Consider the following 288,358-nt stretch of genomic DNA (forward strand, 5'->3'; position numbering starts at 1 on the left):
CTGATGGCTGCAGATGGCAAGGATCAAAATACAATCAGGAAGCGATAAGACACGATTTTCAAGGTTTTCAATAGTGGCAGGCACCTGCTAAATTTAGGAGAAGGCCTGGATCTGTTTGGGTTTCTGTCGTTTGGGTTTTTCAGTTATCTGCAGTGCACATTGCAGCGGTAGCCTGCAAAGCCAAGATACATTTCATTTGGTTCAAATTTGAATTAAGTCAAACAGCTCTGAGAAGGAAGCAGGAAATGCAAAGATTTTCGTGGTCCTTTAACTGCTTTGTGTAAAGGCCTGCAGAGGAAGGGCGAATAGCAAAGGACAAGGTCATTTCTTCGATCTGCATGATAAACTTGGGGTATCTATGCAGAAAGTTGGTTTGTTGTTGTTGTCATTGTTTTTCCAGATCAGGAGTTCAGCATATCATAGCCCTACATTAAAAAGTAATCACCTGCAGAAAATGTCGGTCTATGCCACAATTTTAAGCTTTATCTTCTTAAGCTTTCCTTTTTTTTTTTAATTTATTTTTTATTGGTGTTCAATTTACTAACATACAGAATAACCCCCAGTGCCCGTCACCCATTCACTCCCACCCCCCGCCCTCCTCCCCTTCTACCACCCCTAGTTCGTTTCCCAGAGTTAGCAGTCTTTACGTTCTGTCTCCCTTTCTGATATTTCCCACACATTTCTTCTCCCTTCCCTTATATTCCCTTTCACTATTATTTATATTCCCCAAATGAATGAGAACATATTCCTTAAGCTTTCTTTACACAGATATACTTTGATATCAGATTTATCATTACATGTTCCATAGGTCAAGAAATTAAATCCTGAATTATACAACTCTTCAAACGTTTATGAAAAAGTTTTAGAAAACAGTGAAGAACAGTCATAAATACATGACTAGAGGGCAGCCTGGGGGGCTCAGCGGTTTAGCTCCGCCTTTGGCCCGGGGCCTGATCCTGGAGTCCTGGGATCGAGTCCCAAGTCGGGCTCCCTGCATGGAGCCTGCTTCTCCCTCTGCCTGTGTCTCTGCCTCTCTCTCACTCTGTGTCTCCCATGAATAAATAAATAAAATCTTAGAAAAAAAAAATACATGACTAGAAACTGCTTAAAAGTAAGAATTCTCCTGAAAGCCCTCAGGCACTAATCTGTGTACAAATATGTGTTCTGAAGCCAGAGTCTAGATTTGAATCTTGGGCAAGCTGTTCAACCTCTTAAATCCTCTTGCTTCCTTATCTGAAAAGTAGAAATAATATTATCTAAATCATAAGATTGTTCTATGAAATAAATCCAGGTAAAGTAATTAGCACTGTGCCTGGAATATAGTAAGCCTACTCCAATAAATATGAGCTATAATACAAAAAATTAGAAACAACACAGGGGTGCCTGGCTGGCTCAATCAGTAGAGCATGTGACTCTCAATCTCCGGGTGAGTTCAAGCCTCACCTTGGGCACAGAGCATACTTTAAAAAAAGAAAAGAAAGAAACAATACAAACATGCATCAATAGTGGATTCATTAAATAAATTATAGTATACATATTAAATGGAACATTATGTACCTATAGAAAACTGAAGAGGTTCTCCATGCACTCATATGGAAAGATCTATAAAATACACTGTTAAGGAGAAAAAGGAAAAATACAGAGCAGCAATTACTTTGGGGTTAAAAGGAATACATATTCATATTGGTTTATACTTCCATGAAGAAACTCTGGAAAATACACAAGAAACTAAAAAATTTTTATCTCATGGGGCATGCATATGAGAAGGGCACTAGGTGGAAAGATGGAAATAGGATAGAGAAAGAGATGGGACGAAGACCTTTTACTTTATACTAGCTTATATTTGTAATACATTGATGAATGCATTACCTATTCAAAAAAAGAAATTTAAAATTATTTTGTTAGCTGCCATTCTTTTATCTCATAGTGCTGTAGAATAGCATCTTGAAGATTCTCTGACTTTTCTTGGCTTGTTTGTTTATTCATTTGCCTGAAGGAGCTGGGGTAGACTGTGAGGATACAACTGCGGTAAGAGAAACAAGCATCTTCATGAAACACTTGATGAATACCAGGATTGAAAGATTGGTCTGGAGGCCAAGTTGATCTGGTGATTCATAGATCTTCACTTCAGTGCACTGTTGATATATATCCTCAATCTTGATGTGATCATGTTTACAAATGTATGCTACTTCATTTCATAGTGAGCATACAAATAAAGTACACTGGTCATTTGTATTTAGAGGCACGTGACGATGTAATAAGGCACCTACACTCCTAAAGAAATTTGTTTTACTCTCTTCTTGTTCCTTCTTCAGCTTCAGCTTATAGGCCTGCTTCTTGGGAGAACGTGGCTTGCCAGAAAGGACATAGAACAAATCTTGTCTCAAATTTAAGTTTTACCACTTGTTATCTGTGTTATCGTCTTAACTCTCAATTTTTATTTTTTTAAGAGTTTATTTTTTAAGTAATCTCTATGCCCGATATGGGGCTTGGACTCATGACCCCAAGATCAAGAGCCACATGCTCTTCCAACTGAGCTAGCCAGGTATGCCTTTTAACCCTCAATTCCCTTAAAAAAATAAAAGATAATTAAAGTTTCTTTCTAAGGCTGATGAAATTTAAGATCTATAAAATGCACACTGAAATATCTTAAGTACATATAGATCTCCACACCTTCCACATCCATGAATAAATGAGTTTTTAATCCATAAACAGATACAAGCCAAAGAAAAATTTTAGCAAAACAATTTATCCGGAGATATGCCCCAATGATACACAGTTTGAGTGACTTCCTGAGAACAATCAACTTGCAATCAATCAGAAGTAAACTGATTAATAATTAACGACCAGGGAAATTACCAACTACATGACATTAGATTCTTATGGGTCTGTGAAGATAGTCACCAGGACCAAGAGGTATTTTACTGATTGAAATTTACATGATCTAAAAGGAGAATGTAAAAAAAAATAATTAAGTAATTTAATTTAATGAGAATGTACAGGCATATCAAAGTATCAAGATCCTCTTCTTTAGATGAAATTATATCAACTAGCATTGTGAGTGACAGTTCAGACCAATGAGAAGGCCCCATTGAGAGTTGCATTATTATAACTTTGATTAAGCAAAAAATGAAATCAATTTATGTTAATAAATGCTTTTACCGTCAAAAAAAAAAAGAAGTCCTCCAAAACCTGTGTCCAGGTGAAATGAAGACAGCACCACTCAGGAAAAAAGTTGGGAAGACCTTGACACAACATCCAACGCTTAATGTGGAATCAATAAAGGTTAGTGCTTCTCTCGTCAAGACCAAAAAGAGGAAACCTCAAAATTATCCAAACACAGGAAGTAAGGTCTCTCTTCCCAGGGAAAACTGAGCAACACTCTTGAACTGCATTAAACAGACCCATGAGAATGGAAATCCTCGTTGATGATTTAGTCGGAAATTGCCACTTACTTCCCCTTCCCCGCAGAATGGACCCTATGTGTTCAGTCAGGATAGATTAAGGAACGTATATTTTAATGGAATAGGCAAATACATAAATAAATCCATGAAATACAAGGTGATAAGTCGCCTCTGTATCATTCCTGAATTTCTCCTCCTTCTCACTGCCTCTCACACCCAGTCATCAAGTTCTGTAGAATGTATTTCTGACTTCTATACCCCTTCATTCATTCATGTTGTCAGTGTATAGCCACACCTTCCAAATCATTTGCTCCCTTATTGCCTGTCTGCTATATTTGTTTATTGGGATCTAATTCACACAACATAAAACTCACCCTTTTATAGTGCATAACTTAGTGGTTTAAAAATTACTCACATGTATATGAAGCCATCACGACTATCTAATTCCAGAATATTTCCATTATTCCCCAAAGAAATTTCATACCCATTAGCAGTCACCCTCCCATTGCCCACAACCTCTAGCTCCTGGAAACCACCTATCTACTTTCTGACTCTGTAGATTTGCCTCGTCTGGACATTTCATACAAATGGACTCGCATAATATATGCCTTTTTGTGACTGACTTCTTCACTTAGCAGAATGTTTTCAAGGTTTATCCATTTTGTAGCATGTATCAGTAACTCATTCCTTTTATGGCTGAATAATAGTCTATGAGTGTGCCAGAATATACAATATTCTGTGGCTCAGTCAGGTAAGCATGTGACTCTTGATTTTAGCTTAAGTCATGGTCTCAGGGTCGTGAGATCAAGCCCCACATCAGGCTCTGTGCTCAGCAGAGAGTCGGCTTGGGAGTCTCCTCTCTCTCTCTCTCTCTCTCTCCCCTTCTCTCTCTGCCCTTCCCCCAATCACACATGTGCTCGCTGGCTCTCTCTAAAAAATAAATAAATAAATAAACATTTTAAAAAATCAATTGACTATAGATTTATGAATCTATTTCTGTACTCTCATTTTATTCCATTGTTTTATATTTCTATCTTTATGCCAGTACCACACTGTTTAGAGTACTGTGGCTTTGCAATAATCAGGAATTAGGAGTCTTCCAATTTTGTTCTTCTTTTCAAGTTATTATGATTACTGAGAGTTACCTGTAATTCCATGTGAGTTTTCAGATCAGCTTTCCATTGTTACAGCAAAGGTCACAGGGATTTTGATAGGGATTACATTGAATTTTTAAAAAAGATTTTATGTATTTGTTCATGAAAGACACAGAAAGAGAGGCAGAGACATACGCAGAGGGAGAAGCAGGTTCCCTGCAGGGAACTTGATGCAGGATTCAGTCCCAGGACCCTGGGATCATGACCTGAGCCAAAGGCAGATGCTCAGCCACTGAGCCACTCAGGTGCCACTTCAATGAATCTGTAGATGACATTGGGTAGTGTTACCACCTGAACAGTATTAAGCCATTCAATACATGAATACAGTGTGTCTTTCTATTTCTTTAGGTCTTCTTTAATTTCTTTCAGCAATGGTTTAAAGTTTTCAGCATACAAATCTTGAATTCTTGGTCAGATTTATTCCTAAATATTTTATTCTTTTCAATGCTTTTGTAAATGGACTTAAAATATTTTTTATAAAAAATAAATAAATAAACAAATAAAATATTTTTTATTTGCAAAAATAATTTATTTTCATTTTGTTCATTGCTAGTTTATAGAAATACAATCATTTTTGTTTATGAATCATATATCTCATAACCTTGATGAACTTTCATAGTTTTCTGTTGGATTCCTTATAATTTTCTACTTATAACATCATATCATCCGCAAAGAGAATAATTTTACTTTTTTCTCACTTCAATCTGGATGCCCTTCATTTCTTTTTCTTGCCTAACTGCCTTGGCTAGAATCTTCAGTGCAATATTGAAGAGAAGTAGAAAGCAGACATCCTTGTCTTATTCCTTATCTTAGGAGGAAAGCTTTCTGTCCTTTGATATTCAGTGTGATGTTAGCTGTGGGTTTTTCATAAATGTTGAGAAAGTTCCTTTCTACTCCTATTTTGTTAAGTGTTTATATCATAAAAGGACACTGGAATTTTTCAAAAGCTTTTTCTGCATCTTAAGATGATTGTGTGGTTTATGTCCTTTATTCTTTTAATATATTACAAATGGTTAATGTTCATACATTGAATGAATCTTGCATCCCTGGAATAAATCCCCATTTAGCCATGGTATGTAACCCTTTTTATAGGCTGCCAGACTGTTTGCTAGTTTTCTCTTGAGGAATTTTGTGTCTATACCAATAAGAGATATTGGTCTATGTTTTTCTGTGACGTCTTTCTCTAGTTTCTATATCAGAGTAATAAGGGCCTTGTAGAGTAAGTTGGAACATGTTCCCCTCTCTACTATTCTTGGGAACTATAGTTTGTGAAGGATTGGAAAAACTCCATCTCTGTCCTTCTACTCTCCTGTTAGTAAGCATTTGCATAAGTAACCATTCGTGTTAGTTTGGGTGTATCTTTCTGGTGTTTCTTTTATGCAAATATAAGAAAATACAAATATATGCTTTTATTCCCCCTCTTTATTACATATAATTAATATATGTAAACTCTGTGTGTGTGTGTGTGTGAAGAGAGGGAGAGGGAAAAAAAGAGAAAAATTGAATGTATGAGAGGAAAAGAATGAAATAGTTATCCACAAGTATTTCAGTGTAAAAATTCTTGCATTCTTTTGATTGAAGCTACCCTAGTCAACTCTTCCCATCTCATCCCATCATTTATCTCTAGCATATGTGTGTGTGTGTGTGTGTGTGTGTGTGTGTGTTTATTTATCAAAATCACAACCCTGGTTACATCCAGTCCAATTCTCTTCCTGTAGCTTCTGATTGGTCTTACTTTAAATTCATGACCATAAACTTCAGGTGGTCCTTTAAGCAGTAATCACACTACACTGCCCGGTCCATTCAGTTGTTCACTATGACTATTTCACACTTCCTTTTTTAAAATCTCTCCTATGGGATCCCTGGGTGGCGCAGCGGTTTGGCGCCTGCCTTTGGCCCAGGGCGTGATTCTGGAGACCCGGGATCGAATCCCAGGTCGGGCTCCCGGTGCATGGAGCCTGCTTCTCCCTCTGCCTGTGTCTCTGCCTCTCTCTCTCTCTGTGTGACTATCATAAATAAATTTAAAAAAAAAATTTTTTTTAAATAAATAAAAAAAATAAAATAAAATAAAATCTCTCCTATGAACTTGCATTTGTCTCTCTGGTAATAGCCTTGATCTCCACTTCACTGAGCAAACTGAACCACGAGAAAAAAAACTTCCACATACTCCCAGAGAACAAATGTACTCTGTGTCGCCTCTGGTTACAATGCATTGCTTCTTTATACTCCTAACTCAGTAGCAGAAATTCTACTTCACGTTTCTCTTCCAGGAGCCCTGAAGAGAAGAATGATAACTTTGGAGTCACACTGAGTTGTTTTGATCTCCAGATTCCCTGGGATGCCTGTCAGAGCAAACTGATTTACAATACTGAGGCAGTCAAGGCAGGAAAGCAGTCTCTGCCCTAACTTTCACCTCTGGAACTAAACTGGTGTCTTGTAAGGCACTGGGATAAGCATGAAAATGAGTGATTTTAAGTGGCAGCAACAGCTCTCTCTCAGCCCCATAAGGGCTTGGGAGAATCCATCCTGGGCTTAACCATTCTTTGTCTTGCATGTCTGTCCCCTACGACATTCCTCTCTCATTTATCTTGTCAGGTTTGTCATTCAATCGTTCTTCACTGACTTCTACTTAATATTGATCATTGGGATGGTAGGAATAGGTCGTGGGTGCAATGGGGAAAGTTGGTGAGTGTAACTTAGGCAGAAAAGAAATCCAAAACTTCTTACACGTGTGGATAACTACTTCATACTCACTTTTCCCCTCACACATTACCTCTGAAATCTACTTTCTCATGTTCATTCTTAACCAACACCTTACTTATTTCATTAAAAAATGGAATGCATTAGAAGAGGATTTGCACGTGTTCCCATTGTGCATCTGCCTACCAGCATCTGTGCTCCAATACTCTCTGCCTTACGCTCTGTTACCACAGATGAACTCTATATGCTCCTGACTGAGCCAGTTCTGCTCCTTGTTGACCAGATCTCATCCTGTCTACTCGCAGTAAGAACCTAAGGAGCCATCCTTCATTATCCTTAAAAACTCTGCTTGGAAGCAACCCTGCACTCGTTGAGACAACATCCCCATTCCTTTTACAATTAAGCATTGCATGACGGAGTGATTATGTGACCCTTGTACCAAAAGAGATATTTAAATGTTTCCCCAAACAAGTTCTGAGACCCAGTGGCACTCTGCATTTGAGCTCATAGTAAGTGCTCAGAGTATTTTGCAGAATAACATTCATAAATACAACCCCAGATCCCAGGGCTGTAACTCCAGCCAGAGTTTCTAACCCTCTCAAGAAAAGCTTTGCCTAGGGTTTCATCAATTATTAATGAATGACCCTGATAAAGTACAAAAAGTATATTGATTAGACCTATTTCAAGAAAGAAAGTGTATTATACTTTCTAATCCAATATGTTGCCTACACCTTAAGTTGAGAGGGAACTGGTTTTCACTCTCATAACCACTAAGTACTCTGCTGAGTGATGTGCCCTTTTGGTTTAAAAAAAAAAAAAAAAAGATAAAATTGACTTGCTGTTCACCCTAAGTCCCTTCGGCAAGAATATAAAAAATACGATGCTGCCTGTAACCAAAATTGGTTTCTAAAGCATTTCATATTCCATCCAAGAGCAGCCTTCAAAAATATATGGCAAGAATGCCACTGATGAATTATGCTGCCAAGTAGTGAAAGGAGCTATTGAGCCTGACTCTTCCAGGATAGATTCAACACAGTAAAGCAGTGTTTCTCCTGAGTTAGCAGCAACACTAGCATGTTGCAAAGACTTTGCCATGTGCCCTAGCCTCTGTCTCTGCCCTCTTTTTTTGTCACTTCTCTTTCAACAACAAAAAATCCCCCATGCCAATTTTCACTCATTTATTCCAAGTCTATTTTCCAGATTCCTTTTATCCAAATATTTCTCTGTCATGAGGCCTAAAATTTAGCTTTAACAATTTATCCTTTGCTTCAAATAATCCGTCTCCAGAATGGGCCCCTTAAAAGTCCCACTTGAAAGACAAAAGACAAAAGAAAAGCAAGGAAAAGACATAAGAAAGAAATTAAGCAATATATTGGCCTTTCAGTCCCAGTGGTGGCAGAGCTGAGCCAGAGATGCCAACACTCCTGGCTCTCAGAGCGCCCACTCTGGCCTCACCTCCTCCTCCAGCCCATTCTGCTGCGGTGACTAAACATTTCATCTACTTTGCCTGGGGCTTCTTGACAACAGCATCACCACTGCCATCTCTCTCCACGACTGCAGTGGCCAGTCAAGTGGGTGAAGCTGCTCTGGTGGAGGCAATGTGTAAGCCAACAGATTGCTACTGACTGCTTGTACAAAGGCAAGATGGAGTATATATCCCATTTTCCCAAAGAGCAAGAAGTGTTCTCCTTCAGGAAGGGCACCACAACAAGGGTCAGCAGATATTTCCTTGCTCAAGCCCTCTCTTTGCCTTTCAGGGTAACTACAAGCAGGTGCTCTTAGGAAGAATAGGCAAGCACACACAGCACCAGAGGGATTTTGCTGGCAATGTGATCTCTTGTGGAGCAGCTGCAGCCGCTTCACTCTCTTTCATTTACCCAGTAGATTTTCTCAGGACCCATTTGGCAGGTGATGTTAGAAAATCTGCCAAGTGAGCAGAATTGAAAAGCCAAGGTGGTTTCCTACCCCTGCAATACTATATGCCAGGAGTTGACTTTGTAGTATGGGCACAAAGGAGCTGACATCACATATACTGGGCCCCTCAACTGCTAGAAGATTTCCAAACATGCAGGTGGAAGAGCCTTTTTCCAGGGGCATGATCCAAAATTCTCAAGGGCTGGATGAAGTCCTGTTAGTGTTCTGAAACTCAATTGGAAAATGGGGCCAGGATTTTCTTTCCATACAACACCAAGCAATTCTGGGATACAAACAGGGTGTCCAAGAATTCAACTCAATTCTGACACTATCTACCAGGAGATAGTGCCAGATTCCATAGGCTGAGGGCTTGGTCCTGCAAGAGTGCCCCGCCCCCACCCCACTTTCTCTTCCAGCTTCAAGCCTTGGCTGTTATCTACATTCCAACCAACTGACTACAAATTGGAGGTTCCAATGACCCCCTCCAACCCAGGATGCCAACCTCAAATCCAGGTTTTTCCCTATACTTATGACTGATTATAAAGTAAAGGTTCGTATGACCCCCCTATATGAATATTTTTCTTCACGGGCATCATTTAAAATGAAGACATGATATTCTGTTATTTACTAGAGTGGCTCACAGATCTCAGACAAACGTCTTATTTACCAGATTACCAATGTATCATAAAAGTGTCTATAATTCAGGAAGTGCCAGATACAAGAGATACATAGGAGAAGGAAGGCATGAGGAAAGGATGCAGAGCTTCTATGCCCTTTCCAGATGGCACCACTCTTCCAGCACTCCCACCTGTTCGCAAACCAGGAAGATCTCTAAACCCAGTCCTTTTGGGTTTTTAGAAAGGCTTCATGACATAGTCATGATTGATTAAATTATTGGCCATTGATTCAACCTCCAGTCCCTGTCTCCTCCCTAGAGGTCAGGGGGTGGAGCTGAAAGTTCCAACCCTCTAATCACATGGTTGGTTCTACTAGCAATCAGCCCTCACCCTTAGGTGGGGTCTAAAAGTCATTGCATTGACATAACAAGACATAACTTTAAGGCTTTCATCACAGAAGAGTCCAAGAGTTTTAGGATCTCTGTGCCAGGAAACAGAAGACCAAATATAGATTTCTTATTATGAATCACAATATTATAGAGCCCTTGTGTTTGTCCTGTATAATACATCGAAGAAAATCATCTAATTGCAGTCTAACTAGAAATCGGAACCAAGAATTCATGTAAAATACTCAGCATACTTGCCACGTGAACCACTCTCCTTTGAGAAAATTCTGCTGTCTTTACCCAAGCCAGCTCATATTTGTATGATGGTAGGGAAACTTTAGGAAAAGGAACCAAGTGTGATCACACCCAAACCCCAGCCCTGATGCTCCCACATATTGGTTATTTCTGTTTGGGCAGGGAATGTATGACTGTTACTTGAGGTCCAGAGATGAGGCAGCCCAACCTATCAGATTTAGGAACCATCTAATTGAAATAACCATTTTGTAAGACCCCAAATTATGTCTAAGTATTTATTTGGACAAACTATGTTTCCCTTTATACTTAAGTCCTGCATAACATTTTGCATAGCAGAATATTTTCAGTTACATTCTATATTGGATATTCTGTTGTAAAATAATAGACACACAGAACACATTTTAGAAAAGACCTATTGAAAGGGAAAGAGTGAGTTATGAAAGAAAAACTGCCTTCCTTACCATTTTGCCAATGATTGGCCCTGGATAAAATAATTATTTTTGCTTATCTCTCTTGCCTTATCTAAATGAGAAAATATAAATGAAACTCTCTAATCAGGTGCCTGGCATATTGCCAGAAATAAATCTTAGTTTTCTTTTCTCCTTTTTTTTTTCAAAACGGGGGATGAGGGCAGAAGGAAAGGGAGAAAGAATCTTAAGCAGACTCCAGGCTCAGCACAGAGCCCAACATGGGGCTCAATCTCACAACTCTGAGATCATGACCTGACCTGAAATCAGGGGGCTTAACCACCTGAGTCACCCAGGTCCTCCTCCTTTTCTATTCCATTAAGCTTCACCTCCCCAGCCTACCTAGTATGCTATGAAACATATTAAAACCCATAAGTAAGTTATAAAAATAGTAACCTTCAGAACACTAACTAGAATTTATAAGAGTAGTAAACTATATACAAAAGACTTGAAACAATGAATGTATTCCACTTAATGCCATTCAGTAATTGGATCCAAAAGTGTTTTTGGTCCCATTATGTTCATTCTCCCCTTCTTATGTAGTGCTAGAACTCTGATGTTGAACTGCTCACATGATGTGGAATAAAGACTAAGTTTTTTTTGTTTTTGTTTTTTTTTATGATAGTCACAGAGAGAGAGATAGAGAGGCAGAGACATAGGCAGAGGGAGAAGCAGGCTCCATGCACCGGGAGCCTGATGTGGGATTCGATCCCAGGTCTCCGGGATCGCGCCCTGGGCCAAAGGCAGGCGCCAAACTGCTGCGCCACCCAGGGATCCCAAGACTAAGTTTTATAACCTCCCTTTCATTTAGGCGAGGACGTGATGCTAACCTCTGGCTAAGGAGATACCAGTGAAAGTGGTGTGTGCAGTGTCTCTGAAGAGATCTTATCCCAGTCTCATCCTCAAATCACAATAAAACCCCAACCCAGCCTCTCTCCCTGTTCTCATACCACTCTTGGGCCAGCTGGGAATCCTACCTGGGAGGTATTCTATCCCCAGAAACTTCATTATGTATTTTTATACCCTTTTGATATGTGCACGGCATCATCAGTCTTGAGGCCCAAACCAAATCTTCGGTGGAGGTGCATTCATCAAGGCACACAAATATTTTTTTTTTAATTGGAGTTCAATTTGCCAACATATAGCATATCACCCAGTGCTCATCTCATCAAGTGCCCCCCCTCAGTGCCCATCACCCCAACCACCCCGCTCACCTCCCCTTCCGCTACCCCTTGTTCGTTTCCCAGAGTTAGGAGTCTCTCATGTTCTGTCAAAGGCATAAAAACATTTAATGAAAATTTCTGGTAATCTACTTTTTCTGGCACCTATACATTGAACGAGGAAGTTTCATAACCACTTAGACTTGAGAAGCATTACTCTAAAGCATACAAATTATACAGAATGGCAGACCTATAGTAATCCAACAATGTCACAGGGAAGAAGAAGAAGAAGAAGAAGAAGGAGAAGGAGAAGGAGAAGGAGAAGGAGAAGGAGAAGGAGAAGGAGAAGGAAGGAGAAGAAGAAGAAGAAGAAGAAGAAGAAGAAGAAGAAGAAGAAGAAGAAGAAGAAGAAGAAGAAGAAAAGAAGAAGGAAAAACTTCTGGTTTCCCAATCTAGTTACTAAGTATTTGCTGAGTATTTTAGTCTAAGCTGTGCCCAAGGCCTCAGGGTGTAGCAGTAAACGGAACAGACGACACTCCTGCCCTCGTGGGTCCACACTGCGCACTAGCATGAAAACATTACAATGCAATTGAGAATTTTCAGTGGAAGAGTTGTGGAGGAAGATGTTTGTTAGTGTCATTTGGAAAAATACCTACCCTTATTTCCTATCAACAAAATAATAACAACAACAGTATTTTTGTTGGTCAGTCATTTTCTGAGTACTTACGATGAGCCCAGCAGCATGCTTAGAACTTCTTATGTGTTATCAAGCATTTCAGTACAGGCATTTGCACTGGTTTTTTCCCTTTGACCCATCTGGGTATAATAGAAAGAGCACTGCATATGAGTTCAGAGTATTTGGACTCAATTCCTGATCTGACCACTTGCTGGCTATATGACCTATGCCAAGTCACTCAGTTTTCTTTACTCACAATTTTATTAAATAGAAAGGAATGTAATCTTTACACTGTCTTTCCGGAATCTAGACAGGGTCAACTGACATCTCTCATGCTCAGCACTTAGAGAATCACTCAGCACATAGAAAAGACTCAATAACTATCAGCCATGATTACTATAATTATTTAATATTTTATTATTAAATAATGAGTAAGTAAAAAAGACATTGCACTATAAATTTAGCCTCATAACATGGATCTCACAGAGCACCAAGATTTTCTTCCCACTTGTTTAAATTTTTTTCTGAGTAGAAACCACACAATATAACTTACACTCAAATTATTTTTATCTTATTTATAGTATCAGATTATGAAGCTAAGATTATACTTTACTGCCTCATGTTCCATTCTTAAAGATCTGAGTGTATCATTCTTCTAGGGGCAGAAAACCAAATGTAGATTCTACTACATAAATGTCTGCTAGTAAAAAAAAAAAAAATAGGAAAAGAGTACTTATTTTGCATAGTATCTTCCAGTTCTGGGCCTAAATATTTTTTTAAAACCTCTTTTAAAAATATCTTGTAAAATCAGTTATTATTACCAGCATATTTAGAACTACAACATTATTTTCAACCAACTTCACAGAATTACATTGTACAAGTGTATTACCACATTTACTTAAGTTTTCTGGATTTTTCTAGTCCTTTATAAACACTGTGAGATTGTACATTCTTCACATTTATACATCTTTGCATGCATCGACAAGTATATGTGTAGGATGAATTCATAAGTAAATTCATTGGGCCAAGAGATATTTTATTTTTATTTCTTATAGAAGCAGTATAATTGTCTTCCCAGAGGACTGTAATAATTTATACTTCTTTTTTTTTTTTAAAGATTTATTTATGACAGACACAGAGAGAGAGAGAGGCAAAGACACAGGAGGATGGAGAAGCAGCCTCCATGCTGGGAGCCTGATGTGGGACTCGATCCCGGGACTCCAGAATCGCACCCTGGGCCAAAGGCAGGCACTAAACCGCTGAGCCACCCAAGGATTCCCATAATTTATACTTCTATCAGCAATAGAATAGCCATTTTACCCACCACCTCTATTAACATTAATCTTAAAAAGCTATCGTTGGACAAGGTTGAAATTAGTGGCCAATAAGTGGCTCCTGAATTACTTGTAAATTTTAACTGTGTATGTTTGTTTCCATCCCCTATAAACAAAAATAACTGACTTCTAACTTTAGCCTCCATATTTGGTAGGTATTACGTTGTTAAAGAATTTTTCCAATTAACCAAAAAAAATTTCCAATTAACTAAAGAAATAATTTTAATTATGCAAAGTTTAATATGTCAGCCCTGGATTAGAAAGAGCTGGACAGAACTGGTTTTAAATTTTTGTATTGTTGTGGGTGTGTTAGCTTTCAAAAGATCCAGAAGGTGGCAGCATAATGATGTTTTTTCGTAAATTTTGTAGCGCAGCTACTTAAGTGGGAAAATCTAAAAATATATGGATTTTTTTCTTCCAACGATGAAAATATATGATTGTTTCCATTTTTATTTTTTCTTGCCTTATAATACAAGATCATGAAATACAAGGCTCTAAGGAATGAGGACAGGAGCCCTCACACAGAAGAAAGAGGAACAGGGACTGGGTAGGAAGGGTACCCAACTGGGGATTTCAGGATTCCTACCTCAAATTATACTCCTTTGGGTAAATCCCTTACTCTCTAAATCTATGTTTCCTGTAGATACAATCATCTAGCAATGCCCATCCCACAAACCGTTGAGCAGGCTAACTAAGAAAAAAATATAAATGTGGGTAGCCCTGGTGGCTCAGCGGTTTAGCACCACCTTTGGCCCAGGGCCTGATCCTGGAGACCTGGGTTCGAGTCCCACATCAGGCTCCCTGCATGGAGCCTGCTTCTCCCTCTGCCTTTCCCTCTGTCTGCTATTCCCCCAGCTTGTGCACTCTCTCTTCTCTGTCACATAAATAAATAAAATATTTAAAAAATAATAAAAATAAAGATCTCTCTTTAAAAAATAAATATCCTTCCCATTAGAGATAGCTACTGAAATATTTATGATCAAAATGACATGAATATCTTGGATTTGCTTTTAAAGACTTTTTTTAAAAAAAGAAAAATGGGAAGGTGTGAACATATAGGTAAAACGATATTGACAAACTATCGATCACTTTTGGAGCAGCTGTGTTGGGGTGGTTATACAACCCTATTTGTGGGTCTGATTTTAAATGGCCATGCCCACCCATACACCTCACTCTAGCTGACATGCAGAGAACAGGTGACAGGGAGTCGAGGGCAGAGGCAGAGAGGGTGGTTGGTCCAAACGGGAGGTGACGGTGGCTTAGGCTGATCTGGTGGTATTAAAGATGTTAGCAAAGTGCCAGGACTCAGAATATATGGAGATCAAGTTGACAAGACTTCTTTGTGACTTAGGACAGATGAGGATGGAGGAGAGGAAGTACTGCCAGGAGAAGTCCTGGCTTTTTAGCTTTTTTGTGATGAGTGGGGTCCAGGATGGGGTACACCTTTGGGACAAGTTCTCTTTGCCCAGTTTGGGATTCCAATCAGGCAGGCACCATTTTAGAAATGTCAGGTCAACAACTGGGTGGAGTTTGTAGCACAGATCAGGCAATCAGAGTCAGGTGGCTAACATTAACAGTCAGGAGGCTGAGTGATGCCACCAAAGGAGTGAAGACATAAAGAAGGAACCTCAGGATAGACGTTTAGAGTCTCAGTGTCAAAGTCCCCACCTGTCTAACAGAATCGTCACAGGGCTCTTGGAAGGATTACATAGGATTTTTCTATGTAAAACCCTGTGTGAGGGGCGCCTGGGTGGCTCGGTCAGTTAAATTCGGCTCAGGTCAGGATCTTAGGGTGGAGAGATGGGGCCCTGAGTCTGGCTCCATGCTCAGTGGGGAGTCTGCCTGAGATTCTCTCTCTCTCTCCCTCTGCCCCCCCTCCTAAATAAATAAATAAATAAATCTTTTTTTAAAAAGCCACAGTAGTGGGGCACCTGGGTGGCTCAGTGGTTGAGCGTCTGCCTTCAGCTCAGGTTGTGATCCCCAGGTCCTGGGATCGAGTCCCACATGAGGCTCCTCGGGGGGAGTCTGCTTCTCCCTCTGACTATGTCTCTGCCTCTCTTTGTGTGTCTTTCACAAATAAATAAAATCTTTTAAAAATTTAAGATTTTTTTAAAAAATAAAAAACAAAAAATAAACCCCACAATACTGTGTGACACGTAGCGAGTGTTCAATAGCTGTTAGTCCTCTTTGTCCCATTCATTTTTAGCAGACGACCTCTTCTCTTCCTAGAGGAGAACAGAAAAGAAAAGCCATCAGGAGGCAGCAGCTGCCCTGCCCTCAAATCTGCTTGTAAGTCTATCGTAATTCTTCCCAGAGTCATAAGATGACAAATTCCCTTTCCTCTTCAAAGTTCACTTTTTCCAACAGGCTGTCAGCTCTATCCCTCCCACCACTTCTGGGACCTTGCCCTACCAATTATGACATTCTGTGTTACACTTTCTATTTTTTCCCCTTTATAGCTTTTTCCTCTCAGTCTATAATAATGAGTTCATGCCACCATTAAAAAAAAGAGAAAGTTTTCCTTATTGTTTTTAATGATTTTTCTACAGAAAGCGCTTCTCTTATTTTTATTGTGCATATGAAATACCAAGGATCTTGTTAAAATGCAGAGAAGGTTTCAGTAGGCAGAGAGAGGGTGCCGAGCTGAGATCCCGCTGAATGCTGTTGCTCGTGCCACTGGTGCACAGACCACACTTTGAGTAGCAAAGTCCTGGGGCAGTGGTTCTCAACCGTGACTGCACACTGGGGCTACCTAAGGACCCTTATCTGGGTGCTGTGTCTCTGACGTGGGCTATGGGCCTGGCAGCAGACCAAAAAAATCTCTCTAGATGATTCTAATGTGCAACCAATATTGAGAAGTCCCTCTTTCCAGAGGGTAGAATTACGAAGGACTTCGTACAACATATATTTTCAACAATGTTTGAATTTTTTCCAAATATTATGTAATCTTGGGTAGCCCGGGTGGCTCAGGGGTTTAGCGCCACCTGCAGCCCAGGGCCTGATCCTGGAGACCCGGAATCGAGTCCCACGTCGGGCTCCCTGCGTGGAGCCTGCTTCTCCCTCTGCCTGTGTCTCTGCCTCTGTCTCTCTGTGTCTCTGTGTGTCTCTCATGAATAAATAAAATATTTTAAAAAATATTATGTAATCTTGGATTTTTTTTAAGAAAAAAAGGGAAGATCGGTCAGAAGAAAAAGAGGAAAAGGAAGGATGGAAAAAGAGGAGGAGAGGAAGGGAGGAGGATGAAACGAAGAAAAGTCTTATCTTTAAAAAAAAAAAGATTTTATTTGGGGGAGGAGTCGGTGTGTTCAAGAACGCCTTGACATTAAAGACATTAAAAAAAAGAAAAGAAAAAGACATTTTGGAAAAAAGAAGAAATATTTTTCATAAAGAACTGTGCCAGTTCAAGTCCTTCAAGAAAACATCCGCTGGTAGGATTCGAGGGCGCAAGAGTCTATGAAGCAAAAGGGAGAACGGAGCTGGGGGCGGGAGGGGGGCTCCGGTTGCCGGGGGGGGGGGGGGGGGCCGCCGGGAAGGCGAGGGGGAAGGGCGGGGCGGAGGTTCTGAAGTCTCCGCCAGGCGCGCGCAGAGCCCAGACGGCGGCGGCGGCTGAGGTCCCCCCCCTCGGGACCTCCCCCCGGGGACACCCCCCCCGCCCCCCCAGCTCTCGGGTCCCTGCGGTGACGAGTCCCTGGCGGGCAGCAGCGGCGGCGGGTTCTGCGGGCCGCGCAGCAGCAGCAGCAGCAGCAGCAGCAGAGGGTGCGGCTGCCCAGGGCCGACACCGGGGGGCGCCGACGCGGCTGCGCACAGTGAAGGGGCAGCTGAGAGCCCTTTGGCGGGTTTTCCTCTTAGTTTCAGAAACGTTCGTCTCATTCCTTATCTTAAAAGCACCAAAAGTAAGTCGGGGGACGCGGGGCTGGCTCAGTGGCTGAGCCTTTGGCTTTGGCCCAGGTCGGCTCAGGGCCTAAGATCGAGTCCCGCCTGGTGCTCCCCCTCCCTGCACGGAGCCTCTGTCTCTCAGTCTGTCTTCTTTCTTTCGTTCGTTCTTTCTTTCTTTCCTTTCTTTTTTTTTTTTTTTTTAAGATTTTTATGTATTTATTCATGATAGAGAGAGAGAGAGGCAGAGACACAGGCAGAGGGAGAGGCAGGCTCCATGCAGAGGGCCCGATGCGGGACTCGATCCCGGGACCCCAGGATCGCGCCCTGGGCCAAAGGCCGGCGCTGAACCGCTGAGCCACCCAGGGATCCCCTCAGTCTGTGTCTTTCATGAATAAAAAAATACAATCTAAAAAACAATAATAATAATTAGTACTTCGAATATCATCCCGTTACAACGGGAACCTGGGTAGTGGGGACAGAATGCCAGGATCTGGGATCCCTGGGTGGCGCAGCGGTTTGGCGCCTGCCTTTGGCCCAGGGCGCGATCCTGGAGACGCGGGATCGAATCCCACATCGGGCTCCCGGTGCATGGAGCCTGCCTCTCCCTCTGCCTGTGTCTCTGCCTCTCTCTCTCTCTCTCTATCATAAATAAATTAAAAAAAAAAAAAAAAAAAGAATGCCAGGAGCTGCTTGAGGAAGTGCAGCAGTTAAAGGCAGGCAGGGGATCAGTGAGGTGCAAGGAGGAAGACTAGCTGGAGAAGAGCCAGGAGCAGTGTGCTGGAAGCCCTGGGCAGGGTGTGTTTCAAGAGGACAACAGAGCCTGTCTTGAGCATTTTATCAAGTCAGGGCCAATTTCCTTGCCTTTTTTTCTTTTTTTTAAGTACTGATTTTTTTTGAAGTACTAATTAATGTACTTTTTTATTAACAGTATTTGCTTCTCTCTTATCTGATCCCTTAACCCAATCCTATCTTGGGAAAGGGGACAGACATTAAAGGCTCACAGTATTCCAATCTCCCTTTGGGTTGTATTGCTCACCCTTGAGTCCTGAAGTGGAAGTGGGGAATTTACCAAAGACTGGGGAGTAGGGCCAAAGGCCCATCTAGAGGACACATACAACATCTCAGTATCTTGATCTATTCTCCTTTCTCTCTGCTTTTGCCAACCCAGAGAAATTGATCTGGCCTTCGAGACCCAGAGACAGGGGAGTGTCAAATTAAGACCCAAGGCAAAAATCATCTGCATCAATCCCTAGCAAAGTCATTCTGCCATTAGTGAAAGAATAATATGATGTAAACCAGTGACATTGGGGAAGAGGAAGAAAGGGCTGAGGCTCAAGAGGGGAAAAAACAAAACAAAACAAAACAAAAACAAGTCTTAACCATGGAGCAAAGAGAAAGAAGCACAGTTTGGAAAATAAAAGGATGTGTTTTTAAATTTAATCAGCTACAAAACCTGCCAACAAAATGGGAAGTGTTAGATGTAGAAACCTATAGGTGGAAAAGAGCAGTCCTAATCTTAAATGGCTAAAACATTTTACCTCATTATCACCTCATTACACCAGCTTTTTAGGGCACAATTTTCCAGCAGGAGATGAATAATGACTTTAATGAGAATGATAATGCAAGGAAATTATCCCAGACTGAATTCCTGGTCCACATGAAAATGTCTTTCTCTGAACACAAATAAACAGGTTTGCAGCTCAGGCGGGATCTGGGTTTTCAAAATGTGGCCCCAGGATCTTCAGGATCTTCAGTGTCAGTGGGCATCCTGACATTAAAAAAAAAAAAAAAAAAAAAAAAAAAGCCATTCCTTAGGCTTACCCTAGACTTTATCAATCTCTAAGGGAAAATTTAATAATATGCAATCTTAAAAACCACCTCTGGTGATTTTTAGGCATGCTCAAATTATATAATCACTGTTTCAGAATTTAAGGAAACTCACCAAGAGGGTGTATAGAATGTTGACACCTTGGATTAGGGAACAGTCTAGTTTATATTTCTATTATAGAATGATGGAAAACATTTCGGCCCTTGTGCATAATATAGGCTCAGGGGCAGGCAATACCCGGATCACAGTAGCAACATTTTATTTATATAAAAAGAAAAGAATATATAATCTAAAAATCTTCACTGCAAAATCACTCAAAATCCTTTTAATTCAGGCAATTATTACCCCTTTCCATCACTAAAATAATTTATATCTTATAATAACTGAGAAAAAATTATGATTGAAGTAGTAAGAACGAATATTTGATGTGCATTTTAGGATTGAATCTGGTGACTCTATCTTCCTCCTCTGGGCTTCTCTCTGATATTGATATTCTATGATATTTTGGCAAAATGCTGCTTTTCTCCTTCTTCCTGGATGCATGGCCACTCAGCTGGTGACTACCTTTCCCAACCTCATTTACAGCTACATGTGGCCATATGACCAAGTTTGAGCCAATGGGGTGTGATTGAAAGATGCACGCAATTTCCAACTCATCTCTAACCTAAGTCAGGTTGGTCTCTTTGGAATTTGGCTTTCCTCATGTTCTGTAGATTGCATCAAGGAAATGAGAGAGTGGCTTCAATCGTGAAGAAAAGGACAATGTCCAAAGGGATGAAATAACAAAATGGAAGGAACTTAGCTCATGATTTTTTTTTTAATAAATTTTTATTTATTTATGATAGTCACAGAGGGAGAGAGAGAGAGGCAGAGACACAGGCAGAGGGAGAAGCAGGATCCATGCCGGGAGCCCAACGTGGGATTCGATCCCGGGTCTCCAGGATCACGCCCTGGGCCAAAGGCAGGCGCCAAACCGCTGCGCCACCCAGGGATCCCATTAGCTCATGATTAACCCCGAAAAGAGATGCTCCACCAGCTTAGGCTGAATTGTTACAGGAAGGAAAAATTAGCTCGCATATTATTTAAGCCACTAGATTTTTGTCTGCCCTTTGCTATAGTATCTCAGCCTTTATCCTAACAAGCCCTGAAAACTACTCTTAACCAATTACCACTTAGAGCCACCCATTAAATCAGATTTCTGAATCCATGGCGGTCAGTGTCATGTTTATCCTCCCCAATAGACACTTTGCTTACATGGACCCTATATAGCAAATAAAAAGAAACCTATACCTTAGTCACAAAGGGGACTATAAAAAATTCTAAGACGTAAGGAAATGCAGAAGGTCACCATGCATGTGGGTAAAGCCTAGTTTTGGGGGGCTAGTACAATTTATGAGGCAGCTTTGCCCCTAATGCCAGTCTCTGTATCACATTGGACTATACTCCTTTTAAGCATCTCAACAAAGAACATGCTTTTTCCAATGTTGAAAAAAAAAGTAATCTTTATTTGGAGTCCTGTATAAAATAAAAATTGATTTAAGGTGTTTAAGAAAGGACTTTCAGGTGTTGAAAAAGGTTAAGTCATTGGGTAGACTCTTCAATCTACCAACAAAAAAAAGTCAGGTTCAAATTGAATGCTCTCAGTTTGGTAAATAATACACATAAAATAAATGGTTCTGAGTTTTAGCATGTGTGACTTAAAACAATCAAACTTGTGTATTACATAAAGATGCCCTTAAACTATATTTTATGTCTTAAATTCACACTTTCTTAAGACATCTGGAAAACCAATATTTCATACTGTTTATATTACCTGCCCCAACACTGTATTTGATTTTGCCACATTCAACCCTGATTGATACCTGTAAATATATATATTTTTTATTTTTTTAATATTTTATTTATTTATTCATGAGAGACAGAGAGAGAGAGAGAGAGAGAGAGACAGGCAGAGGGAGAAGCAGGCCCCATGCAGGGAGCCTAACGAAGGACTCGATCCCGGGGCTCTAGGATCACACCCTAGGCTGAAGGCAGCGCTAAGCCGCTGAGCCACCCAGGCTGCCCCTGTAAATGTATTTACATAGAAAAAATATATGAAAATGTTATTAGTGAGTTAGAGGACTACATTACCAATTATTCTGAGTTATGAGATCACAGACTATTTTTATTTTATTTTCTTCTTTGCCTATTTCTGCATTTTTGAAACTATATATGAGCTTATAGTTTTATAATAAAGAGGAAACAGATTTATAGGATCTCATGACCATAGCAGGATTTCTCATTCTCTTTCCATGTCTTCTCAGTTCCTACTGAAGAAATAAATGCAAGAGAAGGCAGAAAGGTGAAAAAAGGAAGAATGAGATGGAAAGGGAGGAATCTGCTAAGCAGCACCTGTTTGCCCCTCCAGAGTCACTTTCTACCCTGCTTTGAACCCTAAGACTGGCCAACACGAACTGCCTAGGTGGACTCCTTGTTCTCTGGTTTCTGGTTGGCTTTGGCCTAGGGGATGCACTGGGGATCCAAGTTGTGGAGTACATACTCTCTTGGGCAGCTCCCTGCAGGTCACTGCAGCCTGTTGTCCCCCTCAACCAACCAGCCCCAAGATCCTTCCCACACAGCTCTTCTGACTAGGGAAAACACTACCCCCTCTCTCCCTTTGGATCTTAGGGTGGGCAATGTGCCTTACTTTTACTAGATCCATGGCACTTCATTCTCTTTTGCGCTGTTTTTACATCTTGTCCAACCCTTTATAAATAGTTCCTTTATGAAATCTCTCCTCGAAGTGTCCAAATTGAATGTACCATATGGGTATTGTTGAGACCCAGACTAATACAGAATCTGTTGGTGACAAATAATTCTCCAGGAACTAATCTTGAAGAAGGATTCAGTAAAATGTTTTTTAAAATATCACAAAGTATTGCTCATTTCAAAAGTTTAAACAACAAGATTATTTTCACTGAGGAACTCCACTTTTACACCAAAGATTCTGTAGTTATGAACACTAGTTATGCTTTTTCTCTTGAAAAGATAAAGACAGGGGATCCCTGGGTGGCTCAGTGGTTTAGCACCTGCCTCTGGTCCAGGGCGCGGTCCTGGAGTCCCGGGATCGAGTCCCACGTCGGGCTCCTGGCATGGAGCCTGCTTCTCCCTCCTCCTGTGTCTCTGCCTCCCTCTCTCTCTCTCTATGTCTATCATAAATAAATAAATAAATCTCTAAAAAAAAAAGGAAAAAAAAAAGAAAGAAAGAAAAGATAAAGACAAAAACCTACATGCATAATCCTTTCTTTCTTCATCCTTACAGTAACTTTAAAGATTTAACACCCTCTAAATACTCAATAGTTTCTTGTTTAAAACATGCATAAGTGAAGGATGCCTATTGTAGTATGAGAATGTTTTCAGAAATTAGTTCTTCCTTTTCAAAGATCGTTTTTCATCTATTTATCAATATGATTTTTTCCCTTGGCATCCTTGAAAAAGAAAAAAAAATTAACCCAATGAAGACAATGTGGGGCCATTTTAGTACTTAAAACTAGTATTAATTTTATAAGAGTTATGAGTTCAAAAACCAGAGGTCTTAATCCAACTTACGAATCTCATTATTTAATTTCTAAATCTAGTGAATTTTAATATCAATCTTTGAAGTGGTCTTTTATTAATATTTGGTATCTTTTACAAACTTAATTAAACTTAAATATTTTAAGTTTAATATATTCCTTTCACTTATGCTTGTAACTGGCAGAACTTAGCCAAATGTTTAGGATAGTAATGAATCTAATAAAGTAAAATTGTAAATTTTGTGAATTTTAAGTTCTCTTAAACATTGCAATGCTTTCTACAAGCTTTGTAACTCTAAAATTAAAAATTCAATTATACATTTTAACTTGAAATCATGAGGATAGGTTTTTTAATAAGCCAAATTATCTTAACTATTACAAATAATTTACATATAAAACATTCACAGATCATACCCAAGTTAGTGCAAAATCATTTATTTCATTGGTTTTTAGCTCATTATTTCTGCATGTAAAGGCCAAATGAGTTACATTATCCAAGCAAATTGGAGCTGTCATCAGAAGTAAAAATGATTTAAACATCCCAAACAAACAAGATTATCTGCTTGGTGGCTGATACTGAACCAAAAAGTTTTGACCAAGATACTTCTGGAGTAGCCAACATCTAGTTTTTCTTGCAACACTGAAGATGCGTGAGCCTTATTTTATGGAGTAATCTCAACAGCCCCATTCCTCGAATTCAGGTTATATACTACCTAATACTCAAGGTTGGATTCAGTTAATTTATTTACTGCTTGATTCTATTCTCAATTCTTTTCATATTTTTCCTTTTGGTGAACACAATTCTTACAGATATTTTAATGATACCAGTTAGGCTGTGCATATCTTTTTTTTTTTTCTGTGTCATGCTAATGATGATAATCTCTTATCATCACTGCCTTTCTTCTTTAGGTTAATGTATGATAGCAATGGCTGGGGTGAAGGATTTGTCTCATAGTTCTCTAGAAACAACTATGAAAACTAACGTTTTCCTGCCCTTGGATTATATGTCTTAGCCTGTGAAGGACTGGTCCTACATGACTTGGGTTGAGTCGGTCTGGGCTGAGAAGGTTTAGATTGGGAGGGCTTGGGTGGGCATGGTTTGGGCTGAGTGGGTCTGGGCTGAGGAGGTTTAGCTTGTGAAGGTTGGGGCTGAGTGGGTTTGGGTTGGGAGGGCTTTGGCTGAGTGGGTCTGGGCTGAGAGGGTTTAGCTTGTGAGGGCTGGGGCTGAGTGGGTTTTGTTTGAGTGGGTTTGGGTTGGAAGGGGTGGGGCTGAGTGGGTCTGGGCTGGGAGGGTTTAGCTTGGGAAGGCCGGTACTGAGTGGGTTTTGCTTGAGTGGGTTTGGGTTGAGAGGGCATAGATTGGGATGGCTTGGGCTGGTTGGATGGGAACTGAGAGCTGGGTAAACATTTGCTATTGGACTTGGGATAGGATCCCATTTGGAAAGCTGGATTTGAAGGTCCATCCTGTGTCTTCAGTTTGGCTCCTTGCTGAGAAGCAGATCTTAAAGGCTTTTGTATGACTCCTGCTGGTTGAGAGGCCTGAGGGTAAAGACCTTCATTTGGGGATATTGTTTTCATAAGTTTCCCAGTTGCCCTAGTTGGTTGTGTCCTCTGGACGTAGGCATGCTTAAGCTGTGGCTTCCCAACTGTTCCCACTAGCTGTACACCCAGGGAATGGAAGTGCCCTACATGGGAGACCACTGCCCCAGATCTTTCAAGAGCTCCCATTGTCTGTGGTCTCTTAGGCCAGGCCTGTACATGCTGAAACATAGGTCTTAGTGGTCTCCCAAATGTATTCATGTGATGTCTCCAAGCCGTTCTTGAAAATTTCATAAATCTTTCGGGTGAATAAAACCTCTGGGGTTGGAAGTACTGAAATCTAAAACCTTCACCTCGACCACGGTCCCTCATTTTCTGAAAGGGCCAGGGACGGAACCACTTAGACCTCTGCTCTGACCCAAAGTGGAAGCCCATAACCCAGGGGGCTTTCAAAGGAACATGGTTAAAGTTACCTCCAATTCTGGTTGGTAAAGGACAGGAATTTTCCAGATGAGGCAAGAATACTGGGGTATGGTGGAAATTCTGAGGATTCCAGCTAGCCCCAGGCTCTCTTACAGGCATCTCAGTTGGAGCTTCAGGTGAGCTTTCTGGTTGACTGTGTCTTTGTTGTCTCTCATCTCTAGCTGTTCTAGCCAAGTTTTCACTAGGGCAACTATGAATTACCTGAACGTTCTCAAAGTCTTGGTCTACCTGGATTCCCAACTCCCTGGCCAGGGAGCCCATGTCCTCCATGGACACATATCTGAGTGAAGATGACATCACTTCTTGCAGAGCAGTTTGAAGATGCTCCATATTCTTTCCTCTCTCTCCAGCTTCCTCCCCCTCCCAAAAGAGTAGCTGTGATGGCTTCAAATTTAGAACCCTCTGGAAAAGCTGAACCTCTTCACTCTCCTGGGCTTGGGGACTGAGAACAAAGTAGAATCTTTCAGTGGCAGCTTCTCCTAAAAACATTAGCAAGTCCCATTCCTTCTCACCTAGGTAGTCAGTGAAAAAAAACACAGCTGAGGAAACTTCCACCAAAAAACCAAACTGTGTCCAAAAACTTTCTAGGTCTCCACGAAGATTGGCCAGAGCAACAGGCTTTTGGAAAAAACTGAGGTCTTTCTTTGGACCATTGCTATCCGGAAAATGCCACATTATCTCAACCAGGCCATCAGAGATTTGTCGGGGAAGCACTGGGACAGTAAAATCCTGATGGAAAAAGATTTTGTGTGATTTCAGTTGGGCAGGATCAAGCAGTCTGTTGAGGATTCTGGACTTGGAGAAGTTACAGTGTCCTAGGCGCACAAAGGAGAGGACAGGCATCTTCAGAAACTTTTCTGTGTCCCCTGTAGGCCCTCCTAAAGACTGTGTTGACCACTTTTTCACAATGTCCTTCATGGCTCCTAGCATTAAGATGCTTTTGTTGTTTTCTGCATCTGGCAGGAGCAGGGGAAGAGCAAACTGGCACTGGTACATGTTTGACATGACTTCACGCTGCAAAGAGCTGTCTGAGCAGAGCATAGAGGCACAAAGAACATCCAATGGATTAATGGTTTGTATGTCTCTAACTTCCAAATTCTCTATTCCAGCCAGCAATTCCTCTTTGCCATCCTCACCCGGAAACTTGTGTCTGAGGATTGCATCTCTGGCTGTCACATCCAGAGCTTGAACTTTCATCAGGAAATTCCAGGCTAAGTCCCCTGGAGTCTCAGGTGTCCACATACATCCTCGATCTAAGGAGAATTGTTTAACAACATCTGGCAAAAGCTTTCTGCTCCTGTCCATGTTCAAACATGACAGGACATCTTTAAACACTTTTTTTCTTTCTGTAAGGAAAAAGATACCCGGTGAATGTTACATTCAGAGACTAAGCTTCTTTCACGGACTTTTAAAATTAAGTAAATAAATAATTAACATTTTCATTGTAAAAAGATGGAACAACACAAATAAAGTGAAAGTTCCCTTTTGCCATTCTGCCAATTCCACTTTCCTTCTGACAGATTTCAATATGTTACATATGTTTGCTTCCCATCCTTATGACATGCAAGGATATAAGTATGCATGCATATAGAGAAATATATCGTTTGGTTTAGTGGATGCTATTTTATTTTTACATAAATTATATTATACTAAACAAATGATTCTTTTTTTTTTTTTAATTTTTTTATTTATTTATGATAGTCACAGAGAGAGAGAGAGGCAGAGACATAGGCAGAGGGAGAAGCAGGCTCCATGCACCGGGAGCCTGATGTGGGATTCGATCCCGGGTCTCCAGGATCGCGCCCTGGGCCAAAGGCAGGCGCCAAACCGCTGCACCACCCAGGGATCCTAAACAAATGATTCTTAAACTTCTTTCACTTAATGGTACTTTGCAAATTCTTCTAAATAACTTTATATACAGACTGACTAAATTCATTTTAGCTAATCCATCATATTTCATGATTCAGATGGGGACCATTACTTATTTAACCATTGTCTACTGATGATCATTTAGGTTTTCCAATTTTTTGATTAATGTTTATATACAGCAATGAAAAACGTTGTTAGTAATTCATGATATACATGTATGAGGAATTTTCTAGGTTTATACTGAATTATTTTTTAAATACATCTCTTGCTAAAGTTTGGAGAAATGTAAGATTTTATTTCCATTAAACTTTTCTCAAAAAAAATAAAAATAAAAATAAATAAATAAACTTTTCTCAAAATTTATGTGTTGTACCTAATTTCTCCCGATCTCCTATTTTCTAATATTACCCGCCCCCCCCCCCCCCCCAACCACTTCTTGAGAATACAGATACAGTGCTTGGTAGAGAAGGAAGACCAGAGAGCATTTTCTATTCCTGGTAGATGGCGAACTAGCATAAGATTCTTGGGTCCCCTATAAAAATAACCTGGGAGAAGGCTGCCTGAATGGCTCAGTTGGTTAAGTATCTGACTCTTGATTTTGGCTCAGGTTGTGATCTCAGAATTGTGGGATTGAGTCCTGCATTGGGATCTGGGCTCAGTGGAGAATCTGCTTGAGATCCTCTCTCTCACTCTGTTCCTCCTCCAGTGCTCTCTCTCTAAAATAAATATATATGTATATATATATATATTTTTTTTTTAATTGGCTGGAAGAAACAACAGAAGTGAGCAAAAAGTATAGATTTTAAGAATTAACAAAGGTAACTCAACAAAATCCTTGGGTGGTCTAAAAGTTGCTTGGTTGGAATATGTTTTGGGGTAAGAAGATGAGGGAGTAGTTGAGGCTACCAAAAAGGGTCCAGAGGAGACAGTGAAAGGTTGCTCACTGCTCTTGCCTATCACTTATTTTGTCTTTGGACAACAATCCTCTGTTTCTTCAGCACAAAAACCAGTACCCACACAGCCCAAGCCAAGATGCCTAGTATTGTCAAGGTATACACCTCCTCCTAATAACAGGGCTACTATGGAGCTCATTTGGGATACCACCAAGAAGCAACAAAGTAAGTTTTATACACAGCAACAATGATACAGTCAATAAGCACAGAGTTGGATAAAGGGAAAAAAGTTAAAAAGCAATAGTATCTAGAACTCAATACATTATTATAAATTTAAGACTCATGAAAATTGCCCAGCTAAGGCAAAAAGAAATGATCAGAGATTTTAGCTGCCACCCACTGAAAAGAAAATTTTGAATTTGAGTCCAGTTAGGTTAACTGGAAACTAAAACAGATAAAAAAAATTAAGACTCTTTGGAGATATTTAACAATCTAGAGTCTCTACAACCTGTCATGATAACACAATAGTTAGGACACAATCCAAACTTAACAAACATAGGAAGAAATAGAACATATAACCAATACTCTATCATGGAGACTGACCCAGATATTGGATTTAGCATTTAAGAATTTTATTTTATTTTTTAAAGATTTATTTATTTTAGAGAGAAAGAGAGAGCACATATATGTGAGTGGCAGGGGGGCGTGGGGGGGAGGGTGGGTAGAGGGAGAGAGAAAGAGAGAGAGAATCTCCAGTAGATTTCCCACTGAGCACAGAATCCAATGCAGGGCTCAATCTCATGACCCTGAGATCATCCCTGAGCTGAAATCAAGAGTTGGACATTCAATTGAGCCACCCTGGTGCCCCTAGCATGTAAGAATTTTAAAGCCTTAACTACTCTTAAGAATGTAAAATAAAATAAGTTCATAATGAATGATTAAATAGAAATCTCCAGGATAAAGCAAAAAGTATTAACAAAATAGAAATTCTAGAACTAAAAATCACAATATCTAAATTTTTAAAAATCAGTAGAGGGACTTAACTGCAGATTGGAAATTACAGAAGGTAAGTCTGTATACTTAAAGATTTAGCAATTGAAATGATTCAATCTGATGGATAGAGAGGGAAAATATTAAATAAAAAATGTATAAAGTCTTAGGAACCCACATAACAATATCAAAAACTTTAACATACATGTACTTGTAGTCTCAGAGAGAAGGGAGCAAACAGAACAGAAAGAACTATTTGGATAAATAGTGGCTGAAGATTTTCCAAATTTGGTTTAAAATAAAAGTTTTACAGATTCATAAAACTCTCCAAACCCTAAGGAAGATAAAACAAAGAAAATTATATGTGAGTCAACTGCTAAAAAAATTTTAAGAAAAAAATCTTGAAATCAGCCAGAATAAAAATGACACCTACAGGGAACAATGATTTATTTATTTTTTTTTTATTTTATTTACTTATGATAGTCACAGAGAGAGAGAGAGAGAGGCAGAGACACAGGTAGAGGGAGAAGCAGGCTCCATACACTGGGAGCCCGATGTGGGATTCGATCCCGGGTCTCCAGGATCATGCCCTGGGCCAAAGGCAGGCGCCAAACCGCTGCGCCACCCAGGGATCCCAGGGAACAATGATTTAAAACAACAACAACAACAACAACAACAACAACCAAAAAACTGCAGACTTAGCATCAGAAACAATGGAAGCCAAAACACAAAGGAATGGCATCTATAAAGTGCTGAAGACAGAAAAATGGCCAATCTATAATTCTATAGCTAGCAAAAATATCCTTCTGGAATGAAAGCAAAATAAAGACATTTTTTCAATAAACAAAACCCAAAAGAATTTCCCACCAGCAGATGTGCACTACAAGAAGTAATAAATAAAATTCTCAGGCTAATGGGAAACATCACATTAAAACTTGGACCCTCAGGAAGAGAGAAAGGGCACAGGAAATGGTAAATCTATGGGTTCCTACCACTGGATGAACTCAACTATAAGGAGGAAGTGAAGGGAGTAGATTGATACAGTCTATATACAAGTTGACCTTATACAGTGCAGGGCACATAGAGCAACACCGTAAGCCTTCCTGAGACACAGATTTGACACTGATTTTTTTTTTTTGTCATGAAATTTAGCATAACAAAAAGCATGATGACTCTTCTCCTTTAAATCAGATGAATTTGGGGGGATCCTCAGGTGGCTCAGCAGTTTAGCACCTACCTTTGGCTCAGGGCATGATCCTGGGGTCCTGGGATCGAATCCCGCATCGGACTCCCTGCATGGAGCCTGCTTCTCCCTTGCCTGTGTCTCTGCCTCTGTCTCTGTCTCTCTCTCTGTCTCTCTGTCTCTCTGTCTCTCATGAATAAATAAATAAAACATTTAAAAAAATAAATCAGATGAGTTTGGATTTTTTTTCAGTCCCTAACTGTATAGACAAATAAATATTACAGAGGACAGCCACATGTCTCCAGTCAACTAGATTGGATTGGTTAGCTATTAGAATTACACAGTAAATCATAACTACATTATTATTGAAACTTTTCTTGACATGTTTCACTAAAGGTGTTAGATTGATTGCAAAAAATAGCCCCAGTTAATGGCTTTCTGGATATGTTTTGGCTTTCTGAAATATTACTTTGTAAGAAGTGGTATCTATTTTTCCCTAGCCCTTGAATTTGCACTGTCTTTGTGACATACTTTGACTAACAGAATGTGGCAGAAGTGATGGTGTTATGAGTTGAACTGTGGTTCTCCCCTTCCCCCCACACACAAAAAAAATTGTGTTGAAGTCCCCGGTATCTCAGAATGTAACCTTATGTGTCAATAAAATCTTTACAGAGGTCAAGTTAACATGAGGTCATTAGGTTGGGACCCCATCCAGTATGACTGATAGGCTTACAAAGAGGGGAAATTTGAAAACAGAGACATGCACAGAGGGAAAATGATTTGAAGACACATATTAGATGGTCATCTATAAGCCAGGAAATAACTGAGGCTACCAGAGAAGAAGGAGATAAGACTGGACCAACTCCTTTCCTAATGCCCGCAGAGAGGGTATGACCCTGCTAACGCCTTGGTTTCAGATCTCTGGCCTCCATAACTGTAAGACAATAAATTTCCCATTGTTCTAAACCACCCTTGGTATACTTTGTGTACCTTGGTGTACCTTTGTAGTACTTTGGTGAGCCCTAGGAAACTAATATAGGTGGCATGATAGTTCTAAGCCTACACCTCCTCCTCTCTGTCTCTGTCTCTCTCTCCCTCTCTCTCATCTTCTCTCTCTTATACTCTTCTGTCCTCACCATAAGAATATGCCCCATCTAGTCTGAGAATAAGTCCAGACTAGTCTGCCAGGAGATGACAGACTAGCCTATAGCCAGCTGACCAGAGACACATGAATAAACCCAGGAAAGACCATAAAAGCTGCCTAACTAACTACAGACACTCTGATTGTTTTGATATGCTTTGTTATGCAGCACTATTGCAATAAATAACTGATACAGAAAACAAGATCATACAAACTAACGAGTAACATGCAAGAAACACATCATAATATTAGAATGTTACCTATGGAGGAATGGAGAATGAATAAAAATGTAATAAACAGACAAAAGGGGTTTTTGCAGAATAATGATGATACTATAATAATTAAGTCAACCCTATACAATATGTGAAATATGTAAATAAATAAAAATTAAGAATGAAGCCTAGAAATGACTATGGACTGGGAAGATACAGGGATGGGACAAGATTAGTGTTGTGAGTTAAATTATGTACCCCTCAAATTCATATGTTGAAATCCTCACCCCAGTACCTCAGGATGTGACATTATTTGGAAATAGGGTCATTGCAGATAAAATTAGTTAAGCTGAGGCTATTGGGGGGGGCACCTGGGTAGCTCAGTTGGTTAAAGGTCTGCCTTCAGCTCAGGTTATGATCCTGGGACCCTGGGATGGAGCCCCACATCAGGCTCTCTATTCAGCAGAGAGCCTGCTTCTGCTTCTCTCTCTCCCTTTGCCTGCTATGCCCTGCTAGTGCTCTCTCTATGTCAAATAAGGAAATAAAAATCTTTAAAAAAAAAAGGATGAGGTCATTAGGGTGGGCCCCCATCCATTATGACTAATGTCCTATAAAAGGGAAAATTTGGACCTAGAGAAATGCATTCAGGGAGACCATGGTGTGAAGATGAAGGCGGATAAGAGCAATATTTTTAAGAGCCAAAGAATGCCAAAGATTTCCAGCGAACCACCAGAAACTAGGAACAGATTCTCCTTGACAGCCTTCACAAGTAATCAACCTTGTAGACACCTTGATGTCACCCTTCTAGCCTCCAAACTGAGATAACACATTTGTGTTGTTTGCTGGTGAAGCTCTCCACTTGCGGCACTTCACTCCAGCAGCCCTTGCAAACTAAAACAAAGTGTGATGAGGAGGACATTACTCTCTCCTACCTAGGACCAGATGATGAATCCCCAGTATGTGAACTGAATGGGAGAGAATAGTTACCTTTCCCTCCTCTACTCAGTACTTGGTGATATTTATTTTCATGGACAATACCTCTCCAAATGAAGCATTTGTTGGTTTTTGAATTTTCATTCAGAAATATTCCAATTAAAGATACTGATCTAATTTCCCTTACCAAGATGACAATTTATGACTAGATCAAGTCAAGTAACACTACTTTGGGCTCTTATCCATTCATCACAGGCTCCTCTCTGATTTTCACTTCAGTAGTTAGGCCTATAACCTCCATATCTCATTGGTTATAAAGGCACTAATAGGACAGAAGAGGCTCAATTTGAGCAATAGAAGATAACACCTAAAATTAGTGGTTAGCAACTTATACGTACCATGGTGGTGACTGTAGAAACCTATAAGCTGACAATCAGTATTTATTTTTGGGTATACTGTCCACCATTGTGTAGGTCCTGAGTATTCCTCTCTGTCAATACCTGCCTCTAAGGAACTCCCAGGTTAGGCAGGCATAAAGAATCTCTGAGTAACTGCTTTTCTGCTGACATCGGTGCCTTTCCTCACCCCTTCTCCCCATTATGACATGGAAACCTAAAAATAAGTTGTTGCCAACTAATTATCACATATCATTCCCATACCTTCAATCCTTTTCTCCTCCTCCTCTGCCTCCTCCCCCTCTTCCTCCAATAACATGCCAGTTTCTGAATCTTCATAGCTCTGTTCTTCATCTGAGAAGTGTGCGGTTTCTGAATATGCAGTATCCTCCTCGCCATCATAAACACTGTGCTCTGAGTCATTATAATCCTCTTCTTCCACAGTGGGCTCTGCATCTTCAAAGTATTCAGCAGATTCTAGATATTCCTCTTTTCCTAAGTATAAAGAATCATCTGGCTCCTCGTATCTCTGTCCATCCTGTAAATAAGCAATAGTTGTTGGAATTTCATATTCAGGTTTGCTGGAAATTTCATATTCAGTGTTCTGTCCATCCTGTAAATAAGCAATAGTTGCTGGAATTTCATATTCAGTGTTCTCATATTCAGGCGATGTGACTTTGGGTGTGTTGTCTTCCTTTTCATTTTCCCTGGAGGCCCAAGCAGTTCCTTTATGACTAGTCTTCTTGTCCCTGAAGGACTCAGAGGTTCCCATATCATGGTGTTCTTTCTCTGTAAAGGACACTGTGATCTCAGGACTCTCAGGCTGTTTCTCTCTAGAGGAAAAAGTGTTTTCTGAATTCTTGCTTGCACTTATAGATTGAGTACATTCTATATTCTCATGCTTTAAAAATTCTGAAAAGAACAAGAAAGTTGGGGGGGGGAGTTCATTTTTCCAAATTAGCAAAAATTAATTTTATAATAACTTGAGTTTCCAAAACCTCAAAGCATCATCTCTCTTCTTTATTTCAAAACTGGAGGATGAGAATACCTAGCATCTCCCACATAACTAACAAGTCAACTGTCATTCTGTCACTGGAAAAAAATCAGATCACATTTCTAACTTTCTCACGAGTTTGAGTTCTTCATAGCAAACTCAAAGAGTACATGAGTGAAACAGAAAATGTGAATTCAGGTGCCTGAGTGGCTGAGTCAGTTAAGTGTCTGCTTTCAACTCAGGTCATGATCCCAGGGTCCTGGGATTGAGTCCCGCAATGGGCTTCCTGCTCAGTGGGGAGTCTGCTTCTCCCTCTACCCCCACCCCCCCTCGTGTTCTCTCTCTAATAAATAAATAAAATCTTTTTAAAAAATGTGTATTCTATGAATAGTGCTTACTTGTGGACTTACTATGACCCCAAACCAACTCAGATTTCCTAGGACCATTGCTAATGAAATCTAATCCTAATAATTTGTAATCAGGAAGCAAATAGCTCTAATTTGGAATAGCAAGTCCTAGAAATAATAATAACTATTTCTCTATGCATATGGGTCGTGTTCTACATTAGAGACTATTAACATTAATCTTTTTATCTGAGCCTCTACTTCTCTAATATCTCTTAAAATAATCTTCAGTATTTTTTATATTTTTAGAAAAAGGAGTTATACCCACCTTTAGTGGTAATCTACAGAACTGCTAAATAATCCCTTCCGGAGGAACTACTTCCTCATCTGACATGAATTATCTTTAAATGTTGAAGAATTAGCATTTTTTTAAAAAGATTTTATTTATTTATTCATAGACAGAGAGAGAGAGAGAGAGAGAGGCAGAGACACAGGCAGAGGGAGAAGCAGGCTCCACGCAGGGAGCCAGACGTGGGACTCAATCCCGGGTCTCCAGGGTCACACCCCAGGCTGCAGGCGGCGCCAAACCGCTGCGCCACCAGGGCTGCCCAAGAATTAGCATTTTAATTGCATCAAAAAAGTAAGTTTCTGCTGGCATTCTTATCACAGAAAAAATGAAGTTACTGATCCACCATGTACATGTGCTAAAAACCATTTTTCTGATATTTCCAAGATGGTTATACTAACTCCAAGATTGGGGTTGTTAAATATCCATGAATTTACTTCCTGAATAATAAGCAGTTATTATAGCACTAAAAAAAAAAAAAAAAACAAAACAAAAAAAACTGCGAGTTTTGGACACAAGTTCAACAAAAAATTATCAATCCCCTAAGCCAGTAAAATATATAGTTCCCTGTTTTTAAAATCCTGAACACTTTGACCCTTTATTAAATTTCAATGAAAATTATCTCCAGGAGATAAACAAAGGAAAACAAAAGGCAATAATTTTCTTCTTTCAGGAAATCTGCCTTGTCCCTCTAACCCTCCCCATCCCCCCAAAAAAGTACAGAAATCCAACTTACCATGCTGTAAGCCCCAAATGGTAGCTGACTCTGGAAAAGTACTAAGTAAACATTTGAGAAAATGCTGACAGCTCACCTCTCCCTTTTTCTGTACCAAAATTAACAACTTTCGACTTTTCTTCAGAGGATCTGTAATATTCTCCAGAGTCTCATACTCTTCCTCAGAAATCAGCCTCCGAGAGGTTAATGTATCTAAGACAGAATCGGAATCTTTTTGGAGGATTTCAAGTAACCTTTTTCGTTCCCTTTCTATGATCTCTGAAGGAACACTCCCCGCAGCCATTGTTCTTGTGTCCTCTAGACCAGGAAGTGGATTATGAAATCATTCCAATAGTAAGCAAATACAAGTTTTTCAAAAAAATAGCAAAGAGTAATTCTGTTTGGCAGAGATGAAAGATGCCTAGCAATGGAGGGAGTGGATACAAACAAGCCAAGATAGTGGGGGAATCTAGCCCTGAGCACCCCCAGCCTGGCTCCCTGTAGATTACCTAGCTACTCTATTGATGACCTGAGTCTGTCTCATCTTGATTAGCCTGAGTCAATTCCTCCCAGAATCTCTCTTGAACTTCAGTTTGGACAAGGTATTCTCTGCTCTGAGCTCCATTTGTGATAAGAATGTGAATTGATTAACTCTTTCTGGAGAGAAATCCGGCAATACATAGCAATAAACAAATAAATGCTGATAGATAATAATATAAATTTACATCATTCAACTCAGCAATTTCACTTCTAGGAAATTATCTTAAGGAAATGATCAAATGCCCAAAGATATAATATGTGCAAGAATCTGCATGATAATATTGTTTATAATAGCAGATAATTTAAAATGACAAAGATTTCCATAAATTAGGGATTTGTGGAATAAACGTTGATACCTCAACAGAAAAGAACAATTTAAAAGGATGAAGCAGGGTGCCTGGCTGGCTCACTCAGTTGAGCATAAGACTCTTGATCTCAGGGTCATGAGTTCAACCCCCACAGTGGGGAATAGAGTTTACTTAAAGAAAAATAAAAACATAAATAAAAGGATGAAGTAAGTATATATATTTTGACAACTACTAATATCCATGATATATTGTTATGAAAGACCAAAAGAAGAAAAAAAAAGAAAGACAAAAAGTGGGGCGGCTGGGTGGCTCAGCGGTTGAGCATCTGCCTTTGGCTGGGTGTGATCCCCGGGTCCTGGCATCCAGTCCCGCTTCGGGCTCCCTGCATAGAGCCTGCTTCTCCCCCTGCCTGTGTCTCTGCCTCTCTCTTTCTGTGTCTTTCATGAATAAATAAATTAAAATCTTAAAAAAAAAAAGACAGAAAGTTACAGATCCCACTTTTGTTTAAAAGTTAAAATGTGTATCGTGTATATATATATATATATATATATATAAATGTATATATATATATATATAAATGTATATATATTTTTTTAAAAAGAAGACTGTCAGGAGAGAGATACCTCAATTATAACACTGGTTATCTCTGGGGGTATGATTATGGAGGGATTCATAATTCCTACTTTAAATACTACTATAGGGATCCCTAGGCAGCGGTTTGGCGCCTGCCTTTGGCCCAGGGCGCGATCCTGGAGACCCGGGATCGAGCCCCACATCGGGCTCCCGGTGCATGGAGCCTGCTTCTCCCTCTGCCTGTGTCTCTGCCTCTCTCTCTCTCTCTCTGTGTGACTATCATAAATAAATAAAAATTAAAAAAAAAAAGAACACTACTATACCCTAATAGTTTACATCTTTTGTTTCTATTAAGAGACTTCATTTTTTATTTTTTAGGTTGTATTTTATTTATTTGAGAGAGAGAAAGAGACAAAGTGTGAATACATGTGCATACAAGAGGGGAGACAAGCAGATTCCATGCTGAGCACAGAGCCCTATGCAGAGCTGGATCTCAGGACCCAGAGATCATGATCTCAGCTGAAATCAAGAGTAGGATGCTTAACTGAGTCACCCAGCACCCCTGATTTTTTAAAAAAGTTTTCTAGTTGGTTTTCTTTCTTTTTTTTTTTTTTTAAGATTTATTTATTTATCTGAGAGAGAGAGAAAGAGTGCACGGGCAGAAGGGGCAGAGGAAGAATTCCAAGCAGACACCATGCTAAGCATGGAGACTGACACAGGGTTGACCCCAAGACACCAAGATCATGACCTGAGCAGAAACCAAGAGTTGTTTGCTTAACCAACTGAGCCACTCAATCACTCCTAGTTGGTCTTTATTTACATAGTTCACAAGAACTTGAAAACAATATAAATAACTATCAAAAGGATACTGGATGAATAAACTGTAGTATTACATGTAGTAAACATGTAACAGTACACACCACTCAAAAAGAATGAACTTCAGTGACCCAAATATGATCATAAAAATATAAAAGGAAAACTTTAAGTCCCAAAAGATTATGTACCACATGACACTGTTTTAAAAAATTGAATGTAACTAAAATACATGCAAACACACATTTTAGGAGTATACAGTCATTAAAATTATAAAAGTGTGGATTCCTAGTTATCTCAGTCAGTAGAGCATGCAGTCTTGATCTTGGGGTTGTAAGTTTGAGCCCCGTGTTGGATATAAAGATTAACTTAAAAATAAAATACTTAAAAATAAAATACTTTTAAAAATTATGTAAAATGAAAAGTAAGGAAATAATGAATATGAAATTAAGAAGGATGGTTACCTAAGTTCAGGAGAGGCTGGGGGATAAGATGGGATGAGAGGACAGTAAGATCATGGAGATATCATCCAGGGATGAATTTACAGATGCTTACTATATTATTAAAGATAATTAAATATGTAAATAAAGGCAGGCCATGCATGACCAATGCTTAAGATGCATTAAGAACCAAGGATAGGGGCACCTGGGGCTCAGTGATTGTCTGCCTTTGGGTCAGCTCATGATCCCAGCGTCCAGGGATCCAGTCCTGCATCAGGATTCCTGCAAGGAGCCTGCTTTCCCCTCTGTCTATTCTCTGCCTCTTTCTGTGTCTCTCATGAATAAATAAATAAAATCCCTTTTTTTAAAAAGCACCGCATTACATGCTTTTAATTATTTATTTAAAGATTTTATCTATTCATGAGACACACACACACACACACACACACACACACACACACACACACGCAGGCTCCATGGAGGGAGCCCGATGAGGGGCCTGATCCCGGGACTCCAGGATCACACCCTGGGCCAAAGGCAGGCGCTAAACCACTGAGCCACCCAGGGATCCCCTAAAAACCCCTAAAAAAAAAAAAAAAAAAAAAAAAAAAAAAAAAAAAAAAAAAAAACCAAGGATAATGATGAATTCAATTCTGTGTCCCTGAGGTTGAAAAAGATCAAGAAAACCCTTACATTAAAAATTAATTTAAAAAATTAATTTAGGTAAGAGTTTTAAATGTGTCTCAAAAGTATGAATTTTGAGATGCATCTCAGCTAATACCAACAATTTGACAGGCAATGTCAGCAAGTTTGCCAATTGTTTTTTTATTCACCTTGGTTGATAAGGCATTTTCATAAGCTCCTCAAACCCCATCTAATAGATGAAATTAACTCAATCCCCACTGTTCCACCCTAAATACCCTCCCTTCTCACAAGTAACCTGCCCTGGGGGATTTCAAAGTTGATGGGAAGGAAAGGGATAGTTTATTTTATTTTATTTTTTTAATTTTTATTTATTTATGATAGTCTCACAGAGAGAGAGAGAGGCAGAGACACAGGCAGAGGGAGAAGCAGGCTCCATGCACCGGGAGCCCGACGTGGGATTCGATCCCGGGTCTCCAGGATCGCGCCCTGGGCCAAAGGCAGGCGCCAAACCGCTGCGCCACCCAAGGATCCCGAAAGGGATAGTTTAAATGAGATATTTAGCAAAGAAATTTAATCATAGGAAGTTTAAATTCAGTTCTTTGGTAACAGAAAATTTGCATTGCACAAGCTTAAAATGCAAATGGGATGGAGCTGGGGAAGGGTAGCCAGGAAGACGCAGATTTGAAAATATACCCCCGAAATCAAATCAATGACACAGGAGTAAAAATTTTGTTTGCAGCTAAGAAATTTATTTGATGTCTTCAAGAGAAAAGTCAGCAGTAATTTCATTTATTGTAGGTGGAAAAAAAAAAAAAAAAAAAACTACTGCCAAGTTCTGGTGAAGAGACTTGAGTTGCACCAGAATCACAGATGCAGGATTTATGTAGTTTCCATCATTCTCTGCTGAAAGGCAAAATGTCATAGAGCAAATACCCAGGAATAGCATATACCATCTCTTTCAAAAATTGATCCATTCCCAACCTGGCATTTTTAAAAAACATTTCATTTATTTATTCATGAGACACACAGAGAGGCAGAGACACAGGCAGAGGGAGAAGCAGGCTCCATGTAGGTGTTGTGCCCAAGATCGCGAATCCGAGAAACCGCCAAGGAGCTGACACCGATGCAATCACACGAGGATTTATTTACAAGCTGGAGCCTGGGACCAAGTATACCCGAAGCAGCGGAGCAGGGACTTGGACACGGAGACTAAGAGGCTTAGCAACTTTATAGGGGCCAGTGGCCAATGGGATACGCAGAAAGTTGCACGGTCACGCTGGTCCGGACACTCGCCGGTGGCCGATTGAGTTACATTTTACCCTAAAGTGTCCATTTGAACTGGCCTATCACTGAGCCGATTTCCGGTTAGGGTGTGCCCTGGTGCCTGGGGTGGGGCAGTGCCCTAAGCGGTCGGCACAAGGCGGCGCAGCACAAAATGGAGTCAGTCCTGCTCTGCTTGTCCAGGGGTAGGGGGTTTTTGTTAAATTTCCTGGGTCCCACAATTTACGGGCCTAGATTCCTGTGTGCTTAGTGGGTCCCTAACGCATTAGCCCAATGGCTTCCTGGTTGAACTTAACAGGGCCTTAAAAGTCCCAGGTCGGGCTCCCTGCATGGAGCCTGCTTCTCCCTCTGCCTGTGTCTCTGCCTCTGTGCGTGTGTGTGTGTGTCTCGTGAATAAATAAATAAAATCTTAAAAAAAAAAAAAAAGTCGGAGGAGGCAGAGGGTGTGATAGGAGACTCCTGCTGGCTTGGAAGGGGCAGGAGACAAGCCAGGCGCGCTCACAGCCTCCAGGAGTTGAAAAAGGCGGCAGCTCTTCGGGAACCTCCAAGGAAACAACGCAGCCCTGCCCATACCTTGATGCCGGCCCAGCGAGGCCCAGCGAGGCCCAGCGAGGCCCAGCTCAGACTCCTGACCAGAACTGTACGGTGTGCTTTAACTGTGGCTAAGAGCGCTTAAACTAGAGGTGGGCCTTCTCGACAGATTTTGAGTGTGCAGTATTGTTAATTATCGGCATAAAGCGGCACGAGAGGGCAGCCGGGCGGCTCAGCGGTTTAGCGCCGCCTTCGGCCCAGGGCGTGATCCTGGAGACCCGGGATCGAGTCCCGCGTCGGGCTCCCTGCGTGGAGCCTGCTTCTCCCTCTGCCGGTGTCTCTGCCTCTCTCTCTCATGAATAAATAAGTAAAATCTTAAAAAAAGTAACATCTAAATAAAAAAATCTATTTACAAGGGGCTTACGTATAGGCTTCCAGGCCCCCCGTAAAGGGGCCGGATCACATTTCCTCGCATCGGGGTGCAGCAAACTAGAAGCTCCACGTGTGACCCCTTGCACAATTAAATTAAAAACATTTGGGGCAGCCCCGGTGGCGCAGCGGTTTAGCGCCGCCTGCAGCCCAGGGCGCGATCCTGGAGACCCAGGATCGAATCCCACGTCGGGCTCCCGGTGCATGGAGCCTGCTTCTCCTGCTTCTCCCTCTGCCTGTGTCTCTGCCTCTCTCTCTCTCTCTTAATAAATAAATAAAATATTAAAAAAAAAAAAAAACATTTGACTCTAATTTACTGCAGTCAGGAAAAGAAAAAAACAAAACCAAACCAAACCATTATCCGCCTTTCTCTTTAAGATGCGGCGAGGCCGCGCCGCCGCCCCGCCCCGCCGGGAGAACCAGCGTCCGCCGGAAGCTTGCGGCCCGGGGAGGAGCGCCTGGAGGAGCGCCTGGAGGAGCGGGCCTCTCCCGGGCCGCGTCGCAGGCCCCTGCCCGGCGCCCCACCACACGCCGGAAGCGCGCAGTCGGCACGGGGATCCCCAGGTTCCCGCCAGTCGGCGGCCGCAAACCCGCGAGGCGGCGGGAGGGCCGGGGCGCCAGCACACAGGGCCGAGCTCCGGCGTCAGGGCTGCTCTCCGCCCACTCCGACGCCGGGCACCGAAACCCCTATTGGCCCTGCCTGGCTCTGCATCCGCCCCTAGGCCCCACCCACGGTGCCGCTACGGACGTTTGGGGACGGTGCACCGCGCCCCGCCGGAAGTACTTCCCTGGGCGGAAGCTTCTGAGCACGATATAGCGGAAGTGCCTCCTCTTCCGGCCTCTTTGGGGTCTGCCGCGGAAACAAGATGGTGAGTTGGTTCCAATGCTCGTCTGAATCGCCTTCCATCCTCGTCCTCTGCGTCGCGTTCCCTGCCATCCTTAGGGGGCCGGCAAGGTTCCTGAGGGAGGGAGCGGGGGGGCAGGAGAGGGGCACGCGGTGGCCCTCAGGAGCCAGAAGAATGGCTCCTGACTCCCTGAGGAGGCTGAGCCTAACGGCCGTGGAGCAAGAGCCACTCCAGATCCCTTGGTTCTTTTGATCTTTGGAGAAGCCTTGCCCTCGGATGAGAACTGAAGGGAGAAGCGTGGTCGGGGAGCGTTTGGCTCTGTGCGCAAAGGAACTCCTTGGTGGTGAGGCCTGGCGAGGAGCTCTTAGTTGCCGGGGGTCGGGGTAGGTAGGGAAACCGCCACGTTACTTCTCCTTCCGACTTGTCTATTTTTTCTGTCTCCTTCAAAGAACGTAGCGGATTTCAAGATAGAGCAACCCTTGCAGAATGCTTTCGATAATCTGAAATGCTGGTAGTTTCTCTGATGTAGCACTTTAAGAAGTTAGGAACTTCCGCCACAGTTTCAGCTCCGGATTGTCTTAAAAATATTTTTTTTTTATTCGTCTTTCATTTATAATCAGTGGTCTATTTTCCTGAAAACGTCGGGCGATGTATAGAAAGCGCCAGATCTCAAAATTGTGTCTCCCCTTTGCAGACGAAGGGGACGTCATCGTTCGGAAAGCGTCGCAATAAGACGCACACGTTGTGCCGCCGCTGTGGCTCTAAGGCCTACCACCTTCAGAAGTCCACCTGCGGCAAGTGTGGCTACCCTGCCAAGCGGAAGAGAAAGTGTAAGTGGAGCGCTTTTCAGGCCGACCGTGTGAGGTGTTGGGCTGGGTGTCCTTCGCTCGTCGGCGTTGTAGGAACGTGGGCACGGCTTCGGGCGTTAGTTGAGCCTTAACGCAGAAGTGCATCTGTGTGCGGGTGAAGCGGGTTGGAAAAACACGGAAGGCACTCTAACAAGTGTGTTGACCACAGGGCCTAAAATGTACGTGCGGAGGGGCGGGGGTTGCAAATCAGAACCTTCCCTCAATCTGTGTTTCAGATAACTGGAGTGCCAAGGCTAAAAGACGGAATACCACTGGGACCGGTCGAATGAGGCACCTAAAAATTGTATACCGCAGATTCAGGTACAGTGTGTGTGTTTCTGTCGTCTGACTGGTTCTGTGAGCTTGGAGAACAACAGCCTTGTTTATCTGCTGTGAAATAAAGATACTACCCTGGTTGGTGGGGATGACATGTTGGAAGGTTGTGGATTTTTTTTTTTTTCCTGCTGCCACTGTAACCTTCAGATGAGGTAATCTAGATTTCGTTGATCTCTCAAGGAGCAGTAGTATAAGCTATAAATGTCTAGAGTGTGGTTTGAGCTGGACACCCCAAACTAATGCTGTTTTTTAGGGATAGGTCACATCTCACTTTCGCAGCAAAATTTGTCAAGACAGTAGTGGTGAATGAGGCCTGAGGTCGGGCCTTCACTTTTGTGGTTTCAGGCAAGTCTGCTATAGAAAACCATCTGAGTTGGGGCATTTGTATAGAAATAAAGCTATCTTGCTCTCTTGTTAAAGTCTCTAGAGTTAGAAATGCAGAATTTCAGCTCCAACCTAAATGGAGAGAAACTGCCTTTTGAGGGTGTCAGTCATTTAGATCTCAACGAAGATACTTCTTTGTTGGGGAGGCTGTCCTGTCCTATGTGATGCTTAGTTGAAGCCCTGGCCTTTGCCCCAATTCCAGACTTTTTCATTTTAAAACCTCACAAGGCATCTGGGGGCTTTGTAAACACAACAGACACCCCTAGATGTGTTTGCATGCTGGAGTGACCTTTCTTCTTTGCACTTTAAAAGCATCATACAGTAGTGTGAGCTTAGTGTCAGGGGACTGCCAGTGCCATGTAGGAGGACTTTAAGAGTGTGAACTGAAGCCAGATTAACCTTTTGGTGCTTCAGTTCACAACTCTTTAAGAGGGGGATAGCAGTAACTTTCTTCTTAGGGTGTGTATATATATTAAAGGAGTTAAATGCAAAGCATAGATAAGCAGTTTAGAGAATGTCTGCAATTAAACATGCTCCTTGACTAAAGGAAAGTATTTAGGATCTCTGCCTGACAGCCTGGGGACCCATTTTCACAAATGGGTCTTTTTAACAAGCAGGAGAGCAGTACTGGCCCAGTGATCAGTACAACCAAATAAATGGTTGACTTTTTCTCCAGTTGCAGTTAAGAATATGTCTAAAATGGGTATCCTGAAGCAGAAGTAAATGAAATGTTGCAGCTTATCAATGATGTTGTAAAAATAAATGTCTGAACATATGAATTTGATACTGATTTCAGCATTTAACTGAGATAAGCTCATTGAACTCTGTATTAATAAAATTTGAAATGTATGTATTGTTGAAATAATGGTTTTCATTTTTAACATGATACAGGCATGGATTCCGTGAAGGAACGACACCTAAGCCCAAGAGGGCAGCTGTTGCAGCATCCAGTTCATCTTAAGGATTTCAACGATTAGTCAAAATAAACGTTCTGGTTTTAAAAAGTATCTGGTGTGCTAAGGTATTTTTAATAGCCTTGTAATATCAGTGAATTACCATAGGATTGGAGATGGGACAACTTGATATTAGATTTACTTGTTAAGTGATTGTTCTAGAGCACTATTTTTTTGAACTGGGTTGTGACACTGTTTAAAAAGATAAATAATCAGAATTCCCAGGATTCCTTAAAGTAGACAACACTGGAAGATGATGGGAAAAGAATGCAATATGAGGTAGCACAGCAGAGCTCATGATATATATGGGTATTAAAGATGTTAGAGACGAGCACCTGGTTGGGTCAGAGTAGCTCGATCTCTGGGTCATGAGTTCGAGACCCATGTGGGATGTAGAGTAAATGAAAAAGATTTAAGTAAAACTTTAAAATGGTAGAGTAAGTAAAGCATAATTGCTTTTAGTAACATTCACCTGCTATAGTCTAATGATTTGGGGGAGTGGTCATCATTTCTGTGTGATACCGTTTGGAGTACCATTGAGAACATGAAGGATAGTAATTGCATGAGTTGTTTTGGAAAGGTGGTCTTAACTCATTCTAGTCTCAAATGCTTGTTTGGTATCTAGCATATAGGCTTGTGTGTAATTTAAGATGGCCAGCTAAGTGAGTATCTGAAGTACTTGCTAGCTATGAGTAAAAAATGCGAGTGGGATGGGTTAAGAGAAAGTGTGGGACCTCCTGCAAATACAGTGCATTGAGTATACAGTAAAGGAAAGCCATAGAAACATTTGTAGATGAAAGACAATAAATAGATCCCCAGTAGAATTTCTTTAACCCTCAACTGAGTAAGCATTGATTTTTATTTATTTATTTTTTTTCTGTTAAAAGGGCTCTGAAATTTTTCACCTTTCCCAGTTCTGGTGATTTATTGCCAGTTTTTTGCAGTGAGGAGATGAGGCCAACATAGTTGGACTGCTGAGAGAACAGAGATTAAGTGGATAGAGCACAAGTGTTAGAACAGTTCCCATAAAATAAAGTGGCCAAGCACTAATTGGCAGCTTCCTGTTGATCACAAAGTGACTTGTAAAGGATCTTCATAATCCTTCATAATCTTCAGTGCCCTGCCAACCTTAACCTTTATTGCACCCTACAATGCTTTCCCAAGCTAAGTCCTGTCCTGTCTTTTTTTTTTTTTTTTAAGATTGATTTGAGAGTGTGAGCACAGGTATGTCTGAGTAGGAGGAGAGGCAGAGATAAAATCAAGCAGATGCCCTACTGAGTGATCTCAAGACCTGAGATTATGACCTGATCTAAAATTGAGCGGGATGCTTAACTGACCACCTAGGTACCAGCACACAGCCTGCTTTTTTCTTCAGTTCCCAACTCCTCAAGACCACCGCTTACCTTTACTTGTGCAGGAGCCGCTGCTGAGCTAAACAAATAGGGCTTTGCGCTGTGAGACTAGAGTAACGGCTCTACTTCAGGGATGTTAGAGCTTGGTTCCTGGAATTTGGTTGTCATTTGTTAGTATGGTCTTCCTAACTTCTGTGCCTCTGCTCACTGTAAACTGGAGGGCTTATTGTAATTTTCATGGGCTTATGAGCATAGTCAAGTGAAGTTGCTTTTATCATAGTCATAAAGTTAGTAATTAAAGTTTATGAAATTGCTTTTGACCTACAAAAACAGCAATTTTAATACACAGGTGGCCCTTGAACAACAGGTTTGAACTCGAGTCCTTCAATAAACGCAGTATAGTATTAGAAACTTTCCTGATTTTAACATTTTATCTAGCTTTATTGTAAGAACACAGTGTATAATCTACAAAATGTGTGTTAACTGTTAACCTGTAAATTTTAGTCAACAGTAGGACTTAAGTTTTTGAAGAGTAGAAACTTCCATGTGGATATTTGACTGGGGTGTTGGTGCTCCAACATCTGCATTGTTCAAGGTTCAACTGTACTTAGCATTCAGCTGTACTTAGCATTGGTGTGAAGGGTAAAGGAGGCAGATGGGCAGGGATGCATTAACAAGGGTCTGTGTTTACTGAGTGTAAGGTGAGCTTACTTCATTTGCCAGTGCCTGTGGCCTTTAGTACAGAGTAAGTTTGGAAAAGTACTCTGGTGCTATGGTAATTATTCCTGCAGATCATAGAAGGCTCATGGGCCAAATGAACCCACCCTAACCAGCTAAACTGATTTTAAGGCCTAGGGAGAAGCAATGGGAAAGAGATGGGGCTGGGTTAGCACATTCAGAATAGAGTGCAAACGGGTGGATTTGGTTGAGTCCTAGTTTGCAGAAAGTTCATGTCTGATGCATCTAATGAGGTCCTAAGAGTTGATTGAGGTGTGGGCAGTGGATCCTAAGCTGACAGATGTCCCACTTAATTCTATTAATGGTAAGAAGTACACTTGACCCACCTGTAGCTCAGATGCCCTACTGAACAGCTGAGAGATTTATTGGGCAGAGGGTACTCAGGACCAGAGGAGTATCACCAATGTGTTGCTGAGAGGAGATCAGAAATAATCGAGTGCTTCATATCTTGTATTGTTTACTTGGCCCTTTACCTTTTTTTTTTTTTAAAGATTTTATTTATTCATGAGAGACACAGAGCGAGAAAGAGAGACCGAGACCCAGGCAGAGGGAGAAGCAGGCTCCATGCAGGGAGCCAGACATGGGACTGGATCCCCCCCGGTCTCCAGGATCACACCCTGGGCTGAAGACGGCGCTTAACTGCTGAGCCACCCAGGCTGCTTTACTTGGCCCTTCAATCACATACTGTGGTTTTTCAGGAGAAAGGGAGAGGGTTGGCAAGAATCTGGACGGGCAAACTGAATAAATCATGAAAGTTTTGAAGTATCATAGCTAAGGAGTTTGGACTTTCACCTGAAGGTAAATGATAAATCATCGAAGGTTTCCAGCCCACAGTGGCACAATTAGTTGTCATTAGCAAGATGTACAAAGTAGTGATGTGGATGTCACAAGTCTTGAAGTTGGAAGATAAGGCCGCAGGTTCTGAAATACGAAATAGTTTGTGAAAATCATAAGGACATGGACTTAAGGTAGTGGCAGTGGGGCTGGCTGCTTTGGGGAGGTCTCTAATGAGAATACCTGAAATTTGAATCAAAGGGAGCTTTTAAGCTATAACCCCCCCGACCCCCACTGGAATTTCCTTCTGTAACATAGGCTTCCTTTGCTGTAACATAAACAAAAATATTGCCTGGAAGAGGACTCTTGGATGATAGGTTTCTGACTAAGGGCAAAGAGGTGGTTTGTACATTTCTCTGTGATGGAGTGGAGTAGAATGGAGGCAAGAGGGAAATACTAAAGTTGGGTTTTGTTGCAATGCCTGTGGAACATCAGGAGGAAGTGCTTAGGAAGAACTGAGTAAACCTGGTGACAGTTGGGGTAGAATATTGGGCTGGAGCTCTACATGGGAAGTAGTAAACATAGAGTTGTGAAAGAACCAATTTTAAGGGTTAGAATGGTGAAGATAATTTACACAGACAGGAAGTGATGGTGAGAGAAGAGGATGCAATTTCTTGAGGAATTTCAGTCACCATTCTTGACAGTTGAAACTTTGAAAATACACACAAAAAAAAGACAATAGCTCCAAGAAAGATTTGGGGAGATATCCATAGACTAGAGAGAGTAGTTCATTATTTGTTAAACGTGTGTGGTAATGTACCTGCTATATGCCAGGCCATTGTTAGAGGTACAGTGGGAACGAAAACACAGTTGAAGTTAACGTTGATTCCAGTGATTGCAGAATTAGCCCATGAAATAGGACAGGGTTGAGTCATACAAAGGAGGTTTTATTTGAGGGGGTAATCACCTGGCTGTGGTTAAGAAAAATGAAGGGTTGTTTTTGTTTTTGTATTTTGAGAATAAAGATCATAAAAGACTTCAGGGGCGCCTGGGTGGCTCAATTGGTTGAATGTCTACCTTTGGCTGAGGTCATGATCCCTGGGTCCAGGGATGGAGCCCTGCATCCAGCTCCCTACTAAGCAGGGAGCTGGTTTCTGCCTCTGCCCCTTCTCCCATCATGTACTTCTCTTTTCCTCTTTTAAGTAAATAAAATCTTTAAAAATAAAGATGTCCAGATTTGGCATAATTTGGGTTGGTGTTTACTTTTTGTAAGCTTTATCTCAGTAAAGTATTGATAATCCAGTTTTCTAAGGATTCAGCACAGATAAGGTAATGAGGAACGAGTTTTAAAAAAAAATGCTTTGCGAAGGTTACCTGGAAATTCTATAGTTTCCTTTCATTTGTATTGATAATAGTGTGCCCCTTGTCCTGAACCAAATACCAGTTTAGTGACCCGTGTGCTGGAAGCACTTCCAGGTCCAGGAGATAGGTGGGAAATGACAAAAGGACTGCCCTGACGGATTTCAGCTGTGTGTACATAGGCTTGTGTGTGTTGGAGGGTGACTGAACAAGTAAGCAATTTCAGGTAGTGTTAAGTGCTGTGAAGACAAAGATGTGATAGAGAATGTGGAGGTAGGGGACCCTTTAGAAAGGTGGTTCAAAAAAAAAGGTTAAGAAAGCTAAATGGTAAGGAGCCATCCCTACAAAGATAAGAACAGTCATCAGGCAGAGATTATATTCTGCCTTTTTTGAGTTCTGGTTTGGTTGCAAAATTTAGTTTATGTTGAAATTTTGTAATACTGTACATTCATGTAAGAAAAGCAAAGTAATAGAGTACTGGCTGGTTCAGTTGGTAGAGCATGTGACTTGATCTTGGGATTGTGAGTTTAAGCTTCATGCTGGTTGTAGAGATTACTTAAATAAAACTTTTTAAAAAAGTGTTAAAATTAACGCATGGCGCCTTGTTGGCTCAGTTGGTTAAACATGACTTTTTTTAAGATTTTATTTATTTATTCATGAGAGACACCTAGAGACAGAGACACAGGCAGAGGAAGAAGCAGGCTCCATGCAGGGAGCCCGATGTGGGACTCGATCCCAGGTCTCCAGGACCAAAGGCAGGCACGAAACCACTGAGCCATCCAGGGATCCCTAACATTTCACTCGATTTCTGCTCTGATCATGGTTTCAGGGTAGTGAGATCAATCCCTGCTTGGGGCTCTGCACAGGGCATGGAGCCTGCTTAAGATTCTCTTTCTTCCTCTCACTTTGCCCCTCCCTCTAAAATGAAATAAATAAAAGCTTCCTTGTACAGTAAGGTAGAGCAATGTTTTGTCAAGGAAATTCCAATGAAAAAAAGGTTCCTGTGTATGCAAGTGGTTTGTAGAATAGGCATGGTATGTAGATTGAGATAAAAACATAACTATTTTTTGTGTCCTTTCTTTACCCAGTGGGAATATGCTCCAGTGCCCCAGGATGAAGACTTGGTCTGATCCATATATTTTTAGAGCATTCGCAAATAATAAACAGTAATTTCTAGTCGTGATTAGTTTTAAAAGTTTTATTTCAATAAGTAAAATATCCAATCCTGTGTAATAAGTCAAAACTCAAAAATGACGTAACTCCCTTCTTCCAGCTTGGGCTTCCTTTGGGCTAGATGCCAGCAGTGGAGGAGGAGGTATGGTCCCTTTGCTCACCTGTACACTCTGGGGCTTGTAAGCTGCAATTTTACCCCTCTCCTCGACCTAGCAGAGGATTAAGCTGACTTTTACTCTCTTGGGCTCTTATAATACCTCTTTGGAGATTCCCTACTGAGTTCCCTCTCCTATAGTTCCCATCTCACTTCACAATTGTCTTTTGTGACTTCTTCCTTGCTCCTAGTATCCAGACTCTTTCTTGTAGGGTTCTCTGTACCTGAGGGCCCTATTGGCAGGATCCAAAACTATCCCCTGCTGTCTTCCCTGCGTGGTACACATTTCGTCCACAGGAAACATTGCCACATTCCTGACCTGACCAAATTCTGAAGTGCAGCAGGCCTCTCCTGGCACGCCACCAAAACAGTTGCAGGAAACACATTTCAAAGTTCTCTGAGTGGTTCTTTTGAAGTTTCCTTCACCAGGTTTAGAGCTAGAAGGCAGCAATCCCCTTTTTTCAAGAAGGTTGGATTAAATACTTAAAGCTCTCTTCAAAGGAATTTCTTTGCCAATCTCTCCTTTGTATCCCTCTTATATCAAGGATCTCAGGATTCTAAAAGCTATGACCGGGTCTTTGGAGATATATTCTTGGGGGATGGGGTGGGGAATATGTGCCTAATTTTAGTAGTTCCCTGAGGCAAGAAAAGTCCTATTCTGATAGAATTTATATTTATAGAGCTCTGTAAATAAACATCCAATAAATGTAAAAAGTACTTGGTTTGCCCTTAAAAATGCTTACAATGGTTTGTGAACTCCTGAGTGTTATATAAAGAAAATAAGTCCTTTAGAGGAGAGGTCTTTAAAAAAGACAACTGGTAAAATTATCAGGAAAAGGTCCAGCTTCCCTAAGTTAAGAGTAGAGATGTTATATAGGTGGCTGAGGGTTAAGCATATGATATTATGCCAGGTGGTATTTCAGGAACGTAACTATCTTAGGCAAATGGGAGGAAGGGAGGGTGGCATAAGATGCAGCCACCTCAGGATGGAGAAGGCATAGTCAGGGCAGAAACTGTTTATGGTCCCTGTGCCACAGAAGAGCAGCCCTCAGGGAAGCAGCAGCTCCCCAGGAGAGGAGACAGGAAGCAAGAAGCCTCAGAGAGAAGCACTGTCCAATTAAGGATGGCTCTGGGGAGAGAAACCTCTGGGAACATAGACCTTGAGGGAGCACATCATGGCAAACTGTGAACACTGTGCTTTTACAGTTGCAGGAGACTTGAGATGGCAAATTTGACTTTATTTTGGAGAGGAGAAAACTATAGCACAGGTTATTTGTTAAAGGTATATATTTTCTTCGGTAATAAAAATTCCAACAACTTGAGTGTTGTTGGAATGCATTCCTTTAAAAAGACATTGCATAAATTAAATGGAAGATTACTTTTGTAGAAAATTTGTCTTCATTAAATGGAATCCTGACTCATTTGTGGCCTGTATGTACAGCCAAGGGCTAATCACATGTCATAAAGTACAGAGATCTAAGATACTATTCACATACATAATTTTAGCATTAGGTTAACTCATTTAAAAGGTAACCGTAAGCCTTCTTCCAACAATCTTGATCAGAGCAAATCGGCTCTTTTCTGATCCACTCCCTTTCTAGAAGTGTTGTGAGAGAATATATTTATTGAGTAAAATCCCCAACAGTTAAATTTTTGAACAATTTAAAAATTTTGAATAAATTTCATATGCATTACGGAGATAGCTTTTAAAGTGAGTAGATTAACTATTGATAGATTTTTTTTTAAAGATTTTATTTATTCATGAGAGAGGCGGAGACATAAGCAGAGGGAGAGGCAGGCCATCTGGGTGCCCAACTATATACATAGATTTAAAGGCAGTATCACACACATTCTCCCTTCTGGATTCTTCTCAATGTCTTTTTTTTTTTTTTTTTCAATGTTTTGAGTTTAGACTATGCTAAATTCTGTAAGATGCAAGCAAAGGCTTTCAGTATTTGCAAAATTGAGAAAACTTCACTTGCTGTACTAAAACCTGGTGGTTTATTACATGAATAACAACATGCAGAGTATAAAATATAAACATCTAGGAAAAACAGTTGGTACATCAGGCTTCAGTAGGACAGAAACCACACAATAATTTGAACAGGAATCATTTAATGTAAGGGATTGGGGTAATGAAGGATTGAACAGTAAAAATGAAACAACTATAGGAAGAGTGAAACAAGGACAGGCCCTACCCTTAGAAGCTGAGATAGAGCACTAAAGGAAAAGGCCTCCCTACATCTGGAGTTGAGATCCAGATGTCAGAAGGTAGAGCATAGCTCACTGGATGTTGAACTGTCTTGCTGCTGGGACTTCCCTGGAAAGCCCAGAGGGATGCTGATGGGAAAGTCATTCATGGAGAGGTACACTGCCCAACAGCCTTCTGCAGTGAAACTGCCTGAAGGAGCTCTGAGGGAGGTTTCTGGTCATTAGGCACCTGTGGCCAGTGCAGGAGCCTGATTGCAGACATAGCCTCTCTCTGAAGTTTACCAAGAATCATTTTATTTTTAAAGATGTTATTTTTAACTAATCTCTACACTCCACGTGGGGTTTGAACTCACAACTCTAAAATTAAGAGTCTCATGCTATACCAACTGAGCTAGCCAGGTGCGCTCAGCTCAGAGCTCTTTGTCAGATTCAACCTGAGGTAAAATTTGTGCTGAGTTGGCCAGTATAAATATATATAAAATATGGTAGACAATTGTTGTCTAATAGAAATATGTGAACCACATATGCAAACCATGTATGTAGTTTTAAATTTTCTAGCTGTCACATTTGAAAATGTAAAAAGGGCACCTTGCTAATTCAATCGGTAGAGTATATAACCCAACCTGCAGGTCATGAATTCAAGCCTCATGTTGGATGTGAGATTATTTAAAAAAAAAAAAAAAAAGTAATTTAACATTTTTTAAAGAGTATGTCCAACATCATTTACCATATAATCAGTATAAAACTGGAGATATTTTTCATTCTTTTTTTATACCAAGCCTTCAAAATACAATGTGTATGTTCTACTTTCTGCACATCTCTGTTCAGATGTCACATTTCAAATGCTCAATAGCTTTATGTGGCTAGGGGTTACCCTATTTGGTAGCATGAACGTCGACATCAAGTTTAGCATTTTGGGATTGAATGATCATTTGGTAAAGTTACCTTGATCAAAAAAAGTGCTGCATCCACCATATAAAATATAAAGATAAAATCAAAACACAAAAGTTAATAGCTTTTAGGTCAATTTACCCAGCTGGTAAACCCAGCTTTTTACCTGTAAAATGGCAAAAAGAGTTGTACCTACCTCATGTTTGTTGCACAAATTGTTGCTATGAGAACAAAATGAGATAGGTCATATAAGGTACCAGCACAGTGCCTGGCACATGGTAAGAGTTTGGTAAATGTTAGTGTTCATTATTACTATGTATGTGTCATTCCTAGATAAGGGTATCAATTTGATAGTAGTAAGAAGATAGAAAGAACCCTATAAAGATATGTATGTTGGTGAATCCACCACAGTCAATGATCTATTTATATGCTATAGCAATGTAGGCTCAGAAATTTGACTTTATCAGAACAATGAAGGTGGCTTATCTCTCAGGTAAAGCTTATATTAACAGAGTAACCAAGATTACTATATATCCAGTAAACTTTTTAACAACATTCTGTCTACAAAGATAAACTGAACACTGTCTTTGTGCCTAGGCATTTGGGGATACATCGATGAACTAAGGGGAAGGAGAAAAGTGGTCATGGATAAGCCCAAGTCATGTTTAAACAAAATGACAGTCAACTCTTATTATCCAAGTAGGGGTAATAATTCCCCATTTGGGAATTATTTCTGATTGAAGATCTACAGCTACTTGGTGAGGATTTGATCCAAAGGCAGAGGGAGTAGGAAAGATGATGGTGAAATGCCTACCGCATGAGCTCAGGTTAAATCTCAAGGTCATTTTCCATCTACTCAACTTCACCACCACTGCACGCACTTCACCTGCCTCCATGGTTAATCAGCAAACTGATTAATCCACCTAGGTAATCAAAAATTGTTTGAAAATTGGCTTCCAACTAATCCAAAGTATAACTGTCAAACAGGGAGAGTGCTCTGAAAGGCTTGACAAAAACTTCTTTTTTTTAATTTAAAGATTTATTTTTATTTATTTATGATAGACAGAGAGAGAGAGAGAGGGGCAGAGACACAGGCAGAGGGAGAAGCAGGCTCCATGCCGGGAGCCTGACGTGGGACTCGATCCTGGGACTCCAGGATCGCGCCTTGGGCCAAAGGCAGGCGCGAAACTGCTGAGCCACCCAGGGACCCCCGACAAACACTTTAGCTCTGAAAGAACATTATTTTTCTATTCTTGAGAAAGCACCTTACCATAGCTCACATGAACTAACCAGAAAAGGAGGCAGGAAATCCTTCCTTTAACAGAGTTAGTAGGCTGAAAGACTGTTTAACATCAGATGCAGTGCCTTGGAACACAGCCAAGATAGTCTAGTTAATTACATTCTAAGTAAGGCTAGCCAAGTGGGTCTGGACATTCTCAATTCTAAACATGTATACTAACCAAGCATTATCACAAGGGCACAAAGTTCATGCCCATGGGCATTAGTCATTGCATTATTTATTATATATTTTTAAAAACCTAAATCCCCTAAGTAGAGGTTGAGTTAAATAAATTATAGTACATTCTTACGATAGTAATGCAATTGTTAAAAAAAAAAAAAGATGACTTTTATTTTTTAAAAAAGATTTTATTTATTCATGAAAGATCGAGCTAGAGAGACAGAGGCAGAGGGAGAAGCAGGTTCCATGCAAGGAGCTTGATGTAGGACTCGATCCCGGGACCCGGGATCACAACCAGAGCCAAAGGCAAGCGCTCAACTGCTGAGCCACTCAGGCGTCCCCCCAAAAGAGATGCTTTTTATTAAATGTAAATCACACTTCAATGAACTTGCTTAAAAAGGATGAGAAGCCCGGGTGGCTCAGTGGTTTAGCGCCACCTTCAGCCCAGGGCGTGATCCTGGAGACCAGGGATCGAGCCCCATGTCAGGCTCCCTGTGTGGAGCCTGCTTCTCCCTCTCTCTGTGTGTGTGTCTGTGTGTGTGTGTGTCTCGTGAATAAATAAATAAAATCTTTAAAAAAATAAAAAGGAAAGAAGACAATGGAGCAATGCCTTCAAAATTCTCAAGTAAATTCTTTACAACTTAAAACCCTATATCCAACCAAACTACGAAGTGTAAGGGTAGGATAAAGACATTTCAAACACATAAGCTCTCAGAAAAATTCACTTCCCGGAGTTTTTCTCATAAAGCTACTGGTGGGATACATTTCACCAAAACCAGGAAAAAGAAAAGCAAAAATGGACCAAGAAGGGGAAACCATGGTATACGTGAGACAACAAATCCAACACAAGAGAAGGTTAAAGGGACTCTTGAGGAAGATAGTGAAGGGGGATTCTCAAGTGATAACTCTGATACAGGTGTACAAGGCAAATAAGAAAGATCTAGGAGAGTCATGTGCAAGAAGATCAAACTGATAATGCATATCATGTTTTAATGTCTTAAGAGATTTTAGACAATTGGTAGAATTGGGTTGCATCAATGATAAACACATAGAAAACTAAGTAAAAAATATGACAAAGTATGAATACCTCCTGTATATCATATACTTCAAGCATTTTAATGTTGAGAAAAGATTTTAGATAATTGGTAGAAAGTTTGGGTTGAATTTATAAGTACATAGATCTAAACAAGTAAAAAACACGACATAGTATTAGTTCCAGACAAAACAAAGTCTTCTATTAAAGGTCAATTATATGTAATTGAATAAGACACCTAGAAGATTCTCTAAGTCAGAATTTCATAGTCAAATAATCTAGAACCATTTCAGTAAAAATAAAATATACTAGACTTAGAACAATTCCTAACACAAAGAAAATAAAATTCCCACATAAAACCAAAAGCATCTTAATTTCTGAAATTAAAAGTTTTACACATTTGATAATGTACTTGAATTTAATTGTATTTATGTAAGAGAAATAATAGATACAAAGAATGGGTGAATTAAGTTAGTAATTTCATGAACTGATTATATATGTAAGGAAAAATATTCTTTACTGAAACAAAACAAAATCAGGTCTTTAACTCTTTTCTTGCTTATATAATCTATTAGTTATTAAGGAAACCACCAAAGCTAAATAACTGTCTGTCTACCTATCTATAGATAGGTAGATACATTTGATACATTTAACATACCTTTTAGCAAAGCTGTACCATTATCAGATTCTTTTTAAAAGTACAAAATATTTTAAAGTATCTGAAGACATTTTAGAATGGAGACCAATCTTAAATTTTATTTATTTTTTCAAAGATTTGATTTTATTTATTTATGAGAGACAGAGAGACAGAGGCAGAGAGGGAGGCAGAGGCAGAGGGAGAAGCAGGCTCCCCGCAGAGCAGGGAGCCCGACATGGAGCTTGATCCCAGGACCCTGGGATCATGACCTGAGTCAGAGGCAGATGCTTACCTGACTGAACCATCCAGGCGCCCCTTAAATGTTTAAATACTGTATCTTTTCCTTATTTCAAAAGCATTTAAGGGTGACAGAAAAGACAGAAATGAACCTTAAATGGTTATTGCTAAGGGAAAGAAGCCAGTCTGAAAAGACTCCATGCTGTATGATTCCAATTAAGTAGACATTCTGAAAAAGGCAAAATGATAAGAGACAGGAAAAAGAGGACAGAGTTGAACATGTGAAGCACGGGATTTTTAGGGTGGTGAAAATATTCTGACCCATAATAGCAGACACATGGCATTGAACAGTTGTCAAAATCCGTAGAACTTTACAGTGGGACGTGAACCTGAAGGTATGCAGATTTTAAAAAGTCAGTTGCAAGGCTGTGGTGTAAGGCCTAATATTAAGGTTCAATATTACATATTGTTGCCTTGACATCTGGTAATATTGAGAGGGCCTCAAAAGGCATAGCTATAAGTTCCCCTCCCCTTTCTGCTCCCACAGTTAAGTTTCTATAGCCAAACAACCCTCCTTACCAAAAGGCCAGGCATAGTTAGTGCTAATTCTTGAGTAGTGAGTTCAGTTCCCTGTCAGCATGTACAATTATTCAAGTAACTAGTCACGTTCTTCACAAGAACCAGGAGGGAACCCACCCTATTGATACTACAAATCCTGCCTTTTGAACCCACTGGTTGGTTGTTCTGTTCCTGATGGCAACCCCTGTTAGTATGTGACCAAGAGACCACTGCTGATGGTCCTCTGTTTGGTGGTGTGCATTTGGCCATCCGCATGACCCTAGGAGGGAATTCCTCCCTCAGCAACATGGTACATAAGAGATTAAAGCAAAAATTGGGGCATTCCAGAGCAGAATGCAGATTGTGACAACATAATCTATTGGTATTATACTACGTAAAACGTCCTCACTGAAGAGGGTGGAGGGCAAAGGTGCTTACCTAAAGAAATGGTGAAGTCCAGATTAGCACTTGGAAATGAGGGAGTCTATAAAACTAAAGACAAAAGGAACTGCACAGTTGTTATCCACAGAGGTAGGGTTAACAATTCTATTTCCATAAATACATCTGCTACTCTAAGCAATTAAGGAAAGGATTGTTAGATAATGGAAGCTAGGTTTCTTGCTGTTGGAGTGGGAGTTTAAAGATAAGCAAAGGAAAGAGACAAGGATAACCTATGTAGTGATGGACTAGAGTTGGTTATATAAAATCATGTTTAGCTATTACAGATAGGGGCAGTTGTACATATAGCAATATTTAGAGATATGGGTATATTGATAGTATACACACATATATTTTCTTGCTCTGTCAGCTGAGAGAGTCTAGAAGCAATGACACTTCAAACACCAAATCTTGGATTCTAATACTGCTCTCCAATAAAAGTAAGCAGGATACCTTGGAGAAATGGCTGATCCTAGCCCTGGAGCAGGAAATAATACAAGATGATTCTGGAACATCTTGTAGTACCAGAAAGTAAGGAAGTGCTAAACAAAAACACAATAAAAATGACATTGATGAAGGTATGTCAAAAGGATACAGGAGCCAACTAAGAAAGCATCCACTGATCAAAGCTGGAACAATTTATTGCTCAAATTGCAATATTTGAATTGCAAGGGAATTGGATTATAACCCAGTTATAATAACCTGAAGGGAGAATTGGATTATAACCCAGCTATAAAATAAACATTCATGAATCTACACTGCTGTAAATAAATGATTGAATAAATGGGAGAGAAGAAGCAAAACTGTGAAGAATTCTAAATAACTTACGTAGATAGCATACCCTAAAGGCAGGGGAGCATAACTCTCCAATCCTTAAGTGTGGGCTGTGGTTAGTGATTTCCTTCTATAGAATACAGAAAATAATACAGTATGGAAAAAAGGAAAAAAAGAGTAAGTCTATAGTAGAGAAACCCGACAAACACGACCTCTGGCAGGTAATTAAGGTCAACACCAACAGTGATAAACCATGTACGTAAGTATGAACCCTTGATATAAGATTAAAATGGACCATTGTCTGTGTTCCTCCTCCCAAACCACTAACAATCAGTCTAGCCATGAGAAAAACATCAAATTCCAAAAGAGAGGCAGTCTACAAAATACCTGACCAATACACCTCAATACTGTCAAGATCATTAAAACCAGGAATACCCGAGGAATTCTCATAGCCAAGAGGATCCTACAGGGGCATGATAACTAAATGCAATGTGGTCCTGGAACAGAAAAAGGAAATTTGGTAAAAATTATGGAAATTGGAATGAAGTGTGGACTTCAGTTAATGATAATATATCAATATTGGTTCATTGATTGTTACAAATGTACCACAGAATGTAAGGTATTGATAACAGTAGAAACTGGCTGTGGAGTACATAAGAACTCTGTACTATCTTCACATCTTTTCTGTAATGCTAAAGCTGTTCTAAAAAATACTAAAAAAGGGCAGCCCCGGTAGCTTAGCGGTTTAGCACCGCCTTCAGCCCGGGGCCAGATCCTGGAGACCAGGGATCCAGTCCCACATCAGGCTCCCTGCATGGAGCCTGCTTCTTCCTCTCCTGTGTCTCTGCCTCTCTCCCTCCCTCTCTCTCATGAATAAATAAATAAAATCTTAAAAAAAAAAAAAACAAGGCATCGGAAGAGGATGGTGGGGGGCACCTGGGTGACACAGTTGGTTAAGAGTCTAGCACTTGATTTCAGCTCAGGTCATGACCTTATGGTATTGATATCAAGCTCCACATCAGATGCTGCACTGAGCATGGGGCCTGCTTGAGATTCTCTCTCCTTCCGCCCCTCCACCGCTCATGCCTTCTCTCTTAAGAAAAAAAAAAAGGATCTGGAAAGCTTAAAGAGTAATATTTCCCTTAAAGTAAATAAGGGAGCTTGGGCAAGCTGAAGTGAAGAGGCTTTGCATGTCTGTTTCTTACAGCATCTCTTCCAGTTTACAATACACCCCTCCACTGAGGACAGGACAGCAGCCCAGACCAGAGGGAGCTAAGCCAGGCAGCTGCATAGGAGTCAGTCTGTAAGGGATACTATACATCTCTGAGGTGCCAAATTATCACTCAAATTTGTATTTACCTGAACTCTTCCTGGAAAGGGGTAGTGAAAAAGAACCACTTTGCTAAATTACTTGTGGTGAGATAAGAGCTCCCCGGCTACAGAAAACCAGCTTAGATTGAATGTGTGCTTAGATGGCCTGCTGATCGCAGTCTAAGAAATGAGGGTCTAGTAACATCAGTGTCTTTGCTCCCTGGAAAAATGCTCTGCAATCCTCTATTTTGTGCCTTTCCACTTAGATAAATGTCAAACCACAAAAAAAATTTTTAAAGATTTTTTTTTTTTAAGTAACCTCTGCATTCAACATAAGGCTCATATTCATGACCCTGAGATCAAAAGTTGCACACTCTTCTGACTGAGCCAGGAAGGCACTCCAATGTTGAACAAAGTTTTAAATCATATTGTTTTGGTGCGCCTGGGTGGCTCAGTTGGTGGGGTGTCTGCCTTCTGCTCAGGTCATGATCCCAGGGTCCTGGGATCCAGTCCCACCCACATCAGGCTCCCTGTTCAGTGGGGAGTCTGCTTCTCCCTCTACCACTCTCCCTTGCTTGTGATCTCTCTCTCTCTTAAATGAATAAATAAAATCTTAAAAAAAAAAAAAAAAAAAAGAATATTGGGATGCCTGGGTGGCTCAGCGGTTGAGTGCCTGCCTTTGGCCCAGGGTGTGATCCTGGAGTCCCAGGATCGAGTCCCACATTAGGCTCCCTGCATGGAGCCTGCTTCTCCCTCTGTCTGTGTCTCTGCCTCTGTGTGTCTCTTATGAATAAATAAATAAAATCTTAAAAAAAAAAAAAAAGAATATTGTTTTGAAGGGAACCAAACTGCTGGTCTGAATGGAGAGACAAATTATTAGCCCATTCAAGGTATCCAAGCATTTATCAGCTCCTTGTATTACCAATTGAGTAAAAGCAAGACTAATAGCAACCAGAAACAGGACAGTCCAATTACTTTTCTCTCCATATAGTCTCAAGGACATTGTTTCCTTTAGCTGATAGGAACAGGGCAGCAAAGTTGTTACATTTTTTGTTGAAGGAATACACCTTCTGCTGCTGATCATGGATAGGTCTACATGCCTGATACTCAGAGAATCAACTGGGAGATGGGTAGGGTTGATGTTTTCTCATTAATAGGAAGTAAGCCAACCAGGATCAACCAGCCACTTGTACATAGAGATGGGCCAAGGGAGTCCTCGCAGACAGTGCTAAGATTTTCCCTAGAAAACAGTTCTAGGCCTATGTCTAGAAGGATAATTGAAGCTAAAGTTTGTCATCATGAGAGGGTTCTAAACATTTTTTTTTTTTTTTTAAAGATTTGATTTATTCATTAGAGACACAGATTGAGGCAGAGACATAGGCAGAGGGAGGAGACACAGGCTCCCTGCAGGAGCCTGATGCGGGACTCGATCCTAAAACTCTAGGATCATGTCCTGAGCTGAAGGCAGACACTCAACTGCTGAGCCATACAGCATCCCTTGCCTAAAAAGTTTCTAATTAGGAGTTAGGAACCATCTAGTTAAATAGAGGAAAATAGTTCACAAATTTTTATCACTAACATCTTGGAAGCTTCTAATATAAACTGTTCTTTTTTCTGTCTCTTCCATAGGCTTATATTGCTTCTGGACTCTTCTAATTATCCATATTCTCCAAGTAAATCTTCTATTCTTGGATCCCTTAATGCCCTACTTAATCTGCCATTTGTATGGTGATGACACCCAATCTGTATCTCTGGGCTGAACTTTCTTTGGAGTAATAGACCTGTATTACTAGTATCATCCTGGATATCCTTACCTGAATGTCTTTTAGATGCCCTAATGTTACAAGTAGAATTCATTATTTCTATTGAACCTCTATTCCCCATTCTCCCAAAAATCCCTCCAGAGGTCGAGAGGTAAGTAAGATTTCTTCCTCACCCTCTCTGTCCACACCAATCTCTGGTGTTGCTAATTCCATGTCTATTTGAAATTTTTCTTCTTTATACATAGTACCTGTCTCATCATTTCATCACCAGTTCTCCTGTTTTATCACCACTTTGGTCTTGCTCTTTTCCAAACCATCCTCCACAATGAATTCAGAGTTTAATTTTTTTTTCTAACAGTTAAACACTTTTTGACTCTATGATATATGCATAAGGTTCAAAACCAAAAAGTTAAGAAGTGTAAATATGGGAAAGTCTGCCCACCTGACTTCTTGATCACCATTTTCCCTTACCAAAGGCACCCATAGCCATCAATTTCTTTAGTAAAAGTAATTCTAAAATGCACCTACTTCATATCTTCTGTGGTTCATCACTCCATAACGTCCAAATTGAGAAGTACATATGAGGATTTTTCAGGATTTACTGTTTGTCTTTTGTTTCTTCTAACAAATCCCTCTGTACATCCAGATTTCATCCCCTGTATCTACTTTGTTTTCCCTGAAAAGCCTAAGGCTTCTTTCCCTCTGTGATTTTGCATATGCTCTTCCCTCTGCCTGGGATGCCTTGTTCCCCATGTTTTCCCACACCCTGTGCCATCCTTCATTGAGTACAGTGCAATACCCCTTGCCCTTCCCCTATATTCAAGTTGAAGCTTTATGGACCTCCACAGATAAAGGTTATGCCTTCCCTTCACGAAACCCCTTTTAAAGAACCATAGAGTGGGGCACCTGGCTCGCTCAGTTGGGGGAGCATGCAACTCTTGATCTTGGGGTTGTGAGTTTGAGCTCCATTTTGTAGAGATTAAAAATAAAATCTTTAAAAAAAGGACCATACATATGTCTTTATTGTAGCACCTAGGACATTGCTTTGCCATGTTGAAAGCAGTATTGTGTTCCTTTGTCTTTTGAGTCCTTAGAGTCTAGCAAACTAATACCTACTTTTTAAATAAATATTTAATATTAGTTACAGTGTAACTACAACTAAGGTAAGACCATATTAGGCTGCATTAATAGAAGTATAGTGCTCAGAATTTTTAGTTCTGGACACCATATTTAGAGAGAGAGAGAGAGAGAGAGAGAGACTGAAGAAGTGTAATATCCACCTGTCAGTGTACGGTTCACTAACACTGTGATGGCCTTAACAAGAAAAGACCAAGAGAATGCACAGCTCTCATAGGATCCCTGAAGGGCCGGAGGGGAAACAGCTGACAACTACTTAACTTCCTCCTGAAACGCAAGGTTCTCCAACAGGGTGTTGGGTCATTGTGGTATGTCTTCATCAGTGCTGAGATGTACTGCAACTTATTTGTACTTATAAAAGCTGAACTACTGAAATCTGAAACCAGTTTACCTTTCCCCTCCCTCCTAAATTAGTGTGGAATCAAGGTCGCTTCTGTAAAGTCACTCCTGTCCACTTACATTCCAATCTACTTGGCTTGAGAAAGGGGTAGTTACAACAGATGTGTCTGGAAACTGGGTGTAAACCAATTTGCTTATCTTCACTTCTAACCCGGGAGAATGTTGAGCATGTGAATACTATCTGAGTAGGAGGAAATAGAGAACAGTCATCCTAGACTATGAGCTCCTCCAGGGTAAGAGATTCCTCCATGAATTTTCATTTTGTATTTATCTACAGGGTCCGGCAGTGTTTGAAGAAGAAATGAGCGAGGGTTTGAGGATGGATCAATGCGAGGATGAAAGAAAAGAGAGGGTGCAAGAAAATGTGACCAAAACTTGAATGAAGGAAAGAGAAAAAGCAAGCGATTAAAGAAGGCTTATTTACCTTCTTAGAAATTGTTAACTGAATTCAGTTTTTAATCATAAGGAAAAAAAAAAACCAGCAATAAAAGCTGCTTAAATAGAGACTATGGAAGACCAAATAAGGTGACCTCTAAGTTCCCAGTCAAGCCTTTTTGATCCAAGATTCTACGTTTTATTTCCCCAGTAATGCCTTTGAGTGAATGGTAGCATTTAATGAATATATATTAAATAAAACTATAATCTAAAATATTAGAACAGAAACAAACATGTTTCTGTTAAAAAAAAACCCATATAATTTTCTTAATTGGGTTTTCATAGTTTCGTGAAGAGATTGCCCATTGATTTGCAAAATGCAGCTTCAGTTTGCTCCTTTGTAAAATGTTTTGTGGCTTAACCACACAGGACTGAGGTACCTTGTAATTCTTTTTTCTTTTAGGTTAAAAGAAATAACAGAACTTTGCTAGGTTGAACTCTAGACATGATGCAGATTTAAAGAAATTTAAGATGATACTTCAGGGTAAGGAATTAAAGTTTTTCTTTTTCTAAGAGAATCCAGTAATCTATTTCCGCTTTGTAGAGATCCAAGATGCCTGAGATGCAGAAACTCAGGAGGCAACAAGTAAAGATAAAGAGACCACAGAGCAAAAACAGTTACCACTGCCCACTCCCCAAGTATGTTAGTAATCAGACTTCTTAACTTTATGGCCCTTCAGAATATGTGCAGTCCATAATACATCAGAAACTGATTATCCAGGGCTAGTTGTAACTGTTGATGTAATTCTAAACTCAAGCTTTTGCTTCTCTTGCAGTACTTAATGCATGTTATTTTGCTTTCATAAACAGAATATAACAGACGAGCTGGGTAACTTTGATTAGGTACAAAAAGGATAATACTTTTAGTCTTACTTTTTTATATTATTTTCTCGATGGGTTCAACTCTGCCCATTGACACTGGCCCAAACGCTATCACACTGCAAAACTGAGATCGTATCTTGTTTTTTTGGACACTTCACTTTGCTCACGTCAGTGGAATTCAACTGAGTAGTGAACTGGCTTAAACATTTAACACAGGGACGCCTGGGAGGCTCAGCGGTTGAGCACCTGCCTTTGGCTCAGGGTGTGATCCGAGGATCGAGTCCCACATCGGGCTCCTTGTGGGGAGCCTGCTTCTCCCCCTGCCTGTGTGTCTGCCGCTCTCTGGGTCTCTCCTGAATAAATAAGATCTTTAAAGAAATTTAATACCAACAAGCATATTTCGCCCCCCCGCCCCCCGTGACAGGCCACATCCCATTTGTATAGATGATAGACTAAACTGTACTCATCGCAAGTACGATAAGTATCTGTCGACTGACTTGGTTGATGCAACCCTAAGCCTCGACTTCAGTTCAAAGTCTACATTTTACCGGAAACCTAAAAATGTTAATTCCTACGTGTGTAACACCCCATTCCTGAGCACACATACCGTTCGCAGGGTTCCCAACCGGCCCTTTCCCACGGGGCTTGCCTGGGGAAGGAAACTTGAGAAAAGCCTCCAGGAGCAGGAAAGCCCGACGACGCCACTAGGGCTGTCGAGGCGCCCGGCGGCAACGGACGGGCTCACGGCACCAAGCGCAGCCGCAGCCGCAGCCGCAGCCGCAGCCGCAGCCGCAGCCGCAGGGGACCGGTGCCGAGGGGGCTCCGTCGGAGATGCTCTCCGTCAGGGCACCTCCCGGGGGCTTCTCAGGTCCATCCGCACCGCAAAAATGAGCAGGCTGGGTGGGAACCGGCGGCCCGGCGCAGTCCCCGGCCGCGTCCCACCGCCCGCGGCGCCGGAGAGCCGCCCGCCCGGCCCCGCCCCGCCCCGGGAGTCGCCGGCAGCGGGGTCGCCGCGGGCAGGACCGGCCGCCGGGGAGCGCAGCCGCCCGCTCCGCAGCCCCGGGGCCCGGGCAGGGCGGGGCGCGGCGCGGCGGCGCGAGGAACCGGGGCTCCGGGGCTCCGAGGCCCCGCGGCCCCGCCGGCGACCCCCGCCGCCCCGCCAGGGGGAGCGTGCGCGCCGGCGCCGGGGCGGGGGAGCGCCGAGGGGGGCGGGGGCCCGGCGGGCGCGGCTGGCGGCGGCGCGGCGGCTCGGAGGCCGGGAGGCCCGGAGGCCCGGCGGCCCGCCCGCGTCCCCTCCCCTCCCCTCCCCTCCCCGCCCCCGCCCCCGCCCCCGCCCCGGCGCGGCCTGCCCGCCCCCTCCGCCCCCTCCCGCGGCGCCATGCGCAGGCTCAGTTCCTGGAGGAAGATGGCGACGGCCGAGAAGCAGAAACACGACGGGCGGGTGAAGATCGGCCACTACATCCTGGGGGACACGCTGGGGGTCGGCACCTTCGGCAAAGTGAAGGGTGAGGACCGCGGGGGCGAGGGTCGGCGGCGGCCGGCGACCCGCGCGCCGTCCGCGCCTCTCAGCCCCCGCCCCCCGCCCCGGCGTCCCTGCCCCCCTGCCCCGGGCTCGGCAGCCCCCGGCCTGGCTGCGGCGGCAGCGGCGTCCGAGCGGCCGCGGGACTGCGGCGCGACCCTGCCTGGCCGCGGGGGGGGGGGGGGGGGGGAAGGGGGCGGTCGCCATGGCGACGGCGCCGCGGCCCGAGGGGCTCGGCTCGGCTGGGCGCTGCGCGGGGCGGGGCGGGGCTGCGGAGGTGCGGAGGTGCGGACTCGCCCAGGTGGGGCCGGCGGGGCTGCGCCGCCCGGGGGGCCGGGGCGGGAGGCGGGGGGCCGGGGCGAGGGCCTCCCGGGGCCCGCGGCCGCTCCCTCGGCTCCGCGCCAGCCCATGGCCCCCCTGGCGGCGCCCGGGGTCGTCCGCGTTTCCGTCCCCTCTAGGAGGTTCTCCCCTTACCTGCCGGGGCCGATTCTTAGTGTGCGATGGGTGCCCCCTCCTCAGCCTCCCCCAGAAAGTAAGCTTGCTTTGGGGTAGCTTACGGAATTTTTTTTTTTTTTTTAAAGGGCCATCTTGTTGGGAAGGATGACTAATTTTTGTTCGGAGCAGTTAATGAGTATAAAACTGGTCCTGTATTTGCGATGCACGGTTTATGTTCTGAACGCAGACTCCGTGCCTTCAAGTGTTTCTGAATTACCAGTTTTGCAGACTCTGTGCCAAACTTGGTAGGTAGTGCAGATGTTGCCCCCAGACGGTATTTATTAGCTCATTAACGTAGTTTGTTTCCACTTATTTTCACAGGATATGTATGTTTTAATAATTTAGCGCACATCATTTGAACTTTTTTTAAGGAAAGTATGGAATCTCTTACCCTTGTGTTTCAACACAGTATTCTAGAAATAACACATTTGATCACGAGTCCACCAATTCTGGCACAAAAAGTTTAATTGCAAATTTTGTGAGGCATAAATATTTTTTCTTTAAGATATTTGACCTATTAGGGATGTAGAGGAAGGAAGCATGGAACTGATAAATATAATTCATGCATTGGCTTTGGATAAATAACCTATGACTTGCATATACCAAGCTCTTGGTAAATGTTTGACTTGAAAGAAAAAAAGTTGTGAAAGTCTGAACAGTGAATTAACTGAGCCTTGCTTTACCGGAGCTAAATAAACATTTTCTGATTTTATCTAGGGATGGAAGAGGAGAACCCTTCCTTCTCTTGCTCTTTCTGAGTCATAGAACTGGAAAATTGCTGTATAGCCCACAGGGAAGCAACTGCCTAAGCCTTCTTATGAAAATCAGCAAGGCCAACAATGTAAGAAAGTAAGAAGCAAATGCCAGAATAGGGTAATAAGAGCCATCAGGGTGGGTCTATATTAGGCCAGTAAGATGTCTCTGTGCCCTCAAAGTTATTTTTAGCTATGTTGTCAGTCTCTTTACTTGTTAGCAATTACTAACTGCTTTTAGTTGACAAATATTTGTAAGAAGTGCTCATTAATGCCCCAGAATAGTGATGACAGTCTTGATGCCCTTATTCCTCCCAGGGTTCTGCTTGGATTAGGATGCTCATCATTCTAATAAAGACCTGTGTAATTCAGGTCTCATATTTGTGTTTGCTAGGTAGCTTTTGGCATGGTGGTAAATAGGAAAGCAAGAGGAGATTTTTCATTTTCTGAATTTGATCTGTGATGTCTGTGACAAGAATCCTTCCAGTGAGTGCTGTTCCTTAGCCTTCATTCTTCCACATGTGCCTCTCTTGAATACTAAATACCATCAACCTCTCCTCTTGTATCATAGAAAAGCTAATATTCATCAAAGAATCAAAGGTTTCATTGATAGGGTTAAATTTGTTCATAAATACATCAGTTGATACTGGTCAAAATCCTCATCCAGTGCATTTTTAAGTTGTCAAGCAGTTGTGATGCTTTTTGCTCCAAGTATAGTAATAGAAAATCAACCTAGCCAAGAATATCTCTGTGCTTCTCTCTCCAAAGCACAGAAGCTTCAGCATACCTCTCACGAGTCTCATGGGCTCATCTAGTCCTTGGGACCAGGGATGCCTTGTGCCAATTGGTTTAGGCTTATGTTCCTAAGTAGGTACTCGCAAGGGAGATAGTGTTACCCATGGTGGAATATGGCCCATTGTTGAGTGTGTGTGTGGTGAGGGCATCTTATTCTGATATACTTAGTGGAGGGAGACAGGATAAATACCTATACAGAATGGGTATTAATTGTTAGGAGAGAGAGAGGTGGACATAGATGCTCATTTGAGCAGGTTAAAACAGCTGTTACAATGGTGGTGTTGGTAACTTACACTAGCCTTAATTTGACAGGAATTCTTATGAATGATATGATTAGCCATGTATTTCAATGGAGATAGTTTGGAGTAGATAGAGCTTTTAAAATTAGTTACACGTTGGTAAATATAACATAGGAAAGGAATCTAACAGAATATTAGATATTAGATGATATTAATCTACAATATCATCTAATATTAGATGATATTGATACACAGACAAATTCCCACTATGATATTATATGCTTAGAAGAAATTTTATTTTGGGGGGCAAAGGAAACTATAAATTTGCAGTGATATTTTGTTTCCTATTACAGGCTAAAAAAGTCATTTGGTAACAATGATATCATTGTGAGGGGAAAGTTTAAACAGACTACTAAAGTTGGTTTGGGATTATGCTTGAATTATCTTTTATATTTCCAAATTACCCTTTTCTAATCCTGGCTATCAGGGTGTTAGTCTCTATTCCCTTGCAGGATCCACTCCCCTTTCCCTAGGTACAACAGTTTTAAAAGCATGGATGAACAGAGAGTCATGTTACTATTGCAGTAAATTAAAATGGCAGTTTTTGTTAAGTTTTCCAAGAGAAGAGAAGATGGTCTCTTTAGTGGTGTAGGTGGTCTTCGGCAAATGAGTTGTTTATATACGCAACCTATTAAGTTGGGGAGCATTTTTCTACATAAAACTGCAATTTCAGGTAAATAGGTGAATCAGGCGCAGTAGAAATTATTTAAAAATTTCTTTAAGGAGGGATGCCTGGGTGGCTTAGCAGTTAAAGCGTCTGCCTTAGGCTCAAGGCGTGATCCTGGGACTTGGCGTGATCCTGTCCCACAAGGGGCTCCTTGCAGGGAGCTTGCTTCTCCCTCTGCCTGTGTCTCTGCTTCTGCCTGTCTCTCTCTGTGTCTCTCCTGAATAAACAAATAAAATCTTTAAACAAAAACAAAACAAAAATTTCTTTAAGGAGGGCAGTTCTTGGCTAGCTTAGTCAGTAAAGCATGCTACTCTTCATCTTGGTTCATGAGTTCAAGTCCCCACATTGGATGCAGAGCTTACTAAAAAAAAAAAGTCTTTAAGGAAAAAAGTTATGTATTGTATCTATCTATCTATCTGTATCAGTTTAGGTAGTCTCAAGTTACAAAAACTGAAGAAGTAGAAGAGCATGTACTGTCATGTTATTTATGTAAATTTTAAAGTCATGCAAAAACACCCAAACATTGCTAGTGAGAGTAAATTATTGCCACTCCTATAGAGTGTGATAGTATTTATTAAAGTTAGCCCAGCAATTCGACCTCTAGGAATTTATCCTATAGATATACTCCTGTGTGTAGGAAATAATGAATTTATTCATTCTCATATTGTTTATAAATACAAAGGGTTGGAAACAACCTTTCTAGTAGGACAATAGTTAAATTATGGTTATCCATACAATGATATGCCTTGCAAACATTAGAAAAAAACAAGATTTTATATAATTTAGGGAGCAATTTCCAAGGTGTATTTTTAAGAGGAAGAATAAGGGGATAGTAGAACAAATTAGAAGAGAGTATACCTACCATTTGTGTATAAAAAATAGGAGCAAATAAGGCATTTAAGTGTAACTACTTGCATATGTATGGATAAACATACCCTTTAAAGATAAACATGAAACCATTACATTAGTTGTTCAGAGGAGAGGAACTAGGTAGCAGGGGGACATTTCACTATATCCTTTTGTACTGTTTAATTGTCTGGTGCAGGCATTAGAATATATATAAAATTAAATTTGTAGAAATAAACATAGGGAAAACATTGTTACAGTATTGTTTATGGGTTCATACAGGAAGGGAAGACAAATAAAATACCACATTCGAAGTAGTGGTTACCTCTTGGGAGAGAGAAAGGAGAAAGAGATCTGGGAGGGGCATACAGAGCTTTATTTGCATCTGTGATGTTTTACTGCCTAAGCTAGTGGTGGGTGGAACATGGGTATTTGGTTTGCCTTTTGGGATGCCTGAAATGTTTTGTTAGGAAAACCTGCCTTTCTCAAATTTATACTTATAGCTTTTAAAGCTCACCCCTCTCTAGAATTATTTTCCTTATACTTTTAGGAGTGAGGTTTTTTGTTTTGCTTTGTTTTTGTTTGTTTTTAAGATTTATATATTTATTTTAGAGAAAGAAGGCAAGAATGGGGTGGGCAAGAATGGGGTGGATGAGGGAGGGGCAGAGGGAAAGAGAGAATCCTAAACAGGCCCCCGAAGTGCAGCTCCATTACAGGGTCTTGAGATCTTGACATGAGCTGAAATCAAGAGTCCTATGCTTAACCAATTGAGCCACCCACGCACCCAGAGTGAGATTCTTTTTACTCTTAATTTTAGAGTGGGAATTATATAGGTGATTAGAATATCTTTAGTAGATATTTCTTTGTGGTATCTCTTTCCTATTTAACATTTTCTCTTCCAAAGTATGATCTTGTTTCACTTTAGGATTTACATATCTGATTAGGAGAGCATTTGTTACAGTGTTCTACGGTTAGACAAAGTTCCCTTTAGAAAGCAGTAACATGTTAGCTAGTAGTTGACTAACTTGTGAGGGACACATTGTGAATCCTGGTAACCTTTGCTGTGAGTGACCTGCAAGTCTTCCGTGGCAGAAATACCTGTCTTCCCGTTTTGTTCAAAAAAGATATCTTAGGAATGTGTGGGTGGCTCAGTCCATTAGACATTGGACTCTTGATTTTCGCTCAGGTTGGGATCTCAGTGTCGTTGAGATGGAGCCACACATCAGGCTCTGCAGTGGGCATGGAGTCTGGTTAAGGCTCACTCTCTCCCTCTCTTTTTTTTTTTTCTTTTTTTTCTCCCTCTGTCCCTACCCCTGCTTGTTCTCTCTTTCTCATAAATAGATAGATAGATAGATAAATAATTCTTTTAAAAAGCCCAGTATCTTAGCACTACTGTAAAAACAGTGACAGTCTGGGGTACCTGGCTGGCTCAGTGGTTGAGCATCTGCCTTTAGCTCAGGTCATGATCCTGAGGTCATGGGATTGAGTCTCACATCAGACTCCCCCCCCACCGTGGGGAGCCTGCCTCTCCCTCTGCCTATGTCTCTGCCTCTCTCTCTCTCACTGTGTGCCTATCATAAAAAAAAAAAAAGAAATAGTTAAGTATCTGCACCTATGTGCACCTATCTCTCTCTCTCTATCTCTCATGAATAAATAAATGAAATCTTTAAAAAACCCACAGAACAGTGACAGTTGGAAGAGTTAAGTTTTGAGCTTTCGGAAAGGGGAATGGTTCTCTTAATGCATATTCCTGACAAGGTCCACTTGTTATTGATGTAGCAGCAATTCATTTGTCTGCAACTGAATTTAGTTCAAAGGAGAATCTTTTGCGTAGTTTTATTGTTTTTTTTTTTTTTTTTAAGATTTTATTTGAGAGAGTGAGCGAGAGTGGAGGAGGGGCGGAGGGAGAGGGAGAAGCAGACTCCCCTGATGAGCAGGGAGCCCATGTGGGGCTCACCCCAGGGCTCTGAGATAATGACCTGATCTGAAGGCAAATGCTTAACAGACTGAGTCACCAGGCACCCATCTTTTGCTTAGTTGTGAGGAAACAGTTTAGGGTTTGATATTGTGCCAAGTTCCCCCCCCTCCGCCCCCAGTTTTCTGCATATTAATGGTGCGGTAGAGTAGATAGGTCATAAGACTTGGAGTCAGAATACCTATTCCAACTTGATCACTTAATAGCTTTATTTAATCAAATTGCATAATCTCTTAGAGCCTCATAATTACCTATATCATAGGTTTGTTGTGAGGCTTAAGTGTGATAATGTGTTTTTTCTAAGCTATAAAACACTATTTTCAAAAGTATTGTTACTAAAATTCTAATGTTGAAGTTTGTTGTTAATTGGGTTCAAGGCAAATATATTTGTTCCTATAATTAAAGAAAAGAACAGATTATGATATGATAGCTTTACATTACCAAGATTTTGCTGGGAAGAAAGAGGGAGAAAGACAATATTCAGAAGGGCTATTGCCTACTCTGAAAGAGAAAATATCTGAGCCATCAATTTTGGGACACTATTTGAAAACTGTGGCAGGAAAAGCCTGTATTTAAGTAAGACAGGTTAAAAATGTTTGACAGGTTTCTTTACTAGGCCATATAATAATTCAAAAGCCATTATTGTGTTAATATGCATAGTAGTTTCCAAAAGGGAGAGCATACATCCTTTCCCAGACTTCCTTCCTTATGCCATCTTTTTCTGTGGAGAGTCTTCACTTCTAGTATTTTGTAAAGCATAATTCTTAAAATTCATTGTAATAATTTTAGCTTTATGAGTTTTGGAGCCCATAGAAAATTCAAATTCCCAAATTAGAGCATTGGAGAGAGGGCTGTAAGAGTTAACTCCAGGTAGGCTGTGAAGCGTGAAACACAACTTCAAAAAGCAGAATCCATGGAGCTGGAACCTAATAGCCTAGGAGCAAAAGAAGTCCTATCCAGCTAACTTCCACAGATGTCACTGTGTGAGGGCACAGAGGAGTAACTGATGCTCATCAAAGGTGAATATTTGTTTGGTTCCCAGTCATTATGTACAGCGTGTTCCATTTAAGAATTATTGGGCATGTGTAGTACCTATGAGAAAACCTGCTTTCAAAAAAGATTACTTTTGTTAACTTGTTAATCTTCATGGTGAATATCATATTTTAGAAAAAACAGTGTTTCCTAGGGCTGTAATAACAAAGTACCACAAACTCGGTGGCTTAAAACAACAAATTTATTCTCTCACAGTTCTGGAGGCCAAAAGTCCAAAATCAAGGGGTTTGTAGGGTTACACTCCCTTGGAAGGTTCTTGGTGAGAGTCTCTTCCTTGCCTCTCCAAGCATTTGGTGCCTCCTGGTGTTCCTTGGCCTGTGGTAGCTAAATTCCATTCTGTGCCTCTGTCTTCCCTGGCCTCTTGTGGGTGTGTCTTTGTTCTCTCCTCTTCTTATAAAGGATACCATTCATTTGATACAGAGCCCACTCTAAATCTAGGATGATTTCATCTTCAGATCCTTAATTGATTACCTCTGCAACTACCCCATTTCCACATATGATCCATCCTAGGTTCTGGTGGAAACGAATTTGGGGTCCAGGGGCAACATTCAGTCTATTACACTTGTTGTTTTATATGCTTTTTGGTTTTATGCCCTTGGTTTCTCCCTTATAATACTTTAATTTTCAAGAAACTTTTAAATTGGTCTGGTAGAATGAATAAAGTGTGTTCTTGGTATCTTGTCTTAAAACACTGAAGTTGTTATGAGGCAGGTTTTTAGTAGACTGAATTAATTTTGTCATCTAGGAAAAAGATTGTAGTGGCAATGCCAGGCACATAGGTGCAGATACTTAACTATTTCTTTTTTTTTTTTTTTTTTTTTATGATAGGCACACAGTGAGAGAGAGAGAGGCAGAGACACAGGCAGAGGGAGAAGCAGGCTCCATGCACCGGGAGCCCGATGTGGGATTCGATCCCGGGTCTCCAGGATCGCGCCCTGGGCCAAAGGCAGGCGCCAAACCGCTGCGCCACCCAGGGATCCCCACTTAACTATTTCTTAAACGAATGAATGAATGTTTAGAATAATTCTTAGTGGTAATGGGGCAATTCAGTCCATTATTCTTTTCAAAACTGTAAGACTATAGGGGCGCCTGGGTGGCTCAGTTGGTTAAGCATCTGACTCTTGATTTTGCATGGTCTCAGGGTGGTGAGATGGAGCCCTGCCTTCAGTTGGGAACTCAGTGGGGATGGGGTGGAAGGTTCTCCTTGGGGATTTCTCTCTCTCTCCGTCTCCCTCTGCCTCTCCTCCCACTTGAGTTCTGTCTCTTAAATAAATAAACCTTTAAAAAAAACCTGTAAGACTATAAAGATTACTCTGATAATGTTCAACTTCTTAGATTTATGTTTTATTGAAAGGATATCTGTATTTGTATTATACTATGTGTAATGCCCTTTTGAGGATTATCTTTAAAAAAAATTACCATATTTCACTTACTGTTTTGGGAATAGCACAAGTTTTTGAGACAGATGGGGTTCATGTTTTGATTCTCCTAGCCCCTAGCCGTGTGCCTTTGGGCAGGTTATTTCATTCCTGTTCCTCAGTTACCTGTAAAGTGTTGGTAATTATATCAGTCTTCAAGGGTTGATTAGAGTTAGAGAGTCAGTAGGTTTGGGCACAAAGTGGGTATGTCATGAATATTAACTACACAGTTGTATATCTTAATTACATTATGTGTTACAAATCAACTAAATTTATGACTTAAACTCAAGTCTAATTCACCTGTTTTTTTTGTTTGTTTTTTTGTTTTACCTGTGTGCTCTTGTGTGATTGAATAAATGTTCCTATAGTTTTTAGGTAGTAGGTGAAATCACTGTCAAGTACTTGGTGCTAAGTGTGTATGTCTAGCAATAATATGTTGAAAATTAACCAAAGTCAGGAAATGGTTGAACTTTGGAAGCTGGAAATCTCAGGATTGGTAGTGATGGAAAGGGGGAGGATAGAGGTTGGTGGAATTTAAGCTTATGGGGATGGGAACTAGATGCATAGAAATTAAAGCTATTAATTATTTAGCACTTATTATGGGCTTAGATAAAGGGATGCTACTGAATCTATGTGGATAAGGAGGACAAATCAAAGAGCTGAGATAATTGGCCATATGAGAATTAAATCAGAAAATTTATGGCTGATTAAATAGGGGTAGAGGGCAGGTTTGGGAGCAACGGAAAATAAATAGTCCTAAATAGTAATAGCCACCGTTTATTATCAAGCGCTTACTGTGCCAGCCAGGTGCTATGTAAAGTGCTTTACAAACCCTATTTTATGTATTCCTTACAATTACTCCTATGGAGTATGTGGTATTTTTATTTTTATTTTTTTTATTTTTTATTTTTTTTTAATTTTATTTATTTATGATAGTCACATAGAGAGAGAGAGAGAGAGAGAGAGAGGCAGAGACATAGGCAGAGGGAGAAGCAGGCTCCATGCACCGGGAGCCTGACGTGGATTCGATCCGGGGTTTCCAGGATCACGCCCTGGGCCAAAGGCAGGCGCCAAACCGCTGCGCCACCCAGGGATCCCGGTATTTTTATTTTTACAGACAAATGAATAGAAGGTTGAAGTAATTTAATTTGCCCAGATCAAACATTTTGTAAATAACTTTTATACTGGAAAACCCAGGTCTGAGTATATATATATATATAAGAAAATTTTGAGATCAATACATGAATGAATTTGAGAGAATCTGATTAATCAGATTAAATGTATATATATTAAATATATATATATTTATTACTCCTAATGTTTAATGCTATCAGCTGCCCTTTTCTCCCCCTAAAAATGTTCTATTGGTATACCAGCCATGAAAAAGGAATTAGTGCACTAATTTTCCCTTAAAAAAAAAAAAAAAACTGATCATGTACCCTGCTTATTTATTTAGTTGTGTGTGTGTATGAGAGAGAGAGAATTTGATCTCGTTACAGTGGCTGTCGAAACACCTTCCCCTCCTCTGCTGCTGTTCAATTTTTGTTTGAATACTATTTATACAGTCATACTTTGGTGATTTCTGTTTCAAAAATGAAGAAGATCTGCCTCTATTCTAATTTATAATTTGATGAAATGCTCATGTATTAGAAAAAAGTCTTCAGTTATTGGTTATTGATTATTTGGTTATTGATTTCATTCTGCTTATTTAGCCTTCTTTTGGAGGGGGCTTCTATTCACAGGTGGAATAATATGCTACTCCCTATTTCTCATGAATTGAATTTTACTTGATTCCTTATTCTTGGTCTATCACCATCCCTCCTTGTCTTTCCAATTTCTTCCTCATTTTTGGTATGTGTTCAATAAAATTTTCTGTCACATTTCTGTAACTTACTGCTTTCTACATGATTTTAACTGTTCTGTTGTCTTACTCTGCTTTTTTTTTTTTTTTTAATTTTTATTTATTTATGATAGTCACAGAGAGAGAGAGAGAGGCAGAGACACAGGCAGAGGGAGAAGCAGGCTCCATGCACCGGGAGCCCGATGTGGGATTCGATCCTGGGTCTCCAGGATTGCGCCCTGGGCCAAAGGCAGGCGCCAAACCGCTGTGCCACCCAGGGATCCCTCTGCTTTTACTTCATAACTTCTATAATTTCTTTTTTTATTTAAAAGATTTTATTTTTTTATTTTATGTATTTATTTTAAAAAATATTTTATTTATTTATTCATGAGAGAGACACACAATGAGAGAAAGGCAGAGACACAGGCAGAGGGAGAAGCAGGCTACATGCAGGGATCCTGATGTGGGACTGGATCCTGGGACTCCAGGGTCACTCCTTGGGCCGAAGGCAGGCACTAAACCGCTGAGCCACCCAGGGATCCCTGAAGATTTTATTTTTAAGTAATTTTTATATCCCATCCAATGTGGGGCTCAAACTTAAAACCCTGAGATCAAGAGTCCTATGCTCTACTGATTGAGCCATGCAGGCACACCATAACGTCTATATTAGCACTTGGTGATAGCTAATTTTTTCTAGAACATTAATGTAGTTCTTGGATGAGCATTGTTAGTGTATTCTTTTTACTTTAGTCTTTTGTACTTTAAAACTTTTTGGTTTTTCTTACTTTATAGTTAAATTTTGGTCATCTTTAGAGGCCAGGGAGGTCCCAAGGATCCAGGTTTTGGTCAGTAATGTTTTCTGTGGCAGCGTTACTGGCATATAGTAGATGCTTAATACATGAATAAATTTGAGAGAATGCTTTGAATCACCTTTTCCAGCTCCTTACTTAATGACAGAATATACGTGTGGAGTTTCAATAAGACCCAGTTGTTACCTAAAATGAATTGGGGTTGAAATTAGGTTGAGTGGGGTGGGATATGAGAGGGGACTGGTTGATTTGTGATGAATTGGAGTTCAGTCCGAAATGGATTCTGCTGTAATATTCTTTCCAAATCAGAGCCTGCCAGTTGTATCCAGCATTGTGGTGTTACCAGTCTTGTTTCATCTATGTAGTTAATGGGACAGGGTTTCTAATAAGCCATTGCTTGAAGGTTTTGTGGGTAGTTGGGACAGATGAGATTACTACTTGTTCAGGTATCAATAAACTAGGTCTAAGAAGATACTTCCTGAATTGGGGTTTAATAGTCAAGTTGACTCCTCTTAAATCACATTTGATTGGTTATGGAAGATTGGAGATAGCCTTACCAGAAATTAGAATATGCTTCTAATTTCCACAGTCCATTTCAGCTCTGATTATAGGTTTTTCTCTGTCCCTGATTTCAGTGATATTTTATGAGTTTTTTTATTAATAAATTTATTTTTTATTGGTGTTCAATTTGCCAACGTACAGAATAACACCCAGTGCTCATCCCGTCAAGTGCCCCCCTCAGTGCCTGCCACCCAGTCACCCCCACCCCCCGCCCTCCTCCCCTTCCACCACCCCTAGTTCGTTTCCCAGAGTTTGGAGTCTTCCATGTTCTGTCTCCCTTTGTGATATTTCCCACTTATTTTTTCTCCTTTCCTCTTTATTCCCTTTCACTATTTTTTATATTCCCCAAATGAATGAGACCATATAATGTTTGTCCTTCTCCGATTGACTTTTTTCACTCAGCATAATACCCTCCAGTTCCATCCACTTTGAAGCAAATGGTGGGTATTTGTCGTTTCTAATGGCTGAGTAATATTCCATTGTATACATAAACCACATCTTCTTTATCCATTCATCTTTCGATGGACACCGAGGCTCCTTCCACAGTTTGGCTAATGTGGACATTGCTGCTAGAAACATCGGAGTGCAGGTGTCCCGGAGTTTCATTGCATCTGAATCTTTGGGGTAAATCCCCAACAGTGCAATTGCTGGGTCATAGGGCAGGTCTATTTTTAACTCTTTGAGGAACCTCCACACAGTTTTCCAGAGTGGCTGCACCAGTTCACATTCCCACCAACAGTGCAAGAGGGTTCCCTTTTCTCCGCATCCTCTCCAACATTTGTGGTTTCCTATCTTGTTAATTTTCCCCATTCTCAGTGCTTTGAGGTGGTAGCTCATTGTGGTTTTGATTTGTATTTCCCTGATGGCAAGTGATGCGGAGCATTTTCTCATGTGCATGTTGGCCATGTCTTTGTCTTCCTCTGTGAGATTTCTGTTCATGTCTTTTGCCCATTTCATGATTAGATTGTTTCTTTGCTGTTGAGTTTAATAAGTTCTTTATAGATCTTGGATACTAGCCCTTTATCTGATACGTCATTTGCAAATATCTTCTCCCATTCTGTAAGTTGTCTTTGAGTTTTGTTGACTATCCTTTGCTGTGCTTCTTATCTTGATGAAGTCCCAATAGTTCATTTTTGCTTTTGTTTCTTTTGCCTTCGTGGATGTATCTTGCAAAAAGTTACTGTGGCTGAGTTCAAAAAGGGTGTTGCCTGTGTTCTCCTCTAGGATTTTGATGGAATCTTGTCTCACGTTTAGATCTTTCATCCATTTTGAGTTTATATTTGTGTATGGTGCAGGAGAGTGGTCTAGTTTCATTCTTCTGCATGTGAGGCCAGCATCACCTTAATTCCAAAACCAGACAAAGACCCCACCAAAAAGGAGAATTCTAGACTAATATCCCTGATGAACATGGATGCAAAAATTCTCAACAAGATACTAGCCAATAGGATCCAACAGTACATTAAGATTATTCACCATGACCAAGTAGGATTTATCCCTGGGATGCAAGGCTGGTTCAACACTTGTAAAGCAATCAGTGTGATTCATCATATCAGCAAGAGAAAAAACAAGAACGATATGATCCTCTCAATAGATGCAGAGAAAGCATTTGACAAAATACAGCATCCATTCCTGATCAAAACTCTTCAGAGTGTAGGGATAGAGGGAACATTCCTCAACATCTTAAAAGCCATCTACGAAAAGCCCACAGCAAATATCATTCTCAATAGGGAAGCACTGGGAGCTTTTCCCCTAAGATCAGGAACAAGACAGGGATGTCCACTCTCACCACTGCTATTCAACATAGTACTAGAAGTCCTAGCCTCAGCAATCAGGCAACAAAAAGACATGAAAGGCGTTCAAGGGATCCCTGGGTGGCACAGCGGTTTAGTGCCTGCCTTTGGCCCAGGGCGTGATCCTGGAGACCCGGGATCGAATCCCACGTTGGGCTCCCGGTACATGGAGCCTGCTTCTACCTCTGCCTGTGTCTCTGCCTCTCTCTCTCTCTCTCTCTCTCTCATTGTGTGCCTATCATAAATAAATTTAAAAAATAATAAAAAAAGCATTCAAATTGGCAAAGAAGTCAAACTCTCCCTCTTCGCCGATGACATGATACTCTACATAGAAAACCCAAAAGACTCCACCCCAAGATTGCTAGAACTCATACAGCAATTCGGCAGCGTGGTAGGATACAAAATCAATGCCCAGAAGTCAGTGGCATTTCTATACACTAACAATGAGACTGAAAAAAAGAGAAATTAAGGAGTCAATCCCATTTACAATTGCGCCCAAAAGCATAAGATACCTAGGAATAAACCTGACCAAAGAGGTAAAGGATCTATACCCTCAAAACTATAGAACACTTCTGATAGAAATTGAGGAGGACACAAAGAGATGGAAAAATATTCCATGCTCATGGATTGGAAGAATTAATATTGTGAAAATGTCAATGTTATCCAGGGCAATTTACACGTTTAATGCAATCCCTATCAAAATACCATGGACTTTCTTCAGAGAGAACAAATTATTTTAAGATTTGTGTGGAATCAGAAAAGACCCCGAATAGCCAGGGGAATTTTAAAAAAGAAAACCATAGCTGGGGGCATCACAATGCCAGATTTCAGGTTGTACTACAAAGCTGTGGTCATCAAGACAGTGTGGTACTGGCACAAAAACGGACACACAGATCAATGGAATAGAATAGAGAATCCAGAAGTGGACCCTTATCTTTATGGGCAACTAATATTCGACAAAGGAGAAAGACTATCCACTGGAAGATAGACAGTCTCTTCAATAAATGGTGCTGGGAAAATTGGACATCCACATGCAGAAGAATTTTATGAGTTTTTGATGGAAGTTTTTCCAGTGCATTCTTAGCCTCTTGTCTTTCAGGAAACTTCTATAATTTCTTAGCCATGGATGGTTTTGAAATTAGTTGAGCTCTACAAACAGTGGTTATAAGAAAATTTTGAGATTGCATTTATATTGCAGTAGTTTAGAACTGGCGTTTTTGATTCTGTGATAATGCTTTGGGTTAAGGTAGACTATGTCGCAGTTACACATTTGCTCAGTTCCTGGAAAGACTTGCATTATAGAGGTATTGTGCAGGTCAAAGAACCTGGACAAAATGGGAGGTGAACTTAGATAGTAAATTGTATTTTTGAAAAGGATTGAGACTTACACTGACTTAAGCACTTTTCTTAGATTCCTACTTTAACAAAGACTTTTTTCTCCAAATATGAAATATCTGTATAACCTAACCTTGGATTTAATATTAATAAGTAAAACATTTAAGAAAAGCAGCAAATGCTTTAAAACATTCAAAGTAATGAGGAACTACCCCATCCCCTGCCCCTCTCAACTGCAGGGGGTGTGGTGGGCAGAAGAGCTCATCACTCACTGTCTTGGGTAGCTGGTGGGGGGAAAATGTTGAACTGTTGAAAACCACTGGACCCGATGATCTGTAGAGTTCTCTTTAGTTTTAAAATTCTGTGCTTTTATTATTAAATCATCAAGAGCACATATTAAGTGAAGAGCAATGAGTCTTGTCTTTTAGAAAGATAATTATCTTGTTGCTCCCCCGTTTAACAGCCTGCAGTGGTTCATAATCCTTCAGAGTTTTTAAAGGGTGGGCAGGCTCAGCTCCATCCCAAATCCCAGATCAAGCAAAAAATCCTATTTAGATTGGAATAATGAGGGAAAAATCTTTGTTTAAAATAATGTTTTAAAAAGAAGTTTAGGGACGCCTGGGTAGCTCAGTGGTTGAGGCTCTGCCTTCGGTTCAGGGCATGATCCCGGGTCTCTGGGATTGAGTCCTGTATCAGGCTCCACGCAGGGAGCCCGACGTGGGACTCGATCCCGGGTCCCCAGGATCATGCCCTGGGCAGAAGGCGGCGCTAGACCGCTGAGCCACCTGGGCTGCCCTAAATAAAATCTTTAAAAAAAAAAAAAGTTTAAAATATCAATGTTGAGTTTTCTACTTGGAAATAATAAGAAGTATAGCATTAATCTGCTAAGGGCTGCCATAACAAAATACACAGATTGAATGGTTTTAACAAGAGATATTTTCTCACAGTCTGGAGGCTAAAAGGTTGAGATCAAGGTTTCAGTAGGGTTGATGCCTTCTAAGGTCTCTCTCCTTTAGCTCGCAGATGGCTGCTTCCTCCCTGTGTCCTCACATGTACCCCTGCATGTACCCCTGCTGCCTTTGTGTCCAGATTTCCTCTTAGAAGGATACCGGGAGTCCGGGTGTAGTAGGACAACCAAAACGGTTTCATTTTAACAGTCACTTCTTTAAACACCCTATCTCCAAATACTGTCACATTCTGAGACCAGGGTTAGGGTTTCAACATAAGAATTTTGGGGAAGACACAATTCGGTATCTAACAAACATAAATAAGAAGGGATTTCTTATTTATCATTACCTTTGCTTTCCCGCTGGTAATTACCAAGATTGCCAAGATTGCTCTCACCTATTGGTCTTACAAACTGTGTTCTAATTTAGAAGAGAACATTTTTTTCCCCTAAAAAGCTAAAATCCTAAGTCACTTATTTAAAAATTAAAAAGAAAAGCATACATATGTATTTCAAAAAGTCAAATAGTACTAAGAAGTATATTTATAAAACCGAATTCCTTACTCTAACTTTCTATTAATTTCTTCTGTAGTTAGCTCTAGTTTTTTTTTTTTTAACCTCCATACTTCTAATTGATCTATGCATGCATACAAGCTATTTCTTAATTCTTATTGACAGATTTTGTTGTTGTTGACTTTCTATTATGGTATATAAGGATTTCAGTTCCCTTATACCTTTTCCTCTACATCTTCATTCTTCTCATATAATTATATCATACTTAAAAAAATCCATACTTAGCATTGCATAATTGTGACTGTGTAAAAACTATTTGCCAGGCCAATACTGTGACTGTTTTGTTTATAATTTTTCTTGGAGTTATTAAATTACCTTGTTTTTTCTATTTGCTTAGTTTTCTTTGAACTGGAGACTAAATTTCCCATATCTTCAAATACCTCTGTAAAATCTCTTCAATACAATATTCTGTACTTTCAAACCTGTAAGATAATTTATCAGTCTCCCCTTCCCTCAACTGTCTTGAATCTTCCATCGCATTTCTGTCTGGATTTGTTGCCTTCTGCTCATCTGTTACCTAGGACTTTGCCTCATTACCATATTGGGGATTCTTTTCGTTTTTGTCCTACACTGGATCCCTTCTTCACTGGAGATTATCTTTCTTGGTTTATTTGTCTGATTTTAATAGAATATATATTCTCCAGTAGGTTCTAGAGAAAGGGTAAATAAAAGCTAATTTTTTGGAGACTAATCATCATTGATTATCTAGGCATAGCATTCAAAATTTAAAGAAAATCACTTAATTTTTTAAAATTTAAAATAGAAATTGCATGTTCCTGAACTGAAACTTGAAAGGCTCAAAGGGCTATCTATAGGTAGGGGAAGTGTGTCTGTAATATGAGGGAATTTTTTGGGATGATGGAACTGTTCTGTATTTGATTCTAATGGTGGTTTTATCATTTTCTATGTGTTAAGATCCAGAGAATTATTCACCAAAAAAAATAGTTCAGTTTTTTTTTTTAAGTTCAGTTTGTATGTGTGATAATTTAAGAACTAAAAAATAAGAATTTAAAAGGGCAAAAAAGGTACAGCAAAAAGAAAGTCTCTTTTCTTTTTCTCTCTGTTAGCTTTCCAGTTTTCCTTTCTGGAAGAAACCACTGTTAGCAGTTTCTTATGTATTCTCCTGCTTAATCACTCTTGAAGACGTAAATAACATTTAGGGGCAAATCAAGCAGAACTGAAAGGAACTTAAATTTGCTCAGTATTTTCTGAGAATGTGAAGATTACTACTCTTTGACTATATCTAAAATGTTATTAATCAAGCCTGGCACTAATTTGTTAAAATTATTTCTCTTACAGTTGGCAAACATGAATTGACTGGGCATAAAGTTGCTGTGAAGATACTCAATCGACAGAAGATTCGAAGCCTTGATGTGGTAGGAAAAATCCGCAGAGAAATTCAGAACCTCAAGCTTTTCAGGCATCCTCATATAATTAAACTGTAAGATCCGATTATATTAAATATAGTCATACCACTTTTAAATCATTTTTATTAACCTGCTTAATCTGACAAGTGAGAAAGATAACTGACATTTCTTGAATCATCCCTCAAGGTTTTAAAATTTCTGCCTGTTGATGTATTTATCTAAACCTCATTCATGGTCACTTAAACCTCTGTCCACGTTTTGCCCTTGTGCTTATCAGCTGTTAACTTTCTCATTCATTCTTGTCTTTTGGACATGCCATCTGATAGATAACCTATGCTTCTGTTGCTGTAGAACCAACAGTGATGGGCTAGTAAGAAGTCTTCACCTTCAAATTCCACATGATGTCATTTAGCCTCACTAAATGCAATAGCAAGGCAGTAGAAAGGGTTTTTCCCCAAGCTGCTTATATCTGCTAAAACAAATAACAAAAGATAGAATTTCAGGAATCCAGTATTCAGAAAACAGTATTATGGTTATCTTGTAGTTGCCAGTTGTAGGGTCTGCATTTAAACTTATTGATCAGTTTTCTGATGTGGGCTCAGTTCAAACTGCTTAGGGTTTTATATTTAACTGGCTGGCTCAAAATTTTTCACTCTCACCGCTTCTCATTTGCTGAGGTGCCATGGTTTTAAGGTACATTTGGATGCTGATGACGCGTAAATACACATCTCCTGCTTTCATACCTCTTCCCTGAATTCCATTTCTATGCACCCACTGCCTACTTTACATCTCCATTCGGATGCCAGAACTGAACATTCTGTTACCGTCCCCCAAACCTGCTCTTCACACAGTTCTCACCCTCTTGAGTTAATATCCGGTTCCTCAGGGCAGAAATGTAGGTTTTTCTCTATGTTCCTATCATCCATTCCATCTCTTCAAAATACATTTAGGATCTGAGTGTTTCTCAATTCCTTCATTGCCATCAGTATATTGTGAGCCACTGTCATCTCTGTCATGGACTCTGCAGTAGCCTCTTGCTTCCACCTTTACCATCCCAGTCAGTTCTTCATATTGCTGCTGTAAATTAAAGTTACCCTTCCCTTTTAATAGATCAGACCCCACATGACTACTTTGCTTAAAACCTTCAATAGCTTTGCATTTCCCTTAGAGTAGAAGCCAAAGCCTCATCCTGGCTTGTAAGGTTCTCTGTCCTCTGGTCTCCAGTTACCTCTTTGACTGTACATCCTGTTTCTCTCTGCCAGTTCTCTTCGCTCTAGCCTTCTTACCATTCCTCAAACATACCAGGCAGGCTTCTACCTCAGGGCCTTTGCACTTGCTGTTCTCACTGCCTGGTTCACCTTCTTCCTAGATCATAGTATGGTTTGTTCCCTTCTATCAGGTTCTGCTCAAATGTTACTTTTATCAGAGAGTACTTCCTTAAGCACCCTGTATGAGAGATTCCCCTTAGTTTGCTTTATTTTTCTTCATAGCATGTTCCACCACCTGAGATATTGCTTATTTATTTAGTGTCTGTTTCCTGGCTCCTGGAACATGAACTCCATGAAGGCAGAGAATTTGTTTTGTTCCCTGCAGTTTTGCCAGCTTCTAGCACAGTGCCTGGTATATTATAGGCGCTTAGTAAATATTTTCTGAATGAATGAATATACATGTTTTAATATTGGTAGATAATGTTTTCTCTCACCAGGTACCAGGTCATCAGTACACCATCTGATATTTTCATGGTGATGGAATATGTCTCAGGAGGAGAGCTATTTGATTATATCTGTAAAAATGGAAGGGTAAGCTGTTCTGATTTAATCCTGTATATATTTTGTAACTCCCCTTATTCCTTACTAGCTTCAAGATGTCAGAAAGCAATTTTGTTAAGAGGTCTACTTAATAACCAGTTCCCTGGTTGCTCAGTATTTTCTGAGAATGTGAAGAATCATAGAATCACATTTGTCTAGAATCATAACTCTTTAGAGTTAGAAAAGACCTTAAAGATTATTTCCTTAGCCTGCTTACACAGATGTGGAAGCTGAGACTCACAGTTTATATGTTTACTCAAGGTCACGTGATTTATTAATGACGGAATTGGATTGAGACCCAGACCCCAGAACTCATGATCCTCCAACTCATGCTTTTAGGGTATACAAATACTTGTAACATATATCTTGAAGTATATATATGTAATCCCTGCAAAATATATTAATACTTAAAGATCTAGGCCTTGCTAGTCAACCCTAGTCACATTTAAATTGCATTCATTTTTTGGTTTCAGAAATCTGATGTACCTGGAGTAGTAAGAACAGGCTTCATGAAGGAGGTAGGAATTAGACTTAAAGAATTTAGAGTTGGAAGGAACTTTAGAAGGCATTTGGAACAGTATCTTAAGTTGCAGACACAGAAAGTGAACACTGACCTCCCCTGCCCATATTTTTTTCTCAGACCCAGGTTATATGGTATGCTAAAACCTCTTTCTAGAAGAGCTGTTATCTAGCAATAAGAAGTCACTTTTTCCCTCCCAGTCTAAAGTTCTTTATATCATTCATTCATTTGTTCTATATAGCATATCTGTTTACTTTCATCAAAATCAAGCTCATTAAATAACCAAGTTAATTTTGATTTTACCATTTTTTAACATGGTTCATTTCAATTTTTAGGAATTCTACTTCCCTATTCATTAACCCTTCCTCCCACCACCATGTTATGCCTGGAAAAATGGAAACAGGCACAAGTTGAATTGGTATCTCGTTTTCCTATCTTTTCCATTTGTCATATCTTGGTTATTTTACTTTACATTATGGGAGTTTTCTTCAGTTTTTACCTATTGCATATTAACATTTCAGCTGTCATATTTTCTATTTCAAAGATCTTTCTTGTTTTCTGAAATATTCTTTTTTAAATAGCCAGTTCTACTCTACAGATACAGTAACCTTATCTGTCTGAGGATAAGTTTTTTTTTTAAGCTTTTAATGTTAATTCCAGTGTAGTTAACAAACAATATTATATTAGTTTCATGTGTATAATATAGTGATTCAGCGATTCTGTGCTTGTCATGATAAGTGTACTTTTCATCCCCAGCACCATTTCACATCCCTCCACTCACCTCCCCTCTGGTTACCATTAGTTTGTTCTCTGCAGTTAAGAGTCAGCAATTGTAGTTCTTTTTTTTTTTTTTTTTTTTTTTTTACTCGTCTGTTTCCTGCATTGTTACTGTACCTTCTTTGCTCTGTTTTATTGGTCTTTGTCTTTTGTACATAGCTCTTAATAAGTAAGGTACTAAAGCCAAACTTATGTAGGTGGAAGTTATTGATGGATGGGCCTTCCCATTGGTTGAATAGGTAGGGATCTGTCCATTTTATTAGGGTATACCAAATGTCCATAATTTCAAGTATTTTCCCTTAGATCAGAAAGTTGCTCCAGAAGAAACCTTCCAATTTCTTTGAGGGTATTAGCTTAGCTGTCAGTACTCTGAGTGCTGAATTGGGAAGAGGCCTGCAAGTATGCTGACTTCCACTTAACCTTTGTGTTTTCCTTCTGATGCCTCATCCCTGTGTTGGTGTCCTTGAGAACAGAGCTGGTTCAGCTTTCCTCAAAAGTAAATCACCATGGGTCTTATCCCCCATTAGGCATGAGTTTAGAAATTCTTACTTTACCAATTGTCCTGTTTTTAGTCCTCCTCTCATTTCTCCCTTGCAAATTCCCAAGGCTTCTAAGCTTTTCCAGGGTTCTGTGTGCAGGCTAGTTTATTATTGGTTTCCACCCCTGTGGGCTTAGGTTTCTGGTCTCTCTGGTGAAATCTAATTATTGTTCATCCATTCTGCAGTTTGGAGATTCCTCTTTTTTTATTTAATTTTTTATTTAAATGCAGTTTAGTTAACATATAGTGTATTACTAGTTTCAGATGTAGACTTTAGTGATTCATCAGTTGCATATGAAACCCAGTGCTTATTAAACCAATTGCCCTCCCTAATGCCCATGAACTCCTCTTGATTACTACTGTCACTTCTCTTGTTCTTTTTGTCTTTATATCTAATGTCATTTTAGTGATGTTTCAGTGTGGTGACAAAAGGTTCAGTCTGCCATGTTTAACTGGAAATATGCTTTAACTTTTCTAATCTTTTGTAGACTTCCCATCCTTCATCTTTTGTACTGTATTTGTCAGTACAGTATAATTTTCATTTTTGTAGCCTGTTTAATTTCCTATTACATTTTGTTTAATCAGTTTTCTTTCACATTTAGGACACATTCTTTTCTTTCATTTAGTATATTTGATGTAAAGTTATATTAAAAAAGTGAACCTACATTTTTTCTAGAATTAAGTGAGATTGCTAACACATTGTTATTTTCTCTAGAGGAAGAGTATCTAATAGTACTTCAGTAGTTTTAATTTTGGTTTCAAAATAAATTACTAGTTTATCTTTCCTTCCAGATTGTCCATGCTATGTGAAGTATAGAAGTCTGGTTTTAGAATGCTAATTTTTGGCCTCTGTTAAAGAATGCATATTAGAATCCTTTGCCTAGAGAATTAATAGGCTGTTTATTAAATGTGACTTCTTGGTGCAGGCTCATCCAAGTGATGGCTTACTTTTGGGAAGAAATCATAAAATAAGAACATATGGATAAATGGGATGAGGAGGAGTTTTTTTTTTTTTTTTTGAGTGAGGAGTTTTAAAAATTTTTTAAAATATTAGTTGCTACTTAAGATCGCTTTTTTCAGGAAACAGACTAGAGACGCATGCTTTTTATATTTTATAAAACAGATGAATTAAGGTTTTTCTTTTAAAACTAAACTGTATTTCAGGACATATAATTTGATTGCTTGCTAATTTGTTAACAATCTTGACTGTTATTTCCTCGTATAGTCTAAAATAGTATCATCCACCCCAACATAATTCTCTGTGCCCTTATTCTGCTGTATTTTTCTTCAGAATACTCCTTGATGTGATACTTATTTCTTTATTGTCTATTTTCATCAACTAGAGTAGCGCCTTTGTTTTCTTCATTGTTGTATCTCGAGTGTCTGAAACTGCATGGCACATTGAAGATGCTCAATAAATATTTGTTAAAGGAATGAAGGATTAAATATTTCCGATTTATAGGAGAAAACACATCTAGTTTCAAGTAGAAATTGAAACTATTTGGAATAGCTCATGAAATAGGAAAGCAAGCTATTACAATGTAGTCACAAGAGTGATAACAGAAAGTTGAGTTACTGATTTGGGTTCCAAGATCCTCTTAGCAATTCATGCTCTGTATATCCATCTTCTCCGTGTTTCAAAAGTATTTCAGGATGAGGTTCATTTGAAGGTTTCGTGGATTTTGACTGTCTTATAGGTTGGAGAATTGTAGGTAGAAGAATTTCTTCTGAAAAACAAACCTTTAAAATGCTTCTCTACTTTTCTTAGCTGGATGAAAAAGAAAGTCGGCGTCTGTTTCAACAGATCCTTTCTGGTGTGGATTACTGTCACAGGCATATGGTGGTCCATAGAGATTTGAAACCTGAAAATGTCTTGCTTGATGCACACATGAATGCAAAGATAGCTGATTTTGGTAAGGAGATTTTTTTATAGTTTCACATATTATGTTTAATGAACATCAATAGCATTTTTCAGATAACCTTTACTTCTGTGCAATGGATTGAGTATCCCAAAATAGTGTATCCTCACCATTTTGTCTATGAGCTTACAAAGAGGAGAGATAAGGAATTCTCTTCTTAGTTTTATGCCTTTAAATTGAGTTTTATGATAGTAGGTAAATAATTTAAGTTGGCAGCCTTAGAAGCGTCATTTGGTAGAGCCTTATTTGTGAAAGAGAAGGTAGCAACCTTATTTCCAGTGTGTTTTTTTGATCAAGTATAGGGCAAAAAGAAAGACTGGAATGGAGTTGTTCGAGCTCTGAAAGCCAGATGGTTAATTATATGAACAAAATTATTTTAAAAAAATTGAAATATTTTAAATGATAGAAAAGCATAATTTCAGCTTTGAGGATCATTATTTTGTCAAAAATTTGAATTTTTCCTTTATTTCCTATATAAATTGCCATTGACATTATTATATCTAAGAAAATGAATCTCTGCAACTCTCTTTTGCTTAGCTTCAGTTCAAATCAGAGGAGATTGGTATAACTATTTTCCTCAGTTTTGAATATATGTATTATAATTTATAGAGATTCATTGAACAGTGCCAGTCAGCTCTGAGCTATTGATTTGTTGCTGCTGCTGCTGCTATTGTTGTTGTAACTGACTTATTTGACTTCCATATCAGTTGTCATGATGATGATTTTTTTTTTTTTTTTTTTTTAAGATTTTATTTTTAAATAATCTCTATACCCAACCTGGGGCTTGAACTCACAATCCAGAGATCAAGAGCTGCTTGCTAGCACCTGAACCAGCCAGGAACTGGTTTACCTAGTGCATTTTTGAGGAGGCAGAGATTTCTTTATGGAGTAAAATTATGAGGGAACTTTGATATTCAGAGTTACTGTTTTTTTGTTTTTTAAAGAATCAGAACAGGGGTTAACGGGGGTTAACAGAAACTTTGAATTTTAATTCTTATACTCATCTGTTGTACATTTTTTTCCTAGTAATTTCTGTATTAATAAGTTTAAATATGCCAAGTTTATTCTAGTAAGCAGAATGACCAATATCTTTATACTCATTAAATTCTAATAATGCACTTATTTTAAATGCTGAAACATTACAAGTTTTAGGGTATAATGGCAAAATATTTGGAAACAGTAAAGACGGAATTTGTTGAAGCAAAGGACAAAATGATGATTTATCACTTTAATGCAAACTCAGTTTTACTGTTCAATAGGGTTTTGTTTTTGTCCTTGGGAAATCTTGAATAGTTGATTTTGTGCATTTTCAGGTCTTTCAAACATGATGTCAGATGGTGAATTTTTAAGAACAAGTTGTGGCTCACCCAACTATGCTGCACCAGAAGTAATTTCAGGAAGGTAGTATTTGACACCCATTCTTCCACCCCAGTACATTTATAATTGCCTGTTTCTCTTAGATTTTGTCTGTCTGGAGTGTCATATTAAATTCTAGTGAAAGGATGGGCAGCCCGGGTGGCTCAGCGGTTTAGCGCCGCCTTCAGCTCAGGGCGTGATCCTCGAGACCCGGGATCGAGTCCCACATCGGGCTCCCTTGCATGGAGCCTACTTCTCCCTCTGCCTGTGTCTCTGCCCCTCTCTCTCTCTCTCCCTCTCTCTCTCTCTCTGTGTGTGTGTCTCTCATGAATAAATAAAATCTTAAAAATAAATAAATAAATTTTAGTGAAAGGAAAGACATGTAAGTCTTATTCTTTCCTTATCCAGAAAATGTTTATGTTTTAGGAATAAAACATAAGTAAGAATTAAGGATTCCATTTATGGAAGAGAATATTGGATTGCAAGTCAATACTGTATTTAAAGTAGTTAGATGAGAATACTTTTTACTTTTTTCCCCCTGTAGAAGAAATTGAAAGTTTAAAACTAGCAAGTTTTTTTTTTTTTTTTTTAAGATTCATATTTATTTTAGAGCATGCATGTATGTGTGTGCAAGGGGGTAGGGGACCCGGGGGAGAAGGAGAGAGAATCCCTAGCAAATTCCCTGCAGAGTTTAGAGTCCAATGCGGGGCTCAATCTCAGGACCCCAGGATTGTGACCTAAGCCAGAATCAAGAGTTGGATGCTCAGCAGACTGAGCCATCTAGATATCCCTAAAACTAGCAAGTTTTAAAAGTCAGACATTAAAAACTTGAATATAGAAATACCTACTAGTTAGAAATGGTTTACTTAAATGAAGAGTTAAAAGTATAATGTGTGAGGGGCACCTGGATGGCTCAGATGGGTAAGCATCTGCCTTCAGCTCAGGTCATGATCTCCAAGTTCTGGGATTGAGCCCATCAGGCTCCCAGCTCAGCAGGGAGTTTGCTTCTTCCTTTCCCTCTGCCTCTACCCTGCTTGTGCATGCTCTCTCTCTCTCTAATGAATAAATAAAAAATCTTAAAAAAAAAAAGTGTAATGTGTATCTTTGATTTTTCAGAAAGAAGGCATTTTTAAAAAACAATTTATTTTATATAGAGGGAGGGCATAGCGTGCGCACAAGTTGAGGGTGGGCAGGAGAGGGAGAGATCCTCAAGCAGACTCCTTGCTGAGCACAGACAGAGCCTGATCCCAGAACCCTGGGATCATGACCCTCATGATTCAAAATCAAGAGTCAGACGCTTAACCAATGGAGCCACCCAGGCATCTGATAGAAAGGCATTTTGTAGTAGCTCTGTTTGTGATAAGATGTCTTGGGGAATTGGACTGAAGTATGATAAAATCTTCAGACTCATTTATTTTGAATTTTTCATTTTTTACATCTTCTAGAGACTAAAGTTTTATAAGAATTCTAACCTCTCAATTTACTGACTGGCAGCATTGAGAACATGAGGATCTTTGTATAGTGCAGCTCTTCGAATAGTTTAGATGGCAGGAAAATTTAATTTTTTAGACTGTTCTTCACTTTACTACTGAAATTAAAAATAGACTATTAAGTTTACTAGTTTCTGTAATTAACTTTTAATAACTTTACACTCAAACCATGTTTCTTTGTTTGAATGTTTCACATCCTAATTCAGAATGCAGAAATATATAGTGTTTTCATAAGCTTGCTTGCCTGCCTGCTTAGAGAAATTATATTTGGGTATGGCAATGGATAAGGCAGAAGTATCTAATTTTATTTATTGTTTTAAAAGATTTTATTTATTTGAGAGAGAGAGAGAGCGTGCAAGCATGAGCAGGGAGAGGGGCAGAGGGAGACAGAGAAGCAGACTCCCTGCCCAGCAGGGAGCCTGGACTCAGGGCTCCATCCCAGGACCCTGGGATCATGACCTGAGCTGAAGGTAGATGCTTAACTTACGCAGGTGCTCCAGTTTTAAGTATCTGATTTTAAATTTATCAAGATTCATATCATCTTTTTATATCAGCTTAATGTTCAAAAAATAATTTCATTTGTATCATGTAAATTCTTTTAGAAAAAAATAATTCAAGTCCCAGCAACAGTGTTAATTGAATAAAGAAAAGAATTGTATTCTAAATATGCATATATACATGGGCCATTACTGAAGTCTACTTTTCCAGTTTGGATAAGGTCTTTCTGTGAGGTCTGGATGAGTGGGAACTTGTACTCAAAGCAGTATCTATGGATCAGTTCAACAATTTATTTGATCAGTTTATAGACCTCCTTTCCCCAAAGCCAGACTTTGATCTAATAGTCTGCAATTAGTTAAGTCAGTTGGCTACAGTGTATTGTAAATACCAGTGTAGACTCTTCTGTGAACCAGTCAGCTTGGTTTTCTTCCACAGCCCCAGGCCCTTTTTGCCTTGGTAGGAGGTTTCGGGTTATTGGGAGAGAGTGGGTTTAGAATTCGTCACTAAAGAAAAATTCTTTTTTTTTTTTTTTAAAGATTTTATTTATTTATTTATTCATGAAAGGCACAGAGAGAAAGGCAGAGACGTAGGCAGAGGGAGAAGCAGGCTCCAGGCAGGGAGCCTGATGTGGGACTCGATCCTGAGACCGCAGATCACGCCCTGAGCCAGGGGCAGGTGCTCAACCGCTGAGCCACCCAGGTGTCCCACTAGAGAAAATTCTTAATTGATGTTATGAGGACCATGGTAAGGTAGTAAGAACAGAAGTTTAGCTATAGTCTAAACTTAAAAAAATTTTTGACTTTTGTTTTCAAAGATAATACTGATAGAATTAGTATAGAATCTTTATGTGTAGTATGTAGCAGTGACTATAGAAACCATATTGTAATAATTCTTTATGAAGTATCCATATTTAAAATTTTTTATTAATTGATCAACTCTCAAGTTACTAATTATTTAATCGATTGGTATTTCCTGTTACAGATTGTATGCAGGTCCAGAGGTAGATATATGGAGCAGTGGGGTTATTCTCTATGCTTTATTATGTGGAACCCTTCCATTTGATGATGATCATGTGCCAACTCTTTTTAAGAAGATATGTGATGGGATCTTTTATACCCCTCAGTATTTAAATCCATCTGTGATTAGCCTTTTGAAACATATGCTCCAGGTGGATCCCATGAAGAGGGCCACAATCAAAGATATCAGGTAATAATGCAACTTGGAGATTATCAGATCTAATAGTTTCAACGATACAAGTTAAGTGAAAAAAATAGTTGGACAGTATATACAATGTAATGCCATTTTTATGTTAAAAATATAGTACATAGGCATATTTATTTTATTTTAGTATTTAAAAATACTAAACTAGCTACCTTAGGGAAGGAAGATTAGTAGTAGGGAGGGCTTTCACTTTTTACTTATGCATCTTTCTTTTGAAATTGGAACAGTGAATATTAGTTTTTAAATATGAAAAGGTAGGTAATGTGGAATAAAAAGGACCCTGTTGGGATGTTACCTTTGTAGTTGTTCTTTAAGATTTTCTGTAGTATGCTTCATATTTGACTTTTATGTAGTCTCATTAGGATTAATGCTTTTCACTAGTAGCAAATTTCTGTGTCACTCTTTGAGTCCTGATCTCATGAGTTACTGTTTTTTTTCTTTTGTTCATCTTAAGTAATGACATTTAATCAATGATGTGTGTGGTTTTTGGGTAGTATACATTGAATCACATGTGAAATTACTGGTTTCTAAGTTTCATATGGAAGGGCATGCTTATAACTACCAATGGAAAAGGACAAAATCATTCTTTAAAATTTTAAATATCTAAGTGAAAGATGCTTTTTCTTGTGTTTTACATGTTTTTTTTTCCAATTTAAATTGGAAAAGACTTAGAAAACACCCAAAAAATAGAGATCTAAAATGATCTTTAATTTATCACCCAGAAGATAGTTATTGTTCTTTTGGGTGTTTTCCTTTCTTGATGTTTTTAGTTTTAGCAGTTTTTGACATAGTTCAGGTCCTTTTATATATGGAGTTAGGAAACTCTTAGTTCCTTCATTAAAAATAAGGAGATATTATCATCTTCATAGAGTTGTTTTATGAGGTGAGATAATGTGTTGGAAATATTTAGCGTAAAACCTACCATTATAGTAAGCATTCAATGAATGATAATTGTCTGTTTTTGTTGTTACGGTTTTTTCACTTAACATTATATCAAAAGAGAATTAAAATCACAGAATATGTTCTTTTTCTGAGCTGGGAATAAGCTCATCTTCATCATTTGTCATTGTCATTTGTGCCAAAACTTTAAAAGTGTAGACATTTATTTTCCTGTTGGTACAACATTGCTTTCTCCCTCTTAAAACCAGAGGGAGGTTGTAGCATTTCCTCCAGTATATATACACAATGAAATGTGAGCCAGAGGAGGAAAGTCTCAGTTTGAAAAAATGAAAATATAAATGAATTTATATCCTAAATTCCCCAAACTGTTGCTTGCAGTCTCATTCATCTCTACTCAAAATCCTCCTCCTGACCCTGCTGTTTTCTCTCAGGGAACATGAATGGTTTAAACAAGACCTTCCAAAATACCTTTTTCCCGAGGATCCATCGTATAGTTCAACTATGATTGATGATGAAGCCTTAAAAGAAGTATGTGAAAAATTTGAGTGCTCAGAAGAGGAAGTTCTCAGCTGCCTTTATAACAGAAATCACCAGGACCCTTTAGCAGTTGCCTACCACCTTATAATAGATAACAGGAGAATAATGAATGAGGCCAAAGATTTTTACTTGGCAACAAGCCCACCTGATTCTTTTCTCGATGATCACCATTTGACTCGGCCCCATCCTGAAAGAGTACCATTCTTGGTTGCTGAAACACCTAGGGCACGCCACACTCTCGATGAATTAAATCCACAGAAATCTAAGCACCAAGGTGTAAGGAAAGCAAAATGGCATTTGGGAATTAGAAGTCAAAGTCGACCAAATGATATCATGGCAGAAGTTTGTAGGGCAATTAAACAACTGGATTATGAATGGAAGGTAAGAAAAAAAGGACATTCTGATTGTAGTAATAAGCACATTTGGCAAACCTGTAGTTTATAAATTGTTTTCTAGAAGAATTGATTTTGATTTTGCTTTTGTTCATACCATACACTAGGTTGTAAACCCTTATTATTTGCGTGTTCGAAGGAAGAATCCTGTGACAAGCACCTACTCCAAAATGAGTCTACAGTTATACCAAGTGGATAGTAGAACGTACTTACTGGATTTCCGTAGTATCGATGGTATGTACACCCCACAAAACAACATAGCAGACATACTAGACCTTGTTACCTAACTTGCCTTTTTAGTCTTTGATTCTTTTGAAGCTTCTTGAATTGTTCCTAGTAATCAATAGTGAAAGAGTATAAAATGTGATTTTGTGCCTCTGTGATGTCAACATTTGTGAATCATGTTTTTCTTGTAATGTTGGTGTATTGTCCTTTTAAGATTATCTTAAAGTGGGCAGCCCGGGTGGCTCAGTGGTTTAGCACTGCCTTCAGCCCAGGGTGTGATCCTGGAGACCTGGGATCGAGTCCCACGTCAGGCTCCCTGCATGGAATTGAGCCTGCTTCTCCCTCTGCCTATGTCTCTGCCCCTCTCTCTTTCTCTCTCTCTCTCTCTCTCTCTCTCTCTGTATGTCTCTCAGGAATAGATATATAAAATCTTTAAAAAAAAACAAAAAAAGATTATCTTAAAGCCAGATGCAGTCTGGTCCTAAAGGGATAGTTTCTGCCACATTCCTGTTTTTTTTTTTTTTTTTTTTGGTATGGTTCATTTGGTAAGAAAATGTTTTATTTAGAAATAAATGTTGACTTTTTATTAAATATTTTTATATCTGATATTTAATTTTGTTTTCATTCAAGAATTAAAGTACCATTAGCTTTTAGAGTTGATTGATAAGGCAGTGTGAACAGATTTGGTTAGTTGCTTATAGGACAAGGAATTATTTGTCAAGTAAAGTTTCTTGCTGGGGACTGAGGGAGAAATGTTTTGGATAGTTTAGGGACTTATGCTTATTTTTCTCCTCTCACCCAGCCTTTTGCTCCCAGCCTGACACTAGACACATATCAGAGATACCCATATGAGTTTTGTGAGAGCTACATGATTCCAATTTTATCTACCTCTTAGTAAAGTGTTCTTTTTTTTTTTTTTTTTTTTAAAGATTTATTTATTCATTCAGAGAGAGCGAAGAGAGAGGCAGAGACACAGGTGGAGGGAGAAGCAGGCTCCGTGCAGGAAGCCCGATGTGGGTCTCGATCCTCGGTCTCCAGGATCACACCCCAGGCTGCAGGCGGCGCCAAACCGCTGCGCCACCGGGGCTGCCCTTAGTAAAGTGTTCTTAAGTAATCACTTTTATATGAATGCACTTTATAAGGATTCCTGGGACTAAAGCATCTTATGTTCAAGATAACTGTCATAATTAGTTAAAAATGACATTGTTAACCTTAACTTTAGACTGTTGTGCATTTCTATTTACCTACAGTCATAAACAATCAGAGACAATCTGATGATCAAATCACTGAAATATTCAGACTTTTTAAGTTGGGTATTTTAATTGGTCATCAAAATGATGACCTTACTGCAGTATACAATCTTTAAAGTACCTCCTCAAATTTTTTTAAAGAAACATTAAATACTGTTTTACTGTTTTAATAGTTTGAAAATGGAAACCAGTACTCAGAAAATATGTCTTTGATTACCATTATGTATTTTGTTAGAATATCTTAACTATTTAGTCTGGGTTGAGGTAAATTATTAATTGCAGAAAGCAGATATTTTGTTCTTGTTTTTATTTTTATTTATTTTTTATTTTTTATTTTTTTATAGAAACTTTTTTTTTTTAATTTTTATTTATTTATGATAGTCACAGAGAGAGAGAGAGAGAGAGAGGCAGAGACATAGGCAGAGGGAGAAGCAGGCTCCATGCACTGGGAGCCCGACGTGGGATTCGATCCCGGGTCTCCAGGATCGTGCCCTGGGCCAAAGGCAGGCGCTAAACTGCTGCGCCACCCAGGGATCCCTTGTTTTTATTTTTATTTTTTTTATTTATTTATGATAGTCACAGAGAGAGAGAGAGAGAGAGGCAGAGACACAGGCAGAGGGAGAAGCAGGCTCCATGCACCGGGAGCCCGACGTGGGATTCGATCCTGGGTCTCCAGGATCGCGCCCTGGGCCAAAGGCAGGCACTAAACCACTGCGCCACCCAGGGATCCCTGTTTTTATTTTTAAATGGGAAAAATATCTTTTATCCCAGTGTATGTATGAGTAGACTATAATAGACTTAGTAAATGGTGTGATACCATAACATGGTTTGAAATTTATATTTTTAAAGATTTATTTATTTATTTGAGAGTGAGAAGGAAAGAAAGGGGGAGACGGAAAGAGAATTCTAAGCAGACTCTCCACTGAGTGTGGAGTCTGATGCAGGGTTCAGTCCTGTGACTCTGAGATCATGGCCTGAGCAAAATTAAGAGTTGGATGTTTGACTGACTGAGCCAGCCAGGCACCCTTGAAATTTATATAAATTCAGATTTCCCACATGCAGACACTCTTAAATAAAACTAATTTATGTCATCTATTAAAAAGCCTGATGGAACACAGGTGATTTATAATTCAAGTAAATACTCTCTCTATCCTAGCATTATAAAAGAGTATAACTGTATATATAAATGTTCTCTCACAAACAGAACCTTTTTAATTAAGTACAAGTTTGGCAGTTCTCCATTGGCCAACTCAATTGAGTTAAGATATATTAACACTTTTACCTATGAATTTACCTATGAATTTTTTGTCTTCTTTAAACCAATGGATAGTACCTTCGTAGTATCAGAAGGACACAGGTTTGAGTGGTGATATACTGACCAGAGCTGTTTTTCTCTCTGTCCAGATGGTGTTTATCTGCTAACAAATACCAATGCAGTCTGAATGGAATGGGTTTTATATTTCTCATCGTATTTGTATCACATTTATAACCTTAAGTTTTTTAGCCCCTGGATTTGCCAGTTGAATGAGCATTTACTATTTTTGTACTCTGTTCCCAACTTTAGTTTTTTCTTGATTTCTGATCGTTGGAATCGTGGCTCTTTTGTGAGATCTTAAATCAAATATGAAGAGAAAGTGGGAGATTAAAAGAACTAAAGTGACAGGAGATTCAGGTTATAGCTTTATCTCTCTGTTCATTTGTCTTGTTTTATGGCAAGTCACTTCACTTTCTGGGGTTTATGTTTTCTTATCAATAGAACAAATAGTTGGATGAGGAGATTTCCAAGATTATTGCCAAATTTTAAGTGCATTTATTCTATGATTTTAATAAAGAGGGATTAATTTTTATTGGTAAGGAAGGATTTTTATTGAAACCCATGTTACTAGTTTTTTGGGCTCTTACCTTTGGATTGCAAGACTGATGAATAACTATGTACTGTACCTAATCTTGATTAGCCATCAGAATACATGGAAGAATACATGAAAGGAAAAAAGGCAAGTGGTTTAACACAGACTCATCACCTCTATTTCAGAAAAATTCAAAATAAACATGGTCTTGATAGCTGGTCAGTGGTCTTACTCAAGCAAATTAAATACTATTAAACTTTTTGGGGGGTGTCATGGATTATAATACATTGAAATTTTTTTTGCCCAGATGAAATTACTGAAGCCAAATCAGGGACTGCTACTCCACAGAGATCGGGATCAGTTAGCAACTATCGATCTTGCCAAAGGAATGATTCAGATGCTGAGGCTCAAGGAAAATCCTCAGAAGCTTCTCTTACCTCATCTGTGACCTCACTTGACTCTTCTCCTGTTGATTTAACTCCAAGACCTGGAAGTCACACAATAGAATTTTTTGAGATGTGTGCAAATCTAATTAAAATTCTTGCACAGTAAACCTAAAACTTTGCTTATTTCTTTGATAGCAATAAGCATGCATAATAAATCATAGCCAAATGCTTCCATTTATAATCAAGTTATACATAATTATAACTGAGGATTGGCCTTTTGGAATGCAGTTTGCACAGGAATTGGAATATGATTCATAGTTAAAAGCCTAATGTGCAAAAATGAATTAAGATAATTTTGTTGTTCATTGTTCAGTAGGCATATAGCATAATGTAATATTCGCAATGAATTATAGGTCTCTCAGGCTCACTTGATTTTTGGCTATTTTATATTTAGTGTATACAGGGCTTTGTAGAATATTAATTTACCATAAAGGCCTTCATATATTGTTATATGTCGATATGTTATATAACTGCTTCATAAATTTATTCAATAAATATTTGCCTAGAATCCCCAGAGACCTTTATAGGAAGTTTTGTTTTGGGGGCTCCTTATTTTCTTAAATAACAAGTATCTTCCGACAGTAGTCATGTCTGGATGATCTTCCATATCTCCTCCTTTAATATTCTTTAGTATCTGGTAAGCACATCAGAGATATTAGACACAATTAAAATCTTCTCTGTGGCTTGGTAAGTCCAAGAACACACAGAACCTATATATTCAGTTACTCTAGGCACTAAGGTAAATCTTACAATTTGTCTCACTATATTCTGTACATAAATTTCTTTTTGTCATGAGCTGAGTTGCATATACTATAAATGAATCTTTTTTTTTTAAATGAATCATGTTTTTGTCAATCTCAAATTCTGCTGCTTATGTCAGTATTGAATGTATATAAAAATTTTTTAGTCATTCAATTATGTATCTTTCAAATTGATTTAGCACACGGAACATTTCTTACAAACTGTTTAAATGCTCAGATAAGACTTTTTCTCCCAAATTTTATCATGAACATTTTTAAAAACAGAGAAATTGAAAGGCTGTAGGGTGATCACGTGTGTATCTACCACTTAGATTCCACACTGGTTAACATTTTGCCATGATTGGTTTATATCTATATATGTATATAGATATAGTTGTGTGTATGTGTGTGTGTGTGTGTGTGTGTATATATATATATATATATGTAGGTATATATATATATGCTTTCTCCCCTGAACCATTTGGATGTTGCTGACATACTTAATCACCCTCAACACTTCAAGCCTCTCCTAAAAAAAACATACCACTACTATAAAATTACTAATTCCCTAATGTCATCTAATCATGCATGTTTAGGTTTCCCATTTGTCCTCCAAATACTTTTATAGCTTGTTATTTCAAACCAGAATTCAGTGAAAGTTTACACATTGCATTTGGTTATGTCTGCATAACAACATTATTTCAATAAAATATGGAACAAATCAGTGCTTCTAATGGTCACATTTATTTTGGATTTTAATCACTTTAAAAAGTAGCATTCTAGGAACTGCCTAAAGATGCTTAATTAATCTTTTTGTAAGATCCATATTTTCTTTTCCTTGCTCTTTCCTTTTTCCCAGTAGTAGCATTCCATAACAGTTGTAAATGAAGATTTAAAGTCATCTCAGTTAAAATTGGTGTCATGTGTATGCTAATAAGAAATAAAAGATACTCTATCACCCATAATTGCCTTATACTATTTTAACTTCAAGCATTGATTTTTTTTGGTCTCAATTATTTTTCCATTGCAAAAGAGCTACCATATTTCTCCTTTAATACCTTTGTATTATAGAACTGTTTTTGGCAAATACAGTGAGCACCTATGTAACCAGATGGTAATGTACTCAAGAGTCTTGATAACTTGTGTAGTTAACTGTAGTTGAGTAGATTTGGTTCCAGCACCCCTAGAAACTTGCACTGAATTCAAAAGAAATACCATGCTTCTTTTTGTCCAGGGCTTGTCTATTCAACTTAGAAGCTGTATAAAGTAATAGTTCAACTTAAATAATAAGTTCAAAACTGTATTTATAACTTGTATGTGGCCCTGTGTTTTGGGGATACTGATTTGATGTAGGGTCTATAAATGCAGCATTATGTTCCTGATGTTAAGAACAGAAGACTGTATTTTTAAGGTTACAGATTTGTATATAGAACTAAAACATCATCATAATGTCTGTATAAGCTGTTGTTGGGGGTGAGGAAACAAAAGGAGGAACCAATTAAATCGGACCTTCTAAAAATTGTTAATTTTGTAAACTTTGCTTCTTGTTAAGTTATTGTGATTCCTTTTAGTTACTGAATTTTATTTTGAAGATATTTAAATATTGCACTTGTACAAATAGTATGATAAATGCACAGATTATTGCAGTAAATTCTTTTTTAAGCTGGGATATTTGAAATGACAACTTCTGGTTGAAAATGTCAAGGTTGCATCAGAATTTTCAAAAATTTATTGTAGTTTGCAAATTCTTACTAACTGATGATACAAGGGAGTCAATGCAAAGGATTTTTAATCTTTTTTTATTCTCTTTTCAGCAATTTATATTTTTTGTGATTTTATGCAACCATATTTTTACTTTGTCTCGACAACTGAAAGATGTATAAGGTTTTTGCCAGAAATGTACTGTATACATAGTTTTAAATATAACAGATTTTACTGATATGTAAAAATTTTGCCATTAAAATAAGTGATTTCTCACAGAGAGGAACTTTTCTACCAGGTTGGGGGATATGGGAGCTTAATATATCTAATTTAATTTCGCTGAAATAAACTCCATTGCTTTTACTTTGATTATATTTTCTCTTGAGATGCTTTTGTAAGTTTTTCAGAGTTTTAAATGATTTATATCAAAAGTCCTGTGCTCTCACCCCTTACCCTCCGTTCCCTGCTTTTTGACCTTGCAGTGCTACCATTCACACTGAATGAATGCTTGATGGACTGTGGCTAGATGTAGAACTCTGCATCTGTGCTCTGACTGGCACCCTTGGAATGAAAGACAAATGTGTGTTGTTTAACTCTTTCCCCTTATCTCCAGTCCATCTTCTCCACTCACAGCAGAAATCTCATTTTCATGGTGACTTCTTCTGACAAAATGAATGAAGTTCCACATACAACTATAAATTGGTAATAGGGTAGAAATCAATCTTTGTAGTAAAGTATTTCTGAGAAGTGTCCGTGTATGTTTTGATTTGGGTATATTTAAGTATATAATTTAAAATACTTTGACTTAGAAAACGGATGATAAAAAACACTTTTCACGTTACATTGTGCTTAATTTTTTTAACTCCAGGGAAAGCTAAAACACCTGTTCATAGCTGATCACCTGTGCACCTTTTGACAATGTGTCTATGAAATATGGTGCTTAAATAGATTTTAACACTTAAACAATAATTATTGTCTCAGCTAAATTACTGATTTTTTAATTTCATCTAAAAACCACCTGAACAAAATATTAAGATATATGCAATAAAAGCCTAAGTGGTTACCAGTTTTACTTGGTTGTAAACATTGGATTTGGTTAGAATTCCACTACTGTTAGAATTCAATTATAATGAAATCTCATATTCCAAACAGCATTGTTAGAGCTTGTGCTAGATTGTTGGCATTCTAAATCTTTAAAATAGTTTGACAATTGTAACAAAAGAAAACAGTACTAAAGAATGTTATGGGGCAGCCCGGGTGGCTCAGCGGTTTAGGGCCTGCCTTTGGCCTGGGGCGTGATCCTGGAGACCCGGGATCGAGTCCCACATCGGGCTCCCTGCATGGAGCCTCTTCTCCCTCTGCCTGTGTCTCTGCCTCTTTCTCTCTCATGAATAAATAAAATCTTAAAAAAAAAAAAAAAAAAGAATGTTATGAATAGTACATAAGATTGTTCTTTAGGGAACTTATAAATTGCTCTAGATACTTCTTTACCCTGACTGTATAAAATTGTATAATAAATTCTCGTTTGAAAAAATCAATACTTATTGAACTGTTCTATTGTAGACAAATAGACTGTTCTATTTATTGTGAATGCCAATAAATGTTAACTATGATGAATTTAGAGGATTTCTAGCAACTTGGAAAATTATCATATTGTCAATAAATAGCATGGGAAATGCATTAAATATATATTTAGGTACATTAAGTTCACAGGCCAAAGTAAGTAGGGAATTGGTGGGTGAAGTGTGAAAACTCAGTGTTGTAGGTAGCCTTTACCAGAGTAAAATTATTGGAGAGTTTTAGGAAAGACCCCTAGAAAGGGGTACAACTTCAAGCTCCACTTAATTATTCACTCTCCAAACTATATCCCCTCAAATAGCTACTGTGAACCAAGCACTAAGAATGTGACCACAGGCATAAATCCTGCTCTGAGTGTCCTGTCAGGGAGATATATATATCTTATTTTATTTTTTTGGGGGGTGGGGGATATATATTTTTTAAAAGACTTATAAGAAGTATTTAAGAAGTGCACAAATCATAAATATATGGCTTGATAAATTTTCCTGTTTTAGGCTTGCAGTGAACATAGACGTGTCGACCCCACCCATATTAAGAAACATTCCTCTACCTTTGTGTCCTTTATAATTAATATCATAAGTTATATACTCCTATATATTTCTATGATATGACTATATTATTGGCAACACCATCAATTGTTTTTCTTGAAGTAACGGGCTCTGTTCATTTTCATAAGGCCTCTCACATACTCAAGCCTGAAAAACTGGAGAGCTGGTTGCTTTTCTAAAGTAAGAGTTGTATTCCCCAAAAATGTATCTAGTTCACAAGTGCTTTTACTTTAGATATGTCAATACAGAGCAGATGTACTTTATGACTATCAAGGGTCATTTTAATAAAATGATTTTTACTGCTTCATGGATATTCTTGAGTGATTTTTTGGGGGGGTGGATGGAGTACTATGAGTATGGTGAAGAGTACAGTGACAAGCACGCTTTTGTATCATTGCCTTGCTTCCAGCTGAGCTGCCATCAATTTTACCCACCACTGCTTTTCTATTAACAGGGCAATGTCAACACTGTGAAAAATGGCAAATGATGTTTTCCTGTCAACACGAAAATACTTTGTAAAGGTCTTGGCAACCCTCCAGCGTCTGAGGATCACTTTGGAGAATCATTGTTCCACAAGCAGCGGTTCTCCACAGGGTAGGGGGAGGGGAACAATTTTTCTTCCAGGGACATTTGGCAATGGCTGGAGACATTTTTGGTTGTCCCAGCTGGTGGTAGTGGATGCTGATGACATCTCGTGGGTAGATTCCCGGGGATGCTGCTAAACCTCCTACCGCGCATAGGAGATTATGCGGTCTGAAAGACGATGCTGAGATTGAGAGAGCCTGGTGTACAAAGATGGTCTTCCTTTGCACAAGATAGCTATATCGATAAATTAATGATCTTAGGGATCCCTGGGTGGCGCAGCGGTTTGCCGCCTGCCTTTGGCCCAGGGCGCGATCCTGGAGACGCGGGATCGAATCCCACGTCGGGCTCCCGGTGCATGGAGCCTGCTTCTCCCTCTGCCTATGTCTCTGCCCCCCTCTCTCTCTATCACTCTATGTGACTATGATAAAAAAAAAAAATTAATCTTAATTTTTCCGTTTCCTTAACAGTTCCCTGTGTTCCATTTCCCCACTTTTATTATTTGCAAGACACACACCACAGCTCCTTTCAAGTTAAAATTCTTCTGGGCCCACTGACTTGTTTTCTCCTACGGGAAGCCTACAGTGGAACCACGGGCCTCCCTGATCTGCTCGCCGGAACCCCTTCCCCGTGGAGTTGTGCTTGTCTTTTGCGTCTGGCCAGACCCTTGGCTAGGCTGTAAAGTCCTTTAGGGCAAGGTTCTATCGTAATGCTATATCCCCTCAAATAGCTTACTGTGCACCAAGCACTATATCCAATGCTATATCCCGCCTCCCACCCCCTCACCCCCCAGACCCTTTCCCCGGAGCCTCGTCTGTTTCACCTGCGGACTGGCAGGGGCTGCCTCCCTCTGTGCGCACCTCCACCTGCGCAGCCGTAGTTTCCCGCGCTCACGCCCCGCAGCCGCCCGCGCGCCAGGGGCTCCGGGCCCCGGTGGCCCAGACTACAAATCCCAGAAGGCAACGGGAGTGCGGACGGCCGCAGTGGCTTCTGGGCTTTGTGGTCCGGAGACCGGGATTGGCAACCCGGCAACCGCTAGGGCTCCGAGGGTCGCCTCTTCCCCGCCCGCTTCTCTGCGCGGTTCCGACGCCCCGGGTCGGCCAGGCCGGTTTCTCGGGAGACCTGTGCCCCCACCAAAGGCAGGCCGCTGGGAGGTCGGGCGTGTTGGTTTCCGTTTCCGGTGGGCAAAGGGCGAGCACAATGTAAACACGGGACCAGGGGAGTGGTCAGCAGGTACCTGGGGCTCCGCCGACTGCGGTGGAAGCCGGAGGAAGGGCCGGGGAAGGAAGGAGGCTGGTGGGTCTCGCCGGGAGGGGACGAGGGGCCTGGAGGCGTCGGAGTTGCGGCCCGACAGGGCTGTGGCAGCGCGGGACGCCAAGGTGGGTCTCCCGAGACGCACGATCCTGAGGGGTCGGGCCCTCCCGGACGCGGGCGGCAGGAGCGGCGGCGCGGCCCGGCCCGGCCCTCAGCGGCGGGAGGGGCGGACCAGCTGGCGGGTGGCGCCCGGGCCCGCCTTTCGGAGCCTCGCACGGGAGCTCGCTCAGACGGGTCTCTCCGCGGCGACGCTTCCGGGCACGCTGCTGCTTGACTCCGCTCCGAATCCGTCCCGGCCCGCGGAGGGTGCTGTTCGGTTTCCTGCCGCTCTTCGCCCGGTGGTTTCTGGCCGTCGGCGCTGCGTCCTGCGGTGCCGCGAAGACCGACGGCGCGTGCGCCTGTGGCCGGGGAACTGTCCAGCCGCCCGCAGTAATGCGGGTTACGGCCCCGGTCGGGGTCGTACCGGCAAAAGAACGCAGAGCACAGCGCGGTTGTGTAGAGTTTTCAGGGTGTCCATGAGCCCTCAAGTCTATGAGATGAATGTGTGTTGTTTCCTGAGTTGAACGTGAAACCTGTATGGTTACGATTTGCCCATACGACTTCTTGTCCGAGTTAAAAAAAAAAAAAAAAAAGCAAAGGCTAGTAGGTGCCTTGTGCACCCAACGGTAGATTCAGATAAGTCTTATTTTTTTTTTTCAGATAAGTCTTATTTATACGAAGTTTCAATTTCACGTTCAGATAACCTTAGAGGAACAATAAACTTACACTAATTAAGGTATCGGAATGAACTCTGAGTGTTAAGTTTTCCAGGCTAGAAAGTGTTTTGCAGATGTCCTAGGAGTCACTTTTTAGCCTTTTATTCTTTATTTCATTTTATTTTATTTATTTATTTATGAATGATTTTATTCATGAGAGATAGAGAGAGAGAGAGCCCGCGAGAGGGGCAGAGACACAGGCAGAGGGAGAAGCAGGCTCCACGCAGGGAGCCCGACGTGGGACTCGATCCGGGGTCTCCTGGGTCAGGCCCCAGGCCAAAGGCAGGCCCTAAACCGCTGAGCCACCCGGGCTGCCCTAACTTTTATTTTTTTAAAACTTCTCAGCCTCCCTTCCAGGAAACCTCAAGTGTCTCCACTGAAGTCATAGAATCCTTTGTTTACTCTCTAATAGCACTTATTCTGGAGTGTATTGACTATACTTTTGTGGTCTCTAGACAATTCTGAAGAAAGTACAAAGCTGTGCAAATCGCCTTGGTAACAGATTGATGCCTTTCAGCCCCAGGGGGCCCTTAGCACCACTTTATCTTTATTCATCCCTTATTGCTGCGTTTCCCATTTTTCCATTCTCTGTAGTGTCTATTTTGGAACTTTTCTATTCCTCTCAAGTACCCAGATCTATTTCTTTTCTGTTTACCTGGAGCAGATGACTAGCTGCCTATTTCTCTGGGAAATGTGAAGCTTAGGAGTGTGAGATCCTTCATTATCTTTTCCCCCTACCCCTGAACTTGTCTGTACTTTTCATTCAATAGCATGGATGTACTCTTTTCGCTCTCTTCAAGGCTAAACTTGTCAATTGCTAGTGGTCATCAGGCCTTTTATACTCCTGTGACATCATTCTCTCCTGATGTCCGCAGCCTCTGCTCTCTAGAAGAGCTTAAAGGTTTGGTGAAGGAAGATGGCAGAAACACCTGAGGCGGTGTTGTGTGTGGCTTTTTCATATATGGTTGAGAACCACCATCTGGGGTCTTGGCCTGTTCCTGTCTTTGACATTTAGAACAATGGTTTAGATTGGAGGATGAGGGAGGGTAATGGGAGTCTGATTACCTATTAATTCTTGAAAAATATATGTGGGTCTCTCTGTTCCTTTTTCCTTTCCGCTCCACCTTAACCCCTGCTCCCAATAATAAGTAGACCTGAGCAGTGATTTCTAGTGTAGTTTGCCTTTAGTAAATGCACCAGGTTTTCCTCTGTTAACAGGATTCCCACACGACCTGGTTCCTCACATTGATGATTTAGAAACAAAGTTCCATTTGGAAACTTGAAGCCAGAAAAATGTGATCGTCCTCATTCTTGTCGCCTTTAGGGACAATCATATCATAAATACAAGAGTTCTGATCGAGATATATTATCCTGAAATCTTACCGAGACCTTCCTAATGATTTATTCTCTTACATTGTCTTCACTCTGTGCCTCGGGCCTTCTGTTCCATAGTAACCACACTTCATTTTGAGCCATTTCTTGACTCTTTCCCTAAGTGATTTATTTATTTATTTATTTATTTATTTATTTATTTATTTATTTATTTTTTTTTTTTAATTTTTATTTATTTATGATAGTTACAGAGAGAGAGAGAGGCAGAGACACAGGCAGAGGGAGAAGCAGGCTCCATGCACCGGGAGCCCGATGTGGGATTCGATCCCGGGGCTCCAGGATCGCGCCCTGGGCCAAAGGCAGGCGCCAAACCGCTGCGCCACCCAGGGATCCCCCTAAGTTATTTAGAATCATCTTCAAACATAGGGAACTCATTCTCCTATTTTATAATGGGTCTGGGGAGAGAGATTGGCATTGTCCTTTCCCTAGTATAGTTTATAATCCATTACTCCTCTAGGCTTTTTGAGCAATCTCTTCTCAGATATGTGGTTCACCCATATCTGCCTGTGTATTTCTTGATTGCTGTAATTTATTGAAACTTCCTTGTATTCATTAGGAACTTCGGCACATGACCTGTAATTTTCTTACCCCTCCTAGTTCTGCCACTATCTTAGGCCTTTCCATGTGAATAACTTCATAGTCACCTTATCTTTTTTGGCCCCTTCCTTCTGTTGATGACTTTTATATTTTACTTCAGCCATGCGCATCAGTAATGAAGACCTGACATCTGCTAGAACCTATCCACTATTTCTTTTCCCTCTCTCCCTTACTATCACAATGCCCATTCTTTGATAATTTTTTTTTTTGATAATTTTATAAAGACCTCTGCTTCATTGCTTTTTCTTATCCCCCTAGTTGATTACTCCGTAGATCATAATCACCTCAGGGATATAGACTCCCTAAGAACGGAATGAAAGCTTAGGTACCCTTCTCTAGAATGCACATAGATATAGAAAAAATTTACATACAATTCCAGGAGTTTCTCGATGTCTTTAAGCACATCCATGTAACTACTAAGAATTCTTGGATCCCTCAGTAAATCCCTTCTCTAAATAAATACTTGTTGAATGTTTCTTTGGTTTTCTTTAATATTGTTCCATCAATTGTCCTTTCTTTCTTATCCTTTCTTTTGATTTACAAAACAGTTTAACATTTGTTACCTTTTAAATTCACCTAATAGTTTTCTTGTGAATTAAGTTGTTTACCAAGTTTGACTCTCCTAAAAACTTTTTATTGTGGAAAATTTCAAATGTGTATGAGAAAGGAAAGTACAAGGAATCCTGTATACGTATCACCTAACTTTATTGGTTATCAGCCCAGAGCAATCTTTTCCTCTATATTTCTCCTCTCTTGCATCCCTACCTTTGGTGATCACTTTGAAACAATTTCTAGCTATCATATAATTTCATGTGACATATTTTAGTATATGTTTCTAAAAGATAAGCATTCTTATTATAAACTTGATTATAATACTATTATCATGGCTTCAACAATAGCAGTAATTCCTTAATATCAAATATCAAATCAGTGTTCTAATTTCCTTATTATTTCATAAATGTTTCCTCCTCATTGGTTTGTTGACATCCAGAGCTAAACAAGATGCATGCATTATATTTGATTAGTATGTCTCTGAAGTCTCTTTTTATCTCCATCTTTCTCTTTGTCCCTGGAAGTTTATTTTTTGAAGAAACCAGTTTTATTTTTCTTTAGTTTTTGTTATTTGCTTTCTTCATCTCTGATGTGTTATCTAGCATGCTCATCTATGTCACATGTTTCTTATAACTTGGTAGAGTTTGGTAGGCTTGATCTGATTCAGGATTAATTTTTGACTTCGTGGGTCAAAATTTTTGACCTTCATAGGTACTCCATAGGTGGTATGGCACTTTCACCAGGAGATACTATAGTCCAATTGGCTTTCTTTATGATGTTAGCACCCTTTGTTGACTATTGCTTTGATCCACTACTTAATTAGGTGTTTAAAAAGTGGTGACAGTCTCATTCTGTTCTCCCATTTTCATCTGTAATTTGGAGAACTTCTACAAAAGGCCAAGTTTGAATTTTAAAGCTGTTTTTTTCAATAATTTTCCAGAATGGCTTCCTTTGGATGGAAGAGGAAAATTGGTGAGAAGGTCTCGAAGGTCACTTCCAAGCAATTTGAAGCTGAAGCTGCCGATGAGAAGGATGTAGCTGAGAATGAAGAAGGAAACTGGCTTCATGCCATTAAACGTAGGAAAGAAATTCTCCTTGAGGGCTGTGCTGAGAAAAGTAAGCAGCTGAAGGATGAAGGAGCTAGTTTGGCTGAAAATAAAAGGTATGTTTTTAGAGTTTTCTTATGGAGAACAGTTTACATTGCTGTCAGTAAGGAGACAAAGAGTTAAGAATCTGTAAATTCATGTTTTAAACATCTGATCTGGGTGCTAAATTAATCAGATAAATAAAAGTTTTAAAGACACCTTTAAACATTTTCATGGAATCGGAAAGTTTGTAGAAGAGTCTTTAAGATGCTTGGAATGTCTGCTTTGCTGTCATTTTTGTCCTGTCTGAAGAAGAGTAAACGCTAAGTAAAATGTAATCCAAGTTATTGGTTGGTAGGAGATAGTTTAATTTCTGGAAACTTTGTCCTCGTGTTCTTATATATACCAGACTAATTAGATGTTTCCTGAAGGACTTTGATGGCATGTATTTTTTTTTAAGAGGTGTTCAGTTATCCTTTTCCATTGGCTTTTGTATACTTCAATAAATGCAGGTGCACAGGAATTTGATAGTAGTTTCATTTATCCTCAGCCCTTCCTCAGCTAAGCTCTTATACGTTTCCTAATCACCCTTCACTGTTTTCCATTTTCCTTTTTTTTGTACTTTCTTGTTCCTTTTCCCCTGTCTCTGGGTAGGTCTTTCAGTGGGACCAAAAATCATTCTTTCACAAATCAATGGGGTCTGGACCCATTAGTTCATAGATTCTATAGAGAGAGCTGGAATTCTCTATATAGGCAAAGAAAATGATCTGTACCTGATACCACATACAAAGATGGACTCTACAGAGCTAAAAAACATCTCAGTGTGAAATGTAAAACTACACAGTGAATGAAAGAAAATATGGAAGGATATCTTTATAACCTAGAGGTAGAGAAAGACATTTTTATTTTCAAAAATTTCAAATCAATATTAGGGTTGAAAGAACAGTTTAGCCCTTGTATTCTTTCTATCTAGATTCAAAAATTACTAATAGTTGCTTTATCTATTTCAGTGCAACATATACATACATTGACGTATGTAATTGTAAATTTACAATTTGTGATCTGTTTCAAAGTATGTTGTAGACATAATGACATCTCTTTCCTAATTTAGCCTGCTTTTTATAAGAATGAAAATATTTGGAGGCATCTGGCTAGCTCAGTCAGTGAAGCATACCCCTCTTGATCTCTAGGTTGTGAGTTCAAGCCCATGTTAGGCAGGAAGGCTACTTAAAAGAATAAAGATAACTCTTACTAAACACTAATATGCAGTCCATTTTTAGATTTTTCTAATTTTCACTGAAATGTCTCTTACAGTTTTTTTTTTTTTAAACCAGGATCCAATCAGAACTCATATATTTCATTTGGTTATTATATCTCTTTAGCGTTTACTTAGGTCCCCTACTTTATCATTGGCATTTTTGAAGAGTCTAGACCAGTTTTCTATTTGATTGATCCCTTATGGATGTCATTTAACTGGTTCCCCTATCTCATGCATTTCTTCTAAACTGAAGTGTGGAGATTTGATTTAGATTCCGATTAACTTTTTGACAAGAATACTTAATAATCAATCTTGCACTTTCTATTGTATCATATTGAGAGGAAATAACATCAGGTTGTCGTCAATGGAGCCATTTGAAAGATCTCATGCCTATGTTTTCTGTGTTTAATATCTGCTGAAAGTCATATTTTAATAAAAATCTTGAAACATTTATCCTTGGTGAAGGAAATATATTAGAGAATTATACTGGACAGCCTGGGTGGCTCAGCGGTTTAGCGCTGCTTTCAGCCCAGGGTGTGATCCTGGAGAACTGGGATCAAGTCCCGCATAGGGCTCCCTGCATGGAGCCTGCTTCTCCTTCTGCCTTTGTCTCTGCCTCTGTGTGTGTGTGTGTGTTTCTCATGAATAAATAAATAAATAATTTTAAAAAATAATAAAAAAAAGAATTATACTGATCATCACGAGGAGTGGTTTTTTTTTGTTTTTGTTTTTTTTTTTGCATTAAGGATGATTTTGAGAAGCTATATGTATGGTCAGCAGGAGTAATATCTGAATAGGTCTGTGTTTAGGACAGAACACTCTTCAGCTCACCTAGAGATCTAAAATCAGGCCTGTGTGCTTTTGACTAGTATCTTCTATGTGGTAATAAAACATTTGAGAAATTAAAAGTAGTACTGAACAAAAAGCTATTTTTTTTTCCTTCTTCCTTAATTAAAATTGGTCAGGGTGGTTATAAGATTCCTTGTCAGTCATTTTAGTCATGAATGAGTCAGAGTTGAGGAAGCAACATTTTAGTTTCTAGGTCTGTTCTTATTTTTGATTCTTGGAGTAATCTTTTATTAATATATTTTAATATAAAACATCAAACGGTGCCTAAACTATAGTATATTAGCACCTCAAATTGGAAAACAATTATGGAAAACAAATATCAATCAAGCGCAATTAACAGCCTAATCTTACATTGTGAATTCTACATGTGGTATTAGTTTTTTTGTAAAACTGTGCAAGATTGAGCATTCTGTCTTAGTCAGAAGAAAACCCACTATAAATTTTCCACATTTATGAAATCACTTTCAGAACATCCATAAAACATCTTTAGAAATTCCTGTAAATGCCTGTTAAAAGTTCATTAACTTTGTTTTTGCCTTTTTCTCTAGACCACACTAGTGTGCAGGAGGAAAAAGCAATTTGGTTATTACCATGGGAGTCCCTCTGAATTTCCTGTGGTACAAGAGAGATAGCAACTTTGTAGATAAACAAAATAACTCTTGTTTTCTGCCTGCATGTCAAAACATTGAGTCATTTCACCAAAATCAGCTGGGTTGGATGTTTTATTTTGAATGGAGAACACTGTGAAATGATGGAGTTTGTTGCTGGTCAGCATTTGTTTTGGAATAATATATACACAGCTTTAGAAGATAACTAAACAGAATAAAAGGAATCTAGTGGGTTGAACAGTTTGGCTACGCTGTGCCAAAACTAAATAGAAATATAGTTTAAAAAGGCCTAAGGTAATATTAAACTTGATTTAAGTAATATGAGGAATAAAAAATAATATAAGGAGGAATAGTGAAGCTAAATTGAAAGAAAACGAACAAAACCTCAGTCCCTGTCTTGTGAATCAGCTTCATCTTTAAGCATTCTCATTTCCACTACGTTTTAGCCATGCTGTCCTTCCTTGTGTTTTTGAACACAGTTTTTATACAACTTTGTCCTATGATGCTCTGTCTGAAAAGTCTTATCTTCTGTTTTCTGATGTCTATGTTCTTGTCCTCTTGATCTCTGCCCACATGTTGTCTTCCCTGTAAGCCCCTTTCTGAGCTCATTTCCTGTTTGAATTCATCACATCAACCTTTTCTAACTTTTAGCATTTCTCCCTTTTTGAAGTTACCTTACACACTTATTTAGCTATTTGTTTATATGCTGTTTGGTTCCCTACTGTAGGAATGTAGGCTTCAGGACAGTAGGGACTTTGACTTTTCTACTCTGTATTCAGCACTTAGAACAATTTGTGTCACTTACCAGACCCTCAAATAGAACTATAAACATAATGTAATTCCAATAAAAATTCTAGCAGGCTTGATTTTGTAGTAATTGACAAGCTTATACTAAAATTCATATGGAAATGCAAAGAATCTAGACTGGCCAAAACAATTTTATGGAACAAAAAAATATGTAGAGAACTTAGGCTACTTTATTTCATTACCACATTCTTAATGCTGTGCCTTAATAGTGTGAGAATGGACATCTACAGATCATGAAAAGAATGTAAGGTACAGAAATGACTCACATTTATGTCGTAGCTGATCCAAGTTAAAATTTCTGTTTATCAAAAGGCATAATTAAAAAAATGAAAATTTGGGCACCAGGGTGGCTCAGTGGTTGAGTATCTGCCTTTGGCTCAGGTAGTGATACCAGGCCCGGAGTCCTGGGATCGAGGTCTGTATCAGACTCCCTACTGGGAGCCTGCTTATGTCTCTGCCTCTCTCTGTGTGTCTCTCATGAATAAATAAATAAAATCTTAAAAAATAAAAGAAAATGAAAATTCAGGCTATAGACTGAGACATTTTCCTAGACTGTATAAAGTACTCTCATAATTCAGTGGCAAGACACTAGCCAGTTAAAAAATAGTTAAAAAGGCTGACCTAAAACTTTATAAGAGAAGATATATGAATGGCCACTAAGCACATGAAAAGCTACTCAGCATGATTAGTCACCAGAAAACTTCAAATTAAAACCACAGCATAGTACTACATAACCACTAGAATGCTAAAATTGAAAAGACTGACAATATCAAGTGATGATGTAAAGCAACTCAAATTTTCAGCCATTTGTTCATGAAAATGTAAAATAGTTTTACTATTTTGGTAAACAGTCTGACTGTTTCCTGTAAAGTTAAACATACACCTTGCCATACAATCCAGCAATCTACTCCCTCCTAGATATTTATTCAGGAGAAAGGAAAACATATATTCACTGAAAGACTTATCTAACACTGTTCCTAGTAGTTTTATTCACAGTGGCCATGAAGTGGAAACAATCAAAATGTTCATAGCAGGTAAATGGATAAATTGTGGTATATCCATCTGGTAGTACCCTATGGAGCGATGAAAAGGAATGATGATGCATCCAAAAATTATTATGTTCAGATAAGGAAATCAAAGAATGTATACTATCTGATTTCATCTATGTAAAACTCTCTAAAGACAGATCTAATCTGTAGTGACAATCCTATTGAGTGATGAAAAAGGAGTGATTGATGCATCCAAAAATCATTATGTTCAGAGAAAAAGAAAGAGGGCACACTGTCTGATTCCATCTATGTAAATCCCTAAATGGGACTGTAATCTATAGTGTTTGTCTGGAACTAGAAATTGGGATGGGTTAACTGTGAAAGGGCATAGGGAACTTTTTGGGTTAATAATAATGTTCTTGGGCAGCCCCGGTGGCTTAGCGGTTTAGTGCCACCTTCAGCCCAGGGCGTGATCCTGGAGACCCGGGATCGAGTCCCACGTCAGGCTCCCTGCAGGGAGCCTGCTTCTCCCTCTGCCTGTGTCTCTGCCTCTCTTACTCTCTGTGTCTCTCACGAATAGATAAATAAAATCTAAAATAATAATGTTCTTTAATGTGAATGGTTGTAGTATCTACCTAGGTGTGTACATTTTTAAAAACTCATTGAAGAGGATACTTAAAATGGGTACATGTTTTGGCGTTTAAATTATACTCCAATACATTTGATTAAAAAAAAAAATCAGGGGTGCCCGGGTGACTTAGTCGGTTTAGCATCCAACTCTTGATTTTGACCTAGGTCATGGTCTCAGGGTCATGTATTAGCCTCTTAATTTACTTCCTATGCTCTGGGAACAGTGGTAGAAGTCCCCAGTCTGGAAATGGGGAGGGGAACTTTGCAGTTGCACATATTCCCAGTTGTCAAGTTAGAATTTACCTCAAGTTAGCATCTCAGAAGTTGTATAAAATTGTGTATAAAGTCATGTCACCTTGTTTTTTTGTTTTTTGTTTTTTTGTATAAAATGATGGTAGGGATTAGGTGCATCAAAATACGGAACAGCTTTGAACTTGGGGTGAGTACTAATCATGAGAATGGTAGAGAAGTAGGATTCTGGAGGAATTGCTAGAGATGGAGGAAGGGAGGAAAGGTGATGAAGGAGAGAGAGCTACTTCTCCTTCCTAGGATACAAGCCTTTGCCTCCTTGTGATTTTCTTTCTTTTCTTCTCTCCTTCCTTCCTTTTCTTTCTTTCCTCTATCTTTTTTGCACTGAATATTTTCTTATTTAGTTTTATTTAGCCCTTAGAGTGTTATCTGGACACATGAAATGTAGCCCAATCCAAGTATGTTAATGTCATCCTTCCTCCAAAGGCAGCACAGTTCTTTAGCATTTCGGAGTCTCCTGCTGTTTGTTTACTTCATTACTAACTACTCTTGAAAAACTTTGGTTTACAATGGAATAGTTTTTAAAGATTTTATTTATTTATTCATGAGAGAGGCAGAGACACAGGCAGAGGGAGAAGCAGGCTTCCTCCAGGGAGCCTGATGCAGGACTTGATCCCAGGATTCCGGAATCACAACCTGAGCCAAAGGCAGATGCTCAATCACTGAGCCACCCAGGTGCCCTTGGTTTTTAAGATTTGAAGTTCTACCTTATAATATTTATGATTCTTTGTAACCAAAAACTGGTGTTCTATCTAAACACTAAGTAATTTTGATGATTTACAGGGACAGTATTGTGAGTATAGTGATTAAGAGTGTGGATTTTGAAGTCATTTTACCTCTGTTCAGATCCTATTATTTCTGTCTGTATAACCTTTGGTAGATCATTAACTTTTTAAGTGTCAGTTTCCTCTTGTGTCAAATGGTAAGACTTCTCTCAGACTATTGGGGAATTAAAAGGCAAGTCCATGTAAAAAGAACATGTCACCTAGCACCTGGGAAACATTTGATAGATGTACTCCAGATATTATATTTTAGGATTTTATATGTGATTGGTACATTTCATGTAATATTAAGATTTTTTACAAGTTATTTTGTTCAGACACCTTTTTCTAGAATTGTTACTAACTGTGATAAACCTTTCCAGAGTCACAGTGTGAGTCCCAACTTTGATAGGTTGGCTTTCAAGGTTTCAGCCACTAGATGGTGATATTTGATTATGTCCAGTTTTCTCTGTGGGAATTGGTATGTATGTGTGAAGAAGAAATATAATTAGAATTTACCATGAATTTTGTCTCTTGTCTAGAAAAGTATACCTACCAAAGTGAATCTGAGGGCAGTCTGGCCATGTGGCATGCATTTTATTGGCTTCAGCATGGATCTACTTAATGATTATGAGCTTCATTTAGATGTCATCTGTTCTTCCCTCTCTTTTGGATTCTTCTCACTGATGTACAAGCATATCTTGATAACAGCCATTTAAAAAGCTTCCCTTGCCTGCACATGCCCCACCATTTCTTCATTCCCCTTTCACCACCAGCTCCATTTCTTGATGAATCATCCTCTGGGTCTAATCCATTACGTTTCTATTCCCACTGGCCTACTGCAGCCCCTCTAGTGAAGGTTATATACCCTCCGGACATTATGTCTCTTTTCTCATTCATTGTCCTTGTCATCATTCAGCATAGTTGACCCCTGTCTTCCTGAATACACTGCTCTCTCATCTACAGCACCACGCTCACAGTTTTTCTTTTGTCTCACTGTCCATTTCTTTAAAAATTTTTTTTAAAGATTTTATTTATTTATTCATGAGAGACACAGAGAGAGAGGCAGAGACACAGGCAGAGGGAGAAGCAGACTCCACACAGGGAGCCTGATGTGGGACTCAATTTGAAACTCCAGGATCATGCCCTGAGCCGAGGGCAGACACTCAACCGCTGAGCCACCCAGGTGTCCCTCACTATCCATTTCTTAATCTTTGCTTCATCTTCTTGTGTTCATTTTCTAAATCTCCAGTGCTTGCTTTATACTCACTTGGATGTCTAATTAGTATCTCAAATTGAACATGTACTAAGCAGAACTTTGCTTTTTCTTTCAAATATCTGGTACTTTTTAGTCTTCCCCATGTCAGTAAAAGGCATCACTATTTGCCCAGTTACTTAAGCCTAAAAGCCTGGAGTCAGTTCCACTGGTTTATGTGCCAGTAAAGAGCTAATCAGCCCCAGTCACTTCCAACTGCCTGCCCTTTTTGCTGTTCTTATGGCCATTAGGCCCTGGAAGCAGCTGCTGCTGTTATAGACCAAACAGCCCACATTTATGGTCCTAAATGACAACCCGAGACCATCACACCTTGACACTGGCCGGATTGGACTTGTAGATGCTCTGAAGGGAGTGGGTCACACACCGAGAAGTATGGGAGGGGTTAAAACGTGGGGTAGAGGGGATCCCTGGGTGGCGCAGTGGTTTAGCGCCTGCCTTTGGCCCAGGGCGCGATCCTGGAGACCTGGGATCGAGTCCCACGTCGGGCTCCCGGTGCATGGAGCCTGCTTCTCCCTCTGCCTATGTCTCTGCCTCTCTCTCTCTCTCTCTGTGTGACTATCATAAAAAAAACAAAAAAACGTGGGGTAGAATTTGGTGGGAGACAGAGTATGGAAGGGAGTCTGCAGATTATTTTCCCTTCTTCTACTCACTGGACAGTTTCCAAGACACACGGGTTTTATACAGTCTTCTGAAGAAGTTCTACAAGATTAGCAATCCTCTGTTTGTTTTTGAAGCTATTGCCAGCTTAGCAGATGCCTTATATTTATTCTCTTTCCTGCCTCACTCTCTTTTTTTACCCTTACTCTTGCTTCCCTGGGATCCTACTCCCCACAAAGACTAAGCTTAGGCTTTAGGCTCTGTTTCCCAGGGAACCCAAACTAAGATGTCATCATGGATTCTCTTCTTTCTTTTGTTCCTAATATCCAGGTTAAGTTGACCTTATTTTTTAAACATATTCTTTTTTTTTTTTTTTAAAGATTTTATTTATTTATTTGTGAGAGAGAGAACGAGGGAAAGTGAGCAGGGAGTCTGACACAGGACTATATCCCAGGACTCTGGGATCATGATCTGATCTGATGGCAGCCGCTTAATCAACTGAGCCATGCAGGCGCCCTTCTCTTTTTTTTCAAGTATATATATATATTTTTTTCAATTTTTATTTATTTATGATAGTCATACAGAGAGAGAGAGAGAGAGAGAGAGAGAGAGAGGCAGAGACACAGGCAGAGGGAGAAGCAGGCTCCATGCACTGGGAGCCCGACGTGGGATTCGATCCTGGGTCTCCAGGATCGCGCCCTGGCCCAAAGGCAGGTGCTAAACCGCTGCGCCACCCAGGGATCCCTCAAGTATATTTTAAATCTTTTTTTATCCTCTCTGTTTTCATTGCTGTCATGTAATCTACTACTAATCTCTTACCTGGATCATTCAGGTAGTCTCCTGTTTCCCTGTGCTCATTCTTATACCTCCCTGAGCCTGATTGATCTTTTGAAAATGTAAATTGTGTCTATGTGTTGTATTAAAACTCTACAGATTCCCCATCACACATGTAATTAAAGCCACAGTCATAACCATGGCCTCCTAGTTCCTAAGATATCGTGGCTTAGTTTGCCTCTTGTACCTCTCATTCTCCTTCCTCCTGCTGCCATAACCATGCTGGTTTTCTTTCTTCAAAATGAGGTGTTAGGCCTTTCCTTGGCTTGGGCTCTTCTGTTGTCTGGAATGGAACTTTCCCCATATCTTAGCTGACCACATTTTGTCAGTCAGATCATAGCTAAAATACCTTTCTAGAGAGGTCTTTTCTGACCACACATTTGGAGTCACTCCCTTTCACATCCCTCCACTTTTTTTCCTTTTTTTCATCTGCACTCATCATATTTTAACTTAGGTTTGTTGTCTTTCTCTGCCTTCTTCCTGCATGCAAACATTGTAGAATATAAGATCTAGAAAAACAGTAGGGGTCGTTTTATATCTTGTTGAATGCTGCATCCTCAGTACCTAGAATACTACCTGGCCCAGAATAGATGCTTAATAAATATTTATCAAATGAACAAGCTGATAACTATAAAGCTCATTAAACTTGAAGCCATAGTAAATTAGGAATCTAATTGGGAGCAAAGTAGTTAAACACTTTGACATTTCTGTCCGATAAATGAGTGTGCTAACCTACTTGGCTTGATCACCATCTGTTCTTTACCTCAGCATAGGGCTTACCTCACCCTGCCCTCGTGCAACCCCTGGGCCCATTCTCTGCTTCCTTCCTTGTGCTAGTTCGCCAGCATGCTGTTAAGGTTGCCTTTAAACTGGCGGAATCAATGTCATTTATTAACCATAGTGACTTTAAACCAAGTTTTTATCTTGTAATGCTTCCTATCCAACAGCTGCAGCAGGGCTGTGTCTGTTCAGTCTGTTCCAAGCTGAAGTTGAATTAAGCGATATGCTTAGAAGTTATAAGAAACCATTGATTTGTTGGGTGCCAACTTTCCTGTGATCCCAGAATAGAGGATCTGGGTGGTGCTACCCTTTATTTGTAGGAGAAGTACATCAAAGAGATGAAAAATGAGGGAGGAGAGAGAATTCAATAAGCTTATGATAGTGAAGTAGATGCCCACTGGTTGCTGCTTCCTTTTAGCCAGTGGAGAACAGCTCACTTGTATCTGTAAACCTCTGCGTGTCCTGTATGCATAAAGCACATTTCACTTAGCAAAGCCTCTGCTGCCAGCCGTGACAATGTCTTCAAAATAAAAGCAGCATAATTGAGGGGGTGGAATGGGCATTTTTATTTTGCCCTGAAATCTGTGTGCCTGTGTTTGCACATGTCAATGTTTGTATGTATATCTGTGTGTACATGCTGCCTAATGAAAAGAGAAAACAGAGTGAGTGATGGTCAGTGTCATCTCGAACTGCTTAGTTTCATTTGTACTTCGTAATAATGTAAGTGGCTTGTGGGGGTGGGAGGGCGTGGTGGGGGAAGCCACCCTGTTTCTCAGTAACAGTGTTGTTGGCATTTTGGGCAGGACAGGTCTTTGTTGGTGAGGATTGCCCCTTGCTTGCTGGATGTTAACATCCATGAACCCTTGTCACTAGTGCCTCTAAGTCATAATGACAACCTAAACTGCCTTTATAAATGGATATAAATAGCTGCCATGGGGTGATAAGTGTTCTGGTTAAGTTAGGCAGAAAATAGAACTGAAAGTGAAAAGAACATTTGACAAATGTGACAAATTTTAAGTGGTCAATAAAGTTTTATTGGACATAAGCATGCACATTTGTTTATATATTATCTGTGGCTGCTTTTTGTGCCACAGCAGAATTGAGCAGTTGTGGCAGACCGTATGGCCCACAAAGCCTAAAATACTCATTATATGGAGCTTTACTCTACTGACTTTGGTCTCTGGACCAGCCCTTTTCTCAAAAGCTGAGGCTCCTGAAACCTCACACATCCTAGGGTCTTAAAGTCCTTCTACTCTACCTAGAATTTTAATCTCTTGGTTCTTTCTACCTATATTCCCATTCTCCTAGCCTTGGGATTTCTTGTAATTTCTATACGTGGAATGGTAAGATGGAACAAAGTAAGAATTAAGGCATTTGCTACTTTTGTTTTAGGGTAAAACTTGTTTTCATTCCTTTCCTTTTTTTAAATGTATTTTCAGCATACTAGCTATTGTCCACACTTTTCATGTCTTTCATGCTTTTTTCTTTTTTTTTCTTGCTACTTTCTGAGACTTCTCTTGGAGAAGGTAAGACAAATGAGGTAGATAGAATCTGGGATGTTAACACCTTCTATATGCCTGGCCATGTTCTGGGTGTTGTAGAGAGTACAGGTGAATGTACCCTTTGGTCCTTCAACTCATTAGTAAAGAGAAGATAAAAATACATAGAAAAATTAGACAAAAATTAAATGGGAGACAGCATTGGGGTAGTTGGAAAAGCATTAGTCTTGTAGTTGTAAGAGCTAGCTTTCTGGTTTTTACAGGATTAATACCACGTGTCTGAGGACTAGTTCCATAGCTGCTCTCTATCTTTGTTTGCTCCTCAGTAAAATGAGAACAAATAATGCCAATGGTCAGGGACTTTTATGAGCACTAAGTGAATGAACTTTTTGTGAGAATAACTGTATATTAAGTGATGGTATTGAAAGTACGTTGTAAAACATACAGTACTTTAGCAATACCAGTGTTACTATGTAGTCAGATGAGTGGTACTCATATGGTCTTCATGAAGAAAGGAATTTTACCTTGGGCTTAAAGGAGAGAGAGCCTTTGAATAGTGAAGAGGGGTAAGGAGTGCAATTCTAGTTATGCATGTGTTTGTGTGCTGGGGGGCCCCACATGAAAAAAGATGTGATCCGTGGGTGGGGATTGGGCACATACACAGCTGAGTGGAGCAGAGGTGTGGGTGGGGAGTGGTAGAGAAAAGATTGGACTGATAAACTAATACAGGAGGAAATAGATTGACTAGTGTTAAGTTCTCCAGAATTTACTACCACTACATTTCTTAGAATATTATGAATAGGAGGATTATTATGAAGGTATAACTTAATTTTTCAGAGAATAGAACACAGCACATTTCCAAAGCTTTTCATGTTGTGTCTGAAGTAATATTTAGAAATATTTAGAGATAGGCTTGAAATCACCCATAATTTGCCTGAAGAAGTACAAGCACTTTCTTTTTAGGTGACATATTTACCACTTTTAGACATGATATCATTAAAGCTTAGTGGATAATTGCACCAAGAGACTAAATTTCTGTGATGTATATAGTTTTTGTTAAGAACATTATAGGGAATAGCTATGAATAGTTGAAATGGATGTTAAGTATTGTTGAAAGTCATGTACTTTCCCCCCTCCAATTGTCTGTTTACATACAAAAGTTTTTCTAATGCTTTTCTGAGGTGTATCCTATATGGTCATGTGGACTTCATACTTTTTAATAAGTTGCTGGATTTAATTCTTTAGGATTTTTATTTAGCATATGTATTACAAAGTCTTCAGTGATTATTAGGATTCTCTTTTTTCAGATAATGTATCTTTCTTAGGACAGAAGCATTCTTTATTTTTATTACTAGATTGTGCAAATATGCTGAAATGCATTAGGGCTCTTAAGATTATTACATTTTAAACTGTGGTATTTAAAGCTTTGGCTTAGGCACTGGCAGCTATTTTGTGGTCAGGGCCGTATTGTCTTTGTTTATCCCACAGAGACTGTATACCACTCTTTGTGTCTACCTTATTCCTTCAGAAATTATTGATATATGTGAAGTCCTATCATGTTAGGTGCTACAGCTGCATATATCTTGGTGTACACAGAACTTTCAGCTTAAACAAACAGAGAAATAAGTGTAAAATTTTAAGTTCTGTAAGGAAAAGTAACTGGATATCATGAGCCAATAGTCCTAAGAACGATCTAGGCAAGGGAGTCACAGTCAGCCTCTCAGAGGAAGCAAGAAGGCAAGTCGATTGGGTTTAGCTAGGGAAGGGAGCCCTCTTTATTATTTTGCCTTTTGCATAATTTGTGGTTGAATCATATACTTATTAAAATAAGGCAGCTTGCTATAGTCCTGCCCATTTACTCACATGTTTTAATTTGATCCAAGTTATTCCATGATACTGGAATTAATTCCTAGTGAATTTTATTTTGTGACACTTGTGTGTATATTCAATGAGTGAATAATATGGATGATAAAATAATTTTAAAGGATCTCTATATCAGAAGTAGAAATTGGGAGATTGGGACTCCTGGGTGGCTCAGTGGTTGAGCATCTACCTTTGGCTCGGGTTATGATCCTGGGGTCCTGGGATCGAGTCCTGCATTGGACTCCCCGCAAGGAGCCTGCTTCTCCTTCTGCCTGTGTCTCTGCCTCTCTCTCTCTGTGTCTCTCATGAATAAATAAATAAAATCTTTATAAACAAAAAGAAATTGGGATATTAAAATTGTGACTTTTTACTTTTTTTAGAAAACACGTGTCTAGTATGGCAAGGAGAACAGGGCAATTACTTCCAATACAATAACAACTAAGAAACATCCTGCACTAGGTAGGAGTTGACATCATTGTTTTAATTTGCTTTGGAAAATGACCTTTATTCAGTGTGTATACACCTTGATGTAATTACAGAGCTCCTCTTACTGTTTCCAGAGGCAATTGATCCACCCTAAATTGTTTGTTCTTGTCTGTAATAAATTAGACACTTTTAAGATATGTTTGTTCTTTTGTGTAAGTAAATAGTTTAAGTTTAAATTATTACTGAAAGTGGGCTTTATGACTTAACCTAATCCCGTGTACAATAATTTCAATAAGTTATAGTGACTAAAACTCGAGGCAATTGAGAATTTAAAGTATGGTTACATCTTTTCCCTTGCCTAATAGGATCACACAGGGACTCTGGTCTGAGCATCATCTCAGGACTTCTTCCAATCCACTTCCCTTCTGAATACATATGTCTTGAGAAAATATGCAGTGATTAGGAAGTATGTTTTTCTCTTTTATTGCCTTTTTGTTCAATTTTCTTTCTTTCTGGGCTTAAGTTATGGAAATTAGATTCCTTATGATAAATGTTCATTGTATTGCTTACACATTATTTTGTCCTTGCTTTCTTCAGAATGCTACTCCAAATTCTAGACAGAGAAACTCAAAATAACTTACACATTTTGTTTTTGGTTTAATTTAGAAAATTGATCATTGTCTAAAAGTTGGAACCTGATATACCTACATTGGAAGTCACACATCTTTCACTCAAATTAAGTCTATCTAAAACTACTTTCAATATCATTATAATGTCTATATGAAAGCTCTTACAAAATCAAGGAGTAAACTAAGCCTTTAATTTCAAATATTATATCCTTAACAAAGGAAAGCCACTTCCAATAAGAAAATATAAACTGAGCCAGAAAAGTTATCTTATCATGAAACATTTTTGGACACAATTATTGTAAATATTATTAGATACATAATATAAAATAAGGTGAAAACTTTAAAGTTCTTGATGACATAGTTTTTAATGAGGAAATAAAATTATGAATGTTAGTATTAGCTAGGGATTTGCTAAAAATGTAGCTGTGTAGAAATAGCTTTTAGGGGAGGGGAAGTACCTGGCTGGCTCATTCGGTAGAGCATGCAGCTTTTAATCTCAGGATTGTGAGTTCAAGCCCCACAATGGGCATGAGGCCTACTTAAATTTGAGTAATCTCTACCCCAACATGGGATAGAAATAGCTTTTAAATTTGTTTCAGTATTTCCATATAAGGATGTAAAATTATTGATAGAAATCAAATAGAAATCTGTCATGGTATTAGTAGAAAGTGATACTCATTTGTGGCTAGTTTCATTTTACTTGACATAGAAAAAAATCCTATAGCATTTCTCCTTAAGTATCATGGATTCTGCATTTATGAGTTCACCCACTCACTAAAATATATTAATAACCCCTAAATCAATGCTCATGGTGATTTCACAATCATTAGTGGACATGCAAAGAGCTGAGAAAAATTTGAGTGCCTGCTGCATATGTTCCCAGGTGAGTTACACAAGGTGAAGAACTTTGCCTTCTTGTTTCAGCTCCCATACTGTAAACAGGCATCCTTTTTGTGGCCTAATGTTATATTTTCTACATTTTTGTGCTTTTGTTGGTGATTTTGCTGTTTAAAATGGTGCCCAAGTATAGTTCAGAAGTGTATCTGGTGTTCCTAAGGACTAGAAGGCTGTGATGTGAATGATCACAGATTTTTATAGAGAAAATATGTGTGTTCAGTAAGCTTTGTGCAGGCATGAGTTACAGTGCTGTTGGCCATGAGTTCAGTGTTAATGAATCAGGAATATTTATTAAATAAGATGTCTTTATTTATTTTTAAATATTTATTTATTTATTCATGAGAGATACACAGAGAGGCAGAGATATAGGCAGAGGGAGAAGTGAGCTCTCTGCAGGGAGCCCCAGGTGGGACTTGATCCCAGGACCCTGGGATCACGACTTGAGCCAAAGGCAGATGCTCAGCCACCCAGGGGCCCCTAATAAGATGTCTTTAAACAGAAACACATAAAACAAGGCTGTATGTTAATAAGTTGATAAAAATATGACCAGCCACTTGCAGGAACTTAACCCTGTATTTTCCCTATGAGCAATGATTCAGTATTTGCTAAATTAAGTCTCTACAACAACTTTGTGGAATATAACTATGGGAATGAGAATCAACTATATCTGGAATAAAGCTTTTGAGTTTATTAGTATTTTAGTGTATCAGCTTTTCTTTTTATCAAGAACTTAAATAATTAGAACAAATAATTAAAATTTACTCTAAAGCTGTGTAAAATCTAAGTCTTTCGAATTCAAAGATAAAATTATATTCAACATCATTTGACATTTGTTGATTTATATTCTGCTCTCCTCACCCAAAATAGCATAGTATATTAATTTCTTATATCTTTTTTTTACTCAGCAAACATTTATGTAGTGCTTTTGTTAGACATTACTGCAAAGAAAATATTACATAGGCATCTTTTGTGGGTGACACAGAGAGAAATTGTTTTGATACGGAGTAAAGAGGACTATTTAGAAAGTTCTTCAGATGGTATAAAAGGAGAGTATTTAATTAAATGGGGGAATAGACCCATTGAAGAGTGTTTGAGACGATTTCTGGGAGGGAAGGGCATGAGAGTGGAGTCAGGAAAGACAAACTGGAATTAGCTGACAAACAGAACAGTGTTCCAATCATGGAAGTCTAGTCAAGAGGAGGCCAGAGGAAAACCTTAATTGAATTTTTGATAATCCCAGCAAGGAAGGCTGACTACACTAAATAGGAGCAGCAACAGTGGGTTGAAGTGTGAATCAGAGAGAGAATTGATGACTCATGTAACCCAGGGAAAGTATAATCAAAGATGACTTGGTGGTGCTGTTCTCCGAGCCAAGGTTGCCAGGGTAGAGTAAGTTTGGAGTAGGAGCTGGTAATGAGTTCAGTCTGGACATGTGTTTGAGATATATGTCAACCTTCTCTTGATTTTATAATCCTGGTGAGTTATCTTCTCATTTCTCTCTTGGGTATTCACAGAAAAACTTCCCTAGGGAGTTGTCCGCAGTCCTTGTCTCTCCTTTCTTCCTTCCACCTCACACCTCAGTCTGGTTTCTGCTGTTTCACTCAGTGCTCCCATTGACATACACGTTACTACTTCTCCCTTAGGTACAACCTGTCACTCTCTGTGACACACTTCTTGTTTTCTATGAAATCACATACACTCCTGAATTTCTTCTTCCTTTCTTTCTCTGCTTCTCAGCTGTCTTTGTTAGCCCTTTCTTCTCTGCATGACTTCTGAGTTTTGAAAACTCCAGCCCTGGTATCTTTTTTCCTTCTCATTTACTCCCTTTCTCTGTGTGTGTGTGTAATATTAGCAAGAGCCATGATTTGTTTAACTTATTGGTACAATTTTTTTAAAAATTTATTTATGATAGGCACACAGTGAGAGAGAGAGGCAGAGACACAGGCAGAGGGAGAAGCAGGCTCCATGCACTGGGAGCCCGACGTGGGATTCGATCCCGGGTCTCCAGGATCGTGCCCTGGGCCAAAGGCAGGCGCTAAACCGCTGCGCCACCCAGGGATCCCCGCTACAATTTTTATTGAAAAGAACAACACACATGCACATGATTTTACTTTTTTTCTTTTTTTTTTAAATAGACTCTGTGTTCAGTTTGGAGTCCAGTGTGAGGCTTGAACTCAACACTGTGAGATCAAGACCTGAGCCAAGATCAAGAGTCAGACAATTAACCAACTGAACCACCCAGGCAACCCTGTATGCATATGATTTTAAAAGGCAAATGCAATAATAACAAAGGATATACAATGAAAAGTACATTTTGCCCTCACTCTTGTCCTCTGATCTATTAGTTCACTTTCCCACATGCGACCAGTTACCAATTCCTTGATATCTTGCCGCAGATAATCTTTAGATTTATAAGCATGTGGACCTGTTATTTCTTTAAACGTCATAAGTGGTAACATTCTAAATATATACACCATTTCCCTTGCCTTTTTTACTTAATATATCTTAGAGATTGTTTTGTATTATTATGCGTGGAACTGCCTTTAAAAAAAAAAAGACTTATCTAGTCCATCTCTTACTATCCAGACTCTTACTTTCTGAAACCAGGAACCAGAAAGATTTAGATATGAGGGGATACTGGCATTTCATTGCATGATGTATTAAATGTATCTTGCCGTCTCTCTTTTAAGAAAGGATCTTTTTGTCTTTAATTTTTACAAATGGTACAGTGACTATCCTTTCAGTGATAATAGTGTGTACATATACAGGCCACTTCAAAACGGAGATTTATAGAAATGGAATTGGTGGGTCAAACTGGATGTGCATTTAAAAAAACATATTTCGGGGAGCCTGGGTGGCACAGGTGGTTAAGTGTCCGACTCTTGGTTTCAGCTCAGGTTGTACTCTCAGAGTTGTAAGATCGAGTCCAGCATCTGGCTCCGTGCTCAGTGCTAGTCTGCTTAATATTCTCTGTCTCACAACCCCTCTGTCACCGCCCCCTCCCCACCCCATCCAGTGTGTTCTCTTTCTTTAAAAAGTAAAAAAGCATACTTTCCCCTTTTTTGGATATAGTGTTCCAAATGACAGATGGGTTTTAAAGGTCATGTGGATGTGAGCTGATATTTTTCCTCACCAGCATTTGTTTACAGGTTTGTCATTTTTATTTCTAAGGGTTTTTTTTGTGTGTGTGTGTGTGTGTGTGTGTGTGTGTGTGTTTTAAACTTTTTGGAGGAGAAAAAATTCTCTGTCCTTCATAAGGGTTTGAAAAGAGTGTTCATGTACATGTTCTTTTGTTGTTTACACAGCTTAGATTGAAAGTAATTGTTCATTGAAGTAGAGCTTTTAAACGTGCATATTTATATGCATGTATTTTGAAGACTAGATTGAGGAGAGAGGACATGAGAGGCTTGCTTTTGCTTTGTGTTTCGTTATAAGGATTTTTCCCTCTTTTCTGTAAGACTAAAAATAATTTTTTTTTAATTTATTTATTCATGAGAGACAAGCAGGCTCCATGCAGGGAGCCCGACGCGGAACTCGATCCCGGGACTCCAGGATTATGCCCTGGGCCAAAGGCAGACGCCAAACCACTGAGCCACCCAGGGATCCCCAAAAATAAATATTTTAAAAGTACAATTTTAGTTGTTAAACATGTAAGCTTATTTTTAGAGGATTAAACAGCCTAGAAATAATTTGTAATTTAAAAGGTTTCTTTTTTTTTTAAAGATTTATTTTTAAACAATCTCTTTACCCAGTGTGGGGCTCGAACTCACAACCCTGAGATCAAGAGACATGCTTGAGCTAGAATGTGTTATGCTAAGTGAAGTAAGTCAGAGAAAGACAAGTACCATACAATCTCACTCATACGTGGAATTTAAGAAAGAAAACAGAAGGACATATTAAAAGGGGGAAAAGAAAAAAAGAAGAGAGAAATAAGCCATAAGAGACTCCTAATGACAGAGAAAAAACAGAGTTGATGCAGGGAGGTGAGTGGGGGGAAGGACCAAATAGGTGATGAATATTAAGGAGGGTACTTCGATGATGAGCACTGGGTTTTGTTTGTAAGTGATGAACCACCGAATTCTACTCCAAAAATCAATATTGCACTGTATGTTAAATACCTAAAATTAAAAAAAGAAAAAGAATATTGATGCAGGCAGAAGTAGGGAAAAACATACAGCATTGTGGTAGCACCTCATAAAAATAAGGTGAATAATGGTCACACTGTGTTCCTAAAATTCTAGTAGTCTTTCATGGAGAATTAAACATAGTGTTCAAATAGTTACCTCTTCAGTACCTAGCAGGGGCCCCTGTTAGGGAAGAAGATATTAACCATGGTCCAGGCAGTAAGTCTGATAGCCATCTCTGCATATTTAGATTTGGTTTGCCTGGAAGCAAAGACTACCAGCTTTTGCGGGTTTTGCTGGGTGAGTGTGAAGCATATGGTTCTATATAGCCTGCTACTACAAAATAGCAATAGCTACTGCTACAGCCTTAATGGCAGCGAAGGTGTCCTGTAAAATACATTCCCACCATGTCCACCCTCACCTTGCTGCTAGCCAAGGAGTTGGCTCTGTGGCAAACTTATTTTCTGTATCTGTAGCCCATTTGTCATTTGCCAAGATAATGTAAGACCCTGGAAAATGGCACTGCCCATTTGTGTTCTTTGCTAATCAAGGAACTGTCTAGCAAGGTGGAAACAATGTGCTTTTTTATGTTCTTCAACTTCGTATTTTCTACCAAATTTTGCCTATATTTCTTTATTTCACTGCCTTCTGTTTAAATAATATTCAGTGCATGTTAGCCCACATTTTGGTGGTTATGTTTGGTTTGGATCTTCCCATATTCAGTAGGAAATGATGTAGAAGAAAACATACAGAGGAAATGAAGGCTCTGGAAAACAGGTAACAATGCGTAATTCAAGAGAAAATAGCACATGATAGGGCTTAATTCACTATGAAAGATATTATCAATGGTTCACGACCTTGGTGTTTATTATGTTAACATTACCTGGTTCAAAAAATATAGATGCCTAAGCCCTCTTCTGAGAATATCTGTTTTGGATGAGCTGAGGCAGGGACCAGCTGTGTGTGTTATGTGTGTTGTGTTGTATATTTCTTCCCTTCTAGAACTCCTTAGATTATTCTGGTGTAGCCAAGAATTAAAACTAGTAGATTGGACAGCCCCAGTGGCTCAGCAGTTTGGCGCCAACTTCGACCCAGGGTGTGATCCTGGAGACCCGGGATCGAGTCCCACATCAGGCTCCCTGCATGGAGCCTGCTTCTCCCTCTGCCTGTGTCTCTGCCTCCCTCTCTTTGTCTCTCGTGAATAAATAAATAAAATCTTTAAAAAATAAATAAATAAAAATAAAACTAGTAGATTATATGTTTTCTGTTTAGTTCTAGAAAGCAGAATTAGTAGCATTAGGGGAAAGATACAGAATAGAAAATTTCAACTCATTATAATGGAAAACATTTTGGTAAATAGAACTTTCTAGAAATATTTGAGTACACATGAGTTAACCACTTGTGAAGGATCCTGTGAAAATGACCGCTTTGGACAACACGTAGGACTTAGTCCTTCCTTAATTTTATTTTAAAAAGAAAGTGTTTCAGTGCTTCTGCAGATTTGGCATGTAATATGCTAAGATCAGTTTTAGGCAGAATGAGTTTGAGGTACCTGTGTCACAACTTTGTGGGGATGTTAGTTGACTCTGGAGCTTTTATAAGAAAAACCTAACTAGGAAGACGTCAGTGAAAAGGTGGTAATGTAGGGATGCTTGGATGGCTCAGCGGTTGGGCAGCTGCCTTCCGCTCAGGTCGTGATCCCGGGATCCAGGATCAAGTCCCGCTTCGGGCTCGCTGTGGGGAGCCTGCTTCTCCCTCTACCTGTGTCTCTGCCTCTCTCTCCCTCTGTGTCTCTCATGAATAAATAAATAAATCTTAAAAAAAAATAAAAGTGGTAGTGGAAATCACCATCTCTAAACTGTTTTTCATTCATTTGACCCATTTTTTATAAGTACCATGTGTGAATAGTGATGAAAAGTCAGTGCCTGAGCTCATGGAATTTACATATGAGAAAACTTAAAACTGAAGAATCTTTTTATTTTTTTCAAGATTTATTTATTTATTTATTTTAGAGGGAGAGAAAGTATGAGCTGGGGGTGGTGCAGGGAAGGGGCAAAGGAGGAGAGAATCTTAAGCAGACTCCTCACTGAGCATGGAGCCTAATGCAGGGCTCAGTCCTACGACCCTGAGATCATGACCTGAGCCAAAATCAAGAGTCAGACACTCAACCAAGCCACCCAGTTGCCCCAAAACTGAAAAGTCTTTACACAATTACCAGGCAGCTTTTTAGTGTTCTGTGTCAGCTGGATTGCTTCAGTGGAGCCCAGGATTGCAACTGGATTGTAAATTCTTCGACAAAGTCCTTTGCACTACATCTAACGTGTGTGACATTTGCAGACATTGAAGTTGATGAAAAGGGAAATTTTGGTGGTGATTTCTCAGCTCAGAATATAAAATCGGAGAAAGATTTCTTTCTTTTTTTTTAATTTTTAAAGATTTTATTTATTTATTCATGAGAGACACAGAGGGAGAGAGAGGAGAGAGGCAGACACAGGCAGATGGAGAAGCAGGCTCCCTACAAGGAGCCCGATGCAGGACTTGATCCCGGACCCCAGGATCACACCCTGAGCCAAAGGCAGATGCTCAACTGCTGAGCCACTCAGGCGTTATTGGAAAAAGATTTCTAGGATCTCTTTTATTTGCATTTGTCTTTTTCTCTTTTGCTGTCCTTTCCCTTTATCTCTTCATTTTTCTTGCTTTTGTAACATTATTATTGTCATTAGTTCTTGAATAGAGTTATTTTTTGATCTACAATTATTCCTTAGTACTTAATTTTAAAATTTGGTCATGTACTCTCAAGGACTTACTGAAAATATGATACTAATGTGACTTAACCACAGATATCGAGAGGCAATTCAAAAATGGGATGAAGCGCTGCAGTTAACCCCAGATGATGCTACCCTGTATGAGATGAAGTCACAGGTAATGATTATGAAGAATTTCACTTTCCTTATGAAATCTCACTATATTGTGTTCATGTGTTTGGTGAGCAGTAATAAGCCAAAATAGCATTTCTTTCCATTATAATTCTCAAGTATGTCTTTTTTCAAATTTTTTCAACATTTCCTTTCCAAATATGTTACCGTATTATTATTGATGGCCCTGGGTGATAACATATTATTGCCGTATCATTTATGACTCTGTCTTTTGCATGAAATTAGAAAGTCATTTATTTTCACAATGATGTTAACTTATTTCAACCTATGGTAAGATATGAACAGATGACTATCTTTGAGGAAGTCACTGGTGATTTCTTAAATAAATATGTTTGCTTTCCTTGGAAATAAATGGTAGTGGACTGAGCAATAGCTTTGTTTCTTTAGAATGAGGATGGATTGGACTCTGAATGATGGTATCTCTCTGAAAATGACCTACTCCTTGGCAAAAGGTCAGAATAGACTCAATTTATTAATAGTTTAAAAATAACATTTGAATTTAAAAAATACATGTCTAATATTTTGTGGGAAAGTCTATAAAGAAAGTCCCTGAGTACTTGAATTAAAGTTATCCAAAAGACTTTCAAATCTTTAACAGAGTAAATATATTTTTGGCAGACAATAATTGCAATTCAGCCTTGATCTGCACACCTTACAGATAATTTCAGATGATGATCTCAAACATAAGGAACATTCTTTATCAGCTTTGATTTTAATTTAACCAAGAAAACCGCAAGTAAATTATGTTCATTGAATGAAGTGCTCTGAGGACCTTCATCTGGTTAAGTCTTTAGTTTTCAGTCTTGACTATGTATATGTTAAAGGCAGTATTTCTGGTGAACTAAAATGAAATAGTTTGAAATAAATAGTTTAATTTGTAACCTGATAATGATAGTTGTGTTACAAATCTTGTGAAATGTGAATGGTTTTAAAGATGATAGATAAAATCTAGTCCTTTCCCATAGACTGAAGTAGAAAGTTCTGGAACTCCTTATTTTTCTGCTTTGTATGGTTTGAAAAACCCAGTTGTGGGGAGGCCTAGGGAGTGTTTAAATGATTTCTGTACCATGAAGATGTTCATAGGATGGGTGGTTGAACAAATTTAAATTTACCTCGTTTAACATTAAGACCTGGGGTCCCCTGAAAACCACATTGTAAATAGAATAATCAGAAGCGGAATTAAGAATTCTAATGTCTCTGAGCCACCATAGCAAGATCATGACCACCTTTTTAACCAGATGGACAACAGAATTCAATAACTGAAAAGGGAATAATTTATATTTTCATAGTTATTTTAGAAATAAGAAGAATATATATTCATTCCTGATCCTGAATGGCAGAGAAGGGGATCAAAACCACTGAACTACTATATTTACCAGACTAAAAATTTTTTTAAATGAAAAAGTTTGCATATGGTTATTCATTAGTAGTTCACTAATTTATGAATATTGCTGACAGGTTTTGTTTCTTTTATTTGGCTCTAGGTCCTCATGTCTCTTCATGAAATGTTCCCAGCAGTACATGCAGCTGAAATGGCTGTCCAGAGAAATCCACATTCATGGGAGTCTTGGCAGACTTTGGGACGTGCTCAGCTTGGATTAGGAGAGATAGTCCTGGTAAAGAAGTCAGATTATTATAATGGTGAAATTTTATTCTGACCTGTTTTGATTAGCTGAACTACACCTATGCAAAAAGTAAATAGCAAATTACCTCTTAAAGGTATTAAGCCATAAACACAGAATAAAGTTATTACTGAACATCCTTTTCTATTGTAAACATCAGTTATATTAGAGGCAGAATATTTTTTTCAGGGGGTGCCTGAAAAAAGGCACCCCGAGGTGGCTCAGTCAGTTAAGCATCTGACTCCTGGTTTCGGCTTAGGTCATGATCTTATGGGTTGTGAGATTGAGCCCCATGTGGGGCTTCATGCTCAGTGGGATGGCTGCTTGAGAATCCCTCCCTCTGACCCTTCCCCCTCAAAATAGAGAAATAAAATATTTTTTAAAAAGAATTTTTTTGTCATTAGACATCATGAAAATTTTTTTAAAGATTTTATTTATTTATTTATTAATGAGAGACAGAATGAGAGAGAGAGAAAATGAGAGAGGCAGAGACACAGGCAGAGGGAGAAGCAGGCTCCATGCAGGGAGCCTGACGTGGGACTCGATCCTGGGTCTCCAGGATCAGGTCCTGGGCTGAAGGTGGCACTAAACCTCTGAGCCACCTGGGCTGCCTATGAAAATTTTTTTATTTTTTTTATTTTTATTTTTTTATTTTATTATTTTAAAAATAATAAAGATTTTCTTTTTCTTTTTTTTTAAGATTTATTTATTCATTCATTCATTCATTCATTCATTCATTCATAGAGACAGAGAGAGAGAGGCAGAGACACAGGCAGAGAGAGAAGTAGGCTCCATGCAGGGAGCCAACACAGGACTTGATCCAGGGTCCCCAGGATCATGCCCTGGGCTGCAGGCAGCCCTAAACTGCTGCACCACCGGGGCTGCCCTGAAAATTTTTTTAAAATGGCATTTGGTAAACATTCAAATATAAAGAAAGCAATTTTTAGGTTAATTTCTTGCAGCATTAAATTTCCCACATTATAAAGTGATACCAGTATCTCATGGAGACAAAACCACTAATAGGTTATGTAGAGGAAGGAAGAAAGTAGAATATGGGAGAGTAATGATGATAAATAAATAAATAAATATATATTATTTATAAAATAATAAAAATATTTATTTATTTAGATTTTATTCATTTATTCATGAGAGACACATAATGGTTACATCTTCCTGGTGTGAATTGACCCTTTTATCATTCTTTAATGTCCTTTCTTATTTCATGTGACAGTCAATACATGTTAGCGTTATTTGGATCTAAGCTCTTGTCTTCAAAGGTGGGCATTCTTGGTACCTTCCTGATCGTGGTTTAACCAAGAAATCTCTAGACTCTTATGTCTGCTGGTCTGCAGAAGCAGAACAATGCACTTGCCTTATCTTGAACTATAATAGTGTTACCTGTACTTCAATGGATTTGGAGTCCTCAGCAGCAATTTGTCAGGCACTTTCTTTCACACTTTTTTAACTTCTTTTTTTTCATCTTAATCATCATCCAGTGTTTAGGGCCCAGCCCTAATTTCTATCCTTAGAAACATTATGTTTTAAAAAATATATACAAATATATGTATATATATTTTAAGAAGGTAGATAGATATTGTGGATTATATCAATCCACTCATTTTTTTAAAAAAAACAAAACAAATAAAAAAAACTGATTTTTTTTTTTAATCTCCCCTAGGCAATTCGAAGTTTTCAGGTTGCCCTTCACATCTATCCAATGAACCCTGAAATATGGAAAGAAGACCTTTCTTGGGCAAGAACACTACAGGAGCAGCAGAAGGTAGCACAGAAGATTAAAAAGTGTGAAGCGTCATCAGAAGGAACACATTTCTCACCCAAGTCGATTCCTGACTATGACTTTGAAAGTGATGAGATTGTTGCTGTTTGTGCGGCAATTGCTGAGAAACAGAAGACAGTTCCAGCAAATAAAACAATGGTTATTGTGTCAGCTTCTGGGACTGTAGAGACGGTCACTGAAAAGGAAGATGGTGCTACCCCACCAGATGGCTCTGTTTTTATCAAAGCCCGATGAAGTAGCAGGAATCCTTTGAGTCTGTCTTTTTGATTGCCACTTAAAATTTTAGGCATAGAGATGTTTGTTTACTGTGGAGAAACCGAGCAAAACTCCTGTTTGTAAAATGAGTTTTGCAGCTGAGACATATAAAAACTAAAAGATAGATTTACTGTATAGTGTTTGGACTATGCTTTGATAATTTAGGATTTCAACCTCTTAAGATTAGAGTTCTGAGTCCAGTGGCTTTTGATTCATAAACGTAATTTAATCCAAAAATATAAGTGGATGCATTTTGAAGACACAGCTTGAAAAGTGAATTCTCTAGTAGTGAATAACTTGATGGCCAGTGTTATTAAAATGTTGACTCTGACTTTTGTTTCATGATAAAGGAAGTCGGTGATTTCTTTCCCTGCTTAGAAATATACTCCTCTTACTATTCACCCTTCTGTTTTTCTGGTTGCATTAGAGTAAGTCTGCCACAAAGCTTGAATATTTTTGAGATTCATTTTGTTTCAAAATTGTCATTTGGTTACATGTGGAATCTTTGAAAGTTTGGCTGAAAATGCATGCATGTGTACATTCTAAACATTTTCTGAAGTTTCTCTTAATTCTGTGTATTTTTTGACTTTAAAATTATTATGACAGTGATAGTTGCCCCCTTCAGTATTAGATGTGTGAAATACTGATAAATGTCAGAATGACAGTTTTATTTTCTTAGTTGTTAAAGTAGATAGTGTTCCTTACCACAAGTGAGTCATGTTTGAGATGTGCATTTTTAAAAAACGAATGGCTCTTATAGATGTGTCATAACAAATTGTACTGCTGCATTGTCCCAGTCAAAAGCAGTATTTTCTCCTTATTTTTAAAATCTTAGAAACTCTGAAAATAACTTATCTTTTGCTTATAACTTTCCGCTTGGAAGTCCTTTTCTAGATAACTTTTTGGGAACTACTCAATTAAATTACTATTACAATTTTAAATAGCTAGATTATACCTTTCTAAAAATAAGAAAGTAGGGATGTTAATGAGCGCCAGGGAGTGCATAACTTAGGCACAATACATAGAACCTAAAACATGACTTATGGTGAAATCCCATGAGTAGACAAGGGTATATATAAAGAAATATGTCATTGAAAGCCACAGTCATATTCACAAATTAAAACTGTCATTACTAATGTGAATTATTTTTATACTACATATATTGTAGTACAATTATATAGACTACTGGGTACTGTTACTTCTGACACTCAGGAAGCTATTATTGCTGGAAGATTAATTTTATCCTTGCTAGAAATGAAAGTAAGCTATTTTAAGGAATCTTACCTTAACCTGTTGGAGCATGTGAGTAATGTGCTACATTTTTCTGAGATGATCTTTTTTTCCTTTTTAAATTTTTACTTAAATTCTAGTTAGTTGACATGCAGTGTAGTACTGGTTTCAGGAGTAGAATTCAGCAGTTCATCACTTACATACAACATCCAGTGCTCATCATAACAAGTGCCCTCCTTAGACGTATCACCCACCCATTTAGCCCATCCCCTACCTTCTGAGATGATTTAAACAATTTTTCCTGTAGTGGAATGTTTACCTCTTTTTTCCCCAGAGTATTGTATTTTTCCCCAAACTTACATCAGAAAGTTAGCTCTGGTTAGAGAGATTGGTTTTAAAGTAATCTAAAAAACAAATGCTCATTACATTTTATTTTGTTTAATAAAGAATATTCTCCCAAAGTAGATACTTTGGCATTTACAGAAGTGAGCATTCACTCTTTAGTATGTTGTTTCTTGTATTGGGTTTTTGTTTATCATGTAATTTGTGAATAAATATTTTTTCCTGCATTTTAAAGATTTGCCTCTTTGTATTGTTAGCTTTTGAAAAATTAGATTGATTTAATTTCTTTGTTATGTGAGAATAAAATATGTAAAGCACCTTATATGATATCTTGCATAGGATGTACTCAGTAAATGTTAGCTATTTCTATGAAGAACTTTAGTTTAGAGATATTTAACCTCAGTTTCTCCTGATTTTAAGAAGGTAGGAAAACTTTCTAATCTTTATCTGAAAGTGAGGAGTCACTACTTTTGATATTATAGGACAATGGTTATCAGTTGGAGTCATTTTTGTCATAAAGTCTATGCCTCAACTCTAAAAGAGGCAAGACCCAGGATGGAGGGCATGTAACCACTAGATTCTACTAAGGAACACAGTATTTATGCTGTATTGATATTGGTAGGCCAGATTAGTCTCTTTCTTGTTCAGATGTAAGACATAAGGAGGAAGACATAAAATGGAGGGGAAAAAGGAAAAATGAACTATGAAGAAGGAAGGCACCTCATTTATACATGCCCCAGAAGATGCTCAGCTAACACTCTTCTATGCATGGAGAGAAAAATACATATATCATTTTATAAGGATGTGGATACTGCTACACAGACATTTGGTAAGCTTGTTAACTATAATACCAAATACTCCTGAATCTGAAAGAAAAATAGTTGAATATGATAGTGATATAATTAAAGATGTTTAATATACCTTCTGAAATAACATTAAACACTATATTGAATATAATTTGTGTTATTCTTATTTGAAAATTGTATGGCATAAACACTCACTAGTCAGAACACCACACATCCAGATCATGCCTGATAATTTGAGAATCCATATATTATTCTCTAGACAGTAGGTTTTTAGATTATAGAGTATTTATCTTAAATGTGCTAACAAATACTGCACAAACATTGAAGTCATGCAAGGTATAGATCACAGAACCCAGATCTACTGCAGTTGGGGCCTAGGTACAGAATTTATGGTAGCAGTCTTAGCATAAGGAGCTTTAAATTGATATCATGATAAAACTATAGTGAAGAAAAGAAGTTTTACCAGAGAAAGCTAGAGTTGCCATGATTATAACTGACCACCATAGCCTCAGTTTGAAAATTATGCTTTATGTAATGATGTCAAAAGCTTGTTTCACTGCCTTTCCCAGCAGTAAGAAAATTTTCTCAAAAAAAAAAAATTTTTTTTTTAAATTTCAGACTTTGTGAGCCAGTAGCCTTTCTAAATTGACTCTGGACCAGCCACTCTGAGCTTTGATTTCATGACATAACGTGTATCTACATGAGTTGTGAGTTGACACAAGAACCAGTTCTATAACTATCTTAAAATCAACTGGTATATTAAATATATTTTTTTCCAGAGAGATTTTTATTAAGCCAATGGTGTATACTTTGTAACTGATGACATTTTAGGATTGGGCAAGTAAGTGTTTGGGTTTTTTTAAATCACTAATAAAATCCAGAAATTTGTAAGTGATTGATTCATTACCAGAATAAATTAAAATGAAGTATGTCACTTTAGTCACTTGCAATTAAATATGCCCACTTGAATGCAAGGGAAGGGTAGCCCTATGACTGGTGTACCATGAATTGTGCCTTAACATGTGTTGTATGTGAACCTGCTGTGTTTGTCAAGGTAGAAAACAGGTTGAGAAATGTTGACATTTTGTTGGGAAGACAAAGGGTAGAGATGGCTTTCTTGCTAGGTGTTTCTTTACACATCCATTAAGCAAGGAATCCTGTAGAGGAGGACTGCCCATTCCTTGGTGAGCAGATCTGTCTAATTTTGGGTTAGATATTAGGTGGCCATTATTGGTACAAGCCTAAATTACATTCTTTAACCTAGACCCTTCAGCAATAAATCTGAGATACTGAATGTCCATTAGTCTGGCTTGGTCTCTCAACTGGCTCAGAAGTTAGGAGGGTACAGGAAGTATTATTTCTTGATTTCCTCAAACTCCAACAAAAATAGTGAAAATTATATTTCAAAGTAAGCATGAGATAAATTAAAAAAACAAATTGGGAATTTTTTTCTAGTTTTGTAAGTCATGGAAATTCTATTGGAAATGGATAATGTCAATTACAAGACAATATGTAAACATTTGTTCAGAGTATCCAAAAGGATACCCTGAATGTGGAAGATCACAGTATTAACTCTAGATTTAATTAGAAGGAATGACTGTAAAATGAATCATATTTTCTTCCCACTTTGTCAACTTTCTTAAGAGTGTAATTTACATATAATAAAATGCACCCTGTATTATAAATTTACAGTTTGAGGAGTTTTAACAAATGTGAACAACCACACAATCACCATTTCTATCAAGATGTAGAATATTTCCATCGTGCAAAAAAGTTTGTAATGCCCATTTGCAATGAGTTCCCCTCCACCCCAACAACCAGCACTGTTCAACTACTGATGACTTTATGTGATTAAAAATTAGATTTGACTTTTCTAGAATTTCAAATAAATCACAGTATTTACTCAGTGTCTGACACGTTTAGCTCAGCATAATGCTTCAGAAATCCATCCATGTCAAGAGTCATCTTGACAAGACTCGTTGTGTATATCAGCAATATGTTTTATTTTTTATTGCTGAGTATTATTCTGTTGTATGGTTAAACTACAATTTATAGCTATTCATGTGTGTTGATGGACATCTAGGTTGTTGAACATCTAAGTTTTGGTTTCTTATGAATAAAGCTGCTATATGCATATGTCGCAGGTCTGTGTGTGGATATGTGTTTTCATTTCTGTTGGTGAAATACCTGGAGATAACGATTGTTGAGTCTTTTTTTTTTTTCAAGGATTTTATTTATTTATTCATGGGAGACACAGAGACACAGAGAGGCAGAGACATAGGCAGAGGGAAAAGCAGGCTCCCCATGGGGAGTCCGATGTGGGACTCCATCGCTGGACCCCAGGATCACACCCTGAGATGAAGGCAGGAGCTCAGCTGCTGAGCCACCCAGGTGTCCAGGGATTGTTGAGTTTTGTGGCAAGTTGTATGTGTGTAACTTTAGGGGAAACTGTGAAACTTTTCCAAAGTATTTGTGCCATTTTTCATTCTGACAAGCAGTGTATTTTTAAAAGTATTCAGTTGCTCCGTATCCTTGTCAATGCTTGATATTGTCATTGTTTTTCATTTTAACCACGTTGGTGGATGGGTAGTATATCTCCTTGTTCTAATATGCATAATATGCATATGCTGATGTTAAACATTTTTCATATGCTTGACATTTGTATATATTTTGGGACGTACCTGTTCAAATATTTTGCTGATTTTTTTATTTGGGTTAACTAATTGTTGAACTGTAAGAATTTTTTCTCTATTCTGGATAAAAACTTTATGAGATATTTGCATTGTAAATATTTTATCCCCATCTGTGGTTTGCATTTTTGTTTTCTTAATGATAACTTTGAAAGAGCAGAATTTTAAAATTTTGATGAAGTCCAATTTATATATATATTATAAAATATATATATTATATTATGTTTAAATGTGTGTGTGTATGTATATATATATGATTGTGCTTTTTGTGTGCTGAGAAATCTGCTTACTCCAAGATCAGAAAGATTTTTTTTTTTAAGAAAGATTTTTATTTTATTTTATTTTTTTAATTTTTATTTATTTATGATAGTCACAGAGAGAGAGAGAGAGGCAGAGACATAGGCAGAGGGAGAAGCAGGCTCCAGGCACTGGGAGCCCGACGTGGGATTCGATCCTGGGTCTCCAGGATCGCACCCTGGGCCAAAGGCAGGCACCAAACCGCTGCACCACCCAGGGATCCCCAGAAAGATTTTCTATGTTTTCTCTATAAGTTTTACAGTTTAAGCTTTTATAATTAGTTATGTGATCTATTTGAAGTTAGTTTTTATGTGCTGTACAAGGTAAAGGCCAAGGTTCATTTTTTTAAAAAAATTATTTATTTATAATGTCTACACCCAACTTGGGGCTCAAACTCAAAACGCTGAGATCAAGAGTTGCATGCTCTACTGACTTAGCCAGTCCAATACCTTGCATCTTGAAAATCAGTTCACCATTTCTCTGCAGGTCTGAGTTCTGTATTCTGCTACAATGACCTGTATGTTTATTCTGACACTGATTCCACACTGTCTTAATTTCTGTGGCTTAAAAATTGTAGTCTTAAAAATCAGCGTGGTTTTTCCAATTTTACCCCCTCCCCAGATGTTTGGCTATTCTACTTTCTTTGCTCTTTCATATACATCTTTTTCTTTAAAAAAAATTTTTTTTTGTCCTTCCATGTACATTTTAGAATTAACTTGTCTCTATAGACAAGTCTGCTAGGATTTTAATTGGAATTGCATTGGATCTACAAATCAGTTTGGGAAGAATTACCATCTTAACAATATCATATCTTTGAATTCATGATTGTGGTATAACTGTCATTGTTTAAGGTCTTTAATTTCTCTTAATGATGTTTCTTGGTTTTCTGTGAATAGGTCTTGCCCATATGTTTGTTGCTTATCTCTAAATATTTTATATTTTTTGATGCAATCACAAGGGGTGTTTTTAAAATTTTATTTTCCAATTTGATACTATTACATAGAGATACAATAGATTCTTTGTGTGTGTTGATCTTGTAGCCTGCCACCTTGATACTTCATTTATTAGTTGAATTAGCTTTTTGTAGATTCCTTACAATATTCTATCCATATAAATATGTCTTTGTGAATAAAGACAGTTTTTCTTCTTCCTTTTCAAATTATGCCATTTAGGGATGCCTGGGTGGTTCAGTGGTTAAGCATCTGCCTTTGGCTCAGGGCGTGATCCCAGGGTCCTGGGATTGAGTCCCACATCGGGCTCCACTTATGGAGCCTGCTTCTCCTTCTGCCTTTGTCTCTCTCTCTGTGTGTCTCTCATGAATAAATAAATAAGATCTTTAAAAAAAAACCCAAATTATGCCTTTTATTTCCATCTCTTGCCTTATTGCACTGGCTAGAACCTCTACTACAATGTTAAATAGAAGCAGTGAGAGTGGACATTCTTGCCTTGTTGGTAGTCTTCTGGTCTTTCACCATTAAGTATGATGGCACCTATAGTGTTGTTGTTGTTGTTGTTTTACTATAGTGTTTTTATACATGTCTTTTACTAAATTGAGGAAGTTCCAGTTCCCCTGTAATTACATTTTGTTAAATGTATTTTTCCATCTATCAGAAGATCTTATAATTTTTCTTTTATCCTGTTTATATGATGAGTTACATATGTTTTTCAAGTGGCAAATCAACTGTATTTCTGGGATAAATCCTATTTAGTCATGCTGGGTTATCCTTTTTAGATCTTTCTTGATTCAAATTGGTAATACTTTATTAAGGATTTTTATGTCTATGTTCACGAGGAATTTGGTCTGTAGTTCTCTTGTAGTTCTTGAATCAGAATAATGCTGACCTCATTTGTAAAAAAAATTGAGTATTCCCATCTACTCTTTTCTCAAAGAGTTTCTGTAGATTTGGTATTTCTTTCAATAGCGTTTACTAGAACTAACAAGTAAAGTCACCTGGGCCTAGTGTTTTCTTCTGGGAAGGGTTTTAAATTATAAAATCAGTTTTAAAATAGCTACATTGTAGGTCTTATCAATTATGCCACTTTGAGTAATAGTATGGTTTTATTTAAATTAAGATCCAAAAGTCCATTCTTTGCATCTGTTGATATGTCTCTTAATCTTTTATTTACTTTTTATTTTGATTTTTTAGAAGATTTTATTTATTTATTAGAGAGAGAACATGCAGGAGTGGGGTTGGGGAAAGAGCATATGGAGATGGAGATGCAGAGTTCTTGCTGAGTAGGGAGCCAGACATGGGGCCTGAACCCAGGACCTCAGGATCATGACGTGAGCCAAAGGCAGATGCTTAACTGACTGAGCCACCCAAGAGCCCCTCTTAAACTTTTATCATATAGGTTCCCCTTCCTTTTTTTTCCTTGCAATTTATTTTTCAAGGAACAAAATCATTTGTCCTTAAGAATTTTCTACATTTTGTGCTTTGTTTATTGCATCCCACCTAATGTCATTAATGTTCCTTTATATTTACATTTCCTATCAATTTATCAGGATTGTTCGATTTTTGGGCAAGAATACATTATAGGTGTCTTTGGGTCCTTAGACCAGAAGTAAAATATTTCTGATGTCTCTATAGTATCAGTAGCCATGGACTATCATTGCCTAGATCTGTTATTTTACTAGCATCTAAAAAGTGTTGTTAGTTGTTAGTCTTTTCGTGCTAGAAAACATTTTTTTTTAAATATGTAATGCTCCCCACACAGGCGAATGGCCATTCAGCTTTCTTTTTTTTTTTCTTTCTTTCTTTTCCTTTTTTTTTTTTTTAAGATTTTATTTATTTATTCATGAGAGACACACACAAAAGCAGAGACATAGGCAGAGAGAGAGAGAGAGAGGCAGGTTCCATGCAGGGAGCCCGATGTGGGACTTGATCCTGGGACTCCAAGATCACTCCCTGGGCCAAAGGCAGGCACTCAACCACTGAGCCACCCAGGCATCCCTAGAAAACTTCTTTTAAAAAAAAAACCAAACTTCCCCTCATCAACTATTTTATGACCTTGGGAAACAATTTATGTAGTAAAGGTAGTCTATTTAGTGGAGGCTTTGTTCTTTCCCTTTATTTAGCACTTTTTAAAATAAGATGTTTGTTCCTTAGTGTCCTCCAAAGGTGACTAGTGAGGTATTTCATCTTGTTTTGGTATCATTGTGAAGTCAGGCATTGAGACATATTTGATATGTTTCAATCCCTCCACTTATTATTCATACTGGTGGTGTTGTACACACCTCAACTTCAGAAGATAGTGCCAAGTTCATTTTTTCAAAATGATTATATCAATTTTATACCTCACTAACAGTGTATGAGAATCTCAAAAGCATACTTGGTATTTTTAGACTATAAAATCTTTACAAATTGGATTGGTGTCTATCATTGCTGTGGGGTGTCCCGATTGAGTTGGGGGCCTATGGCATGGGTGGTGAAAGAAGTGTATTGAGTACACTGCCAGAAAGCAGCCAGGAGGACAGCAAAGAAGAGACAGTGTCCTGGGCCACGGCGGTGACAGGCCACCTATGTACAGCTGGGTGAGGGCTATGGGGGTTGTGCAGAACTTTCTCTTTTTTGGTAACCTTAGGAACTGTGTCTAGTTGTAAAGAGCCTGTTGGTCAGTGTGGGTCTACAACTTCGTGAGTCTGTTGGTGTCAGCGTGGTGGTCACTGTGGGCCCTTTTGCCTTGCTTATTTCTGCTGCTCCAGCCTGTTGCCTAAAAGCAGCCTCTCTAGTTGTGATTTAATTTTTAGAAATTTATGACATGAACTTGATTTTGTGCTATAGATGAATTGATTTAGCTCTCTTACATTCCCCTGATATATTTATTTATGACTCCTGCCTCCATTCCCAGTAAAATTGATTATAATTTTGGCTTCAATCTATGTTCGTGATTTAATAGGACTAGGTAATTATTACACGTAGTTAGTGTCATCTCGTATATATTAGTTTACCTTTTTTGTACTTTGTTTCTCTTGGAGTCAATAATTGCTTTTGTTGTTCTGTAGCTTTATATATATATTACTAATTTTTCCCTTGACTATCTAATAGAAATGTAATACTACTGTCAGTATTACCAAACATTAAGTAGTCTGTCAAATTTTTTTGTGGGTGGGAGCAGCAAAACAAAGTTTATTGAGTGATAATACAAAGCTCCCAAAGAGGGAGGAGACCTGAGAGGGTTGCCCTGTCAAAGTTTTTTTTTAACTTTAGAGAGATTCTAGAGCCCCCTCTCCTGCTTCAGTCTGGTTGCACATCCTCTTGGTTGGCTACAGAGCTTTTGCTTTGAGCTCTTGCTTTCAGAATGCTCTTTGCATCTTCCTTGCATTGAATCTTGTTTCAACCCTTATCAAAAGGAAATAATGACCTAATTGTTCAGATTTAGTGCATGGACTTGCCATGGTTAACAGTTTTTTTTGGACATAGGAATATTTGATGTACTCTTCTTTTATCTCCCAAGCTGTGGATGGATGACCTAGAAAGGTAAGGATAAGATAATGAATGAATGGTAGAGACATTGATATTGATATAAGGCTAAGAGGCCCCAGCTATCCTTCTTTTTTTTTCTCCAAAATGCTACCAGCCTTCAACTAAAGCCCCAGGTGTGACCCAAGACAGCACCATGCCAAACAACAGGGTCAAATGTTCTCTTTTGCGGTGAGGCTGTTTCTCTCTGATTCCATTTCTTGTGTACCTGGAGAGCCACCTTGCGATCGATCGTATTGGAGCAGCTCAGATTTACATTTGAAGGTGGTGGGGAGAGCAGTGGAAGAGAGCACACTTCCCAGTTTGTTTTGTTCTGAAGCTATTACAAGGAGAGGTTCACTGCCATCTGAAAGGAGATCATTACTATTGAACCTTTCATAAGTTGAAATGGTGTCAAGTAAAGAAGCAATTACCATTAATTTATATGGAAAAAATTTTGAGTTTTCTCAAACTCCCAAAATAAGCTCTCTTAGACTTTATATATATATAAAGTTTTTTTTTTTTTTGAAAAAAGTCCACTTTAGGGATCCCTAGGTGGCGCAGCGGTTTGGCGCCTGCCTTTGGCCCAGGGCGCTATCCTGGAGACCCCGGATCGAATCTCACATCGGGCTCCTGGTGCATGGGGCCTGCTTCTCCCTCTGCCTGTGTCTCTGCCTCTCTCTCTCTCTCTCTCTCTCTCTCTATCATAAATAAATAAAAAAATTAATTAAAAAAATTTAAAAAAAAGAAAAAAATCCACTTTACTGAGTCACACCCAGCTGTAAACATGTCACCATGAGAGAGCCCCACTCCAATCCCCAGGCCACACAGTCAGCAGGGATGAAATGACTGGGGTGCAGGGGGTGGGTCACCGGGGTAGGCGCCAAGCAGGGCAGCGGGCAGGCAAATGCAGCAGGCTCTGTGGTTCCGGGAGGAAACCCCAGGGAGAGTGGGGACAGGGGGGCAGAGAGGGCCCAAGCTGCCAGGACGCTCAGAGCCAGGGCCCTAAGGGACCAGCCTCTTCCCGAAGGCTCCCCACTAGGGCCCCTTGTGTATATATATAATCTTTGGACACATTTTGCCAAAGAATGCACACAAGAACTCCAGATAAAGCAAAGATACTCACAGACATGGTTCAAGCTCTGGCAGCTTGGTGGTGAGATGCTGAGCATGGGTCCTGGGGCAGGCTTGTGGGCCACCATCATTGCTCAGGGTTGCGCGCCTCTATAATGGCTCAAGACAAAACCAATGCTGAGTGCTATTTTTGCTTTTCACCCTTTTTGGCAAAAGCCAAGATCTTCTTTGGATTTCTTTTGGTTAGTGAAAACAGATACTAATGTAGGTGTTTTGTAGAAGCAAAGTGATGTAATGCAAACTCTGGGAAAGTGAAGAGTGCCTATAGTTTAGGGAAAATGTCTCATATCATGCAGATAGCTCTGCATTAAACTTAAGGCCAAAGCCATAGCTTACAGTTACAATGCCTTGGTTTTCCCATGCTTTTGTGTTTATGACCCCAGTAAGAAACTCATGGAGAGGGTAGCTGTACTTTGGTAAAGGACTTTTATATTCCATGGTTTTCTCATCAAGGTACTACTTTAATGGCTTTACCAATCTCACAGTCTTCCCTAACACACTTGACTTGTTGGTTAGATTGTCTTAAAGACTAGGAGTTGGAGTTAAGATTATCTTTCTGTCTGCTGTGTCCTATCGGGACCAGGTAGAGTTTAACACCAGCCAGTGAGAAAACCAGAACTTTCTTTCATTGAAAGTTTGAAGCTCTAGATGTTTGGGAACAAGTTTCCTGCAAGAAACTGTCTTCATATAACATAGCTGGTACGTTTTATAGATAGATGTGGAATGGATGACAAACACTGCTGAAGTTTTTCTTCCTTGGCTGTTCTTTTAATAAACCAGACTCAGGGATGCCTGGATGGCTCAGTGGTTGAGCGTCTGCCTTTGGCTCAGGTCGTGATCCTGGGGTCCTGGGATCTAGTCCCGCATTGGGCTCCCTGCAAGGAGCCTTTCTCCCTTTGCCTATGTCTCTGCATCTCTCTCATCTTATCTCATGAATAAAAAAAAAAAAAAAAAAGCCAGAATCAACAATCAAAAGCCATTGTCATGGACTGAATTATATATATCTCCTTGGAATTTATATGGTAAAGCCCTCTCCCTGACCCCATGTAACTGTAGTTGGAAGTAGGGTCTTTGAGGAGATAATTCAGGTTAAGCAAAGTCATAACGGTTGGCCCTAATCTAGCATGAGTAGTGTCTTTATAAGAAAAGAGACATCAGGGAAGCAGATACACAGAGAGGAGGCCATGTGACAGCAGAGCTAGAAAATGGCCATGTCAAGGCAAGGAGAGAGGCCTTAGGATATAAGCCAAGCCTTGTCAGCACCTTGATCTTAGACCTCCGGCCTCCAGAACTGTGAGAAAATAGATTTCTGCTTAAAGCCACATAGTCTGTGGTATTTTGTTATGGTAACCCTAACAAACTAATATGGACATATAATGCAATTTAAAAATGCTCTAAGGGTTTGGGGCACATAGGTGGTTCAGTGGTTGAGTGACTGCCTTCGGCTCAGGTTGTGATGCCAGGGTCCTGAGACCGATTCCCTCATCGGGCTCCCCACAGGGGAGTCTGCTTTTCCTTCTGCTTCTCCTTCTGATAAATAAAATCTTAAAAAAAAATAAAAATAAAAGATAAAAATGCACAAAGGATTAGAATAGACATTTCTCTAGAGAAAATTACAAATGGTCAGTAAGCATGTACAAAGATTCTCAATATCATTGGTCACTAGGGAAATGCAAATCAAAATCACTGAGGTACCACTTCATATCCATTAGAATGGCTATAACCAAAAAAGACAGTAATACATATTGATGAGGATATGGAGAAATCGAAACTCTTGTACGTTGCTGGTGGGACTGTAAAATGGTGGAAGGCACTTGGGAAAACAGTTTGGCAGTTCCTCAAAAAATTAAACATAGTTAACATGACCCAGCAATTTTATTCCCAAGTATATAGAGAACTGAAAACATGTTCACATAAAAACTTGTATACAAATGCTACTATCAGATATACAGAAATATTTTTTTAAAAAAGGAAATACAGAAGTATTATTCAGCCATAAAAAGGAAATGAAGCATTGATTCATGCTACAACATGGATGAACCTTGAAAATATTATGCTAAGTGAAAAAAGCCTGATATTGAAGGCCACATATTGTAGGATTCCATTTATGTCCAGAAGAGGAGAATCCATAAAGTGGTTTTCAGGTGTTAAGGAGAAGGGAGAATGTGGAGTGACTGCGGATGGCCAGGTATATGGTTGCATTCTGTGAACATACTAAATAGGAGGCAAACTTTATAATATGTGGATTTTATTTTAATTAAATAAGCCAGAATCCGTATTCTGGATGGTGAACCTGAAGTGAAGTATGAGTGAGACTATGTTTTGAGTAGGAGTAATGTTAACTTGTGAATGAGGCTTTGTTTTTCCTCCATTAACACAGGTGACATAAAGTATATGCAGTATATTATGATATCTGTATTTCATTTATATACAAATCCAGGGATTCTCATTGCCCGTATACATGGGAGAAAAATGAAAGCCTCTTTCACAGGTAAAATATTCTCTGAAAATGTTGTTTCTTAGGCATCGGTTAGCCTGGTAAAATAGAGCATCTCAGGCTTGGGCCAGAAGCTCCTTTTCTAAGCTGCCTCAATCTTAACCGAGAATCACTGTGCCTTCAGGTCTGTAAAGATGCTAGTCCTGTTTTTCTGACATCATCCAAAGAGATCTTTAAAAACTTGCAAATGGCCAATCACAACCTCATTCCCAGGGATTACTCTGAATGTGTCCTCATACTGGTACCATCGGAATCACCTAGGAACTTTAGAAGTGTATACACGCCAGACATACAGAATCGGAAACTGTTCTCACAAGCTCTCCAGATGACTCTGGTGCATGATCAAGTCTGGAAAAGTACTGATTCAGAGAATTTACAAGTCGAAAGGACCACAAGCTTATGTGGATTGTGATCTTTGGGTTCTCCACATGCAGTGAGTTAGGCATAATTTGGTCTCCCCTGTACTCTCCTCCACCATACAAATGTGATTTTGAGTACACCTTACACCCTGATCTTGCTTTCTAAATATCATTCTCCACTAAGTGGATCCAAGACTTTGTACTATTGTAACTTTTCTATAAATTTGACATTACTTCAAAGTAAAACAATGTAAATATTCCAATTTAAAAGGATGTAGATGATGACCTGAAACAACAACAAAAAAATCACACAAGTTTTCCAAAACTGATGATATGGAACTCAGACTGAGTGTATTTATTTATTATAATCTCCAAAATAATTTCAGTTGGTACAACTGCTTCTTAAAACTGTATCAACTACCAGGCTCAGAATTTAATTACAACCAAGCAATTCACAAAAACACTTTAAGCAACAAAACATGCTTAGTAGTTCCTTGAGAAAGGTCCTTCAAATGTGTACAGCATCACTGGGTGTTACACAAAACTGCTAGAAGGTTATCCTCATGTGTCCAATTTCCTAATGTTGTTAAACTCCTATGGCATCTGTGATACTTCCACATCTCATCATAAAGGCCTTCATGGGGCAATGTGCCTTCTTCCTCTTACATTTTAAAGGATATTCTAGATCATTCCTTAGGAAAGTAAAACTATGAACAGTTTAAGAGGGAAAACAAGTTGCTTAGACTTCTTTTATATTACACACTTCAATTATGGGTTATTTAAGACTTTTTAAAATTTGTCATATTTTAAAAAGTATCAGTGGGGAGGAAAGTAGAAAATATTTACCAGCGGTTAGCTTCTCCTGAAATCACAGTTTTCTGAATACATGTAGCATCACTAAAAATTTTTCACTATGTATTATAATACATAGCTTGGAAAGAACTTTAATATTTTGGACTATAGTCTTCATGTCTTAAAATAGTATTTTGCTTTATTCCTTTTATAATACTAAACTCTTTCTTTTAAAAATTTATATCTGTTTTATAGCTATGAGTCTCATTGTATATTTTCCACATTTTGGCCTGACCTTGTTTATGAAAAAAATCTAACATCTGCAACTTCAGCTGGTTATACTGGGAAGAAGAGGGTTACCATAATTTTATTATACCTTGTATTAACAATAAACCTTCTCACAGAGAAGAAAATACTTTAAATACCTTAAGTCATATTTACAACAATAAAATTCACATTTCATGCTTTAGTGAGACACTTAAATCACAAGATCAGTCCTCATAGTTTATTGGAATAGAGCCCTTCTGTACCTGGCCTGCTGCTGTGTGCCAGATAAAAAGCTCTGGATGTTATGAAAATAGCAAAACTTATGCCATCCTCCTATCAAGTAGAAAAACTGAGGGTAGGCCTTCCCAGCCATCAAGTGGTGACAGAAATCCTGTGTCATAGTGAAGTGACAACCAATGCGCTTCAGACCATGGGTTCCCGTATGAATCAACTTGATTGTTTGAAAAGTGCTAGAGAGCCCAGATGTTCTTTAATGTGAGTTGAAGGACAAAACAGCCCTTCTGAGCACAGCCAAACACCTCATTTATGTGTCTATTGCACAGGATTTTATATGCTTCCAGAAATAGTGCTGTATTTCCTTCCTTAGCTACTATATACATTTCTCTGATAAGTTCAGTGTTTCATTGGGAAAAGTGACTTGCAGAGAGTTCCCCTTTGGGCCAGGGCCAGACTGGTGGCTGCTTCCACCAACCTCGTCCACCAATAAAACACTCTCTGAATCCTGCCCCTGGGAGGAGTCCGAGGTCTCGGATATTCGCAAAGTCCTCAGGGAGGTGGTGTCTGCCTGGGGCAGGCCCATGCCAGGGACACCGGGAAGCAGATTCCTGCCTCCAAGCCCGTTTTCGCTGAGGTCGGGCATGTAGAGGAGGGTCTGAGATGTGCTGCTGGTCTCCTTCAGCTCCCGGGAGAGGAAGGAGCGAGAGTGGCCGGACATGGCAGAGGATGTCCTTCTGCTCTCTGAGCAGTGCTGTCCCGAGCGGTCTCTGCGGGACCCGCCGATGCGGCAGAAGAGGCATTTAATCTTCTCTATTGCTTTGCTGAGCACGGTCTTCCGCAGAAGGATGTATATCCAGGGGTCCAGGATAGGGTTCACAGCAGCAATTCGGATGGCCTGCAAGTCTGGGTTTTTGCTGATTTCTTTCACCAAACGTGGCTGATATAACTGGTTGATGAACACCCGTACCTGCATAAATGAGATGCCCACGTTTAGATTTTGTCATTAATCCACTGGGGAAATATTTGCATCAGTGTCTAACCTAATAACATTAGCTAGCTGCCCTCTTTTCTGTTATTAAGTGCCAAGAAAGAGCAGCTTACACAACAAGCCTCAGAGAAACCGGTAATTGCAATTGCACAATCACATTTGTTTTGAGTTCGTGTAACATTAATATTTCTGTAAACTACCTTATGGGTGTCTTCCTTAGATCAGGGATGGTTTACAAAAATGCAGTGTATGTACAGGCAACACATGCATGAAGTTCCTTGAGAAACATTTTATTAACTTCATTTCTGTGAGTGCTTTTAAGTTTTTGTTATTCAATGAAGTATCTTCCCTCCATCCATGGTCACTGATTTCCCTTATTCAAGCTGCCTTTTTATATAAATGAGACCCATTCTTTAAGTCAACTAACCATCCAATGATCACAGAAAAGTCCACAGGTTTCTTTATTATAAAGTCCATTGGTGGGCAGCCCGGGTGGCTCAGCGTTTTAGCGCTGCCTTCAGCCCAGGGCGTGATCCTGGGGACCCAGGATGGAGTCCCACGTCAGGCTCCCTCTGCCTTTGTTTCTGCCTCTCTCTCTCTCTCTCTCTCTCATAAATAAATAAAATCTTAAAAAAAAAATAAAGTCCATTGGAAACTTTCAAACCACTAGCTGAATCTCCTATCATCCAGAATGACCAGAGAATAGTTTCTATTTCCTCTATACAGTCCGTTTTACCAATTATAATAATAATCCTCTAGTATTACCAATTCTTCCCTCAAAAACCTCTTCCAATCTTTCCCCCTGCCCTGCATTTCTGTCCTGACCTCTGTATTTCCTGACCTTTGTCTTTCCCTTGTACTGCATTTTCTCACGTGAATTACTGTATCAGCCACCCAAGTTGTTTTCCCACCTCCAATTCCTCTCCTCTCCAATCCGTCCTCCAAACTGCCACCAAAGGATTCTTTCTAGAAAGCAGATCTGATTGGGCTACTCAACTGCTAAACTTTCAGTGGCTCCTTGCTGCTTGCAAACTGTAGTTTTGCTCAATAACCACCATTAGGTCAATCCTCCCCCAAAACTCCCGTCAGAATCATTCCCTCCTGGGGCGCCTGGGTGGCTCAAGTCAGTGAAGTGCCTGCCTTTGGCTCAGGTCTGCTCAGCAGGAAGCCTGCTGCTTCCCCTGCTTGTATCTCTCTCTCTCAAATAAATAAATAAAATCTCAAAAAAAAAAAAAAAAAAAAGGGAAAGGAATAAAGAATCAGTCCCTCCTTTGTGTCTACATAGCATTCGAGCCAAGTGCTGAAAACGCCTCTGCGCAGACCAGTAGAGAAGACAGGCTCGTTCTACTGCAATTTGAGCTATTTATGGCAAAGGGCACATCTGCCAGCCCACCATGGATGGGTAGGCATAAATGAAGGAGATGCAAGGACGACCTAACAACCTGTGTGCTGTCTTATTTTTGGCGGTTCACAAATTTTGTTATTATAATCACTTATTTACTCATATTCTTCCATGCATTTAATCATTTAATAACAGGCATTTATTGTGTGTTAGGCGTTGCCATAGGTCTGGCCACAAAAAGTTGCATTAAATACCACAAACTTCTCGAAGGCAGGGAGTAACCTACAGCACAGAAGACAGGAAGGAAGACCAGCTGTGACTGCAGGGAGATGAACGGAAACGGGAGAGGTGCATAAGTGGGCTCGCCTACCCCAGAGCAGGAGGGGAGGGCATTAGAGGGTGTCTCCTGTGGGGGGAGGAGGCTAGCCTAGAGTTTTTGATGGATAAAGGAGAGTTTGCTAAATTTTGAAGGAGGGACATAGCATTTCTTTTTTTAAAAAAAATATTTTTTTATTTATTCATGAGAGACACAGACTGAGAGAGAGGCAGAGACACAGGCAGAGGGAGAAGCAGGCTCCATGCAGGGAGCCCAATGTAGGACTTGATCCCGGGACTCCAGGATCACACCCTGGACTGAAGGCAGGTACTAAACCGCTGAGCCACCTAAGGATCCCCGGGACATAGCATTTCAAATAGAGGTAATTCCAAGTGTAAAATCATGGAAGAATGAAATTATATTTATTGATAAATAAATATATTTATTTGTATAAATATATTCTAATGAAATATATTTCATTCTAACAAATGCCAACTTCTGGGAACTTCAAATGACGTAATGAAGAGAGCATGAATATATATAAACTTAAAGACGACTACAGTTTGTTCCTTAGAGGAAAAAGCACTTGCTAAATGTACACTCTTAAATTTACTCTTAGAGTATTGTTATTATTGTCTAGATCTTACTTGTAATTCCACTAGGATCTTTTATATAAAAATCTCACTTCATATAAAAAGTGGTTCTAAGATAACTGACCTCTGTCTTTAGCAATTATTTAATAATTATTACTTGCCCTTAGTAATTACTTTAGGTTAGGGAGAAGTAAGAGGGAAGTCTCAGCCAAGGAGGATGCATAAAAACCGTAAGGAGAAAAAACTCACAAAAACAGAGCTGGAGCCATATAACTAGGGGCCACTATCTCTAACTTTAACAAGACTTGAGGACAGTGCTACTTTACCATGCGGTATAATAAGTAATATTCATGATATATGAATCACCATGAAAGAGATGGGATATTTCAGAAAGATTTCTAACAGTTTAGATAAAATAAGTTTAAGATGTTTAAAGAAATAAATTGCATTAATCTGCAAAACTCAACTCATGAGAAACTTGTTTGTAGATGAAACTATATCAGTGAGTTGTAACCATATTTCTATTTCTTCCTTAGCGGGAATTCAGACCTTGATCAGCTACAGGTCTATAGTCCTTTCCTAAGAAATACTAGTGAAACAAAGCATTTTGGTTTCTTCTTGCCATAATCTTTTTTAAAAAGATTTTATTTATTAGAGAGAGAGGGAGGGAGGGAGGGAGGGAGAGAGAGAGAGGGAGAGAGAGAGAAAGCGCACATGCACGCAGGGGGTAAACAGAGGGAGAGAGAGAAGCAGGCTCTCCACTGAGCAGGGAGCTGGATGTGGAACTCGATCCCAGGACTCTGGGATCATGACCTGAGCCAAAAGTAGATGCTTAATGGACTGAGCCACCCAGGTGCCCCCTTTCTATAATCTTTATTGAGGCCCTGAGCTATGTTTGGGCACTGAGAGATGCCCTCCGGTCTATGGGCCTTTGTTCAGGTGAAGTGTTACCAAGACCTGAAGGCTTTGAGAACGTATCAAGCCACCCTGTTGGTGGCTGATTCTGGTCTGAGACCCAGGTCTCTGGATGACTTCCATGTTGCTCTTTCTGTCCTACAATCTGGCTGCCTTTCTGTTTAAGAATAATTTCCTGACAATGGAATTACTGGCAAAAAGCATGGGGTTTATATATTATTCACATGACATACTACGTTCCTAAAGATGAAAAAAAAAATAATGGACTTAAATCTGTTAGCACCAGGCCTTCCCTGTGCATGTCTTCAGGAAAAAAACCTAGGCAGGGTCTGGGAGAACTTGTGACAGCCTCTGGGTGGCAGTGTTGCTCCACCTGGGAGGTTTGGGTCCACAGGCTCTCCCCTAAGCAGCAGCTTGCAGAGCCATCTCTAAGACCCTCTTTCGGAACAGAATCCTAGTTAAGTCTGAACTTTGCACATTTCTGAGATTTTTAACATTGAAATCTTTTGCTGCTGGTTGCCTCTCCCACCACTTCCTCAAAGGAAACATGGTTAGTACTGAAAGGAGGAAAATTTTTGAACAGTTGTAATGGATATAAAAGGAATTAAATTTGTAGCTATTTGCCGGAAATGTATTAGGAGTTAGCATTTTATTTTAAAATCTCTATGACGTTTTAGAAAAGCCAGAGTGTTGTAAAAAATAATAATGGGCTTTAGTAATCAAAGGTGACAAGAAGAAAGGAAAGCATCACATCAATCTGTGTCTCACTTCATCCACAGCCGTAGTTGATTTTGACTAGTGTCCAAGGGAATGAAGGAAGCCCTATTGTAGAGTTCCATGGGTGGGGGCGTGTGTGTGCAAGCTTACAATTAATATAAGCCACTGAGCCTGGCTATTTAATGTCATTTAAGCAAAGGGGAGCCCACAGGATAGCAATAAAGAGGAGTATGAAAAGCAACATTTCAAGTTCAGATAAAAACAGTCTCAAAAGTTGGTCAAATTATTTGAAAAAGAAAATCAAGACAAACCAGTTTTCCTTTGTAGCATGTACTCATTGGAGATGGACTTGAGGTGGAGAAAAAGACAAAAATGAACAAAAGCTCCATGCACTCCATAATGCTTGAAAAAGTTTAGCAATCTCTGCCTCATTTTAAAGGTTACTTGGTTTGCTCTCCCCAAAGCAGGGGACAGTCCAGATTAAGATGGGAATATCGACAGCAGTACTCCAGTGTCAAATGGGGAGGTGAAAGCACTTTTCTGGAATTCCTGTCCAACAGGCCTTATATGCTTCACAAATAAACATGTTCAGGCAGTTTTCAGGGTTGGAAGAAGAGTGTTCCTGACGAGACCACCTCTGCATCAGGGGAAAAAGACACCTTAAAACAGCACACTGGATACCAAAACCATATATACTCTCTTGCAATTTTAAAAGTGAATATTTTTTTAGGAGCTGCAGATGTATGCATGTGGTTTAACTTTGATATCGGCAGGCATCACAATATCTTAAACTTCTCGAAGATGATGCGGATTCAGGAACATTGGAACATAACTTGGAGAAAATATGATAAATTCAAAACTAGGTGTGATGACAGGAGAGCTACAGGGAGGTTGTGTGTTGTAGACGTACATGTACAACTCTGAATCAAACGTATCTCTGTTCAAATCCTGGCTCTGCTCCTTCTAATTAATGTACAAATTATGAAAGTGCTTCGTACCATGCCTAGCACATAACATATATGTCTGCTGTCCTCACTTTTTTGGTAACCCGTATGTGGAAGTTTGGCTACTGTGGAATATATGAGTAATTTCAAAACCACAGCTTAGAAGTAGCTTTGAGGTGATGATTTGGTATCAAAAACATGTACTTCCTATGTAAGAAAAACCTGTTAGCAGGGAATGTCTAATTGAAAAAGAACGTTGAAATTTTGATTGGACTGATTTAGTAACTGACTGTCAAAGTACAAACACTTTCCAGTAAATGACAAGATCCTGGAGTGGGATTTGTGTGTGCTATGTGTTCTGTTCCAAGAACATAAATGGAATTATCTGTGTGTGTTCAGTTATCTAATTGCCCTGTAAAGAATCCAAAATTGACACAGCTGTTACTAGAAATTCTTACTACTTTTTTTTTTAATGACAAAAAAAAATCTTTAAATAAAAGAGAGTGGAAAGAGTTCTTGCCTGTGTGGCTCCGTTCTTCCCTCTGGGTCACTAACTAGCCATTTCCTGCAGGCAAATTACTTAATCTCTACAGGTCAGTCTCTATATTGAAAATGTATTTCTGAAGTGTTGTGTTTTGTTTTGTTTTGTTTTGAACTCTGACTTTAATCACTTCATCTCTGGGGGGATGGGGAGAGAATCTTGTCAGTAGATGTTCCATAAAACCAAGCTTTGACAGGTCAGTAAAGCACAGAAGTCCACGAGACGAAGACACCCCAGCCCCCTCCCCCAGCAAGTTGCAGAAGGATATAGATTCCTCATCCACAGTTGAGAAAACTGAGAAGCAGAGTGAAAATACAGGCTAGCCCTGCTTTCCTCACGATTCAGACGAGATGCTGGATATGGGAATACCTTTCTTTGATGTGCTAACTCTGCAGTTTTCAACATTTCTACCACTAGGTCTGTGATTCCATGGTTATGGCTAACACTGCTTTCAGGAATTGCTATTTTTTTTTAACTTAGCCAAATTTATTTGAAAAATAATGAAATCCTTCAAGTTCTGCTGTAAGAGTACTCAAATTGATGGCATTATTCTTACGCCTTTAAATATGATTTGTGCTCATCTGAAATCCTATCAGTTGTCCTAGGACTCCACTTCCAGTTTGCCTGCAGTAAACAAAAATGTATCTATTAACACAGTTTTCCTCCGCTATAATCAATCTTTCTTGATCCAATGTCTTGAGGGCTTTATAGAGACAACTGGTTTATAGTAAACAACCAAATAAACACTCACAGGAAGTTATTTTCCTAAAGATCTGTGTTTTACTTGTCCGAGGCAGAAGATGAATCAAATTGGCCATTCTACCCCTAACAGAGATGAATACTTGTTACTTCAGAGTAAGGAGAAAGAAAATAAGAAAAGGAAGTAAAGCAGTATGCAGGGCCTCGGCTTGCTTCTGCACGGGGAAAAAAATGCCTTTTCAAGTCCTATAGCATAACTGTTTAGCCCTGAGGTGCAAGATTTGATTTTATTGTTCTCTTGACATTAGTAACTGCAAAACTGGGCACCAGAAGTTGATCTAGCTACAGTATTTAACACTGGGACCTTAGGAGGCTGTCTTGCTTGCATATTTCTGAAGAATTCAATCCCTTATATTTATCTCGAGCACAGACTCTCATTTCTTCAGCTTTTTCTGTGTTTAAAAACAACCAGAGACTGGTTTTATATAGAAGAATAGGCAAAATGACAAGAACCACCTTCCCACTAAATCTTTGTCATGTAACGTTGTCGAATGTCCTTACACCTTCTCCCTTCATTGATTATGACTCATTTTAGAAAATTTCTCAAGTTTAGCATTTTCTTAGATCTACGACTAATTTCCCAAGCTTTCCCAAGTTTCCATTCCAAGCTCTATTTATGAGACATGTGTTTTGGATAACAAATCAAAATTTACTTTTTTTCTATAAAACTTGGTATCAAGTGCCCTCTAAGAGCCACCCCAGTTTTTCTTCCCTGGTGTCCAAAAGACAAAATTTGGCTGCCTTTCAGTGACTGCTTGTTAACCTTATACACGATGTCAAGCTTTCTGAAATTCCAAGTAAACTCTATTTGCTCTATTAGCCTTTCCAACACATTTTAAGTGTTTTGAAGGATTTGATTTTCCTCAAGTAGGATTAGCAACTAACTTGATCGATAAAGGTAAAAAAGGTGCTTCATTAGTTTCCTTGGAACTGAAGATAGGTCCGATTGCTTTAATGTCAGGGTTCAGAAACTTTAAACTTAATTTACAAATGGAATATAAGAAACATGAAAACACAAGAAAGCTGTAGAAGTAAGCCAAGGAAGACTATAATTATGGGTCAATTCCCCTTTTAACTCTTCCAGTAACAGCCAAACTGTGGGTGGGTAGTGTAATGACTTCACTGTTTATCATTAATTTACAATTAAACTGATTCTGAAATTAGAATTTGCTAGCCAGAACTAAAGGCTGGCTACTACACTGAAGCTACTATGGCTTGTATGATTCCTTATCACTTAAAAGGGCATGTGAGTACTTTTACTACGTGATTCCTTCTTATCTGAGCCAGTTTCAATTTTCAGAGTAAAATTTCTTAGTATCTACTGCACATTACTGACTTTATGTTAACAGCGGATAGTATTCGCTAGTTAAAATATGGCTAATTTGCAGGCTAGAAATATAGCTCCTATAGTTCCTTGTCTCTAGCTTCTCAAATACCTTCAAAGGCCTTGTGATAAATAGCTCTGCACCACAGGGGCCAGGACTACCACTTCAGTCCAAGAAAACAATTCACCTGTCACTGTGCAATCATCAAGAGCTTCATATGCTTACCTTCCTGTTTTAAAAATATGTGTATGTTGCTAAACCTCTTGCTCTAATTCTTCAGTTCCTTAAAGTGGATGTTCTGTACATAACAGCCACTCACTTTGTCATTTACTGTTCTGCAAAACAGAAGGCAGCAGCCAGAGAAGGGAGCCCTAGCAGGAGCAGGCTTGTTTCTTCCAAAATCTCACTCTATTCTGAGTTGCCATTACAGACAGTAAAATATATTTATGTGGTAAATTATATTGGGTCCTGGAATGGTTTAAAGGCCCTTCTGGCCAATTATATTTATTTCTGTTTATACAAATTGTCAAGAAGCTACTGTACGCTGGCTCTTAGCCACATCTAGGTTCCTTTTGTTTTACACTCACTTTTATCAGATATAATATTTCTATATTAAAGATCCCTGGACCGTATTAGTAAGAGAAAGAAGGGTATAACACATGCTCATTACATTTCTTTTCCCTTGTTCCCAATCATCAGAAGAGAAGCCCTCTGTTTTTGAGTTGGTAGTTTAGCATATCTAGAAATGCAGTGTTTTGAGAGATGGAAAAACTCAGAACCTATTGCTTTCAAGAGAAACTCTAGATGAAGTATTATGCGTAGGAGTCCATCAGTTTCTGGTGCATTCCATCTTAATGACAGGCAAAGTAGAGAGCCAGGTGCATTTTCAACCTTTCTGCTTGTAATATTTTAAAAGCTAACCCAAAGGCAATTTTAAAGAAGGCGGTGTCCTAAAAGTGAAAAAGTGAAGTGTGCCAAAACTCAGATGCACACACTGTACAAAGGCCAAAATTAGAAATGTTCTAGGAGTGAGACATGATGTAATATTATATGAACAGGGTTTGGAGTCAGGTGGGTCTGAGGTTCATCACAAGCTGCAGAGTTTCAGCTTGGCAATAATGAGACGACCATCTCTAGAGCTTCTCCTCCTTTAGAATGGCAGTGTACCTCTCACAGTTGTTGAGAATTCGAATTCAATAACCCACGTACATCAGCCTGCCCTTAGGAGGCCCCTTGAGAAACCTGGCTTCCCGGTCCCAAGAAAGAAATAAGGAACCCGACTCTGGGCTGTCCCCCAGTAGGAATCGAGACCCACGTGTGTAATGAGAGGTCTCCCCAGGGCAGAGCACGGTAAAGAGCAGGGAATCTAGCCTGACGCTGTAGTTCTGCTAGATTATTTTAAGCAAGTCACGCCCTGTGTAACGTGAGGGCGTTAGACTAGACCCAAACGCATCCAATCTCTCTAGCTCTAAACTTCTACATAATCTACCAAAACAAACCAACCCCCCAAAAAACCCATACATAAATCAAAGCACCCAAACCCCACTGCCCTAAGGAATGGCGTATAACAAAGAGAGATCACTACCGCCCCCCGCCCCCCCGCAAAGTTTCCGGTATCTGTGGTTCTCGGTGGAGGATGGGGCTCAGTCACGCTACAGCGGTTCCCCTCCACATCTGACAGAGTGGCAGGTGTTCCCGGAAGGCTCAAGGCCAATGTCAGGCAGCGGGGGGTGGGGTGTGGGGTAGGGGGGTAGGGGCTGTCCCGGGAGAGAAAGGAAACGAGGCTTTCGGAGAAAGAAACTCTGGGGCCCAGGAGAAAAGCACCTGCTGCATCTCATTAGGGATGCGGCGTTAGAGGAGGCTGGGCCTGCCCTGGGTGTCGGAATCCCACCCCGACCTGGAGGGGGGTGGATGCGGGGGACAGGGCCTGCACGGGCCCCACGCCCGGCCACTCACCACGAGCGGGATGGAGCAGATGAGCACCACCAGGGAGGTGGCGATGAGCAGGATGACCATCTGGATCTCGGCGCCCGCTATCCCGCGGAAACTCCGGCGGCGGCGAAAGTCGCTGAGGCGCGGCAGCGCGGGGGAGGGGGCGGCGGCGGCCGGGTGGCTGCGGCAGAGCGCGGAGGGCACCGCGAGCGCGCCCGCCGCGGGGTGCTGCTCCGTGCCCAGCGACGTGCGGCGCATGAACTGGCGGTGCATGCGGAGCAGCGCGCCGCACACCAGCACGTTGCACAGCACCGTGGCCAGAATGAGGAAGGAGCTGAAGCCCGCGTACATGTAGGAGAAGGCGGCGTGCGCCGTCACGTTGGTGGTCCAGTCGATGAAGCACCAGGTGTCCGGGTACTGCAGCCGCGAGCTGCCCAGGCCCATGTTGGGCAGCGCGCAGAAGAGCACGTTGGACGCATAGACCGCGACGAGCGTGAGGCCCGCCAGCCGCTTGTCCACGTAGTGGCTGTAGAAGTAGGCGTGGTTGATGGCCAGGTAGCGCTCGATACTCATGGCACAGATGATGCTGAGGCCGGACAGGCTGAAGAAGAGCAGGATGAAGGTGCTGTACTCGCAGAGGGCCTCGCCTCCCGGCCACTGGCCCTTCATGTACGTGGCGATGGTCACCGGACTCACCAGCAACGTGCCCAGCAGGTCGGTGACGGCCAGCCCGCACACCAACGTGTAGAAGGTCGTCTCCTTCTGCTCCTTGCGCGACTTGCACAGCACCACGATGGCCACCAGGTTGCCCACTACCCCGAAGATGAACATCACCGCCGGGATGGTCACCGGGCTGTTCGGACGGTCGGGGGTGGAGGAGGCGGACGCATTGGCCCCGGGAGTGGACATGGCGGTGGCCCTGGGCACGCGCGGCCTTGGATGGAGTTCGAGGCTGGGTCTGGGGGGAGGAGGGGGGGGAGGCAAAGACCGGTGAGCGGAAATGACCACTTGCAAGGGGTCAGACCCGCGCCCCAGAAACACGATGTGATGAGAAAAAAAAAAAAAAAAAAAAAGAGGAACAGCCGGATCCTGGGTCGTGGCTTGTGGCCACTTACCACCTTGGGCCACCGAAATCCCCAGGCTCCGGACACGTCCTTCCAGAAGCACCACCCCACCGCCTTTGGGATCGGCCGGTTGATGCCGCCGCTCTCTCCTCCTCCCCCCGCCCAACGCTCCCCACCGCCAAGACGAACAGGACCCATCTCCAGGGACGAGTGAGTGGTTCGCTCTCACTCGCTCCTCCCGGGAGCGCACCGCCCGCCCTCGGCCGGGGCCCCCGAGCCCTCCTCTCACCTGCGGTGGCCGCGGCGGGGGCGGCCGCGGAGGCCCCCAGGGTCAAGACGCAGACGTCCACGACACGCCTCAACCCGGCCTCGGCGCGGGCCGGGCAAGCCTCTGCCCTGTCACAGCCGGGGCTCGGTGGCTGCCAGGCTTCCGGAACTGGGGTCACAGTGGCAAGCTTTCGAACACCTGGGAGAACCAGAAGGGCAGCGAGATGGGTCAGTGCAGTCCGATCCCGGGCTTCGTCCTTCGGCCTTCCTCCTCCTTCTCCTGTCTCCCGCACCCTCAGAGGCGCGACCGAGCCCGCAGGTCGGGTCCCCGGGCGGCCGGCGCCCAGGTGTGGGGCCGCGCGCGCAGGTGGCACGGAGCCTCCGCCCGGCGTCTGGCCGCCCCCCTCCTCGGCCCCGGGCAGCTATCGGGGCTGGCGGCTGCCGCGGAGGCTGCTTCCGACGCCCCGGGCGCGGCTCGAGGTGCCCTCGGCCTGAGGCTCTGACCTGGTTGCGTTCATCTTCCCCCTCCCGGCCGCGGCTTCCCAGCTCTGCTCTCGCCCTTCCAGCCTCTGTACAAACTTTTCTGCTGCTCCAAGTTTCTCCGACCGAGGCGGGGACGCCCAGCGCGCGGCCCGGGCGCCCATTGGCTGCCGGGCAGGGGGCGGGGCCTGCGCGCCGGCTGGGGGCGGGGCTCCGGGCTGCGCGCGCGGGCCGGCTCCCCGCGGCTTGCCCCGCCTGCTCGGGGCCGGGGTCGCGGAGACGTGGGCGCGCGCCCCGGGCAGGTGGGCCCCGTGCGCCCCGGGGGAGCCCTGCCGGCCGCCGCGCCCCGGGCGTCCAGGGGGGCGGACTGCGAACCCGGCACGTCTTCCCCCACTGCCTCCCGCTCCGAGTGGGCTGTGTCTCGCACCTGCTGCACGTGGGTCTGCACCTCTGGGTGCCGGGGGGGCTCCTGCTTAGAACCCCACCTCGGGGCGGCCGAGGTGTGTGCGCGCGGCCGCGGGGGCGCGGGGTGGGGAGGGCGGGCGCGCGGGCGGGGCTGCGGGAGGGCCGAGGCGTGCCCGGCGGGGGAGGGCGGCCGCGGGGCGCGCGGGGTGTCGAGTGCTCGCGGCCCGTCCCGGGAAGCAGGCGGTCGGCCGGCCGGCGGCGCCCAGGGTGCGGCCTTGGCTCCGCGGGGCATCCCCGGGCGCTGGCGGCGCAGCCCTGCGGCAGCGGGGACAGGTGACCCGCAGGTGCCGCGCGGGCGCCGGGACCTTCCTCCTCCTCCGGGCGGGCGGGCCGAGCTCCGAGCCCTGGCCCCGGGGCGCTCCCGTTGCACACTTGCCCCACAAAGGCTTTGCCGCGCCGGCTGACCGAGGGCGCGACGGGGGCTCGCAGGTCACCCGAGGGGAGGACTCCGCGGTCCTTGCCTCCGCGACGAACTCCTGGAACGGCCGCGGTGCTCTGCCTTTTTTTCTTGAAGCGGTTGGTTTATCTGGTGGTGGGGGTGTTTGCACCCTCCTTATTCCCTTCTTCGTACGCTGGTTCCCAAAATCAGGACCGAAAACAAAAAAGAAAGGATTGCAAAACTCCGTGGTGTGATTCTAACGGCTTCGTCGTGTTTTTCCTTTTTTTAAGCATTAAGAGATCGTGTGGGCCTTTTAAATTCCTAGAACAGTTTCTTTCCAAGTGCCCATACATGCATCTTAACCTATTGTATCTCCTCATAGATTAAACAGATAACTAGATTCTTTGATATGATAAGCAGGTATTCGTTCCTTAAATGTTATTTCTTGAATAAACAAACTTCGTAAGAATTGATCCGGCCCTCCTGTTACTGTCAAATGGCACGGCCCGGTAGCAGATGAGCAACAGGAGAACCAGAGAGGGCATTCCAGACTTCAGCTCATTACAGGACATGAAATCCCTGCACTCACTCTTAAAGATGCCATATGGATATGTTAATATGGCATTATTCTATTGTTTAAACTGTTTCCCCAGGAATATTGGTGATTTGGAAGGAGTCTATAAAAATAATTGCTGCCGATGGCTCAGTTTCCTGGTCTCCTCTCAGTCAGGGTAACTAATAACCACTTCTGTCCTCTATACTTTTCTTTGAGTAGTAACCTCTAGGGTTGTGTCAGTGAGTACAAGTCAACACTAGAAAAATGAAACTGCACGTTCTACCCCTATTTTTCCCTAACCACATTACATCACTATCACCCTGTCAGGTGGTTGTCAGTAAATATATGAAGGGGAGGTGGGAAGTTCCACTTATACTCATTTTATGCTAATAAATTTTTTTAAATTACTTTTCATTTGAAGTTCCTCAAATGGAAAACAGGATTGGGGTACGTGTTAATTTTTTTGAGGATGAAGAATATATTAAATATAACAAGTGAGACACACTGCTGAAATAGTAGTGACAGGTTTTAGATGTCATTGGTAAGCTGGGCTTATTATCAATGGAACTGTCTTTTTTTTTTTTTACTGGTCCTTTAAATTGTCTTTCCACAGAAGCTCTAGGAAGATTAAAATAAAATGAGAAATCAGGAGACCAAATGAAAAAAAAAATTAATGAGGTTTACCTGTACCCTCTTTTACCTGTATATGATTCTTAAAGCTAAAGTTTAGCCTTCAGAACTAGAATGTGAAGGTTAGGAAACAACGATTTTGTTTCCTTAATTTGAAAAACTGGGACATTGTAGTTTCCCTCACACTCTGCCAGCAATCTACATTGCAAAAGGAAATAAAGAATTTTCATGAATACATAGACAATTCTTGTCATTGTTTGTATATTTCAAGGAAGAGATTTTTATTCTAAACATTGTTTTATATCCTCCCTTGCAGTTTTCACCTCAATCCCTCCTTCTCGTACTGGAAGACCTGGGTTCAATGTTAAATCCTCTTTGCGTTTTGAACTAGCCCAAGAACTGCCTGACTGATCAAGTTGATTGCTCTCTTTTACCTAATTATTTGATGACTATTTTGAGTCAACTCCCCAAGGTGGGAACCTGTTTAAAAGCAAAGGCTGCTGGGAGCCTACCCACTGCATTCCCTTTGACTAAGTTGAATCTTCCATGGATCAAAGGAATGGATAAGAAAGAGGTAGTAATTCCTGGGAAGAAGGCAGCCGCATGAATCAGATCTGACCTGGATCCCTTACTAAGCCTAACCTGGCCAGACCTTAGAGCATTCCTAAAGCACTAACATTCATGTAGCAGACCTGTGCAAATCGTGTTTGCTTTCTTTTATGACAGGCCAGATGGATACTAAAAACAGTGAAAAAGGCATCTATCTGGTGCAGAAACACAGCACCCTTGGACACATTTGCCTTCCATGTGTTCACCCAGTTGGTTCAGTGGATGACATGTGTGGCATCAACCTGACCTAGGGCATGAGGGAAGGTCCACAGTTGTGGTTATGGCCTTCTAATGACTGCCTTCTCTTTTTAGTGGTACATTTCAAATGTGTGGTCGCCAATTATTATCATTTTCTGATGATGAATTTTAAGCTGAATCCAGTGCCTGGAGTTTGTATGTATGTCAGTACTGTGATTAACTCCCCAACATCATTATGGGGTGATAAATTAACTGCTGTGGAGGCAGGTTGCCACCAACTGACTCCTTCAAGTTGCTTCCTTCTCCAGCGGTTTTACTCCTCAAACTGATGGCTTTCTACCCTTTTTTATTTTTCACTTCTTTTTTTCTCCCAAGTATTTCCAGTGCATTTCCATTGTGTATAGGGCCAGTGGGCAAAGAAAGAGGATTGTTCACTTAATGTTGCCCATTTTTGAAGGTCTAGGTGGAGAGGGAAAGCCTTACTAGTTCAGAAGTCTCTTCTATAGGAAGATGGACATTTTAAAAGAAGTATTTATTTGACAAAGAGGGAGAGAGTGAGCCCAAGCAGGGGTAGTGGCAGGCAGAAGGAGGGGGAGAAGAAGGCTCTCTGCTGAGCAGGGAGCCCAACATGAAGTTCCATTCCAGGACTCTAGGATCATGACCTGAGCCAAAGGCAGACGCTTAATGGACTGAGCCACCCACATGCTCCAGAAGATGGACATTCTGATTATATTTCAGTTTCTTCTCACACCCATCTATCTCTCTGAGGCATCACTCTAGGCCATTTGAAAGATGGAACCTACGACTTGAGAGAATCCATCACTTGAGTGTGTATGATGCTTAGTGAATCCCTGCGACAGAAGTTCAAAGCTCTTAACTGGGGAGCAGAGTGAGAAATGTAGGATTGCCATTTTTTGAAATTTAAACCAAAAATTAACCTCTGGCCTGGCCTGCTCCTTGACCTCCAGCTTAATGGGTGTTGATCACAAAGCACACTAAAGGGCCACCTGGGTGGCACAGTTGGTTAAGCGTCTGTCTGCCTTTGGCTCAGGTTATGATCCCAGGGTCCTGGGATTGAGCCTCATGTCCTGCTCCCTGCTCAGTGAGGTGCCTGCTTCTCCCTCTCTCTGCCTACTGCTCCCTCTGCTTGTGCTCTCTTGTTCTTTCTGTCAGATAAATGAATAAAATCTTAAAAAAAAAAAAAAGTGAAAACAAAGTTCTGAGTTGAAACTGCTGTATCTTGAAGATATGAGTCTGAGGCAGGTTACTTCCGCTCCTTGAAAGTAAATGAATTAGATGGGAGGCTAATTTTATAAGAAAACTTCGTCTTTTTTTTTTTTTTTAATAGCTACAGTGTTTGATCTAAAAAGAAATGAGATTTGATTGCTCATATAAAAAAGCAGTTTTGAATATGATTTTTCTGATGCCAAGGTATTTCGTCTATTTTCCAATGAAATAATAAATTATAGGTTAAGAAGAGCTATAAAACTTACCTAAGGAATTTTTGGAGAAAGATTCATTCATTTAATCTAATAGAAGAAAAGCAAGTACGTTTTGAGGCTATCTAATGTGAGGGCTGAACATCAGCTATGGATTTTTTTCTCTCAATTGCGAATTAGTATAAAGTGTCAATTGTTAAAAAGACCTGAAATTTTAGTAGCTGAAAGAACAGGATATACTTCTCGAAATTGTCTTGCTGTGTTCATGATTTGTCTTCATCTCTGATCATATTACATTGTTTAGTTTTGCCTTCCTTTTCCTGGCTTGCATCTCATCTTTTGTTTCCCAAATCGAACACTTAAAAAAAATCCCCCCAAAAGAATAGAAATAAAATTTATTTTCCTCTTGAGGAGGAGGATATACGCTAGATAAGGTTTTCTACCTGGGCTCCCCTAATTTTGGAGATCCTTTGTACAGACTCCGTTGGATTCTTACATGCTGTACGGTCACCTGGCCTTGAAGGCGTGCTGCTAGAAATGCCCATTTTATGAAGTGTCCATAAATCCTAGGTTATCAGAAAAAGTCTAAGAGTCGTTCTTTTTGGGTTAGATGATAGACCATTCAACTTTTAACCCCAAATCAAATCTTTTAGCCTTTGCCAAAGGCAAGTCTCAACAGAGGAAAGATTTAAAAATATATATTTTTTAAAAAATTAGTAATTGGTATTTTTCAAAGATTTTCCCTTGGTATTTTTTAAGGGTTAATTTGCTTTCTTAGGACTTCGACAAAATGTGTTTTTGTATTGCCTTTTTTCCTGTGTTTTTCTTTTTTTTTTCTTTTTTTAAAAAATTGTATTTATTTAAGTGATCTCTACATCCAATGTGGGGCTTGAACCACGACCCCAAGGTCACCAGTCAGATTTTGCTCCAACTGAGCCAGCCAGGTGCCCCTCCCTGTGTTTTTCTAAAATGAGATCTGTGCAAGAGAGTTAGAAGGTTCCATCTGCTGCTTTACAAAATTGCTCAGACCCCACTTTCTGAGAAAGAGGCCCAAGATTTGTAGCTTTAGGAAAGCTGTATTTATCAGAAATTCCTATTTCAGGAATTTATCAGTTCTGCCTGAGTAACCCCTGCACTGCTGTGTGCAGGTTAGTGGGGCTCTTGTTTATTTTTAGAAATTTGAGGTAATCATTTCCCTTGCAGAGCCAGTATCAACTCTATAATCCCTGAGCTAATGTGTTAATTGTAGTGGCATTTTAAGCTTTGGGCAAATGCTAACATCTCATTTCCCCCTTCCATCCATAATAATGATAAAAGCTTTCCTATAATTCAAATGAAGGCTCACTGTGAGAGCTTTCCTTTACACAACCCCTCCCTGCTCTGCTGCAGTGGGTCCCCACCACGCCTTCTGAGAATAGCAGCCATTTCTTAAATCCTTAAATCCACCTTAAATCCACAAACCCTAGGATCTCGACAACCAGGATTCTAGACAACTTGACCAAGCCAAGCAGATCTCCCCTCTTTCTTTTTCTCCCTACCCTTTCATTTCTCTATCAACAATATCAATAAGTAACATTTAGTATGCACTTACCATGTACCAGGCAATGTGCAGTGTTCTTGGTGAATTTTTTTGCCTTATGTTATAAATTAGGATACAGAGATGGAGAGAAGTTAAGTAATTCTTTTTTTCCATCCTAAAGATTTTATTTTTAAGTAGTCTCTACACCCAATGTGGGGCTCAAACTCACAGCCCCGAGATGAAGTTGCATGCTCCGCTGACCCAGCCAGCCTGGTGCCCCGATTTTTCAAGGTCACAGAGCTCATAATTGCTGCAACAGAGAGTGCAAGTTGCTAGTGCTGAATTAAGAGTCTCCTTCCCCGGCACTGGGCAGGGGCCTACTCCCAAAGGCCTCAGCCTATCCCTTAAAAAATGAACAAAAAGACCAACACATTATAATAAAGAATATAGGTAAAATTTCTCTGGGTGGTAATGGTATATTCAGCCTAAACATCCACCACCCATCCCTCTGCCCCTAGAAAGTAGGTACAAAAAACAGGAAGTAGAAAATTCAGTGTTTTCTGATTTGAGTTTATGGCCACTTATTTTAATTTCTTGTTTTTATGGGCAGTAGTCTGCCAGACTTGCAACTAGCAAGGAGACCGATAACAATTTCTACGACATTTATTTTTTTATTTTTAAGATCTTATTTATTTATTCTTGAGAGACACACAGAGAGAAGCAGAGACACAGGCAGAGGGAGAAGCAGGGTCCTCGCGGGGAGACCGATGTGGGACTCGATCCCTGGACCCGGGATCACGGGATCACAACCCGAGCCAAAGGCAGACCCTCAACCACTGAGCCACCCGGGCTTCCCTTTCTATGACATTTAAATGATCAAATACTTCCTTATGAAACTCTGGCTTATTCTGTTCACAGACACAGAGCCCAAATCAACTTTCCTGCTTAGATTGAGCCTATAGTGGAGAGTGGTGTCAATAACATGAAAAAGCATTGATCAGGTATGAACTATAGGCCATAGATTATACTAAGCCCTTTCTATTTATCTTAAATAAGTTTATGGTAAACCTGGAAGGGAGTTAGCATTATTGCACCTGCAGCTCTATCAGGATATAAAGTCAGTAAGAAGATCTGCATTCATTTGGACATCTCTTTTAAGTGAGGTGGTGTGGGAATGGGAATAATCAAGAAAGATTAGCATAAACTCAGGGAAGGGGGTGGGGGGAAATACAGAAATACATCATCTGTCCCTTTTTGTCTTTCTAGACTCATTACAGACATTGCTAACCAATAGCATCACTCTTTCATTTAAGGGCCCACCACCAGTTTACTAGCAATGGCACAAGAAATGAAATTTATTTGCCCTGCTTGATCTAGCATGTGATGTGTACAGAGTTGGTTTTAGGAGACCATAATTGGTGGTGATTTTGTACACCTGTGTTGATATGTGCATATAATCCTTTTTGCCTATATTATGAAAGGGCTATGAAGATCAATTATCAGGATTTTTTGCTTTTGCGGGCAAAGTTTGTATGAAGAGAATGTGAAAAAAATAAATAAAAAATTAAAAATAATTTAAAAATAATAAAAAAAAAGAAGAGAAAGTGAAATAAGTATAGCAGGAAAGAGATCATGGTCATTAAATATCCAATTAGCAAAAAAAAAAATCTCACATGGCATAGAGGGTCTTGCAAAGTATATTCCCTTATTAGATGCTTCAAGAATGTCTAGAATGTATCTAATAGTATAATAAATGGTTTTATGCAAAATACCCACATTTGCAAGTCAGGGAGCAGCAGGACACAAATTGAGGGTGCAGGAACAGATTGTGCTGGAGTCTGACTCTGGCATTTTAGTCTGAATGTTTTCAGTTCTAACAGGTAAATACTCCAGTACCTCAAATAGAATTTTGGGAGCCAAATAGGGAGTAAGTGATTGAAATAAAGATGAATTGCAATCATTGAAACATAACTTTATTCAGTAGATATTATGATGTCTAAACGTACACAAAAATGAATATTTGGGAAACTGAGTTATTTAAAACCTCTGGCATAGAAGTTGGTTAAAATAATAGAGCTCTTTGGGGACTATTTCCGAAAATTTCCCTAAATGTTTATTATTTGGGGACTCTAAGGTAGAATACATATTTTTAAATTATCTTTATACAAATCAGACTCTTGTTTATCTCCTCTATCAAAAGGGTAAAATGCGATTTACTTCTTCATTATGAATGTGGCGTTGTGCACAATTAATTTTAGAACTAGAGAGAGGAGAAAACTCCATTTTTAGTCTCAGTTTGCACCGGCCTTAAATTCCAGGTCGAGCTTTTTCAGACTGATTACGTTGGAGTGCATTAGTGTTAAATGTTACACTTCCAAGAGCTGAATCATTTTCCTAAATGTTTTCCTGACCTCCAGTGTTTGGTAAGGAACCTCACTAGAATACAGCTTTCTAGTTAATAAATATTTTTGAACAAAAGAACAAAACACATTCTATAGAATAAAAATTCACTTGAGGGCCACCTGGGTGGCTGAGTCGGTTAGGCGTTCAGCTGTTGATTTTGGCTCAGGTCATAATTTCAGGGTCAAGGATAGGCTCCCCACTCAGCGGAGAGTCGGCTTGTCTCCCTCTCCCCCTGCCCCTCCCCCTGCTTGTGCTTGCACTCTCTCTCCCTTCCCCTCTCTCTCTCTCTCAATAAATAAATCTATTTTTTTAAAGATTTATTTATTTATTCATGAGAGACACAGAGAGAGAAAGAGAGGCAGAGACACAGGCAGAGGGAGAAGCAGGCCCCATGCAGGAGCCTGATGTGGGACTTGATCCCAGGACTCCAGGATCACGTCCTGAGCCTGAAGGCAGGCATTAAACCATTGAGCCACCCAGGGATCCCCTCGATAAATAAATCTTTTAAAAAATTCACTTGATAACTTCCATACGGTATGGAGGAAGAATATATTGAAACTTTGATCGTTGGGAAATTATAAGTATTTAAGAGTAATATACTCAAAATGGTCTGTGAATTGATGTATGGTTAGATGAAGGAACACTTCTTAACACATCAGCCTTCTTCTGTGTTAATACTCAATTTCATTAAAAAAGAATGCTAAAGAAAGGGTATTAGCAAAGGGTATTACTCAATTTCATTAAAAAAGAATGCTAAAGAAAGGGTATTAGTTGCTTTGGGTCTTAGTTCTTAATTTTATTTGAAAATGCAATAGAAAGAAATAGTCCTATACTTTGACTTTAAAGCATTCGTTTAAAAGAAACAAAAAGCAGAATCAGACCCATAAGAGAACAAATTGATGGTGGCCAGAGGGAAGTGTGGTAGAGGGATGGGCAAAACGGGCGATACAGCTACCAGTATGGGATGAATAAGTCACTGGGCTAAAAGGCACAGCAGAGGGAATACAATCAATGGTATTGTGATAGCACGTTATGGTGACAGATGGTAGCTGCACTGGCGGTGAGCACAGCATGATGTGTAGAAGAGCTGAATCACTATGTTGTACACCTGAAACTAACGTAATGTTGTCAGCTATACTCAAAGAAAAATGTTTTAAAAAGCATTAGCTCAGTGACTATAGGATATTTTCCCCATGGTAACATAAACACTTAAAGATAAGAATCCCTGAAGAAGACAAACATTTAGTGTTTTTATATCAAAGCATTTGAAGGAGGGAGGGTGGAAGAAATGAAAGGAGCTAGAAGGAGGGGAAGGACCAAAGAGAGAGAGAAAGAAAAAAAAAAAAAAGAAGAAGAAAATGACTGGGCGGTAAAACAGGCACACATTTTGTCAGAGTCCCACCCGTAGATCAAATCTGATGTTGTGGACATGTTGCTTCTGAACTTCCATCTACAAGTCTGGAAGGCAACAAATACAAACCTGAATGAAAAGCTTGTGTGTCATTAACTACTATTAATAATGTAGGAGATTTAGATGACTTGCTAGAAGTTATTTATATTCTTTTAGAATGCCCAATATCATTCCAAGTGTTTCAATTCCCCAAGGCGAATTACCTTTCCCTGAGAGACCAACACTTCGAGAATGACAAGAGTAAATATTGTTTCGTACTATTTTTTTTCCACTATAAAAGTATTCTGAATATACTAATAGGGATACAGTGTAAATTATTATTTACAATATCTATTTGTATAATGTATGGACTCAAAAAGAAAAATTAACTTTTTGAAAATTAGTACAGCTTAGAACCTGTTTTCTTTTCTTTTTTTTTTTTTAACTTTTATTTATTTATTCCTGAGAAACATAGAGAGAGGCAGAGGCATAGGCAGAAGGAGAAGCAGGCTGCCTGTGGGGAGCCCCATGTGGGACTTGATCCCAAAACCCCAGGATCACGACCTGAGCCAAAGGCAGAGGCTCAACCACTGAGCCACCCAGGTGCCCCTGTTTTCAATACCGATCCTGCCTAGAAGAAAGGCTTTCATGGACAAACATGTTTTGCGGATGCTGTACTCTAGTCCTCTGCTAGAAAGTCTCATTGCACGTTGTTTTTTAAAAGGGCCTGGGATGTCTGGCAATTTAAAAAATTCCAAACTGCTTAACTTTGTTTTAGTTAACTTCGCTCAGGTTTATTTGATCATGCATTCTTTCATTAAGTAATACCTATTAACATGATACAGATTGGAATTCCTTGGAATTCATGCAGGGAATCTTTCCTAATATGGCAAAGGATAATTTATTATATGGAGGAGTGGTTCAGAGACAAACATTGTAATTGCAGGAGATACGTATTTGTTTTTAAGTGTTAGGAAAACACATTTCATTCATGATTTTATGGGTACTTTCGCTTAGACTGAAGCTAAGTTAATGTGTGTGAAAGATGAGTAGATTTAAAGAAAATATGCAGTTAATCATAGTAGAAATAATATATAGATATGACAAAATCATGACGGTGGTAGGTGAATATCTGAAGATTGGGAAATATAAATAGGTTGCTGTAACTTGAGGATACATATTCAGGCTCATCATCAGGAAACATGGCAAAGAGGGATCGTGGCTCTCTGGTTCTGGCTTAAAATAATTTAGTGACTTGGAAGAGAAGCCTGTTCGGGACCTCAGTTTCCTTATCTGTAAAAAGAGAGCTAATATCTGTGGTTGACTTCTGCTCAACAACACTGATGTGAATGGAACATTACAGTGGCAGCCTGATCTGCTGCCACTTCAGGCCCCCCGGGATTTGGGGGAAAACTTATTTTTGCATAGCTGGAGAATTGTAATCCCGAAACAGTCTTTAGCAGGAAAACAGTGGCCAAATGGAGCACTGACCGCACCTTAGTGAATGTTGACTGGGCTGTCACACTTCTTGCTTTGGTTCCCGGGTGGCAGTGAAGCAGACACTTCATCCTTCTGGTGTGCCATTGTTTGAGATCTCTCTACACCCTTTCCTCAAAGTAGCTGAATCTGGTTCCTGGATTTGAGCTCTTTGTGTGAATGGAGCACCTTGCAGTTCTAGCTTCAGGGAATTCTCTGGCAGGCGGTGGAGGAGACTACCTGGAGGGCAAGCCTTACTTTCTTTGGTTTTAAGACTGCACCTCCCCCCCTCCCCTGCAGGTTTTTTTTGTTTGTTTTTTGGTCTATTTGGTTATTTTGGAGAATCAGCATACAAATAATGTAATATTTAGTTTAACAATCTGAACTGGTTTTAAAATTTCAGAAATACGACTTTCTTTTGTTAGATTTATCCCTAGGGCTTTTTGGTTTTGTTGGGTTTTGATTTTTTGTTTGTGTTTTTAATGATTCTTGATTTACGAATGGGGTTCTGTGATCTCTTACATTTCTAATGGCTTATTGTTAGGGCAATATAATGCCATTGTTAAGGACACACACTCTGTCAGGCTGCCACTTACTAGTTGTGTGACTTTACCCAAGTTCCTTTGTCTCTTAATACTTTGGGTGTTTTTAATCTTTAAAATCGGGATAAAGGGCAGCCCGGTGGCTCAAAGGTTTGGTGCTGCCTTGGGCCCAGGGCATGATCCTGGAGTCCCGCGTGGGGCTCCCTGCATGGAGCCTGCTTCTCCCTCTGCCTGTGTCTCTGCCTCTCCCTCTCTCTCTCTGTGTCTCTCACGAATAAATAGATAAAATCTTTAAAACAAATAAATAAATAAATAAAATTAGGATAAAAAAATAAAATCAGGATAGTAGTACCAATCTCCCTCAGAATTAAATAGTCAATACATTAAGAAGTACTTAGTACAGTACCTGGTAAGTAGCCCTGAAAAACTGTTAGCTGTTATTACTACAGCTGGTGTCTAGGAATTTTTTTTTTTTTTTTTTTTTTTAAAGAGAGAGAGAATACAAGCAGGGAACAGGGAACCAGAGGGGCAGAGGAAGAAGGAGAGAGAGAATCCTAAGAGGCTCCATGCCCATTGCGGGGCTAGGCCTCACAACTCAGATCACGACCTGGGGTGAAATCAAGAGTCAGAGGCTTAACCGAGCCATCCAGGTGCCACTAGGACAATTCTTGGTCAAATTACTGAACTATTACTCTCTTGAAAGTTCTAGGTACACAATTATATCAAATGAAAAGAATATCAGTTTAAATATATTTATCTTCCTTAGTTTTTCTAGAAAAATTCTTTACTGGGACCTTCAGCACAATGTCAAATAGTAGTTGAGATGATTTCTGTCTCTTTCGATTCCAATTTTCTTCCGCATAACCTGTCTACTATAATTTATAATCAATTTTATATCCCTTTAAAAACTTTATGGCATGAGCATTTTTCATGTTAGTAAACTTTTGGTGAACATTAATTGTTCTAGATTATATCAAAAGTTGTATATTATAAAACAGCATATATAAATATATTAAAATATAAAATATATGTATAGTTTAAATAATGATAACGGGAATATCTGTGTGTATATCAAACTTAAATAGAATATTAGGAGCTGTTTGTGCTTTTCCCCTCTTGCATCAAGAATTTTTATCATTTCCTTGCTTTCCTTTGTACTTTTACCACCAGTGTATAAATACTGCCATTTAGATGTATTACAATTTACTTAATAGTTCCCTTATTGTGATTATTTATATTAGTTTATATTTTGGATGTTGGGAGTCGAGTTTTCCCATATTGAAGATTATTTCCTTGGGATAGATTCTGAGAAGTGGAATTACTAGGCCAGTGGGTGTATGATTGTTTTAAAAGTTTTGGCCAAATATTGATTATCAAACTGCCTTCCAAAAGGCTTGCATCTATTTACATTCCCCAAAAGCAGTGTATATAAGAATGACCATTAAAGTTCAACAGCTATCAACACTAAAGGTTAATAACTCGAAAGGCAAGAACTATCGTGTTTTTATAGAACTCCTAATAAGGTGGTGTTTTTTCAATTGTCAATTAAACTTTTTCGAAGGATACTCTGTATACAGAAATGTGCACATATTACAGTGATTAAGCTTGCTGAATTTTCACAAAGAGAACACAACTTTGTAACTATCGCCTAGATCAAGAAACACATCTGCACCCAGCTGTCCTTGTGCTCACTTCCAGTCTAAAGACCAATTTGTGTGCTAAAACCTTTGAAGAAAGAAAATTGACCTTGCTTTGATCAATCTGGTTATGAGAGCCAGCACTAAGGTTTTGAATTATGAAGGAGGGAAGATTTTGAAAGGTTTATATGTGTTTAACACTCTAATTGTCCTCTTACTTTTTTTTTTTTTTTTTTTTTTTAATTTATGATAGACATAGAGGGGGGGGAGAGAGAGAGAGAGGCAGAGACACAGGCAGAGGGATAAGCAGGCTCCATGCAGGGACTCCAGGATCGCTCCCTGGGCCAAAGGCAGGTGCCAAACCGCTGAGCCACCCAGGGATCCCCTCTAATTGTCCTCTTAAAGTAAAATAATGGATTTATAATTCTGACGGAACATCTCTGTCTTGAAATGGCTTGATGTCATTTGGCTCTCAAACCAGGTAACTTTGCAATTACTCAAAAGTTTTTATGCAAGCCATAATAGTGTGTCTATAATGCAGGTACTTAAGTTATAGTGTATAAAATTAGGGATTATCTTCATGCTTATTTAAGACACAGATTCATGGGGCCCCCCCTAAGAATCATTGAATCAGCATTTGCATTTTCACGAGCATGTGGGAGATGCTGATGCATACAGTGGCCCCTGAAGTACATTTTAGTAATGTTGCTCTAGAGGATAACTGTCTCTTTTGAAGAAAAATATTCTGCAAATGTTGGTAATTGAAGCAGTTAACCTAAGGCAACCCTTCTACATTGCATGATCTCAGTTTTTAAAGCACATAATAAAATAGGGGCAGCTTGGGGGCCTAGTCGGTTAAATGTCTGACTTTGTCTTGGGTCATGGTCTCAGGGGCCTGGGATAGAGCCCTGTGTTGGGTTCCCTGCTTAGTGTGGAGTCTGCTTGTCCCTCTCCCCCTGTCCCTCCCTCTGCTCTTGCTCTCTTTCCCTCTCAAATAGGTAAATAAAATCTTTAAAAACAAAAACATGTAATTTTTTTTTTTTTTTTAACTCAGTCCTTTCTAGGCTTTCCTACTGTGGACCTAGTCACATGGTGTTTAACATAGGGGCGGTGCAGTTTGTATAACCGGAACAGGAAGCATCTAGCTCAGAACACACCCCTTGATTGCAAAATCTTTGGAACTGACCTGACAGAATGGATCTCGCTTTTCAAGGATCACCCTTAACTTATTTATCTTGGCAATCTTATGGGTGTATGATCTGTATTATTGTGGTAGCCAGGTGAAACACTGTAACCTAAGGATTTACCTGACTGTACAAATAGCAATAAAGTGGAAACAGACAAACAGCTGACTTGTTCCCTCCCAAATGTATTCTATTTAACTTAAGTTTACCTCTTCAGTGCTGCAGCTTTGTAAGTGGGTCATTTTATAAAAGGGTTGGTAATTCAAATTTTTGGTTAAAAGAGTTTAGAAAATTGTCCCTCTGTTTTTCCTCTCTAGATATTGAAGAACACTAAGGTACATTTGTTCTTGGAGAGTCATTTTTGAAAAAGCCGAGTGCTGGAGCCCCTGGGTGGCTCAGTTGGGGGCGTCTGACTCTCGGTTGTAGCTCCAGGCGTGATCTCCGGGTCCTGGGATAGAGCCTCACGTAAGGCTCTGTGTTCAGTGTGGAGTCAGCTTGTCCTGCTCCTTCTACTCCTCCCCCCACCTCCTGCTGGTGCTCTCTTTCCCTCTATCTCTGAAGTAAGTACAATCTTTTAAAAAAGAAGAAAAAGCAGAGTGCTTAGTAAGTAGTGAGATATTAGGTAATAACTCAGAAAAATTGCATGGGATTTGGCTTTTGCTTTCAATGATCCTAGAGGTTTTGCTTGTTCTGCTGGACTTGATGGATTAAAGTCATATTGATTCTGATCCCTCAGTATTGCTTGAGTCCACCTACTTCTCTCTAGCTCTGTCATTGCCCTGGGCTGATGCACCTGTTTCTCTTTTGTGGTCTGCAGTTGGGGGCTCCTAACTGGTTCCCCTTGTATTCTTGCCCCCTTCTAGTCAGTTCTCCATATTACTATCAGCATGGCCTTTTTAAAGAAAATAAATTGGATCATGCTCTTCTTCTACCTAAAATTCTTCAGTGGCTTTCCTTGGGTGCAGAGTCCTTACCACGGCTCATAAACTCTTGCAGTCTCTGCTCTGAGCTCCATTTTCCAACCTCAGCTCTATTCCATCTCTCCCTTACTCCTTGTACTCAAGATGTTCCTTAACCCAAACAAACCCTTTCTTAACTCCTGGCCCTCATGCAGGCTGTTCCCTTTGTCCAGAAGTCTCTTCCTACAGTTTTTGCCTGGCTAACTCCTGCCCCTCTTTTCCTCCTGTGTTCCAATGCCACATCCACAGAGAGATCCTCCAAGTCTAAATGGTGTCTCCTCAGTGTATCTCCTCATCGTATATTCTTTTTCTTTGAGTACCTATCACAATTTGTAAATAGAAATTCATGTATTTGTCGGTATCTGTTTTTCTCACCAGAATGTGTTAAGAGACAAATGTCAGGCTGTGTTGTTCATCATTGTATCCTCAGTGCCTAGCATAGCACCTGGCCTCTAATAAATACAAGTGTGGATTTGTAATTACTCAGTGTGTAAGTTACCTACTGCTGTGTAACGAATGAAGGCACAAATGTAGACATTTATTTAAAACAACAAGCAGTTCTTATGTCATAGTTTCGGTGAGCCACGAATTAAAAATTTAACTCATTTTCCTATTTTCTGTGGGTTATTACGGCTGTTGGCAGAAGGCCTCATTACATGCCTCATGATGACTCTAGAGGGCTGTTGGAATGTTCTCAGATATGGCAGCTGGCTTCTTTTAAAGGGATGATCCAAAAAATAAAGAGAACTTTAGCTGTCATATACTGTCACTTATACTACATCCTCTTCATTCAAAGAAAGTCACCAAGTATAGGTCACACTTAAAGGAAGAGGAAATTGGCTTCATCTTTTGAAGGGAGGGGTATCAGAGATGTGTGGGCATATTTCGAAACAACCACACTTCTTCCTCTGGCCATAAACTATTCATGTTGTCTTCACATGCAAAATACACTAAACTTCTCCTATTATCCCCCGAGAATTATATTCATTTAAATTATGAGCTTGAAACTTGGGATGTTAGCTTCAAAATCAGGTCTGAGTGTGGAGAGACAAGTTCTTGGCTGTAGTTCCTTAAGTATATCTCCTTTAATAACCCTTCGTCTTGATCTTAAGGCCAATGAACTGAAGAGACAAGTTATCTACTCCACCCATAGCCAATCTACAATAGTGGGATGGGCCTAGCATAACCACAATAGACACTTCTGGCAGAAAGGGGACAAATGGAATGTGCACAGCAGTCCACGGTCCATGGCAATTCTGAAATCCAAGTGGGCACAGGTTAACATTTCTTAATTAGGAGTCAAGGCTAGGAAGTAATGCTGCATGGCTCTTCGCTCTTATTTTCAAGCTCTGAGCCATTTTTTTCCCCCAAAAAAGGTATGTGTTTGCAGCTGAGTAGTCTCTTGTAGCTAACTTCCTGTTTGTAGAAATTTGGGGGTATAAAGTCCTCTTTTCACTTTGTATTATCTCTGTCCCATTCAGTCCAAGCTGGTGGTATCTATGTCAATGTGGTATCTGTAAAAATACAAGTATTTACAAGACACGGAAGTTGTATGGAGGAAGATATTAATTCTGCGGTGAGCAGGGAGGGACCGGGAAGGCTCCAAGATAGGTGATATTTAAGAAGCATTTTCAAGAATGAGTAGAAATCCATTTGGAAGACAACACAGAGAGGAACAATCCAAATACAGGGAAGAGCATGTACAGAAGTACCATTGGACTGAAATTGTAACATATATAGAGGGACATAGGTGTAACTGGCTATTGATAGAACATACGGCATGCCGGGACTCTGGGATTTTATTCTGTAACTCAGTATTTCTCAAAATGTAGTCTACCAGCTTCTCACTTCCAAGTAATCTGGGCACACATTAAAACCGCAGCTTTCTGAACCCTATTCTAGACTCACTGATTCATACTCGAGACCGTCTGGAGGAAGCACTCAAGGCCCATGGAGAGGAAAAAAGGAAAATTGAAGCGTTGTAAAGATAAAGAAGCCAACACAAAAAAAGGAGATTGGTACAATGAAGTTTTTCTGTATATAGGTATATAGGTATTTAAAATCAACAGTGTACATGGATGTGACATTTTTGGGAACACAGGAGGCAGAAAATCAGGCTAGTAGTGAGAGGAATGAGATGGAGAAGAGTGGGAATATTTGAAGTGGGTCTTGAAATATAACTAGGAGTTTACAAAACAAATAAGGGAACTTACATGTAGTCTGCGTAAAGCTCAGTGAGGATCTGACAGGCTTTGGAATAGTAAGAGGTTGGGTTGGATTTGCATTTGGCAGCAAGAGAGCACAGCTGAGTGTGAAGCAGAAAAGAGAAAGTTAAGGTCTCACCAGAGAGTAGCTAGCTCACCAGGCTGTTTCCTCCTCTTCCTGAGCACGCAGATTTCCCAGGCTTTCTTGCAGTTACGTGAGGCCTTGTGATAGAGTTCTCACGATTACAGTCTGTGTGTGGAAGTGGTTTGCACCATTCTTGGTCTGGCCCTTAAAAATCTCCTACAAGCTAGTCTCCATCTCACTGCAGATATTCGTGGCAACCTCAGAAGCCACTTGTAGGAGATGACAAAGCCCCAAGATGGACAACGCTGGGTTCTTGAGTTAGCTCATGGAACATAGGGCCTGCAGATAAGAACACCCATTTTTGGATTTAGTATAAGTAAGAAACAGACTTCTTGGGTTTGAGTCATGGCATGTGCTTGCCATGCAAGGGAGTTTGGAGATTATCTCACAAGTGAAGAGTCGTTTCCAATAGGGGGTGACGTGATCTGGTTTGTTCTTAGGGGAAAATCACGTTAAATACGCAGTAACGAGAAGCCTTGTGGTAACGTGAGGGTCTTCCACAAATGTTCAGTAGCTGTCTGGGGAATGGGGGAATGAGTTTCTCTAGGGCTAGGGTGTAGACCTAATGTTGAATGCATTAGTGAAAGTTATATGGGAAAGGAGTGCAGCTTGACTAGAAAGAAATTTCTAGTCCTCAGAGCTGCTCACGTAGAGATTTCCTCCGTGAGGTTCTTCTCCCTGAAGAGATTAGCCAGAGGGAGTTGGAGGAAGTTTTTGGTGGGGGGACTGAAATAGAATACCTTTAAGATGTTTTCAGGGTAGAGATTCCATGACCTAAAGTGATTACTTCAGTCTGAATTAATAGATATGTGCATATATGTCCCATGTAAAGCAGGCGATTAATCTCTTCTTTACCGATACCATTACACGGAGGTTTGTATTATCTAAGCACTGACTTTGAATTCTCTAGTTTCACTTTATGTGTAAAGCCAGAGTCACCTTTCCCATATATATATAAGCTTGAACCTGCAAAGACAGTATAGCAGCCATGAAATTTGCATCAACTCCTTGTCTGTTTATTAATATTACTTTCCATTTCCTCAGTGTCATTTCCAGCAAGTGTTGAATAGGCTGAGCTATCACTTGATTATGAGAATGAACAACCGAGGCTTCAAGCTCACACATGCACACACGGATAGTTCTCATGAAAAATAACCTATAAATTATTTCTTTATAGGGGTGCCTGAGTGGCTCAGTTGGTTAAGTGTCCAACTCCTGCTTTTAGCTCAGGTCCTGATCTCAGGGTCATGGGATCGAGCCCCGTGTTGGGCTCCATACTCAGCAGGAAGTCTACTTCCTTCTTCTCCCTCTCCCTCTGCCCCTCCTCCTGCTTGCAGTCATGCACACACACACACTCTCTCTCTCTCTCTCTCTCTCTCTCTCTCAAGTGAATCAATAAATCTTTAAAAAAATATATTTCTTCTTTAAAAGATACAGTACCTTTCCTAATGGCTTTGCACCTTTTTCCTGAGATGAGTCTTGATTTCTTTTAGTCCTTGGTACTATGTAAATTTACATAACTATGAAATATCATCAGAGATATTAGAGAAACCAACTAGATTCTAACATAGAAGTCATTTGATTCCTAGATTATGTAACTCTTGAGCATGAAAAAGGTGATTGACATGGTGTCTGTTACTTCCAACATATTTTCTGGGATCTGGCTGGCCATCTTGGCTTTAAGAAGACTGAACTTGATCTTATGTGGTTGGAAATCAGGGGTAAAGTTTATTAGCTTTGCCTTAATTAAACTAGTGCTGTACAGTAGGAGCAAAGATATCGCTGCCCCTTTGTTACTCTTGGCAATCCTCCAATTTCTCTTTTGTGATAAATTCCCCACCCTTTGGCCTCTGATCATCCACCAAGGAAACAGGTTATTGCTTTGTGGAGCAGAGGGGGAAGTATGTTATCGTTTAATTTTCAACGACAAGGGTTGACATACTGTGTTAGGAACAAATAAATCTTAACAGGTACGCATCTAATGTGTAAGCAATTCTAGGATTTTTTTATTAGGACTTTATGGAAGGCTTTCTGTAAAGGTTGATATTTTTCTCTGGCAGGCAGACATCCAGGTTATAAAGCGACGACTGAGTCTGTGTAGAAATGAAGGAAGTATCTTTTCTGGGAGGGAGGGAGACATTTCTTAGGGCAGTCTATAGAACAGGCTGTAGAGTATTGCAAATGTGTCTTTCAAAAAGTTTGCTCCATTGGGGTGTCTGGGTGGTGCAGTGGCTTAGGCATCTGACTCTTGGTTCCAGCTCAGGTTGTGATCTCAGGGTCATGGGATCGAACCCTGAGTCAGGCTCCCTGCTCCTCGAGGGTTCAGCTTGGGATTTTCACTCCCTCTGCCTACCCCCATCCACCCCTACTCTTTCTCTTTCTCACTCAAATAAATAAATTAATTAAAAAAAAAAAACAAGTTGCTCCATTTAAAGCAGGAGTTTTACTCACAAATTGTCGAAAGCGAGTATTTCTTTGGAAAAGGATTTGGTAGATAGCAAATAGGGATAGCTTACATTTTTAACTTTTTATGCAGATATTGTTCTTAAAAACATAACTGATGTAAATTGCACTGATAATAGATGCATTGGTAATAGGCTGCCATAGAAAATACCACAGAGTTTGGGGCTTAAACAGCAAAGATTATTTTCTCCCGGTTCTAGAGGCTGGAGGGCTAAGGTAAAGGTGCTGGCAGATTGAGTTCCTGGTGAGGGCCCTCTTCCTGGCTCACAGATGGCTTCCTTCTCACTGTGTCCCCACCTGGTCTTTTCTCTGTGTGCACACATCCTGGTATGTTGTAATTTCCTCCTAAAAGGACACCAATCAGATTGGATTAGGGCATCCCTTAAGGGCCTCCTTTTAGTTGAGTTGTCTCTTTGTAGGTCTGATCTCCAAATACAGCCACGCTCTGAGGTTCGGGCTTTAACATGCAAATTTGGGAGGGGACACAGTTCAATATATAACAAGGATACATTTTCCTAGAGTTTTTATTCTTACGGATTTCAGTGAGGATGAATTGGGAATGAAAATGACTATAAATATTCAGACTCAAAATAACCGTAGTTTACTGAGGAATAAGACATAATCACCAACTCATTGTGCAAAATAAAATTAAAACTGAATATCTATCTGAGATTTAACAAAATTATGCTACACACTTAATGCATGAAGAATACTCAAGAAGTTGTACATTCATAGAGGAAGGAAATTAACTTGTTAAGAATACTGGCATTTCCGGTGTTTGTGTGCTTTATTTTGAAATCTTGCTACTATTAGAGTCAAGGGATTTATGTTACTTTATTATATTTTAAAGAAAAGCAGACGTGGCAAGAAAGTATAAACATTAAACACACTGAAGCTTTTATAGAATATGTTATTAAGTAACAAAGGAAATATTTACCTAGTATCCAATCCAAAATCCTTTTCAAGCATAATCAAAGTATTTTAATCAGAGTATATATTTAGCAAAATGTTTGATTATACCATGATTTGAAAAGTAATAGCACCAGAGTTATAATAGAAAATATTACACTTTTCACAATTTTCTAATTTTGAGTTATCCCAAGAGGTTTTTATACTCCTTTGGTGTTTAAAATGCTCCATGCCCAAGTAATTTCTTTCCTTTTTTTTTTTTTTTTTTTTTAAGATTTTATTTATTTATTCATGAGAGACTCACAGAGAGATGCAGAGACATACAAGAAGAAGCAGGTTCCTCACAGGGAGCCTGATGTGGGACTTGATCCTCAGACCCGGGATCATAACCTGAGCTGAAGGCAGATGCTCAACCGCGGAGCCACCCAGGTATCCCTACTCAAATTATTTCTAGAAAAATTTTTTTTACACTTACCCTCAGCCGCCAAATTCAACATCTACCACACATTGCCTGTGTTGTTGCTTTTTTTTTTTTTTCCTGTGTTCAAATATTTTCTCCACTAATGAGACAGTGAGCATTTTGGGAAGGGCTATGACTAATTTATGGTTTTTGCTGCAGAGTCTGGCACACAATAGGTAGCTAGTGAAATATTTAATTTATCAAGGTCGAGTAAAGAAAATTTCTCAGACATTTGATTATTTTGTAAAACTGTGAAAATGGAAACTATGATAAAAAATGTCGGGGACACCTGGGTGGCTCAGCATTGAGCGTCTGCCTTCTGCCCAGGGCATGATCCTGGAGTCCTGGGATCGAGTCCCACATTGGGCTCTTTGCATAGAGCCTGCTTTTCCTTCTGCCTGTGTCTCTGCCTCTCTCTCTGTCTGTCATGAATAAATAAATAAAACCTTTAAAAAAAATGTCAGATGATGGCATGGTTGAGTCTTTATTTTAGCTACTGGGTCAGCTGTTCAAATAATGATCCCAGACCCCCAAATGCTTTAACTTGAAATGCTTAGAAAATGGAGGTTAAAAGGCTGTTGTTTTAAATCTCTTTTCTCAAATTACCTTTGGTAGGTATAGCACAGTGGTAAAAATGTAAACTGCTGCGTTTACAATCCTGGCCTTGCCACTTATTAGCTGTGTGACAACGGACCAGTTACTACTGTATCTGTGCCTGAGTCTCCCTTCTATACAATGGGATGATATTAATACCTACCTCTGAGGGTTTTCCCTCAAGATTTAGTTGGTCAGTGAAAAGCTCTTAGAAGGGTTTGGTGCATTATAAGTGCTCCAAATGTTTGCTTTTTAAGATGTCTTTATCAGTTCATTGAAATTGGTGTAGACCCCTGACTCCCAACCCAGCTACTTTTATCAGTCTCCTACACTTGTGATGTTAGTTAAACAAACAAAACCATTTCACTAGCAAAGTAAGTTTTTTTTAAATTTTTTTAAAATTTATTTATGATAGTCACAGAGAGAGAGAGAGAGAGAGAGAGGCAGAGACATAGGCAGAGGGAGAAGCAGGCTCCATGCACCGGGAGCCCAACGTGGGATTCGATCCTGGGTCTCCAGGATCGCACCCTGGGCCAAAGGCAGGCGCTAAACTGCTGCGCCACCCAGGGATCCCCAAAGTAAGTTTTAACCTGTGAAATCAAGACATACTTCCCAGGCCAAATTGGAGACTGTTTATTAGCTGAGCAACAATGGCACAATCCTTCAGAAACAGCGGCTCCCTTGGATCTTTTCCAGTGAGTGAATGCCCAGAAAATGAGCTGATCAAAGTGAAATCCAGACAAGATTGATCATAGTTCTCTACAAAGGAATCACTTCAGAAATTTGATTAAAGCACAGAATGAGCTTTTCTCAGAACTCCACAGGTGTGGCTTCAGTGTGGTGGGTGACTTAACAGGGAGGATCAAGGACACAGTAGGACACCAAGAGTAGTCACTTGGCAGCCTATTTAGGGTCCATGGGTCAATGCCTAGTGATTGGAACTTTAGCTCTGATGAGTAGAGTCCCAGTGGACAAGGAAAGCTGTGTGTGTGGGTCTTAATTCATAGCAACTGAGAGGTATGGGTAGCCTGTGGGAGGTTGCCTCCTCTAGCAACTAGGATACCTTTGGTTACAGTCCTGAAGTTAACCATCAAGATGATATGAGGGGTCCTTTTTTTTTTTAAAGATTTTGTTTATTTATTCATGACAGACACAGAGAGGCAGAGACACAGGCAGAGGGAGAAGCAGGCTCCATGCAGGGCGCCCAATGTGGGACTCAATCCTGGGTCTCCAGGATCACACCCCGGGCTGAAGGCAGCGCTAAACCGCTGGGCCACTGGGGCTGCCCGATATGAAGGGTCCTAACACTACCTGGTTTCAGTCAGGCTTGTCCCTTAACTTCTTTGGACCTCAGTTCCCTCGTGCATGAGGGGATAGGACAAGGTGTTCTCCAAATTCCCATCCAAATTCAGTGGTCTGTGATGATTCTGCAATAAGTCAGAGTTTCTGCCGATAATGTAGTTTAAGGGGGATCCCTGGGTGGCTCAGCGGTTTAGTGCCTGCCTTCAGCCCAGGGCATGGTCCTGGAGTCCTGGGATCGAGTCCCGCATCAGGCTCCCTGCATGGAGCCTGCTTCTCCCTCTGCCTATGTCTCTGCCTCTCTCTCGCTCTGTGTCTCTCATGAGTAAATAAATAAAATATTTTTAAAAAAATGTAGTTTAATTCCTATATTTGAAAAAAAAAACAAACCTCTTGTTTGGTGATTATAACATGAGGACTAGAAATGAACCAATTCGGGCTTCTCATTAAATTAATTAATTGATATATATATATTTTTTTTAGCATTTGACTTTTAGGAGAAAAAAAAACAAATCTAAAGAAAACAGTTTATTATAAAAATCGAAGATCCCCAAGGGTGCCTGGGTGTCTCAGTCAGTTAAGCATCTGCCTTCGGCTCAGGTCATGATCCTGGGGTCTTGGGTTGGGTTTCCTGCTCTACAGGGAGTCTACTTCTCTCCCTCCCTCTGCCCCTTAACTGTCTTATGCACCTGTGTGCACCTGTGCACGCGCATGTGCGCTCTCTCTCAAATAAATAAATAAAAATCTTAAAAAACCAAAAACCAAATATATCCAAATCAGATTGTCAGGGCCTAGCACAATTGAGTTCTATCTCCTATAATTTTCACATCTTTCATATGCTACTATTATAATTGATGCTCAGTACTATGTCCCTAAAATATCAAAGACAGATTAAATTACTTCAACTAGGCTATACTTAGAAGTAATATATCTCAATATATTTTAAATCCTTGTAGCTACATTTTAGAAAGCTTTTTGATCACTGCTACAAATCAAATGGATGTCTTGTACAACTTTAATGAGAAAATTCAATTTACCAGATAAGGCTTTGATGAGCAGTATTTCACTGTTCTTTAACTAATCTGTGTGCATTTAGGCACGTCACTTCATTTTGTGATCCTCACTTTTCCCAGACAAATGCGGGGTAAGAAAAGAGACAATGTCTAGGATGCTTCTTTATTTTTAAAATTCTGTGTGAGGTCAAGTTCTCTACTTCTTTCTCCCATTTAAAAGATCCTTCCAGTCATTTTTATTCTGATTCTCCCAAAAAACTCCCCTTGCCCTCCCATACTCTCTGTATTACCAGTAGATACTGTATGCTTTCACTGACAGTAATTGGCAAAGGAAATGTTTGACTGCTTTTTTCCCTTGCTGCTTGCAAAGACTTGGCAAAGTGTGGGTGGTTTCTTGGGCGGTTTCATCACCCTTCTAAATCCTGGCCAGAGAACAGACGCAGAGATTAGCAGATAAACGGTGCAGATGACGGAAATCTAAGTTTGTTGCTGAATACAAAGAAAATATGTTTCCTAAATCCAGTCCATCGAATACCTAGCAAATATGTGACAGACTAGGTCTAAGTGATAGCCCTTGGCCTTGAGAAATGTATCCTCTTAAAACAAGTTAGTGCTGATATATCTGATATATCTGAAATATTCAGATAATTATTAAATGCTAAACTGTCTGAAAACTAACTGTTCTTGCATTGGAAGTTCATGGAAGGGAGCTATTTGGGTTTGGAGTTGTCAGCAGAGTCTGGTGGAGGAAGTTTGACTGCAGAGCATATTTAAGGAAGAATAATGTGTATGATTCTTTAATACATTGATTCATTCAACAAATATTTATTTAATGGCTATGATGCTTTAGACTTCTTTCAGTGATGGAAATACAGCAGTGAACAAAATGGGAAGAAATCCTTGCACACACAGAGCTTGCATTCTAATGGAGGGAGTTTTGAAAAATTGAGTAAAATATATATTGTAGCAAATGATAAGTACTGTGGAATTAAAAGAATATATAAGTGAGTAAGGTAGGCTTAGAGAAAGCTCTAAGAAGGGATATAATCAGACAATATCATGCTAACCTCTTGTCTTGTAAATGAAGAAACTGAGGCTCAGAGAGGTTAAGTGACATAGCTAAGGTCACCTGGTTTATTAGCAAGAAAGGAATAAAATCCAGGCTTACCATCTCCTAGCCTAGTGATCTTCCCCATATGCACACACCTCCTAGATGGTCAAGTCACGCAGCTACAACGGTGCGGGTGCAGGCACTTGTGTTGGGAGGAAGTGGAAGATGATATTAGATGGGAAGGACAATGCCAAATCTAAAGCCAGAAAGAGAAGTGTAGACCAGGTATGCTGAGGTGAAAGACACGAACAAGTGATTTCTAGAACATTTTGAAAATATTCAGTTGATTACTAATTCACCAAATTATAAAATGCTTCTCTGATGCAATTTCCTTCCTGTGCCTTTCCTTCTCTCTCACACAGTTCCCTGAGAAATCAGTCCTCTGTCTGAGGCTGTTTACCATTAGGTAGAGCACTACGGTTCTCTGAGGATATCAAACACACTCAGCTATGGTTTGTCTGGAAACTAGAAATAAGGCATTTTGGATAAACAAATATTTTATTTCATCTCCACACCTAGGGATTCAACTGCTGGTGAAATGAATGTTGAACTAAATCTAGACATGAGATTTGGATAAAATGAGCAAGGTGAATCAAATTGAGAGATGCTGTTACTCATACTTTTTCATAAATTAGAAGTTAAAAAGTTCAGTTCCTTCGGGAGTCAGTGCATAAATTATAAACCAGATCATACATTTCCTTAAGTGCAGCGTTCACTGTTGCTGATTCATTTTCATTTTAAGTTTCCAACAATTAAGAGGGAGGGGGGGCAAAAAGAGAAATTACCAAAAAAAAAAAAAAAAAGCACAAATGAGGATTGATCTGCAGGTGTAACAACAATGTAGGCACAGAAATAGCCTTAGTTTTTACTACTCTTTGAGAAAGAACAGGAACTTCAAGAAGAAAATATATTCATTAAAATACTTACCACAAGTTCAGTGACTGGAGAATTATCAGTAGGGCAAATCTTATCATTGTAGCTGCTGATAACATGTTAGATATGAGCACTTTGGCCTAAATCTAAAGGATGTCTTATTTTGGACATGAGGAGTATTTTGGAAAGGCCTCAGATGCTTGTGTATAAGGTTATAACTGGGGAGTTGTGAGCCTTTATTATGGGGGGGTGGGGTCATTCACGAACCTAGCTGTGCATTTTGAGGCCTATGTAAGTTTTTAGGAAATGGTCTTAAGTCCACGTCTCTGTAGTTCCAAACATAGATTTAATGCAATACAAAGGCTACTTAGATTTTTATCTCTTGTGATTAGGATGGGGATGCGGATATTAGCTCGACACTCACTTGTAGGTCATTCATTGCCTATTGCAATTTTCCCACCAAAAGAGCAGAACCATTTGCATAAGTAATCCACAGTTACTCAACAAGAGGGTCTCTCCAACGCATTCACTTTATTCCTGGCTTCTGGCCACCTTGGGGTTAATGACCTATGAAACTGAGAGGCCCCTAAGTAGCGAGAAAAGTATCTGTCACTGAATTTGAGTATGCTGTTGGGAGATCACAGGAGGAGTGACCCTCAGGGTTTCATCCAGAATACACAGAGTCTACAAACAGCAGGGGCCCAGGTAGAAGGTCTCAGAAGTTAAAGTGCTAGATTACATATCTTGAGCATAGTAGGTACTTAAAATTTGTGGAATAAATGAACGGAAAGGGAGAAAACTGCCAAAGAGGACTTCAAGATAGGAGGGTCAGCAATATAATGCCATGACAAGAAATAGGGAAGGCAGGAGGGAAGAGATGCTTTTGGCAGAGAGGTTCCATTTTTGGATACGTTGCATTTGTGGGGAGAGTAATCATGCCAACAGCTAACACCTGCCTACCTGCCTGCATGATGGGACCCCTGTGGACTTCTCAAGCCCCTCCTGCACTCCTCATGGTCTCACGAGGACCTCAGGGTCCTCGTCATGGCCAATCCTTCTAGCTCTAGGGTTTTCCAATCAGCCTTTCCACAGCCTTGTTTGGGATCTTGTTCCTACTCTTTCCTTGACCCCATTTTACTTAGATTGAAATTCCTAAAGGAAGACTTTTTTAAAAAAGCCATGCCACCACCAAAATTAACTTCCCTGTTACCGTCCCCAGTATCCTATCTCTAGATGGCTCTTTCATAACACATATCACTCTTGTACTTTTGCAATGATTTGTTCAAGAGCCTCCTCCGCCACTAGATGATAGCCTCTACATAGGCAGGGACCTTACCTGTTTTGTTTCCTGTTGCACTCCCAGGGTCTAGGACTGTGCCTGTTACATTGTAGGTGCTTGAATAATTGAATGACTAAGTGTCAAGCACATATATGTATGGATGTATGTGTATATATGTATAATTGCATATATATATGTAACTGACATATAACCTATTAGTTTCAGGTGTGCAACCTAATGATTCAATATTTATACATACTGTGAAATGCCCACCACAATAAGTCTATGTGTTAAGCATGTTGAATGCAGTATCTCATTTAATCCTCACAACAAGGGACGCCTGAGCATCTGCCTTCGGCTCAGGGTGTGATCACTGAGTCCTGGGATCGAGTCCTACATTGGGCTTCCTGCATGGGGTCTGCTTCTCCCTCTGCCTATGTCTCGGCTTCTTTCTTTCTGTATCTCTCATGAATAAATAAATAAAATCTTAAAAAAAAATCCTTACAACAACTCTATGAGGTAGATACTATTTTTAATATCATTTTACAGATAACTTACCCAAGTTACACAACTAGTGAGTAGCAGGATTGTACCTTGAATTCTGGATTCTCTGGTGCCAAAGCTGTGCTTTTTTAATCTCTGGGTTATTCTGCTTCTGCCAGATGATGAGACATATAGGTGCTTGGGAGCGCAAGGACAACTATAAGAAATCAGAAGGGATGCAGAAGAAAAGGAGTTTTAGGAGACTGATGATATCTGAGTAGGAAGAGATCTTAAATGTCATGGAGCCCAAACCCTTGATTGCACACGTGAAGAGAATCAGTCTAGGAGGTTAAATTCCTGTGCCAGGGCCACACCGCTGTTTGTCCTCTGGAGTGTGCTGGATCGCTGGCTCCCAACCTCTGGTTCTGTGCCCCTTTCTATAGGCAGGGCAGATGGGGGCAACAAGAGTGCAAGCCAGTTGGACTCCAAGCCCCAAGTTGAAGACAATAAGAAAGTAGGAAGATACTGAAATGAGTATTCTGAGTGAATGAAGTGCATTATGGGACCTTGTATGGCTCTGATTACACTATAACCATCCTTTGTTGTAGCAACAGAATTGGCTTGCCTTTGATGTCAGTGCCTCGGGTTCCTTTCTCTTCGGTCCCCATCCTTTGCCAGCACGATTGGGGAAGGGAGATGATAGCTATGCCTTTGCCTCATGAAAGAATATGGGGTTTCTCTAACTAGACTCTGGGGTTGTCCTACCCCACTAGCAACTGCCCCAACCAGTTTTGCCAATGAGGAAACTAAACTACAAAGAGGTTAAACGATTTATCACTTTGGGGTAAGAAAATGGGGTAGCCAGGAAGTAATAAGGAAAAGAGGAAAAAGGGGAGATAAGTTGATCTGCTACCAGGATTACATTTGGGATATATGTCCTGTCTTATATATGTCCAGGGTGACATAAACCTGTCAATTTGACACAGATTTATAAATTTCTCGTCTTCAAGAATACTTGAGTGGGGCACCTGGCTTCAGACTTTCTCTTGGGTCAGACTGATACTTCCAGAACTCTTTTATCTAGTTGGAACTTCTAGGACTGGGCAGGAGTTAACTTCACCTCTGGAAGAAGGGAGATGATGCTTCCTTTTCTAGGACCTTCTTCTCAAGACATCTGGTGTGCTGTTGGGACTGCCACAGAACTGCCTCCATCACTGTCAGGCCCAGGACAGAGGAGGATTAGAAATCAGAAGGCCGTGGCTTTCCTTTCTTTCTCTTCAAGGCTCTTCTCTGTGTTCAATGCTTAGCCACTCACGTGGGCATTTCCCTGATGTAAAGGTGGGCCATGGTCTTCCCAGAGTTGTTGCTTCCCCATCCGCTTTCACAGGTTGTTGTATGAGAGCCGGTGGGTAAGAGGTGGATAGATACAACTGTGGGTTATTACTATTATTATTATTAGTAGTAGTAGTAGTATGCGTGTTTGATGAAAGCTGAAATCTAGGTTAGGATAATTTCCCTGAAGTTACGACTAGTGAAAAATTCTCCTACAGTCTGGCCTGTGTCACATCATTCTGACAATGCCAGGAATTTATCTGGCATCCGTTTTTATGGAACTCGAAGAGATTAACAGATGTGATCCAGTTTTCCTCCTAAATCCTGGATGTAGCAGGCAGCAAGGCATATCTGCCTAATAGAAATGTTGGATCACCAGGATTGAGGTGAAACGTTCTTTTATTTATTTACTTATTATTTATTTTTTTAAAAGATTTTATTTATTTATTCATGAGAGACACACAGAGAGAGAGAGAGAGAGAGAGAGAGAGGCAGAGACACAGGCAGAGGGAGAAGCAGGCTCCATGCAGGGAGCCTGACGTGGGACTCGATCTCCAGTCTCCAGCATCATGCCCTGGGCCGAAGGCAGGGGCTAAACTGCTGAGCCACCCAAGGATCCTGGAGGTGAAAGGTTCTTTTCAAGTCATATCTTTATCTGTGCTCAGAATGTGAGACGTTTTGCCTTTCAGCCAAGCCTTGTCTTCATGGAGCAAGATGTGTTTGTGGTTTAGCTCAGCCTCCCAAAGACAAACTTTACCCCTAAGGGACTGAACTTCTCCATACCATAATGAAAGTGGAATAGGAATCTAGTTTTCTAGGTCTATACTTACTCTTTTTTCTTTCTTTCTTTCTTTCTTTCTTTCTTTCTTTCTTTCTTTCTATCTTTCTTTCTTTCAGAGGGAGAGCATGCGAGCAGGGTGGGGCAGTGAGAGAGGGAGAGCAAGAGAATCTTAAGCAGGTTCCACGTTCACCATGGAATTCGACATTGGGGCTCAATCTCACAACCCTGAGATCATGACCTGAGCTGAAATCAAGAGTCAGATGCTTACCTGACTGAGCCACCCAGGTACCTCTACAGTTATTCAACTTGCTCATGGAATAAAATCAGAACTTGATCCAGAATGTTCTAGACTTCCTTACAGTAAAAGCAACTGAAAAAACTGGATGCATGTGATTGAGGCTTATGATTAGGGCAAGCATATGATTTATCTTGCCAGACGTACCACTGTTACCCCACAACAGGCTTAAACCGTCCTGGGTAAACCAGGGTCGTGTATTCACTCTACTAACAATGGTGGTGGCAGTGGGGTGTAATTTCCTAGAGTTGAGTGCTCGGCACATTTCATTCCTTAAGCTAATATGTAATAAAGTCCTATTGTTGGTGCTGTGAGAGAAGTAGATATGCATCTCCTACCCTCAAGGAGTTTACAGTGTTGAGAAAGATGGCTATTACTGAGTCAAAACAATACTGATGTATTCTTATTTTTGTCTCTGTTCTCATATTAATCTGATAGATTATCCGAACTTCCTTATTTGAAAGGAAATGCTGTAATATCTTTGTGAACATCGTTGAGTGAGATATGTTTTACAGAAATTCAGTTCTCTTTATAAAATGTTTCTCTTTTCTAGTTGACTTTTGAGGGTTTTTTTCCAACTCTATTCTTATTGGCCTACAAAATACGGTCTGACAGAAATATTTTAACAATAAAATGAAGTATTTTTTTAGAAAATTGTATTCACTTGTGGAAGCAAACATTATCTTGTGTAGTGCTTTCAGGTTTACAAATTAACATAAATAGTGACTCAGATATCCACGAGGACAGGTACATAGGGGCTACTTAACAAATACTTGAAATGAATAAATTTCCTATAATATTTGTATTTTGTCCAAGGATTCATTTATTAAAATAGGTTCAAGGTTCAAGTTTGCAGAGTGACTTAGATTTAGCAAAGAAAACTGATTATAGTAGAGTTTTTGTGGCTAAGAGGACATGGTTGTGAGGTCCATACTTCCATATTTTATAATCCCTATTTATTGGAGCAGATACACAAACTATTCATCAAAGATAAGGAACCATGGAGAATAGAGCATTATATCACATAAAAGGTGAGAGCTCATTTTTGTCTCCAGATGAAGAAAATGAAGCTCAATGAATTTAAATAAAATGCTGAAGGCTATTTGTCATGTGACATGACCAGGCTAGGCACTCAACTCTCCTGGTCCCTGGGTAGAGATTTTCCTATTATAGCTAGAGCTAGATTAAGAGGAGTGAGAGGTAGGTTAGCAGGCAGCTCTGGAGAAGGCCAGTTTGCCTGGGAGCTGGACATTCCTGGGAAAATAACAGAAGGTAACAAGGAAGGAAAGATATGTACCAGAACTCTTCTCTGAAAGAGAAGACTGACGTTGTTGGATGAAATATTTTGATTAAGTCATGTGCATGAGAGGTTGAGGTCCATTCAAGGGTGTGCTTGGGAAACTCAAATAGTCCTGAAGCTGCTTTTGAGGGAATATGGATCAGGGTTTGTGTCATTGGTTCAAGTTTGCAGATTCAGGGCCAGACTTGCTGATTGAGGATCTTGTTGAAGAGAGTATTATCCTTCAAATAAAGTTTGGATATATATTTTTTTAAAGAATCTCAATGTGAAAGGGTGCTAAATAATTGCCTCTTCAGGACTCAAAAGTCTGGGTCCAGTCCAGAGTGACCAAACTCTGATTTTCTCATTTGCAAGTCGGGAATTGAGACCCTTCCCATTTATTTTATTTTATTTTATTTTATTTTATTTTATTTTATTTTATTTTATTTTATATTATTTTATTTTATATTTTTTATTATTTTATTTATTTATTCATGAGAGACACAGAGAGAGAGAGAGAGAGAGAGGCAGAGACACAGGCAGAGGGAGAAGCAGGCTCTCTGCAGGGAGCCTGATGTGGGACTTGATCCTGCGTCTCCAGGACCACGTCCTGGGCTGAAGGCGGCACTAAACCACTGAGCCACCCAGGGATCCGCCAAGACCCTTCCCCTTTAGAAACAGAAATATGTTAGATGTATCGCAACAGAAATATGTTGTGGTATTGTTACCATATAGATAAAGGGAGAGACTATAAGGTTTTTTTCTAATATTGTCTTCACTGAAAGAAAGAGTATACCAATCTGATAATAACTTTTAAAGAATTAAGCCAAAATTGAGGCTAAAATTGGTTTCAGTCTGCCAAAATCAATTAATCAATATTACTGAATGTGTCTTATGCTATGATAGTATCATTTTTCAAACATTTTTGATTATAGCATACTGTAAGAAATACACTTTATTTTATTTTATTTTATTTATTTTTTATTGGTGTTCAATTTACCAACATACAAAATAACCCCCAGTGCTCGTCACCCATTCACTCCCACCCCCCGCCCTCCTCCCCTTCTACCACCCCTAGTTCGTTTCCCAGAGTTAGCAGTCTTTACGTTCTGTCTCCCTTTCTGATATTTCCCACACATTTCTTCTCCCTTCCCTTATATTCCCTTTCACTATTATTTATATTCCCCAAATGAATGAGAACATATAATGTTTGTCCTTCTCCGACTGACTTACTTCACTCAGCAAGAAATGCACTTTATATCATAATCGATATACACATACATAAATAGAATTGAAAAAACCCCAGATTATTATGAAGTGGTTCTTTCTTACCTTTACTATGTGTTGCACTTTTATGTTTTTTATTTTATTTTATTTTGTTTAAAGAGTGCTGGTTATGATCCTCTAAAAGGATATCATGGGTGTCTAATGAGTCATTACATAAAATGTAAAAAGCAATGCTGTAAACAATATGAGAAGAATTAAGGGTAAAGTTCCTATGGGAGAGAGACTTGTAGTCTTCTTGGGGAGAGAAAACTAAATTACAAACCATTGGATCATATTTTTTTCTTTATCATTTATTTATTTAAAAAAATTTTAAAGATTTTATTTATTTACCTGATAGAGAGAGACAGCATAAGCAGAGGGAAGAGCAGAGGGATAAGCAGACACCCCAATGAGTGTAGAGGTAGAAGCAGGCTTCCGCACTGAGCAGGGAGACTGGCATGGGACCCAGTCCCAGGACCCTGAGATCATGACCTGCAGTGAAGTCCGATGCATAACTAACTGAGCCACCCAGGCAACCCTAATAAGTTTTTTATATTAATTCTAATATAGTTAATATACAGCATTATTTTAGTTTCAGGTATAGTGATTCAACAATTCTATACATTACTCAGCACTCACTATGATAAATGTACTCTTAATCCCCTTCACCTGTTTCCCCCATCTGCCTACCTGCCTCATCTCTGGTAACCATCTGTTTGTGCTCAGTAGAAAAGAGTCTGTTTCTTGGTTTCTCTCTCTCTCTCTTTGTTTTTCCTTTGCTCATTTGTTTTGTTTCTTAAATTCCACATATGAGTTGAAATAATATGGTATTTGTTTTCTCTGACTGACCTATTTCACTTATCATTATACTCACTAGCTCCATCCATGTTGTTGCAAATGGCAAGGTTTCATTCATTTTTATGGCTGAATAATATTCCATTATATATATATATATATATATATATATATATATATATATATATATATATCACATGTTCTTTATCTATTCATCTATCATTGAACACTTGGGCTGATTCCATAGTTTGGCTCTTGCAGATAATGCTGCAATAAATGTAGGGGTGCATATATCCCTTCAAATTAAGGTTCTTGTATTTTTTGGGTAAATACCCAGTAGTGCAATTACTGATCATAAAAAATTAATTTTTGAGGAACCACCGTACCATTTTCCACCGCGGCTGACCTGTTTTGCTTTCCTAGTTACGTTGCATGAGAGTTCTTTTCCTCCATGTCCTTGCCAACACTTGTTTCTTGTGTTTTTGATTGTAGCTATTCTGACAGGTGTGAGTTGATATTTCATTGTAGTTTTGATTTGCATTTCCCTAATAATGAGTGATACTGAGCATCTTTTCATGTGTCTCTTGGCCATTTATTTCTCTTCTTTGGAGAAATGTCTGTGCATGTCTTCTGCCTTTTTTCTTTTCTTTTTTTTTCAGAGAGAGAGGCAGAGGGAGAGAGAGAGAGAGAGATAATCTGAAGCAGACTCCACGCCCAGCATAGAGCCATGTGGGGTTCAATCTCACAACCCTGATGTCATGACCTGAGCAGAAGTCAAGAGTCAGATACTTAACCAGGTGCCACCCAGGTGCTCCACTTCTGTCCATTTTTAATTGGATTATTTGGGTTATTTTGGTGTTGAGCTATATAAGTTCTTTATGTATTTCTGGATACTAGTCCTTAATTGAATGTCGTTTGCAAATATCTTATCTTAGTAGCTTGTCTTTTAGTTTTGTTGATTGTTTCCTTCACTGTATAGAAGCTTTTTATTTTGGTGTAGTCCCAGTAGTTTATTTTGTTTTCATTTCCCTTACCTCAGGAGACATAGCTAGAAAAATGTTGCTATGTCCAATGTCAGAGAAATTACTGCCATTGGAACATATTTTAAGACTGTAACTAATTGATTGGTAAATTGTATGATGCAGTTGAAGAATGGTAGACGTCCAGCTTTTATCTGTGTATTTTCTGTGTTGAAATACACAGATCTAAGATAAAGAAGACCACTTTTACAAAGTATGCTTATTTTATACCGTATTTCCTATTTCCTAGCTGCACCTGTTTACATATTCTTATATCTCTGAAACTGGGGTGTATCTTACATTTGATGATATTTTATAATAACTGCTTTTGGGCAGCTAACTCAGTTGTCAATGCCTGACTATTTGCAATCTTGGTTGTCATTGCTGGTGACGTGAGTGGATAGCTGAAATCCTTCACCGTTTCAGGAATAGGAATTTTTTCTGATAAGGAATTAAGTCTTGTAAGATCAAATATCAGCATCAAAATTTACAGAATGTTGTTAGTGGCTTGAAGGAAAACCTCAGAAGCAATGATGGTGCATACTTCCAAAATAAAAGACTATCTCAGTAATACCATTGTTGACATAGAAGTCAGTGTTGTGTGGAAAATATTAACATCAGTAACTCTGAGCCAAAAGGTGATTTAGAAGAACAGAACTCTAAATTTGAAGAAGTTTTAGGGCTTTTTTTTCACCAATTAATTTTGCTTATATATCCCTTTTTTATTTACAGATAAGGGTTGTATAATAAAAAGGCTATGCCTAAAGAAGTCTCAGAGAACTTTTAAAGGAGCCTAGAAAGTAAAATTTAAAAGTAATAAAAAAGCACTGTGTGAGTGTTTAATCAACAGCATTTTTTTCTTTCTTAGTTATTAAATATCAATGGCATCTTACACTCATGATCAGTCATAAGCAAATGCAAATTAAAACCACAACATTATACCACTACATACCTATCAGAATGGCTAAAATTGAAAAGACTGACAAAACCAGGTGTTGGTAAGGGTATTGCACAACTGGAACTCTCATGCATTGCTGAGAGGAATGCAAAGTACACAGCTACTTTGGAAAATAGCTCGTTATTTTAAACACACTTAGTGTATGTCCCAGCAGTTCCACTTCTGGATATTAAAGAGAAATCAAAACAGATCCTCACAAAGACTTGTAAGCAAATGTTTATAGTATCCCTAATTGGAAACAACCCAAATGTCCACAAACTGTGAATAGATAAATAAATTGTGGTATACCCCTATAATGAAATAGTATTCAGCAATAAAAATGAATAAAATATGGATGCATACAGTATCATGGATGAATCTCAAAGGGAAAAGCCAGGTGCAGAAATCTTCCTATGGTATTGTGTCAACTACATGGAATTCTAGAAAAGGCAAAAACCCTGTCACTGTATTGATAGAAAGCAGATCAGTAGTTGTCCAGGACCAGGGATGAGTGTCAAGAGACTCTCTACAAAGGGATGAGAGAAACAATGAGACAATGGCAATGTTCTTTGTCATGATTTTGGTGGTGGCCACACAACTAAATCCATTTGTCAAAGCTCATTGAATTGTATGTTGAAAACTGGTATTTCTTGTGTGTAAATTATGTAGTAAAAGCGGACCCAAAAAAAGCAAATTAAGGACTGATGGTGTCTTAGATTTTATGAAATATGGAATTTTTCTCTATTTTTAAAATAGTATTTAAAATATAGAGGATAACAAAAACAGAAAGAGCCAGCAATTATGTATATTTCACCACACAAAAATAACCATTTAAAAATGTTTGCTTTTTTTCCCCTATTAGTCTTTTACATTTTCCCCCCTCTGTATGGTTGTATCATAAATGTCATTCCTAACTACTTTCCTTGTAGAGTTGATGTTAGAAACTGTACAAACTCAATGAGAGGTTTCATGGCATTCCTGGTTGTTAATCTTATTTATGCTGATGTATTAAAAAAAAGTTCTTCCTATCTGAGTTCTTGTAACACCTCTGTGCAATGTGAATCAAAGAACTGGAAATATAGAAAAATTATTTTAAATCATGTGTCCCAAAGACACTGGATTTGATCATTGAGGAAGAGCTCTAGTACAGAACTAAACTATATTATTTAGAGGAAATATTAGAATCAAGGCCTGAAGATAGCAATCATTAGATACTGAGCTATATATAATAATCGGTAATTAGTGAACCTTGTTGAGAGTGGTTTCGTGGAACCTCTCAGTTTAATTAATTTACATAACTCTTAATGTAGGCTCTCTTTAGCAATAAAGGAATTTGCAGTGACATAAACTGAATCATTCTCCATATGCCTTTCTGTTCGAGCCTTTCTACCTTACAAAGTTAGATGAGGAGAGACGGCTTCAGCATGTTTGCCTATCGCTTTGTGGTTATAAGCCCAGGCTTAGCAAGGGTTGGGGTGAGGAGGTTTTAAGGGAGGAGGTCTAAACCCCAGCTCTTAGAATACAGAGCTATTCTGACGCTGAATTTTTGATATACCTTGCTTTGTATAATAAATTGTGTTTCATATATGTCCTTATAACTGTGAATAGAGTGAAAGGGAGACCTCCTTGGGATCAGGTGACTTGTCCTAAGAGCCAGATGGAAGCCAGTGTTTCTGAGGGTGGAGTAGGGGTGGGCAAAAGTGGGTTCCAGATATGATCCCCTTCTGATACTGACAGAAGCCAGTAGCCTCTCAATATGGAGACACTTCTTCCAAGGCTACAGACTTCTGAACTCTAGTTCCTGAACCCTGGGTCTCTTTGTCTTGCAATGAGAATTTAGTGTAAATTTCTTTCTTGAGTGACTACTATATACTTGGTGCTTTTCACAGCTCATCTCATTTAACCCTTAAAACTACCACAAGAGTCAAGTCTTTCTCATTTCCATTTCAGAGATAAGGAAGCCATGACCTAAGAAGGCTGAGGATCTTGCCCAAAGCCACATGACTAGTGAGTGAAAACTTGTTCTCCCTCTATCACATGGGAAATTTCTTTCTGTTCCATTTGAGAAAAGGAGCCAATACTTTTCTACTGGGATAAGAGAAAGGAATCTGATCTTATCACCCATGCTTCCATGTGAATTTATTTTTTCAGCCTCATTTCCCTCAAAATTTTAAAGAGTTCCAGTCCTCTCTTTTTTATTCGTATGATGTAAGAGCTTGGACAAGGTCTCCTTTTTCTCATAAGAAAGAAGAAAGTTACCCAAAGAAACTTTAAGCCAGTTAACTTTACTTCTCTAAGCCTTAATTTGTCTATCTGTAAAGTGGGGACAACAATAATACTGATCGCATAATGCTATGGTAGAAGTGGAGTGGAGGTAGTGTGTGTAAAGCTGCGAATAGTCAGGATTCCAGATTATTACCACTACTGTTTTTACAGAACTTTTTACATACAAAAGGAAGTGGGGACAGAAGTTTGTATGTAAAGGGACGCCTGGATGGCTCAGCAGTTGAGCATCTACCTGCAGCTCAGGGCATGATTCCGTGTCCGGGATCAAGTCCCACATCTGGCTTCTTGCGGGGAGCCTGCTTCTCCCTCTGCCTACATCTCTGCGTCTCTCTCGAATAAATAAATAAAATTTAAAAAAAAGAAAGAAGTTTGTATGTAGAAATATTTTCCCCTTCTTCTACTTAACCTAGTTTGAACAGAGAACTTGAGGGATGATATTTTTACCTTAAAAGCTCTAACTCCCTTGCTTTCTGTTTTGAGAGTAGGGAAATGAATTTAGAAAAAATTCAGTAGCCATGAATTTAGAAAAAATTCAGTAGCCATGACTGAAGATTCTCTCGGAAATATGTTCAGCTTTTTTCTCAATCTGGTTTGGTTAAAGGAAAGCCTTTTGCTGTCATTCAGTGCTGGAATAGAAAATATAACTGGAGTTTTGCAATATGAAATGTATTAACATGGTAAGTATCTAAATTATTTTTTTGTGTGTGCTGCATAATTTCTAAATGCCCCCTTGCCCCTCTCTTTTTCTCCTTTTTTTGGTGTTAGAATAAGAAGGAAAGGCTGCATGACAGTTAACTATCAGATCATAAAATAACAAGTTTAAAGACTCATATTCAAAAAATTGACATATAGTATTTGAGATATAAATCTTCCCATTGGTGCATTTATAATTAAAAGACCTGTATTAATAACACAGCTTCCATTTAGAATTTTTTAATTTGACATGCATTTATTGCAAAGTGTTGTATTGCAGGGAAAGGAAGATGACTAAAGACCCAGTCTCTGCAAAGTAGTAATTTAAGGAAGGATAAAAGGGAAAGGAAGAAGGCCGAGGCCGCGTGTGCACAACTGATTGGGAAAGGAAGATTGGCCTCTCATGCCAGGCAGAGCTTTGCCTATTATGGGCTCCTGATGGCAGGAGCTCTGCTCTGCCTCTTCTGGGTATTAAGGGTGTGTGACCACTAATACCCTCACGTGAGATGCCTTCTGGCCTGGCCTCCCTTCCAAAAATACTTTCCTTTCGATGAACCAAACTTAGTCAGAAGATTTCACCTCTCTTGGTAGTGTTTTTATCCAGCTGGGGTTTGGTGGTTTTACTGTAGCAACTTGTTTTATGGTTTGAGTTCTGCCTTTGATTATGTAATCTTTGACTATTTTATCATCGTTCACTCCCCCCCCCCTTTTTTTTTCACTTTGAAATGCAGAATAAGACACAGAGTGCATAGTGATGAGAAATGTAATGAGTAACTATGGGAAGAAATGGAATTTGTAGCTACTTATACAGGTGACAGACTGTGTCCCCAACAAGGAAGATTTCTGTGTCTCCTACAGACAGCCCTGCCCAAGAAAGGCCTTTATCTTTCAGAGCAGCCTGGCCTACAGAGAAGTTCCAATCTTACATCTAATAAATTAGAAAGACCCTTCCACCTTCCAAAAATATCCTTCCAGGTAATTCAGGAGATCCAGAGAGTAAGCTTCCTTGCAAGAGGGCAGTAGGTGACTTCTAAAGATAGCTCATGGAAATTTCTAGATAATGCTATTTTCTTACTTCCAGAGCAATTCAGAGACTGTCACAAGAGCTTTGTTGAGTATCCCCAGCGCACAGTCTGAGCCAAATGAAAGCTCCCAATTAGAGCATTGAAGCTTTGATACCAATTAAAAATAAATGATACTGTTTATGATTTAGAGTGTACATGGATCTGAGGGAGGAGGAATAGACCAGAAAGAGGGACATTAAAAGCTTGATATTTAAAAATATGAGCAAACTTCATTAATAAATGAATGAGTATTTCAGAGAGTATATTGCTAAGCTCAAGCCTAAAATTCTAACAGGGAATTCAAGGTTTTCAAGTGATGAGTTCATTAATATGAGAAGGAGGTAGAATGGGAAATGTGTAAAGGTTATGATTTTTGAGGCTACAAAGTTAAAGTGTTTTAAGGCCAGCAGAAAAATTCAGCTGTGTTTCCAGTTGGCAATATATTGCAAATTGTTGTTCAGGTAAATCAGCTTTGATTATACCCAAACACAGAGCTTCTCAAAAGATCTAGTTTCTGGTTTCCCAAAAAATTCACAGAGCAATTAATGTGTTTAAGTTTATATTGATAATGCTGAATGCTAGTAGGATGATTTCCCATTTTCCTTCTTGGGAAGGCTTATTTTTTCTTTTGGTAATTGAAGGGCTTTTGCTTACCCTTGAGCAGAGAGAGGTTACCAAAAACGTCCTCAATATTACTTTTTAAACAAATTTATTGTTTTGAGTGGCTAGTTCTCTTGTAGTTCCCAGTATAAAGTCATTCCAAAGCAGCCTTTTGATATGAACCACAACTTTTTTTAAAAAAAAGATTTTATTCATTTATTAGAGACAGAAAGAGCACAAAAGTGGGGAGAAGGGGCAGAGGGAAAGGGAGAAGCAGACTCCCCAGTGAGTAGGAAGCCCATTGTAGAGCTCCATCCTGGGAGATCATAACCTGAGCTGAAGGCAGATGTTTAACTGACAGCCACCCAGGTGCCCCTCAGTCACAACTGTGGAAAAACCCTCTTCGGTTTAATAATTTCTTCTACTGACATAGATAACACATGGCATCAAATGGAATGGAGACATTTCTTTCCAGACAAGCTTGGAAAGGATGAAAGGAACAATTTTCCTTAAATGTGAACAGAGAAACAATGGATGGTGAACCATTTCCCCTAAATTATAAAGCAATTATATTTCCTATTTCAAAACAAAGTATACTGGGGCATGTTTTCTTTTCTATTACATTCCTAATAAAATCTTAGGTGAGAAGAGACAGAGCAATAGAAATTATTTTCCAGGAACACCAGATGTTGACCCACCTGTGTGACTACTGGTAAGAGGTTCTAATCTTGTAGTTACGTAAATACCTTAATTAAATCACATGCCATTCCTGCATCATTAGAGTAGGTCAAAAGCTGAAATTCTGTTGAGAAATGTGAGCATGTCGGTTTGTATACTGTAGACTATTCGTATACTGCTTGTATATGCGTAAGCATCTACCAGGAACTTCTAAGTCATTTTTGCAAAGCCAGATTGCAGGTTTGCTGCTCATCAACACTGAGTCACCTTGGGCTTCTGTTCCCTAATTTGGGATAATCGTATCTCCTTAATAGACTGGTTCTGGGTGTGAACTGACACACTGCATATAAAACCCCTGGCACATAGAGAGCACTCAGTGGATGTCACCTGCTCTCCCTCCTCCTGCTATAATATTTTCTCTTTAAATATTTTATTTATTTATTCATTGAAGACAGAGAGAGGCAGAGAAACAGGCAGAGGGAGAAGCAGGCTCCCTTTGGACCCCAGGATCATGACCTGAGCCAAAGGCAGACGCTCAACCACTGAGCCACCCAGGTGCCCCCTATTATAATATTGAAGAAGACTCCCTTAAGCATTATTATCATCTTGTCTATGGGCTGAAGTGCCTACTGTAATGATTCATTCTTTTATTCAATGTTCATTCAAAAATATTAACTTAATATTATGTTTCTGCAAAGATGAATAAAAACATGATCTCTGCTTCCAGGAAGTTCATAGTCTAATGTGCCAAGTTGATTATGGAATTTAAAGATCTTTTTTTTTTTTATAAAAAAAGGATTTTTAAAATTTATTTAAGAGAGAGAGAGAGAGCACGAGCAGAGGGAGAGGAGAGGGAGAAGCAGACTCCTCACTGAGCAGGGAGCCCAGCTGGGCTCAATCCCAGGACCTGAGATCATGACCTGAGCAGAAGGCAGACCCTTAACCAAGGCAGACCCTTAACCGTCTGAGCCACCCAAGTGCCCCTTAAAGCTCTCTTTAAGTTGCAAATATCTGTTTCCCATTTTGAGTCATCTTTCCTTATGGAATTATAGGGTCCCTTTACTCAGGGCTAATCAACTTTGGCTGAACACCAGAACCACAAGGGGCGTTTTCTTAAAAACGCTAATGCCTGGGCAGTATCTGGATATGTGACGTTAGAGCTCTGGGTGTGGATGTGTTAAAAAGTTTCCAGGTGCAATTAGAGATGGGAATCATTGGGCTAGAGCCAAGCCATACTTGAACTCCAGGCCTTATTCGGCATGTCACTCTTTTGTTCTTCCATTGAGTGCACCGTTCTTTTCTCTTTGTCACTGTCCCGCATGACCTTCAGATGGCAGCTTCAAATACGTCATTCTGTGACTCACATCCAGTTTATGGTCCCGTTCCGTGTGGTGTCCTCTTTTTTTTTTTTTTTTTTTTAAGATTTTACTTATTTATTCATGAGAGACAGAGAGGCAGAAACATAGGCAGAGGGAGAAGCAGGCTCCCTATGGGGAGCCCGACGTGGGACTCAATCCCAGGGGCCCTGGGATCATGACCTGAGCCAAAGGCAGATGCTCAACCACTGAGCCATCCAGGTGTCCCTGTGTGGTGCCTTCTTTACCTCTGTCCCCATTTTTCTATTTGGACATATCGACAAATTAAATTTACAGAAATTTTCTCTGACTTTTGCGTGTTTTGTTTCCCAAATCAATGTGGAAGCTTTTTGTGAAAGAGATCAAATGGTCTATTTTGGGGGGCACCATTTCACAGTATTTTTATGCTGCTTGAGGCTGCTGTGGGCACTCCACAAATGGTCTCAGCCAACTGACTCACTTCTGGTAAGTTGACTTCTTCTTCCAGCCTCTTCTGGTGTTAGCAGCTGTGGAATCTCAACATGAATTATTGAACTTTTAACTTGATTTTCCAACTCCAAATTTTAATCTCTTTCATCAGTCAGTTCTTTGGAATTTAATCTTCCTTCCTACTGGTCCAAATGAAATATGTAAAAATTTCTTATCTTTAGGCAGTTTTGAGGAAGGTACCTACATTAATTAAATCCAAATATAATAAAAACTATGGTTCTGAACCATACGGTGTTAAGTGTCTTGAAGGTAGGGACCGTGTCATATTTCTTTTTGTTTCCCAGACACATGGATAAGTACCCGGCATACAACAGGTTCTCAGTAAAGATTTGTTGAATTAATTGCATTAGTCCTTTGGTCAAATTAAACTTCATTAGCAGAGACATTCTAAATTCATCCATCTTGCAGATTATTTGGGAAATCAGATGCATTTCTAATAGGAATTTTTCTCTGCATTTATCTTTTTATTGCTCATAGGTTCTGGGAATCTGACTTTCCTGTTTGATATTACTGTGCCTCCATTAGCTTTACAGTTCCCTGACATTCTTTCAGATTTTGTGTTGGCTCATGTTGGTCATTGATCTGTCTGACTGTCTGTGGATCTATGAATATCTAACTCCATACCTAAATAGGACCATTCTGAGTTATTGCATTTAATGCACTTATTTTCTTAAGCTTATTAAGAAAACATGGATAATATGAAAAAGTAAAATAATATATCAGTCAACTATTCACTCAAAGACCAGGGCTGGGAATTTTTTGGTGTATTTCTTGTATCTGTGCATTTTTAAAGCAGAGTTGTGATCTAAAAGCCAGCTGTTTACTCAGTTTTATATTTTGGCTTATTTCTTAATATTTTAAATTGTTTTCAAGGGTTTATAAACCTTTTGTTAAGTTCTGCTTAATGAATCTATTGTATACTAATATATAGCTGTATAATAATTTCAATAAATCGTCTTGTTGAAGTTTTGCATTGTACTCTTTTTTTATTACTGTAAATAGTCCTGTGATGAGCATCTTCATGCATAAAGAATTTTCATAAATATTATATTCTAGAAGCTCTGTCCAAGAGTATGAGCATTCTCAAGTTCTTGATACATGTGAATAATTTTTTTCCCAAAAGATTATAATCTCCCACAGCCCTGAGAAGAGTGCATGAGTATTTTCACTTTTAATGAACTCTTGTCAGACTTGAGGATTGATTGATTGATTGATTGAGACAGGGAGAGTACATGCATGTACACAAGTGCACACATGAACGGGAAAGAGAGGGCAAGAGAGAGAGAATTCTGAGCAGGCTCCACTGACACGGGATGGGGCTCTGTTTCACCACCCCAAGATTATGCGCTGAACCAAAAGCCAAGAGTCATAACCTCATCCAACTGAGTCACCCAGGTGCCTCTGTGGATTTGTTTTTAATATAAAAAGGATAATTTTTATTCTACTTAAGATTCCCCCTACAGAGTCCTATGGGGGATATATCTTTAGGGTTTTACACCCTTCACTTTGGCATAGTGCCACACCTACATGTGAATCTTTCCACCCCAATACTACTCTCATGCAGTTGTTGATAGGAGCAAACTGATTACTTGGCTCGATTTGAATGTGTTGCTATGAGTGTACCATAGAGGCTGGTTGGAGTATGCAGCTGTGGGTGTCCTAATGGAGATGCTTGAGCCACCGTGTTACCTATGTGTTAGATATGTCCTTCTAGGTTGAGAGTATCCCCAAAGAAAAATTGAAGCTTAGTTCTTTGGCTGGAATTCTTTATACAGGAATCTGGGTATCTGAGCTAGAGGAAGCTATAAAGTCCCAGGACATCTACAGACTTCTAAAAATGGAGTTAAATGTTTTCTTATGATAAAAGGCAATGTGGGCTCTTTGGATGGCTTCAGCTGACTCTGTTTATATCTTTAGGCCACTTCCATGTTCCATTGTAATGTTATGGACCCATTATCACACAAAAAGAGATGAAATGTGGTTTTTGTTTTAGCAACAGGTTTGCTGCTATGTAGTCAGAAGAAATTTTTTTTAGGGCCATGGTCAAATTGGCTGAAGCACTGGTTTTTAATGTGTCATGAAAGTAGACCAAATATCCATTAAAGTAGTGCTACATAGAGAGATTTTATAGAATAATATGAAATATTCATTTTTCAAGGCACTAATCAAATGTCATATCTTCTCTGAAGTCTTGTCTGGCCACTCTAACTCCTGTTTGTTCTATAGCACTTGGACCCTCCTGCTATTATAACATTAAACTGCATTGGAGTTACTTGTTAACATGACTGCTCCCCCCACCCAATTATGGTCTTGTAAAAGACAAAGATAATGTTTTACATATTGTACCCCTAAAACATTATAGATCCATGGAGTACCTCACAGGGCCTATCATTCAGTAGGTGACTGATCACTGATTAGTGAATGATGGAAACATGGAGATGTAGAAAGAAATGGAAAATATTTTTAAATGAATGTATTGTAAATACCATATCTTAAGTTAGCCTTTTTAGTCAAAACAGACAATATGGACATGAGCTCCTTATTTGATTGATGAGAAAGTGGGTCATAGCAGAGGTAAAGTGACTTCCTCAAGTGACACAGCTGACTTAGGCACAAAGCCAGGTTCAGCCTCAGCCTACAGATGTTCCACTTCTCAGTTCCATGTTCTTTTTAGTCTACCTCAAAGTACTTCACTTTAGAACACTGGATGAATATAAGTTATTTTCTGATTATGTGAGGAAGACACCCTGCAAAATAAGCTTCCTTCATAATACAGTGCATGTTGATTCCTTCCAGCATATGTTGGAATAATGCAAATGGAGAAACACCCTTAATCAATGTAAAATTCATGGTATTTTGGGACTTCATAAAGAAGGTTGAAGAACTGAATCTTCTCAGTGGAAGACTTTATAAAAGTTGTTCTGTTTTAGTGTTCATGTCACATGCTGATGACTTTCTGCTATAATTGAACAAATGTCACACCTATATTTATACTTCATAATTTTTGTGAGTTAATTAGTGGAGTAAACTCATTTAATAACAGATAAAATTGGGTTTGACCCATAGGGTAGCAAGTACTCAATATTTTTTTCTTTTTTTTAATACAACATTCTCTAACCAGATTTTTTTTTCTGTCCTGAGACATTCAGAGGAAGCAACTGAAGTGCTTTTTTATGGTAGCTAGAAGAAGCAACTGACAATCTTAAAGAAGTTATTTTGAGCAAAGGGAGGTTCCAGTAGAGAAAGTTGACCTAATATAAACCTAATATAAACCTGACAGGTTGCTGTATCAGTCTTCTATGATTAGAATTCTACTCGGCCTTAGAGGGGGACAATCCATTAAGTAAATCATTCTCTTTCTCTCTCTCTCTTTTCGTTTCAAAAGTAGATACTGGAAGAAACCAGTGGAGGAGGGTCACAAGAGATCCAGGGAATTCTGCTGGTTTTCTAGGCACTCCAAGGCATCAGGTCGACACCACGGAAACAAAAGAGGCAAAACTAAAACGACAAAAATAAACTTTTTGTCTTCTGAGAACTGGAAAGCGATGTATGAGAAAGGCAGTGGAGGGGGCAGAGACAAAGAGCATGGTGTGTGAGGGAGCACAGGCCCACGGGTAAACTCTGTGTTCCACGTGGGTGTCTCCCTGGTCAGCCTTCCGTGGTTTCCATCCAACGGCCTCCATGTCCTTTGGTTTCTTCATTAGTAAAAAGAAGATGAATGACAAAAGAAGGCTCCTTGCTTGGTCTTTTGGAATCAGATAAGGGAATGTGCCATAAGCTAAGATGTCCATTAATCTAACCATCACCATAGTTCTGGCTTATGGCTTTAATTAGCATTATTTTCTTTGATTATATTTAATTATCCTAGAAGCCCTAAGCACTTTGGCAAGGATGTGGTAGAGAAAGTTACTACAAACCAAATTATGAATTTTATTGCTATAATTGCAGTTGAAACTCATGGCATCAATTAAATCCTCATTTTTTATTTCCTTGGTTCATGTGATCATCATTTTAGGTATGTATAAAATCTCAGTGTGGCATAATTGTGTAATTTCTTAAACAAAGGAGCTCTAGTCCCTTAGTAATACCCTTGGTTAGGAGAGGCAGGTGTCTAAAACCTTGCTGGTAACAATACTGGGAGCACTGTGAGAGCTTAAAGTGTGTCTTTTTTCTTCTTGTCTCTTCACATCATGTAGCTCAGACCAAAGAACATAGAAGAATTTAATAAGTGGTTCCTATGGAGATGCTGATGCTTGATCAACCCAATTACCTCTGTGTTCAATTACTGATGGTCTGTAGCAACTTGACAGGTAGATTTAGGTCTATGTTCGAGTGTCAGGTAGCACTGAAATCACAAAATCTGCAGAATCAAAGTTCCAGGGTATATTAGGTAATTAATCTTAGCTGCCACAACAAATAAAACGTTGAAATTTCAGGGACTTACAAAATAAATGCTTATTTTTAAAAAGATTTTATTTATTTATTCATGAGACACACAGAGAGAGAGAGAGAGAGAGAGAGAGAGAGAGAGGCAGAGACGTAGACAGAGGGAGAAGTAGGCTCCACTCAGGGAGCCCAAGGTGGGATTCGATCCTGGGTCTCCAGGATCACACCCTGGGCGGAAGGCAGGCGCCAAACCGCTGAGCCACCCAGGGATTCCAAATGCTTATTTCTTACTTATTTCCTATTCCATAGTGTAGCTCAAGAATTTGGAACATATGGTTTCTGTGATAGTTGTGGAGAAGGGAAAATGGAGATGATAGTGGTCCATTGACTCTCAGCTGCTTTGACTTGGAAGTGACATGCATTTTCATTCAGAGTCCTTGGGCTAGAATTCGTTACAGGACCCCAGATGTACTGGGAAATATAGGAGAGTTCATGGAATATTCGATGAACACTGTCTTTGACACATTAGGATTTCTGTGGAGTGGAGCACTGGGGACTCCATAGTAGCTTTAGGTACCGACCTATGAATGCCAAATAATGTAAACATACAGATGAGCCAGACGAATAGTTCTGTGGGAAATTATTTTTTTAACTTGAAAAGTTAATTTATTTTTAGCAAAGTATAATTGACATGTAACATTATATTAATTTCAGATGTACACGATTTGATATATGTATGTATTGTGAAATGATCACCACAGTAAGTCTAATTAATATCTGTCACCATATGGGAATGTGAACTGGTGCAGCCACTCTGGAAAACTGTGTGGAGGTTCCTCAAACAGTTAAAAATAGACCTGCCCTACGACCCGTCAATTGCACTGCTGGGGATTTACCCCAAAGATACAGATGCAGTGAAACACCGGGTCACCTGCACCCCGATGTTTCTAGCAGCAATGTCCACAATAGCCAAACAGTGGAAGGAGCCTCGGTGCCCATCGAAAGTTGAATGGATAAAGAAGATGTGGTCTATGTATACAATGGAATATTACTCAGCTATTAGAAACGACAAATACCCACCATTTGCTTCGAGGTGGATGGACCTGGAGGGTATTATGCTGAGTGAAATAAGTCAATCGGAGAAGGACAAACATTATAGGGTCTCATTCATTTGGGGAATATAAAAAATAGTGAAAGGGAATAAAGGGGAAGGGAGAAAAAATTAGTGGGAAATATCAGAAAGGGAGACAGAACAGGAAAGACTCCTAACTCTGGGAAATGAACAAGGAGTGGTGGAAAGGGAGGTGGGCAGGGGGTAGGGGTGACTGGGTGATGGGCACTGAGGGGGGCACTTGATGGGATGAGCACTGGGTGTTATGCTATATGGTGGCAAATTGAACTCCAATTAAAAAAATATGTAAAAAAATTTGTCACCATAAATAGTTACAAGTTTTTAGGGTGAGAACTTTTGAGATTGCTCTTTTAGCAACTTTCAAATATACCATACAGTATTTAAACTGCCGTCACCATGCTGTATATTATATCCCCATGGCTTATTTATTTTATAGCTAGAAGTTTGTACCTTTTGATGCCCTCATGCATTTTGCCTACCAACACCCCCTGCCTCTGGCAACCACCAATTTATTCTCCAAATCTATGAGTTCAAGTTTTTTTTTTTTTTTTTTAAGATTCCACATATAAGTGAGATCATCTAGTATTTGTCTTTCTCTGACTTATTTCACTAGCATCATAATGTCCTTAGGTCTATTCTTATTGTAAATGGCAAGATTTCATTCTTTTAATGGCTGGATGGTATATATATATATATATATATATATATATATATATATATATATATGCCACATTTTCTTTATCCCCTCATCCATCAGTAGACACTTAGGTTGCTTCCATATCTTGGCTATTGTAAGTAATGCTGCAATGAATATGAAGATGCATTTATCCTTTTCAGTTATTGTTTTCATTTTCTTTGATGAGGAAATACCCAGAAGTGGAATTGCTAGATCATATTGCAGTTCTGTTTTTAATTTTTTTGAGGACCCTCCATGCTTTTTCCACAGAGGCTGCACCTATTTACATTCCCACCAACACTGCATAAGGGTTTTCTCCACATCCTTGATAACACTTTTTATTTCTTGTCCTTTTGATAAGTAGCCGTTCTGAGTGGTGTGAGGTGATATATCATTGTGGTATTGATTTGCTTTTTCCTGATGATTTGTGATACTGAGCATCTTTTAAGGCACTTGTTTGCCATCTTTATATCTTCATTTTTAACTGAATTTTATTTTTTATTTATTTTTTGCTATTGAAGTTTTTTACCTCCTTGGTTAAGTTTCCTAGGTATTTTATTCTTGTTGCAGGAAATTATTTTATTAAAATAAGTTAAACATGCAAGACAATTTAAAAGAACAAGTCATCCTTCTGCCATGTCATGGTTCTGCAGGATCTTTCACCGGACTCTTCCATGGAAGCCCAACTGAAAAAAATTATACAAGCAAGTTCTGCTGTAGATTTTTTTTTAAGATTTTATTTATTTATTCATGAGAGATACACACACAGAGAGAGAGGCAGAGACACAGGCAGAGGGAGGAGTAGACTCCATGCAGGGAGCCTGACATGGACTTGATCCCGGGACTCCAGGATCATGCTCTGGGCCGAAGGCAGGTGCTAAACCGCTGAGCCACCCAGGCATCTCTGTTGTAGATTTTAAGTTGCAAATATTCTTCAGTTCTATAGTTCTCATCCAACCTGTAGAATATTTTCTTTTTAGTTTAGTATCTGTGTTAGTCTGCTAGGGCTGTCAAAACAAAATACTGTAGACTGGAGGCTTAAATAATAGAAATTTATTTTTTCATAGTTTTGGAAGCTGGTAAGTTCAAAATTGAGGTGCTGGCTGATTTGGTTCCTATGAAAGCAGGTGGCCACCTTCTCACTGTGTCCACATATGACAGAGAAAATGAGCTAAATTCTAGGCTTTCTGCTTATGAGGACTCTATTGCTATCAGATCAAGGCCCTACGTTTATGATCTCATTTAATCTTACTTCCATAAAAGCCCTTTCTCCAAATACAGTCACACTGAGGGTAGGCATTCAGCATATGCATTTTTGGGGACATAAATATTCACTCTATAATAGTGTCTTAAGGATTTCTTATAAGAGATGAGTTCCTCTTGCCTAAGGGAAAAAATAGAACACAGGAAAAGTTACCAAAACATCAAGCATCTTCCTTAAACCAAAAGAGAACCTAAGTTTCATACTAAAAGTCAATCTGGATTTATTTTATTATTCAGGACATTGAAATAAGCCTTAAGGAAGCTGGTTGAAGTTGTTGCAATTTTTTAAAAGCCCATCTGTCAAGAATTTTGTCTCTCTTTTCTTATTGGCTCTGAGAGCTATTGTTTTGAATATTGTACATGGTCACATTTCTGTACAGAATGGTTTGAAATATAGTTGTGTATCTTTCAGCTCTAGGAACCAAGAAGGGTGTCATGTATTTCTCTAAATTTAGTTTCAAAGTTTTGCTCCTAGGAGACCATGTTTTCAGGTAAATAATTGTCATTTGGAAATCCTTAAAGAGAATCTTCAAATAATATGAGAATATAATAGAGAAGTATTATATTACTTAGCTATTACAATGAGTTAAAATAAAACGGTAGATGAAATTGGCCACAGTTCCATAAAACAACCAGTATCCATCCATAGATGAATGGGTAAAGACATGGTATACACACACACACACACACACACACACACACACACACACACACAATGGAATAGCACTCAACCATAAAAAAGAATGAAATCTTGCCATTTGCAATGGCATGGATGGATCTAGAGGATGTAATCATAAGTGAAATAAATCAGAGAGAGACAAATACCCTATGATTTCACTTGTATGTGGGATTTAAGAAACAAAACAAGACAAAAAAGAGATATACAAGAGATATACAAAAAAAAAAACCCAGACTCTTAAATATAGAGAACTGGTAGTGCCACAGGAAATGTGAATGGAGGGGATCCCTGGGTGGCGCAGCGGTTTGGCGCCTGCCTTTGGCCCAGGGCGTGATCCTGGAGACCCGGGATCGAATCCCATATTGGGCTCCCGGTGAATGGAGCCCGCTTCTCCCTCTGCTTATGTCTCTGCCTCTCTCTCTCTCTCTCTCTCTCTGTGTGACTATCATAAATAAATAAAAAAAATTAAAAAAAAAAAAAGAAATGTGAATGGAGGGATGGATGAAATAAGTGAAGGGGATTAAGAGCACAGAGTAATGTATAGAATTGTTGAATCATCACATTGGACATCTGAAACTAATATGACACTGTATGTTAGTTATACTTGAAAAAAATATATAAACATAAAATTTAAAATAGAATAACAATAAACTACTATATAGTTTAAAAATATTTTAAATATTTTATTTAAATAAAATATTTTTTATTTTAAAAAGCTAGCACAGGATCAGGGAAGTATTTGATCATCTGAACCATCTCCTTAGGTTGTAGAGGACTAGTTGGTAACAACCTCATGTGCGTTTACTCTTAGCTTAGCCTTTCATTCAATGTGAGGTCAATTATTGTATAATATAATTCACTGGGATTTCAGCTTTCCCTTACATCATATACCATATTATCATAATTGATGGAAGCCACTTTTTAAAATACCAAATTATATGGCCGAAGGAACATCTTATCAAAACAAGTACCTTATGAACTAACAGCATGGCTAATAGATGGGAATATTCCCATTAATTTCCAGCCCTTGTTCTCACTTTACTTTCTGCTCTATCCTCATCATGTTCAGGAGGCTGCAACTTCCCAAAATGAGAGTCAGAACCCTCTGTGCTGTCAGGCAAGAGTCAGAATTGCTTTACCCTAAGTCACTTGTACTTCCACAGGTTAAAAGGCATTCAGTATTATATTAAAGCACCAATTAGTTAATAGTTATAAAGTTCTTTGAGAAGGAAGAGCACCTATTGTGTGAATTTAAGGAGATACTATCTTTTCATTATTTATAAAACACCCTGAAGTGTAATTATCCTTGTTTTTAAAAAAACATTTTGTTTGAACGCAACAGGATGTTGTGATTATTGTCTGAATTAGCGAGTGTTCTAAGAGCTATAATTAGAAAACCCAGAGGGGGATGGGGTGGATTGGAAGCTTGGCTAAGGACTAGGAATTGAGAAGAGGCCCATGCAGGACTGGATTGCAAGTGATTACAATGGCCTTTCTGCCACTGGCTCTGGACAGCAAGAATATGGCAGAGAAAAGGAAATTTTCTTCACAAATAGCTAACTGTAAATTTTTCATAGGTACAGCATTCCCTTAGCCTCACATATAAGTATAAGAGGAACATGGGCTTTGACATCAGACAGGTCTGGTTGGAATCTTGAGTTTGTTTATTTTTTTGGTAAATATTAAATATTTAATATGTAAATATTAAACAGCACATTATTGCACAAGTAGTGGACCAAATAAGAAATCAAGTGACAAATCAAAATGTGTCTCAAAACGAAAGAAAAAGAAAACTCAGTATTTTAAAACATATGGGATGCAGTAAAAGCAGATGTTAGAGTGAAATTTATGCTATAAATACTTGTATTAAGAAAAAAGTTCAAATAAACAACTTAACATTACACCACAAGGAACTAGAAAAAGAAGAAACTTATCTGAAATTTAGTAGAGGAAGGAAATAGCAAAGAAAAATCTGAAATAAATAAAGTAGAGACCAGAATAAACAGTAACATAACATTGAAAGTTATGACCAGTTATTCCAAAAAATAAAATTGGCAATGCTCTAAATGCTCTAAACTCAAGGGAAGGAGAAGTCTCAGAAACCAAAATGAGAAATGGAAGGCAAAACCATACAACACGTAACCACAGAAATACGTAGTGTGATAATAGATCACTATAAACAATCATATCCTCACAAATCAGATAACTTATGGAGAAAAACAGGTAATCCCTAAAAACATATAAGTTACCAAAATGGAATCATGAATCTAGAATCCAAGAAACAGGAAATCTTCTTAGATCAATAACAAGAATGAAAGTTGAATTAGGAATCAAAAATCTCACATATTGATGAATTCTACCAAACATTTAAAAAAGAAATTAATGATGGTCTTTATCAAAATATTGCAAATCATGGAATAGAGAGAACACAGTCAAAACCATTCCATGAGGCCAATACTACCCTAATATCAAAGCAAGATAAAAACAAGTACAGAAAAGTCTAGTCTGTGGGACGTCCGGGTGGCTCAGTGGTTAAGCATCTGCCTTCAGCCCAGGGTGTGATCCTGGAGACCCAGGTTCGAGTCCCACATCGGGCTTCCCGCGTGGAGCCTGCTTCTCCCTCTGCCTATCTCTCTGCCTCTCTTTCTGTGTGTCTCTCATGAATAAATAAATAAATAAATAAATAAATAAATAAATAAATAAATAAAATCTTAAAAAAAAAAGTCTAGTCTGTCTAATCTAAGTATTGCTACTACAACTTTCTTTTGACATCCACTTGCATGGTAACTGTTTCTCCATGCAAAATTTCTCCAACCTGCATGTGTCTTTAGGTCTACAATTAGTCTTCTGTAGGCAGCATTTAGATGAGTCTTGTTTTTTTTTTTATCCATTTCGAGATCAAACACTTTTGATTGGAGTGTTTAGTCCATTTACAGTCAAAGGAATTCTTGATAGATTATGTATTTATTGTCATTTTATTACTTGTTTTGCCATTGTTGCTGGAGCCTTTCTCTGTTCCTTCCTTGTCTTTATCACTTTTAGTCCCTCCTTTGCACTCAGAGCCCTCCTTTAATATATTTTGCAGGCTGGTTCAGTGATCACAAACTCCTTTAGTTTTTGTTTGTCTGGGAAACTCTTTATCCCTCCTTCTATTCTGAGTGATAGCCTTACTGGATAGAGTATTTTTGGCTGCAGATTTTTCCCATTCAGCACTTTGAATATATCATGTCCTCCTTTCTATTTATTCTAAAAAAAAAAAAAAACCAACAATTCAGAAGTATATAGAATAAAAATTGAATATCCTTTACCCTAAAGAAATTTTACCTTTGAAAGTTTTTTGAAAAAATATTTCATCAACCTTTTAGTTTTCATTGCCATTTGAAAGATGGTGAGAATCCTGCTGACATCTTGGTGAAAGTTTGCAACCTGAGCATTTGAAGCAAGCACATTGTCATGTCTTTTATCCACAGATTCTTTCAGGTTGACTCCTAGGCATGGTGGCAGGACAAGAACACAAGTTTCTGGCCTGGGAGCTTCCATACAGGTGTCAGGGATTTGTCATACATGAATGCAAGGCAGAGGAACTTAAAGTTTCCCTTTAGGAATAACCATTCTCATAACCAAGCAATAAAAAAAAAAAATACTCCTGTGGAATAAGCCTGTGGTCACAGTGTGATGTACTTTGTTGTTGGGAGGAGTGCAATGAGAGGGGCTTATGGTTTCAGTGCCCTTTAAAATGAAAAAGATGACATTAGGCTTTCAAAGTGGAGTTTCTTTCTGAGGTTCCATTTCTAGACTTGTCAGTATGGAAAAGTAGCAAGACTTATAGGAAATAGTGTTGATCATTGCCGAAGATCTCTGCTGAAATTATTATTGCTAAAAAGTTTTTATAAAAGACCTATTAGAGTTCTTGGTTTCTAGCCAACAGGAGCTTATAGTTTCTTTCTACACCAATGGCAGCAGATATTGAGGACATGTTTACAGCATAGAAAGTGTTGAACGAATTTATGGCTGTGCATTGTATACAGGAAGAACTAAGTGTATGCTGGATGGTGGAATAACCACGATAATATTTAGGAACTTCATTTAAAAAAATTCTTTTATTTGTTATCCTTTCCTTCTTTGCTTAAAGAAAAGATTAGGCCAGCTTTAGGCCTAATCTTTAGGGTTGTGTTTCAGTTATCTACTGCAGTGTAACAAAGCACTCTGAAACTTAATGGCTTAAAATAATAGCAACTGTCTATGGACTGGACTCAAGTGGGTGGTTCTTCTGCTGGTCTTGTCTGGGGTTATGCAGCTTCAGTTATCTGGAGGTTATCTAGGACTGGAAGTTCAAAATCGCTTTACTCATATGTCTGGCACCTCAGCCGAGATGTCTGGACCAGATGGAGGCTGACTGGGAATCTGTTCCTCTCTCTTTCTCTCTCTCTCCAAACAATGTCTGCAGCAAAGTAGATGTACTTTTTCACATGGTGATTTAGGGCTCCAAAGGGGGTGAAAGCAGAAGCTTCCATATCTCTTATGGCCTAGGCCAGAACTGGCAAAGGGTCACTTTCCCTACATTCTCTTGATTAAAGAAAGTCAGTCACAAGGCCAGCCTGGATTCCATGTCAGAGGGAAAGGAGACTAATTTCTTGATGAGAAGAACAGCCAAGGATTTGGGTCATCTTCAATTCACCAATATATAAGACATGCAATAATAACCTCTAAAAATTGCCATTCAACTTTTTGATCAAAGGGCAACTATCAGATGTGATATGTTTTACACTAACACAAATGGTCTGATTTCAAGGGCCCCAGAAGTTCAATTTGCCAACTAACTAGCGTGGCCCAAGGTTTAAGATTTTTTTTGATTGGAGTTACTTAGAATTTTACAATATTAGAATTGGGAGAGAATTTGAAGGTCACCTAGCCCAACTGAATGTCTTTTGACCAAAACAAGATTACAGACATTAATCTGTAACACATCATTGTAGCATATGGCCTAGCTAATTTGTTTATATGACTAATCCACTATGACTTCATTTGAGGACAGGGGCTAGGGAAATTGAACATAGGAGAAATACATTTACATGGAAGGGAAAATGTAAGAAAATATTCAGAGTATGGGGTGTGTTCTTAACCTAGCAAGACCCTAGGAATGGAGATGTGCACAATAGTCCTTCCTATGTAACACAAAGTGCTTAGAATAGAGCAGGGATAACAAAATCTGTAACATGTATCTTACCACGCTCACAATTTTGCTCCAGGGAGGAACTTTAAAGTGATTTGCTACCACTCTTTTCCCATTAGTCAGAAAGAAGACTTCTTGGAAGAAGTGTTTCAACATCACTAGAAATGAGAAGCAGCTTTCTCATGAACTGCTTAGTTAATATAGAGAAATACTTAATTTTCCTCCTAGAGATTGTCTTTTTTTCATATCCTTGTATAAGATTGAGGTTTAACAAAAGATAAATCTTCACTGATTCGCATCTTTGTCTCTCTATAATTCCTCTTCCTTGTCTTCTCAGAGAGGATGGTATTAATTGATTAGTCTGTGATTGTGTTGATTGTTGACCTCTGATATTTTCAGAATGTATGTTTCTGGTGTGGGTTAGTATTCTAGAGTGTGTGTTTATCTTCGTAGAGCCCAGCGAAGCCCCAGCCTGCTGGCCTTTGCCCCTGAGCTTGTTTTTTTTTTTTTTTTTTTTTTTTTAAATTTTTATTTATTTATGATAGTCACAGAGAGAGAGAGAGAGGCAGAGACACAGGCAGAGGGAGAAGCAGGCTCCATGCACCGGGAGCCCGACGTGGGATTCGATCCCGGGTCTGCAGGATCACGCCCTCGGCCAAAGGCAGGCGCCAAACCACTGCGCCACCCAGGGATCCCCTGAGCTTGTTGAAACACATTTCCTATTTAATTTTGTAGTTGTTCTTGTTAGCTGGGCTTAGCAGCTTTGGTCTTCTCATTTTTTGAAAATTATGGGGCTGCTTTGAGGTATCAACGTGCCTCAACATATTCTCAAGGAAGCTTCAAGAGGAAGTTTGCTTTGGAGCCAATACATGTTAGCTGGAAAAGGACAATTCTGTAAGAGAGTGAATAACAGGTTGGGGATTTCCCCCTGAAAATGGTAAGCCAGGGACTCCCTCCATCCACTTCTCCTGCCCTTGAACTGGTGGATAGCATTACTGTTTCCTCTTCCCAGCTTCTGGCCTCTGTCTCCTCATTGACCAGCCCAGTGTCTATAACAGGAGCTGTTTCCATCCACGCTTTCGAAAAGGAGGAGAGCTCCCCTTTGTAACATTTGTAAGGTTTTTTTTGGGCCTGAGTGATTATGTTTTCATATCAGTACATGAGTACTACAATCCTTGAGCTTATTTAGAGAGAATTTGTACATGTAATGGGTGTATTAAAAAGACCTGATTCAATTAAAATTTTTTTTTTCATAGACACCGAATAATTTCTAATGATTCTGAAGTATTTAAAATGTCTTAGCATTTTGGAGAAAAATACTCAGGTCCTAGCCTATTTCTCAATATAAAAGATTTATGGAGCTTGGAACTAATTTACAACTCTGGCTTCTGCTTCACTTGGTGCTCTTATGATTGAATTAGCTAAAATGGTAACCATTTAATGAGCTGAAAAGACAAATTTCCTGATCCCACGTGGTGTGATATTTGTAAAACTTTAGATTTCTATTTCAAGAAAGCTTAAACAGAAATTCTATGCAATTAATTCTATGCACTGAATTTATGGGACTTTTGATTGAGCAGGACAGCTGGCTGCTGTTGGTATGTGACTCTACTGGGGTATAATTTTTCTTTTGAAACTTAATTAAAGTGTAACAGAGGTAAACCCATGCCTATTGATTCACAGTTTGGGTTTCTCATTTGTTCTACTGATCTGATGTGATGGCTCTTTGACTTATTTCACACTATTAGAAAGGACACTTCTGGCTAGAAAGATCCCTGGTTATTTGCAGTGCTTACACATTTGCCTTTTTTGTCTCCACTCGCCTTCCCCCTCCGTTCCCTGCCCCCCACCTTTTCCTGTGTGATCTCTGAAGGACAGGCTTTTCTCAGAGACCTTTGATGCTGGTCAATACCAGAACGTCTAGGTGCTCATCAGAGCAGTGTCTTAGGATTCTGAGACTGAGAGAGATGTCAGGGAGTCTAAAACAATTTAGGTGAGGGGACAAAACACATCTACCAAGGTCTGATTTTCCGGTTCCTTGGGAATCTGTGCTGGTCTTCCATGAGTGCTTTCTGATGTTGCTTCACTTGCATGGTCCCAAGTAGGGCTAGGTATGGCATTTATAAAATGACGGGGACCTCCCACATTTTCCATTAAGGGAAACTGAGAGAAGAGGTAACCCTTAGCTTGGCATCCAGACCCAGAATTCCTGCCCATTGTTATCAGAAATCAGATTTCAGACAGCAGCCATCTTCCTATGGTTGTGAAGGCTCTCAAAACAGGCTAGCACAAGAAGAGAACATCTTGTCAACCAATTTTGCATAAACTCGGGCTGGTTTAGCCCTTTCAGAGAAAAAGGACAATTCTGCCTGAAGGCATTTCTGGTACTGATTAAAGGCTGAGGGGGTCTGAGAGACAAGCAACTCCTGACTTGGAATAGCTTGTTAGTTTCTGGGTGGTGGTTTGCAGAAGAAGAGTGGGTAGTGAGGAGATCTGTAGTCAATCCTGTTATCAGAGGGCCTAGCTGAAGAGAGAGAGAGGACAGGAGGAAAGCGGAGGAGAGGAGGAAGGAGAAAAATTGGGGTTAAGAGGTTTTCCAAGGGCATAGAAGTAGAAAAAAGGATCAGGAGGCCAAAGACAGATCCTTGAGGGACTCCTGCTCCTGATGGCGTCTCTGTCAATCCACCTTTCCTAGTAATGTGTTATCTGCATAGAATAATCTGTAAAACAATCTACTTTCAAAGTCATGCATCTAGGCTTCTGGCATGCAACATATTTTCTTTCTTTCCTGAGACTTATCGTTATTTTTTTTATTTTTATTTTTTAGTAGACTCCTCAAAAGAATTGTCTACATTGGCACATCAACTCATTTACTAACTTTTTTTTTTTTTTTTTGAGCCCACTCCAGTTAAGCTCCCATCTTTTCTATGCAGGTGAAACTCTTATCAAGGTTTCTAGTGTGCTCCAAATATCCACCCCAACCTCATCATCTACCTGTCTTCCCTCTACCCTATATTGGCCTTACTCTTCTTCCAATACCTGAAAAAATCTTCCACCCCAGGACTCTGTACTTGCTCTTTTCTTCTCTGGAAAAGAAAGGTACTTGCTCCTACCCTAGCTATGACTCAATTTCATATTTCATTCTGTTTCTCAATGAGGCTTCCAAGATTGTTGTGCTTTTCCCTTGTTTCCATGTCTTGCATTTTTCACATTACTCATAACATGACAGTATGTACAATATAAAAATTTAAGCTTCACAGAGGCAGGTATCTCGCCATTTACTGCTTTATCTAGAATCTAGAACAGAGCCTGGTGCATAGTTGGTCCTGATTCATGGATGACAAAGCTGGATCAACCAGCTATCCTACCATATGGCATTCCGATATCTCTCAGGATGATGGATGTGTCAGTAGGTTTGTATTTGTTATTTATTCAGTATGTGGTTTTTGACTAGTCCTACTTAATTTGAATTAAATATGTTGTTCTGTATTCTCAGTAGATTGCAAACTTATAGAAAGCATTATCTAACAGCTGATAGTGTTACAGCTAAGGAAATTGGTGATAATAACACATCAACATTACCTCAAGATTTTATGTACATTCATATATAAAGCGTTATTTTTTAGAGCAGTTTTAGATTTACAACAAAATTCAGAGGAAGGCATGGAGATTTTTCCATATACCTGTTGCTCCCACACATGCACATGCACAGCCTTCCCTGTTACCAACATGCTCCACCAGAATGGTACATTTGTTATAACTGATCAACCTGCATTGACACATGGTAATAACACTAAGTCCATAGTTTACCTTAGAGTTCACTCTTGGTGTGTTGTGCTTTCTGTGAGTTTGCATATAAATATAATGACATATATCAATCGCTATAATATTATCTAGAGTATTTTCACAGCTCTAAAAGTTCTATTCATCTCCCTCCCCTGGTAACCACTGATCTTTTTATTGACCCTATAATTTTGCCTTTTATTGAATGTCATACAGTAGGGGTCATACCATATATAGCCTTTTCAGATTGACATTTTGTAATATGCATTTAAGATTCCTACATGTCTTTTCATGGCTTGAGAGTTTAGTTCTTTTTAGTGCTAAATAATATGCCATTGTCTGAATGTATCATTTTATTTATCCCTTTACCTACTGAAGGACATATTGATTATTTCCAAGTTCTGATAATTATGAATAAAGCTTCTGTGAACATCTGCATATAGGTTTTTGTGTGGACGTAAATTTTCAACTCCTTTGCCTAAATACCAAGGAACACAATTGCTAGATTTCACAGTGGAGTATGTTTAGTTTTATAAGAAACCATCAAAGTCACTGTACCATTTTGCTACCACACCAGCAGTGTATCAGAGTTCTTGTTGCTCCACATCCTTGTCAGCATTTGGTTTTGTCTTTGTCAGTGTTTCAGATGATGGCCATTCTAATAGGGGTGTAATGGTATCTCATTGTTTTAATTTGTATTTCACTGTTGATATGTGATATGGAGTATCTTTTTATATGCTTATTTTCTATCTGCATATCTTCTCTGGTAAGGTGTCTGTTAAGGTCTTCGGTCCATTTTTTAATTGGGTTGTTTTCTCATTGTTGAGTTTTATGGATTCTTTGTTTATTTTGGACAATAGTCCTTTAGCAGATATGTCTTTTGCAAATATTTTTTCCCAGTCTCTGGCTTGTCTTCTAATTCTTTTGATATTGTCTTCACTTTAAAAGCTGCAGAAAGGCAGAGAACTATTAGACTTGTATTTGGCATATGACAGCTATGCAGAAAAATGCAAAAAAACCCAAGCAAGCCCTACAAGAATCCCCTAAAATTCAGGCTTGTATTGAAAATCAATTCAATTCAGCTAAATATTGACCAGGTGTTTTTGATGTAGGAAGTGTGATAAAGCATTAATTTTGATCTAGACTTCAACACAGTAGTGTTGCACACTATGTATAGGCACATCAGATTTATTTTTTTTAACTTTTTCTTGTTTTGTCTTGGTTTTGTCTTCAAATGCACAGAATTGGAAAAACCTGAGTGCATGTTTCATGATACACTCTCATCATTAGCCTATGTATGGTTTGCATCTATCTATCTATCTACCTACCTCCTACTTAACAACAAAGAAGTCTGACCAAGCCAAGTGTTGGAGAGAGTGTGGATCCACCAATTCTTCTGTGCATTGCTGGAGAAAGTTTGAATTGGTTCAGTTACTTTGGAAAACAATTTGGCATTATCTCATGAAGTTGAACATTCACATATTCTTTTTCACTCCTAGGTATAGACCCAGAGAAACCTCTGGGCCATTACCCCAAGAGATGTGCTCAAGAATGTCTAAAGCAGCACAAAGCCAAAACCTAGGTAGGAATAACTCAAAAGCCCATCAACAGTTGAATGGATGGAAAAAACTGTGGTATACCTATACATAGAAATATTATCCTGAAGCAATGTGAAATCACCACAGCAATACACAATGATATGGATAAATCTTAGCAATTTGGTATTAAGCTACATACAAGTACCAGAAGATTACATATACAGGATTAGGACTTATTTAGGACTAGATATGATGCAATACAGCTATATTAAAAGAGAGAGAGAACAAGTGAAAGAAAACCATGAGAATAAAGGTAATGCTTCCTCAGGGAGAGAAAGGCAAAGAGTGGCATGGGAGAGGGAAACCATATCATTTGATGAAAAATTATTATCAAGAATTTAGCTCTAATTTTTAGTGATGGGTTCATTAATGCATAGAAGATTTGGTGGATCCATATCCTCTCCAACACTTGGATTGGTCAGACTTTTTTTGTCGTTGTTGCCAATTCAGTGAGTTTAAGATGGTATCTCATGTGATCATTTCTTGGTTACTAATGATGTTTAACAGCTCCATTTGGTGTTTATTGACTATATTTGATATATTCAGTGAAATACCTGCTTATATTTGCTTATTTTTCTAAGTATTTTAATTCCTTTTCTGTTTGCAAAATAATACTCCTTTAATTTACAAAACATCAATAGTTTCAGAAGGAGGTCAGTAAAAAACAAAAGCCTTTGTTATTCACCAACCTAAATTATATTAAATCATGCAAAACTTTTGGATTTTTCCTTTCTGGTACATTACAATAGCTGCAAAAGGTATTTGAGATAGTGATGGTTAGCTTCTTTCCTACAACCTTGCTACATGTCTCAGACTAAGTTCTGCTATATATTCAAATATATATTCAGCAAACAGTCATTAACAAGCAGGCACAGACCCATTCACAAGCTTAATCTCTAGGCTCTTTAAAATCCTCATAATCTGTTCTTTCAGGCATCAGAGTACATATTGTCATGCTTCAATGTCTTCTAGTCAGTCAGATCAATGGCTGGATATGGGATGTATTAGGAATTAGGTTCCATACCCAAAGGGGACAAGATATTCACGTTCCTTGTGCATGAAAGTGTGGAGAGATTTTTAACAACACTGGGCAATCCACATTCTTTGAATACTTTTAATTGCTCCAATGGGAGAACATTTCTAGCATGCATGATACAAATAGAATAGTCATTAGTTTCACCAATACCACCCATTTTGACATACTATGCTAATTAGCAAAGAATCCGTTGTCAATCAAGATAAATGTTTTAATATTTCTGCATAAAATTAATTTAGTTTAATGAATTATAAAACAAACACTTGTGTAAAGAGTACCAGTATAAATCATGAAAGCCAAAAAATGTTGCTGGAACCTTCCTGAATGGTTTCCCTCATCTAACCCTCATCTTTCTCCCGCAGGTTAAGTAACCTGACAAGAATAGCAAGGAGTTCATGCCTTCTTGCTTCTCACTGTAGTTTACCTAATTATGAGTCCTTAAACAATATAGTTTTAGTTTGCCTTAAATTTTAATGGTCTAAAAAAAGAAGCCTTTTTAAAAAGTGAGAGGAATTTAAATGAGTTATTTTCTTCTACCCCATCAAACTAACTGTACAAATCGCCTTATGCTGAGTATGGCCCCATAAGTCAGAAATGGATCCTTTCTATGTTAAGTTAGCTGATTGTCCATTTATACCATATAATACCAAAGGAAGGGGTTCCATATTTGTTAGCCATTAATTAGTGCTGTTATATGGAACTTCCTTACTTTCAACACAGAGGCTTTCTCAGAACATGTTTGCTTATTCACCTGGCAGGCTCAGTCTTTGGCAATTATAGTGGGTCTTTAGCCACTGTTTTATTTCCTTTAAACCTGAGGCCTTTTCTTGTGCTATTTTCTTAATGGATGTTGATGGTGATTTAATTTGTAGAAGGGGAGTTTTGATAGAAAAAAGGTAACAGTTTTAGGGGAAAAAAGAGCAATAGTCCTCAATGAGGGCCTTTGGGGCTCAGCTTCAGGGTCCATCAAATATGTGTGTTAATGTTTGTTGTTGATTTTTTGATCAACCTCATCTAGCCTGTTCTAATCCATTAGTGGTGGTTAAGGAATTATCTTTGTTTTAACATAGCCCCACTTCTGTCTCAGTTTTTAACTTACCATTTTCAATACTTAATCTTACTTCCATTCCTCCTAAAGACCTTTATGTTCCAGGACCTGGAGGCATTTTAAGATTCTTATAACTAAGGGTTGAGAACAAATGCTCATAGACCCAAGGATAGGTTAGCACCCTCCCCTCCTCCACTCATAGCCACTCCCTCATACTACTTCCCCCTTAGTTGGGACCATGGATGCACCAATATTGGTTTCTACTCTAGCTAGACAATGGAAGATACAGAGATGATATCGGAATTAACTTTCCTATTAATAAGTAATAGTATGAATACTTATTGAGTATTAAGTATCGGATGTTAAGTACTTCACATTACAGCATCTTATCCAATCCTTATGGTATCCCTGGGAGTCAGATATGGGAATACCATCAGCCCCATTTTACACATAAGACACTAACCTAGATACATTAGGTAACTTTTCTAAGATTATGTATTTGGTTAATAGTAGAACCAGACTTGAATCCAGGTTTGACTCAAAGGAGTATGTTTATAATAACCATTATACAGTGTTTCTACATCCCATCAGAGGGGTCAAAGTACAGCTCTAGGAAACTGTTCTTTTCTTTGGTTCAGGGAAGGAGTCAGAGTTCCATGGTGAAAATGTGGAATTGGCCCTCTCTCTGGTTTGGAATCGATTATGAAGAGCAAAGATGTGGCTGAGTCCTTTTCTCTCATTTTGGATGATTTATCACATGTTTTTCTTAGATGTCAGAATCCTTAGTCCAACAGTTCACATTTATGGAACAAATGTATTATTGGCTGTGTTATTTCCTGGCTTGATATAAAAAACTTCAAGTGGTGCATAAAATCTTAGAGGTTCCTGGAATATTATCTGGTTCTCTGTCATCCTATAATAAAATATCCCTCCCAAGTGCTGAATATATTATTAAAAAACCCCAACATACACAAAAGATTCACCCCCATTATTAGTAATCTGAAACTATGTTTTCATTTGCCAGTTTCAAGTAATTGAATGTTTGTTGAAAGTCTATTAGTATAAGGGAAAGAGTGTGAATCAAATAACTCTCTATTCAAATCTCAGCTTTGCTTTTTATGGCTCTGTGACCTTGGGCAAATTACTTAATCTGTCTGGGCCTCTCGGTTTTATTGCCTATTCAATGGGAATATATATTAACAATTACATTGTGGGGTTCTTGTATAAATTAAAGGGTTCTAACATAGTGCTTGACATCTTCTCTCTGTCTCTTTATATGTGTGCGTGTGTGTATATATATATATATATGCTCTCTCTCTCTCTCTCTATATATATATATAAAGCAAATCTATAGAGCATATATATATATATATATATATATATATATATATATATATATATATTTGCTTCTAAGCCCCGGTCAGTTTTCAAGAATCAGGTACTTCTTTTAAAAAAAAGTTACTGTGATTTTTATAGAAGAGAATTATAGAATCTGAAGGTTGGGAAGAACCTTATAGATCATTGAATGCAGATTTCCAAAACCATCTGTGTCAACATCACTTGAAGAACTTTAAAACATGCAATTTCCCAAACTCCAATGCCAGAAGATACTAATTTATTGGGTTTGGGGTGGGGAAGAGGTCTAACATTTAAAAAGTTCCACTAATGATGATGGATACATGTCATTATACATTTTTCAAAACCTATAGAAAGTACAATACCGAGAGTAAACTATTGTATTAAACTATGGACTTCTGGTGACAGTGATGTATTTTTTTTAAAGATTTTATTTATTTATTTATTTATTTATTTATTTATTTATTTATTTATTTATGAGAGACATACAGAGAGAGGCAGAGACATACTCAGAAGGAGAAGCAGGCTCCCTGCGGGGAGCCCGATGAGAACCCAATCCCAGGACCCGGGATCATGACCTGAGCCAAAGGCAAATGCTCAACAACTGAGCCACCCAGGCTTCCCAACAGTGATGTATTAATTAATGTAAGTTCAATGATTGTAACAAATGTACCAATGTGCTTCAAATTGTTGATGGTAGCAGAGGCTGTGCGTATGTAAGGGTGGGGAGTATACAGATATCTTCTGTACCTTCTCAGTTTTGTGGTGAACAGTAAAAAAAAAAAAAAAAAAAAAAGGTCTGTTGAGGATTCAGATGAACATTCAGGTTTGGGAACCAGTGATCTGGTTAGTTCACCATCCAGAGCAGAAGCACCTGCAGCTGTAATGCTCATCTCAGAGCCACTGCTTCCTTCCTGTGCTGCTCCGGGAAGCTCACTATTCTCTTAAAACCAGCTCCATTGTTGGGTGGTGCCAGAATTCAAACGTTCTTCCTTATATGGAACTGACATCAGCGTCATTGTCACTTCCAATTATTGTGTGTAATTCCTCCCAATGGAGCTACATAGACTAAATCTGATGTTTCCCACATGAGGCCATTCACGTATTTGAAGGCAGCACATCACATTCTCCCTGTCCCTACCCCATCTCATGTCTTCTCTTTTTAAGGCTAAAGATTCCTGAACTTTCGATAGTTCTTCCTATGATATAATTTCCAGGCAGTTCCCACTCCTGGTTAGTTGTTTTTCTAGGAATTTCCATTTTGAAAATATTAACAATGAGTCTGGCAACAAGTAGCAACCAATCAGAGTAGAGACCTTGGATGTGCCTGTCATTAACGCTTGTGTCATTGGGGAAGGGCCAGGGTCCTGAGAGGGCTGAAATGACATGAGGCTTGAGCAGCAGCTCTTTACCAACTGGTACTAAGGAATTTAGTATTTTAGCGGTCACATCTGGCCATCCTGGTACACACTTGCCGAATATCAGCTTTGTCAACATCCACCTTTTTTTTTTTTTAAAGATTTTATTTATTTATTCATGAGAGACACACACAGGCAGAGACAGAGACACAGGCAGAGGGAGAAGCAGGCTCCCTACAGGGGACCTGATGCGGGATCCGATGCCTGACTGGGTCCCAGGACCCCAGGATCACGCCCTGAGCCGAACCGGAGGCAGATGCTTAACCGCTGAGCTACCCAGGTGTCCCAACATCCCTCTTAAAACATAACTCCAGAGGCACCTGGGTGGCTCAGTGGTTAAGCGTCTGCCTTCAGCTCAGGGCTTGATCCTGGAGTCCTGAGTTCGAGTTCTGATCGGGCTCCCCATGGGGAGCCTACTTCTCCCTCTGCTTGTATATGTCTCTGCCTCTTTCTCTGTGTCTCTCGTGAATAAATAAATAAAATCTAAAAAAACAAACATGACTCCAGTTTGGAACACGATGCAGTAGACATAGCCTGAGGCACAGAGTTGAGAGTGGGACTGTGCCTGCTTGCAGACATCTGCGTCACCCAGTAGGCTGTGTCTGGGGGTAGAACCAGTGTAGGAAATATTTTCAACTGGGGAGCCATGAAACCATTTTTATTGCACCTATTACAATTTTGCATTTGACATATGAACCCGAATGCAGTTTCGTTTATCATTAGATTTACAGTTTATTTTTTCCTACTTTTTTGGACACTTGGGTTGGTCAGCAGCATGTGGTCCAGTCTCACAACTTTGTCCTATCTGTAGAGGATGGCTTTTATATGTTAATGGCTAATAAGGTTGCAGGAGGTAGGGCCAAGGAGACAACCCAGCCACACATTGCCAGAGACCTCTCTGTAGCAAGTGTTCAGTGCATTCACTCTGACTGTACTCAGAAATCACTGGGAGAATTTCTAAAAAATAAAGATATCAGACTTTACTCCAGAGCTCTTGAAGTGTCTTCTTCAGGGTATCCATTTTTTTCAAAGCTCCCCAGGTTATTGTGCCACATGGTCAGGTTTAGGGACTGCCACTCTAATGTATGCTCTCTAGGTATTATTTTCAAGCTTATGAATGCACTTGATGGATTTTTAGTCTTTTCGCTAAAGTTTATCAAGCCTGATCCCTATAAAATTCCACTACTTCAAAAATGATATTACTGTTAATATCTTTTCTCACTTGGAGGTTTCACTTTCCTGTGAAGAAAATTTTTCTCATGATAAAATGGAAGCAATTAAGTGACTTGTTCATTTCTGCATGTTCTAGAATTTTTTTTCTCTTCTCTTCAAGTTCTCTATTAAACCAATTTATTTTATTTTGGGACATTCTGAATCCCCAGCTTCCTTCTTTGAAAAATTCATCGACATAATTCCCCCCCAAAAATGTATTCATCATGCTTTGTCTTTCATTGCTCTAGCTGAATTGAATGGGCTGATGGTATGTTGATTTTGTTTATCTTGTGTAGTTAGCAGACACTTAGAACCTATCATAGGACAGACACTTTTCTAACAGGTTTATGCTTATTAATTTATTTAATTTTTATAACAGCTTATTAGGTGATATTATTGACTTTATTTCTCAGGAAATTAAAGCAAAAGAAGTGAAGTAATTTGTTGCATGTTGTACATCTGGAGAGAATGGGTCTGGTTCCAGATTCATACCCTTAGCTACTAGCAAATATAAAAAATGATAGTAATAAATCATTTAAAATAGTAAATAATTAAATTCATCATAAAAAAGTGATTTTTAATGTGATACTGTCTGTATTTGGTGGTGGTGGTGAGGAGTTTGATATAAGTGAACCCAAGCCAGAAGTGGCAGTGGTTACCATCTGGCCTGTTCATTTTTCATTTACATAAATTTATAGGTTCTATCGAATTCCACATTGAAAATTCTCTATTTTATTTTTTTTTAATTTTTGTTTTTTAAAGATTTTATTTATTTATTATTTATTCATGAGAGACACAGAAAGAGAGAGGCAGAGACACAGGCAGAGAGAGAAGCAGGCTCCATTCAAGGAGCCCGATGTGGGACTCCATTCCGGGACTCCAGGGTCACTCCCTGGGCCGAAGGCAGGTGCTCAACCACTAAGCCACCCAGGCGTCCCTAAAAATTCTCTATTTTAATAAATACCTTAGTTCTGTGATGTTTAAAATGTGTTTTGGAATGAATAAGGGGAATGCAAATATATAAGTTTTATTCTTTGTGTCTCCAATATAATGCAAAAACAACTGACAGGGAACAATGTGGGCTTTCAGAAGGTAACCTCTAACCTTGCCCTTAACTGTGTCTGTTTTCTAGCAGACTTAAGTTCACTTCTTTTATGTTCTTGTGAATTGGCTGTTCATTCATTCTTTTGTTCACTCAACAAATATTTTTTGAGAACTAGTTATACGTCTGCCCCTGGGAAGACAGTGACCAGAAAAATCTGGATTCCTGCCGTCATGGAGCTTAGACTCTAGTGGAAGAAAAGACATAATCAAGCAATCAAAAAGTCATGCATAACTCAACTGTGTATATTTTGTTCTATCCTAGAGATTATCACAGTGAATTATAAATATTGAATTATCAGCCTGTCTCTGTTCTAATTCTAATAGGTTTGAGGGAAGGCCCTAAGTTTCTTCTTTGTGTTCCCAATGTTTGCTAATTCTGACATCTACTTATTGCTTACTTATGTGTTAAATCAGTGTGTGGATTCACGTTTTTCTAAATATGGATCTGAAATGACCAACCAATAGTAATTTGAATTTTGTCTTTATATTTCAGAATGTGGAAAGATGAGTCAATGAATGAGAAGATGATTTGGCTGATGTCTTTGGTGAACCACAATTAGAAGTTTCACCATTTACTTAACATAAAGAATATGGAAGAGAGATAAAATTTCCTTTTTTAAAAAACAAATATTTATTTATTTATTCCAGAGAGAGAGAGAAAGTGTGCACAGGTGGAAGGGGCAGAGGGACAGAGAGAATCTCAAGCAGACTCCTAGCTTGGCAAACATGGGGCTTGACCTCTATGATTCTGAGATCATGATCCTAACCAAAACCAAGAATCGGACACCTAACCCACTGTACCACTCTGGCACCTCTGGAAGATAGATGAAATTTCTTGATAATCAGAGAGTCATTGAAGTTTTTGAGTTCATAGAGATATCAAAGATCACCTGACTCAACCTCCACATATTGTCAAAGAGGATCTTAAGGGCCAGAGGGGCTAATTAATCTAACCAAGGCCACATAGCCATTAATGGAGCAACAGCTAGAAACTGGGCTCTGCATGGTCCTCTTTGAACAAAACAAAATGAAAAACTATGTAGTATTTGGTTTTTTAATTTAAAAAAGAAGAGTATGTGAGTTTATTTTCTCATCTCAGTTTACTGAAATTTTAGAATTTTATTTACCTATTGATTAATTGACTGAAATGGCCCCATATTCTTATTTAATGACAAAAGCAGATCTTGCTAGAACACACTATTCATGAAGATTATAATTATCTTGTCCATTCTAGTCTTCCTTCTGGAAAGGCTAATTTAGAAGCTTGTAGATTAAGTTATGGAGTTTGTGGTCAAGAGGTGCTGGATTCAAAGGCAGCTTGCACAGAGGGATTAAATAGGCAGGTTTAGATCTGCTTAAAGGAACAGCAAAACAGGCAACTGACCGTTTCCCTAGAAAATACATTGAGTGGGATTGTATATATGCAAATTCCAAGTCAGTGGAAAAGTGAAACTAAGCCATTCTGTTACATTTTCTTTAATCTGTAGAGTTTCTGTCTTTTCTGGAAATCCAGAGGAGATTGAATCTTCGAACCCTGCATTAAGTGATTTATATACTTTAAATTATTTGTAGTGTGGTGAAATTACCAAGTCCTGGAACTGGAAAAGTCTGCAACCTTTCCTCATTGATTGGTTGATTGATACTTTACCCAAGAATATTTTGAGTGTATGTGTGCCTCTGAATTGTGCTTGATTAGAATACAAATGTGAGAACATTGACAAGACTTACAGTTTATTTGGCTTAGCAGCACGAAGAACTGCCAAGACGTAGCTCTTTCATTGTTATACTCTCTGGTGTCATCAAAAAGCCTCTGAAATACAACTTTTTGTTAAAACTTAATACAGAAATATCATCTAGTGACATATAATTTTGGAAACAATTTCTGTGCTTTATTTTATATATTTTTTAAAAGATTTATTTATTTATTTCAGAGAAAGAGAATGGGGGAGGGGCAAAGGAAGAGGAAGAGAGAATCTCCATCAGGTGCCCGGCTGAGCGTGGACCCTGAGATCATGACCTGAGCTGAAACCAAGAGTTGGACTTAACTGACTGAGCCACCCAGGCCCTCTGTATTTCATTTTATATTCTTTGAGATAATGTTTATAAATCTTCCAAAAGACTACTATGTTCTTAACATATGTCTTTCAAGTTTTGCGCTTCAATTCTTGTTTTTGGATATTGGATGATGAGATGCATATTCATCTAACTCAGGGTTTTGTAAACTAGGACAGTGGTTCTCACATGTGATCTGAGGATCCTGAGCCTGTGAAGGATGGTGGTTGATCATTCAGAATTATCACAAAGGAGTTGCAATTTCATGAGTGCCCAAACATTGTCTCTGGTAAGAGAAATATAAAATGGCACACATAAATAAACACATGCCAAAAATATGTAGATAGTGCTGAGATGAATATAGTGCAAGTGAATTTAAAAAAGATTCAATTAGTGGACACTTTTGGTCATAATGTATTTTTCCAATCAATAATTATTAAGTTTTTAAATACTATCACATGTATTCTCAGACCATTTTGATATTAAATAATTTGGTTTTCATTCTCAGAAAGACCAGAAGTCACTAAGAGAAACTATGTCCCTTAATAAGCTTTGTTGTTTCTTGGTGAAAAGTTCCAATCTTGTTTGTTCTCCGAGAATGCACCTGTCATCTGCTTCAACACTTTGGTTTCTGGCTTCTGTACTTTTTCTAATGCTGTTTTGTCTTTCCTTAGGCGAGGTCATAGAAGTTTCACACAAATTTCTTGTCATGCAGAGGTGAGATAATTGTTGTCTTGTTTATATCTCATTTTCTGATTATGCTAAATATTTTCTGGCTTCTCTTGGCCCCAGCTACTCACTGGTCCTATAATCTAAGTGAGTGAAGTCATGATTCCTTCCAGGGATTGACTTTGTAGCTTGAGACTTGGGGATGATTTCCTGTGATGTCACCTGGCCTGACTGCAGTGTCCTCAGCCTTTCACTCCAGTGCTAGATTCTCCTTGCCCCCGTTCCCCTCTCCCCACACCTAGCAGTATCAAACTGTCGTCCACATCCTCTCATTCCTTCCCTTCTCTTCCTCTTCCTCCTCTTCCTCTTCCTCTTCCTCCTCCTTCTTCTTCTTCTTCTTCTTTCTTCTTCTTCCTCCTTTTTCCTCCTCCCCCCCACCTCCTTCCTCTTCTTTCTTCTCTTTCTCCTCCTTCTTCTCTTCTTTTATTTTTTTTTATTTTTTTTTTCATTTTTTTTTTCATTTATTTATGATAGTCACACAGAGAGAGAGAGAGAGAGAGAGGCAGAGACACAGGCAGAGGGAGAAGCAGGCTCCATGCACCGGGAGCCTGACGTGGGATTTGATCCCGGGTCTCCAGGATCGCGCCCTGGGCCAAAGGCAGGCGCTAAACCGCTGCGCCACCCAGGGATCCCTCTTCTCTTCTTTTAAATCAACCTCTCATGTTGACTTTTTCTCCTGTATGAACATCTTTGGCTCTCCCGTCTTAGAAAATAACCTTCTCTGTAACCTGATATCAGATCCCTTTGCTCCTCTCTTTTCACTGTCACATCTGCACTTTGGAGTCAGCGTTCCCCTTCATCAACAGTTTCTTACTTCCCATTCATTCCATAGCTTGTGACCAGCTGTCTGGCTTCCACCTTCACCTTTTTCCTGAAACTGTGCAAGCTTAGGTCACAATTGAATCCCCCTATTTCAAAATCTAGCAGGCACCTTTAGTTCTTATTTTAGGTGCCTTCTCTGCCCACCATGAGCTACTTACACTGCTTCCATTGGGTCATGCTATCACATTCCTTCAAGGCTTTCCTGCATTTTATCTTGTTTTACTTTCTTTTATGTATTTGTTTTTTAAGTAGGCTCCACACCCAGCATGGAGCCCAGTGCAGGGGTCAAACTTATAACCATGAGCTCAAGACCTGAGCTGAGATCAAGAGCCAGACACTTAACTGACTGAGCCACATTTTAGTATCTCCTTCTCTTTCTTTTAACTTGACTAACTGCCACAAGTCCTTGAAGATTTAGTGTTAGTAGCACTATTATGGGTGGCCATACCCAGTCTCACTCTCAGTTTCAGACTATTAGGACTCTGACAGCACCCTTTATTTACCTTCATAATAGCAAGTACCACATTCTTTTAAAAATGTTCATGTTGATTTCTACTTTGGCTAAGTATCTGTGTTTTTTATATATAAATTAGAAAATCTGGTGAACATGAAGGAGTCTCCCATAACCTCATAACCCAGATAGAACCACCACTCATATTTTGGGTTTTAACTTTATAGGCTATACACATACACACTTACTGACATAGCCTGTTTTTTTTTTTTTTAAAACAGAATCAAATATCCTGAATATTGTTCCATAATCTGCATCATCATTTTTAATGTTTCAGAGTATTTACTTTGGATATATCTTAATTTATTTAAATTGTTCTTTACATGGGTATGTAGATTACTCCCTCTTGCTCACTGCATTTAACTTCCTGCCTTGAATAGACATCTTTGTCACTTACTCCATTACAAACTAAGGTTATATTTCTAGCAGGGGAGTTGTTGAGGCAAAGGGTATGTATAGTTTTAGGACTTGCATATATTTAACCAAAGTAATCTCTAGGAAAATGTCTCAGTTTATAGGAGAGGCTGACTACATACTATGGGAATTGCTAGCTTATTTGCTATCCCTCCCTACATTTTTGGTGCTCGAGTGTGGTGATGCTATCTTTCACAGAGATTTCTATTGGGGCAGCAGTAATTTGGTGAAGGAACCAATCTATATTTGTCTTTGTGATTTTTTTCTGTGGTTTTCAAAGAAACATATTCATGCCTGGCTTTGGGGAAAAGATTTCCAGAAATAAGTTAAGATAGATTTATAAGTGGAATACTTTGCAGCCATTGTAAATGTTGATGTAGACATATGAAGGGCATTTACAAATAGGCTGTTACCCCAAAAGAGTAGGCCAAAAATGGTATAAATAGTGTGAGTCAACTTTTGTAATAAACACCTATGTTCATAAATTATATTTACAACATTGAAATTGGGATGTACTGTGTTTTATTATCTCTGTTAAAAGAGTGCCCATGAACAATTTTATGACATACCAATAAGCGATTAAAATCATCCATTTTTCTAGTGGTATTGTTCATTGTCCCCCAGTTTTCCCTTATTAAGAGATGGCAAGAAAGAGGGGTTCCAGTGCAGTATAGCCTATCTTATGGGACAAGTCACTCAGCTTTGCTGTGAAACTTTTCTAACCAGTGCCTAGGAGCAGTGATGCCCATCTGCATCCTCTTCCAAGGAGGGTTGTGAAATTCTAGATTACTTGGTGTTCTTGGGAGGAAAATTCATGTAGAAATCCTGGGTGTTTCTATTTAACATTAATATCTACCTCCTACCCTAGAGTTTTGAAATGACTCAGGACTGAATGTAGCTCAATGTGTGTAATGGAAGGCTGCTTGGGAGGAGGTAAGGAATCCGAGGAAATGTCACACAATATTATTATGTTCCTTAGCTTCTCTCATGACATAATGATACATTTGTTTCTTCTGTACTTTCCTCTCCTCCTTTCTGGTAATTTCTCCTGTTGAAAAAATATTAAAAAGTCATTTTCATACTTACTGGGTAAAGAGAGAAACTGTACAAGTTTCCATTTGTGTACCTTTGTTTACCATCCTAATGTCAACATGAAAAAAAAAACTGCCTGGCAATACTTGGGGTGAAGTTGTTTCTATTTTTCATTCTATCCACAATCACATATTCTTGCCTTTCCTCTGATGAGGTGCCAAAATTGGTAAGATGGAAAATTCTGCTGCAATTAGTAGATAAATCACTTTCCATAGAGAACTCCTAGTAATTCCTTCAGATTGCTGGCATCAAGGAATGTTTCTTCTTTTTGTTAAATGTCAAGGAGATAAATTATAATTTTTATTATTACTTTATGCCTTTTAACTTTTCGGGAACTATCTCATCCGTGGTCATAGAAAAGTTTAGGTAATTCTATTATGAAATGTAATGATAATTACTATTAATTATCGAGAGGTTGTAAAGTGGTAAAATTATTCAGTGTGCCTCGTATGTGTAACTTTATTATTCTTTTTTTTTTTAAAGATTTATTTATTTATAAGAGACACAGAGAGAGACACAGAGACATAGGCAGAGGGAGAAGCAGGCTCCCTGCAGAAGCCCCATGCAAGACTCGATCCCAGAATTCTGGGATCACAACCTGAGCCAAAGGCAGATGCTCAACAGCTAAGCCACCCAGGTGTCCCTTTATTTATTATTCTTTTTGTTATTTACTACCTGGTATGTTATTTAATCATTTTTGGGGGCTCCTGGCTGGCTCAGTTGGTAGAGCATGCAACTCTTGATGTCAGGGTTATGAGTTCAACCCACGTTGACTGTAGAGATTACTTAAAAATCGTAAAAACTTGAAAAAAATCATTTTATGGATTTTCTAGCTTTCTCATATACTCCATACCTTCTGGTCTTCTAATATGCTGTGTAATCTGTTCCTTAATTCGATCAATTTTTAAAAATATAATAATAATTACAATTGTCATATATGGAGCACTTATTAGTTGCCAGTTGCTGTCCAAACAATCTTGTCCCTATTTCCCTATTCCTGTCTTACAGATGAGACCCTGACATAGCCTGGTTTTTTTTAAAACAGAATCAAATATCCTGAATATTGTTCCATAATCTGCATCATCATTTTTAATGTTTCAGAGTATTTACTTTGGATATATCTTAATTTATTTAAATTGTTCTCTTATAATTAGATATAATTTATGGATGGAACTGGAGGGTATGAAATAGTCAGTCAGAGAGAGACAATCATCATATGGTTTCACTCTTATGTAAAATATAAGAAATAGTGAAAGAGACCATAAGGGAAAGGGGGAAAACTGAGTGGGGAAAAATTAGAGAGGAAGACAAACCATGAGAGACTAACTCTGGGAAAGAAACAAAGGGTTGCAGAAGGGGAGGTTGGTGGGGGATGGGGAAACTAGGTGACTAGCATTAAGGAGGGCATGTGATGAGCACTGAATGTTTTACTATATGTTGGCAAATTGAATTAAAAAAAAACAAAAAACAAAAAACAAAACAGGGGCAGCCCGGGTGGCTCAGTGGTTTAGTACCGCCTTTGACCCAGAGTGTGATCCTGGAGACCCGGGATCCAGTCCCATGTCAGGCTCCCTGCATGGACCCTGCTTCTCCCTCTGCCTGTGTCTCTGTCTCTCTCTCTGTCTCTCTGTCTCTCTGTCTCTCTCTGTGTCTCTCATGAATAAATAAATAAAGTCTTTAAAAAATAAATAATAAGTCAATCAATCAAACAAACAGAAACAAAGACGATGAGGAGAGTATAAAGGCTAAAGGTTTGCTCCAGGTCCCACTGAGAGTAAATGTTAGAGCTAGGATTAGAACCTAGGGTGATTCAAAAAAACAAAACAAAACAAAACAAAACAGGCCACTTTACACTCTGTGACCTGTTCTACTTGACTTAAGATGAGGAAAGCAAGACATATTCTGTGATTTATGTAATTTAAAGGAGCTCTAAATGGATATTAACGATAGGAACCTAAAGTCATACAATATATTAAAAAGTGTCTTAATTTTAAAAATTGGCTTATAATTTGGTTCTATATGTTATAAGTTAGTAAGCCAGTACCTAGAAGTATCTGCTTTTATAAAAGTTTCTCTAGATCATTAGGCAAACAGATTGAGTTTCAAGTTCAATTCACTCAGCATTTATGGACTACCTGCTACATACTGGGTGGCAATGTAGAAGTAAAGAATGTTACGGTAGGAAAGGGTCTTAGAAATCACATAGCCTATTGGTTGTCACTCCGGATTCCCCAGAGCCTTTGGGTTCTGCCAAGGTTTATCTACAGCCATGTTTGGATACAAGGAAGAAATGGAGAGAACCAAAGGGGAGATCAAGTAATTCAATTCTGGTTCTATCCTGACACCTTCAACCAGAGCAGCTCCAAACTTTTACTAATTGGCGCTTCTGAATTTTCTTCCTTTTACAGATGAAGAAACTTAGGGACAGTGAATATCTTGTGGTGAACATATGGTGGGCTAAGAGGGCACAAAAAATAGAATCCTTCCATTTGCCAAACCAATGAGCTACATAATATTCTTTATGCTCTTTATACTCTTTTTAGGAGTGAGTTTCACTTTTATCATGTTCCTGAGATCCTCAGCCAAGCCAGTCATACTGCATTCAGATGACCATGTTATAGGCATTGACTAATGGCATATGTGGTGACTTCTGGGCTCTTAAGAAATTGCAGTCATTGAGTACAGTGGAGATTGTTTTGACCTTTATTGATGTTAACTCCTCTGGGGTTGTTCCTCATAATTCTAGCTAAAGTCCTGACTTTATGGTCACACAATTTCAAAGTTATATTCTTAGTGATTGACTAAGAATTATCATGCAAACCCAATGCCATGTCTTCTTAACAAACACTCTGATAGAGGAGAAGATTTTGGGTTAGAGGAAATTATTAATTTTAGTTACTTATACTTTAAGACTGTAAAAGTCTGTAGTCTTTGGACATAATATTTAAAGAAAAGATATATCTTATTCTATGTGTCTAGCAATCCAGCTTATATTACTTTTATCCATTAAGATAATCAGAGGGCATGGAACCTCAAGTATTATAAATCAAATCAAAGGTAAGAACTGTTTAGCCAGTATTATGAAAAATTATATTAAATTATTAACTAGAGTGACAACAAATGTGTTCAGTTGAGCTTTGGAGCCCAAGACGTGGGGTTTTCTGCTGTTGGACTAGAGGACAGAGTCAAGGAAGGAGACTTGGAGTTTAAGATGGGGAGACCTTTGCTGAAGCGGAGGAGACAGGGAAAGCAACTCAATTCAATTAGGAGCTGGTAGGAGCAGATGACATCTGCAGCTGGAGAGATCCTCCTGCAGCTGTGGCTGGGTCATCATGGTGACTGTAACCCAGACAAGAAAAACAGAACGTGGGAGGCAACCTGCTTGCAATTTTCTTATGCCAGCATTAAAACAATGTTAGGGCTTATACAGATTTTTTTTCATCGAAGAGAAAATGTTCACCCAAAAGAGATCTAGGTGGATTTTTTCCTTTTTGTAGAAACAAAAATAGTGCACATGACTTCCATTAATAAAAATCTTTATTTCCTAGACATTTAGGTAGTTTCCTTTTTTACATTTTGCTTTGAAAGACAATTCTGTGACAAGATTCTTGTTTGGTTATTTCTTATTGGACACATTCCAATGTTTTCCTTAGGATAAAAACCTGGAATACAGATTGCTGTGGTGAAGGGTGTATATATAATTAACGTTTTTGATTGGTAATAAAATTATCTTTTCAAAAGCTGTTGTGTTCTTATGTGGATTTATAACCATTTGTTGGGGAATCACAGAAATTAAGGATGTACTTTTGCTTCAGAGACTCGTGAAGTTACATGGAACTCTCAGGGGCTGAGTGGATCATTTTTACTGTATTAAATGTTCTGAGCACTCACTTTGCCAAGGCTATAAGCTCTTCCAACGTCAATACTCAGCTTTTTCTTCTGCCCTGTCCACCTGTTGATACCTGAGACCATAGCTAGGTGAACTACTGAGCCAAATTGGGACAAATATTTTTCTTAAGAATTTGAGCCAAGAGGCATGAAATCTAGAAACTTAGAGAATGTAGCTAGCTGTACTAGATCTTGGAGCTCTGTGGTCATAGAGTTAGGGAAGAGGGTGGACATTTAGCAAACTATATGTCATGACAAAAGCTGAAGTAGAAAACTTTTTCTATAGAAGGGCTGTAGATAAAGAAATGGATGCTGAACATCGGAGACCACGTGGCCTGAGAGATTCAATGGTGCAGTCCCTGTGAGTCTCATCAGTATATTCTGTGGTTTGTTCCATAAGACTCTCCTCTGCTTTCTGGAGTTTGAACTACTTTGATCCCCATCCAAGACACCTGACTTCAGGTAAAATGCAAAGCATTTACTTCAGAAACATAAGCCTCTAAACACAGAGAACTGTGTTTTCTGAAATATAAATTAGAACATGGCTGACAAAAGATGATATTTCAGAGTGGTACGTTTATATAAAAAAGGTACCAGACCAGACCTGCTCTTAACTGTTTGAGCATGTGGAGTTTCCCATACCCAGCTTCGTCTTGATGGATCTAGTACAATGGTTCTCAAACTTGAGCGTACATCAGAATTACTTGGGGGGCTTGTTACAACTCAGATTGTTGGACCCCAATCCTAAATTTCTAATTCAGCAATTCTGGGGTAGGCCCCCCAAATTTATATTTCTAACAAGTCTTCAGGTGATGTTGATGCTTCTAGACTTGGGGTCACATGTTGAGAACAACTGAACTGGTAAGAATGTAGCAAAGTTCCTCAGAGAATAAAATAATACAATTTCTCATGTTTTTACTAGTCATCCTTAGGAAGATCTTCTTAACATTAACTCTCTCTCTCTCTCTTATCCTCTTCTCCCAGCTACTTCCCTACATCCCCCAATCTCCACTCCCTGGAAACCCTGTCCCAGCTGCCATAGTCTACCATGGATGGCACTTAACACACTGCCTGGGAATAGTTGTATACCCAATTAACTGCCACAGCCTGAGGGCAGTGATAAATGTAGCCTCTGTGTGTCCACTGATTAGCATCGTATCTAGACATGACAGGCATGAAATACAAATGTGTTGACTGAATGATAGAATGAATGAGAATTTCTTTCTTATTGACTTATGTCCTTGACAAAGTCCATCTCTGGTGGACTTGATTCCCTCCATTTCTCTCTGATAAAATTGAAAGGCTGTTGCTTAACTTTCTTCACCTTTATCCTTAAAATATAAGTGGATTATCAGGGGATCCCTGGGTGGCTCATGATCCTGGAGTCCCCGGATAGAGTTCCACATCAGGTTCCCTGCATGGAGCCTGCTTCTCCTCTGTCTGTGTCTCTGCCTCCTCTCTCTCTCTGTGTCTCTCATGAATAAATAAATAAAATCTTTTAAAAAATAAGTGGATTATCAGGATGGAATAAAGCAAAGTAAGGGAGAGCATGTATGTGTATGCACATGCATGTGTCCTCTGGTTTCCTTCTTCTTCTTTTTTTTTTTTTTTTTACCAAAGATCCATTGTGAGATCAAGAGTTACACGCTCCACTGAATGAGCCAGTGAGGTACCCCTGTTTTCCTTTTATTTCCTTCTTGTTCATGTGACACAACAACTGTGTGAGTTGGTGGAGTTGGGCATTTTCATGTACCTCCTTGAAGAATGTCCCATTCATAGAGAGTTTTATTTTCCTTTTGTGGCTTACAACTCTTGGCTTAGCTTGGGTGGCAATGCATAACCCACAAAACTATATTGTCATTCATTTGCATTGTCATTCATTAGCATAATTTCTTGTGAATCTATGCATTTTGAGATAGCACACAAAAGTATTGAACTAGGAATTAGCAATCCTGGATTCTAGTCTTAGCTTAAACTTTAATTGGTTGCATGCCCTTAGCCAAGTCTCCTAATTTGATTGTTCAGTAATCTAAATATTCTTTCCAAATCTGACCATTCTCAGCATTTGTGAAGTTGAGAGGAATACAGTCTCAGAAGTGTGACATGCTTTAGGCATATATTTATTTTCATACTCATACTTTCATAATTTTGGCTCATATGTTGTTTTCAGTGGTAAAGATATCATTTGGTGAAATAAAGACATTCCAAAGGGCTACAAATAATGTCCTGTTGCAGCCATCTTTCCTGTGTCATTGGATCCTCTAGAAGTGAATGAAAAAGAGCATTTAAAGGAGAGGAGCCAATTAGAAGAGATACATTGCATTTATTTCCATAAAGAAGGAAGCTAGAGTTCTTGCCCAGGTCTGACTATTTTGAGTATTTAATTTTTCAGTGAGCAGGAACCAGACCCATCAACATATCCTCTTTGAATATTTATCGTTTGTTCTATATCTTGTCCCTGTGGAATTTCCTGAGTGAAGAGATTGTATGTTTGACTCTTGAAGAAGATAATGTGATCTCAGAAATATGCTATTTGGCATCCGAAGAAAGTCCAGATTTAAAGTATCAGCCTGGTCACTTGTTAACTTCTTCCAAATGTCCAGCTGTTATCATTACAATATGTTCATGTCTTGGTCTTGAGAAGTAGAGTTTACAGCAATGTCACAATGGCAGAATAGTTGGTAAGAATGTTTTTTCTACATATTTGACTTGTTAAAGGAAAACAATTTTGGGGAAGTGATGGTGAGGGTGGAGAAACATATTTTCATGGTGATGAAGCCACAGCAAATTTCCAGAGGAAGACAAGCTGTCACTTTCTTGACCTTTTGAGATTCCCCAGGAAGTTTAATTCTCCATCAGTTTGCTACTTCATAGGAATGGGATCTGATTTTAAAAATTGGGCTGGTAAATTGTAAATACTTTGTTTCATAGGAACTGCATTGAAGGTGATCCTCAAACTACTTGGTGCAGAGTGTGAACTGAGATATTAACTTACTTTCTAGTTTTCTGATGGTTTTTATGTAAAAAGAAAAAAAGACCCAAATAACTCCAACTCAATTGGATTGAATTTTGGCTGTGTTGTGCTTCCTTTGAATAATATTTCCATTTGGTACTTACTGGGATACTTAGAAAACCTTAAAATCTTTAAAGGGTCATGTTTCCTTTATGGAAATGGAAGCAGAAAGGTGCTTTTGACTTCCTGGGTCCCTTTAAAAAACCCATATCCAAGTAAGATATATGCATATCAGTTAGGTACACATAGCATCAGTGAAAGAATCATAACATTTTTAGATACTGAACACAACTGTGTAACCAGTGCTTAGATCAAGAAACAAAGCACTGTTAACACCACATAAGCCCCCTTGCGCTCTGTTCTAATTCCTATCTCCTCTCTCCACCAGCAGTAACCACAAAGTTTACTCTTTTTAAAAAAGACTTATTTATTTATTTTAGTGAGGGAGACAGAAACAGAGAGAGCACGAGTGGGAGGGGCAGAGGGAGAGGGAGAGAATCTCAAGCAGATGCCACACTGAGTGCAGAACCCGACTTGGGTTTTGATTCCAAGACCCTGAGATCATAACCTGAGCTGAACCAAGAGTCAGATGCTTAGCCAACTGAGCCACCCACGTACTCTTATATTAGTGACTTCAACTAGCATAGACTACTTTTGCCTGTTTTCATACTTTTGATGATTTTTTGGTCATATTAAAGACATTATTTGCTGTGTACTCTTTTGGACTTGGCTTCTTTCATTCAACATTATGTTAATGAGAATCATTGTGTTACATACAGGTGCTAATCATTCATTCTCATTTCTGAAAAATATGTAAATTTGCAGTACTTACCAATTTTACTATTGATGGGATTTGGGTATTTCTGTTTTTCTGGCCTTTTTGAATAGCTTGGTTATGAACATGTGAGGACATGTCTTTGATGAATAGACATATGTATTTGAACCGGATGTATAGTTAGGAGTAGAACTTATTTGGATAAGCTCAGCTTTACTAGATACCACTGGTTTTCAAAAGTCGTACCAATTTACTATATCATCCTTGGTTTCTTTTGACTGGTATTCCCAAAGGTGCAATGGAGAAAAGATAGTTGAACTAATGGCTCTGATATTAAAGCTGAGTTGTGGTAAAAGATAGACACCTGCTTGAGTGTACCTTTCCTCCCCTAGTGTCTAATCTTTCCCTAACTCTTATTTAATGAAATCATAAATTCCTATGCCTCTCTTGTTCTACTGAAGGTAAAACTTAAATGATGTTGTTTTGAGGATCCCTTTTGAGATATGAGGTGATTTAAAATCATTTTTTTAAACTCTACTAAAGAAAAATTGAAAAATGTGAGTCTCTAAAGATTACTCCTCTCTGACTAGTATAAAAAAGTGTTAAATGGAACCCATTTCTTAAAAAAATTTTGATGGTGTTTATTTCAATTAGCTTCCAAATCCGAGTAAACTAAAACAAAGTGAAATGTGGAAATGTTGGAACAACCCTTATTTATAGAAAAAAAATGCTTTTCAGCAGGGGAAACAACATAACACCTATGAAAACATACTGACATATCTGTCTGAAAATATTTCTAATGGAACTAAAATGAATTTGAACACTACTGTACAACAAGGACATTTACTGTAAGAAAAGACGCCTATCTAATCTTTGGACAGCTTTCTTGGAGAGACCAGAGCACTCCAAATTACTCAACTAAATATTTCTAAATGCTTAGCATATAAATATTACTCTTATGAATTAAACAATTATAAATAAATGTATAATGAAAGCAATTTAGTGTTTGTTATAGCCTGAGTATTAATTTTAGGTAAAATATTCTGGAATAGAGTGCTCCTATTTGCTACATAGGCATCGGTCTCTTAGGTGATCTACAATTATAATATATGATCATATTTCTTATTCGACCTGAAGGATAATTTTATTATATCCAGGAGTCCTAGAATATATATCTTCAGATTTATTTTCTCACCTATTACTGTATGCATATAATTTATATGGTATAAGTTTCTTGGCTTAGAATATAATATGTAATCAAACATGGCTTTTTTGCAAAAATAAATCCTATGGATTCCAGGAATGTATTGTGTTATGGGTGAAAATGCATGTCCTGAGTGTGTATTGTGTGATATGACTCTGTGTGTATACACACACACACACACACACATACACACACACATCAAACCTTATGGTGTGAAGAAGGGAAAGTTTATTTTTGTAAAATCAATGCACTGTAAGATAGCTGAAAGGACCCCTGAGCGCTCTGCTCAGATGTTTGGATTTTGTGCAACAAACAACAGCAAGCCAATTAAAGGTTTTCGTTCATGGAATGAGATCAGAGAGGTGCATTAGGTAAATGATTCTGGGAGGAATTGGATGTGGGAAGAAGATTTAGAAGCCCAACCTGGCTGACAATGCCAGAACTCCTAAAAGTCGTAATTATTTTTGTAGGGCATTATGAACCATTGTATATTAAGTTTAAATCAACTACGAATATCATTTCACACAATAAATACCATCTCATGACAAATTCTAGTGCTGATGAACTACAGATATGTCAAGCTTTTAAGAAAAATATGTGGAGCAAACATATTCCACTGAGGAAAACCAATCTGTAAATTGTCCCACCTCCTGAAAGTCTTTTTTTTTTTTTTTTAAAGATTTTATTTACTTCTTCATGAGAGACACAGAGAGAGAGAGAGAGGCAGAGACACAGGCAGAGGGAGAAGCAGGCTCCATGCAGGGAGCCCAGTACAGGACTCGATCCCGGGATTCCAGGATCACGCCCTGAGCCAAAGGCAGGTGCTAAACCACTGAGCTACCCAGGGATCCCCTCACCTCCTGAAAGTCTTAAAACTACCTAGATTTGAGTTTAAAAGATGCCTCTGGGGGCAGCTGGGTAGTCCAGTGGTTAAGCGCCTGACTCTTGGTTTCAGTTCAGGTTGTGGTCTCAGAGTCCTGAGGCTGAGCTTTGCATCGGGCTCCACACTCATTGTGGAGTCTACTTAAGACTCCCTCCCTCTGTCTCAAAGAAATCTTTTAAGAAAAGGAAAGATGGGGGATCCCTGGGTGGCTCAGCGGTTTAGCGCCTGCCTTTGGCCCAGGGCGCGATCCTGGGGACCTGGGATCGGGCCCCACGACGGGCTCCCGGCATGGAGCCTGCTTCTCCCTCTGCCTGTGTCTCTGCCTCTCTCTCTCTCTCTCTCTCTCCATGTCTATCATAAATCAATCAATCAATCAATCAATCTAAAGAAAAGGAAAGATGTCTCTGTCCATCTCTTGGAACCTCAGTGTTCTACAGGAGTAAACCTTGAGAATGGTTCATTCTGCTGTTTGTCTTGGCAATGAGAAACATAAAAAAGTAAGGGATATTGGGAAGGAGTTGACAAATAGTGAATAGTGAGGGGGAGAGGAATGCAAAAATATTAATAACTGTTATGTGGAAATCCCTTTTAATGAAACCAAAGCTTCCATTCTGATTTGGGATTGGTGGTAGAACTTTCATGTTTGATAATCTTCCTTTTTACATTCTTTTTTTTTTTTTAAAGCAATTGCGTGTTTATAGGCAAAAACAGAGAATGCACTCTCAGAATCACATTTGCCGTATCTCTCAGCATGCATGCTTGATCGCTAGTGTTCAGAAGCATATGAATTAAGCTTTTGGAAAAACCTACCTCCTCTCTTAAGACAAAATGTTCTGTAAACTGTACACTCCATCCTCCTGCGTGACATTAATAAATAGGCCCTTAATTATGCTTATGTGCCTCTATTCTTGTGAGGCAACCAGCGATATACAGCAGAGCTGGAAAATCCCAGGTGGTTTATGGTTAATGACAAAGGAGCATCAGCAGCGCTGAGTAATGAGGTATTTAAAGAATGATACAGCCTAATTTCTGTTAAGCCACTGCGCAGATAAATGCCTTGCTTGGATAGGTAGTTATGCATTGGCCTTAATGATAATCGTGTACAAAACAAATTTTAAAAATCCCAACAGAAAGTTTTCGGCACAACTCTGGCCAGCTTGCCTGAGCCCAAAGCCAGCTCAAGAGAAGTGTGGAGTAAACTGTCTTGTGGTGTTCGCAAACTAGAAGAAAGTAGCACATGAGCTCTGGCATAGCACCGAAGCTGTAATTCTGTGCATACGGTATACATTTGAAGAGGTCAGAGGCAGTGTGTTTTGGTGAACGAGGAGTCAGACTTTGGTCTCAGTCCTACAAAAGACTGATCATCACCCAAGGCAAATCCTTGGCTTTGCTTTCTTCCTAATGTAACCAGGTCATGGTTCGGGAGTTATTATAACAAGCCTTTAATATAGCTAATAAAGCTTATTTCCTGACTTTTAAGAGGTTTGTATCTTAAATTCCTTCACCTGATCCTGTAAACTTTTGTGGACATAAATAGGATGCTAGTAATAAAAATGCATTGAAGGGTTGCCTGAGTGGCTCTGTCGGTTAAGCGTCTGCCTCTGTCTTGGGTCATGACCCCAGGCTCCTGGGATCCAGCCCCGCATGAGGCTCCCTGCTCAACGGGAGTCTGCTTCTCCCTCTCTGCTGCTCCCACTGGTTGTGCCTCTTGCCCTCTCTGTCAAAGAAATAAATAAAATCTTGAAAAAAATGCATTGAAAACAAGAATGTTATTTATAAGGGAAATATTAGTACTGAACACGTTAAGTCATCTCTTGAAACATTGAGCACACCAAGAATTGGCTTTGATCTGCCTCAAAAAGCAGGAGGTAGTAACTTTCAAAGGAAACCCTCACGAGAGACATTAGAATAGAAAGGGTCAAGCTCTATGTATAATTATTAACCGGGGCCAGTTTGTTTTATTATAAGGCTTGCTCTGAAAAAAAAAATATATATATATATAAGGCTTGCTCTGCCAATCTGAACTAGGTTCCAACACAGCCTGAAACTGCATAAATGATGGTGAAAGTAAATGAAATAAATGTACTCCTCCTTACTTTTGGAAAAGTGAATTTAAAAATCATATATCCACGGTAGAGTAGTGCAGTCAGGATGTGCCTCTTAGTCTGTAACTCTAAGGAAACCATATCTAGATTGAACATTTTTATCTTGGCACATGAAGACTTCATGAAAGAGATTGAGGAAAAATAAGTTTTGATATTTGTAAGACATAGAAATGAGATTTGAGGCAAGTTTAAAGCGCTTTTTATTATATGTATGCAGCATATATATAACCATATGTTTGTATATATAAAATGTATAGGGGCACCTGGGTGGCTAAGTCTTAATAGATAAATAAATAAATAAAATGTGTAATATGTATGAAAGTTTTATTCATAGGTATGTATGTATATGTGTATAAATATGTGTGTTTATATAGTATAATAAATACAGCACATGACAGTAATCATATATTAGACAGTAAAATGGGAAAACTGACAAAGTCCCTTGGGGCTTCTTTTAAAGAAGATTTTATTTATTTATTCATGAGAAACACAGAGAGAGGCAGAGACATAGGCAGAGGGAGGCTCCCTGCGAGGAGTGTGATGTGGGACTTGATCCCAGAACCCCGGGATCATGACCTGAGCCAAAGGCAAATGCTCAACCACTGACCCCCCAGGTATCTCCCCTGGATATTTTAAATATATTCATATAGACCTTTAAATTTTCCTTGAAAAAGAATAATCTAAGCAAACCTTCAAGATATTTCCCCATGTGAAATAAAGACAAGCATTAGTGTCTTAGGAGAAAGGATTTAGTGCAATCTTAACCTCATATTAAACTTGTATTTTAGGATAATTTTTTGAAAGAATACATCAAAGTATGTGAAACTGGTGCCTAATTATATTATCATTAGTGTACAGCAGATAGTGTTATCATTCTTCATAAAGTACTATGAAATAAGTATGTTGAGAATATTTAATTATGTTGATGAGTGAAGTAATAAAGGAAAATTGCTAGTTGATTGCTTTCCTTAGAAATGCTATTGGGGGTGGCAATTGCCTAGCACTCTCATGATTCATCCTACACAAATATGCTGTTGGTCTGCTCTCTGCAGAATTATTCTGGGGAAACTAGGAGGGAGAACTAGGACTTGTTGGTACAGATTTTGTTCTTTTTTCTCTGTAATGTACCACTCCCTCCAGGAAGCCTTCCCTGACTTCAGCTGGAAGAACTTTCTATGAGCCCTGAACACTTTGCCTGTACCTCTATTATGCTTCTCAGTACATGGTATATTATTATATATATTATTATTATTCCATGTGTTTGTTTCTCCTTCCAAACTGGGAACTCACGAGAGACATGACTGTGTATTATTCATCACAAGCCCCAGCTCAGGGCCTGGTACAGAATAGGTGCCTCATGCAGGTTGTGGAGTTGAAAAGTCTCTTCTCCTAGAACCAAAGGTAGTAGCTTTGGAAAATAGGTCTGAGCCAAAGGTTCTCTCATTTTTTTCCTCTCAGGAGCATCTGAAACAATCTCATTACCTTTAAAAAGAAATTTCCTGAAGAGATTCAATCTGTTGACAAATTCCTTTGCTTCCTTATTTTCTCTAAATGAGAAGAAAGAAAGAGAAAGAAAGAAAGAAAGAAAGAAAGAAAGAAAGAAAGAAAGAAAGAGAAAGAAAATGAGAAAAAGAGAAATGCATTTTCTTCTCTTTATATTTCATCTCATTGGAAAAACATCACTTGAAGGGTGTGACTGTTTAGAACAGTAGAACCATCTATAATTCAGGATCAATCGTCTTTTATGAATGATTTACATAGTCTTATAAATATAAATACTTTGTAAATATGTCTCTTGAATTTCCCTGTTTAACATATTATAGATTTGGGTGAGTGTTCTATAAAATAGTTGAAACTGATACCTTCTCAATATCAAGTTCTAGGATCCTAAGAAAATGTATATAACAACTTTCTCTCAAATTATTTTTCTCTTATGCACTGCAGAGTTTGGCACCCATCCGTTCTCAAAGGTATGTAGCTAAAGGATGCGTGCCTAATTTAAAAAAATCTAATTTGGAGTCAGCAAGGGAAGAGGTATCACAAGTACACATAGTGTTTAAGAATGAGAATGAGGAAATGAATTTTATTAAGGAACTCATTCCTTTAATCAGGGAAAAAGCAGAAAGTTGAAAAAAAAAGTTAAAGTAGTAGAACTTTAGGTGGTTTATCATTAAAAATGGGAGAAAATAAAAATGTGATTCTGAAAATATCTGTTAAGGATCAGTGGCAGAAAATAAAAGTGAAATAGTTGCTTAGAGAAACTCAGTCAGTTTTGAGAAGAGGAGGAAAGCGGTATGTAAATTGCCAAACAGAGAAATAAACCAGAGACAGTGTTCAGCAATATGGTACCAGGAGGGTAGCCTATAGATATAATAAGGAACTAGCATAATTATATTGGAAATTACCTTCCCTCCCTACCTGCCTATTCCTTGCAGACTAAAATAAACACTTTGGGAAGCACTTAAGGAGTAAAGTAGGAAAATGAGAGCATTTTACCTACCCATACACACCCATACACACTAGTGGGCTTTTAAAAAACTAATTAATTAATTAATTAATTAATTATTTACTTACTAGTGGGCTTTAAAGCCAGGGTTGTAACTGTTGGTGGATTACTTTGCAACTTACCTCTCTTAGTGTGATCAGGCCTCCTGGCCTTCCCTGTCTCTCTTTTTTGAAGTAATCTCTAGGCCCAATGTGGGGCCTGAACCTACAACCCCAAGATCGAGAGTCTCACGCTCTATCGTCAGAGCCAGCCAGACGAGGCGCTCCCCTCAGCCTTCTGTCTCTCTAAATCAAGGTCTGGCTCCAGTAGTCCAAATGTGTGTGTGTGTGTGTGTGTGTGTGTGTGTGTTACAGAGATAAAAACTGAGATAAAGACTAAGTTGAAAAGTAACAGAGACATAGAAAGTGGCAAGAGGTGTTTGTTCTTTTGTTCCTACAATGTGTCAATCATATCCAGTTGATGTTGTATAAAAAGGACCAGAAAATGAAATGCCATATGGCTTAATATGTAAATTCCTAAGCATTTGCTTAAATTCCAGAGATTTATTTTAAAAATCAGGCTTAATGTCAGAATTTTTCTAATCACATTTGGCTTATAGACTTGCATTGGGATTTCATGTCACTTTCGTTCTTTAGTTTGACATATATGAAAGATCTGTAATTTGTAGCTAACAGGTCCTGTGAGATATTATGACAGTCTGGATAAAAAAACAAAACAAAACACTGCATTGGAAAAAATAAATTGACACAACCAGTGTGCTGTACAAATATCCTTTTCTTGGCTTTTCATTCTCCATATATTTGTTTTCTTTCGTGTCCCATAAAGATGTTTCTAAAAAGAATTTAACCTGGGGTGCCTGGGTGATTCAGTTGGTTAAGTTTTTGACTCTTGATTTCTGCTCAGGTCATGATCTCAGGGTTGTGAGATTGAGCCACAAGTAGGGCTCCTTGCTGAGTATAGAGCCTGCTTAAGATTCTCTCTCTCTCTCTCTTAAAAAACTAAAAAATAAAAAAGCAAACAAAAAGAACTTAACCTGATATATCAATATGATAATAAATGAGCATCCTGTATTTTATTTGACTTGGTCCCTTTCCAACCCTATAGCACAGACATTATTTTTATAATTTTATAGATAAGGAAACCAAGACCCATAAAGTTGAAGCAGCTTTCATGTAGGTTCAGTGCTGGTCAGTGAACCACCTGTCTTTCTTCCACTACACAGCATTACTGAGTATCAGTCCTAAGTCATTTGAAGCTTGGAGTCATGCAGTCCAGGATTTTGCTAATTCAGCTGATGATGGGAATGGCAATCATGAAGAGATAGTATTGTTTCCACTTAAGCTGATTATGGCTTTAATTTCATATTTTGTTTTCTTTCCCTTTAGTACATTCTGATGGCAAATCTAGATAGCTCTTTCTCAATAGGCCAAATTGCCACATTTGTGCTCTAAAGTAGTTTCTGAATTACTTTGCAATATACATATGTTTAGTAGGGGCCACTGTTTAACCCAGAAATTTGCTCCCTTACTTCCTATTTTAAAAAAGACTTAACTTCACAAAGATTATTTATCATGATGAGGGTAGGTGTCCTACCTAACCTCTTTGATCTTGGAGTTGAAGCAGTGTTCTGACTCTTACTTCAGAGCTCCCATAGGCTTTTCAGGACAGTTAGTAGAAGAAAATTACCTCAGGTTCTTGGTGAAACTTTTAGACCCAAGACTTCATAATTTTTTTCGGTTGCCATCTGCAAAAATGAAGATGCTCTTCACACCTTGTCTCTTTGCTTCGCCTCTCATCCTTACCAAATGAGAGGTAAGGATATCTCCAGCTGGGGATAGTGGACAGTGGACATTTGTTTCTTACTATTGACATTACAGGTGTTGCCTCCCCAGGAGAAGGCCTATTGACTTGGAGATAAGTTAATGGGGACACTCCAATGCCAAAGCAAATAAGCATCTTTGTAGCTTTGATTCCTATGTACAAGTCTCAGAATGTCACCATTTAGTTTCATAGTAGGATCTCCATTGCATACTTGGCTTAAGAGGGGCCACACATGGGGCCAACTCCATTGGTGGCCTATCTTCCATGCCAATGTACTCAGCCCCTGGCTGTAAGTCACATTTGGTGTAAAGCAATTATGACAGTCTTGTTGTTCCTTGCCAGTGGCTTATTAGAACAGGCATGTGAACATTACTTCATCTTTAAGGAATACATTGGGAAAGTCCTACTGTTATATGATATTATATGAGAATGGGATGCTTTGATAGTAATCTTAGACTTTGAGGAAAAATATTAAATGCATACCAAGGTTGGTTGAACAGAAAATTTGAAGGAGCCTACATCCTTCATGATGTAATGATGATTCAATATTGGGATGGCTTTTGTCTGGTCTTTTTCTTAAGTAATGTCCTTGTGGCTTAAGCCCACTAGTCAAGTTTTCTGCTAGTTGCAGCTAAACCTATTCTTAGTTGATAGGATATCCTAAAAGGGAATTATATATTACATTTTGCTTTTCATAGCTTTCGATTTCACACTTCAGGAATTCTTACACTATAATTAAGAGTACAGTTTATTCACACAGCAAATGGCATAATCCAGTAACACAAAATCAAGAGGATATTGAATAATATGTTAAGAAACTAAACAAGATATTAACTTAGCAAATACATAATGCATAAATGGGCCTTATTGGCTCAATCTTAATGATCATCCTCCTATATCACACTAACATCAGTATTTATAGCAAATTTTTATACTCACATTTGTAGGTTGATTGAAATATTGATAAACAAGATCATAGATTCAATACATTTAAGATAAAATGGCACTGGTGGAGGCAAATGTGATGGTTAATTCTGGAAAAGCAGGCTCCAAACTTAGATTACTTACTATGCTCGAGATGTCTGTGGTCAAGGTATTTGTCCTTTCTCTGCCAAACTTTGCTCTCTGGTGAAGAGGAAGGGAAAAAGAAAATATTTAGAGACCCTAGGGTGATGAGCAGAGGGAAAAAAAATGTGGAGGTGTGAATATGCCATTAACTAGGAACTGGTATCTAAGTATTTGAACCTCCACTAGATGTATATTTTCTCAAGGTCGGCTCATATCTTACTTAGGAATGCTTGGCATCAGTACAATAAATAGAACATCTAGCTCCCTGATGCTCAAGTGCTGAAACAACAGTTGTTCTTAGGCCAGCACATTCTCATCCCGAGCGAAAGCAAACTCAAGTCTTTAAGGGATTATTAGAGGAAGAATATTATTTTCTCAGTGACTCAAAGCCAGCTGTGAGGGCCTTTAGTACAGTTTATGCTTCTTCTGCTCCCCTCTCTTCCACCTTTGGCATGTCTACAATTGGATGAAGTGCTTTTCCTGAAATGGCAATCACTATTAAATCCATTAGCTGGAAACCAAAATGTTTCCCTAATTGTTTAAAGTCTCATTGCGAAAAGGAAGTTTCTATTGATTGCAATATGAGGGGAAACAATCCCAAGTTCATAATTTTTTCCCTTTTTATAAACACAGTCAGATGAGACTGACATACTCAAAGTCATCAGATTTACTTTTCCAAAGATCCTCATTCATCACTAGAAGTTTCTACCCTGGGTTTTTTTGTGTGTGATCATTCTTCATTTTCTGTATTTGCTGACTACTTTCAGTTTTCTTCCTGAGTTTGTCTTGCATGCTGTGCATCTTTGCCTTCTCTTCAAAATTTTTATTAATTTACAAGTATTTTTAATGGCAGTTCTTTGAACCATCACACTGTCTTTTAAGAAATTAGTTGGCTGGGCCCTACACCTTGGAATAGGGCTCTTCTTTTCTTCAACAGCCATTTCAGCTGCTTGCAAGTACCCACTTTTAGCCATTGCCCAATATTTGGAATCCTGATTATGCTTCTTTGGCCATGCCCCTCTGGTATGTATCCCCAGTTCTTAGAATAGTGTCTGATGCTTAGTGGGTGATATTCAGTATTTCTTGAATGAATTAAAAAATTCAGGTGTTGGGGATCCCTGGGTGGCGCAGTGGTTTAGCGCCTGCCTTTGGCCTGGGGCACAATCCTGGAGACCCGGGATCGAATCCCACGTCGGGCTCCCGGTGCATGGAGCCTGTTTCTCCCTCTGCCTGTGTCTCTGCCTCTCTCTCTCTCTCTCTCTCTCTCTCTCTGACTATCATAAATAAATAAAATTAAAAAAAAAAATTCAGGTGTTATTTTTTAAATTTTATTTATCAAAAACTCACTTTGACCAAATAAATTGACCCAAATAAAAAAACCAGTCAGAATGAGGGCTTCTGCTGTGGTTACACAGAATCTCATATGGTTTAGACTCTTTGATAAAGCTTTGTTTCTCTCCTCGCTGAACCAGGAGAGTTGGACAGTTTCTAAGCAAAGAGGAAAATTGTTTTTTACCTAAAAGTGCTTATAATTTGGGGTGCCTGGGTGGCTCAGTCAGTTAAGCATCTGACTCTAGATCTCAGCTCAGGTCTTGATCGCAGGGTCATGATTTCAAGCCCTGCATTGGGCTCCATGATGGGTGTGGAGCTTATGTAAAAACAATAATAAAAAAATAAAAAAAAAAGCTTTAAAAAAAGTGCTTATAATCTGATATAAATCCCAATCAGCATGACATTACCAACTAACATGCTTTATAACTTTGATATTTACATTACAAATGGGAACTATAGGCAAATCTTACTAAACGTTTGTTTTGTAGACTCTGGCTATATTATTCACGTTGAAGGAAATTTCATCTCGCTTACAGAAAACTTAAAAGACTGCTAGTCCAGAACATTTTCGTAGGGGTAATGAAGATTATGGATGGCTGAAGACTCGGTTTAATCAGATTGTAGTAGTATACTTAACAGGCAGTATTTAGTTTCTCTTTAGATCATTAGTTATATAGGATATCACATTGAAAGAAATGGCTATATTTGATAATATAAAATTGAATTTCATTTGAAGATCATGATGAAGTACAGAACAGCCAGTATGCACCCCCATTCCATGGTGTTGACATTCAGGTGTCATCAGTTTTCTTAGTACTTTAAATTATGTGCTGGAGTCACGGCCAAAATACTTGAAAGGAGGATAAATAGAGATTTACTGATTCCAATTTGGCAGTAATTTTGCAGGAATGAGGATGGCTGTTACAACATTCTAATAGTAAAACTCCAAAGGGCTTTCAGTGTAAAATCCTTATGTTTTAAACAATGCTTAGTTCAATCTTGTTGAACCAAGATACCATGTGCTCCTGTAATTGTCTGAGCTTTGTGCATTGGGATAAATCCTTTAGCATAATAAACCCAGAAGGATGAATTCACTATCTTTTTAAGCTATTTCCTAGAAACAATTCCTAGAAACTAGAGGAAAATTTTACTGAAAGACTGATGAAAGGTAGTCTGGTCCGATTGTGTGGCTACAGTTCCAGGGTAGGTACCTCACTTGACACTTGTGTTCTGTTTCCTTGGTGTTAGCAATGAGAATTGCTATACAGACCTTTTAGATTTGGGACATTGGAGGCAAACAGAACAAAATGGAGAGCTACTCTCTTTGCTTTGTTAGATTCAACATATCTGGGGCTGTAGAAATGAACTTTTTGCTTAATTTGTTTAATTATGTTCTATCTTTGTTCTGCCTACTGATTGTGTGGCAATTTCCTTGAGGGCAAAAGCTGTCTAGTTCAATCCATGCAACCCATAGCAGAAACCAGTAGGCTTACCAGGTTCTTACCTGATATTCTATTGGACAAGTTGTTATTTAACTTTGCTTTTTAAAATCAAAAGGAAAAAGGAAAAGCCGAGATAGTAAGGTGGATTTTAAAACACTGTCAATATTTTCTTCTAAATGCTCCTAGGGCAGAGACAGGATTTTTGCTTTGAGGCTGACCATTTCTGTACCTTGGGAGGGATTCCTTTGTGAGCACTCTGAGTCATGGAAGTGTGAATCAAGCCAAACTAAGTAGAGTGTATCAAGTACTTATTATGTGCTGGCACTGTTCTAAATGGTAGTAACTCGTTTAAGCCTTACAACAACCCTATGATATAGGTACTAATACTAACTTCATTTTATAAATGCGGAAACTGAGGCAGAAGCCCCATGGTTTAAGTGGTAGAACTGGGATTTGAAACCAGGAAGTCAGGCCGCGGAGCATATATTAATAGACCATCTCAACTACTTCCTCATCTGTTTTGGAATGGTTCCCAAGAGTGTCAAAGGAATAATACCTGTTTCAGACAAAGATTTTGAATGTTGCATTTTATAACATAAAAAGCCATCCCATAGAAGAGGATATATCTCTTCAAAAACTGTATGTATGTATGTATGTATGTACGTATGTAGCTACGTATGTAGCGTATTTACTATGGAAAGCAGAATAGTGGCCACCCAAAGATGTCTGTGTTCTAATCTTCGAGCCTCTGGGTATGTTGTTACATGGCACAGGGGAATTAAGATTGCAGATGGAATCGAGATTTCTAATGAGCTGACCTTAAAATTGGGAGATTATCCTGAATTATTTGGCTGGGCCTAATATAATCATAAGGGTTCTTAAAAGTGGAATTGAGAGTGAGAAGAGTCAACAGTAGAGTCATGAAATACTCTGAGAAAGATTTGACCAAAACCACTGCAGGCTTTACAAATGGAAGGGGCACAAGCCCACAATCGTGGGCATCTTCTAGAAACTGGAAAGGACAAAGAAATGGATTCTTCCTCTAGAACCTCAAGAAAAAAAATTGCAGCCCTGCTGTATTTTGATTTTAGCCCTATGAGACCCCTGCCAGACTTCTGACCTCCAGAACTATACTAAATTTGGGTTGTTTTAAAATAGTGTTTGTGGTAATTTTTTACATTGGCAATAGGAAAGTAATATACTTAGTTATTTATAATAAGTGAAGAACTGGTAATTTCTCTGATGGGCTGGAGATAGGACTTGTTACTGATGGGAGATGAAAAGAAATCTAAGAATTTCTAGGTCATAAAGAGCTGACCTCAGAATTTTTTTATTCAAAACTTAATTCTAAACTTACTGAGATTATGTCAGTGTTGTGCAATGTTTAGGATTATTTGAATGCTCAACACATGGATATAGTTCAAGATTGGAAAAGTATAGAAGAACATACAATGGTAAGTATGTACTTGCTTTTCAATATTTGCTTCTTCAGGCTCCAAGGACAGAAACAGGATTTTTAAAAAGATTTTATTTAAGAGAGAGAGAGAGAGAGAGAGAGAGAGGCAGAGGGAAGAGCAGGCTCAACGCAGGGAGCCTGATGTGGGACTTGATATCGGGACCCAGGATCACGCCCTGAGCCGAAGGCAGATGCTCAACTGCTGAGCCACCCAAATGTCCCAGAAACAGGATTTTCCTTTGTTTTTATCTTAGCACCCAGGGACCTACTTTCTCTCCTCAGAGGCATCACAAACACCATTGCTTCCAGTAGCATTCCTGACTATATGAGTATATGCTCATGTGTAGTCTGTTTCTTATATAACAGGGACATACTAGGTATACTGCACCCTTGCACTGATTTCTATCTTAAGTTCAGAAAAAAATCTCATGCTCATGAAAAATAAGCCAAACAGAATGTTAATGGAATTGGCAGGAAGAGAATATTCATGATTTTTCTGCATTTCATAGAGGTATTTTGTAAATAAAAAAATAAATGCCAGTAACATGTATTCCAGGGGCATGCGGTAGTGAAGGATATATGGTCCATGCAAAATGGGTACTCAAAATCTTATTTAATGAACTAATAAATACATTTTAGATGACTAGGTGGTCAAGCTAAGATCCCATTTCCAGGCCATGAGCTTCTTGCAGAAGTTCCTGGGAAAGAGACGTAAATACCCAGGATATAAGTTCTGACTGACACTTGACACTTCAGTTGCAGAGTTTAGATCTGAATGGCAATGCTAGAAGATGAGAGCAAAACCAACCTGTCATTTTAAAGTTTGCAGGTATGTCTGCTTGAGCTGGAGACTTGAATATACCTTTAGCAGAAAGAGTTCTTTTGTTAGGGAAACCACAGGACTGGGATAGTTGGTTTTATAATTACAGAGCTTTGCCCATAATTAGAAAAGTGTATGTTTGAGAGCTATGGCTCTCAGTAACTAAACTGCTCTATGTGACACTGTTGAAAGGTATTTATGTCCTAGCCAGAGCTATAACTCTGAAGACACTGTGCACTTTAGATAATTTCTAAATTTACCGATACAGAAATAGTTACTTACTCTTGTGAAAATATTTTGTGTGTGTTCATTTTCTCCAAATGAAGTTAGTAGCTGAGCTTTGGAAAGGTTGGAGATAGGAAGATGACACCATGCCCGGTGTCTTGGATCAGCTTAGATGAGTGATGGATTCCAAAGGGCTCTGGATATAGCAATATTGCTTCAAGGACCAGGTGACTACGTATAATATAAGACTGGGGGGATGGCTTTTCATCTCACCTTTGGCACAGAGCCCAACAACTTTCTGGCATCACAAGACTGGAGACAGAATTTTTGACATGGACATCTGGTTTCTCACATTGGCATCCTCTGCGGTAGCAGCTGTGGATTCCTTCAAGAAGCTTTGTAAGCATGGTTACACATACACACACATCATCATCATACATTTATGCAGATTCTTTATGTTTTATATAAACTGAAGTGTACTAGACATAAAAAGCTTTGCTCACTTGTACATTGTTTTATATCTTTAAAAGGAGGGACAGTCAGCAAAATAAAGAGCTTTTGAGAGTTGATAATGATAAAAAATGCCAATAACATTTGTTGAGCAAATAATATGTGCCAGGTACTATGTGCTTTATGGGTAGTTGCTCATTAGTTTCTATAGTTGCTTGGAGAAGTTCACAGATGGCTCACAGGGTAAGGAGCTTCTTGGCTGTAGACACTTTTAAGCAGATGTTGGAAACCATCCACTCTAAATGGAATAGAGAAGGTTTCCACTTTGGGGGTGAATCAGAACAAGTGATTTCCAGATCCTTTCCAAGTCTAAGTGCTTAGGATTCCACCAATTAATGGTGGAGTGCAGGGGTGGGTATTTGGAGTGTTTGGTAATGTTTGGCAAGGACCAATGAAGATTTGAGTTTCTCTCTTGCTTCAGGTTAGTGATTAGTGCAAGTTAGAGGTGGTGAGGGCCATCACGGATGCTGCTCTCTTTGACCTGAATCAAGCTCAGAGTGGCCTTTCTCTGTCTTTTTTTTTTTTTTTTTTTTAAGATTTTATTTATTTATTCATGAGAGACACAGAGAGAGGCAGAGACACAGGCAGAGGGAGAAGCAGACTCCATGCTGGGAGCCCGACATGGGACTTGATCCAGGGGCTCCAGGATCAGGCCCTGGGCTGAAGGTGGCACTCTACTGCTGAGCCATCCGGGCTGCCCGCCTTTCTCTGTCTTTGATATTGGGGTACGACCATGATTAAATCAAGTTGTAAAGCAAATTGGAGGTCCATAGAGGAGAAGCTCTGTCTTATTTTTTCTAAGAACTCTTAGGCTCCTTCAAGTAACAAATATGCACCCAACTTCTTATCTTTTACTTCAGCTTCATCGCTGAGCTACGATGGCTTCAAATGACAAGTTTAAGTCATCTCGATATAATACAGTTTTTATGGCAGCACTAAGATGATGCTTGCTGAAAAAAATTTTTTAAAAAATTTATTTGTTTATTTTAGAGAGAAAGAGAGAGAGTAAGCATGAGCATGGGGAGGGGCAGAGGGAGAGGGAATCTCAGGCAGACTCCCTGCTGAGCTTGGAGCCCTACCCAGGGCTTAACCCACCCAGACACCCCAAAAACAATTTTATCAGAGGAATAGGCTATTAATTTCTTCAGTAATTCATCAGAGATTTGTCAGGAACTATTCTTTCTTTTTTTTTTTTCAAATTCTTATTTAAATCCTAGTTAGTTAACATAGAGTGTAATATTGATTTCAGGAGTAGAATTAAGTGATTCATCACTTACACAACACTCAGTGCTCACCACAACAAATGCTCTCCTTAATACCCATCACCAATCTAGTCCATCTTGTGCCCATCTCCCTCCATCAACCCTCAGTTTGTTCTCTATCCTTAAGAATGTCTTATAGTGGGCATCCCGGGTGGCTCAGTGGTTTAGCGCCGCCTTCAGCCCAGGGCGTGATCCTGGAGACCTGGGATCGAGTTCCACATCAGGCTCCCTGCGTGGAGCCTGCTTCTCCCTCTGCCTGTGTCTCTGCCTCTCTCTCTCTGTGTCTATGAATAAATAAATACAATCTTAAAAAAAAAAGAATGTCTTATAGTTTCTTTCCCTCTCTCCTCTTCTTTATCCCCCCTTCTCATGGGTTCATTTGTTTTGCCTCTTATATTCCACACATGAGTGAGATCATATGGTAATTGTCTGTCTCTGACTGTTTTGCTTAACATAATAAAGTCTAGCTCCATCCACTTCATTGCAAATGGCAAGTTTTCATTCTTTTTGATGGCTGAATAATAGTCTAGTGTGTATTACCACATCTTCTTTATCCATTCATCAGTCGATGGATACTTGGGCTTGTCAGGAATCATTCAAATACTTGAAAAATAATGATTACTCTTTGGAGTGATAAGCACATAAAGAAACAACATAACTGGCTGTTGTATCAGTGTTGCAGTGGAGATAAGAGGCAAATGTGGTGACTGAGGAGGAATGAATTTTAGTGATAGAAGCATTACAGTGACAGTCATGGCCTGACTGGGTTTTGAAAGATGAATAGACTTTCACCAAGCAAAGAAGAAAAAGAAGATATTCAGTTCAGGAGGTGATAGCTCTGTGGCTTGGAACTCTGAAAGAATGGCAAACTGCAGATAGGATGCTCACAGCTTTAGCAATGTGGGGGTAGGGATGGTGGGGTGTGTTTGTGCTGGAGCATGTAATTGTGTGTGAAAGTAGAGGAAGAAGTGAAGTTGTATAGCCAAAAAGCTGGAAATTGAGAAAGAAAGAATCGTACATAAAAGTCTGGCAGATTATTATTTTTAAAAATATCTTGACCCATAATTTTATGTTTTTTATTTATTTTTATATACATTTCAGTTACTGTAGTATTAGTTCTAGGTGTACAATTTAGTGATTCAACACTTACATAGAATACCTCATGCTCATCACAAGTGCGCTCCTTAATTCCCATCAACTATTTCACCCATCCCCACCACCCATCTCTCCCCCGATAGCCATCAGTTTGTTTTCTGTACTTAAGAGGCTATTTCTTGGTTTGACCCATAACTTTAAGTGTTGTACCATGGTTATTGACTTTAGGCATTCCCAGAAGCAAAGATGGCCTACAAAGTTGAATAGAAAATTGACCTTTTTGTTGGAACAAATGTTGGGAGCCCAACTCAGAGTGTGAAATGGAACCCCCTGACATCAGGAATAACAAGCAGTTTCTGCAGCTTTAAACCAAATGTTAGTCTTCCCATACAGGCAATGAGGAGGAGGCTATTTATTTATTTATTTATTTATTTATTTATTTATTTATTTATTTTGTCAGCCACATCCGCACACATAAGATAGCGATCTTCGTCTGAGGTATTATCTTTAAATAGAAATGGAGCTTCCTGCTGAGGGCTCAGAGGCGTGCTTTTGGTGAGCCTCATCTGCCATTTCACAAAGATTCACCTAAGCTCTGTCAGCATCTGTAAGTGGTCTGAACATTTTATTCCCACCCAAGATGATGAGAACCTTCAGGGGAATGATCACTCCTTAGGATTCTCTGTAGCTTGAATGGATTTGCCTTAAATGTTGACTGAATGACTGAATGAGTTCCAGTCACAGACCATCCTGGAGAACCTAAGAATAGTCTGACCCTGGCTTTTGCTACTGACCACACTCATCTTCCTTGTCTAGGCTGACATTGACAGCCACTAACTCTGTCTCTGTGACCTGTTTAAAAAAAATTCATCTTCTAAGTTCCTTTGTTTCAAGCTATAGAACAGCAATCAAGTGATTGCTGTTTAATTTGATTAAAAAGCCAGTGACTAATTAAAGTGCTGAAGACTTTCTTTGGGAGGGCTCATCTCCTTTGCAGTCCCTTGTAGGGTCTTCCTATCTCTGCTCTTTCCTGAAGAGCACCCCTCACCTCACACTTCTCCAGCAGAATCTGCAAGCTTTGCATCACATCCGATTTTATCCATCTCTTTGTCTATTCCCTTAGGGTCTTGTTCTGTGCAGTTGGCTAACAGCCAAAGCTATCTGTGCCAAGGTGCTAGAGTCTGGAAATTCAACTTGAATTTTAATAAGGACTTGATGGAAACAGGGGATTGACCCAAAAGAAAGAGAGAGAGCATTCTGGGACTTTTGACCTTTGTCATATCAAGTACCCATCTGGACCAGCATTCAGAATTCCATTATGAGAGGCAGTTCAGAGTAACTCAAACTCTGCTTAGGCGCTTCAAGCGAGAAATAGCCAGATGATGAGCAATTCTCTGAAACCAGATGAAGTTGAGGATAGTAAAATGATTCCTTCTCCTCCCGTCACTGGCTGGGAGTTTATAAAACAAAACAAAACAAAACAAAACAAAAAACCCCAAACATATAGCAGGAGACTAATTGTGAATGAAATAAAGGACATCAAAAGACTCTTCCTAATTAACTTAAATACTGATCGTTACCATTAGAAAATGAGTCAGCCTAAAAACACACGTAATTGCAGTCTTCCTGTGTTGTGGGAAGCTCGGAGATTGAAGAACTACATTATTAGCAGGAAAGACAGGCCATGGTGACATCCATCATGAGGAAGAGATGGTTTGGCCATCACTTACTGTGGCATGTGACATTTGCTTGTCTGACAGCAAAGCATCTGAGGCCCAAGAGGCTGGTGGCCTCCACCACACAGCCAGTATGTGAGTGGCAAGCACATGGTACCACTCCTGTTTGGCAAACGGGAGACTGAGGAACTGGAAATTGTAACTAGAATTAGGCAAATCATCAAATTGTGAGAGAGACCTTGGTTCCTTATTTCTCTTACTCTGCTCTTTTGCCTACTTGATGTCTCTTGCTGATTGCGTAGTTCTGTTAAAACTTTCCTTGGGGGAACAGTGTGTTTTTTATACCTCTGTGTGAATGTTAATCATCCTCTTTCTAGAGGGCACTTGACTATGAACTCTTACCACTAACAATGATACAAAAAATTTTTGAAGGGGCTCCCCTAAACCCTGAATTCCTAAAGAAATAATAGGCACCCATAATTAGCATAAATCTAGTAGAGGGGGAAGGAAGAAGGGAACAGAATCTTTCCTGGTGTCCCTGGCATCCTGTTATAGAACTGCCTTGTGTAAGGTGAGGTATCTAGGAACAGGTGAAGTGGCAGTGAACAATTGAGTTTCTTCTTCTTAATATTTTATTTATTTATTTGAGAGAGAGAATGAGTGAGAGAGACAGAGCATAAGCTCTGGGAGGGGCAGAGAGAGAGGGAGAAGCCTACTCTCCTTTGAGCAAGCAGCCTGATGTGGCTGGATCCCAGGACTCTGAGATCACGACCTGAGCTGAAGGCAGGGGCTTAACTGACTAAGCCATCCAATTGAATTTCTTCTGATGACACAAGCGTGAGAGGCTGATTTGCTAAATTAATAAAAAGAGATTTGTTCATGAAATATGTATTATGAGAAATTACACAATAATTATTGTGAGAAATAAGTGATGCCCAGATTGGGGATTATTGATTAGTAGAACTGATATCTTAGTTCAGTGAAAATACAATAAACAAAAACCAATTTGTATGTCATTACTTATTCAAATATTTCTAATTATATGGCTTTGGATAGGTGTTCTTAATCTTAGTGCCGTGAACTTTGGGGCAGTCTTGTGAAGTCTCTGGGTTGGTCCCTTGAAAGAATAGTATTTTTTTTTTTAAGACTTATTTATTTGAGAGGGAGAGAGAGACACACACAGAGCACACATGAGCAGGAGAGACAGAGGGAGAGGAAGAGAGAATCTCAAGTAGACTCCATGCTGAGCATGGAGCCCATCTCAGGGCTGTATCTCATGATTCTGAGACCACGACCTCAGCCAAAACCAAGAGTTGGTCGCCCCCAGAATAGTATTTTTAATGCATAAAATCAAGCACATAAAATTTCAAAGAAAATATGTAATATATGCTTTATTAATGAATTAAAAACAAGACCTAATGCACAGACTTGAGGATTTCATAACTTCATAGTAGTAATGAGCACAAATAATATTTTAGATATCTACAATGACTATACTATGATATTAAAATATTTGAGATTTCTATGAAGGTGAAGTTACCATTACCTGAATACCTATGGCTACTAGTGACTACTAGTCCATATTTATAATGAAATAAAATGCTCTGTTTAATTCAAGATTGGTGAAAGGTTTGCAGTGGGCTTCCTGGCTAAACAGTCTGTCTCCCTCCTTGAGCTGTGTGGTATTGGAGGGAGCCCACAGCCTTTGAATAACAGCTCTGAGTTCAAGTCTCCATGAAGACTTTACTCCCAGGGTGACTCAGCTATTTTAGTTAACCTTTTGGAATTTAATTTGCCTTTTTTTTTTTAAAATGGGAAAATATTGAATTCTGCATGAAATTATTGAACAGACTAAATGAAAATAATGTATATTTAACATCTAGCACAATGCATGTCATTGAAAGGATGCTCAGCAAATAACAGCTCAATCTGGGCACTTTTTTTCCCCCTTAGTCGAAGGGAAAGTGAAGTAGGTAAGATGATTTGTAAAGTTAAGTCTTGCACTAGGATCCAGGTTCTGAGCAGTTTGCTGTCTGAGACAGGGTACATACAGTCTCTTAGTTTCAAAAGAATTTGAGAAGGAAGGTACTTTGGAAAATGTGTTCCATTTTATGAATCTCTAAACCAAGCCATAAATCTAGCTATCTAAAATTTCAAGTCTGTAAAATTCAAGCAAGTTTTCAGGAATTAATTGTTAAAAGATAATTAAAATTCCAGTGAAATAAGATACTGTTTTAGGATTTGGAATGCGGGCTTTGCTGTTTTATGGTAATATTAAGATTTTAGTTGAGTTCTCATTTTCTCCCACTCAAAACTGAGAGGGGGTGACAGGCCAAGGAGCCATGTAGGAGCCCATGCAGAAGAGGACAAAATCCCAATCTGTTCAGGAGCCTGAGCCACCTCCTCAAGCCAAAGGTTAGAAACAAAGCAGGTCCTGGATGCAACGGCCAATTTCAGGTGCTTTGCAGACATATCTAAAATGAGTTAATTGGGAAGAAATTTCACATAATGTTCTTCCCAGTGAGAATTTCCTGAATTTTGGCTTCTTAAGCTGTTAAGTAGTTACTGGATTTTTGGAATTTTTATTGTTAAATATTCCAGGTATCTAATCACTAATCATCAGATATCATAGAATTAGTAAATCAGATATCATAGTAAAATTAATTTGAACTTTAGAACTTAAAATCTTAACTTAAAATAAAACCTACTCTGTGGTATAGAAGGTGTAAGTAGTATTGAATTTAGTGAAACTTGTTTAAATTTCTATTTTCAGATTTGGGAAGCTACAATTGAGGTCATTTGAGAAATAGGAGCCTGTGTATTACCATTATTTATGGGTGTCCACATAGAAATTCATAGACATGGGAAAGGCCAGATAATGAGAATGCTCCATAAAGAGGCACCATATCCATATTTCGCCAGGGAGAAATTCATCTAAATTGCTTCACAGATTTTAAGAAATTTTCCTACTTAATCGTATGTTGCATTTTCCATGGTCTTTGCTTTATTCACTTCAATTGCAATTTGATTAAAAAGTTATATTGGGGATCCCTGGGTGGTGCAGTGGTTTGGCGCCTGCCTTTGGCCCAGGGCGCGATCCGAGACCCGGGATCGAATCCCATGTCGGGCTCCCAGTGCATGGAGCCTGCTTCTCCCTCTGCCCGTGTCTCTGCCTCTTTCTCTCTCTCTCTGTGTGACTATCATAAATTAAAAAATAAAAAAATAAAAAAACTCTGACCCTTTAAAAAAGTCTTTGCAATTAAAAAAAAAGTTATATTGTGCATTTTATTATCTCATGTTTTCCGATAAATATAAACCTGGAGTGGTTTTTTTGTTTGTTTGTTTTCATTCTTTTCAGAGGTGTGGTGAACATCGAATAAGATAATAATTTTGCAATGCTTATGTCATGTCCATTTGGGCTGCCATAACAAAATACCACAGGCTGAGTCCTTTATGGATAACAGAAATTTATTTCTCACAGTTCTGGAGGCTAGAAGTCTGAAATCAGGGTGTTGACATGGTCAGGTGAGGGCTCTCTTTCAGGTTACGGATTTCTTGTATCCTCCTGTGGAGCCTTTTTTTATAAGGCACTGATCACCTTCCAAAGGCCCCACCTCCCAGTACCATCACTTTTAGGGCTAAGAAAATCAACATATGGATTTTGGAAGGACACGCTCTGTGAGACTGTGATATGTAAGAAATATATATTTGGTCACTTAGATGACCAAAATATACAGTAGCCCTCCTGTTCTGCAGTTTTCCTCTCCACAGTTTTTTACCTGAGGTCAACTGTGGTCCAGAGGCAGATGATCCTCTTTTTGACACCTTATCAGAGGTTCGGTGGGAGCCTAACATTACCTCACAGCGCCTACATCATTCCCCTCACTTCACCTCATCCTGCAGGCATTTAATCATCCCACATTATCCCAAGAAGAAAGGTGAGTACTGTATAATATATTTTGAGAGAGAGAAGCCACATTCATGTAATTTTTATTATGGTGCATTGTTGTAATTGTTCTATTTTATTATTAGTTATGCTGCTACTCTCTTTGTGTGCCTGTTGTATAAATTAAATTTTATCATAGGTATGCACATATAGGAAAGACAATGGGTGTGTGTAGGATCCTCTGCTATCTGCAGTTTCAGGCATTCACTAGGGGTCTTGGAATGTATCCCCTCAAATAAAGGAGGACTTCTGTATTTCTCACACATATTTGGTTTCTGTCAACAGTTCCTGGCTCACAGTTCCCTAAACCCTTGGCATTTCCCAAGGGTTGAGAGGGACAAAGGTGTCTTATATTATGTTAATGAGATGACTTCTGGAAAGTCCCTAAGGTTGGGGGTGCTTTCCAGGAAAATCAATCATATGATCAAGTTGAGACTCCCATTTCTACTCCCCAACCTTGGGGAGGGGAGAGGCCCTCGAAGTTGAATTCATTATCAAAGGCCAATGATGTAATCAATCATGCCTCTGTAATGAAGCCTTCATCGAAACCAAAAAGACAAGGTTTGGAGAGCTTCTGGGTTGGTGAACACTTGGAAACCCTAGAAGAGTGGTGCCGGAGGGAGTATGGAAGCTCCACCCCCTTTCCCCAGGCTTTGCCCCATGCCACTCTTCTATCTGGTTGTTCTTGAGTTATATCTTTTTATAATAACTGGCAGTCCAGTAGGTAAAATGTTTCTCCGAGTTCTGTGAGCTGTTCTAGACAATTAATTGGATCCAAGGATCGAGACTTGGGAGCCTCTGATTTACAGCTGGTGGCTCAGAAGTACAGATAACAATATGGGCTTGCATCTGAAGGAGGAAGGGTCACCTTGTAGGACTGAACCCTTTACCTGTGGAATATGATGCTGTCTCTGGCCAGATAGTGTCAAAATTAAGAGAATTGAGTTGAGTCCTCAGGCACCTGCTGGGGGCCAAGAATTGTTTCTTGGTGTGGGGGAAACACCCTTCACACTAATTAGAATTAAATCCAAGAATCAAAACACACTCAGATATGGCAACTAGATAAACAGAATTATCAGTGGTTGTTACCGCCATTGTGTTATAAATAAATGTTCTCTCTTAAGAGGACTTATTTTATTACATCATAATCCAGCTCACATTCAAATTAGTATTGCCTTGAATGATTCTATAAGATACTCTCTTTGCTTTTTTTAAGAATACACTTTATATTTTAGAATAATTTTAGTTTTATAAGAAAATTGGGAAGATAGTATAGGGAGTACCCATATGCCCTGCACCCCATTTCTCATCTTAACATCTTACATTAATACAGTATATCTGTTACAACTAATGGACCAATATTGATGCATTATTATTAAAGCCCATAGTTTATTTAAATTTCTTTAGTGTTTATCTTATGTCTTTTGCCTGGATTTTCCAGAATCTCACCCCGGATGCCGCATTGCATTTAGTCATCATGTTTCCTTAGGGAGTTCTTGGCTATAACAGCTTTCCTCGTTTTTGGGATCCCTGGGTGGCGCAGCGGTTTGGCGCCTGCCTTTGGCCCAGGGCGTGATCCTGGAGACCCGGGATCGAATCCCACATCAGGCTCCCGGTGCATGGAGCCTGCTTCTCCCTCTGCCTGTGTCTCTGCCTCTCTCTCTCTCTCTCTCTCTCTCTCTCTCTGTGACTATCATAAATAAATAAAAATTAAAAAAAAACAAAAAACAAAAAAAAAACAGCTTTCCTCGTTTTTTTTAATACCTTGCCAGTTTTTAGGAATACTGGTCAGGTATTTTGTAGAATGCTACCTGTTGGATTTGTATGTTGGTTTTCTTGGAAAAAAAAAACAGATTGAAGTTGTGGGTTTTGGGGAGGAAGATCACAGAAATAAAGAGCCATTTTTTTGTCATATATTATATCATTCATCCTATCAACATGATTTATCACTACTGATATTGACCTTGATCACCTGGCTGAGGTAAAGTAGGTTGTACTAGGTGTACTTTTTGTTACTGGTATATTGTTACTTTTAGGTCTTCTCTGCCAATGGAGTAAGGACATATATGTGTGTGTTTATTTATACATTATATATTGCATGTATTTATAACATCTGTAACTATTTGTGTGTAACCATATATGTCTATAGTAAGGGAACCATGAGTTCATACTGGTATCTCCAAATCTAATCAGTTACCAAATGGATCATCCTAGCCTCTTCCCCTTGCTCTTCCTTGACTTCCCACACCAACATTGAGAAACCTGGTTCCCACTATCGATCCATTTATTTACTGTTCAATTATGGTACATACGTATGGCAGTGTCAGAATGACCATCCCTTACCCCTGTACTCCTGTGGGAAAGAACTTCTTCAGTTATAGTGCTTATAAGCAGTTTGTTTTGCCTTTAGTCTTACAGACTTCACTCATGTCTAAATTTACTTAAGTCAGCACCTTTTCCCCCTCAACTCCCTTCCAGTGAGGTTGTTTCATGCAATTGTAATAGAGGTGGGTTTTCTTGTCATGGTCTGATTATTTCCTGACACCTTCAAACCTTCTAAATGATTTTTTAAAAAAAATTATGGCTCTAAGGTTCATTCTTTATTTTATTACATTCTATAGGTTTTGACAAATGCATAATGTCTTGTGTCTACATTACAGTACTACACAGAACAGTTTCACTGGCTGACAAATCCCCATATACACCGCCTATTTGGTTCTCCTCCTTTCCCTCTGAGCACTTTGGCAGCTATTATTCAGAATGTCATACAACTGAAATCATATAGTATGACTCTCTCTGCTTTTTGAAAATTAGTAAATAAAAGTCCCAAACTTATACTGGTTTTAAACAAGAGAAAAGCACTCAAATTTATTTAATATAAGTTGTATATGACACTAGAGTCTTCAGAAGGCAATAAAGACTTGAATAAAAGGCTTGAGTATTGTTATGTTGGTTTGACGAAGAGTGGACAGTTGTGAGAAAAAGGATGGGTTAAAGAGTATGAGGTAAGTGTAACATGCTGGAGGAACTTAGCAAGGCCTGTTTGTTAGGATCCCTTTCAGTGGCTCTTTGTCTTCAGAGATAAGGATGTTTCTTTCTTCCGGGTATAGGGAGGGCACCCTAAAACCCTCTCATGAGGGTTCTATGACCTGAGTGACCTTCCTACTTCTGCCATTTTCTCAAAATATTTTCACCTTAAAATATTGCATATGCCAAGGCACCAGATTTACAGTAGCATGTACTGAACCCCATCAGCTGCCATAACAAAATATCACAGACTTGGTGGTTTAAAATACATAAATTTATTTCCTTACAGTTCTGTTGGCTAGAAGCCTGAGATCAAGGTGTTGGCAGAATTGGTTTCTTCCAGAGACTCTCTTCTTGGTTGTAGATGGCCATGTTCTTGTCCTCACACGACCTTTTCTCTGTGCATGTGCATTGCTGGTGTCTCTGTGTATGTCTTAATTTCCTCTTTTTGTAAGCACACCAGTCATGTTGGATTAGGGCTCAGCCTAATGACCTCATTTAGCTTAATCACCTCTTCAAAGATCCTATCTCCAAATATAGTCCTGTTCTGAGATATGGAGCGGTTTTGGCTTCAACATGTGATTTTTGGGGGTAGGGAATGGGGAGGCACAGTGTAGCCTATAACGTGTGCCTTACCACCCGGTCAGAATTTCTTCCTCAGAAACCATATATATTCCCTTTACTTTCAGCCTTGTCTCACCTTCTGTGGAGATGGGGAATTAAACACTATCCCTCCAAAATAACCTTTCATTGGCCTGATATGAGATGATTCAATCTCTCTCTTAGCAAACTGTTTTATTCCTTTCACTTATTTTATTTTTTATTTGAGTGTAGTTGACCCACAATGTTACATTAGTTTCAGGTGTACAATATAGTGATTCAACAAACTTAAATATTTTGCCATGCTCACCTCAAGTTAGCTATCATATAACTGGAAACCTGTATCTCCCACTCCCCTTCACCCCTTTTGACCATCTTCCCATTCCACTTCCAATTCTGGCAACCGTTGGTTTGCTCTCTATGCCAAACCCACACTTTTAAAAATATACCTTCAACCTAAAAGAGCATCTTGTTATTTACAGACATTGGTGTAAAGAAATTTTAAAAATTCAAAGCACATTTTATTATAAATGTTTATGAGTCAAGAGATATAACTAGAATTATATTGCTGATTAATTTTTCAAAACTGGCAAGATACATTTTAAGTTAGATATGTATTTTCTCTTTTCTAGTTTAGCTTCTCTAACTCCCATCCTCCTCCCCACTGTCAACCCCCACCACCAAAGAACTGAGGTTTAGAAGGTATTTAAAATTTGGGGTTGTAAAATTGATCTTAGGATTTACAACTTATTTGACCGTCAAAAACAATGGGAGGTACAATCTCACAGCAGAGCACTAATGAAATATAACTGTGGACTTGGAATAAAGTGGACAGCAATAAGTATCTCTGGGCACTGGTGACATCCATATTGCCAAAAACAACGGGCAATTTTCTCTCTTCATCCTCCCTGGTTTCTCAGCAGCACTTGGTCTGACAAACACGCCTCAGTCTTGGAAGCCTTTCCTTCTGTAAGCTTTGGGTCCTACATTCTCCTGTTTTCCTTCTACCTTCCTGTCAGTCCTTCTAAGAGTCGTTTGAGGTCCTTAAAGTCCCATCTTGGCCAGCTTTCTCTTTTGTGACTGTCATCTCTCTAAAGTGACGTTTTCATTCCCAATCTTTAAATAGCTCTATATGCTTGTTAGACTCCAACTTGATCTCTCTCTCTTGATCTTATTCTCTACATTTCTTAAAGCTTTAGGTTCTGAATCATTGGGAAAAAGAGGCCTTATTGCCAAGGGAAGGGGCAAGTTTTAAGCTCTGTTTGTTTTCTTGTGGTAGCCTTTCAACTACATTCTTGGGCCTCAATGAACTTGTTTAACTCAGTTATATTTCCTACAGGAAATATCTATGCAATTCTAAGTTTTTGTCAGGAAGTTATATCCACTTATCATTGTTTTTCAACTTCCTTTTGAGCCATGAATTAGCTATAAACATGCTGAAAGGAATCATCTGCAGTTATGCTTCTGGCCAAAATATTTGTCTTGGCCACTTACAGGAACTCTGTCGATAGGTCTTAGAAATATTGGTTACTTTGTGTCCTGGACAGGTGGCCTTGTCACTGCCTATTCATTCATAGCAGTTAGGTAGACTTCCTTCTTGCACAGTGTTTTTAACCTTGGCTCTACCTTGTAATTACACAGGAAGCTTTTTAAAAAGTGCTTATGTTTGTCTCCCTTAGAAATTCATGTTAGAGTGACCCTGAGTGGTGCCCAAGCAGAGGTACTTTTCCAAAGATCCTTTGGTAACAGTAGCATGAAGCTAAGTCTGAGAACTGCTGACATCTGTCCTGGGATGAGCAATCCTTGCCTCAGTCAAACATGGCTTTCACTTCTGCCTTGTAACTCTTGCCTGAGTGGGCATATCGCTTACAAATTCAGAGCCCAATTCCTCCTTTGTAATGTAGGACAAGTCGTGTCATCATCACAAAAAACTCGTTCTGAAGAGTATATAATTTAACCTGATGTGTCTAGCACTTTATAGGATCTAATAGCAGTTTAACTCCAAGTATAGTGCTTTTAATGAGACTGTCTCATTTTTCTTCCCTGGTAACAGTTTTTTCTTTTAACTAATAGTGTCATTTTCTTTTGTCCTCTTAAAATGTCAATATGTCCCCATACCAGCACTTTATATCCTGGTGTTGATGAGAATAGCCAGGAAAAAGCAGCAGTTCAAAAGTAAAGAAACAGGATCTTATATCAGTTGTGCTTTTTTCACTTAGGTCTTAATATCTTTATGTTGGATATCCTGATAACCATCCTCAGCTTTAATCCCCTGACAGCGTCTTCCTCAGTATTTTGGGTCTATATTTGATATTTACATCCTCTTTCTTTAGAATTAACCCTTTGAAACAATCCCTATAGTTTTAAACTTGTTAGGCCTACCTTGGTGGGTCATACTTCGGTGGTGCTGGTGATGAGGATGGTTACTAATACTGTTTCCAGGACCCTTTTCTGCAATTACAATATGAAAAAGAGTTCATTGTGGTTTAAGTGGGAGAACATGAGTTGAAAAAACGCTTTTCTTCATTGGCTAAAATAAATTTTATGGACGTTTCCTCTTTTCGATTGAATCAAGAGCTAATGCTCAGAGTCAGCCTGAAATCTGTTTTCTCAGCTATTTAGATCAGCTCATGAGATAGATACTTTTCCAATGAGATTGTTCTGAGTTCATGAAAAAGTCAATGACAGGCTATTGACATCAAATTGTTTTGAAAATGCAATGTTAGCGTTCTTTTTCAGACCAATTTTACCTGAAACAAAGAATACTTTTCATGTTGAAATTTTAATTGGAAACATTTATTGGCTGTCATCAGTGTGGATGTAAGGCCACCTCACTACATAAAAACTGAAATACTAGATGTAAAGTTTAAATTAATGGGGGAAAGAAAGATATAATCAATATTTTATTCACATACTGGTGATTTATTTTGTTGTTACAGATAATGTGCTGTTCAGAAGTATTTTAATCCATAACAGACCATCTTGAATCCATTTGTGAAGTGTTCAATTCGAAAAAGACATAGCAATTTAATGGTAATTTATGCCGCCAAATCAAATATCATTAAAGAAAAATCAATAGCTCAACTTTAGCATAGAGAATGCAGCATGCTGCACTTTACTCAGCAAAACGCAATCTTCTCTTTGAAAATCTTCAGATTAAACAATTCAGTGAGTTGGTAGGCTTTAAAACAACTAAATAATAACAGGGAAATGCAGGGAGAAGTGTTTCTTTAAAAAGATAACCAACTCATTACATTGGGATGTCATTTATTACTTAAAGAATGGATGCAGATGAATTAGGGGAAACACCAACAAATTCATTCTGAACATAAAGGAAACATATGAATCTATATAAACTATTCCAAAGTCTTATTTGGGACAAAGTTTCAACTTCCTCTTCCTATCAATATTATTCCAAAAATCTGGGGGAAAGCAAAAATGGCTTGCATTTTAGGGCATTTGGATAAGCTACATCCATCTTGGTAATGAAATAATTTAAGACAGATAGCTAGAGGGAAGCTGTTAAACTAAGAAGTGGCTGGCATGTACATGTATGTACACTTTCTGATGACTCCGTGAAAGCTTGATGTCAGAAAACTTGTTCACACCCAGTGGGGCTCTATGTGGTGCTATTCAGTAGAGGAACCGTTCCTCTAAATCATCTTCTGCCAAGTTGTGAATTGTTGAGTCCAGTCAAAGAGAGTTATTGCTTCCAAATTTACTCCTAAGATTTTTTTTTTTCTGCTTTGTGTTACAAATATAACTCCCTTTAAGCAAGCTCAATATAATAAAATGTGGATTTATACAAAAGCTTAATGGTTTGGGAATGTTCTCTCTGGGTTCTGAGAGGGAAGGTGAGAATGGCCAGGTGACATTCAAAGATTATAAGTCCAGGCAAGCTGACGTGAACTGAGTCTGAAGGAAGTTTCAAAACTGGATGCCAGGCCAACAGGCAGGAAGAACAAACAGATAGCATACATGTACCTTTGGTCCAGGCCAAGCTCAAGATCTGGAGCAGGTGACTCATAGACGTTCAGAGGTTAGGCAGTTACAAGTACAGTTGGAAGGCAGCCAGCAGGGAGCAGAGATGGGGATCAAGGCAGGAAGACCTAGATTTTGCAAGAACTAGAATATCAAGCAGAAATATGAAAAAGAAGACAGTAACTATGAATGAATACCAGGGACACAGAAAATTAGAACCAGTGGGCTGGGACTTGTGGTGCCACAGACCACCAGTGAGAACTGTTCCCCCGTGACTCAGAGAGCAGCAGTGGGTATCCAGGACACCTTACAGTAGCAGGCCTCTGGCCTGGACAGTGCCTGCGTCAGAGCAGTTTAATCACTCAGTAACAGGTGTTTGAGTTATCACAACGGTAGGAGGTCAGACATGATTACAGGGGTGATGTGTCTACCCTAACAAAGAAATTCAAATTATGTGGGATTTGGTTTTGTCAAAAGCAGTTCTGTTTAAGTTTCTAGGAACAGATTTGGCTAAAGTGTCATATATTCTTTTCCCTTTTAATTTACTTGCTCAAAATATTTATTAACCGCGTGTAATGACTCACTTAACAAACCATGCGTTGGGGATATACAGATGCATTTGACATGATACTTGCCTTTAGAAGCCAACAGAAGGTGAATTGTTACTTAAAATATCCAGCAGTTAGTGCAAAAAGGAAAATGCGCACAGGGTACATTGGGGTACAGCTTGGGAAGAGGAAGCTAGGTGAGGCCTCCTGCAGTTGGGACAGCTACCGTCTGAAGTATAATGGGAGAGGAACATTTATTCAGGCAGGGAGGCAGAGGGGAAGGGCAGTGTGAAATGAGGAAGACATCATTCCAGGCAGGAGGTCTGTAAAGCCAATGTAGGAGGTGAGAGATGGTAAGAAGTAAAGCCAGAACTGCCAAAGAGTGGCAGAAAATGAGGTTAGAAAGGCCAGCGGAGGTTGGATCCCAGAGGGCCTTGTGTATGAGGATAAAGAACCTCGGTGCCATCTTTTAGGAGCCGCTGAAGAATTTTAAGCAGGAGAGTGACAAGGTCAGATTTGCTGTCGAGATAGCTTACTCCGGTGGCAGCCAGGGACTGGTGCAAAGGAACTTAACACTGGACGAGGTCTTTTGTAGTGAGGGATGCTGAAGGCCTGATGTAGAGCAGTGGTATTTATTTACAGAAAGAAGAAAGCAGATCCACATGTAATGAAGCACCTGTTGGAGATAGAAGTTTAAATTATTTGGGGATGAGAGAATATGAAGTTTGCTGGCAAGAAAGATACAAAGAAATAAAATTGCCAGAACTATTGTTTCTAGCAGAGGAGACGCCAATTATGTTTTGGAGCCAATTAGCAAACTACTACAATTTCTAGCAAACTACTGGTAGAGGGCCTCTCCTACTCAGATTTTTCCGGAAAGTGGAATGTGAGTCCTTCTGGGCAGTACTGTACCCTGTGTTATCGCAGGGTACAGGAGTGAGGGAAAGGACGAGTGAAACAAAGAAGGCAGGAAAGCCAGAACAAAGAGGTATTACCAAGCTGGAATCACTATGGAAAAACAGGTTGTTCAATCCCAAGGAAGCTTATGCAGAACAATATGAAATGCATTTTAGGGAAAATATTTCCCCATTAGCTCTCATCCCCATTGGTCAAAGGTTTGCCCCACCAAGAATAACCCTGCTGCACTTCTGAGTTAGATTCGCACTGTGTCTCCTGCTTTGTCACCAAAAGAGAAGCCCCACTATGGGAGGCATGAGCCTCTTAGAAATGGAGCACTGGGGGTGATTGTGAGAAGAGCCAATCTGATTTCTTCTCCCTGTTCCTGAGACTGAGGTATTACAGCTGTTGAGGAGATAGCACAATTTTTTTGTATTTAGTTCAGCACATACATCACATGGAGGTCAACACCCCAATCCTGCACAGTGTTTGCCTTGAGCTGGTGCCTTAGCTGAGTTGTAGACAAGCCTTGCCCTGTGTTATTGGGCCAGCTACTTCTAATTCAGTGCATGGCAAGGCCAGGAGATGCTGTGGTCTGATATCTATGGTCACATCTTCTTCGCCATAAAATGGGCCCCTTGATCTAAGACAAGGTCGTATGTGATATCATGTGATAGAACAGGCATTCTCTAAGTCTCAGACGGTACTGTTGTGAGAGGCACTTAGGACAGGAAAATCAAACTCTTCTGGAAGGAGACATGAATTCTGGAAAGGACAAACTGTAGCACTTTTAAGGTGAGGGGGTCTAATGCCGTCCATCTGCCACCAAGTGGCTGGCTGTTCTCCTGAAGCATTTTTCCATATTTGATTACTCCTTATTGAATACTCAACATTGATTTTGGCTCCTGGCAGTTTGGACACTCTGCAGTAACAGTAGCTAGATCAGGTTTTGTGAGAGTTAGTCACGGCATAGTCTTCATTTTTACCATCATGGATACTATGCTCATGTGCCCATCATGTCAGTATTGGCTTGACCAAGGAGAGATGTTTACTGAACAAGTCATCCTGAGTACTTAGTTTTTTATTGCAATGAGTAGAGGTGGGTATCATGAAACCAAAAAAAATCTGCATGCCTTGGCCATCTACATGGGTCATTCCCATACCTCTTTACTAGTTTTTTTCCCCCTTGGGGGTTCCTAATCTTCTAGTATAATTACTTCCTGACCTCTAACAACCATCCAAGCTCATCTGCTCAGAAATCCATGTATATTTGTTTGTTGGACCACTTCTCTCTCCATACAAAGTAAATAACCAATAGACTGCTTACAGAAGTACCTACTGGGAAAATTCATTACAGCCCATTAGGACCACTCTTGAGTGAGACTGTGTTAAAACAGAAGTCCATTTTTGCTAGCACCAACATTAAACTGACTCCTCTATATACCAGGACTGTTTTTCCTCTTTTACCATTTGGTAGAAGGGACGACCTCTTCCTTCTCCATGAGATCTTATATGTAAACTGAGGGATTGGCATTAGTACAACAAAGGTATATGACATGGGAGTCTGGGCTGCCTTTTTGTATAATTTACTGATGCCTTCTGGATCTGGTCCTGAATGTAGTATTTCTATCATTCTGTCAGTAAATCAACAAATTAGTATGACTTGCTTTTAATGATTAAATGTCAATAACTGATTCTTGTTAATCTGGAGTATTCATCCCTTTGACACTAGGGAGCAGAGCTTTATAGGGCCATCTTCTACTTGTCAACACTATACTTCAGAGGACATACCACACTGTGTTTCTTGTGATATTTCTTTCTTTTTAAAGATTTTATTTATTTATTCATGAGAGACACAGAGACAGAGAGGCAGAGACACAGGCACAGAGAGAAGCAGGCTCCCTGTAAGGAGCCTGATGTGGGACTCGATCCCAGATCCCAGGATCATGCCCTGAGCCAAAGGCAGATACTCAACCGCTAGGCCACCCAGGCTTCCCTCTTGGTGATATTTCTTAATGATCTTCCTCATGCCTTACCCATGTATTCTCTGGCTCTAGTGAAGGGGTATCCTCTCTTCCCTCTTAGGAAACCTAGACATGAATTGGATTCTTACACAAGAAATCCACTTTAACATTCCCAACCTCCCTGAGTCTTCTGACCTCTTTCTCAGTACTATGCTCAGAAAGTTCTGCATGGCTACTTCATTTACTTCATTTACTATGGACCCATCATGTCTAAGGTTCAGGAAAGCATCTCAGTAGCATATTAGGACTGTCCCTCTTTTCAGTAAGTTTTCCCTTGTCTGATTTTGTATCATTGGGCCAAATATGCAAATATCTTACTGGGGAGTATATTTTTATAGAGTAGAATTTCAGGGCACCAAAGAGAGAAAGAGGGAGAACTGATACAAGAACATGTTATCAAATTGGTCACCACTTCGTGGGATTATCCTAGAAACCATGTGAAATGCATCTCAGGGCCATCTGTCCGGAGGAAGAGAGGAAGAAACGCTTAGCCATCGGCTCCCACTCTCTGTCAAAGGTTCAACCTCCTGTGATGAATTGTCTGCACTTCTGGGTTGTATGTGGTTTAGCATGAAACAGGTGTCTCACTCTGTACTGTCAACAGAGAAGCCTGAGGGTGGAAGGCAACGTATACATGACCTAGGACTGACACAAAGCACCATCAGTTTGCACCTGAAAGAACTGGATCAGAGTCTGTGTAGAACTGGTTGTCATGGCAGTGGCTGGAATGAGAGACTGGTGAAGCTGAAGAAATCTGAAATGGTGCCTGAATGATATCTGGTGCAGTCCCTCTAATACTAACATACTATGTGGAGCCACTCATTGTGTTTAGGAAAAAGCCATAAAACTGCTTAAATTTGAATTAAGTTGAAAACTAGAATGTTAAGTATTGTGTTTAATAATATAAATTGTACTGTTAGTAAAACCATATCATTATGGAATTAGAGAAATAGAGAATTAGACTCATCTGGCTCTGTGTGTGTCTATGGGTCTTATTTTTGGCCAATATATTATTTTCAATAGACCTTAAAATTGGAAACTTGTAGAAGGGACCTATAGGTCTGTCATTGTCTCCTCTTATTTTTTTATTTTATTTATTTATTTATTTATTTATTTATTTATTTATTTATTTATTTATTTATTTATTTATTATTTTCATTTTCTCTTCTTATGTTAGGGAAATGACCATGAAAGGAATTAGCCTGGGCTTAGTGCTGGGCTATCTGAACTAGATTTCTGGGAAATCTAATGCGGACTACCCAGGTACCCCAACTGATGAGTATAGGGATGAACCAGAGCCTCAGAGCAAAAGCACGTCAGCTAACTTGGTACCAGTGAGTGCTAGCTAGAGTACGTGCACATTAGCATTCTATGGTCTATCATAGGGGACCTCAAGCTTTTTGCTTGGATATCAATTAAGATAATACTGAAAAATCTATGTATTTCTTCGACATTTATAGCTAAAATATTTTACTCTAAGTTGTTGAAGATAATGTAATTTCTGCCCAGTTGTAAATATTAACATTAAAGCAAGCCATCAAATCACTTTAAACATTTTCCAGGGGTATCTTAACACAATGGCAACTCAATAGCTGTAACGTCGCATTTAAAAATATGTAAAGTAATAAATAAATAAAAATAAAAATATGTAAACAAGGTCATTTTAATGGTCAGAAATTTTATACCATTTCTTTTTTTTCTGGATTCATTTCCAGCCAGGCTCCTCCCCTACATATTTTTAATCTAATGTAATTTTTTAATGCTTGAATGTCTTACACTGATCACGTAGACTTTGCAAAAATTATGTAAATAAATTGAAATGTGAGATTAGCGTTTTTCTGTGATACCTCTCCAAGTGATAACAGTTTTATTCCGAATAAATTTAACTCTATGATCATTATGACACAAAGTACCTTACTTTGCAGCTATATAATTATGTTTATAAACATAAAAGCAGACTTTACAGGAAAGGGGCCCATGCAGATCTATACAGCCCTGTTAGCCTGGCTGGGGGCTGGTCCAGATCTAGAGGAGGCCCCGGGGCAGAGTCATGGGGACTCCGGTGCCAGAAAAGCTCCCTTCTGCAGAAAGTCCTGGCGCTGCCCTGAAGCTGGCAGAGGAAGGGCCTGAACCTGGCACCTGCCAGCCCCCCCCCGCCCCCGCCAGAGCCCCCCACAGGCCCCTAAATGCATGTAGATCAGATGCCTGTATACAAAGCTCCAAGACCAGCAAATGAGCATCTTGAGCACAAAGTCCAGGCTCCCCTGGATCAGCGGCGTCTGCACTGGAACCCTGGGCCAACCCCCTTAGTTTTCTAAGCTGGATGTTTTGGGGTGCCTTTCTCAGGTGCGGGGCTTAAAAGTCAGGGATGCCCCCTGTGGGACTGACACTCTCCACTCCCCAGGGAGAAGCTCTAGGTTTTGAGTTCCCTCCCCACTGGGTTGCCCCAAGCCGATGGAGTTTATGGCAAGATTGTGACCCAGACAATCCTACCCACTTGGATGTGGGCCTTCTCTCTTTAGCATAGGAGTCAATTTTTAGTTAGTTTTTTCAAGGAGGTTGTTCCATGTGTAGCTATGGATTATTGTAGTGTGTTTATGAGAGGAGGGCCATTCAGGATCCTCTTACATCACAATCTTGAACTAACCTTCCCCCACCAAAGACTCATAATGAGGTACATTAGCTCATTATCTACATCTGAATATTACTGATTATCGGAATGGGATAGGATTCAGTGGATTTCAACAGTAAAAAAATGTGGAGGATACTAAATATATAAAAGGTGTATTAATCTTTTCTCAGTAATGTAAATCTACCAAGTATATGATAAGAATGAATTAGAAATCAAGAAAGTGGGGAGAGCCTTGGTAGTTCAGTTGGTTTACTGTTGGTATAGAAAACCTTAACCTTAGGAAGTGAAATGTACAGTCTTAGAGAACTCTTCTGGGAAGCCAATAGCTAAAAATATGTGTTAACCTATGGATTTTCAAATAATTAGCTCATCGCAAATATTTTGAATTGATTCTCTTGGATTTTATAGGCAAAAAAACACATAACCTGTAAATAATAATAATGATTCTGTCTCTGTCTCTTTTAAATTTATAGTTTATGTTATTAGTTTTTGTCAGACTTCTAGAATGATGATAAATAGTTGTGCCTTCAGGCACACCTGTCAATGGAAATTTTTCTTGTATTTTGACAGTAAGCATGAAATTGACTGTTGGTTCTTGGATTGAGAACATTTTTCTTGGTTTTATTAGTATTTTTTCAAATGATCAAGAATGAATGTTTAATTATTTACAAATGTTGTTCCAGCATCTATTGAGATGGTTCCTTTAGCAACCTTGGTTTCCTGATCTGGAATTACATTAAAGATTATTCTTTTATGTATTACAGAAGCATCCTCCTAGCACTCTTGGAATGTTTACTAACTGACCCTGGCTATGGAGTCTTTTTTTATTTTTTAAATGTTTACATTACATTAAGAGGTTTGTGTTTGCTAATATTTTATTTATGAATTTTATATTAATATTTGTAAGTTAGGTGAATTTGGGATTTCTTTCAGCTTCTATGTCAGATTTCTGTATAAGGTTATTTTTGATTGACTAAATTAACTATGGGACATCTCATCTTTTTTCTCTACTTTTTAACAACTTAGCTAGCAAAGGAATTATTTGTTATTTGAAAGAACAGAAACATTTATCCATCAATTTGCAAGAGTATAGGCCACAAATTATTCTTTGAAGGAATTTCTTTGACAACTATCCCCAATTTATCTCATACTTATTAAACTTTTACTTTTCCCCCAAATTGAAATAATTTTCCTTTTTTTTTGTCGTTTGATATTTTTTCTAACTTCTGATGTGTCTTTTTTCCCTCATCTCCCTGTTTTCAAACTACATTTGACCAAATTGGTTTATTCTATTGTTCTTTTAAAATAATTTGCTTTTAAATTCATTTATAAATTCTAAAATACCTCTATTTTACTATTTCTTAATTTATTGATTTGTGTTTTATTAATAATTTGTTTGTTTTCTTGAAGTTTGTTCTGTTTTATTCTTTTAAGTTGAATTACTTTGCCCAAATTTATTATTACTTAATTATTTATTTCTTAGAAATTAATAATAAAACATTTAAAGTAACTTCCTTTGACTATACAGCAGTATTTTCCAAGTCTCTATGTGCGGTGTTCTCATGTTTGTTTTTTTCCAAATGGTCTGTAGTTCTATCAGTTTCTTTTTCTTTTTTTTTTTTTTTTAAGATTTTATTTATTTATTCATGAGAGACACAGAGAAAAAGAGAGAGGGAGAAGCAGGCTCTATGCAGGGAACCTGACGTTGGACTCGATCCCAGGTCTCCAGGATCACGCCCGGGGCTGAAGGCAGCGCTAAACTGCTGAGCCACCTGGGCTGCCCTCAGTTTCTTTTTCTATCCAAGGGTTATTTACAAGTAATGTTCCTCTTCTAATTTCCAAGTGGTGCTTAAATTTTAAAAATTAAGCATTATAATCCACTTTGTGGTGAGAAAGTATAACTTGTACAATTCTTGTTCTTTGAGTCAAATGAATTTTTTTTTTTGTTTTTACTTTATTTTTTATAGCTGAATGGAGTATCTGATGATTGGAAGGGCAAATGGGCATAGTAACTTCTTTACAGAATAGAATAGAGAAAGTAGAAAGAAACACTGACCTTCTTCTTTAATTTTAATATCCTGGATTTTCGAGTCTGGAAAAACATGGAACGAAAGAAGAAAAAAAATCTTTCTACCTTCTTGTTTCTAGTGGGTTTTGTTTCATAATATAAAGTCGGAAGTGCTATGAGTAGAATCCTATATAGGTTTATTTTAATCTAATTTCTTCCATTTTTGTGATAATTTATCAATCTTAATTTATCACATTGACTAAAAAATAATTTTTGTTGTTTCTTTTTAATTGTATTTTAGTGTGATGTTCATCAAATGTGTTAGGGATTATTATTCAGATGACAGTATGAACTCAAACTTCTGTTTGTAATAAACGTTGCTTTCTCAAAATTAGTGTTACTATGCTATTTTGTTAACCTTGAAACACACAAAAAAAGCAAAAATAAGTAGGTTACTATCACTCATAATCTAAACATCCTTAGATAACCAAACTTAAAATTTTGCTCAATAGATTTCTAGTTTTTTTCTACTGTTTAAAAAGAATACAGTTGAGCATACATTAAGCTTTTTATTTCTTCGAATTCTTAAAGGAAATTCACGTGAAAGAAAAATACAGTTTAGGATGGGTGGATCTAAATATTCACCTGTTTTCAACAGGAAGGGAAATTCTGAATCACCATGGAGATCAATGTACACATAGGGGGAGGAAAGATCAGAAATAGTGATCACATGAAGACACAAAACTATCCAAATTAAACTCAGTAATGAAATTAAGGGACAGCTGGTATCTGTAGAGATAATATTGTATAGGAGATGAAGTCAGGGACTATGCATGATGGATCTTTACCGCTGATTACATAGTAGAGATTAATAAAATGCCTAATATTAAAAAAATCCTAGACATCCTCCACAATTCAGGTTTGTAAAGAAGAGAGTTTTGGGAAAAAGTGAATTTTGATCAATTCGAAGAAAGAAAAAAATAGCATGCTGAAAGATAATTTGAATATGTTTTGCATGATTATCTTGGAAGAGTTTGAAATAAGAGGAAAAGTAATCGAGTGCAGGTGTCTGTTTTTACAGAAGCAAAAGGATATTATGATGGAGATGGCAGGTAGAAAATACAATTTGGCTGGACTAATTGGAAGACAGATATTTATGAAATGGTACTCCTGTGTATGTGGAGGAGAATATAATATAATTTGGAAAAGCTCAAAGCATTGTTACCCTTACAAAAAATGTCGTATGAAGATGGGTAGAATGGCAAGGATTAATGTTGGATGGAAAGCAGGATTGTTGAGGAGGACTAGCTTCACTATTGCCCAAAGTTTACCATATTACACAACACCAATTTTGCATCAGTGTTCTGGCAAAATGCCAGGAAAACACCCATGAGAAAATCTATTGAGCCCGTAAACAACTGGTTTCTGAAGAAACACATTATGAAGATATTTTGTATTCATAGGCATTAGAAGTAGCCTCTGTGGTCGGCAGAGCACTTTAAACAGTAATGTGAAACCACTTGCATCTGCTAATTGCTTACTTATTCAATTGTCTTTTTTGACCTGTGCAGTCAGTAGCAGGCAATAAGGAGAAGCCAGTAATAATTGCTTGATTGCAGATCTATGAGGCCCAAGTTGGAGTCCTTGCTATGCTCTTAATTCACTGGTTGACCTTGGTTAAATTACTTCATCTCTCGCTCAGCATCAATTTCCATAGAAATAAAGCAAGATATTTGAATTGTTAGCTTTTCACGTTCCCTTTTAATGTTGAAGTTCTAGAATTCTGTGATTCAAATTCCCATCAACGCTAAGTAGCAGGTGATAATTTCAGCTCTTTGGTGTTTTTTTTGTTTAGTTTTGTTTTCAGTGCAAGCTATATATATATATATATAGCTATATATGTATGTATACTTTATACATATAAAGCTATATATATATATATATGTATACTTTAACCTCCAAGTAGAACTATGCATAAACCACTCTTAAAATATTATAATGATAACTGATATTTATAACTTAGTGTATGATAGGCACTTTACATGCATTCTCTAATGCAAAGAAGCAGTGCGGTAGAGTGGTTGTGGAGTGAGACTTGTAAAGTTCAATGTCCCCCCACACACTTATAATCAGGTGGTTTTATTCATGTGCTTCTGAAAGTTTAATATGGGTGGAAATCATTTATTGATCTTATTAAAAAGCAGATTTTGGTTCAGTAATCTGAGGAGGGGCTTGAGATTCTGTATTTTTTAACAAGTTCCCAAGTGATGCTGACGTTTCTTGTCTCTGGAGCACATTTCTGTGCCTCAGTTTCCTCTTCCACAAAATAAGGATAATAACAATATCTATCTCTATCTCTTATTTACTCCAGTGATTATGGGAATTTATACTACCAAAGTGCTTTAATAGTGCCTGGCACATAGTAAGCACTTAGTAAGTGTTGGCTATTATTCTTATCGACATTCAAATCAGCCCCTTGGGGCAGGTTCTACTATTATGTATTTTCCTAGGAAGAAAAGTGAAGGTGGAGAAGTTAAATAACTTGTTCAAGGTCACGTAATTAGTCACATACTACAGGGCTTAGACTTTAAGTGGTAGTTCTTCATGATTTCTGCAGGAAGCAGCTGTACAACCTCTTTGTTCATTAAATTTTGTGGTCATAAATGACTCTAAGGACCCCAGTTCTCAACACTGTGTTCCACTGTCGACAAGTTTTGCTTAATAGCTTTTTTTCAGTGTCTGTTTATTGTCAGGAATTTCTTCCTGAAGTTAAACAGTGTGCTTCATGTAACATATAACTGAGTCATGTGTTCAGTACACACAGATGATCCTCCACAATTTCCGTCCTCTTGAACTGAAAGTTTCCACTCCTCTTCAAGTCATTTGCTTCTTTACTCTCTTTGTTTTTTTTTTTCTTTCTTCTTTACTCTCTTTGAACATAATTTCTGTGTCTTTTCATTTACATTAGCTTTGTCATCCTACAGAAGGAAAAACTGAGAAATGACTAGCTTCATTACCTAGGTGAGAGGGTTTTCAATATAATATATAAACTCTTTGTCAAGGGTGTATCTATGGGGATCCTGGGTGGCTCAGTTAGGTAAGTGTCCAATTCTTGATTTCAGCTCAGGTTGTGATCTCAGGGTCCTGAGAGTGAGCCTTGCATCGGGTCCCCACTCAGTGGGGAGTCTGCTGGAGATTCTCTCCTACCTTCTGTTGCTCCTCACAGCTTGTGATCTCTCTCTCTCATACTAGAATCAATGGATGAATACTAAAAAAAAAAAAAAGTGTATGTGTTATGAAAAGATGTTCTTGGAGTGGTACATAGACTGTGCTTTCTACTTTCAAGTTGTCCCTGTGACCACTGAGTACCTTTGTCAGAGGCCTTATCAAATTAACTGTCTTCTAACTGACTTGTCAGTGTGGGGAGTGAATTTACAAGCTGGGCCATAGACAACATTTTGTTAAAGTATATTATTTGTACACTTATCATCTGGTAAGTTTTCCCTGAATCAAAGGAACTTAAAAGGAATGCGGATGATGGTCAGTACACCTAAGATGCTCACAGATATGTGAGGCAACCTTGCCTTGACATTTTTCTTCTTTATTGAAAAACAATGACCTAAGCCATTTTTATACTCAATCATGTACTTTGTGTAAGGAAAAAAATGAATTAGTGTTTCTTATTCCTAAAACCATTGTTTACATTTTTAAATTAAATTTGGGTTTGAAAAGCAAAAAGGCAGTATTGGATTAAAATATTAAGTTCAAGAAAACACCTTATTTATTGCACTCTTGGAGGTTGTTCCAGAGATAATTTGATATGGCTCATTATCTTCCTGCTCTGGTACACCAAAGCTACTGCTCCTTTCATCTAGAAGGTTAGTTTAATTAGTTTTTTCTCCAGGTTTTCACCTGAGCAGTTACAAAGTCAATGGTTGGCAATCAATATTTTATAGAAGTTTAGGGGGTTATTATATTTGAAGAGCAAAGATTTAAAAATGCAGCATGTCAGAAATTATTTAAACTAGCTAACAGAAATTAGACTTTCCAAAATAGCAGCACTGGACACATTATGCCAGTAATTTAAGGGGAAGTGAGGACTCTTGCTATAAATCTTGGCATCTTTATTACAGGTTTCATTTCCTCATAAGTTTTTTAAAAAGCATGTTAAAAATGAATGCTGTTGGTTGCATCTTTGAACTGTAAGGGGTAGTTTTTATGATTTCTACTCATAGTACAGAGCAGTTCCACACATTTATCCATTCATTCATTTAATACATATGTATTGAGATCATATTGTGAATCAGCCTTACTGATGGAGTGAATGTGGGAAGTGAGAAAGGGAAAAAAAGCAAAGAGTACTCAGTTTTTTGGCTGGATACGTGAGGTTAATAATAGAATAGTCTCTTGAGAAACTGGGGAGGGAGACATTTTAGAGGCTGTACGGTAC

At 39.2% G+C, this 288,358-nt stretch overlaps 6 protein-coding genes, 3 long non-coding RNA genes and 1 other non-coding gene across 31 annotated transcripts; 7 read left to right on the top strand and 3 right to left on the bottom strand.

The window, feature by feature from the left end:
- Nucleotides 1-23,744: 23,744 nt before the first annotated feature.
- On the bottom strand, nt 23,745-64,855 carry CARD6 (caspase recruitment domain family member 6). Of its 4 annotated transcripts, none has more exons than XM_072824782.1 (3): nt 64,551-64,855; nt 33,228-33,875; nt 23,745-26,693 (listed from the first exon to the last, which is right to left on the bottom strand). In XM_072824782.1, exons 2-3 carry the CDS (start codon nt 33,733-33,735, stop codon nt 24,304-24,306), a joined length of 2,898 nt encoding a protein of 965 aa, XP_072680883.1. In that variant the 5' UTR covers nt 33,736-33,875; nt 64,551-64,855; the 3' UTR covers nt 23,745-24,303. The 4 variants fall into 4 exon arrangements, with proteins under 4 accessions (XP_072680883.1, XP_072680885.1, XP_072680882.1 ...); XM_072824784.1 differs by having other exon boundaries at nt 33,228-33,796; nt 64,551-64,731; XM_072824781.1 differs by lacking the exon at nt 64,551-64,855 and adding an exon at nt 35,384-35,812.
- On the top strand, nt 41,330-44,342 carry RPL37 (ribosomal protein L37). The gene is made up of 4 exons (XM_072824803.1): nt 41,330-41,791; nt 42,462-42,597; nt 42,852-42,936; nt 44,227-44,342. The coding sequence occupies exons 1-4, from the start codon at nt 41,789-41,791 to the stop codon at nt 44,294-44,296; spliced, it is 294 nt and encodes a 97-aa protein (XP_072680904.1). The 5' UTR covers nt 41,330-41,788; the 3' UTR covers nt 44,297-44,342.
- LOC140632809 (small nucleolar RNA SNORD72) lies at nt 44,071-44,150 on the top strand. Its single transcript, XR_012030495.1, has one exon. It is a non-coding gene; the product is annotated as a small nucleolar RNA SNORD72 (small nucleolar RNA).
- LOC140632608 (uncharacterized) lies at nt 56,381-63,210 on the top strand. Its single transcript, XR_012030224.1, has 2 exons — nt 56,381-57,395; nt 62,964-63,210. It is a non-coding gene; the product is annotated as an uncharacterized lncRNA (long non-coding RNA).
- A 434-nt stretch (nt 64,856-65,289) lies between the features above and the next one.
- Nucleotides 65,290-101,517, top strand: PRKAA1 (protein kinase AMP-activated catalytic subunit alpha 1). Of its 13 annotated transcripts, none has more exons than XM_072824792.1 (11): nt 65,315-65,448; nt 66,675-66,806; nt 82,916-83,057; nt 84,689-84,782; nt 85,265-85,309; nt 88,395-88,539; nt 89,859-89,946; nt 92,871-93,095; nt 94,442-94,928; nt 95,047-95,173; nt 98,569-101,517. In XM_072824792.1, exons 4-11 carry the CDS (start codon nt 84,723-84,725, stop codon nt 98,811-98,813), a joined length of 1,422 nt encoding a protein of 473 aa, XP_072680893.1. In that variant the 5' UTR covers nt 65,315-65,448; nt 66,675-66,806; nt 82,916-83,057; nt 84,689-84,722; the 3' UTR covers nt 98,814-101,517. The 13 variants fall into 13 exon arrangements, with proteins under 13 accessions (XP_072680886.1, XP_072680888.1, XP_072680898.1 ...); XM_072824788.1 differs by having other exon boundaries at nt 66,675-66,798; XM_072824791.1 differs by lacking the exon at nt 65,315-65,448 and adding an exon at nt 65,739-65,763 and having other exon boundaries at nt 66,675-66,798.
- LOC140631428 (uncharacterized) lies at nt 99,738-108,018 on the bottom strand. Its single transcript, XM_072822836.1, has 3 exons — nt 107,962-108,018; nt 105,094-105,742; nt 99,738-104,040 (listed from the first exon to the last, which is right to left on the bottom strand). The coding sequence occupies exons 1-3, from the start codon at nt 108,016-108,018 to the stop codon at nt 103,772-103,774; spliced, it is 975 nt and encodes a 324-aa protein (XP_072678937.1). The 3' UTR covers nt 99,738-103,771.
- TTC33 (tetratricopeptide repeat domain 33) lies at nt 104,852-139,819 on the top strand. Of its 5 annotated transcripts, none has more exons than XM_072824800.1 (5): nt 104,852-104,995; nt 109,407-109,628; nt 131,528-131,609; nt 133,108-133,239; nt 134,924-139,819. In XM_072824800.1, exons 2-5 carry the CDS (start codon nt 109,408-109,410, stop codon nt 135,275-135,277), a joined length of 789 nt encoding a protein of 262 aa, XP_072680901.1. In that variant the 5' UTR covers nt 104,852-104,995; nt 109,407; the 3' UTR covers nt 135,278-139,819. The 5 variants fall into 5 exon arrangements, with proteins under 5 accessions (XP_072680901.1, XP_072680900.1, XP_072680903.1 ...); XM_072824799.1 differs by having other exon boundaries at nt 104,903-105,089; XM_072824802.1 differs by lacking the exon at nt 104,852-104,995 and adding an exon at nt 105,036-105,058.
- Nucleotides 139,820-149,442: 9,623 nt separating this feature from the next.
- Nucleotides 149,443-162,741, bottom strand: PTGER4 (prostaglandin E receptor 4). Of its 2 annotated transcripts, XM_072824804.1 has the most exons (4): nt 162,617-162,741; nt 162,135-162,311; nt 160,806-161,739; nt 149,443-151,376 (listed from the first exon to the last, which is right to left on the bottom strand). In XM_072824804.1, exons 3-4 carry the CDS (start codon nt 161,688-161,690, stop codon nt 150,783-150,785), a joined length of 1,479 nt encoding a protein of 492 aa, XP_072680905.1. In that variant the 5' UTR covers nt 161,691-161,739; nt 162,135-162,311; nt 162,617-162,741; the 3' UTR covers nt 149,443-150,782. The 2 variants fall into 2 exon arrangements, with proteins under 2 accessions (XP_072680905.1, XP_072680906.1); XM_072824805.1 differs by having other exon boundaries at nt 162,135-162,694.
- A 34,480-nt stretch (nt 162,742-197,221) lies between these two features.
- On the top strand, nt 197,222-209,613 carry LOC140631616 (uncharacterized). Of its 2 annotated transcripts, none has more exons than XR_012029142.1 (3): nt 197,222-197,367; nt 200,466-200,522; nt 209,066-209,613. It is a non-coding gene; the product is annotated as an uncharacterized lncRNA (long non-coding RNA). The 2 variants fall into 2 exon arrangements; XR_012029141.1 differs by lacking the exon at nt 209,066-209,613 and adding an exon at nt 201,403-201,581.
- Nucleotides 209,614-228,068: 18,455 nt separating this feature from the next.
- On the top strand, nt 228,069-233,664 carry LOC140631617 (uncharacterized). The gene is made up of 2 exons (XR_012029143.1): nt 228,069-228,455; nt 232,038-233,664. It is a non-coding gene; the product is annotated as an uncharacterized lncRNA (long non-coding RNA).
- Nucleotides 233,665-288,358: the final 54,694 nt, after the last annotated feature.

This window comes from Canis lupus, chromosome 4 (assembly GCF_048164855.1).
Source record: "Canis lupus baileyi chromosome 4, mCanLup2.hap1, whole genome shotgun sequence".
Lineage (NCBI taxonomy): Eukaryota > Metazoa > Chordata > Mammalia > Carnivora > Canidae > Canis > Canis lupus.

Excerpts from the sequence above, each read along its gene's own strand:
- CARD6 (XM_072824781.1), bottom strand. The coding sequence starts at position 35,666 with ATGGCTGCGGGGAGTGTTCCTTCAGAGATCATAGAAAGGGAACGAAAA. Across the intron at positions 33,876-35,383 it reads CATTTGGGGCTTACAGCATG|AATTTTTAAAGCATGAGAAT; the intron begins GTAAGTTGGATT and ends TGTTCTTTTCAG. Across the intron at positions 26,694-33,227 it reads GGAGGAGAAAAGGATTGAAG|AAAGAAAAAAAGTGTTTAAA; the intron begins GTATGGGAATGA and ends TTTTCCTTACAG.
- RPL37 (XM_072824803.1), top strand. Across the intron at positions 42,598-42,851 it reads TGCCAAGCGGAAGAGAAAGT|ATAACTGGAGTGCCAAGGCT; the intron begins GTAAGTGGAGCG and ends TCTGTGTTTCAG. Across the intron at positions 42,937-44,226 it reads ATTGTATACCGCAGATTCAG|GCATGGATTCCGTGAAGGAA; the intron begins GTACAGTGTGTG and ends AACATGATACAG.
- PRKAA1 (XM_072824785.1), top strand. The coding sequence starts at position 65,322 with ATGCGCAGGCTCAGTTCCTGGAGGAAGATGGCGACGGCCGAGAAGCAG. Across the intron at positions 65,449-82,915 it reads CACCTTCGGCAAAGTGAAGG|TTGGCAAACATGAATTGACT; the intron begins GTGAGGACCGCG and ends TTTCTCTTACAG. Across the intron at positions 95,174-98,568 it reads GGATTTCCGTAGTATCGATG|ATGAAATTACTGAAGCCAAA; the intron begins GTATGTACACCC and ends TTTTTTGCCCAG.
- LOC140631428 (XM_072822836.1), bottom strand. The coding sequence starts at position 108,018 with ATGGCTGAAGTAAAATATAAAAGTCATCAACAGAAGGAAGGGGCCAAA. Across the intron at positions 105,743-107,961 it reads AAGGGGCCAAAAAAGATAAG|GTTTCACGTTCAACTCAGGA; the intron begins GTGACTATGAAG and ends GTAACCATACAG. Across the intron at positions 104,041-105,093 it reads CGCAGTCGGCGGAGCCCCAG|CATCGTCTTTCAGACCGCAT; the intron begins GTACCTGCTGAC and ends TCTCAATCTCAG.
- TTC33 (XM_072824800.1), top strand. The coding sequence starts at position 109,408 with ATGGCTTCCTTTGGATGGAAGAGGAAAATTGGTGAGAAGGTCTCGAAG. Across the intron at positions 131,610-133,107 it reads TGTATGAGATGAAGTCACAG|GTCCTCATGTCTCTTCATGA; the intron begins GTAATGATTATG and ends ATTTGGCTCTAG. Across the intron at positions 133,240-134,923 it reads GATTAGGAGAGATAGTCCTG|GCAATTCGAAGTTTTCAGGT; the intron begins GTAAAGAAGTCA and ends AATCTCCCCTAG.
- PTGER4 (XM_072824804.1), bottom strand. The coding sequence starts at position 161,690 with ATGTCCACTCCCGGGGCCAATGCGTCCGCCTCCTCCACCCCCGACCGT. Across the intron at positions 151,377-160,805 it reads TCTGCTCCATCCCGCTCGTG|GTACGGGTGTTCATCAACCA; the intron begins GTGAGTGGCCGG and ends TCATTTATGCAG.